Source organism: Synchiropus splendidus, chromosome 5, assembly GCF_027744825.2.
Source record: "Synchiropus splendidus isolate RoL2022-P1 chromosome 5, RoL_Sspl_1.0, whole genome shotgun sequence".
Classification (NCBI taxonomy): Eukaryota; Metazoa; Chordata; class Actinopteri; order Syngnathiformes; family Callionymidae; genus Synchiropus; species Synchiropus splendidus.
In genome coordinates this window covers 23,915,784-24,179,012 of record NC_071338.1, presented here as the reverse complement: position 1 = coordinate 24,179,012, position 263,229 = coordinate 23,915,784, and the positions used below count along the sequence as shown (strand labels likewise).

Sequence of the window (263,229 nt, the reverse complement as noted above, 5' to 3'; positions counted from 1 at the left end):
CTTTACGCCGCCGAGGCCCTGGGGACAGAAACAAAGAGCTGGAAGGGACCGGGAGACAGGCTGACCAGCCACAGAGATAGATGGACTTAACAAAGAGACTAGAGGGCAGAGGATGGGGGGCGCATTCCAATCTCAATCACTTTATTCTCAAAGTGGGATAAATTCAGGGATCTTTTTTTTTTTTTTTTCGGTGCAAGGACATTTTTGTCCGAGACACCAGCGCGAAAAATCTTTGAATGTTTCTTCCTGTTTAGAGCACCTAAATATGAAAGTCCATTAATACGAAGCCTGAATGCTGCATTTTCAGGATGTCTAGCTGGACTGGAGTTCAATTTCTTAGTGAGGTCCAAGGACGCGGCTCCGCTCCACCACAAAAAGAGAGAAAAGGTTTCAAGAGAAGAGGCTGGTACTTGTCTTCAGCGTGGGGCTGCACGACCTCAGGCCCCAAGGCTCTTAGCTTCCTGTGAGAGCAGCCCGCAACAGAGCCAGTGAATGCTTTGAAACCGCTCTGAGGGTTGTTAATTTCGCACCTTGCTGGCTTAAACCTGTCAAATATTGTGTCTCCAGTTTGTGTGAATGGAATGAAGGGGGTGCATGTGGACTGATGGCACTCATTGTCCCTCATCTAACTAGCTCACCCTGTGGAACCACATATGGAGGTAAGGTCAAGATGGAAAATCACAGTGGTCATGCTCTTGCCAGATCACCAAGAACATCACAGTGGAGGAACTCAGTTCCAGGATGGACAGCACGTCAATGGAAAGGGAGATCAGAGGGTCTGACAGGAGCGATTTAGATGAGTGTATGATGGATCACTCAGCTCCTCAAGATGCTCAGAGGGTGAGGGCCAAGGCCACGATGGATAGAGAAAGAATAAGTTCTGGAGGAGGACCAGATCCAGAGCAGCACGTGCACTAGTGGTGGGTTGAAACCTCTGACACTGAAGCATCCCAATATGTTTTCCCCTTTTTTTTTCTTCAATGTCTTTCAGACAGCAAAGAAAAACTAATTCAACCAACCAAGTGAACCTGCGATGAACAATACTGGTTCGCTAATCTCATGTGGCTCATGTTTGTCCCACTCACCTGGTGGTCGTCAGCCAAAAGCAGCGGGCAGCAGTGTGGGAGAGAGGAAGCCGACATGGTGACAGAAATCAAATAAAGAAGTCCCTGTGGATGAGTTTCATTCCCGTCTGCGTTGTTTTGGTCTGTAACAGCCCAAACAGTGAATCACAGTGAGTCATGGCTGCGCAGGATTTAGCCCAGAGCTAAGAACACACTGCATTAGCATGTTGCTGTGATCTGGCAAACTGACATGGGAAACTGCGCTTGGGCTCGTAGGTGAGACGCTGAGTGTTAAACATCACATTTGGCTCATTAGAATTGATATACGTTTAACACAAACCAACATCTCAACGCTATACCATTCTGGTTATCACCACACACTGACGCCAACATAAAAGAAGCAAAAGCATTGTCAATTTTCTTTAAAGAAAGTGGCAAATAAATACATGACAAATAGAAGGAAAATAAAGTTTTGTTACTCTAAAGCTTGAAAGTGAATGGCTCAACCTTAGCTGAGATGCTAACAGCACAACTGAAATGTGATCATGCACCTTCTTTGCAAACAATTTGCTATTCTGAATCTCTGAGGTCTCGGAGAAATGTGTATTTCTGTCTGGTTCAGGTGTAGTGAAAAACCTGTGGAGACCAGAACATACCAAGACCGAGTCCAATAAAGGGGGAGCAGGCAAAGATGGAACTGAATAACTAACTACTGCCTTGTTCCATTGATAGCGCTTCAGTTCTGGATTTATTTTGAAAGAAAAATGACCACAGTTTCTTTTGTAGCAAGATAGGAATCTATGTGTCTGTATGACTAATAGACTTATGCTTCTGTACTCTGAATTCAGTTTGGTCTCAGTGTGCTGTGGTCTGAACACAGTCTTCACGACAACACTACAGGGACTGGACTTGGTGCTGTCCAGATGTGCCCACAAACATAATGTTTTGCAGCAAGTTCAGTCCAGATCTCCTCTCTTGCTGCCGTTAACCCAGCCTACCATCAGCCCCACCTAGCTCTCCAGTGTTCATTTGCTTGCCTGTCTGAATCTTGAATCCTCATCTTGACCTCTTGAACCCGCCCTCTGGGCGCCAGACTGTCTGGCCACGCTGACCCTAGTCAGGATCTGTGGACTGTCTATCTCTCTGTATGTTAACTACTGTGGACTGTGATGCTGCATGAGGGCCGTGTGCTTGAGTTCAGTTTCATGGGTGCTTTAAAAGAGCTGGTAAAAAAAAAAAACAATATTATATGTATGTATATGATTTCAATATTATGCGGCAGGTGTGGACAAAGTGCGGCCTCGGGGCCACACATTGGCCTTTGCCTGTATTTGTGTGGCCCTTATGAAGAAAATACAAAACACATTCTTTAGGTTTCCATTTTCATTGTTTCATGCTTTTGTCATCAATTTTTAACCATAATAAAATGTTAGATTTAATGCCTGTTTTTACAGAGTTTCTTGTCCCTGACATCATAGTCGGTTTTGTGCATGCTTTTATTTTGTTGTTGTATTTCCTGTGTTCTATCTCTCTGTTTTATTGCACATATTTACTGTTAAAATAGTGTTAAATATACTCGAGCTTCTCCAAGTCTACCTGTCTCCAGTCACCGCAGGCATCTTAATACAGTAACACATTTAATTCCCCTTAGATCTTCCCATATTTATTATTTATTTATATAAATAATGAATTGCATAAAAAAATAAAATCAGTTTTTATATATTGATTTCTATGTTTCATTATATTTAATCAACAAAAATGTGTTTTATTTTTATTTATTTGTCATTATTTATTTATTAACCTGACATTTTGGATTGTTGGCCCCTAACAACACATCCAGCATATAATGTGGCCCCGTAAGAAATTGAAAAGTTCTGCCGTACACAAATAGTATTAAGTTTTTGCAGGACTATTTAAAAAGTGCAGATACAATATATAAATAAACTCTTCATTTGATGTTTTGGGGGATGTGGCCACAATCGTTCTTCTGCTTCTTTGTCAACTCTACAGTCAACTCCCCTGTCAATCATCTCCACTGCTCCTCCATACCTGCACCCTCCTCACTTCCATTGTTCTGGATGACTGACCCCCAAATACCTGAGCTGTTTTCACTGCCTGTATCTTCAGTGTCAAACACCTACAAATCGCACTGCTGAAATATTTTTTAGAACCATCGGCTCTGTGAACACACAGTATCCGCTCACAGAAAACATTGCGTTCACACCAGCCCATGCACGTCTGTTGCCAGGACATGCCGCGAAACGGCAATATGACAAGACTTTTCCAGGCTTTTTTATTTTTTTATAACATGAATCCGTGGTTGCTTAGTGGTTGAAAGACACTTCATGGTTCAGAAAGATGCCAGTTCTCAGAAGACATGTATTATTTTTTAATGCAAATGAATGCATTATACAGTGAGCCAGCTCAAATATCTTCACAATAAAAAACAAGAACGTTTACGGTGTTTAAATAACAGGTCAGTCCAAAAATATCCAAATAAAACTTGACAGTGCAAGTTCTGTCACATACTGCCTGCAAGTGCTCGGAGTTTTTAAAGCTCACCACTTTGGCTGAAGTTTCTGAGTTTCCATAGGCAAATTTTCTGTTTGCATATATACAATGTTTCCAGTAGCTGTTTCTTAACCGGCGGCTACGTCTAAACAGGGCTTCAGCTCATGTTTGGCCTACTGGAGCTTATAAGAACGACAACAAAATAAACGGCACGCAATTTAAGATTCCGGTTTGACATGCACTTCTACGTTTTGCTGCTACAAAACAAAATTCCTGCTCAGAAGTCTAGTGAGCTCCGTCTGTCTGTGTTGAATTTTGGGCTTCGGTTTGACTGGACGCTTCTTTTCCCTGGCTATGAATGAGGAAGTCCAGTTCCAGTGAGACGACGGCAATGGATGGAGATGATTTTGAGCGCCACTGTATGTTGACAGAGAGAGGTGTTATTGGCCGGCGGGGGTGAGTGCGGCGGGATGGAGGTGCTGAGGGGCGGGGGGCGGGTGGAGGGAGGGGTGTTTCACCAGTGCTGCTCATAAAGCCAACAGCTGTGTGGGTAATGTTTTGTGACACCGAGCCTCTCCGAGCCCTTCTGTTTCCCAGAGAGCTATAGGAGTCACCATATTCTGTCTTCACAAATGGCTCTGTCATTCACCCCCTAAGTCTTAATTATCGCTCCCGGTTTTTTGGCTACGTTTTACTCAGGCGTATGGATCCATCTGCACGCTGTATAATTCCACTCCGCAATTTACAAATGGCATTTATTACAATGGCCTTCGTGGCATCTCTTTAACACCGGCAGCCCTTTTTCAAAAAGACGAGTGGGGAAAACAAAAGAGCAGCGCAATCTGGCAGCAACATCCTCAGAATCTCTCTCTCGTCTTTCCTTTTCCATCTGTTCTCTCTCCACCTCCTCCCTCTCAAGACCACGTTTTCCCATTGTTATTAATTTAATTTTTACGGGATTCGTGGTATTCGCAAACTGCCCCTATCTGCCTCAAAGCAGAGGAAGAGAAAATAGCTGATGCCGATTTTCTTTTCGCCCCCCTCCTCCGCTCCTCTACTCTCCTCCTGCCTTCCATAATTTATTTTGGATTAATTCCCTTGTCTTCAGAGACAATCCTAATTCTTTATTATTTCCACTTCACAGCCTTGATGACATCCCCGTAACCACATATCATATCCAGGGGAAACTTCACACCCAGCGGAGCCTTTTGTTTTCCCTTCCTCCTTTCTTCTCCGCTCTTCTGCGAGAAGCGGAACAAAAGGAGAGCATGTATGTTCTGTAACAGTACGGATGACTGCGTCAAACATAATCCACCAAAAGGCGACCAGAGACGTCTTCTCCACGGTGACTTTGCAAAACACGACCAGACCCATCAGAGGTCCCAAGTGCCGTCTCAGGAGAAGCATCGCCTCCACTGACTGACATTCTGGATCCAGCTGTTCCCAGATGACTGCAATTAAAGCTGAGTTGGGACTAGAAACTTTATTTTTGAGCAACTCTGATTTGTTCAAACATCAGGACGGGAGAAAAAATGAAGAAATGTGTGCGCCATTTATTTTACTTATCTTCTTCTTCTTTTCCTTTTGGCCACAGCGACTCCTCCAATTTATGTACTTATATAAGTAAAATTATATATATATATATATATATATATATATATTTTTTTTTTTTTAATTTATTTATTTATTTATTTTTTTTATTTTTTTAGATGGCTCATGCCACCAAAAACGTCGCCCCGGTCTGTGTGTGTGAACGATGCTGCAGACTGGAGCGTCTCATCTTCACTCCACTGAATTAGACAGACTTTACGATGATCAACAATGAATAATAGGGAATGACAAAGTGAAACAGGGAACTAAATCGTGGATCTGATGGCGGTCCATGTCTTAGGACCGCGACTCACATCGGCTCAAAACTTAAACATGCTCCAAGTCCCCCCCCAGCTTGGAGCAAGTTCAATGCTAAGGTTTATTGGGGCGAAGTTTATTGTCTATGTTTCAAGGTTAAATGCAATATATTTTGATTTTGACATTTTCTCTGGTATAGCTCTTACTTTTTCCATCTTATTTCCTATATAAACAATCATCTCCTGCCTAGCAACTAAACCAAAATCGCAGACACTTTGGTTTTTTATTTTTTTGTTTTTTGCTGTGTGGGTGTCAAAAACCCCACACCCTCTGCAGCCCTGCCTTAATGTATCTGACCTATTGGTGTGGAGAAGGACACAGATACGAAAGTAATATCACCAAGACTTGAATTTTACTGTTCTTAATAAATAGCAATCCACAAGGCCAGGTGAATTCAAAAAGCAGTCCACTTCACAAATGAAAACAAATGAAGTCCAGATCTAAATACATTGCTGGACAGACAGAAACTAAGAATATTGTGAGGCCCAAGACGGGAGGCTAGGCTGCAGACGGGACTCACACCGGCAAAACCTAAAGGACAAAACTCAAGTGAGAAGACCTCAAATAGCTGACATCAGAAGATTGTGCAAGATCGGAAGCAAAAGTTAGCTGCTACCTGGTATTGAAATACTTTTGCAGTTAGTTACGGGTCAGGGTGTTTCATAAGTCGGAAGAGAAATTTAAAAAAAATGAAATACCAATGCAAAAATATAACTCAGCAAACAGAAAAATGACACTCTCAACAGATCAAAAGTGTTGCATGGTGAAGGTCGGGGTTAAAAAAATAGTTTACTGTCTCAATGTACGTTCTGACCAATTGCAATAAATGTATGACGTCTGCGAAGAGTAGTGGTGAATGCAATGAACTGTTGCGCTAATATATGTGAGTGGATGAATTGCCCAGGAGACGCGTTCATCCTTTAAACAACAGGTTCACACCAATTGCAAAAAAGCAGTCTGGTCAATTTGCCACCCGTCTTCGATTTGGTGGGGTTATGGGCTGAACCCATGTTTTCGGTTCACGCCGGGTTTGAAGCGGGAAGTTACCCACATGACATGAAGAAAGATCAGTGGCCTGCAATGATGCGAGAAGGGGGTTGGGGAAAGACGTGTCATGGGAAAAAAGACAAAGGATCACCATTGTGGAGAGGCTTGTTCAATCCAGAAGGACACACCCACAGCGCTGTTCCTTTAAAGAAGAATTTTGAAGATTTTTATTTGACTTAGTCGGCAATAGCTCAATTCACAAGTGATTCTGACTCTTTCCTGGATGCAGAGAGACACCAGTTTCACCCCAACACAGGACCCACCTTCTCATTTCACCTGCCCCACATTCAACACCAAAATGACACCACACTGACGTCTCAAAGAAAGAAAAATATTCATCTATCTGTCACGTCCTCTTCATGCGGCGGCCTCTCACTCCCCCATCGCTCTCACTTCCCTCTTCCATTAGACTTGCTCATTGGCAGACGGACACTCATTTCACAGCAGCGCTCTTTCATCTTCATCTCCTTCGCGCTCTTGTTTCTGTTCTTTATTTCATCGCCTCTCTTTCCACCGAGCCTTTCCTCCACCTCCATTGTCACCTCAGCCTTTCCCCCCTCGTCTTTGCCACCACTCTTCATTAATAATTTTCTATTAATCTGGACCCCTCTGTGCTGTGTCTTTGTTTTTCGGACTCTTTTGACCATCTTTACGTTTCCCCCAGATATTTTTTACTTTCTTTTTTTTTTTTCTGACAGCGCTAAAACCCACTTCTTGAGAATTCCTTTCTGGTTGTTTTTGTCATCTGCACTTTTGCCGCACTCACACATACACACACAATATCCCATCTACAATTCCCTATTAAGTGGGTCCTGAATTTCCCCTGAGCGCCGATATGGTGCTGGCCGCCTCCAGAGTCCGGCTGTGCTAGATGTGTTGTCTGCTCCCTCACCATTCAATTACCCTTCTGTAATCTGACAGGCTCCTCGTGGCCTGCATTGGGACAATCCTGAGTGTGTTTGCGTGCTATTACATCTGCCTCTTCTCATGTAATACTGCATAATAACCGCATGCAGAATAGTTTTGCTTCTTTCCAATATTGCACCTCAATTTCAGGTCACTTGACATGATGTTGCAGTGGGCTGAAAGCATTCTCTCTGCTATTATTTGGCCCCGCAATCTTCTTCCTTATCACTCGCTCGCCTCATTCTCCACTCTATCATTTCATCAAGTCCTCCTAATCACTGTCTCTGTGCTTCCTCTAGTTTTTTTTTTATTTCATCTCCATCCAGTTCCTGTGTCGCTCTCTCTCTCGCCTCACTCTCTGCCTGTCTGAGCGAGGCTCCGGTGTTGACCTGAGAAGGACTGACATTCAGAGGCCGGTCCCCTGCCTGCAGCACTGACATTTGTGCCAGACTTTGATGGCGTCTTTGAACAGAGATGTGTGGAGGGAAAGAGCCGCCTGTCGCTCCGCCTTGCAGCGGCTCTGGCTCCACCGGCGCTCAGAGAGAGAGAGAGAGGCGCCGCTGCTTCACACACGTGAAGCCCAAACATGAATAGTTATGATAATGCAGCGCACACCTGAACTCATTTACATTGGTTTATTTACCCGGGCATTAGTACTTGCCTGCGGCTCCTAATGTTCCCATATGCAAACACATAAATGAATGTATGATAAAGAAAGTGTTTGTGCAGTATGTATTGCTGGCTTCATTACTCTGGATCAGAGGCGCTTTATGCATAAATGGCTTACTGGGGTAACAAAGCTGGGGCGCCACACCCCTCGAGGCAGGGAGCTGCAACCTGCGGCCCCTCACCACTCGCCCACGGTTCCCTGTGGCTTAAGCTCTTTTTAAATATTGTATATACAGCTGAATATTTCTTTCTATGTAAGCAACTCTTTCTGGCAGATCAAGGTTGTACAGTGACTGGGAAAGTGTTTGTGTTTTTGCTCTGGTGTTTCAGAAGTTGGGGGCGATGGCCAGCACCAGTCTGAATAGTGTATGAAGAGAAGAAAGGGCCAGTGGAGGAACAACAGCGAAGAATGAATTACCAAGGAGTTTTACTTTTCAATGGCAGAACTCAGAAGGTTGTGAATGGATTTTCATGGATTGGTTCAGTGACGTGTGGTGAGGTTTGCGGTGAGGCACTGGCTTCAGTCAGATTTCTCAGGATTGAAATGTTGTTTCAGTGAACAAACTGTGGCTAATAAAACACACAAAAGTTAAAATTAATATATAAATAAATAATCTCGTAGATGAAGTCTGATAGTTAACTGTAGGTTGTAGTTAGCTGTCACTTTACTCTGGCACCAGCCAGGGTCCAGGTAAATTTGTACATTGGGTAAGTGTTTAGTGTCATGAGGCGGCAGCATCTTTATCATCCAGCCAGTCAACTCTTAAAAAAGTGAGTCCCATTACAATGACATTGCTGTATACCAAGTATTAAGGTGGTTTGTACCAAGGTCAAAGATCATGTACAAATGCGTTAATTTGTGTACGTTTGGCAGAAGAAGAATCTGTAGTTTGATGAGTGCACTGCCCCCTACCTTCGGGGAGGGGAACTGCGTGGCTCAATTCACAATGTTGGCACATGATGGCTGTTTCTCGTGCTGAGATTTCAGGCAGTTGCAAGCAAAACACAGACTAACTACATCGGCTTAACTACTGACATGTAGTCAAGGTGCTTGCCCATTTGAATTGCGTGATACAGAGAGAGACACAGCAATGCGGTCTCACTGCAGCACAGCTAGTGGAGTCATTGAGCAACCCTTGGTGAGGCTCAACTGGCTGCTGCCTCTCTGCCAGGGCTGTGCATTGGCAGGTATCTTGCGACACGATATGTTCCCAATGCATATCGTATTGATTGTTGTAATAAGAACCAAATCATTTCAGTGCAGGAACTCTGATAATGCTCTACGATATGTGCAAGAAAATTACCGTAATTTCCGGACTATAAGCCGCTACTTTTTTCTCGCGGTCTGAACCCTGCGGCTTATAAAACGATGCGGCTAATATATTGATTTTTACAGGGATATTCCAATCAATCGGCCACCGATTATGAATGGCTGAACTGGTTGTGATCTGTGAATGCCGACCACTGCCTGTCATTGCTGGTCACAAAATCCGGTCACATGTGACAGCAGCCGTTCTGATGAGGCACCGCCCGCGGTTTGTGATGCGTCTGCTCCTCCCTCCCGACTCGCCACTCGCTTGGCAACGGCGTGTCTAATGCGGAAGCTTTTTTCAGTCTGTCATGTCAAGTTTGCGTCCTGCAGCACATGCACGTTAAAGGGCGTCAACGCCACGAATTCAATACGATATTTAAAACACCAGCACTTGACGGAGCACAGAGAGTTTTCTGGTGCTCATGAAAGTGAAACTGCAGCGGTCACTCGCGACACTCGCCGGTCTGAGCGTGACGTTCAGAACGCGAAGCATATTGCCCGAGAAATAATCATTAATTTCACCGCGCCAGATGAGCAGCCTTTCTCAGGTGTCGTTTTAAGACGGAATCAACCGGGACCGAATCCGCTGCAGTCTTGTGTGTGTCAGATGCAGCGTTCGCGGTGAATCTGAAACGTTTGCAACCGTCCAGAGCGAGAACTTTCATGAAAGAGGTTGAAGACAGCTGCTTCAGTTGAGTGCTCTCCCTGTCTCTCGGAGCATCCCGAGTTTTTAGAGTCTAATGAACATGCTCTTTGCTGGCAAAAATATTGAGCTTCGTCACATCAAACCGATGACATCACGGGCGTTTTATTTACCTTTAAAGCGCTCAAATTGCGCTGTTTTCGCCCGCGTGTCCGCAGCTCTGCTGACAGAGACGATCTACTGGAGGGTGAAAACAGCGCTTTCTGAACACTTTAAATGTAAATAAGATGTGAGGAGTTCATGACTGGAGTTCAGAACATTGGCAAGATTGTTTCATGAGTCAGTCTCGACACTGGACCCCGTTTTCAAAACTAGTACTAGAGGATCGCTAGAAGTGATCCTCATGCATTTTCTGTGGCGCAGACAGCAACGGTGCACCCGCGGCTTATAGAGCGGTGCGGCTTATGTATGAACAAAATCCATTTTCCTTCTTAGATTTGGTGGGTGCGGCTAATATTCCGGTGCGCTCTGTAGTCCGGAAAATACGGTAGTTTAAAGTCATGATACCAGACCTATTAGATTTTCATAGCGATATTTCTAACTGAACTAAATCAACTTTCATGTATCTGTGGCTACAGAAATGTCATTGTTCATTCAACAGTGTTGTAGAATTGCTCTGGAAGAGTTGGAGAAGAGCTTGAAAATTGGGGGGTTTGAGTCCAGGTCAGGGAAATTGGAACGCAATTGTTGTGGATTTTTTTTTTCTTCTTTTTATTCCTCACGTTCTGCCTCCTAAGACGTCAAATACCGCTGACTGTCAAGTGGACTTTTGCTTCCAAGTTGAGCCTTCGGTGTTGCATGTTGTCACAGACCTTTGGTGCCAGAATAGATTTTTTTTATTGGCTAGTTGCCTTTATCTTTTCAATTTTCCTCACTTGAATGTTTGGCCTGTAAAGCAGGTTTGAAATTCACAGCTTAGTATGTAAATCAGTGATTCTTAACCATAGGGCCGGGCCCATGATTGGGCCGCGAGCACCTCCTCGAGGCTGCTAAAAGTGTTTTAGTTTTAGACCTTTGGGCCGTGAGGGCGGCAAGACACGCAGTTTTAACACATTAGCCATGTATGGTGGCAGTAGTGTGTCACTGAATTGACTGAACAGCTGCAAATCTGTGATAGTTAACAACTGAAGAGTTCTTGAAAAGAAAAAATGATAAAGTGATGGCGCCCGCCCAACAGAAAAAACTGAAGCAGTTGTATGTCCATACCTTCATTTAGACTTATATCGTCTTTTGAGTTTAAATAAAATATATTAATATTATTTTATGATATTTAGACATGGTTTTATTATTTTTATTTTATTCTGAATTGTATTCAGTCTTTCCAATTTTCTCAACAGCGTGCATCAAGTGTATTTTTTTCTCTTTTTTTTTTTCTCTAGTAAACGTGATGAATATGACTTGCACCTGGTTCTGCTGCTGGTTGGTTTCATGTCCATTTCACAAGGTTTCAGCTTGTTTACGTGTAAGTAGATTAAATATTGTTATTGATCACCAATGAAGTCAAGAGTAATGAATCAGTTCTAATAGACCCCTGATCCCCCTGATATAAAGCACTTCAAACAAATCCAAACTCATATTCCCACCGAGGCTGTCAAGACCTGCTGACTTGCGAGAGCCAAAGAATGGCACACACACCTGACGTACATCGCACACACAATCACATCTCTCCCGCTGTGATGCCTTCAAAGACCCTTATAGCCCCTCAACCATAAAACAGACAGAGGCAAAGTAGCAAGGTGTTAGAAGGGGACCGAGTAATCTTTCTCTCCTATCCACTCTTCCCACCCCCCACACCAATCTACCGTCTCCCCTGCTGTGATGCCTTCAAAGACGCCAGTGTCACAGCACTAACCCTGGAGTCCTCTACCGCACCTCTTCTACAGCACCGTCCAATCTTCACGACCTTGCGTCGGCGCCTCATTCTCTTTGGTGTCTGCATCTTCAAGGTCAGCATATCAGACCGTCTTTACCAAAAAAAAAAATGCAATAAATCGTCTGCCATTTTGCTGGCAATCGAGGCAGTTATTTTGAAACAGGTTCTTCCAGCACGGCAAATTCCCAAGCACTATTCCACTTTCCTTCCCTTCATGTTCAATGGATTCATCCTTTGGCATGTGTCTGAAGATACTGCGCCTTATTAAAATGATTTGACCATTTTTCTTTCTGTCACCGAGAGGTGCGTGAAATTAAAACGGCCAATTTTTGTCCCGTGCTTCTCTCCGTGGGGTTGGACAGGCTGTTGGGGGTGTGGATCTGACAGCTGTGCACGCATGTGGCGGGTACTTGTGCGTCCCTGAGAGTGTGTACGACAATGTCACATTTCACCTAATTTGTATCTCATCCTTTGGGCTCAGACTTTGTCACTTTGCAGAGCAGAAGTTCTCAAATAGCTGCTCTTGGATTGGCTGTATTTGGTCAGGTTGTGTGTTGCGCTATCGCTGGTGCGATTTCACCAGAGGTCTAGTGCCAACAGTGTCAGGGTTGGATGACAATGAGTCATTCAAACATCCATACATGACATATTTGATCCCCGGATTTGAAATATATTGTGTAGGTGATGGAGTCAAGAGAGGTTGCTGCTGAAAGATTTCGTCTTCTGCTTTTTATCAGAGTTGGATGATTCACAGTGAGTGCACGAGAGGTAGGTTAGGAAGAAACAAATGTACAGTATCCATGATCATTTTCAAGACTTGCTGGATGGAGATGTTTGTCCAGACTGGCCAGAGACAGAACATTGCTCCTTACATGAAATACTTTGGTGCCTCTGGTTCTCACATGTTAATACTACCAAGCTGCTCCTTTCACACACCGACACACACAGACACATTTGTGTTCCTATCTTAGTGAGGAGCATCACTGACATACATTAACATAACCTCTCCCCCTAAACCTAACCATCAAAAACAAATGACTAAACTTAACCTTTACTCTGAAACAAACTGAAACCCAATTATAATAACCTTGGTATTTTGTAGTTTTAACCCTCAGAATGCGGCTTGACAAAGTGAGGATTAAAAACGCACATAGGTTCTCACAGTCACACACAGTTTTGCGTCTTAATGCTTTCCCCTGCCTCTCACCCTAAACCTAACAATCCAAAACAAATGGCTGATCTTAACCAGGACTCTGAACCAGACTAATATTCAATTATAACTACACAGTTATTCGGAAATTTTAATCCCCAAATTGAGGCTTAATGTCATGGGGTCAGCACAAGTTGTGTTTTCTTTACTAAGCTCTAACTGTGAAGTTCATCTGGAGAGATCCACAGCTAGTAAAACCAGTCAGAGGAGACACGTATGTTGGAATGAACATACACAGTTAAAGCAGTATTGTTTCTATCCTCAGTTTCAGCGTCAGAATATCCTGCTTCTTGTCTCCTGTGTGCTTCTTAGATCCCTGTGAGTTTTCCGCACTCGCAGCAATGCCTGTGGAATGTGTCACTTGCTGTTTGAAGGAGCCCTCACTTCCGGCTCAGAAACAGCGCCCAAGATTTCCCAGGGTCTCCGCCTACTTCGTCGCCACTGTAGCAACGCCCCGTGCAGCGGCTGCCTGGCGTTGGAAGACCTCACTGATCCACCCCTGAACACCTGCACACTTAGGCGAAAGGAGAAGCAAGACATGGAAATCCACGTCTTTGCAGGAAGGATGGAACGATATTTCCTCAAATCAGTATCACAGTAATTTAGGCGTGTTTACCTCTAACAGCAAATTCGCAATAAATCCCCCTCTCGGTGTTGAATTTATTGGGTAGCACAGTTTGCAAAAAAATATGATCAAGTACAAGAGGCACACCACACCTCCGCAGTTCTTCAGGTAATGCATTATCCCAACGTCAAATCGGCTTATTATTTTATTCACTCTTTTTAGGTGCTAGGTGCAAGACTGTTGGAGTTAAACCGCAATGTGTCTGTGTATGCACTGTATGAACAACTTTTTGCAGTAAGTTTGGGGATAAATTGTTTCAGTTATTGCGAGCCAGCCAGACCTCTCCTCGCAGACATAGGCTGCACATGAAAACCCATTAGAATCTGGATTGAACCAACATCTTGCCCATTTCCCCGGAGTGCAGCACCTCAGGACAGCCCTCATTCATATTGTTAAATCATCATGTACAACCTCGGAGGAGGAAAGTGAGCAGTGCCGTCTAAGTTAGCATCATCTATGCGGGTCCTTTATACGACTTTGTGGTATACATTGCCTTAAGTTACTGTCTGATTTGGCTCTGAAAATAAACATTACCACATACAGTGGAACCTCGATTCTCGACCACAGTCCGTTCCAGACGGCCATTCGAGAAGCGATTTGTAAGAAATCTGAATCGTTTTTTCCCATTACAATGAATGGAAAAAGAAATAATGCGTTCCAAGCCTTAAAATAGTCTTTTGCAGGAGTGAATGTAGAGTGTCTGCTGCAGGTGGCTGTTCGTCTATGTGTGTGGCCGCTGCATGTGGGAGGGGTTGCCGAGTGAGTGAGGTCTCTGCAGAAGTGAAGAGGTGCCCGGTGCGTGTCCAGCTCTGAATGTGCGCTTCTGTGCAGTTTGGCTGTGACAAAGTCATAAACCAAGTAACGCTCTGTGCCAGACTCGCCTCATCTCTGTCCCAGCTCCAGCCCACAACAGGACATCAAACCCTGGAGTGTGAGCTCCAGCCTCGGAGGTGTGGAGAGCGAGCACCTCCCCTGTGACACTCCACGGTCCAGTGTGGAGACAGGAAAGGTTTTACACCTCAATACGAAGAAAAAACAGTCAGTAAATGTAGCTAACGAGGCTGCGTTATACACAATAGCAAAGCGTGTCGTGGGTAGCTGATCAGTCCGCGCACGTTATGTTTTCTCCGTCTTTTTTCAGGGGCGTTCGAGTTCTGATTTTTGTTCGAAATCAGAAGCAAAAAAATCTCTAAATTTTTGTTCGAACTCCGATTTGTTTGAAGTCCGGGACGTTCGAAAACCGAGGTTCCACTGTATATTGATCATCTTTTTGATTCCGTTGAGCATGAACCTAAACATATGTGATGCCTTCAAGAGAAGTAAACAAAAGCTGTTTGTCAGGATGGCTGCAGGTGTCATCCAGCAAAATAAAAGAAACAAGGTTTGTGGTTGGCTGGTGTTTTAGCTCCGCTGTGAAGGGAGAGCGCAAGAGTGACATAGATCACTGTCATGACATTACGAGCAGGATGAATGGATAAATGGGTACATTTCGCTAACAGTAAATGTTCGAGTTCGTAGTACTGTGTTCTGTGCTTGATAAAGTGAGCCACCAATTCAATGTTAACTAGCCATGCAATAACAAGTAGCCACGATCTGTGTGATAGCAAAAAATAAATAAATAAATAAATGAAAAGAAAATTGAAAATTGAAAATTAGACGACCATATCTTCAATGAACGTTCGTCATGGGACATGAAACAAATGATTTGATGTTGTTGTTGTTCTGGATCACCGTCGAGTGCGTCTGTGATGGAGGTAAAAACCACAGATCACTTGAGGTGATTCATACATAGCATTCACCGCGACAAAGTTCAGCGCTCCCTCATGCCAGCGTATGCTACATAACAATGTCGTAAGATAAAGCTGACACCATAAACGCTTCTTTACATGGTTGCACAGTCCATTAGTTTCCAGCAGAGAGGCGGAGTGCATTTAAAGTCGATGCAGTAGATTCATTTCTCTTGTACTTTTTTGTAATGTTAATGCAGATGAATTGAACACAAAGCAAATAATGGAGTTGCTTGAAAACATCAATTTAACAGTTTGTTCTCGAGGTCTGAGCCATTCAGCTCTTTCAGCGCAGGTCACTGGCTCCGATGGTGTGAAAGGAAAATATATTTCATAAATATAAATGCATACAGACTGGACAGTTCAGTCCTTTCTAAAGTTACAAGGTTGTAGCAGAAGGTTTTTTTTTACCTTTATCTTTTACCTGTCGGCCACAAAAACGCACTCGTATTGCAAATATTTTGGGCTGAAGTGCAGCCAATTTGCTTAACAATGAAGGTTTCCCAACCCAGATTTATACTTCTGTCAAAGGCGCCTTTCATGTTCATAGGAGACAGACAATGAGGTGAGGGAGTCTGGAGAAGGACAAACCTCAGTTCACAGCCATTTTGTGGTGAATTGCTTTAACACTTTATAACTCAGGTCCTTCAAAAAAAGTATTGGAAAGTTAAGCTGTTGTATCATTCACTTAGTTCAAATAAGGTCGCTGCTCCTGCCGGTCAAATACTGAGCTGAAGTGTTGGATCAGCATTTCTTTTCCACACTTAATATACAGATGGGTAATTATTTTTGACACGCATGCAAATGGTGGAATCACCGCGTTTCTCTCGCTGCCCTTGCCTCAGGGGCAAATTTAAAATACACATCATTATACCTCAATCGATTTGGGCTCTAAGTTCCATCACGTTGGTTAAACTTTATAATAGATGCCGGCGTAGTTTCTCTGGCTGGTTACTTTCATTGGTTTGACGTGGCAGTCGGGCGCAGCGAGAGAACCTTTCAGTCGTCCCCTCTGGCTGCCTCTCCCCCCTCCGAGCCGGGGACCCCGGGGGTGCCAGCAGATCGCCTCTACTGAGCTATTGATCGGGAACAAGGCCGCTGCTCACCTGCTAATTGAAAGCCGATTGGGGCCCCGGGGCTGCGCTGTAAAACAGGCCCCATGTGGCATTTAAGGCTGAAGTCTGAAGGGCCGGTGTAAATCCAGAGCCGCTGATATCGATGATGTACGTCTGCCTGAGCGTTTTTTTTTTTTTTTTTAACAAGCACTTGGTCAGTAGACGTGTGTCTTAATATCTGTGCCTGGTTCTCTTTAAGTGGACTGATCATCCGCACTTTACTCTTCATCGGTGATGATGATGATGAGGAGGTGGAGGAGGAGAGCCCCCAACTCTAGGAAAACTCTATCATTAAAAACGGACTCCAGCAAATCTCCCCACCGCCGTCCTTTCATCACGCCCTTTATTTCCCTCCTTGTCCTTCTCCTTTCTTTCAATATTGGTCACCAAGTCACTGCTGCCTCATCTTTGGTGACTGGAAAACTCCTCAAGATATAACCAATGTTGAGCGAAAATGTGGTACTGTGTTAAACCAGATAGTGGGACCAACCTTCTAAGGTTCCTGTTCCCTTTCATTGATCTCCCTGGCTGGGTTTGTCTCCAACCGTCCTTTCAATCAGAACCACAAACTCTCAATTGCTGCGAGTGCTGTTCCTTTCTTGTATCATTCTTTCAATTGCTTGAAAGTCTTCACAGTAGCAATTTGAATCTGAGTGCCACACGCAGAGCTGGTTTAATGATTATACTGATGATACAAAATAATAACTCTTTATTTACATGGTGCCTGCTCAGAAATTACATTTAAAATTGCATGAATATAAACTCAGAACCTTTATACAAAACAATGAAACTTCAGGTACAACACTTGAACGAAACACAAATCAGAAACACTAGCAATTGACACCAAATTCAGTGACATTGACAATGAGTAAAAATAAATTATATATATTATATATATATATATATATATATATATATATATATATATATATATATATATATATATATATATATATATATATATATATATATATATATATATATATATATATATATATAAAGCTGAGTTAATGGCAAATAAATCACGTTTTGTATTTGTATATATATATATATATATATATAAAGCTGAGTTAATGGCAAATAAATCACGTTTTGTATTTGTTCTAAATGTAGCTGAAAGACAGATGTTGTCAACACAAGATGTAGCCACTAATGTTTTGGCAAGTTGTTGAACCTCAATGCCTCTGAGGTTATTCTAAGAATGTTCTTCACAGTGTCCATTATATTGTGTTGTTGGAGTAAACAAATATTTGCATGAAGAAAGCATTAATAGCCACCACTCTTGTGTGGATAAAAGCTTTCTTTCAGTTACATTCAGAACAGATAATCGTGAGTTACCTCGGCTTTAGTACGATTGAGATTACAAATTTATATTTACTGACAGCTCTAGTTTTCCACGCAAATCTGATCGAAGTGCTCAGTTAGAGTCAGTAAATACACAATGAAAAAAAGAACAAAACAATACAATGCAGTCAAAGTCACACGGAAACAGCCGACCATCCAGATGCTAGTGCACATGTTGGGACCATCCATGTATGAAGCCACATCTGAGGCCAACTCATGTGCAGAGGAGACCATGACCTACCATCACGTCGCAGCCAAGGAACACACTGTCACCTAATCTTGGCTGAGGATCGTGCCCCAAACTGGCCGGACCCCTGGTTTGGAAACACCAGAGATGATACAGAAGTGGACAAGGGAAGAAATAAATCGAATGAAATGTATTAAATCAGTTTGTGAGCGTAACAGTGTTTAGAGACATGGAAAGATAAGCATGGAAAACACAGGAATGAGCCTTGAAAAGGCAGTTTTATCATCAGAATTCAGTATCACTGGCCAAGTCAAGTCAAGTTTTTAGTAAAGTTTTGACCACTGACTAGTCCTGAACTTGGACAACACTTGGAACCTTCTGCAGCAGATGATGTTGAATCTTAGGAACATGGTGAGAAAAGCTTTGCTGAAAACAACTTTTGATGTGATCAGACGCTGTTGCAATAGAATGAAATGAATCATCTGCGGATTCCTTTCTTGGCTGTTTGGGTTCGTAGGTGCTGTCATGTGATGTGAAAGTCATCTGGCACCAAACCTGCCAAATCATTTCCAGAGTGATTGGATCCGGTACCAGAGTGGTCACATGGTCCATCATCCTTCCTCTCCGTTCTCTCTTATCCCTCCGTTCATTTCCACTCCGCTGGCCCGTCTGTCTTCCTCGCAGCGCGGTGATGGAGTGCGGTGGGTGCGGGCCGCGTCCTGCAGCACGGGCGCGTGGAAACAGAGGTTAATTGGATTGTAATTAGGCTGAAGGTGATTAATTGATAGCATCTGTAAATTTGGATGTTTCCATTGTAAATGTGACAAATGAGAGCGTGGAAGGCTGCAGGAGGAAGGGCAGAGGAAGAAAGCAAGGAGCACGACAGTCACTCACAGACACATAATGTTGGAGGTGCAGAGGAAGAAGAGAGGTTTCAGTGAGTCATAGATCTTTTTAATTACACGGTAATTACAACGGTATTCTTGTCTGATAGTTAAAGGTGTCCCGGACTTATAAATTAATTTTATGACTCCTGTACCCCGCTAACTTTGGAAAACTCTCCACTTGTTTTGATTAGATTTTTTGAGCACCACAGTGTTTTTAGATGACGACTCTATAGAGGGAAGTGGACAGTGTAATAACACATCATTTACATCCTGAATCAATACAATGATGTTTTAGTTATTTATTTATTTTATTGAATTATTATTTTAATGTATTTAATTAATAAATAAAATAATTATTGAATAATAAAATAATTAATAAATGTAATTTATTTTTAATAATTTTGATTTAATTAATTATTTTATTAATTTTTTTATTGAAAAAACAAATTTCACCTCAAGATACATCTATATACATATTTCGGAAATATTTAAAATAGTGGACAAAAAGAATATTATCAAATTAAATTTAGATTATTATGTGTGGTTTCTTACTGAGAAACATTGATTAAAATGAAGAAAACAATTTTAAGGACCTTTCCGGTCAGCCTCTTGGGTGCTTGGAATAAAATTCTCATTATGTTTCATATTGTCATTATTACATCTTTTTTTCCCATATTGCATTGACTCCAATTTGTTGTAATGCTGCAATGGTCAATTCTTACCAACATGTTTTCATAGTGTAATGATTTATTGGCTTCTAAAATGCTGAATCCGTCTGTCGTGATGAAGAAAGAGCTGAGCTAAAACCTAAGACCTGCAGTCATGGACATGACTGGACTGTCCTTTAGGGGGAGAAGCTCTGTCATCCGCCGGGACTCATGGTAGAATTTCATACTTCTACCCATCACTAACCAGCGCAGGTCTCCTGCACTGGCCTGGGAGGAGGATTCTGGGGGTGAAGACTTCTCGGTGAAGATGGACAGCTTTTTAAATGTAGTGCTCAGCTGTACAATGATGACTTGTTACTGTGTAATATGTCTTTATTACACGATGTTCTGCGAAGATGTGGCTTCTGTAACCCGACAGGCTTCACAGTACTCGCACTGCCGCAGTACAAGTGTCCTACAGACGCTGTGGCTGGAGTCAAGCTGCTATATTTAATCCTATATCTTAATTAAGGTTAAAGCCAAGTCCACGGTTGACCTGACGTGGTGCAGCGGTGACTCTCCACACGAGTGTTTGCTTGACAATATTGTGTGCCTCAGCTGGTGATGAATGTTGAAGTGTGACATATGGAGCAGGTGTGAACGATGCAGCATGTAAGGTGAGCGTGTAATGACTCCGCTGTAATTGGTGTCTGGACTCATGGCGGGATGTGAACGTTCAACCTTCAACTGGGCGGCACACAAGTAAAGAGGCGGTTTTGTTTCAGATTCTCACGTGAAGCTACAGACACTGAAGGACTCGGGAGGAGGGAAATTACTGAGAGCAAAATATAATTAATAATGGAATTTAACATGTTAATATTCCAGTTTTTTAGTTTCTGTCTGTGTTTATATATGTAACCCAACGACCAATATTCACTGACAAGTGAATATGAATGATATCCTGAACTATTCAACTCTATTGCAAAGCATATTTACCCTATTTCTTAAGACTACTCTAGTCATAATAGGCGGTGTATGAAATCTGAGTGTTGTGTTGCTACACTTATTGGATCAGAACACTGTGGACGAGCTATTGGACCTAATGTCGTGGCTTTCATAGAAACAAGTTAGAAACTAGTTTGTCAGTTCTGAAGTAAAACATGAAGTGCAAACAGACTGTGGGTGAGACAAAGGGCCGGAAAGCTTAAACTTGACATGGCCCCTGAACTCTGACAGGAAGGCTGCAAGCGTGATAAAGGGCAGAGATGTGAAAATATATTTCTAAACTTGACAGATTTTGCGATGCTTGTGGGTGTATGTTTGAGAGCAAAGCAGGACGCCACCATAGCCTTTTATAAAGCCCGCGATCCAACAGATGTCAGGATCTTGTAGTTCATCTTAAGTAACTTAAAATGAGAATTATTATGATATTATTATTGTTATTCTTATAACAGAATTCTATTAATAGAACGTACGGTGATGTTATTGTCACTAAACACCGAGAGACAAACCTCCTATGTGGATCAGTGCTGCCATTTTGTTGAGCGTGTTAAACCTGGCCAACAGTCATAGCGACTCCTGCCTGCCTTTTGTACTCATGTGACTGGCGGTCGAGACATTTTGAGGGGAACTCACCACCAGTTTCATGAGTCCCTGCCAGGTCTGTACTTGTGTGTTGTGTATTTGAGTCACATGAGCCCACACACTCAAACCATATCGACCGACTGAGCTGTGGATTATCCATCCCATTGACCAGTTCTTTTCAAGTCTGATGGGCCTTTGAGTTCAAAAACATGCAACAGCCACTCTTGCCTTTAAGTCGGGGGGTTTTAACGTTTTTGAGCTCAGGGCCCACCTTCTCCAGAACAAATGGGTCCGGGCCCATTCAAGGAATATAACTGATTCATTACTGTGGTTACTGATTTCATTTGTGTTCAATAACATGTAAACAAAGCAAAACCTTATCAAATGACATGAAACCATGTGATCAGCGCAAAGATATTTGTTCTCGAAAAGTCCAACCAGCAGCAGAACCGGGTGCAAGTCATGTTGATCAAATTTATTAAAGAAAAAAAGACAAAAAAAATGCACCGGATGCAAACTGTTGAGAAAATTGAAAAAAACGGTACCTCATGAATATAATTCTGAATAAAATTAATATAATAAAACAATATCTAAATATCATCATTTTTTCGTAAATAAACTATAAAGAAGATAAGCAAAGTGTAAATGAATGTAAAATTGAAACTGCTCGAACAGGTGAACAGGGCGCCATCACTTTCTTTATCATACCATTTTGCTTTTCAAGAACTTCTCCATAGTTGTTCACTATCACAGATTTGCAGCTGTCAAGTCAATTCAGTGACACGCTACTGCCACCATATGTGGAAAGTGTATTAAAAGACTGACACTGAGCGTCTTGCGGCCCTCTTGGCTCAGAGGTGTAAAACAAAAAAACTTCTAGCTGGCCTGCAGGGGGCGCTCGCAGCCCAACCATGGGCCTTGGCCCTCTGGTTATGAGCCAGTGATTTAAGTTAGATACAAAATGTGTGAGTAATTCGATATTAATCGCGAGTTAACTCACCCCTTGTGTGATGAAGAAAGTTTTATTTTTGAACATCACAGTCTCAAGATCAAGCGAGGTGAAACTTGTCATAAAAGTCAAGGCCAGCCGCAGTTCTGCTGGTTAATTTCTCTAGCTGATGTGATAACAATGCCAATCTTTTCAAGGCACATACACCGTCGCTGGTTGGTCGGTTGCTCAACGGAACAAATTGTTCATTAACTGTGGGGCGAACGCTCCAACAAATGTCACAGGAACAAGGCTGCGGTGGTCCACACAAGGATGGAATTAAGCTAATCAAATAAGCCTCCAGTCAGGTCCTATCGCGCAGCTCCAGACTGCAGCAAATGAGCGCACGTTGAAAAATTAACATGCCGTCTTCCCCAGGGGACAGGTAGGATCCCACCCCACTATCTGCCCCCTCCACAACCAGCATCTGGCTTTTGGAAGGAACGCAGGGCTTCCATGGCGCGCTCGCTCTCTGCTGCCTCCTCGGCTCTCCTCCGAGAAATAAGGCCGAGGAAATGGTGGGAAATGACAGCAGGGGAAATATTTGCCGTTTCGTCAGCGCCATCCAAAGAATGAGGGCTTCGCGTGTTTGCACAGCTGTCTGTCTTCCAACTGCTGAGTGAGCGAGCGGGGATGTGAGTGTGCGCTCGCTTTGTTTGTCAAAGTCACTGTGTCTGCGCTGCAAGTTGTTCTTTGGGTTTGTGTGTCTGCACTGCATTCTAAAGCTGCAGCCAGCAAACATCATCGTAGTTTCTTTTCCATGATTATCCCAACTGCAAATATACAAAGGAATTTCTGTCAAACTTATTCTCCAAAAATACGCTGACTCGACAGAGCACTGGACAAGGGAGCGAGAGTTGGAGCTAAGAAGCTACTGACTGCCTGTTTGGATTGTTGGGGGTTTTCACAAAGCAGAGAGAAACCTCGCTGTTCAAAAAAACTGCTTCTGAGCCTGTGGAGATTGTGAGCTCAGTTTCTGTGTCGCCTGATTCACCGAGAATTTATGAGTTGATCCCACAAGTGTGCAGCACATTAATCTGGGAGGCGTCAGTTAACCGTACTTAGCCAATCTCTGCATCAGAGTCCCCTGGTGGCCGCTATAATCCCATGCATAAATACTGCCATGATAGACACATTATATTTCTCCTGTTGTTGCCTCTTACAGTTTGCATTCTATGGAGGGACGACGACCAGATGCAACTCACCTCAGAAACATTGGCTGGAAATTCAAGCCGAAATAAACTTGAGGGATTGATTCAAACTTTCATGGAGAGTCATAAAAAAAAAAAAAAATGGTTAAGCAAGGGCTATCATGTGCCGAAACATTTTTCTTGCAAAAAAACTTTCCAAAGTCCAGCTGCAAGTAGACATACAGGACTTCCTGTTGCCATTTTTCAAAATAAGAGGCCATTTTAACATATGACATTATATGAGTCGTTCCTTTATGCGGCAATTTGTTCTTTATTTTTGACAAAGAAAATATTAACTTTAATGGCCCAACCTTTACTCCTGAATTGCATTTCGCTGCTGAGGAAGTTAAACCTGATGAAAAGTAGGAGCACTCACTGTGAAGTTCTGAGTCTCTTGGTGCTCACCAGGCTTCGTCGTACGATGCAACACTGAGCCCCCTGCATCTTTGTCTGTTTGCTCTTTCAAAAAAATAACTCACTTAACACGTTAGTCCATTAGTTGTGTCGTATTAGCTGAAAAGTTCCTTTTTTAAATTGAAAAGGTGGACATTATATTGTAAAATAACCAAAACCTCCCTGTTGAGGGAGACTAATTGAGATCGAACAGATGGGTGTTAATTCTCACTTATCGCTGGAGCACTGGAGTCAACTTAAATCGGATCATTGTGGTGTCAAACGTTAAAATTCATTATACACCTCTAATGAATTTGATGGACTATTTAATCGAGTTCTGCCTCTAAAAAGTAGCAGAATATCTGATTTGTCTGGTGACTCTCATGGTCGGCGAGTCACTCAGAGTTATCAGAGTCAAAGCCAGGCACTCGGTCGGGTCTCCAGATGACGTCTTTTGTCGAGTTCTGGACTTAAACAGGCTCCAGAAAACATCACTCCCCGCAAGCAAATTAGTTATTTCCGTCAATGATGTACTTTCAGAACAATAAACTGATGGATTCAAATGGATGAGTTTATGGAAAACGCCTGAAGGTCCTCGGCGAATATTGACGCGAAATCATTTATGGATACGACGTTGCTTATCACCTTCTATTAAAAATGGAAATGACTTCAAATAGCAGCGAGGCTAGTGTCAGATGAAAATAATTATAGATTAGGGAATGAAATAAAGTGTTATTGGTCTGAATACGTGATATTCAGACCATTCAAAAATTGTTATGTTGTGGTTTATGAAACAGTTTCAGTCCAGTTTTAACCGCCTTCCTCTTCAAGTCTTTCCATTCCCGACTTGGAAACCAACCAAGTAGCTTGTAGAAAATCAGTCAATGTTCTGTCCCGGTTGCCCCCTGGTCGTTGACTTCTGTTAGCAGCGGAGTTTCTTTGTCAAAACTTACTGATCCATTTTTGTTGCTGTGAAAGGTCAGTGGTATTTATTTTCGGTTCTAAGGCTGAGCAGGTTTCCAGATAGTCTCTCTAATTCTTGTCTCAGACACGCCAGTGGAACTTTGCTGAAGTTAATCTTTGGTATTTCAGCACAGATCTCACAGATCTCTTGCAAAATAAAGAAACGGATAAAAAGGATGTAAAGATGGGAAGCTGTGTGGGATGTTGAACAAATGTCAAGGTTCAACTTTCATAGCGGAAATGTGTGTGTGTTCGCCTGCAGCTGCGCCACAAGACCTTCTCTCTCGGCTTTATGTCAACAGGAAGACCTTTGTTTGAAAGACAAACACAGATAAATGGCAAAGTAAAAGTGCACAATTTGTGTTGGGAGACACTTTGTTGCCTATTGTGCGATTGTTTCTTGCTTCATTACACTTAAGCCGAGCATACATCCTAATGACGCGCCGCCATTATGCAGCATATTTATGACTGGAGGCAGATCGCCTATTAAACCAGCTGAACTTTGAGTTTCATTTCGCTGATGTAACGGCTGTTGTCGCATCCACATAATGCTTCAGCAATGATGTCGTCATTAGCATCAATTCAGAGAACCTCTGCTTTAGGGAACAAAATATCAAAGTAGTTGTTGGATTAGGAAGAAAGTCTAAGGTGGCTGGACAGTAAGATGATCTGACATCTGGAGAGGCAAGCCTCATAACAAGTTCCTCGTATGAGCAGTGCAGTGAATGATGTTCTCTCAAGTCAAGCTTGATGTGGGGCACTTTCTAACAAATCCTCGGTTGCTGTCGGATGGGTTTGAGGGAATGGTGGTCCCACGGGTGTCGAGTACAACAACTGCAAACTCCTGAAGTCCATCATTGTTTGAGTCGGGAGCCAAGTTCCTATGAAGGGCCCCTCATCTCTGGAAGCGGCCAGTCAAGTCAAGTCAGCCCAGGATGGTAGCTGAAATTCCTGGAACACTTCACACTAAAGTCTGAACCAAAACACTCCTCTCAACTGGTTGAATCCCAACAACTGATAGAAAATATGCATTGTTTTCTTTTAGATTTTTTGTAATTTTCTTCTTCATGCTGGGAAACAGCAGACAAAATCACATAATACAGCAAGTGACCATTTCGCACAGGCGAGATGGACAAATCTACAGATATAACAAAGTCATCTTTGTAGGAAGCGGACTTACAGGGAGTACATGTAGATCTACCACTACATTTTCACGCATTCAAGCATTGTGTTTATTTCTAAAGACATACATTAGAATAGTTATTAGAAAGTAGAGGTTTGTTTTTTTCTTTATTTTACTCAACAAGCAAAATCAATGGTGTGTCCCATTTGACAGCCCGTCGGAACCTCTCTTCACTATAACCCCTTATATGGCTGTCCTCCCTACTGACAGAGCAAGTCACCGTGACTGAAACACTATTTTGTTCTTGGGGCCCACCTTTCCTAGAACAACTGGGCCCATTCAAGGAATAGAAATGATTCATTACTCTTGATTTAATTTGTGATCAATAACCATATTTAATCTGCTAACATGTAAACAAACCAAGACCTTGTGAAATGATATTAAACCATGGGATCATTGCAAAGGTATTTGTCATCGAACCAAGTGCAAGAAAAACAGAAAAAAATCCATCCACTTGATCCAAACTGTTGAGAAAATTGGAAAAACTGAATACAATTCTGAATAAAATACATTTAATAAAAACATGTCTAAATATCATAAAACAAAAATAAAATGTTTTATTTAAACTCTTGAAAGTATCGCCTTAAAAGATTTTAGTTAATTTTCAAAACTGCTTCAACGGGTCTCCATAGTTGTTCACTATCACAGATTTGCAGCTGTCAAGTCAATTCAATGACACACTACTGCCACCATATGTGGCTAATGTAGTAAAACATGGTGTAAAACAAAAAAAAACTTTTAGCTCAAGGAGGCGCTCGCGGCCCAAGCAAGGGCGCCGGCCCCATGGTTAACATTCACCGCATTAGAGGACGGCTGGTGTTGATGCTTTGGCTGTGATTCCAAAATGATAGTTCAAAACCCTTCATCTAGGCAGTTCGGCAGAGTGCAACCCAAGTGCGCGAGCAGTTTTACCTCCTCATTCTTGCCTCTCTGTTTATCTGTCTGTGTCAAGGTCTAGATCGACTTCCCTGTAACTCCCAAACCTGCGTGAGCTATTTATATTAATAAAAATGATGTTTCACATATTACTGTCTGCAATTTTTGGGGGGCCCAGGAGCTGAATAAACAGCCGAACTTTGTCGCGGTAATAATGACAACGGGAAAACTTGCAGATGAATGGTTTAATCTTTTATTTGTGTGTTGAAAACAAATATTGGATGGTAATTCAACCCTGACATGGATTACAAATTCCTGGTTCTTGCCGTATTAGCTATCATTTTCCTCCCGGCACTGTGCAGCAGGCGTTGTGAGTTAATACTTGATGCATGCAAAAACACTTGTAGACACCCACACATGTGCACAACAAAGCTGTCAGACCCGCCACAGCAGAAGTCGTACAACCACTCCGTCTTTGTGTGTGTGTGTGTGTGTGTGTGTGTGTGTGTGTGTGCGGCGGCGACGGCGCTCATCAATCACCCCTCATATTTCCTCTCATTTGTCGGTTTGATATTTGTTTGGTTATTGCCTTTGCCATTATCGCCGCTGTAGTTTGATACTGTCCCCGACAGCTCGTACTTCAGTTAGGAGCCATCAATTAATGCAGAGAAATGTAATTATTGCGACAAGGTGTCTAATGTGGGCCTTGGGGACGAGGAATGGACCCTGACACTGCCGCACTTCAAGCAGTCACATATTGTTGGCCTTAAAGGCTTTCTTTACAGCAGCGCACAAAAGCCCCGGACTATTACATCGCTCCGTCCTTCGAGTCTATAATTCCTGCTGTATGTGTCTCTGCTGATGTTCTGACTTAATAACGGAAAAGATGCAGCTGTAAATATGGTTTTATGGCTGCTGCTGTCTTCTGGATGTCTGCATGGACATGTAAGGAAGCCACCGGCATTATGTATATTTATGTGGTTTTGGGGACGACTAGATGTGAATCACTTCTCCTCAGTCAGTGCTGAGGGGTGCGAGAGCTTCTGTTGATGTTTGATTTGCATCATTGCGTCATGTATTAGCAGAGAGGCGTGGATGTGACAAGCACAGTCTTCTTTATCTTTTGACATTTCCCATCAGGGGTTGCCACAGCCAGTCAGCCTCTTCCACCTTAACCTGTCACCTCTTCATGTACTCATTCCCTACACCTGATTGGCTGTCACCCTCTACTTCAATCCTCACCATTCTTGGTCTCACCTCAAAGCACCTGGCCTCTCTATCGCAGACTTCTTTCTGATCTTGTCCTCTTCAGTCACGCCCAATGAGAACCTCAGTATCTTCATCTCCGACTCTTCCAACTTTGATTCCTTAGTCTTTCAATCACACATTAAACCGGTGACTTCCACTGTGGCATAAAACTTCTGTTTCACTTTAGTTGCAGGTTGTGTTGCGTTGGTTGATGAAGACTTAGGCTGTGTCCCATTTCTTCTCCGTTGGTTCACCAAACCAAGTGAAATCTCACTTGGTTTGGTGAGATCAGCGCTGATGCAAGAGGCTGCAAAAAGATGCCAAACAAGACCTCCATTTCATCAGTCTCATCTAGTTTTTGGTGCTACTGGTCACGATTTACAGCATACGTTTAGTTTAGTGGTCTGACCCAGAAAAATTTGGCCAACGTCTCGCTAGACTTGCACGTTGCAACGGGTAACTGTGACAACTCAACCAGACTTGTGAGCTGCTATTCAGATCTTTTCCAGTTTTCTTGAGGTTCACTTATTACATTCATGTATTTTTTGGGGGAAAACGATTAAAATAATGAGCATTATTTTGAAAGAGTAATGACAAATACTATCAGACAACTCTCCAGGTGCTTACTCATTTGATTTTCATTGTGGTCTCAACTAAAAAGCATACGGATGCGATTAAAACTCATAAAGCATAAATGCCATGTTGGCGCAAAGACTAGAATCTCCAGCCCCACAGCTGTCTGAAGTAGAACATCAACAGTAGATGGACCCAACATGACTGGATAGATGAAACACCTGTAGTTTGACACGACAAGGTTCAACGTGTCAGATTTCGTTGTTTCTTTTTTGACCCCACACAATGCACAGGGGCGTGACTGTGTTTGTGTCCATCATCCTGGCGAGTATACTGTTCGAGCGGAAACACTGAGATCAAAAAGTTCAACACAATGAGTTATTTTGGCTGCCCGGAAAATGTTTCGTTGTGGACGTGTGATCTCTCCGGACTGAACACTAAAGAGAGGGGCAAAGGTAATGACCACTGGATATTCATCTTTTACAAACACAGTGTCTACATAAACAAATACGGTTGAGGTGGGAGGCTCCATCCCTGAAATTTCTCCGTCATGTTCGTGAGCAGCAATTTCCTTCTTTTAAACTAACATGGTTTACACTGGCTGAGTCTAAGCTTTGTCGTCCTGCTGCTTTTAAACGAAATGTCAACCTCCAGTGGTCAAATTCGACGATGGCGTTTGTGCGAAAGTGGATAATTAAATGCGGCTGTGAGTTTTGAAAGGTGTGCTATCATTATTCTGGGCACGATCTTGGCCCTGTGTTTGGACAGAGCAGTGAACTGTGTCAAATATGATTACAAGACATTCCTGACAATTCCCACCAAGCCCACGGGCCTTGTCTCGCCCCATCTTTGACCTCTCTTTCCTCTCATGCCCCGGCTCCGACTCCTCCATGGCACCGCAGACGTCGTCTCTAACTGAATTCCCTTCTTCCCACTCATGCCTTGCCTGTCTTTTGATTCTGTTTTCCAGAGCAGCCGTCCTACCTTGTCCGTCTGGCTGCATCCTGCCAATCTGGTGTCCTTGTTATCCATATCCCACCCCTCCCTTCTCTGTCTGTCTCCAGCGTTTTTCCTCAGCCGTCTCTGTGTGGAGGTCAGCGACGGCACAGAGCCAGAGATCTCGCCTGTGTTTAATTACATTAATAAAACAGCCTGTGAGGTACGATGACCTCGCACCCTACAACCCTGGCAGCGCCTTCCCGCTTCCACCCGACTCCACCTTCCCTGTTTTCCCGCGGTTCCCTGCAGACCCAGTCCAATTGGTGCCAGATTGCATTTCATGGCTGATTGCGAGCCGTGTGCTCTGCCGTCGGCCCGATCCTCGATCTCCAGGGGTTTCGGACACGCTCACTTTGCTGGAGGTCATGTCAGAGACCCCGGAACTGCAGAGGGGTGCATGGCGATGAGCTGCAGTAAATGAGACCTCTGCAAACAGCTATAATGAGCATGTGGTTTCTCCACATCAACACATCTATAAATGCATATTCAGCGTGAAATACTCGCCTTTATTTACCACCTGCTTCTGTTCCTTCACTGCTGCTGTGTACCTGAGATGTAGTTCTTCTGAGCAAGTCATAGTTCTAAGGCTCCTTGAGGGTTCCTCAAGGTTTTGTTCTTATCTTCCTGGAAGGGTCATTGTTGGAGGTCCTTCAGACTACTGCTGCAGTAGCCCTGAATCAAAGACTGGTTTAGACACAAGGTTGTGGTCCAATAGACTTAGACTTAGGCTTAGACTTAGACTTAGACTTTCTTTATTGTCATTGCAAAAAAACATATCACTATATGATGGCAACGAAATTTCAGTCTGAGGCCTCCGGTTTCCAAAAACAAAACAAAACGTACAAAAATAAATAAATAGATAAATAAATAATAATAAAATGATAATAATAGATAAATAATAGTCCAGAAGATGTACAAATAAACAAATAAACAGCATTGCAGCTATTGTCCAACGTTCAGCAACCTGACAGCACCAGGAACAAAACTATTCCTGAATCTGGTGGTTCTATAGCTAGATATATATATTTGTTCTGACAAATGGATATTTTCCAGATTTCACTCACTTATGCTCAGAAAATAAACAACACTGTTCATTTTGTGATCTTTATTTCAATGATCAAAAAGTCCTAACCATAAGAAATACAATTGCATGTTTAAATGTAACATTTTTAATAATGTTAAAAAAGAGAATGTGGGGAAAAAGTAACATAACATATATAACATTAAGATATAAACATAGTAAAACAAATACACAAATAGAAATGACAATTAAACAAACTTTTCCGACACTGTTTAGTTTATAGTTTAGTGAATAGTCTATACTTCAATCTAAGGCAATAGCATAAGGCAATGTGGGCAGTATCAGTGAAATATCTGAGTTGACAAACACATTATGCCATCCTTTACAGTGCAGTCCGTCACACAAACTTCTGTGCCCTTCTTCGCTCTTTCTCCAAACTCCAAATTTTTTTCTCACTCTGCTCCGCTTGCCTCAGCATTTTTTCATGACATCCGCTTCACTTGTCTCATCTTTGTTGTCAATCCTCTACACCAAGCTTGCACCCCACTTTCAGTCCGTAGCTGTTCACTGAAAATGTACACAAAGCCACAACTAATTTCTGTCAGAAAACAGCCAGGACTTGATGAACATCTTGACACACAAGTTCTTCGGCTCCAGTCCACAAAAGTTATTGATAAAACCTTTGCTCTCAAGTCATGGTTCTGTCATCATTTCCCATCTAAATGAAACTAAGAGATGCCGACTTGTGACAAGAGCTCCATACAATGGTGACTCGAAGATTAAATTGGAAGAAGTTCTAGGCAGCAGAAAATTCTACCAGTCCGTCAGCTTGACAGCATGTTCCAGCACATGTATAAATAGAATTCTATAGACCATTTAATGTCTGCATTACGTCATCGGCCTATCTATGGTTTTTGGTTTACCTAGCACGGATGAAAGTTCAAGTCTTACCGCGTCGTAAAGCTGGATTCGGAGGCACAAAAAATGCCCCAGGGCCAGCAGACGATGGTCCCTATTCACATAAATTATGGCAGAAGCAGGATGGCATCTGACAAGAGGCAGTAAGTTACCATTATTGCCTGCAACCGATGATGACAATTCCCATTGTGGCCAACAGGTCTGAGCCATGTAATATGCATTGGATTCATGCAAATTTGGAAGGCTCCTGTGTGTCAGGAACGCTACTGCCGTCTGAGCGGAAGCCTTTTTGAAAAGCCACCTTCGCCACACTGACAACCACGCGTCATTATTCTAGTTTATGAATGGAATTTAGGGGCCTTGAGGTCACACAGCTGGCGTTTCCTATAAAGAACCACATAAAACCGCAAAACATGAAAATGGCTGGTCGGACTTACGAGAGTTGGCCACAACAGCAGGAGTCTAATCTGCTGCGGCGCCTCCATGATTTCCATGAATAGTCAACAACCTCGCCCATAAAAGGAGGCATCATCTTCACCAGCCGCATTACGCCTTAATGTCCACACATAACTTACATTCCCTTTACGTTGGGGACTTCTACCCCAGCGTGGAGCGTTTCTGGGGTTTTATTTCCATCTTTTTTTTCGGCAGTGCATGTGCTGATGCTGTGGAGCCACAGTGGCGCGGTGATGCCAATCTATCGCCGCCCTAATAGCAAAACCGCAGGGGCACTCTGGCACACTAATGGTGTTGATGGTTAATGCTTTCAGTCAGATTGCAAGAGCCAAAAGTAGTTAGGAGCTCTATATTTGTTGGGCTTTGCCAGTCCTCTCCTTCTGCATTCTCTTCCCGACAACAGCCTCTATCTGCCTGGCTGATCTGTGAGGTCGCATGTCGCCCAGGTTTATTCAATAAAACCCCATCGGGTGATGAAATGCGGTTGTCTCATGTCCCGTTTGCTGAGATTTTAAATCCCTCTGTCACGTTTAAAGCAATTATGTCCGCAATGGTTTGATGGCCATTTGAAAATATAATTTCTACTTGTCCTAATTCCATCTGCATGATTCAATTAGAAAAGCACTCAGAGAGCACACACCCCTGAGATTTTTACCCGGTTTTACCCATTTATTGCAACTTTTTAACTGGATTTTTTTCCCTCATATAAACTACCAGTTAGTGAAGCCAGAGTCACAGGACTAGTCTCAGCACAGATCACTGAAGCTGTCAATAGAGCGCAGGTCAGGAAAGCTTATCACCAACAACTTAACCTGACATTTCCATTGAAGTCAGTTCAACCACTTTGAGTCACTCTCCTAACAAGAAGGGAGACATTGCGGTTTGGACATTTCCGCCTCAGCACTAGTTAAGGGTTAGAGGGCTAGAGGGTTGGAGGGTTGGGGCAGCGTTTCATTGACCAGTTGGGTTGAATGAAATAATGTTACTTTGCCAACAACCTCTAACTGTTATTGGAGGTCTCTAATAACGCTGACCATCAATCCCTGAAACAAACTATCCCCAAAAGTTTACTGACAGAGATAGGACCTTGTTTTATTGAAAATAAACTGCTCAGTGTTTTTATACGGAGTAAGTAAATCCAACTAAACAATAATGCTGAATCTTGTTTTTTGCTAAACCCATTAAAATTGTACCATATGGATTTTCAGATATCTGGCGTGAATATCATCATGAAATGTTGTCCATATCGCTCAGTCATAAGTTGTGTTGGTTTCACAATAGTTTCCATCCATCCATCCATCCATCCAGCTGAAACGGTGTCCTGATGTTCAGAGGCCACCAGGTGGCACTGTCTGCTGTAAAACGTTTGGACTTGAACAACAAACCACACATCATTCCTAAACCAAGAGCGCCATTTAGAGACATCAGAAAATCAGTTCACTGTTTCATCAACCCTGCAGTACGGTTTCATGATACATCATTTACCCATCACTTCTATCTATCTATCCATCCATCCTTGGGTTTAGCCCTAAAGAATTAAATAAACATGGATTGGGGCCATAAATAGTCTTTGAAAACGGCAGCAGTTGGACGACATTGTTCCTAACAGATTCTAAAAGAATTATGGACACAAAAGTGTGCCATATTTGTGATATCAATGCAGAAATATGAAAGAAAATCACAGAGGAAAACAAACCCAAAATGAATTATGGACATATTTATGCAAATAAATGCTCAAATGCAGAAAAATACACTGTATTGATGCTAATGCAAGAATGATATACATACATTTTGTTTTATCATACACACAACATTTATTTATGTCTTCTCTTGTACATGTATATTTATTGAATCATTTACGTTGATTCCCTCTTCTCCTTTTTCATTTATTAATTTCCATATAAATGAATTTCCATGAGTATTTCTACATGTGTTTCCACATTTGGTTCTTATGTGTCCACACACGTGTGTGCATGTGTGTTTGTGTGTGTAGGTGTTGTTCGCACACTCAACCCCACACTCAAAATGTGTTGCGTTACATGATGCTACAAAACAAAGCCCCAAAAAATCTAGATACTATGTGAGCAATTTGTTTATCCTCTTCATAACAGTCTTTATGGCTATAATTTTGTACCGGAGCATTGTTTGTTATTATTGTTGTTGCATGGCTTTATAGTCCAGTCGCCATCAGTGCTGTTGTTTGTTTGGAGGGGTTTCATTAAACCGCACCACTCGCAATTAGCGGTCCTCACTAAAGTGCAGACGGAACAGTGGCACTCTCACTGACTGGTTATGACCAGCCCAAGTGCCCTTCAGACACACTCCATTATGGGCGTCATCGCTGCGACTGCAGCTAACCAGGCCACCGCTTGCTTATCTTCAGGTGAAACTTCTGACTTCCTCCCTGTGCACGTGTGTTTACCAGCGCCGCCGTGGACGCGGAGCCACAGACAGGGAAGTTAATGAGATCCAAGTCCAGAGCAGGAGGGGGGGGGGACCTGGTAATGGAGAGGGGCTGCATGGAAACAGATGGGCCAGAATTTATTAACTTGCAGGAGAGCTTCAAGGAAGCCACTGCGACCAGACATTAGGCCAGTCACCGTCTGGACCGTGGCTGCGGGTGGAAGCTGTCACGGCCCAAAAATAGAACGCAGATTTATCTCTAGGTGGTTGCAAATGATCCATCAGTGGTCCACAACTGAGGCAATCCAGCTCCCCGCGTTTAGCGTTTTCAGCCCACATTTCTGGACTTCACTGGTCATTTAAGCGATCTACGCTCAACTTTTCTGTTTTTTTGTAACTCATTAAAAGTTGGTAAACTGATGAAAAATGCTTTAGATTCACTGGACACTACTGTAGTGCCATTGAGCATGGCATGGTCTACACGCCATTGCCATGTTTATTATATAAAATAATGTTTTTTAATCAAACATCAGATTAGATTTGATTCAGTTAAATGGACTTTATTTTAAGGAGAGATATGGAGCTTGCAATCTGTACTTTTTTTGACCAAGATTTGGTCTCAGCTGCAGCTGCCACTTGTGCACCTCGAAAATATTGCATACGACAAAATGGCAAAACGAGCTGGGTGCACTTTGTTGCTTACCTAGGAACCTCAAGGGTGCAATGCGTCTTGTTCATGTCAAGCAGCCGTAGTACAGCAGTACAATGATCAGAGTATATTTGCAAAAAACAAATAAAGAAAAAAAATCTTAGTATAAGCCATGAATACGATGTTTCTTACGTGTAGCCATTAGCAGTATGATACTATCTAGAATATCTACTGCAGTAACGTTTGTTTTCATTGAGTTCTATTTGCAAGAAAAACAGCCATTTAGCCACATGCGTGTTGGAACCACTTTATTACACTGTGGTTTGGCGACGCCTCATTGTGTGTAACTGTCTGTATTGAAGTCAAAGGATGCTGAGAGCGATGGCAGATTTAACAGACAGGTTTATACATGATGCACACCTGGTACAAAACACAAACATATATCGTCAACAGAGTTGGTTCTACTGAACAGCAATGCTAAATAACTGGAACCCGGAAAGGAGCCTTTGTGACGTTCCTGGAGGTAGATCTTGTCGGTGCACCATTAGAATGCAGGTAAAAAAAAAAGCTTCAGCTTCAGTACCAGAACTGTTGCATGACAGCTGGATGTTCTAATGGTGCCAGTGAGCATGGAAGCCTGATCTTCTAAGCAAAAGATGAATGAGAAGAAGAATGAGGGATGAGAGGCAACCATCTATATTTTGTTGCTTTGCAGGATTATTTTGCCCTGAAAGCCTGACAACTAATAAGAATCCAGTCAGAAACACAATGTATTTTATGGTAGTTTATGGAAACAAGAAAAAGCAGTATTTGCTTATTTACTAATTGTGTATTGGTTGATGTTGGTTACTCTTTAAAGTCACAATGAATACTTCTCACTGGAATGAATCCAGATGAATATCAAAGCAAAGTGTCTCTCATCGTTTCATTTTATAAGTGATCTTGGTCTTTTGTGCTGTGAAACTGACTTGATGGCGCCAGAGCTGTGCATAAGTGTCATTTTAAACCTTAAGTCTCTGAGTTCAGAATGAAAAACAAATGTTTTAACGGAAGCACACGAGTGGGAGAGAGGGAGTCACAGGAGTAGAAAACAATATTATATTGAGACCCACACGTACTCAGACCTCTTAAGAGAGGTGCGACTTCATTTTCTTTATCTGCACCTATCCATGTGATGAGTGAGTCATGCACAGAGTACACACACACTCTCTCTCTCTCTCTCGCTCTTATTGACTCTGGATCACAGAGTAAACAAAAGTTACTCACCGAATACAGAGAAACGATGACACACTGCTGTGGAAGAAGCTTCCGCTTCTACTTTTCCCTCTCTTTCTTGTGCTTCACTGAATGTGTCCGGAGCACTGCATCCTTTGTAGGTGATATGAACTAGTGACTGAAATACAGCTTAAATTTAAAGTTTTAGTAGTTTTAGTTGTCATGACTCTCGTCTTTCATATTGGTTTAGTGGAAAAACACGATACACCGACTGCTCCAATGCAACCAGATCTTCATGAAGTCAAGACCCATATGGTTGCCAGTTGCCCATCTAACATGAGGGAGGTAAACATGCATGATAGCTACTGAGTGTACAGAACACGAGTAGGAAAGACAAAAAATAAAAAATACACAACTCCACTAAAAGTAGACATTAGCAGCTTACACATTTGAACTACTCAGTAAGTGTATAGAGTGTAATTTCAATGTAGAAAAACATAATTTCAAAGTGCTTAAGTGCACTTAGGGGAACTGCATGTGCTATAGCTTGTACTGTTAAATAGTGTTCGCAGTCATTTATTTGTGAATCAGAGTGGCATAATAAACCACCAGACCTCAGACTGAAGCAGCTTTGCCAGAAACAGCCAACCTGTGTGTATTTTACATATTTAAGGATGTGGCGTGTACAGCTTATTCAAATCTTATATCTTATGTTATATTAACAAAGTAAAACACTCAGCACTATTTTATATATCCATATTGGGATTTTTATTGATTTATTTTTGCCCATTATCATTGCCATACATTTAGTTTATCAATATCATTGTAATTGCTTTTTAATGTATTTGCGAAAAAAAAAGCTCCGTGGGACAGTAGGTGACCCCAGTGTTCCAGAAGACACAGCTTTGTGGATACAGATAATAATCCAGAACAACAAAACTAATTCATCCATCGTCAACATTTTCACCCACGGTGTGATTCATTTTCACCTTTTTTTTCTGCCCCATGTTATTGTTTATTTATTTCATCCAGCAAGCAAAACATTATTGACAACATGAATGAACATATACACAGTGAACAGTGAGGAAAGCTGGTGGCGCCTCCTCAAAAGATTTGAAGGGCCACGTCGTGATCCTAAAAATGCATCTACATTTCATGAAAATGTAATTGCAAGTAATTTTACAAACACAAAGACAGATTAGTGCCGACATCCAAAAGCAGTGATGGGTCGATGAAGTATCATGAAACATTCTTCATTGAGAAATGATGTGAGGTTTCATTGAACCAGTTGTTTGTGTCCAAATGTTGCAGTGCCATCTACCCATCTCTGCATAATAGTACTGTAGAACTGAAGTCGAATAGTAGTGGCTTCATACAGCACAAGCTGAAAACCATTGGAAATTTGGAACCATTCTGTTGTAGACAACCCTGACAATATGAGGGTGACATTGCTGTAAATAGAATATTCTCCATCTTGCGTTCCTCCGGTTGCATGTCTCTTGAGAATATAAAACTTGCTTACTCTGTATCTATAGCGTGTATAATAACTCTTTAACCCTGAAGACTCTGCACTCTCACCACTGTGTGCATCATTAGAGCTGACAAGCCAGTGTGTGTATGATACGGTGACCTGAATTTTGGGGGCATGACACACTTCCTGTGCAACACACTCCCAATCTGTGACTTGTGAAGGTACATTTCTCTCCATCCATCCGATATTTTTGAAATATCGTTACACGAAACATGAGTTTTTATACTCCATAGTTGTTACTGTGACGTCCTGCCAGTCGACAATAGCTATGTTTGACTTCACTGACCCTGAATTTAAACTGTAATCCATCACGAGGCTTTTAAGAAACCATGACTCACTGCACATAGACATTTAATAGCTCTTGACTTTAGACATATTTAACAGCGTCTTTGTGTACTCGGTCTTCTGAAAACCCTTCATGACTATCGTTCTTGCAAAAGCACACGAGACGAGAGCTGAGGAAGCTGCAGGAGGAAGAAAAAAAAACTGCTTTATTCCACCTACATGATGCAACGTGCGCATGTATTTTAAGGGTGGGAGTCAGCGTGACTGTGAACTTGATGTCTTCAAGCTTGCCTTGATGTTGCACAAGAGAAAATACAGAGCAGCCACAAGAAAGTAGGACTGTAGGAAACCTGGGGAATCAAAGGGGACCAGTTCTCCTCGTTCATTAAAGAGCAGTTCAACGTGATCTCCTCCGATAACTTCATTTCTATTTTCATTCCCAATTACCCTGGTGTGGAGATAAAAGGTCCAACCTGCCGCCGAGAGACGCAGGTGGGATGCAAGACTGTCAACTGATCAACATGTCACTGAAGTACACAAAGTGATGCGCTTCTTTTCCAACCATAATTTCAGAAGACAATTCGTAATGATGCTGTTATGTAGCAGGAACTCAGATTTCCTTTCTTCCTCAAGCACTTCCAATGAAATACAATATCTTATAAGCCCTCCATTTCTAAAGAGCCTCCTCAAATTCAAGTATTTCCACCCGCAACCATAATCAAACAGGCTTACAAAATCCTGCGGGGACTTGGAGGACGACAACATCATGACGGAGACAAGAAAGAGCTTTCAAGTCTTCCTCTTCTCAGGCCCGTCGGCGCCAGCGAGGTTATTTAAGGTTAAAATAACACAGAAGAGTTTCAATGATCAGAGACCCTAAAAGAGCGTGTCACTGTCAGCGCAGGCAGGAGGAAGAAAGTTCTGAGAGCCGCAGTCATAAGTGCCTTTACAATAAACATCCCATCGAGCGTTTCATTGCCGACAATAACATCAACACAATGTCATCATTGTCTGAAAACATCAAAACCAAATTGCCGCTTCAATTTGCAGGAGCGCCGCGCAGCAGATGTTTCTATACATATATAAAATTAGAGAGGCCTTGAATGTAGATGAGGAGCGCCGTCCTTGAGCTTCAAATGAACAGCTTGTTTTTTTAATGTTGGACTGCCGTAAGCCGCTGGAAGTATTATTGTGTTGTAAATCGCCAGCAATGAATTGATGATACACTTCATGACATATTAAAACTGATCTAATCGGGTAGTTGATTTAGAGATGCGGGTCACACTCGGAAGTAAGTTTTAGATTTGCACATGCAAATGTAGGTGCCAGTTTGAGAGGGGAGCCCCCACTTGTTTTTGCCAAGGGTCGTCCTGTCCCCACCACACACCAGTCCTGTCAGCCATCATAACCCCGGTTATTTTCAGTAGTATAGAAAATTCCGACACTCATGAATGCATCATCAGCATGCATCCGAGATATGTAGATCAGCGCTGTGCCCGAGAGAGAAACCGGAAAAGCAGCAAAAGCAAAGTGGTGGAATTATTTTGACCAGATCAGCTTAAACAAGTGACTTGAGCTACGGTGGCCAGAAGTGGACAAAAAGTCAGTCTCACTAAAGCGGGACACATCAGAATCAGAATCAGAATCAGAATAATTTATTGCCATGGTCAGAGGGGATCCCACCAACTAGGAAATGCTTTGGAATAAATTGCTGTAAAATAAAATAAAATAAGATAAAATAAAATAAAATAAAATAATGGAAACGGAAAAGGACAAATATTTACAGAAGTAAAAATCATGTTATGTTTCTCTTAGAAAGTAATGAACTTTTATAAAAAGTAATTTCGCTGACATAGCATGAGGAGTCAAGACCCTCGACTGTACTTTGTGAGCACATTAATCATGAATTTCATCTCTAGGTATTACACAATTTAACCCGGGGACTTGAAGCGGACTGAATACTGATGTCAATAGTGGTTTAACTCGCTGTTTTCCAGCACAACAAATCACAACAGATTCTCTCAGGCTCCAACTGTGACTCCTCGTTGGTGCAGCAGGCGTTCACACCCCACTGAGTATCCCCACCCATCATTTAAGAGCTGAACCCCAATGGGTGCCATGTTCAACTGAAAAACTCCAGCACAATAGGCAAGATAAGAAGTGACTAAAATAGCTGATGTCAACAGACATTCCTCTTATTTTACTGTAACATTGTAATTGAGTGGCCGAGCCTGTGCTGTGTGGAGTCAGTCTCGTTGCTGAGGTAACAGTAAAAAGAAGACAAGTGTTCTGCCCGTGTGGAAGAATGTTATTGTGACAAAATTGACCAATAATTGCAGCTGTCTGCGCTGTAATCCTGAAAATCAAGCGATAAAAATTGAGACTCAGCTCCCACCTGTCGGAGGTTTAAGCGTCTGGTCTTGTACCTGCTTCTCCCAAAGCATTTATAAAACTAGACCTTGGTGTTTTCCAAACTGAATGCTTGTGTGTTTGTTGTGTTACTGGGATCACACACCAGAGAGGTGATTGACAGGCACTCAGCATTTTCATGGGAGTCAACAGGAAGCAAATTCATCTTCCAAATCTGGTGTAATATTGGACAAATTGTCGCACCACATTATTACATCTATTCAGATTCTGGAACCTTAACAGGAGGAAGCCTGAGGTCAATCTCTGGATGCAGTTCACTGTGTGGTTGCCATGTCATGGACGCCTCGCTCACACGTCCCTCCTCTAACAGCAGTACACTTTCTCGAGTGCAGTTGCGACGCACAAAGAGACGGTTGTTCCGTTTAAGAAGTGTCTGTTTTTTGGCGAGCAGATCTGGAGCTCCCCCATGGCACCAGCACACATTGTTAATGTGCGTGTTTATGACACCCAAGTTGTCATCGCCGTCTATTTTTACTGGTAACGAAGGGCCCGCAGCATCCGCCGTGTGGCATTTGAAGCCGTTGACTCACGAGAAACGTTGCCTACACAACAAGTTCACAAGCTGTTCGGCGGCACATGTTGCCTCCCCAACACACCGCACGCTCAAGCGAAGGAACGTGCTCCCGCCTAAATCTATTTTTCATTAGATTCCAGCCGAGCGTCGTCGTGTCAGCTTTGGCATTAAATACTCCCACAACTCTGTCCAATCTGATAAGCCCTTCTTCCAAATATAGAGCAAACAACCCACCAATGAGTTCATCAATACTTTTCATACTTAGATGCTTTATTTGTCATATTTCTAGCTTTGGTGACTCCATCAACTAAAGGCTCCTTCACTGTCTGTTCCATCTTCGGTCCTCTACATTCTTATCCCCCGTGCTGTTCTGCTGCGATGACTTCATATCTGAATGTTCTTCTTTTTGTTGTTCCATCAAGGGTTGCCACAGCAAGCCAGCCTCCTCCCCCTCAACCGATTTGCTCATCCTTCGCCATTTAGCTTTTCCATTATGACTGTCACCATTCTCTCTTCCCAATTCTTCCCAATGGAGATGATTTGGCAATGACTGTCCATGCCTTTTTCTGGCTCTTTTTTATTTATTTATTTTTTGTTTTTTGTTTTGCTCTCTTGTTTTAGTTTTGCTGTCATTTTCTTTTTAATATATATTTTTTTTATTTTAATAACAATAATGATATATGCTTTCTCCACCTGCCATGTTTTCCAACTGTCAAGATGATGCCATATCTTTGAACTTGACAGCTCTATATTGTTGTGATATCAAAATATCTGGCATGCGATATCTAGATGTCAAATTTTGTTTGTATCTTTCAGCCCAAACTGTGAGGGAGGTCCCAAAAATTCATATATATATATATATATATATATATATATATATATATATATATATATATATATATATATATATATATATATATATATATATATATATATATATATATATATATATATATATATAGTTCCGCCATCTGCCGATGGACACCCAAAGATGTGTTTTCTCCGGTCCCTCAATGACTAAAAACATGTCATCGTCACCTCCTTGTTTCCTCATCATTAGTCCCTGAAAGTTTTATTAAAATCTTAGGATAAAATGCTTTGCTAACAATCATACAACTACCAAAATAAAATCTGAAGTGTAAGCTTGACTGAAGAAGTGGCATGGATCCAATCACTTTCATGAATGTGTATTTCCTTTAGATGCTTGCTAGTCCATTGTTTTATGTTCTCCCAATGGTTCTGCTGGTAGCTTTTGTTCAGAACTGGAAACACTGAAGTCGAAAGTGTCCACCCTCATGGGTTACACTCAACACTCTCCCTTCAGTGTCTCCAACAACACAACTCCACAGCAACATCACCTGCGCGAGGACAACTCCGTCTTGTATCTTAACATAATCGTTCTAGAAAATGGCGTTCAAACTCGGCGAGACTGAGACCCACGTTCGACTCGATATCACCTCCATCCCGCTGACTTCACTTGACGCTGGTGTTGTGATCACAGAATTCTGCTGAGGCATCATTTTTTTCTGAGCTAACTGGTGTGTAATCGCCTGGCAGTGTATCACCGAGCCGCGTGTGTGCGTCCCCGCTTTCTGTGAGCGCAAGCACTTTCTTCTGCGTGCGCGCTGAACTTTGTGAAACATTTGAAAGATAAAATAACTAGGTCAACTTATCAAAGTGGAACAATACTTGTTCTAAGTGGCTTTGAAAACAGCTTTGATTCATTTTACATCAAAAGAATACACTGCCGCGACGTTATACATCTCTGGCACATTATAGCTCATTTCGGTTCGGAGAAGCCATATTTCCGCTCTGATAAAACACACTGCGAAACGTTTTTAACGGTTTTAAAAAGTAATGGGAACGACTGCAGAGACTCCAAACTGCCGTAGGAACTTTTTTTTAAAGCCGTATCACTTGAATCTGGGTTGACAGACAAGTGACATCAGTTTTGGAACAACAGCCTCGGGGAAGGGGAGTGGGAGGAGAGAGTGTGTGTTTGTGACCTAAAACGCCACGCTCACACAACACACACTCTCACACATAAATATATATAAATAACTATACATGTTTTCTACTGCTGCACTGTAGTGAGTCAACGTTTTGATGTCACACTTTAACTTCACTTCCTTCATATGAAGGCGATATGGTGCCCTACATAAACGCTAAGGCAGTTTGGTATCATCAAATTTAGCATGGTTGCTCACCCACTAAGAGACATGCGACTTAAACATTTCTAATGTCTGACTAAAGCAAAGGTAGCCTTTACACCCTGAACAGGCTTAGAAATATCTTTAATTTTAACACTTCGTGTGCGAGGTTGGGGCTTTTTCCATTTTCTGGTGTAATATTTGTCTACTTTGAGTCTTTTTCAGGGTTTTATTGCGCATTATTACTATTTGCCTCCTTTTTTCCCCTCATCATTTCTCATGTTGATTTAATTTTTATTTTTATTTATTTATTTGGGCCATATTTCCCCTCCCTTTTTTCCACTGAGGCCATCTCCATGCTTTATATGGGACGTTATTTTTTTTTTCTAAAATCAAAATGAACAAACTGTTTACGTTTTATTTCATTTTTATTTACATTTACAGATGCTACTAATGGAGAAGCCTGTCTGGTGACCCTGTTTCTTGAGTCTCAGATGATATCTTTAACCTGTGTTTGACTCAAGATGTGATACACATGAAGTCATATCTATATTCTGAATCAATGCCAATCTTCACAGTGACAACTATTTTGCTTGACGTTCCATATCATATTTTTAAGCGTGTCTTTATTTCAAAATACTGAGACTCTGATTCTTGTATTTTATTAGGAGGAGCTGTGCATCTGTTCAGAGATTTAAATAAAGTTGGCACCAAGATGACAGATTGCAAATTAGCTCAGAGCTAAAATAAAAAAAAAAAAATCAAAGAAGAACCAACAAACCACCACATTTCAGTCACTTGTCAAGGGACTACAAAGAAAGAAAGGTGTCAGCTGAGAGTAACAGAGCAATAGCTTGTTCTTGCACCATTCATCTGCCTCGGTTTCATGACTTAAATCAGCGTGAGTCTCCATCACCTCAGTCTGACAAGGTCACTCCTTTCCTCCCTGTTTCTTGAGCACACACACTGCATTTGACCCTTGATCCCTCCACAAACACAGTGGCTCTGGTTGGGGAGGAGTTCAACCAAGAGAAGAAGACTGCTTCCTATTTCATACAAGACACTCAGTATAGTGTCCTGCAGGCTGATTCGATATTATTTCACATGAAAAATGTACCAAGATGTTTTTTTTTCTCTTCATCTAACACAGTTTTTCAATGATGTAGACTTAAAATCATGGTGAACATCGTCTGCATTTAAGACTGAGAAGTTCCTTCAGGAGAGAGAGAGGAAACTGTCAACAGTGAGATACTTTTTGCTGCTCATTTATGAGTCACTTCCAGTGGAGGGGAGCAGCTGCAGGAATTGCGCAGGAGCATTTAAGGTCTCTGTCCTGGAGCAGTGCCCTGAACTGCAGATTTGGGGATCCCTGCTGTAACTGCTGCTTCTATGACTCAGCAAAGAATAAGCTGCGAAGGACCAGATGCGTTTGAAGTCACAGTGGAATGAATAAATTTTGTAATGAGAACAAAAATGACACTGATGCAAAGGCTCTGTGTGAAATCCTTTTTAGTTGCATTAGTGTGGCAGTGATTCTGCTGACACACTTAGCGTGCTCTCACCCCCCTCCCCAATCCAATTGCAGTTAGCTCTGTGAAGCTCTGCGCTCGTCTCCAGGCTGCCAGGATCCTTAGGAGACCTCTTTTCTTCTGTGTTGTTGTTGTTCCCTTCGCAAGTTCACTTGACAAACACAGCTGGAACTATTCAGACTGCTCTTTTGTGCGACAAAAGATCAGCTGTCAGAGGTGCGGCGTGCAGTCATCCAGGTGCAGAGTTTGGCACAGACGAGAAGAAGGACGCTGTCAAACTTTCCGACACGCTCCACCGTGCTCCAACAAAAGCCTGATGCAGACAAACAGCCGTAATTGAAGGGATGATGACGTCCCTTCATTGTCTCCTGCCAGGCGGTTTGTGAGTCTTCACAGACAACTTCCCTGCAGAGACGAGAGAAATATCAAGGATTTAAAAATTTGGAAGCCGAATGCAGCGCTGGAGTTAATTCAGCTGCGTCTTGTTGGCACCAGTGGCGTCGACCGGGGAGAGTGTGCTGGTTTTAATTCCTGCTCAGGTTTTTAAGAGACATTTTCAGGAGGTCTACAAAGACGTGATTAGTCGTTGAATAAATAAAGATTCCTGTCAAAGTCAATGTAGCGCCAGATGTTCTGTGAGTTGCTCTCAGAGAACCGACGTCCCTGAAGACACACACACACACGCACGACACACACGCACAGGTTTGTTGCACCATCTTTGTGGGGACCACTCATTGCCATAATGCCTTCCCTCGCCTCTTACCCTCACAAACACACATGCACACACAGCCCTGCAGAGAGGAGGACCCACACACACACGTACGGTGAAAAAGACCAACGTTCAGATACACACATACACATGCAAGTACACTCACTTGTAGAAACAAGGAGATGAACAAAGACACAAACACACTTCAATACGATAATGCAGACAAATGAAGAGACAGATATACAAATAAAGATCATGCCACTATGAAAACTCTTGCATGTTGATCCTATAAAGTGATATGAAGACTATTGAAAGGGACTACTACAATATTTCACACAAAAGCAGTGACAGAAAACTCTCACCATATACTCAGATATTTACAATATACCTTTTACAATATTCTCAAAAATCCACACACTCACCGATACCAAAGTCCATACCTGCATGCAGATGAACAGTACAAAGAACTCAAAAAACAAATGAAACAAATGCACAACTACCTTTGCGCTAGCTTGATAGAACACAAATACACAAACATAAGCACTGCAAAACTCAGACAAAGAAACAACAAGGTGAAAACGCTCCTTTAAAAAGCCGCGCACACAACAATGAAATGGGCTTCAAAAATCCATGCAGGTGATGTGACACTGTGATACAGTTGTGTTAAAATATTTACTCTAATTTCTTCCCCAAAAGTAATTAACTGTGTTGTTACGGCGAGCTGATCTTTGCAGGCAGCATGAGAGCTCATTAGCAACATTTCAGTGTTTTACGTGATACATTATTGATACATGATACCATTCTCATAAATGTCATCATGTTGAGTATAATTACTCACATCAGCATGAGGTGGACATCGCCTCTGTCGATATTGTATTCCCAACTGCACTAATTAAACCTCCTGGTGACCACGCCGTGCTGTGATTGTAATGCAAGGTCGGCGACGTACACACTCGCTCAGATATCGAGGTAGAACTGCGAAGGCAACTTCGAGCCTGTGGTGTAGAAAAACGCAATGAAACAGCTTCGTTTGCTTCACTCATCCAGCGGCGACAGGAGTTCAGCACCACGGACAGCGACTAAAAGCGGCGTGCTTGGTGCTGAAACTGGGGTGTTGAATTTGCAAGCTTTTAGCAGAGGAAATGAGGACATGAGGAATGGGTGTGACCAGGGAGGATGACCAGGATAAGGTGCAGGGCTTGCTCCTATAGGGAAATGCCAAAAGACAAAGATGGCTAGTTTAGTAGTGAAACTGTTTTGGGCTAGGACACCATACCAGCAGGTTGGTGACGCATGGTCAGACTAAAAAACCTTACGACGGACGCAATTGTTGTTTATCATTGAATTTGACAAACTATAATATGACAGTCTCTCTGCATCTTGGTCAGACAAATGGCCACACTCTGCATTTTTTTGTCATTTGTGACCAACATTTACCATTTATCTTGTCACGCTGTGTTGGTTGAACACGACACTTGCGCTATGTGTCTTCGAGGCAACGGTGTTGACCAAGTTCCAGTGTTTCAGCGTGGATTCTGCGCTTGCTGTCACGACTGCTATCTACCCTGCGAAGAAGAAGGAGGCAAGATGGACAGCTGCAATGACTCTGCTATCCCTTGCCAACATTGGTCCTTTTTTGCTTGGTCATGGCGATCTTTCAATGACAAATCACATAGATATGGATGCTGCTGCCATATCTGCATGAATCTGGCTTTGCCATCATGTTTGTGATCTCCATGGCAACAGCTGCCGCATGAGTTCCGTAGGCTTTTTCAACCGACATCACCGGCGGAATCTCCATCTGACCCCTGACAGGATGCCATTGAAAGTCGCAAATGACAGTTGGGGAAGAATGTCACATAACAAGACTCTCACTCCGTTAACGTTGTGCGCGGCCGTTCGAAATCACATCATGTGGATGTGTTGGTCACCAGAGATCACGATCACAAGAGATTCAAGGCAAAACCGTGCTGATATCGTGTAATCTGACCAAGCCAATGCTCTCTTTGTGGCTGTCCAGTATCTTCTTTGGAGACATTTACAGACATTAAAGGGCTTGAAAACATCACATCAGCCAAGGTCAAAATGACATAGTGAGTTTCCCAAATTTGCCAAGGTCAGAGCCAGTCAGAGTATTATTTCCACGTGTGTTTTCAACTGCATCTACATTCAATTATCCAGTTTCAAGAATGTCAGGTGGAAATGTGGTTCCCACACATTTACACCTCATTAAATCTGGCCCTCCTGGAAATCCCTGCTCTGCTAGAGTCGTCTATTTCTGTAATTAGCTATGTGTTCAAGTTCTTTTGTAGCTGGGTCTCATCTTCAAACACGCAGATAGTTCCAGGCCCCAGGTTATCCCAACATGCTTGTTTTTAAAGGGCGTGAGTCCTTCAGCGGAAACCAGTCCCGTGAGTCAATATAGCAGGAAGCAATTGGTTACGTTACTGGGTTTGTTGTGACCGGTCATAATGTGCAGTGATGGATTTATGCAGGTGGGTCGACATGAGATGTCAGGAGCTACTTTGAGCTGACTTTCAATGCTATTCATGAACAACAGGCTGCATACTTCCTGGTTCTGGAGCTGCTTTTTTCTCCCAATGAAGCACTTTACATGCAGAGACCTCTGCATGGGTGGAAGGGAAATTGCCTCCAGACTTGCTTGGGACCTTTCAGATATTCCTCTATACTGCCATCCAGCATCAGGTTTGGCTATTTCTTGGCTTCTTTAAGGACAATGAGGAAATGCTGCCCCTCACCATTTGTACCGGAAACAGCATACAAGAAGTCACGAATGTGACTGTGGCTGATGTGGCACGTCATACTGCAGGAGTGTGGCTTCTAGGTTCTGGCTCTTCAAGCTCTTCCTCTGGGCTCCCTCTGATCCAGAGGCTCACAGCTACTGCTGCCATAGACCCACATAGAGGCTGGAGGCTGAACTTTTCTGACTAAATGTAAAAACAAGAAAAAAAAAAAAAAAAAAAAAGAAATCAATCAAAAAAGTGCATGCTCCTAGAACTTGCCATTTAATCCCATTTTTCTGTTTTCAAAGTGTTTCTTTTTTAGATCCAGTTTCAAAAAAAGAGTGTGACTATTTAACAGTTTAACATTCAACAAACATTATTAATCATTATAAAAAAAAACAATGCATGACAGAGTGAAGGATGTCACAGTGATCAATTTCAAATGTGACATGTTTACAGGCCCCTTTTAAAGTCTGAGTCCAACCCCTTCTACATAACTTGATTTGAAGTTGATATATAATTATTTATAAAAATGACAAAAAAAATGACAGGTGAAAAGGATGTGAAACGGATATGACAAGATTTTATTTTTTTTAAAGGATATAAAAAAGAAGTAGGTCAATCTAGTTGATATAAAAGGGTTGTGTCCCAACCAAAAAATGGGCATGGAAATTTGAGTTTTACAACCAAAATGTGATTTCTCTACCGACTGTACAAGGAGCTCAATCATCCGTGAGAGACACAAATTTGAACCGCTGCTTGTCCACATTACCTGAAGCCACTTGTGGCATGGGCATCTGTTTCGGATGCTTTTTGGTCTTCACCCTGCAGAGGAGGCTCCAGGTCTCAATACATGGGAGAGACTATGTCCCTCAGGTTGCCAGGGAAGACCCTGCTGTTCCCTCAGAAGAGTTGCAGGAAGTTTCCAGTGTCCCAGTGACCCAGTCTGGATAAGTGGTAGAACATGGATTCATAGTGCTTCAGGTCTGATCAGAGGTCATTATACAAACATAGGCTCGTACATTGTTGGGTGTGGCTGGAAATCTCGCCAATCACGAGGCATGGGAAGACACTCTTGTCAAAAGTGGACTGAGTGGGACTCAGAAAAGACTCCAAATGAGGGCTCTTTTCTTCTGACTACCTGTTTATCTTCTGTTTAGAGCCCGGAGCAGCAATCAAACGCGCTGGTGACCTTTCTGGACTCTCCATCTTGAACTCTCCACGGTTGATATTCATGAGAACACGCTGCACCTTGACTCCTGCAGAAGTCAAACAAAGTGCGGGTTTGTGCAGCTCGAGAAGGTTTGTTTTCCAAGCTCTTCCCTCAAAAAACTGTCAAAGATATTCACAACAATCCTATGTTCACTGGATCTTTTGATAATAATTAGAACATCAGGAGAGCAAATTAACACAGAGCGACGGTTCTCAATCTCCAGGAATCACATCAACGCTGTTTTTTCTGGCATCACAGGTAGTTAATCGCACTCATCTGGCATCCCAGGTGTGAAATCCTCCCCGATACTTTGTTGGAATGAGAGTCAGCTGGATGTGGGCTCCTGAGGGCCAGGATTGAGTCGCTCCACAGTACCCAACCTGTCTACAAGGCTTCACAGTGGCGCCGCTCATCCTCTGTCGCCGGGATTTACAGCCCTGCTGCTCCCCGTCTTTTGCAGTCTTTCAACAACACCGGATTGATTATTTACAGAACACATAGCAGCACATCTGGGTCCGGTTCCACTGACGTATGAGAGAAGCTTGTGAAGGCTCTCAAACAAAGTGGAAATATTCCTGGAATGCAATGAAGCCGGATCGTTCGGTTGACTGATAGGGTTTTCAGAGTGGCATGATGCGTATCAAAGTGAATCTTCCCTTGAGCTTCCAGGTTTGAGGTTTGAAGGTGACTCAAACCTTCTGTTTGCACCTCAAATGTTTCTCAAGTTAATGTGCCGAGACATCAGAACATCAGAAGATCGAGGTGTTCCCAAGTAAACAGGGAGATAATACCTCAGGTTTTTCCTGGGTCTGCCCCAGGGCCTCCTCCCACTAGCACGAGGCAAAACTTTGTTGGCGGTGGACACCAACAGCAATTTAAGTTGCAGATCCAGTGATGTTTCTAACCTGGAGGCCAACTGTCAATATCAACTACCATATAAATTGATCCTTGATTGGAGCACAGATGTCGGCTGTGATGGGTAGATGAGGTGTCATGGAACAGTGTCCTGATTATCAGAGGCCACCAGATGGCAGTGTCTGCTATAAAATGTTTAGACATGAACAACAATTCAATATAACCTCATTTCTAAAACCGTAGTGTCATCCAGTTGCCCCTGAAAAATAAGACACTGTATCATGAACCCAGCAATACTGTTTCATCTACCCTTCACTAGATGTCAGTAAATTATGTTTTAAATTGCTGGTATAGTTCACTATTCATTGATTTTCATGACACATGACCTTTCAACATTCAGAAGATCTGCAGCTGAACGTTGCGTTGCACTGGGTCGGAAGGCTCATTAAGTTGCCTGCAAATGATCAGGCCTTGCACATCAACACGGTGCTCAAACCGGTGCCATTTTGGGTTCTCAAAACCTAGCCGCCTCTGATCCACGATAAAGTGTCACTGAGGTGGAGGTAAACGCTGATATTCTGGAAGTGTTTGTTGCTTCACTGAGAGTATTTGTTTTCAACCAGCGATCCAGCAGGCAGCGACTTAATAAAGAGGAGACGTTGACTGTCCTGCTCATTTTGTAAACATGGAACACGACACGCCCAGTGATGTCACAGTTTGGGAGTGTGAACCAGATTTTTTGGATACCAGTGCTTTAGTCAAGACCGTGTGAAGACCACAGCACAGATGGACTCTGACCGAGATCAATGAGGGGGTGAAACCCAACTCAATACAGAACAAAAAGTACTCGTTTGTTCCAATAAAAACATTTCAGTTCTTGATATATTTTGAAAAAAAAAGACCATTTATTTTGCAGTAAGGAATAAAAGTGTGTGTCTGTGAGATTAATAGATGTAAGCTCCAGTGTTTGGTATTCAGTATGGTCTCTGTCTCCCTCCCCTCTTTTAGTCCTGATCCTCGACACAGTCTTGACTAGACCTCTACCAGCTGTTAACCAACTTCCATGCTCCTGCGTCGTATGAAAGGCCTCTCAATATCATTTGCTAACAAGTGACCCACTTCCTCTTCACTCTTAGTCTGACAGGTACTGACCACTACAGACTGAGCTCCCTCGAGCTACGGTGATCTTAAATGACCTCATGAAGCAGCCTAAAGATGGAAGTGTTACTGAGCAGCTGAAGAGCCAGTAGATGTCCCTGCACATGTATGTTTGAGGCTCAACTATGAACGCTTTTTATTCTCCCTACAACCCGCTCACATGACAAACGCGACTAACAGCGAAGAGCTTCCACGTAGATTCATCATGACCAAACATTGGTACTCAAATTTGAATAAATTCGAATGCATTCATTGTGATTCATCTTATTTATTTCACTTAAAATGCATCCTTTATGCTGGTACATACAGTAGACCTGGCTCGTCCTCTATGATAAGACTTCCATGGGGATGAAAGTGTTTCCAGTGCGTTCTGGTCCTCGGCTTCAGTACCTCCTGCCTGAGGCTAGCGGTGGGACCACAGGGAGATTTGACTTCAACACTTCATGACTGCCTTGTTTGCGTGAACGTATGAAACACAATTACGTCGATGCCCGACTGGCTTTTATCTGCCGAAACAAAATCACACAATCCGCTCTCACCGTCTCTCTTTCGGCTCTACACAAATGTTTGCGTTCTGACTTTGCCCTGTGGGGCCCTCAGCCACGCTGCGCTGCCACTGCCCGGGGGCCCGTGCTGGCTGATGCAAATGAGCGAGTGGGCGGGCTCTGATTTGGCACTGGAGGAGGGGTCGGGATGGCAGTGGGGTGGGATGGCAGTGGGATGGTTGGGTATAAGGAAAAATAAATAAGAGTGAATCCAAACAAGGACTGGAAGAGGAGAGAAAAGGGAGGGAAAAGCAAGAGGAGGAGGGGGGCGTGCAGTGACTAGAGAGAGAGAGAGAGAGAGAGAGAGGGAGAGAGAGAGCAGCCCATTGAGGAAAGATGGCTACAGTCACTGCAAACGGAGTGCAGCAGGAGAATGGATTCAGCACCACGAACAGCGCCGGCAGGATGAACGGACTCACCATCGGTCAGAACACCATCCCCATGAAGGACCACGACGCCATCAAGCTTTTCATCGGCCAGATCCCCCGAAACCTGGAGGAAAAGGACCTGAAACCCCTGTTTGAGGAATTCGGAAAGATATACGAACTCACTGTACTGAAAGACAGGTTCACGGGGATGCATAAAGGTGCGATCTCATCTTCTCTCGACTTTGTTTTCGCGCAGATTCAGGAGAGGTGTCAGGCAATGTTTTGAGGGGAGAGCACGTGGAGCGCGAGCGCGGGGTTGGTAGGGTCCGCGTCCACGTGAATACTACAGCCCAAACCGCCTTTGTGTGTTTACGTTGACTGTCCCGGGGTGAGTGGGCGGAACACGCGCTCTCGGAAAGAAATGACCGGTGGATCCGGATCATGTGTGGAAACTACTATGCGCTGTGATCTTGCTCCGTGGGCGTGTGTGTGCGCGCGCGCGCGTGTATGTGTGTGTCGGCAGTGTGGGGATCCACCGCTTCCCCTCATTGTCCCAAACTAGCGGGATCACTACCCACTCCGTCATTAGTCAGACACGCGCGGCAGATGTGCGATCGATAGTTGTGATCACGAGGGATGGACTCGTGTTGCGGGAAAATACCCAAATGACTCGAGCGGTTTTCTTAAAACCTCTGCTGCACCAACGACTCTCGGGGGTTCATGCCAAGTTATTACCACGCCAACTTCAATATCATGTCATCGGATTATTGCGAGTTCCACGAGGTCACAAGTTGATGGGCGTCAAATGTGCCTCTAAATAACAATACACTTCTTCATCACCGGTCAAAAGCGCAATATTCTATTTAAAACATCTTAGTTTATTGTCCGTTTTTCATCCGTGTGTTAGAAGAGGAGTAATATTTCTTCCTGATTTTTTTTTTACTTTAGTTTATATCTGTATTCATGCAGTTCCTAATTCATCACAGTTAAATTAATGTAAAATTAAGTATTGTAGTGTCATTGCTAATACAACTTCCATTTTCTACACACTTTGCTCATGATACACGTTCATTATTTTGTAAATAAGATTATATTTTAATTATTGTTTTTTACTTCCATCATTATTACTGGATTGTTTCTAACTATTTCGTTTCACATAATAATTTAATACTCTATCAATTTTATGGTCTTTATGGGGGTATCGCAGATATTCAACAAGGTAATTTATTATTATTTTTTTAGTATCCATTATCACTGTATTTTTTCATAATGATCATGTCATATTTCATATGAATTCACATGGAACAGTCGAGCTTATATTCTATTTGCTCTGTAAGCCCTCACGGCTTTCTATGTATTTCAGCATGTATAAAGTCAAGGTCCAATGTAAAATTATTTTTTTTATGGTTAAACATATATCAGTAAGAACCTCTTTAATGATGAATTTATTGGCATACATAATAATTAAATTATGAATTACTTTTATTTATATATTTATTTTATTGCAACATTTCAATCAACTTTACTGTGACCTTTATCAACATCATTTGAAAAACGTTTTCAGCTGAAAACCCTTTGAGCTCACGTCATGTTGTTATTACTGATCATAAAAGGACACGTTTGATGTCTTGTGTAGATGGGTGATTCAATTTTTACTCATCCATTAGTGTTTCAGTGTGTTTCAACAGTCATAAAGCTTTCAATCACTGTTTGATTTCCGGGTGACACGAGGGTACGGTTGAGTTTTAAAGCTCATGAATATTTCCCCGAGCAATATTTCCCACTGAACTTGTTATGCATCTCCTCGTCATCTTCACCCTCCTCCTCTTCCTCCCCCTCCTCTCTTCCTCTGAACATGGCTTTTTATTGTTGTTTTTGGCCTCACTTGTGGAGCTGACTTCACGCTGGAGTCTGAGCAGATCTCAGCGGTGTGTGATGACGTTCACTGTGCTCGAGAGATTCTCAGAAAGGAGGTGGATTTTCATTTACCTCCACCCCTCTCTGTCTCTTCAGTCCTAAAAATGTTGATCATCGACATCACTATTCAGATACTACGGTGAAGCTCAGTACTCAAACTGCAACTGCCGTTCAGATTCCACAGATGAGACCGTGTCAAACAGTGTGTGTGTGTGTGTGTGTGTGTGTGTGCGTGTGTGTGTGTGTGTGTGTGTGTGAGCGAGAGAGAGAGAGCGAGTGAGAGAGAGAGACTGGTTTATAAATTCTTGCGAGGACGAGTTCTGGCTAAAACTCCTCTTTGTGGGGACACTTGTCTTAGTTTGGCCAGTCCTAACAATAATAACTAGGTCATTATTATTAGGTTTAAGTCTGATCCTGGATAGAGTTAGTCTTTTGTTTTGGATGGTTTAGGGTGAAAGGTTCGGGAAAGGGTTATGGCAATGAGAGGTCCCCAGAAAGATAGCGGTACTAGTGTGTGTGTGTGTGTGTGTGTGTGTGTGTGTGTGTGTGTTGTACCAGGGATAGGTTTGATGCATGTCGCAGTGTGTATTCCATTGTGTATCTACAAATGCTGGGGTGTCAGTCTGTGTACTTGTATCCATCATGGCATTATTAAGTGTGTGTTCGGTTGTGTATAACTGTATGTAGTGTAGTGTGTCCTTTTGTCCATGCCACGTTTGTCATGTATGTCATTGTGAATGTGAGAGCATGTAGAGCATCAGTTTTCAGTGTTTGTGTGTCTGAGATTGTTTAATGTTGTGCGTGTTTTAATGTGTGTGATGCAGGTTGTCTTTAGTTGTTGATGTCAATGTATACGTAGGATGGTGTGTCCTTGAACGTCAGCTGGTCTTTGGGTGTGTTTGCTGTGTATCTGTGGGGATGTTGATCTTTGTTTTGATGTGTGTTTTGGTTGAGATAATACATAGAGAGTATACATGTGTGCGGCTTGTGTGGTACCATATGTATTTGATGCTGTTTTGTGTGTGTTAAGTGTGTGAGTGTGTAGCTGAAGTTCCTCTCCCCCACCGGTTCCTGCAGCCCTCCAGTTCCCCACCTGTTCCTCCTGCGTCCTGCTTGCCGTCTGATGATCGATTAAAACAATATTTCAGATGTTCATGTTGTTTACACTCGTCCTCCATCATCCCTGAATGTCAGCGCTCCGGAGGTCTGTTGCCTTCAGGAAGGATAATCCTGTTCCAAAAGCCTGGTCAAATCATCCTCATCCAAGGCCACTCCGGTGTTTGCATACTGCCCACTTCATCCCGCCTGACATTCACACTCACATTGGAAGCACAGGCGTGCACTTTTAATAAGATTCCGCAAATGCATTACAGCGATGAGTTTCCCCGACTGGTTGTTCACCTGCAGCCATGTTCATGCCTCCTCCCGTGTGTTTATTCAATACCTGAAGAGCGAGGCGCCAGGAACACCAGTCGGGAAATGGGATTAGTGTCGTTAACAAACGCCCGAGCAGGTTAAGTGCATCATCGGATGTGTCAGTCAGGGAGAGCGGGTTGGACCGACCATCCACCCTCTAACTCAGCTCTCCAAGGTGACAGTAAAACTTTGGCAACTTGGCTTTGTCAAGACCCAGTTCATCATTTATTCATCTCCGCTGCTTCATGCCAGCCGAGCTGGGGCTGTGTAGCCCGTGCTAGCTGGACAAGTGACCCGTCCTTTTTGCACCAGACGGAGGCATCCAGGAGACGTCCTGACTAGATGCCTGAGCCACCTCAAGCAGCGAGGAGTCAGATGGCAGCTCTTCTAACCCCGTCTGGGATCCGTATTCATGATCTTGTCATCTAATTCACCACCCAAAACCACTGGATGGAGAGCTTTGCCTTTTGGCTCAGCTCTTTCTTTGTCCATCTGGCACTCGTGAACAAAATCTCAAGACTCTTGAGCTTGTGGAAGAAAAATGTTTTTCTGGTTGATGATAAAGAAAAAAAAATGTTTTGTTGCTGCGAACTTTGAAAAATCTTTTTAATGCTTCTATTCAGTTAAAGGAAAAAAACAACACCAAAAGAGAGGATAAAATGTAATAGCTGGAAAACCTGTCTGGCCCATTATATTTCTGTTTTATTATTAAACAAATAATTAACAAAAAAATCAAAAAATAATAATGTTATTAATATTAAATAAATAAATTCCCAGATTTACTCATGAAATATATTAGCAAAACATTTAACAACTAATACTAATACTAAGACTGTATAACACATTTTTTCCAGTGTCAATGCAGAAAAATCTTGAAATGGATAAAATGGATTTAACTTTATTAGACTATAGATTTAAGGCTAACAAACACAAGTCCATTGAATTTAGGTCAATTTATATATATATATATATATATATATATATATATATATATATATATATATATATATATATATATATATATATATATATATATATATATATATATATATATATATATATATATATATACCTTTGTTGAATAAGCAATAAGCTTTGGTTGTTAAACTGAACCCCTACAGTGAAGCTTTTCCTTCCTGCGTAAACAGCGAATGAACAGCAAACAGAATCTTTATTCTCCTGCTGCTCTCTTATCAAAACATCTTTCAGATGTGCTCAGTAACGCCCTTTGAAAACCTCAGCTGATGATGAGTGTCGCAGGTTTGAGCGTTTAAGCTCAATCAAGTGCATTTGCAAGAAAACCCAAGCCCATAATAGTTTCTACAGCCAGGTCACATGACCACTCGGCCTCACCACCAGCCGGCACGACCTCGCTCAGATGAGAAAACATCCCCATTAGCACATAAGCAGCCTCAAAGCATGTTGTCGAGTCATGCTGCTTCAAAACTACCATCACTGCGAGGTGGCCTTTCCTCCACCTCGGAGCAGCCTGGTTATCTTTGCTGCTCTCCCAAATTGTTGAACAGGAATTCATGAGATAGCTGCAGCATTACTCCAAGAGCCCAGGAGGCAATCAATGTTGCACAAATCCACACTTTTTATCACTCAAAGTGACAAAAAAACATTGTGCGACAGGAGAGATCCAGCACATAAAATTGTTCAATGTGAGGCTTTAGATTTAGTTTGACGGCTCCTGCAAATAGTTGACGCTTACAACGGGAGTGGAAGAAAACCTGAGGGCCGTTTTGACGCAGCAATGCTCTTATTTTATACCCTCCGTTCACTCATTCATCTTATACATTTGGCAAAAGGTGGAATTACTGTGGCCCATGCATCAGTGGGCACAGAGCTATGAGCCATATTACACTGCAGTTTGTACTGCTCAGATCTATAACCACTGGCCTACAAAATATATGTAGTATGTTCAGTCAAGTTTGTTTTGTGCCCACAGCCTGATGTTTATCTGTCTTATCACTCTTGTATGAAGGGAGTTGAGGAAGACAAGGTGGGAAAAAGTGGGATGAGAGGGACATCAACGTAGAGGCAAGAGTGACAGAGGATAGACGGTAAAAAGAGAGACAAATAATGGACCAAGAATATTGGAGATGAAGAAAAGGAAGACGGACAATGAGGTTCAAGGATGAGAAGGGTTTGACCTGGGAGGAAGATCACAACAAGTGATGGCCAAACACCCCCGATGGGAAACATTGGCAACTCACGTGTGTGGGATTTGTTCCTCAAGTTTCCTCCCATAGTCCCCGAGAAAAAATGAAAGAAAAACAAACTATCATGTAGTAGTGATTCAAAATGTTTCAATTATCATTGTTAAATGAATTCTAGGAATATTGTTTAGATCGATGTAACAGATGTGAGTGAATTCCCTCTATTCGTTTCTACTGCTAAATGAACTGCTGACTGAGCAGTAAAACATCATTTTCCTGTTCTTAACTACTTCATATTCCTACTCAAATAAGTCGTGCATATTTAAGAGATACTATATTGGCTGTGATTCCATTTTAAATGCATGATATCAGATGGCAGCTTGGTGAGTTTTCTCCTCCTCCTCCTTGTTTGGACCAGTTGCACCAGGAGCTCTCTGGAGCTCGCGCGATGACTCGGCAGTATTGGCGGCGGTGGAGCTTGTCAGTGTGCGGTGCAGCCAGGTCGTGCTGTTTAACATCCATCATCCACTGAGCACTACATTATCATAATACTTAGTGTCAGTGCCGGAGCGGCCGCATTGTTCAGACATGCTGAATGATGGTGGGGGGCAAATCTTTTGCTTGAGTAGCGTTATTTATCAATGCGTCTGATGCTGAGAGGAGGGACGCGGAGCTGCAGGAGAAAGAGATACAAAGAGATGTTAAATGTCCTCATCCATTCCGCTCCGGTCCACCGGTGCACGCCGTGTATTTGGCTATTAATAGAAAAGCAAATTGACATAAAAACCCTCTTAGGCGTTTTGGAAAGTAGGTCACTAATGCATCATCATGGTTCGCAGAAATTTGAAAACAATAGCTTGACAAAAAAAGGTTTTAATAAAACATATTGTTGTTTTCGAAGGATACTCTGACTCTGAAACTGCATCTGAAGGTGAACTAGTCCCTAAATACAGTCTGATGAAATGTATTTTGGAATGCACAACTGAACTAACCACCCGATCCTCTGTTCATTCACGAGATCAGGTCCAAAATGGTGTCAGTGAAATGTTGACCACCTGTCAAAGTTGGACCAAATTGCTGGGCAACGCTGAGAAACCACCCTCATCCCTCGCCATCCCAGGATTTATTATATATTCTGGGACATCTGAGGCAGCGTTGAAAGAGGCGGTGGTCTGTTAAATATATATTGTGACTGGAAAACAGAGAATTTCTGCCATTGTTATGTCTTCTTCATGTTTCATTAGAGCTACGCATCAGGTAGTTACAGCAACACTGCCCCCCACTGTTTCCGGTGGTACTGCTCTGTTTGGCCCGTATCTATATGATTTTACGGAAACATGCACAAATATGGACCAATGAAAGCAGGTGATGGATGGAAGGATCCATCCGGTTCCATACTTACGTTGAGTGTAAACGGGCCTTAAGGCGGAGTGGTCCGAATCTTAAATTTTCTGCGCTGGCAATAGATAAAAACTTTTTAATTATTACTTTTTTTTCAACACCAAAGTGGCCAGTGTTATGCTCTCAGTATGATTTGTCTCTTCAGTGCCTCCAAAGTTATTCTAAAGAATGTTCTTGACCGCATCAGTTATGTTGGGTTGCTGGAGGAAACAAATATTGGCAAGAGGAACGCTTTATTATTATTATTATTCTAATGTTGATCGCATCTTCCTCCAAGTCTCTCAGTTACATTTGGATGAGACAAATCCAAGAATGAGTTAACACGCTTCAGTGCGATTATCGAGATTAAAAAATAAAATAAAATAAAAAAGCGTATTTATTGACAGCTCTAGAGAAAACTAAAATTAATGTCTGTGTGAAAGGACGTGGTGTATTGGTGGCGAAAAATATGTTTCTATATCTTTGTTCTTTGCAATAATTCACAACATAATTTTGTAACTTTTTCGTTGCGATAAGTCATATTCTTCCTGCTATCTTTAAAACTGGCTCCTTTTGAGTTTCACCTAAAAATGTGCTGAAGAAAGTGGACATTGATTGACAGTTGGTGTTGGTTGAGTGACAAGTTCAGCGCAAGTCTGCTGATGACTGCTTTGATCAATGGATGTGTTCCGTATGTGGATCAGCCAGTGCTCCGAGCAGGATTCGCTCAGATGGATAGACGGACCAATAGATGGAGAGATGCCTCGCGGGTGACAGCGTTGTAAATATAAAAGCGAGTTCGCATATTTGTCTCCGAGCCCATGAGAAGACGGCGTTCAGATCCCTCTTGTTGTTTCCCCTAATTTCCCACTCGCAGGCTTTTTGTGTGGGAATCCATTTGCATTTCTTCCTCTAATAAACATACTTAGTTCAGACATGGGTGCGGAGAGTAAAGCAGTGCAAATTGCTCATGATTCATGAATTCAGAGGTAATGAATTGAAATTTTATACAAACTTGTGGCAGAGTTATTTCAATTAAACCTGCCCAACGCCTCAGAACCCGCCATTTACTCTCGATGCCCGAATGCATGCGATTGTGTGCACATGCTAATGCGGGTTTTAAAACAAATTGTTGGAGAGGGGGGAAAGTTCTTTCTAGTAATTACCCAAAACGTGTCCAACAAATGCGGAAGAGCATTTCTTACTTTCTCCTGCTCTACTTTCCCATTAAAACTTGAGTTGAATCTGCTGCACTTTTGTCCTTGGCTGTAATTGTGGCGTAGTAAATGTGTCTTTGATTACCAACGTATTATTTCTATCCCACTTAACCTCCTCATCAAGGATGCCACCACTGCCTCAGCTAAACCGGCGCCGATCCTTCATTTGCAAAGCTCGCCACGTGCCCCTTTCCTTTTTACCGTTGAAGCGCACGGTGGTTGGAATAATTGGGCAATTTTAACTTGAGATGAATATAACAGGCTGCTGTCTAAGGTGCTCCTGAACAACTTGTGGGCGAGTTATCTCGCCAAATCATTTCCCTTTCATTATCGCTTGCTAGTGTTTGTCTCTCGCTCCGCCTGCAGTGAGAAGAGATTGAGTTGGGAAGCTGGATGAAGATGAAGGTCTGTGCAGATGATCTGTTCATTGAGCATGGTTTAAAATGAGGTCTTAATATTTTTGGCAATTCAACGAGCAGCCAGTTTTCCGTAGAGGATGTTACCAGTTACCCAATTTAAAGGTGAATTTGCATGATATTTGTGCTGGACTGAACCATGGTGATTTATTGAGAGTAAGGCGACGCCCACATGGTGAGGCATACTTTCACATCTTTTTCTGTGCGGTCACAACCGACTCCATGAGGACAGTGTCTAAAACAGATGCTGGAGACACACCCATTTAGATTCGAGCTTGCTTGTTTTGTTTGCCCGCAGCACGACAAGTTTGGAGAGAAGTAGAAGCAATTTTGTCCAATATAAATAACAAAACATTTCCACTCCAAAGGCACCGCATTTTGACCATTTTCAAGTCCTCCCATGATGCATGTCAACTGCTGTGTAGTTTCACTGGGGTCAAATGTGTCCCACATGATGTTCCAAAGGAGGGGTTGCTCTATGGGCCATGCACTTCATTTGGCTATGGCCTTTACACCCGACATCTTGTGGGTAGCCTGAGTGAAAAGCATGATGATAAGACGTGCTCTTTGTCTCCCAAGTGGCATGGAACTGGATACAGAGATCTCAGTAGCACCAACCCTCGACTTAACCCTGAACCCTAAATACCATCTTTGTTTTGTATGGAATTCTGCCGGCGGCATCAGAATAGACTGCAGACGTTATTGTGATGCCTTCAGGGTGAGAATGTGTTGTGTGTACTCTTTTACTCACAGAATAACTTTTAGTTTGATGATTCACTATTGGTGTGTTTCCTCCGTTATGGGTCTGTCCATCATAGGTAGTTACCAACATTACTTCTGCTCACAACTGGATTCTTACCAGACAGTTGAAAGAGATCACTTTATTGTGGATTAGCTTTGTATCCATCACGTATTTTAGTGTCTGCTTCTACTTTGTGAATGGTAGCAAAGGAATATCCAGTCGCGTTTGCCAGAGTTAGATTTGGAGTTTCAAATCTTCCTTCAAGTTTTTTGGACAGGCCCAAAGCCGGGTTGGCACCATTGCCTTGTGGCATTTGGACCTCATACGGATCTCACTAAATATATAGGTTTTGCATGTCTCTACATGTCGTCCCTGGAAATCCCAGTCATATTCTTCAATAAGGAGATTTGCACTGAGAGTCAGTGAGCCAGATATTTTCCTCTCCATGCTGAGATCGAAAAAAACCCAAAACAAAATAAGTGCTGTTATTGGCAAACAAGTCGTAACTTGCTCTTGAAGACCAGATTCCTATCAGCATGCTCCTGTTATGGTGCATATGTAATCCATACCTGTTAGTCAATTTACAAATTTTCTGCTGACAGCCCGAACCTGCTAGCAGCTGGTACATCCCTGTTATCTCCCCTCAAACTACATCACTGTGCGTGTCCGCTCATCTGTTCCACAAATGGTTTTCTCAATCACTAACTCCTCTGGGCTTATCACGTCCCCTGAGTCAGCACAGTTGAGTGCAGGTATTTGCTAAAATACTACAAAATTACCACTTCTGTGACAACGCGGAGGGATCCAGGAGGCCGGCTCTTTTCCTTACACAAACATATCTATATTTATGTATGTTTTTTCAGCATGAAAACACACTCAGCTTTGGAGAAGTTTGAAAAGAAAAAGCCACAAACGTTGTACTCCTTTTTATCTTTGAAACTCAAGACTATTGTGCACAGCAGGAGTGGGCAACTGAATTTCCTAAGGGGCCCGAACCAGACGTTCTCAATGTGAGCAGTTTTGGTTCATCGTCTTCAGACGCTGCTCCTCTCTTAAGTTGCTTTGACTTCCCATCTATTAGTTTTTAAATAACTTCAGAAAAACTTCCATCTCTGCAGATCTGTACCTTGGGCTGGTGTTCACAAGCACAGAGACGAGATACATGTAAGAAGGAGAGCTACAGAGTTGCAGAGAGCTCTAAAGTGTTATACTTTGTCATATTGAAAATAAAGGGTAGAAACAGGACTTATGAAGGTGACACCGAGTGCCTCCCTTTGGAGCTAAGGTCTTCCAATGTCCTCTGTCAGTCGAGGAATCTGTTCATTATGTTGTCGACCCCACTGTGTGAAGTGAAAATTCATGATCCAAAATAATGTTTCCCATTTATGAATAAGCCTTTATTAAGCATTTAAATGCTGTTTAAAGACTCACTGATTCCAAACACTATTTTTTTTGTAAACCTTGCTCACCACGCTGCAGTAAACAACTACTTCTAAAAAATAAGGCTGGGAGTGTAACTGGTTAATCTGGAAGGCAGCATATCATTTCTTAAATATAATTCACTCTTTCATGATTCTTTCAATTCATGACTGTGCAAATGGGCTTCCGATAAAAGCAAATGTTTGCCCTCTTGTTGTGTTTCCTATAAGTGGCGCCTCACCAGGCTATGGAACAAAAAACAGTGGTTGGGGTAAGGGTTTATCAATGGGGCGGCGCTCCTTAATATCTGTAATGTTCTGTTCTTAAAAGGGCAAGTTTCATGTCAAAGCATGTTGTGATCAGAAGTTTGACTCACACTACCAATGAAGAGGCATTATTTGTACCAAGTACCATCACAAGTAAGGAAACATTGAGAGCCACATGGGTCTTCAACCATGGGTCTTCGTTGGATTATAGCCGGCCTCCTTCTGTGAATAAAGTTGCTTGTTCCTGATCATGGATATTGTTGTGGGTCTATTATCAGTCTTTGAAACACAAAAAAGTGAAGAGACCCTCTTGTACAAGTGTGGCAGCATAGAAAACAGTCAGGTACTGAAGGTGATGGTGTTGTTCTCCAGACAGTCTTTAAATATTTAACATGTATTCCAACTCCTTTTTTGATTGCGGAACCAAAAGCCTGAAACAACTGTTCAATTGATTCATACTGCTGAGATGATCCCACAGCTGGGGACTCACTCGAGGCCTGAGCTCATGTCCCACTGTTTTGTCGTGCCAAAGAGGATGAAGAGCGTGTCCCCGGGCTCCAAACCGCTGCGAGGTTGGCCGATTCGTCAGTGTCGTGACGGTGATTTTTCCTTCAGAGAAACCGCCGGCTTGTAGAGCAACATGAAGGTTGTCAGGGGGGAAAGGGAGCTCTCCTGGCCAGGTGCCAGAGCGTGCAGCTCAGTTTCGGGGATGATGGAAACTACATGCTTCATGCGGAGTGTCAACGGTGTGTGTTTTAGACGCCGTGCGCGCTCCTCTCTTTCTTCTCTCTTGGGAATCCTTGGCAGGTGTGACATGTAGTAATGGGAAATTATGCCGCACAGTGCAAATCCTCTTTTGAACGGGGTCAGCGACTGTCAGCGCTGCCAAGCACGTATCAGGGCAGGCACTCAACCTTTAATGAAAGCTGTCACATATTTGCTCGGGCTGTGTTTATTGATGCTTTTCTTTCCCTCCTCTCGCAAACACTACTTTTTAATTCGCCGGTGGAGTGTTGGCAGCGCTCTCCTATTGTCATTTCTTCATTAAGCACAGTGGAACGTTGGCGTATTTCAATATAGCGCTGAATGTTTGGATGCAGATTAAGGTCTCGTTTTCAGAGTTGTGGTGTCACTCTTGAAATTTTTACTACGATTGTCTGAGTCCAAATGAGAGAGAACTGAAGCTATTGGAATGACTGTGCCTTTAATGTTATGAACAAACAATAGAATTGACTGAGAACAGTGATAGAATTCTCTTCTAAATTCTATTGAAAGTCAGTGATGACACATGACATTGGGTCACGAACAGAGCCATACAACTGGCTTATGTTGGTCACATGGTGTTGGATGTTGAGCACACACATGATATCTCAGTTTGTTGTTGTAACCAAACAAACTGGCGCAAGACTTGTCTGGCAACCTGTGTGTCAACTAAAATTGTTGTAGAATATTGTAGCATGTAGCATCGTTGTTTAGCTGTGTTGCAAATGAAATCAAGATTTCTTTAAATAAATCGGCTGTGGACTCCCATTTATTGAAAATCTGTGATATAATCGTAAGTAAAATTGCAAACTATGGCACCATGATGAAAAAAAAAGGCTGGTAGTGTGGTCAATTTTGTTTTTCGTGACCAATTTATCTAAAAATGTTGTTTATTTATTCATGTATTTATTATTTGTAAAATGTCTTTTGCCTGTATAGAAAATGTAACTTAGAAATGACTTTAGTCATACCTACTTCTTTTAAAATAATATCGTCAACAAGGTTCACTTTTGCTTTTCACTGCTGCTTTCTTGTTTAGTTCACAACCATAACCCCTAAACAAAAAATAAATAATACATTTTGTGACTAGTGACTGCATGTCGATGTCCTTCTACTTCTTGTGGTTTCTAATCTCTGATCTTGACAACGGTTTAATTGTTGTTCAACAACTAGCCAAATTCGATTAAAAAACAAACAAACAAACAAAACACAATGAGACAATTCCACATCTGATTGATCCACTGGCGTTTGAGGCTATTTCACTGTAGTTCAAACACCTGTGATTCGCTGTGCGTTGCGTCTGCGTGTGATGTTTGTGTGTTCATGTGTCTCCCTCTGTGTGGTTTGTTTCAGGATGTGCCTTTCTAACATATTGTGCCAGAGAGTCAGCACTGAAAGCCCAGAGCGCCCTCCATGAACAGAAGACTCTCCCGGGGGTAAGTGTCACCCACTGGGACTCACCAGAGCCCACGCCACACTGCAAGCTCCATCTACATACCTTCGAGTCGACCGTGTTGAAAAGTGTCTGGCCCGGCATAGTCGAGTCCAGTCGAGAGTGTGAGTGGCCCAACTCACCTTGCTGTGTCTTATTCCACTAATCACCCTGGCGGAGATATTTGATAAGCGATTCTTCATAGCAGCCCGCGCCGTCCTTCCCCTGTCCTCTCCCAATATGTCCGCCGCACACTCTAATTGCCTCGAGGAATCCCACTGTTATCATCACATATAATGAAACAGTAAGTACAAACAATGATTTCAGTCATGAATACCATCTGGTGTTTGTTGAAATTCCGTGTAGTTCCCACTCAACAGCTTGCCTCTGGTGAGTGTTTTAAATAGAAATAATTCCAGGCTTCAGTCACTGCAGGTAAAAACGTGGTGGTGCGCTCTTAAGCCCACCCAGGAGGAGCCTCTCGATCTGGGCTGAGCACGAGCTCGTGCTGTATCTCTGCACTCCATGTGTGTGAAGGAGGGATTGACTCTCACATCAGGGGAATTATCGAGGTGTGATTGAATTACGCACATGTGTCCTTAAGTAGGGAAAGCTGCTCCAGTAGCCCGGCTCTCCACTGCTCCCTTTCACCCCCGTTCCAGTCAGCACATACCAGGACTCCCTCCTAGGTTGGGGATTTTAATCAGAGCTGCAGGAGATCCGGCTAAATCTCTTGGGAGGTGGAAATAGGTGGAGGGAGAGTGAAGCGGGCAGGCAGGGGGTAAGAGAGGTGCTGGTGATGGAGTTCAGAGGCTTTTCCACGGAGGGGGCGCTCTCCTGCTGCCCTGGGTGGACACAAAGAGAATATAAAACAACACAGACCTCTCACTTTTGTTTAGAGCAGGAACTGGATTGCGCTTCCATTTTGGATTTGCACATAATAAATGGATTTTTCGCCGCTATAAACCAACTATTTAAATGCAAAGGCTTTTAAATAAATAAACAAAAGTCTTACGTGGAGGGAAACTCAGGCATCTTGGTCTTTTTACTGTGATAAAGATGTCCTTCCTTTTTTCAATTTTGCTCTCAACAATAATAATTGAATCATTATTTAAAATAAGTATGTCTGAATTATTGATCGATATTCTTTGCAAGAGGTCACTTATCCTTGTATCTTTCTAAAACAAGTCAGTTTTTAATCATGTTTTCTTTCGTTTATTTGTTCAAGTTGAAGATAGAAAAAGAAGTACATTAAATTTGATTTTAAATCTGAAGAATAAAATGTGTTTAAAAAGTAAGTCTGCAATTCAATTGAACAATTTAAAATCAAAATATATGAAAATAATTCAAATCAAATTTTAGCTCATGTAATATTCCGTAGTATTTTCTCCATGCGTGTGTTGGTTTCCCCCTCTGTCCCAAAACATACTTGATGAAGTGGTGATTCCAAACAGTCCGTAGCCGTGTGTGTTCTTGATAGTCTCCTGTATGTATCTTATATACATAGTGGACACAACCACCTGCAACACTTCAGCAGCGACGAAAGATCTATCCATTGATTCTCATAGCAGAATAGACATCAAAGGACTGAGACTTTGGCAATAGGAGGGAAACATTTGTCGCCTTTGCGAGGGAGGATTTTGGTTTTTTTGTTTTCTCAAGCAAACCTTGTGTTGTTTCAGGAGAAGTTTCCATCCCTCTTGTGTTAACAAGAAGCGTGCGAACCGTTGTAGCTAGTTTCTGGAACATTTGGAGCATCTGTAGCGGCGCAGCGGCAGCTCCCTCAGCGACCGGCTGCTTCCCGCTCCGTAATGAGATGACTGTCCTGATGCTCCGGGATAGGTGTCCCTGTCTTTATTACCCCTCATGAAGGAACATTCTTGTTTGTCTTCCATCTAGAAAGAGGTTAATGGCGTGCTCTGTAGGGTTTGGTAAACATTTCCCCTGTACGGCTCACAGCGAGGGGTCAGTCCAGCAATCTCGGGCTGAGCTCAGACTGCATTCACAAGGCTAATAAAGATGTTCTGTCTCTTTCTCTCCCCGTCTGTGGGGCTGTGTTGATGTGTGTGCGCGAAAGAGAGAGAGTTTCACAGACAAAAGCGGAAAAAATAGAAGGAAGAGGGAGGAGACAAAGACGGGCAAAGACAGTGAGGGGTGACACTTCGGGACAAGCCTCATTGTCATTGTCATGGCCTGATGGTTTTAGATGCTCTGTCGTAAAGTTCTGCTGTCATCTCAGCAGCCACACACACACACACACACACACCCTGACACACTCACACATGAGGCACCGTAATTCCACTTCAATTCCAATGAGACATGTTTCTATAGATTTGAAAAAGGGGATTTTAAACTCACACTTAAAGTATCATTTTGCTCAACTCTTTTGCCGCCGATGTAAACTAGAAACTCCCAGGATTGTGGGGCTTCAATTCACGTGTAATAAATAATCCCTCAACTTCAGGGGCAACGTTTTATTTGGTGAGTTGTCAAGTCATCAAGTGAACGGTGAGTCATGAATCAATGGTTTCGTGAAGTGTGCCGCCTTTCTGCAATGTTACGAAACATTTTGGGGTGACTTTTCTTCTCTCGCTGGAGACGGATTCCAATAAACACTGAGACGGATAAGAGGCGGAGATGCTGTCGGGTGAGATCTCAGCAGGAAGCGTCGGCTCTTACATCACTTCCCAGATTGGCTGTGAATCTTCCCATAATTCACATCCTCTTATTTACTAAATCTGGTGCTGTTTGAGCTGAAATTGAATTGCCACGAGGGGATTTGGAGTGTGATGGCGCGGCTGCAGCGAGCTCTGTTTACATGCTTTGATTAATTGCATGTAAAGAGCATAATGAGCTCTTGATGTCCTGTGCATCAAATCCTGCTGCTGTAGTTTGTACAGTGGATGTAATCACAGATCCAACCTTTTGCCCTCGGTTCGCTGGAAGTAGCGCGTTCGGTCAGTTTGGAGTGCTGCTGTAGGATCTCCATCTCCAAAGAAATGGGCCAGAATCGTAATGTCAGGTGACCACAGCTGTAGCTTTGGTAGCAGAACACGATACAATAGACTGAAAGCCAAATCAGAAGACACCTTTTTTTTTACAGAAAAATATATTTAAAGACCACTAAACGTATTGGTAACTAAAAAAATCGATTTATTATATATTATGTTTGGGGAAAATGCAAATGAAATGAGACAATGCAATTGATTTAACACAAGAATTTGGAGGGAAACTATGAGAATTTCTTTTTCAATAAGCACAAGGACAAAAGGTGAATAGAAGGACATTTTTATTACTGGAGTTGATAAGAAAAATAAAAAAGAAGAAATGACTTGACAAATACACGTTGAGGAAATCGACTTTTGCAACACTGAAGACTGCCTTCCACTTTCCCACCGTCAATATATTCCATGTGAAGAGTTAGGATTTCATCCTGAACATAAATGTTAATAACTGCACAGACCATTATATAGTGCACATCATCGTAGGCTTGAGCAGCGCCATCCACAACACATCCGATGCCTTGTCTTGAAAGCTTTTTGAGTTTAGCAAAGCAATATATCTATATGCTTGGAATCTTGTTGAATCTATTTGGGTTTTTCAGTCTAAATGAATACAGAGCCAATCTCATGATGCAGTTTTGAAAAATGGCTGCCCAGGACAGGTAAGCTCCCAAGGCACCGAGGCGTTCAGGACCAACTCTGGGCTGTAGTTTTCAAAGAACTGAACTTCAAGACCACAGTCATAACCGATAATTTATGTTATCACGCTGCGTAATTTTTAAGCTCCGACAAACCTCATCTGCAGATGGCTAGAAGACGACAATAACAGCTGAAGCTGCAGCTCGGAAATGTTATTTACAAGCGATATAGCTTCCCGTCATGCCGATGCCGGAGCGTCAAAATTTCAAATAAAGCCTTCGCCTTTGTTTAAGGGCCGCGACATTTTCTCCTTGCAGGCCAATTATCTCCCAGTGTTGGCTTGTAACAAGCATGCTAATTGGATGCGAGTGAAGCCTGAAAGCCAATTAAAATTTTCAAGAGAAAGAAGGCTGGGACGCGTCTTGCCTTCTCCCCTCCAGTCCCCCCCGCTCAGATCACATTATCACTCCCCTGACTCTATTTATGTGGCGTGATGAGTGCCCCGCGACCTCAGACTTGTTAAACAGGTAGCTTCTCTGTCAGAGGTTTGGAGTTTCTGCATGAACGCTGTGCAGCGGCAGTGACTGGCCTCCGATTTGAGAGCTGGGAAAATGACCATTAAAACCCCATCTCACTGTATTACATCGATCGAAGTTGTAGATGATGACGCATTCAGGTTAAGCAAAAAGGACATTGTTTTACACAGCCGACTTACAAGTTCAGTAGTTTGGATCTAACTGGGTCATGGACTGACTGCAGGAAAGAGATCCACAATGGCAGGCTTGAGTCCTTCAACTAATATTTTTAGACTTTTTTAGACATAGAATTTTCTGTCAAGCCCTAACCCAATGATTTGAGTAGTATCATAAACAGATGAGGTTGAGTCGCTAGCAAGGTTTTGCAGAGACGTTTTCTACTCCAATATCGTCTCTGAAACCACCTAAACCACGTGTTGAACTGAGGCCCATATCTGGCCCACCAAAACATTTTCTAAAATATGTGTAGTTGTTGACAGTGTGTCCATTTTGGCCCCCTGCGTCATTGAGTTTGACACCCCTGGGCTATGCACCTCTATACATTTATAGAGGGGGAAAACAAGAGCAAAACTCGATGGGAGAGAAAGCCATTTAACTTGTCAACTTAAAGTGGGAATGGTCACTGTAATTACTATGTAATAACATTAAAATACTACTTCAGTGACCCAGGCTTCAGTATTCAAACACAAGTGCCTGAATCAACTGCCCATTTTTGTTTTTCTTTTCTTTCAGTACATCTGAATAAGTCATGCCAAAACAGGTAAACATAGATTGCAGCAACTCTTTTGTTGTTATCTCTAGTTTGTACTTGTTAATGTTCATCATAGTATTTACCAAATTGCACTCTGTGGTGTGATTAAACATAAGTTACATAAGTTACATAAGCGTGTGAAGCCATGTGGCAAAAATACAGCGCATTTTAACGACTTTTTAATGTAAATGTTTCCCATTTCCGTCCAGCTACTTAATGCAGATCCAACTTCTAAAAAGATGTTAAATTCAGTAATGAAGTCTTGCTCAGTGGGACTCCAGATAAAAACTGTGCTTATCAGAGGACACATTGAGACGCTCTCCTGAGGGTCTCTCCTCCAGGAAAGACCTGCTGGAGTTTAACCTAATTGTTCACAGTGAGGTCTCCAACTCTTTAAGGCTGGAAAAAAAGTATCGGCTTGCTGATCAATTTGTCAGATTTGTCAGCCTCCCGTCCCCTCGAGCGGTTAATATGAAGCAAAGTTAAAAAAGAAATCCGTCCACCAGCGGACCGGAGAACCCGGCAAGGACTCCCTGTGCTCTCCTCCTCATCAATTACGTCCGTATCATTTTCTTTTTGCCGTCTCGAAGAAGAAATTAAAAAGGCCCATTGTTTTTCTTATTCCACCGGGATGAAAGCATTTACTGCGTCCCGACACCGTGCGTGGCCTTCCTGCCGATTAGGGAGTGAAAGGAATCACAATCGTCCAACGCGCTGGGCATTGTGTCCCATTATGTAGATGTGGGTCCTCAAAATTAATTTGGTTCCATTTGATGGGATTTTTAATCTGTGTTAAATGTTAATCCTGGCAGGCTGGTGGGTGGACGTCATGTGGAATGTTTGGCGTTTCACTGGTGGATGCAGAGAAAGCACAAAGACTTTTAACCAGCCCATAAATATGGATGTGCAGCGGCCGAGGGGGGTGGGGGGAGTGAGCAGGAGAGATGGTGTTTTCAAAGGCCACAGGGCAGGAGAGTTTGTGGGCAGTGGAAAGAACGTGCCCATTTTGTCTTCCTGAGAAACTAGAAGTGAATGCTGCCCCAACCTGAGGTTCATTCAGGACAAAAGACAACCTCATTGCCCAGGTCCACAAAAGGCTTATTTTCTTCCCAGATAAAAGGTAACAACAGAATTTAGATATATTCCAACAATAAATTCAAGAACGCAGCACTGTGTAGTAGTTCCCCGTGAAGCAGCTGCTACTTCCTTCGGCTTTTGCTTTTTTGTGAATTGATCCACAAACCAGATACAAGAAAAGGGATCTAATTTCTTCAGTATTGTTCAAATTTGGCTTTATACCAACCGTTTTTTTATTTTCCCATCCACCAAAATGGTTTTATTGTAGCCACAGAGGCCATGACTTTCCTCTCCCTATAAACTCACCCAGCTCTTCTACCGAAGTATGTGTTCCCTCTGCCATGGGTAAAGTTGGATATGCTCACTCCACACTGACTCTCAATGAGTCTTTCATCTGAGTCTTTCACGGACGGTCAGGCGTTTACATCAATAGATAGCACATCAGCTCATGTGACATTTAAAAAGCATCAACATTCACTGGTTTACAATGCCGCTGACTGGGCCACACGGAATCTAACCAGGGTTGCCACTGGTACATGACCCTGACTTTGGATATGCCTTTGTTAGGTGGAACTTCTGAAGGCTATGTAGTATCTGACTCTTCCCAGTTTCTGCATCTAATACTGTTCACCCTTTATTGTAGGCAAATCACTGATCATAAGCAGATCGATGCGTACATTAGCATCATGGATGACAAATGACAAATGGACCTCCTTCCACCAGCTAAGCCAGGGACTTCTGTGTGGCTGAGAGATCGCTCGGCATGTATTTTTTTCCCCAGAATTTAATGTCAGTTCAGAGTCAAATTACATCCAACAGTCCACACAAATGCATCCACAGATCAGGAACCAGCCAAGAGTCTGGTATCGTGTCTGGAATCCCCAGGTACCGCCAGGACTCAGGTGGCTTGTTCTAAGTTGAAGGGGGGAGAAATCCGCCACAGGATCATCTTATAATAAAGATGTGAACACCCACAATACATGCAAAACCAGAAGTAAAATACCTGTACAAATTAGAACAATACAAACACCGTTTTATTGCACCGTACAGTAGGAGACAATGGGGGAATGGGCCAGTGACACTTGGACCATGGTTGGGCTGCGAGCGCCTCCTAGAGGGCGGCTGAAAGATTCTTGTTTTACGCCTTTGGGCTGTTAGGGCTGTGAGACGATCAGTTTTAACACTTTAGCCGCGTATGATGGCAGTAGTGTGTCACTGAATTGACTTGACAGCTGCAAATCTGTGATAGTTACCAAGTATGGAGAAGTTCTTGAAAAGAAATAATGATAAAGAAAGTGAAGTCACCCCCCCCAACAATAAAAACTCTTCATGAAAGCACCTGTTGAAGCAGTTTTTTCATAAAAACATTTTATGGCGAAACTTTCATTTACACTTTACTGAAATCTTCTGTGGAGTTTTGGATTTTATTCAGAATTTTACTCACTTTTTCAAATGTTCTCAACAGTTTGCATCAAGTGTATTTTTTCTTTTGCAAATTTGATGAATATGACTTGCACCTGCTTCTGCTGCTGGTTGGACTTCTCGATGACCAATGAATATGATCACGCAGTTTCATGTAATGTCACGAGGTTTTGGTTTGTTCACATGTAAGTAGGTTAAATATGGTTGTTGATCACAAATGAAATCAAGAGTAATGAATCATTGAATTATTACTTGAATGGGCCCTGGGTCCATTAGTTCTGGGAAAGGTGGGCCCCGAGATCAGAAAGGTTCAGTACCCCTGCTGTAGACAGACAGATTCTTGAGCAAACTATGGCTGCTTTGTCCAACTTGCCCTTGTTTAAGTTGAAGCGTTCCATTTGAAAGGCCAAAGTCATTGAATGAATGTGATTTAAATTCAGTGTTTTTTCCCTGATAAACAAAAGCTCCATCTCAGTCTCAACTTGTTTCCTACCCTCTTTTCTTGACTGATGTTTTTCAGATTGTTTGGTGGAAATGGTGGAAGGCCTCACTGTGTGGCAGCGCATTCATTTACACCTTTCCCTCGTGTTGATCTGCTGCCTCTTGCGCTGACAGGTGGAGTCAGGCGCTCCGGCGCTAATTTATCCACTTCTTTAGCTGTAATGAGGCAGAACTGGTAAATGTGGGGACGGCATTGTTAACATTGCTGCTTCACTGGGAAAGAGAAGGATGGAAATGAGGTCTGTGCGCTGTCATACCTCAGAGAATGATATATATATATTTTTTGTCTTGTAACCAAGATGGATATTTGCTAGGCGTCCGTCTGAAATAGCACGTTTCCAAAAGCAATTAAAAAAACCACTCTCCACAGCTCTGAGATCAGGCTGCGTCTTGGCTCAAACAGCCTGATCGTTCGTGACAAATCATCAAAAATGATGTGTATTTGGCTAATTAACTTGCTTTCCACCCATTTTCCGAAAATCAAGGAATGAATTTCACTTTCAAAGTCGTGTGATATCCCCAAGATGTGACGGCAGAGTTTCAAACAGTGTGACGCCTCAGTGGAAACAAGTTTTGACACCTCATATTGAGCTGGTGGAGTCACAAAGAACGTGTTGTCTTTTAACAGACAGCTGCAATGGAAGATGCCAAAATTCAATTTACTTTCATTCCCATTGCATTTGGTTGCCGTCATCTCATTCCCTTTCCATGTCCTTTTTTTTCCCCCCTCAAAGCTCTTTTTGTCTTGTCACATTCTTTCTAGATCCATCCTTTGTGTCCCTTTCTTGTCTGCTCCGACCAGTCATCTCATGTCTGATGTTTCGACATGCAACAATCCCTTTCCCCTGTGACCATCCCTTTTGTTGGGAAGCATCCAGAGCTGAAGACAACATTTCCTGATCTTTATGTCTTTCAATTTCTGATCAACCTCATCCTGTATCCAGATTCAGATTTTACCTGACTGTCCCTTCTGTCTCTACTGATCCATCACCATCTTTCCTCCGCATCCCACCTCGACACCTTCTTTGCCTCCAATCCCGCCACTCTATTTTCAAGACACAATCCTTTCTTTCCATCCAGGTTGCCTTCGTTTCTGACAGCTTTTCTCAGCCGTTGACCCATTTCTTTCTACTGTCCTTTTCTCACCAATCTATTTCTTTCCATCCCGACCAAAGTCTTTCCTGGACAGGCCTTTTATTTCATCATGTTCCCATTTTTTACTTTTCTTTCGGCTCCCCTTCTATTCTGACCGACTATCTTGCTCTCATTCTTACCTGACGACTCCTTTCCCCTCGTCGTGTTCTTTCATTCCTGCCTGCTTTCTACCCTCTCCTCCTCACATCCCATCAGACCTTTGATTGATACTCCTTTTATTCCCGACAGATCCTCACCTCCTATCTCGACTCCACAGTTCCTTCAGAGATCCTTTGCTTTGCATCCAGTCACCTTTGTTTTCAGACAGATGCTTTCCCTTCATCTGGTTGTCTTTATCCTGGTTGATCAGTCTTTCTTTAATGATCCATTTGTTTCTTTCTATCACTACCTTTCTCTCCTGTTCTTTCCCTTTATCATGTCTTTGTTTCTCTATGTCGATTTTCCTGAACAAAAACATCCTGCCTTTCCAATTGTTTAGTTTTCTTTCTCTTCATAAATGTAATTTCTGACCATCTCTTTATTTTCATGACCATTCTGTTCTTCCTTCTTCTTCCTTTCTGTCATTCCACTTTCTGTCTCCAAACATTCTCCTTCTTTTCTGTCTTTTTCCGTTGTTTCCTTTCATGTTGAAACTTTTCCATGCCCAAATCATTTCCTTTGAATGATCTCCCAATTCCAGCGTGTCTCCCTCCATTCCTGCCAAGGTCCTCACCCCCTCTAATCCGTCCTTTCATCACCTTTTCCTGGTTGTTTAGACTAGTCTTGATCAGCCTTGCCACTCCCCTTGGAGCATTTGATCTCAACCTCGTCCTTTTATTTCCTCCAACACTCCGTCGCCCTTCTGTCTCTCCACTGCGACCTCTCTTTATCATCCCTGACACCTGTTCATTCTCAAACCTTTCACCGGTTGTCTTTTCTTTTCCTCACATCCTCCTGATTTCCTGAAGTGTTCTCTTCCCCTTCCTGTCGTACCATTTTCCCTCATCCTTTCCTGCCCATACTCCCTGTTCTCCTCTCTCCGAGTCGTGTGGGCTTTCTGAACTCTTGTGCACCAGCCATCTTTCTTCTTTGCAGGCCGCACCTCTTCCCTCCATCCCACCACTTTTCTTATTCTTTATGACTACCAATTATTCCTCCACCTCCACCGACTCCTCAAACCTGTCCAGTTGTCGTATATCCAGTTCTATATCTTGGCATAGCAATCCAGTTTCTCTCTGTCTCTGACCCATCCTTTTTGTTCGCTGCACATCCTCCACTGCTCTCTCTCTTCCTTCCTCTCATTACTTCTGCTTCTCTTTCCTTCCTGTCGCCCTTTCAAATCAGCGCTGCTTCCTCAGGTTGCTTTCATTACATCGCTTCCCCCGACAGGTGAGCCGGTCTTTCATTGCAATTCACATCACCGTGAGACAATCGCCCGACTAATTTACTCTGGAAAACAGGAGGTGAACCAAAGTTTGGTGTACTCGTGTGGATGCAGAAAAACTACCACTGGACTTCCTATCTTCATTTGTGGGGGATAGCTGGGGAAGAGCGGCGCAAGAAAAAGTGAAAAACTGATGAGTCATCATGAGAGGAGATGCTTCCTTGCATAATTAAGAACTGTGTATCGGCAGGACAAACTCTGCCATCAGCGTGTCCAATGGATTAACCACGGCAAGCTCCCCTTATCTACCTCATTTAGTTTAAGAAAGAAAATGACCTTGCATTTGTTTACACGCTGATTAAAGGCACGAGGGAGAGAAAGACGACCACAAGTAGAAAGACTTTAACTTTCTTTTTTTTTTTTTTTGCCTGTACATTGAGCTGCATCTGGAGCGGGTCACGCAGTGAGAGAACCACTCAGTGTGGAAGCTGACAAGCAATGAGTGGGTTGAGATGAAAAAATATCAGTGTGTGTTTGTTTGTGAAGGTGGTGTGTGATAAAAAAAAAAAAAAGTATGTTTGCTGTGTGGGTGGTTCCATTAGTTAGTCTGCCTGTTTTATTGCACTGGGAATAACTGCTGTTTCTTTTCTCCGATGAGTCAGTCTCTATAGTATCTGTGTGTTTGTGTGTCTTCATCGTTAACGTTCTAAGAATTGAAGGCATTTTGAGGTTGTCTGAGGATGTTTGAAGATCTCCTAATGAGTTTCCAAGGAATGCTCCATTTTAGAATGTAACCTGAGCCCTCGACTATTGTGGTTTGTGTTTTAACTAAGACTCTGCTGCTGCTTTGATGGGTAAATAGAGAGTCAAATCTTGTCTCCTGTCCTGAAAAACAATCAACATTTCTTAAAGGCATGATGTCCATACTGAGACGGAACGGGTTGAGACGACTGTCTGGAGTGATCTGTGGCTGGGGATAGGTACTGAATTTGGAACTAATATTGGTTCCAACCGAATTACGTCGGTTCTATCAAGTGTCATGTTTCGGCACTTGATTGCATCCTTATGACTATGTGGGAAAAGTAGGTGACTTTCCAAGCCAAACCCGAACACATCATAGCATAAAGACGTCAGTACCTGCGACCGTTTTTCAATATCACTGTTTGAGCATGTTAGAGCATTTAGCAGCGAAACATTTTAAACATTCTGCGGCGTGGGATTCATAGTTCCTGGTATGTAAAATACATGTGAGTCAGTTGGAACACAAAGTACCTAAATAATAATAGTAATTTACAAAGAGCACTGTGTCACCAGCACCAGAGAACATAGGTACGCGGGAGCTCTCCTGGATGTCTAGTGCATCTTGACATCATGTTGGAGTTACAGGACAGTGACAATGCAGTCACCTTCATCTGCTCCAGATAAAGATGTTGAGCATTTAGGATGCACTTTTAGTCATAATCAGCTCGGTTCTTCCTACTTTGCGACCACAATGTACATGCTTTTTTGCGTCAGACCCTTTGTCAACTTGCACCAAAGTGAAAGTGAGAGGGCAGATGGCTGTCACGGCGCTGTGGCTGCAGTGTTGCACTTCTCTCTACTGGGCACCCATCCCTATCTGAGTAGCAGGGAGAGGAAAGGTTTGAAAACATCAGTGCAGTAGTAAGGTCTGCCTGACCAAGTGGCTGAGTTAGAAGTGGTGGAGTTGAAGATGCTCAGGTTTAATAATGGTTTAATAATGTGAACGCTTCAAGGACTCATGATGTGGAGAGGCGATGATGATGGACAAAGAATGTTACAAATGGACAGAGTAAAACAAGGTAAGAAAGACAACTGATGTGGTTTGGGGATGGGTACTTGCAGGCGAACTTGCAGTGATAACTATGCAATAGGCTGATGAGACATGCTGAAAGACAAGGCAGGCAAAGTAGAATGCGCTGGAAACACCGGCAATTGCAAAATACATTTTCACTATTCACCTCTACATCAAGACATTGCCTTTTGGCTCAGCTCTTTTTTTCATTTTAAACCTTGACAGGCAGATGCAGTCCTGTAAGGTTTTGTTGGAAAAACAAAGACTGACTTTTACAAACGGCGATGTCACACCGCTGTAATATTTTAGTCACTGGAACTAGTTTATGTAATTCAGTATATTTCCTGTCAACTGAAACTAAATCTCACTCCTCTCTGCCGATAAATTCACTCCAACGTTTGCAGGCGGTGTGTGTGCCATGTCAGTTTGGCTGCAAGAATTTCTTGAAAATCTGAAATTCTCTCTATTTGTTTATCTCCCTTTTGGCCATAAACCCGTTGTGCAGTAAAGCTACACAGCACATAATGTCCAGAGAAACAATGCTGCTGAAACAATGTAAAATCTCACAGTGGGGAGGGGGAGCACGAAAGAGCAAGTGAGATGGAGAGAGGCTGTCGCTACTTTCCAGTGATCCATCATGAGAGTTTAATATTTAATAAATGTATTTTATTTAAAGATACTTCACATTACGCTGGAAGTGTGGTTATGGCATGGAGTTATCGTATAGTGCGTACGTCAGCCAGGCAAAAGGAATGTAAAAGTGAGTCAATTTATGTCCTATAGTGAATATAACTGTATTCTTTTTCCTTCTACTTTTTCTTCTCTGTGTTGGATATTTCTTTCTTTCTATCACCTGTCAGTTGTTCCTTCTTGAATAAGCTCTAAAGAAACACATTGCTGTGATGGTTAGGAATCATTTGAAAAAGGTTTATTTTGGAGTTTGCATGCTTTTCTGGCTTGGTTTTATATTTAGGCATTCCTGTCTCCACTTGTCTCGATCACCACCCTTCGTCAAACCCATCCTCTTCATATATCCTTCGCCCCATTCATGAACCTCAAGTTGACTTGATCCTCTTCATCTGCAACATTGTCTCTCCTCTCCCTGTGTCCAAACCATCTGGCCTCCCCCACATTGTCTCCAAACCTCTTCACATGTCCCTCTACTGCAGTATACCAACATGTGATCTAGTCCTTTCTAGTCACTCACAACCTTATTCCTGAGCTTCTAAACCATACATCATTCCAGAGACTTTCATTCTAGCTGCTACTGCTGCTACTAGCGGCTCACAGATCCTCCTTTTCCACCCTGCCTCCACTCTCTTCTTGATTTCTCTCGACTATTTTCAAGCGTATGGTTGCTTTGGTTGTGTCATGTTGAGTGCACCTAGTTTCACACGACACAGCCGACAGTGGCGAGCAAGTACGAACCAGCATCAATAGCAAGTTTTTAACCACAGTAAATCATGAATGAGGAGGTATCATTCTGAGTGGGACGAGGACGAGAGGACGGAAGAAGAGCCCTGCCCTATTTCACTTTTGTTCCACTGCTCTGCTCAGTTGCGCCACTGGAGTTTAGCCACTTTACTATTGGAATAAAAAAAGCACGTTTCTAATCATAATAAGTCAATGTACTACCTGAAACTTCATGGTGAGCCAGTTATTTTAAGGTAAAATATTTAATGTGAACTTGTTCAACATTAATATTTAAAGGTTTAATTTCCACGTGTCTGATTCACACCAACTTTTTAAGTCTGTTTCCAACTTTAATAATGACCCCTCATTAAACATTTTTACATCAGAGACAGGAAGTTGACAAGACAAAGAGAAAATTAGACTGAGGGAAAGAGCAAGAGGTGAAATAAGGGCTGGCTCCTGCAGTTTCTGTTCTGTCTGGTTCAATGCTGCCGAGGAAGTTTTTGACAGTGAGGTGTCAAAGTAGCACCTTACCTTTTGCTTATTAATGCCGCGCTCGCAAAGGTGTGTCTGCGTCTCTCTCGCACACACACACGCACACACAAATCTGGAGTTGGAGAGCAGCTCAGTAAGTTGTACAACACAGCGTTGATCACAGCCAAACACAGACACGCAATCAGTACACACACACGTACACACACTCACAGTACATTGACAGATCAATATTGCATTACTGCGGTATGTTCTCCTCTGAGAGGTTACAGTGATGGGTGAAGGGTGCGGGAAAAATCATCTCATCTGTCTGCAGAGAGGCCAGACACCCGGGGCAGGACCGAGGAGACTTCACCGCTCCGACAGGTTTCATCGCCATCGCTCTCCGACTTTATCTGAGCTCTTAACACGGACTTCTGATCATTTATGCAGCATGTTTATGGTTTGCAAAGTGTGTGTGAATGTCTGGCTGCTGCTGGCGCATGACAAATGGACCGGTGGATATTAACTCACATCAGTGACTCAGTATTAAAATGTGTAGTCTTACTCCGTATTTTCTGCTCTTCTTATCGTCGACGACATGAATATTTTGGTCTCAAATGGTAGTTTTCAGATGGACTTGGGGGAATTGCTGTTGTTTTTTCGAGATTTTCTGCTTTTAAAGTCGCGCAGCTGCACAAAACATTATCCTCCATCACTTGCTTGAAACAATCTTTCTCATCTAACAGGCCCATTCAGCATGAAACCATACTATTTTGTTAAGTTGCTTCGGAGTTTGCTCAAGGGCAGCTGAGCGCTCCACTCGATCTATTTCATGAATACCTTCAATAAACAAGGCATTTCCCCTGACAAAACTGTAGCAGCCCAAAAAGTCGACTTTTATTATTTGCTCTTGTGAATATAGAACTCGAACCAACAAAAATGCTCTCAACCAGAGAGAGGAGTATTCATGACGTTATAAATGTGTTTCACATGTTTCCAGAATTCCATTTGTGTGTTGACCAGAAAGAGTCCTTGGTGCTCCTGCTTTCATTTAAACTGTACCATTAATACGGGTGAGGAGGCGCGGGGGAGACAGCCCCTCCACACCTCATAAAGTGTGAGTGCTACGCCAGCCGAAGTGCCACGCACCGATGCCTTTACAGCAAGCTGACTTTTTTCTTTTACACACCTTGTCCTCTCTCCCACTTTTCCCCTCACAAATCTCTTTATATGATATTACTCACTCCCTGCTTTCCTACTTTTCTGATTTGTCCCTGCTAAGTATTGACCGGCATTTCAACTACTCCCTTCGGATTCCTCCTCCACTCCTTTTTTTTCTGTCAAAATTCTCCACCAAGGAGTTGGAGCGTAACATTGAAAGGGTATAATCAATGGAAAAGCACCACTTAGGGAGCCCATTTGACGCATGCTGCAGGGCAGAGTTGATTCAAGGGTGTAGATTAAGTCAAGCCTCATTTCGTATCCTTCCCAATTAGTCATCCGGCATGTGCCCTCTATAACCCCCCCCAAAAAAAAAAAAAAAAGTGGAGCCGCTGTCCTGTCTTGCATCACGCTGTATAGATGAATTAATGTTTCACCCTCTCAATCCCCAAGCTTTTGCTAGCGCAGGACGTTTCCCACTCATCCCTCTCTTTCACCTGCTCCTCACCTTGAATGGGATCAGCTGTCTCTCATCTAACCCCTACGACTCCCTTTCAGCCTCACCTCTTTCTTACTGGCAACTACAGCGCTCCAACTTTTGCACCCGTCCAGCCGTCCTCACTCTGCTATAAATCTCTACCCAAATCCTCCTTAAACCCGCATCAGCAGCCGTCCTTAAAACTCCATTATCTACAATTACTTCAGCATTAGGGAGCCGGAGCACACCTGCCCCCGCGTAAAAGTGCCCTTGCCTAAAAATATTAGACCTGCCCAAAAGGGATTTGTGCTATTTTTTATTTTTCTCCTCTCAGTGTACCTGCAGCGCAGCTGCCCTCGCGATGGAACTCGTGAACCAAAACTGCCAGCACTTTGGAATGATCCTCTGATTAGTGGGCGGTGGTTTGAGAAGTAGGCTGCGGGTACATAATTTGATAGGCGGGCATCCAAGAGATCACAAAGGGGAGGTCACTGGTTCTGGCTGGTTGGAGTGCAATGCTGATTGGCAAGACCCTACATTCACCAGATGTTGCACTTACAAGGCATTTCATCAACACCAGCCAGGCGCCGTTCCAATCCTCAACACACACTCCCCGTGCTTAGCCAGGGACATGGTGATGCTGAGTAATGCCCATCTCGACAACCTTAACTTCATCTTCGTTCGCCCTCTAACTTTTTATTTCCTCAGAATGTGGTGCTACAAATAGAAGATTGTGAGTTCGCCGGACAATACTTTTTAGACAGGCCACGCAAGTGCTCCTTAGCGAGCAAGAATATCCCAATGCAAAACAGTAGTAGACCTCTAACAAGTAGAAACACAATGAAAGAGCCAAGCTAAACTTAAGAAACTGAGAAGAAACGGGTGGCTGAGTCATCTCCTTCAGGAGACCTCAACCCCAGAATAATCTGTGTTTGAAACACAACATTGTTTTTTAAAAAAGAGTAGTTTAGAGTCAAGCATTTATGCTATATTGTCCATAAGTCAATAAGTGCATATGCGTGGTTATGCACAGTACAGGTTCTGCCTGTGACGCATTAGTAAAGGGTTCTGGGTGGTGCCATATAAAAATTTCAATGACATAATATTACGATTATAATGGTACGTATTTATAATATTACATTATTTTTAGTTATTGTTCCTAGTGGTTTTTTTCAAAACTGAAAATATAGTTAAATAAATAACTGGCTCAGTAAATAAATAAAGATATATATAACACATAAATAAAAATCGGGTGATAAAATAAGTCATAATTAATGAAAGAAGTCAAGTGAGAGTCAGTCAGTCATGAGTATGAGTCATAAGAAGTGACTGGGCAGCTGTGGTGATGGAGAAATACCAAAGTCATCCTGCTGTTAGCTCTGCATCTGAAGGTCCCAACACAGATACATGTCTTCGGATCAGAATTCAGTTTCAATGCAGAAACTAAACCAGAGCAAAAAGAGGCTGTTGAGCTGAACTGAATGAACTTGGCGCCGTCTCACATCTGAGAATTCAGGTGTTTTGTCTTTCATCCGTCTGAGGCTCAGCTTTGCTTCTAATCATTTGAATGTACGGCCTGTCTGGGTGACTGTGCGAGGCTGCGTATTTAAAACTCTCCTTTAGGCGTTTTTGTTTTGACTGGCCGTAAAATGGAAAAACCAGCTAGAAAAAAACACTTCATTAGTATAGGTAGACTGAATTAGCATTTGAAACCACTTTTTTTTTTCCTCCTCAGACAAAGTCACTTTTCCGTTGAGGATAACTGGGGTCAAAAGCAATAAACACTTGAAAATGATGTAGGAGCAGTATCATTTCATATACTGGAACGACTCAGTAAAGCGCCGGCGCCTTTTTTTCCTGGAACTTCAGATGATAATAAAAATGTTATTTCCATAATGCCATGTCGCTTTGTTTGTTTAAATGAAAGGGGAAGCAAAGACTTCTCCCCCTCACGACCCTTCTAAACGTTCACTAAGCTGAGATTTGAAAAGGCCTCCTTGTGCCTGCAGTGGTTAATTCTTTTGAAATATTGCCGTGACTTTAGTTCTATTCCCTTGAGGAACATTTTAATCAAAATGAAATTTTGCCCTTGCAAATGCTGATCGTGTAATTAGTTGGTGGAGCGAAGAAAGGAAGCAGCGTTTGGTGGTCAACTGTGATAATCTGGATGTGGCCAGGACTGTTGTTGTTGTGTTTTGGGGTTTTCACACACTTGGGAGGGAGTAAGTGAATTAGCTCAGCCACTGTGACTATCGGCTTTACGTTGAACCAGCGAGTCTGTGTCCGTCCCAAAGCTCGGTTTAATTGGAAAGGTTCCAACAGAAAGTGACTGCTTGTCGTGTTTCCGACAGCTGGGTACAAGGAGAAACGTGTTTACTGTTGGAATAAAGAGGGAGTTGTGAATGGAAACTTTGGTGGATGAAAGCGCTTTTCAGGGTAAGAAAAGTCACCTGAAATGTCTGTTGGCAAGAACCTCACTATAGTATCACAATATATCATACCGTAATATTGTTGTAGCTTGCAAAATTCTACATGGTGAACGACAAACAAATGAACTAACTAAGGAGACAAACCTATAATGTTCTCCTGGCTCCCTTCACCTGTGCTCTATGCGGTGACATATAATGAAGTAGCTCTACAGCGCCATCTACTGCTGTGGATGTGTGGAAGTCGTGTTTTTCTTCAAGGTCGGCAAGAATATTAATTTTTATTCCTTTTAAAAAGAATAATATCACATATTCATTTTATACTGGAGGCCAAAAATATATTGCTGGATCCATATTTTTTTCACACCTCTACTCTCACGTACATGACCAGCGTCTTCAACTCCACCTGATATGACCGACTCAAGTGACTTCTGAATAGCAGGTGGTATATTCACTGTGCACTTCTGATCATGCACACAACACAAGCACGATGATATCTTTTCACAAGTGTGAAAAGATCGTTGACGTTCGACAGTCTGAGGGACACAAACCAACCAATGTACTGTGGCATACCCTGCCGTCCAAAGGTGAGAGGGATGAGTGACAACTTGTTTTACTAACAACTACAATCAGTTGTTCATTTTGAGTTGACCTTGTATGTGTTAGAACCGTCAACCCCTCATGACATAGCTCTCCATTTTACCACACTGTGGATGGGCACGGGGTTCAACTGGGATGTGACTTATTTTGCCTAACACATGGCCACTCTGGTGGGCACCTCAAATACACCCCCAAAAATAAAGGTCGCACGCAGTTGGACTTGCTTTAGCTTTGTTCACTGCATGCATTCACTGTAGCTCCGTTCAGATTAGCTTCTGCAATTACCATTATTTCCGGACTATAAGCCACTACTTTCATCTCAGGCTCTGAACCCTGTGGTTTATACAAGGCCGTGGCTAACATTCGGATTTTTTACAGGACAAATAGTGCCATGCAGCCAAAAATATTGAGCCTCGACACATCAAACTGATGAACCATTTTATTTACCTCGATGCGTTTGAAATGTGCTGCTCATGCTCGCGTTCCCGCTGCTCCGCCTTAAATTTAGTGGGTGCAGCTAATTTTCTGACGCCTTCTATAGTCCGGAAATGTATTTTCAATTTGTATGTTTTACCAAGGTTTTGTGTTGATCATGGGGGAGTCCATCGTTGGAGAGACTTCGCCATGGTCTGAGCTCCACAGTTTATCTCCAATGGCTCTTGGCATTGTCACCTGGAATATGCCCGTGCCATCATGGAAGAAAAAGAAAATGCATGGATGGAATAACCTGGTTGGTCAGAAGTATTCAGGTAGTCAAGAGACCTCATTCTTTCAGAACATAGTATTGCTGGATCCTGAGCCAACATGGTATTTCTACTGCAGCTTTTTTTTTTGTTTAATCCGTGGGCAACTTTTTGGGGTGGGAGCAGTGCCAGCAAACGCTTCAGGTGTCACCAGCAGTACCACGTTTTACAGGTCAGGATCGACATACGTGATCATCCAATACTCGACAGTACTGTGACATCGCACACAAGACAAAAGGGGGATAAAAATGAAAACTCCAGTGTCAGCCCAGTCTGCTGCTCATCTTATCTAAAAGGGATGATGAAGGCTGGTGGGGTGCATCCTCGGCAGGATTGATATCGACAGAGCAAAACCGTGCGGTGGTGGTAGTAGTGTGGTCAGGTGGTCTCGGCGCCTGATCTGCTGTGATTGACAGTGATGGTAGATAAGGTGAGCGCGGAGTCGGGGGTACGAGCAGAGCTGCAGGCCAAGATAAGGGCCAAGATTAGCGCCCTACCACATCTCACACTCGGAGAGACACAGAGTCCAGCAGAGAGTGAAAGATTGAGATGTTGATGCTGAAAGGTATTGGCTGCACTGAATACAATGAGCAACCAGGAGTAAAGAGCGACTTTATTGCATGTCTGCGGCTGAATGAAAGTCTGTGTGTATTGCTGTTGTGCATCGGAGCATGTCCCATGTAACGCACACGCTCACACACACCCTGTTGAGTCGATGCAGCCCAGTCGGAAGGGGGGGCTCGGAGGCACGGGGCGACTAATCAGCTCATAATCCAAGCGGCTGCCGTTTCCAAGGCAACGCTGGTGTGCATTCATGCGAAGCAAACAGATACACTGTGTTATTGCTGTTTCTTTCTTGCACTTTCTTTCACTTTCCTCTTTTGTTCTCTGTTTCACCTCGCTCACTCTCTTTCTCCATAGTTCCCTGTCGGCACACTCCAACTGTCACTTCCAATTCTCTCCTTCCTTTTCCCTTTCTTAATGTCGCTCTTTCTCCATTGTCGTTTTCCTTTCCCCTCTCCAGTAAACAGAGGCACCTATCTCTCTCTCTCATTTTCTCCTCTTTCACGTCCCAATTTTCTTCCTCCCGGTTACCTAACCCATCAAATAAGACCCATATATATATATATATATATATATATATATATATATATATATATATATATATATATATATATATATATATATATATATATATATATATATATATATATATATATATATATATATATATATGTAATCGCTCCCAAAACATAATGCCAACCATTTTTCCATCTCACTCTATCTTGCGACATGTCGTTGCTTCTCCTGCTGGATAGTTTGCCTCAACACCGAAATTTTTCGCCCCGTCCACTTGTCACCCTCCCAAACTTCTGAGCACCGAACCCAAAAAGGCGCCAACCGCATTTCGGCTCTTGACAGATTGGAATAATACAGTTCTAAACCAATTTGATTAATTTGATTCAGGATTCCACTTTTGTCAGTTGCAATAAAATTTGCATTTCTGTTGCCCTGAAATAGGATTAGGATTGTAGCTCAAAGATGAAATAGCATGTTCTATTATTCATAAACAACCAATGCAATCCAATAAACCCATTTGAACAGAGGAATTTTTAAGGCTACATTTTTTTTAAGAAAACATTTCCACATATTTCTATGTCTTTATTCTATTAAATGTTTCCTATTTTTGTTTTTATTTTGTCTGCAGTGTCATTTAAATAAATGTTGGAACCGCAAACTGCAAAACTCAAAACTCAATTCTGCTCCGCTGTCGTCCAAGTCATTTGATGCACCATACAAGAGCTTTCATTCTATAGGCAACACATTTTCACTTGTAAGGCGTCAAATAGTGACTTTCTTCATGTGACTTTGGCATCCTATGTTGACGCAGAAGTATTAGGCTTCCAAGTGAAGCGCTCCTATCTTGATGCTGTGGATAGCGTGACACGTAAATAAGGATGGGACAGAGGATGGGGTTAGCTAGCGATGGGTCTGTGTGGTTTCATGACGCAGTATTGAAGGGTTGATGAGGTTCCATTAGATTAGAATAGAATAGATAGCCTTTATTAAAAAGCGTCCTGATTTTCAGTGGCCACCAGATGACACTGTCTGATGTAAAATGTTTCGACTTAAACAACTAATTCAATAAAACGTCACGTAATTTCTAAACTAAGTGCGCCATCAAGTGGCCTCTGAAAATGAGGACACTGTTTCATCAACCCAGCAATACTGTTTCATGACACCTCATCTACCCATGACTAGGGTTTGCCATAGGAGGGCGCTCCTTTTCTCGAACTAACATGTTGCATGGTATATAAAGGTGCTCAAACAGACATGCATTTCAATCAGGATGACGTCTGCAAGGGTGGGAACCACATAAGGTGCTACATATACAACGTGACAGAATGAACAGCGCTTCAGATTGTCTCCTCCTCTTGTGTCCCAAAATCCTCACTTGGAATGTTACATTGAAACACAACATAGGACACAAAAGTCACTTGAAGGTAGTCGGTATTTGACAACTGAGAACGATAGTATTGTTGTTAGTATCGTTGGCACCAAATACAATTCTTATTAAGACCAAAAACTAAATCCCCTCCAATATATGTCAGTACAATTTCCAAGGTTTGCCCTTCAACAAGTGACTACATTAAAAAAATCTCAGGATGATGCAAATGGAATGCACGTCAATGAAAGATTGGAAAGCAGAAGTACTTTTTGAGGTGGAGTAGATGGAAAAGATGGGGCCCAATGTTCTCGTCGTCAGGCGGCAAACAGCTTGGCGTACGAGGTGAGGGCATATCTTTTCCGTTGCAGACAGCTTCTCATGGAACACTATGACTCGACACGCATAGTTCACATCATTTTCGAGCAGCCAGCGGAAGGTCTGGCCCTCGTATGGTCCGAACTGAAGCTCGCTCTGAGCAAGGTCCTCACCCTGCAGACAAGGACCTTGTACTAGGAGTAGAGGTGGCAGAGATGGTGGAGTACATGGAAAGGAAGTAATATTTGAATGTCTTGACACCAATTACTTCCTCTTCCAGTTTGACTCTGTATAAAATTTCAGAATAAGCAAAGTTTTTTGGGGAATTTGTTTTCATTTTCTTCAGAAACTGCTGCCTGTTGCTGGCCTCCTCCTGAAGTTTGATTAAAGAACTTTGCAATTTGCCCGGGAGTCGTGCATGTGGGCTCATCCCGTCAGAAGCGTTGCACTGTGGGTTATTGATCTGCTTTCCACTGACTCATCAGGACAGAATGTACATTGAGTTTGAACCCAGCCAACCCTTTCCTGCCTCCGTGTTTCTGAAGCGGAGAATGGCTTAATAATCCCAATGTGTGAACTTATGAAGTCACTTATCATACATCACAGTTTATCAGAACATTCACCCGACTCAAGTACAAAGATGTAACTCCAGTCATCAATCTTCAGAAAAACAGAAAAGCCCTACAAGACGATATATATTTCCCATCAAGAGCGTCTCCTAGTGTTTAGAGTTATTGCGCCGCATCCCTATTCATTACTCTTAATATTGCTCAAGTGATATGATTTAGAATGGAGAGTAATGAAAACAGAAATTCTAATATTGAGCTAAATCACTGCTGTGTTTGTTGGAAACAAAAAACGTCAACTCAGCTTCTGTCCCTTTCTCTTCCCCCTTTTTTTAATTTCCTCTCGCTCTATCTGCGGCCTCTTTTTTTTTTTTTTATTCTCCCTCTGCCTCTGTATTTTCCGGTAAACACTCTTTGTCTTCCCCCCTGCCCCTCCCCTCGTGCCAGGGGGTCCGGGGTTGGTGTGTTTGTGCAGTGATGTTGGAGGCCTTGATGATGGCTCTCTAGGAGATGATTATGTGGTCAGGGCCCTGCAGCCTCCTCTCCTGCCCTGCACGGCTGGAGCTCTCCTTCACATTTGTGCTTATCCTTACGTGCATGTATGCATGGAAACTCACCGGCAATGTACCCACTTGTGTATGAGAACCTCTTTGTATGCATGGAAACCCCCCTTTCCTTAGTGCTTGCTGGCTAATCCATATGCATGTAAATGCATCCGTAATATTTAAGCAAATTAAAAAACGAATTTCCATCTGTTTTACAAATGCATGCATATTTATGCTTTAAATATGTTCAGTTGGGAGATCGATGGCGATGTATCTATCTAACTGTCTCTCTATCTATCTATCTATCTATCTGTCTGTCTGTCTGTTTGTCTCTCTCTCTCTCTCTATCTATCGATCTATCTATTTATCTGTCCGTCCGTCCGTCCGTCTATCTATCTATCTATCTATCTATCTAGCTATCTGTCTATCTCTCTGTCTGTCTGTCTTCCTCTCACTCACTCTCTCTATGTGTCTGTCTGTCTGTCTGTCTGCCTGCCTCTCTCTCTCTCTCTCTATCTATCTATCTATCTAACTGTCTATCTATCTATCTATCTATCTATCTATCTATCTATCTATCTATCTATCTATCTATCTATCTATCTATCTATCTATCTATCTCTCTCTCTGTCTGTCTTTCTCTCACTCACTCTCTCTATCTGTCTGTCTGTCTGTCAGCCTGTCTCTCTCTCTCTATCTGTCTATCTATCTATCTATCTATCTGTCTATCTATCTAACTATCTATCTATCTATCTATCTATCTATCTATCTATCTATCTATCTATCTATCTATCTATCTATCTATCTATCTATCTAACTGTCTATCTATCTGTCTGTCCGTCTGTCTATCTATCTGTCTATCCATCTATCTATCTAACTGTCTATCTATCTATCTGTCTGTCCGTCTATCTATCTATCTGTCTATCCATCTAAATGCTTTTTTTTTGCATGATGTTCACTGTATTGACTCAACACTGAAGGTGCATTTGATGACATAGGGGCTGTAAAAAATTGACTGAGGCAGACTTAAATTTTATTTATTTATTTTCGCCATGATCTAATCGTGTAAATGCAAGCTCTTCACTTCACACAGTAAATTTTGTCACCATTGTCATGTTTGTCTTTTTAAATTCCAAAAGTGTGCATTGCGTTATGAGCTTGATGCTACAGCAGCGAGCTAAACACTGTAGTCTGTGTCTATGGTACTATGCCCAGCTGTAGAGGCTCGGATGGGTGTAAATTTTCTCATCTGATTTGTATGAATCATGACACATACTTTTACAGCTGTTTTGTTGAATCCACTGGAAATACTCTTCCTCATCTGCTAAGCAGCAGCAATGATGATGATGATGATCTCTGTTGTTTGCAGCAAGGACGTGAACAGCACTGCTGCTGTTAGCGCTGTATTTTCTCCCACGGCATCACTGCGTCTGCCATTTTTTTATTTTATTTTATATTTTTTTTAGCCTCCACCACTTTGCTTGTGGACCCAACAGACTCTGTATCACGTTGCACTATAGGAGTTCTGATCTTTATCAGTGCCAGAATATTCCAACTATACAACTAAACTACAAGTGCTCTCATCTCCTCAACCGTCGGGACGTTTTTCAATCTTTATTTACTCCTTGACTTTGACCGAAACACGCCCACAAATGTTGCTCAGATTGAAGTTACAGGTGCTGGTGTAAAGTAGTGACAACACCAGACTTCCTCTTTGCAGCTGGGATTGTTTAAATGCAGTGATGCTGCTTCTTGCAGTTTCTCCAGCACCAAAACGGTTAAGTGTGTTGAAACAGCAAGTATAAAGAATTTAATCGGATGCGCTAACTCTTGAAATTGACTTGAAATCTTTGGCTGCACCAATGGGCCCGCGTGTTCTGAGTGATATAGAGGCTCCAGCTCTTTTGACTGGTCAGGAAGTTCCCATGACTGACAACAGGAAGTGGTTGAAATTGAAATCATTAAGGAGAACGACCCTTTGTACACCTTTCAGAATGGATCAGATTGGAGCCGGATGTTCCATCTCCAAATCCGAGGCCATACGTGATCTGAAACCCCACGGTGTGTAAATGAATTCACAGAAGCGGCAGAGTTGCGATCAACAATCTGCTCTGTGTGTGTGGAAGCATCTCACCTCAGCTGCCTCGGCGTTCCTCCGCTGAAGTGATGTAAATAACACGTAACTATGAATAAACACCGCAACGCAGTAGTGTCTGGCTTCTCCTGCCCCCTTGACTCGCCTCTTCCTGAATCCCTCCTCTTGCCCTCGCTCTGTTCTTCTCCACGTCTTGTTCAAACCGCCGAGCCGAGTGCACAAAGCAAGCACAGATGCCCATTGCCTGTGGCATTTTCACCACTGAAATAAATTCACCACCAACGCCGTCCGACTGCTCTTCTGCTCACGGAGGAAGTGTGGTCAGCTACTCCAGTCGACCCGCTCTTGCCTTATTGCCCTAGAAGCATGGGCTGGGCTGCACCGCCACACCGCAGAGACAATCGATTGCTTTCATGGAATAAAATGGTGGACATGAAAGGAGTTTGATAAATGGCAGGCTATTTGGCTCTAATTGCAACCCTTTAAAATGTCTTGGTGATGATTTGAGCAAGCTTCCACTGAAGTTACGCAGATCAAAGTGAGGAGAAGGAGATTCAAACGCACGAGCTGGCTGCGTTTTAACTGCGTGTCTCCGACTCGTGACCCCATATGGCCTCCAGCTTGGAGGAATATGCCAATAATCTGCACCTTACAGCCAAATAAATCAAAGGCTTCGCGGAGAGCTGTCTTATCACGAGGTTACTGAATCATGTTGCAGTTAATCATCGCCCCCTGAACTTAGCCTCATTATGGCTCGCCGTGTCTGAATAAATAAGAGGAGTCAAAGGAAACCTAAGTGCGCCGCGTAGCATGCAAGACTTAGACTTAGACTTAGACTTAGACTTCGCTTTTGGGATTACTTACATTGGGGTGATTTACATTTCCAGCAGCAATAGAGGCAAGAAAGTGCATGCAGTCAGGAAGAAGACCATGCAAGACCATAATTCAGCGGTAAAAATATGAGCATATAGGACGATTGTATTCCATATTTTCTTCCTCATATAAACAATATTCCACCAATGGAATAGTGTTGAAATGTTCAAGGATGACAGCGACTTGAGGTGAGCACCAGTCAAACAGTCACATATCAGAAAACATTTTTAAAGACAGTGGAGAACGTATGACTGAGCAGTTTACGTCTGCTGGGGGTGATGGAGATAAATGGCGTGGGCTCATGAAGACTCATTTGGAGGGGAGCAAGGTGGGGGGGGTGCTAAACCTTTTTTTTTTTTTTTCCGACGCATCCACTGGGCCGACTCTGAGACGATGTTTAATCAGGCCGATGAACCTGCGAGACTGAGGTCACTCCAACACACTCATTAGACCTGATGGGAGCAGTGTAGCACGACAGATGAGTGCAATCTTTACTCCGTTCATCCATCTCTCAAAACACACACACACACGCCACCCCCACCCCGCCGCCCCAACGCTCCATCTATTCTCTCGCGTGTGTCGTGCATGTGAACCTCAGCGAGGAATAGAACGCGAGCGTAATTACTTTAAAAAAAATTAATGAATCCGAGTTGAAACCAATTAGAAGCGGATTGATCATGATGGAAATGATCGGATCACATTTATTGATGGTTGCGCGTGGAGGCGATTGATGCTTGGCAGCTGGGTGTAATGGCATTAGTGGGTTGAAGCACCTCATATTCATCATCAACTCCAACTGAATCCTTGAAGCTGTGCATTACTGAGCTTATTTGTGCGTCTTCGTGCGCAACAATTCCATATGCTTTGTGATACACAAGAATACTGTGCAAATCCTAGCTGAGGATGTTAGCTTTCTCCAAACATTAGGCCTGTGAAAATGTTGGTCTACACCTGCTTTCGCATATGAAATTTAAGATTTTGTTTTCTTCAACTAACGGCATTGTTTTGAATTATTGTTATTATTACAGCTATATATTATAATAGTATAATTATGATGCAATAATGTCGGGTAGATGAGGTTTCATGACAAAGTACTGTAGGGTTAGTAAGGTTTCATGAAACAGTGTCCTGATTTTCAGAGGCCACCAGATGGCACTGTCTGCTGGAAAAATGTTTGGACTTGAACAACTAATTCAATTAATCCTCTAAGCGCCATCTAGTGCCTTTTGAAAGTTAGGACAGTGTTTCATCAACCCTAGACTGTTTCACTATACCTCATCTACCCATCACTACTGTATGTGAGTGACTCCATGACCTCACGAGTCTCAACAGGTACTGAGGGTAGAAAGAGATTTTTTTATTTATTTATTTATTTTTGCGTACTTCAAAGTGAATGTGCCATTGCTCTAAGTTGATCTGGGTTTGAGAAGCTACGTGAATGGACTGGCACTTTTTTCAGAGTCAGCGTCACAATGTAACAGTTGCTTTTAGTGGAAATACTTTTTTCTTTCCTCCAGCCAGTTATAGTTACATATGCAGCAGCTCCATAGCCTGGGCTGAAGCCTTGCCAAACTTGCAAAAGAGACTCCTGTAAAGGACTTGAAGTTCTGATATGAAATACAACTGCTAATTTTATAAAATTCACCCGAGAATACTCAAACACTCCATTAAATCCTGCGCACCGACTTGACCTTGTCCTCTGTGGCTTTGGCTGAAATATCGGCTGAGCAATACTTGGTCCAGAGCCAGCGAGGATCTCCAGGAAAGATGAGCTTCACTATTGATAAAGTGGACAAAAGGAAATGCCCCAGTAATGGATGGCAGAAAGCTTGTAGGAACAAATAAATACAAGGAGCCAAAAGTACTGTATGATTAATAGCTGCGAGGCAGGAAAAAAAAAGGGTTCATTCGCCGGAGCTGTTCACTAAACACATTCATAAAGAGCCAACACAATGTTTAATCAATATGGCCTGCCACCTGGAAAAGACCATCACTCCTTCCCAAGCAGGTTCGAGCACAGTTGATAGAGGTGAGGTGGAGACGGATGCTGCTTCCCATTTACAGTCAGGAGTTCTGGTTTATTACCATGCAAATGACAGACCATGGTGCGTGCCATCGCAGATACATTACATGCCAACCTATCACAGGGGGAACATGAGAAAATAGATGTGGCATCAGCAGATTAAAAAGGAAATCAGGAAGTGTGTTTGCATTCGGACGTGTGATGATGCTTCCCAAAAGCGTTGGTAAGATATGTATGGTTTTAAAATGTTCTCTGTAGACGCTCAATAGCTGGGAGCTTGTCTTAATAATTCATGATAAAACATGTCTCTGGTGCAGGGCATCTGAAAGGTTTCCCCCTTGTTTCATCTATTTTTTGTTTTTTTGTTTCTTCCAAACCAAATCTGTGGTTTGACTTTTATTGCTTCTGCAGTCACCAGTCGGCCAGCTGCTTCTGTCACGTCGCTTATTTCATTAAGTGTGGAATCTGGCAAACACAACAGTCGTCAATATCGCGGGATAATATTCACGAGAGGAGAAGTCGCAGCGCAGTTCAATAAAAACAGGCGAGACCACCCGCAGGAAACATGATCTCCATGGCCGATGAGCGAAGGGAAAGTTTCAAATGAGAAGGGAAGAGCGCAGCAGCCTTTATGTATTTCTTACGGAGGGATGTCCTATAAATCCTTTTCCTGACAGCCGCGTAAATATTTATGCACAAGTCAGACTAACAGCAGAGGACGTTGTGATCTGGGAACTCGGAGTGTGGCCCCTCGCGGCTCGGCACGTTAGCTCAATATTCATCTTCTTCCCCTCGCTCTGTTTCTCCCAGTATCATCGCGGCTGCAGACCCCACATGTATATTCATTACTGACCTCTGACTGTCATTTAGAAGTCGCTCGGCCTGAAGGCGAGCATGATGCCTCCGTGAAGCCTGTCACGGCCGCACAATCGCGGCGTCATGAGAAGCTTTTGTGCGCTCTAAAAATGAGAGGTAATGAATGCAGGATCCGGTTGAAGCTGTCTGAAATGGTCATTTGTACCCTTTCTTTGGCTCACAGTGGGTCTGCCAGCTCTCTGTCAGGCGGCTGGCGAGTGTCGGGAGGTGTCAACATGACTCGGGAGGCTGAGGGGGACTTGCAAGGGGAAACTCTGTGCTGGCAAGCTGGTGGTCGTGTTGGAGGCTGACAGACTGTGTGGCTTCAAATCCAACGCACATTGAACATGCTGCAACTGCAGAGGGGAACAGATTTCTGCAACTTTATATCAGGGAGGCCCACGCAAACTGACTTTTCAGAAGAATCTGAAATGGCATATTAAAAGCTTAGGAATGCAATAACACCAGATTGTTATACAAGCAGCGATCGAAGTTGGAAAGATATTCCTTCCCCAGTAAAGTTGCAGATGAAACCTTTGAAACCTAAATATGTCAGGAGTTTATTTAAAAAAATAGAAAATAAAGAAGTGATAATTAATTTATCATGATACATCTCATTTTGGTATCAGACACACACACACACACACACACACAAAAATGATTTATGAACGTGATGAATTACATTTAAAGGTCAGGATGGAAGTGTTGGTGATGTCTGTTCTGGCTTCAGTGCCTTAGATACACAGGTTTTTTTATTTTATTTATTTAGTTATTTTTGCCTCCGTTCTGATGTTTTTTAAACACGATTTTCATGACTGATCTCACTACTGTCCTTATTGGCAGATGTTTTGGCCTATGACCTCAAGTGAATCATTCCGTGAGCATGGAAGGTAAATAATAGAACATTTCAATGTGATCAAACTGAAGACTGTCTTTCACGTTGATCACCAGGTGTCAGATATCCTCCGCCTCACATGTGGCATCTTTGGTTTGGGAGTCGGTGTCAGACCCTACAGGAGATTGCACAGTAGTCTCTTTCATCGATGAGGAAATAATGGAAAGATGGGTGCTGGATTAGAGCTGTGAATTGGCAGGTATTTTGCAATGCAATACATATCCCAGTACAGTAGTGGCCATACGATATATTGTGATGCAATAACCGTCTTATTATTATGTTATTATCATCACAAATGCAGCAGCATATCCAAGTATCTATGTATCTATGTATATGTAATATCGACAAACTTAAAATATCCAGACAATGCCACACAATCCAGTACTGAGGTATTTCTGCAAAAATATAGACACAAAATCACGTAATCAAGTACTGCGACGTAAGAATATTTTCTTCACTCATATGACAACAAATGTCTGCCTCTCTAAGGAAAGAGTAAAACTACATGTAAAGACAACAAAATAAAGATAGATTTTACATGTATAAAGAAAATAAAAAAAAAAATATTGAAATTAAGTGATGGCTGAAGCAGTGATGGCAGCGCCATAAAATACAACAATAGGGTTACACTTTTTTTTTACCCTACATACCTGAAATATATATCCCCTTGTTCATGACATCACAAGCTCTAATTCAATACAGTCGGAAAAAAAACGTGTTGTTGCAGTAACAGTGGAGCACGGTCCTGGACTGAGTCGAATGGACTGATACGAAAAGCAGATCAGTAGGGTCATTGAGTTATCCATGGTGAAAGAAGAACAACAAAAAGTAAGTCCTGCTGCCACCTTCGGCTCCTTTTATATCATGTAATACGAAGGTAACCCCCAGCCATCCGTATTTTTACAGTCTACAGACCTCATGATGTCCTGGATGACCTCCGAATTCTGTGTATTTCTTCTGGCTGCTGCATCCTACACCCACATTTTCATGGAGATTAGTTTATCACACCAGTGATGTTTCACTCCAAACAGATCTAGTGGTATTTATGCAATAATCATTAAAGTCTTCTTCGAGTTGCGAAAAGTTTTCGCTGCCAAAAGTCACTGTGAAGCATCCTGTCAGTGTGTTTACGTCTGTGTGTAGGTGTGTTAGAAGAGAAGACTGTTGCAGCTGCCGGGAGACAGCAGGTCTAACAAGGATGTATGGCTGCTTCACCATCCATCTGCAGACGTTTGTTATAACGTCATTCTCTCCTTTTGCTCTGCGACACAACTCATATGAGGCACATATGCTCCGCTGCTTCTCGCTCTTTCTGTCCCTTTAACTCCCAGAGTCATCAGCAAGGACTTTAATGCGCCACTGTACTGAGGCTCTTGTGATAATACAGAGTGAACTTTTCATGTTTTTTTTGGTCAAGACTCTTGGCACGGCTGTCACGCTTTACTCACGAGAGATAAACAGTAAAATTAGCAGCTACTTTTTAAGTACTCCTTGTCAAGGTTTTTGCAGTTTAAAGGGAGCTTGCACACTTGTCGCCTGCACTTCCTCAGACTCACACAGACATATTTGGCAGCTATTCAAATCCTCTTGGTATTTTCTGCGAGTTAAATAAAGTCCTCTCAGTTCTTGCTGTACTTCGGCTGTTTCTATGCGTTTTGACATTCTGCTGCGGCACCTCGGAGGAGGATGTTTGGATTGCTGCTTATATTTGTTGAATTATTCTTCAGTAACCTAATTGATGCAATAATTTATTTCGTCGAGACACATTAAAAATATATCCTAGCTTAAGGGGTCCTGTTTAATTTTGCAGCGCAGAAATGTAGTAAACACAAATACATGAAACTTTAAATCAATATCCACAGTTTTAATTAATATTTCTAAATCAATTTCCCATTGCTGACTACAGGCCATATTTCATCTTGTTATTGCCCGCAGACTTGACCACTGACTTGTCTCGCTGGTATTTTCAGAGGTAGGTGGACTCTGGTCATGTGATTTTCAAGAGCTCTATCAACACTGATCAGTGTGGTAGGTGTCGTGCGCCGTGCCAGGAGCCAGTAGAGTGTTTTGGACCTCAAATATGCTCATTTTATTCAATCATGTTTGTGCCTGAGGGAAAGTAAACATCTTTAGCATAAGGTTCACATTCCTTCGACCACTCGTGGTGAATACTTACCACCGCAGGGCTCACAGCCTGAATGGGGATCGGTAGCCGATGCAGCGGAATATCTCTCTAGTGTGACACTCTTCGTCCAACTAGTTTTCAGACTGCGCTCCATAAGCTACGAGGCTGCTCCATTTGGACTTGTCAAAGAACCATTTCAACCTCCATATTCATTTAAAGCATGCTTTGCATAGTCCGTGGGGTGGAAGGACCGGAATTGTTAGCATACTGGAAGTCCATTTTGCCATGTGGTTCACCAGTCTTGTGAGGTAGAAAGTTGTCTTGTGAGTGGAATAAAAGCTAGTTGAAGAGTTTCTGGGAATACCTTTGAGGAGAAATGTCTCAAATGCCTAGCATGACCTCATTATAGAACGGTGGGAAGATCTAACAACTGAAATACTGGGGTTCTTGGGGTGCATTCATAGACAGACACTGGGGTCATCTTGGTGACCTGAACTGCCATGATTCTGTGCTCCACAATTTATTCAATACCGCCTGTGTTCCTTTGAATCTCTTATACAATCTCAGGAAGTAGACATCAGGTCAACTTGTACAGTTCAATAGAGCTCCAATTCAGGTAAAATGCAATGAGTTCCTACTGAATTTGGACTATAATGGATCTATATAATGGATTTCATAATCATGGATGTAACTATTTGAACTATGTGACCATCTTTTGTGCTGAAACATAAACCTTACGGAGCATGAAGAATTCCATTTTGAAAAGAATATACTCCGTATATACCAGATAGAACATTTAGCATTTTCACTTTGGGTGAATATGGAATGCAAATTTAAACTCAATTGGGAGGCAGATAGTGTTTAAAGTCTTTACAGGTCATTTAAAATGCAGACCTATCTTTGTGTTCATGCCTGAAACAGTGCACAACAGAAGCATCAATTCAGACTAAGCCAAGTTACGACAGCCAGGAGGACATGTGGTAACATTCATGTCTGTGATCTCTTGTGTATCCATTCTCTGTTCATATTAATGGACGTTTCCATGAGTACGTTTGAAACGCTTTTTAACAATTTTCAACAACGATCGAAAAAAAAATCCTAACAAAACATCAAATTCACAAACTATTGTGTTAGTTAAGAACCTCAGCAGTCTGAGTCTCGCCTTACCTGGTACTCCTACCTTGCCACTGAGGCAACTTTGGACCCATCACCTGCGTTCTTGAATCCAAATATCTCTGCTGCTATCCGCTGGGATACACCGCATTTCAAGGCATGGAAGGCAGAAACAAGAACAAAGAAATTGATTGTGTTGTTCTGGTGTTTGTTTGTGGCTATTTCACATGTATTAAAAACAACAAAAATTAACACATATTGATGCAGAGTACAGGGCATGGCAGGTGTCATACCTGGGCGTCCCTATTGAGGCCCCTGGAGTGTAGGGGCCTCCCCCCCCCCTCCGTCCTAAAAAAGGAAAAGAAATGTCTAGACGGGGTGATAGGTTCACTTGACTTCTATGGCCCACAGCTGTGCCTCGGGAGTGAATTCTGGGTCATGCATTCCAGCCAAAAAATACAAGCCCAAACAGCTTTCAGCAGCAGCATCAGTCAGCGTAAGCACCTTGAGGCTCTGTGGCTCACAATCACAAACTCTTCTTGTTCGGGCAACTTTCGATCATGACCAACATTAAGCCTATTTGCCATTAGAGCTACTTATCCGTCTCTTAGGGGCACTTTGGGGAAACCTTTGCTCCCAGCAAGTGTCAGTTAGCCTCCTCCCTCATGGCCACGTCGCCGGTAGGCACCGGCGCGTGTCAGTTGAGGATTATATTTCGGCTGATTTCATGATACATTTTCTTGTTGGTTCGGCTGTGTTTCGGCTCGTGATGTGCCAGAATGTAACACACCGTAACCTGAAAGGCTTAGAGTTCAATAAAAGAATGCTGTTTAATTTATGACGCTGGAATATCAGCAATCTTTTAATTTAATTTCAAAGACATAGAGCAAAACAAATCCAAAGGTTCAGCAGAGGAGTAGGTTTTTAATTAAAGCAGAGGGAGCAGAGTGCAAAACAAGTCTGCGGCGGATGAACGCTGGGAATCAAGCGGCGGCAACATTCAGCCCCTGCTCTCTCAATCAATAAACAATAAGACGGGGCGATTCAAATCTGCTGTTCAAACACAACTCAGACTGGCTGCTATTTGGGGAGATGAACGCCGCTGCTCTGTAAGTTTTCCTCATCTCATTACTCACCATTATGCAAGTTAGCACATTATATCAGCCGTAACAATGCGACGCGATTAAAAGCAAATGATGGCGCCATCGTCTGTTTGCAGGACGGAGACATTAGGCCAACGTCTTTAGCTCAATTCATGTAAAGCTTCATGAAGAGAAATGTCAGAAACTCACACTGGCAGTAATGGAGACACACACACAAAACCGAATGGAAACTGGCTTTGATGAGAAAAGTTGACTTCTTCATCATTTCATATTAGTTTTGTTGCTGTGTGAGTGATTTCTAAATTAACCATACGCATTATTTAAAGTTGATGGGCACTAATGAAGTCAATAAGTATACAGATGAGACCGGCTTATTACTGCAGCTTTTGGTAGAATCTGTTAAAGTAGCTGGCAAAAACACTGACTTTCACTTGTTCTTAAGGTTCCAGGTGGTCACTTCCTGCCCATTGTTGTGGCAGTTTCTATTAATATGATGAATAAATACACAATTTCATTCACGCTCATGAGTTCATACAGTTATTACACACACACAAAGAGAGACAAACACTAGTTTAGTAGATCCTTAGGAGATCGATGAGGTGGAAATATGTTGTGGCCATGTCCTCTGACATTCATGAAAATGTATCAGTGAAATTAAGAGTCATGAAGAGGAGCACAACACTGAAACACTATTTGGACTGGAGTTTCGACCGGAGGGAGGGAGGGGCTTGTGAAGGGGTGTGGTCAAGTTGCATCAGGTTTCTAGACTCGACGTTGTGTTTTTGCGCCTTGTTCACGGTGACTGTTTGTGTTTGTGGGACGAAGTGTGCTTGTGATGAGAGCGCAGTTTGTTCTGCGAGTGAGACTCACAGAGACCCACACAATCTCCTCACTTTGGAAGATCATCTACATGTTCTACTCGTTCATCTAATTTCATCATATCACACCCGCTATCTCCAGATTATTTCCAACACTTGACTGGTAGAAAAACACTGCCCCAGCTGAGGGTGCCACCAAGTCACACTTGAAACATTTGAAGAAAGTGGCCGTGCTGCTGTACCAGTACTGACTGGCTGCACAATATTATACAGGCAGCTCAAGTAAACCACTATTTAGACTGGACGGTTCTCCCTGTTTCTTCTCTCTGTTGATGCAATAATTGTCCTAAGGGAACAGCGATGTTTGAACTCTGCTAAGATCTCAGTGTTGTGACGTCACCATATCCAATTAGTCTTGAGAGCTGAAGTGCAAAGGGCGCGCTCTTCTTCTCCTATTGTTGTTGTTAACAGCTCCCCATCCAGCCAGTCTTCCCACTGTATGTATCAAAAGCATATCATGTTTACCAGGATGCTAAATCCTTCTCCTACACCTCTATAGCAAGCATCACCCCCCTGAGACCTCTCCATCCCCCCAGTGGGACACGGAGCACTGCTGGACGGAGCATTTCCTGTCTGTTTTCCCAGCTCTCAACCTCCTGCCTGTGCTACTTCCAGCTACACAAACTCTTGCCCTTCCTGGTTAAACCCATCGATCCCTGCTAGCAATGCAGCTCCACCCAAGACAAAGCTCCTCTCCTCCCGCTGTCTGAGTCAGAGACCTGAGCTCATTCCTGTCTGGTGTGTCAGCAGCGGGGATCTAAAGATTTATACTGTCATGAGCACATGCGCCATCACTACAGACCCGACACGTTTTTGTGGGTGAATCATTTCCTCGACTTTCCATCACAACCTCGTCTGGACGCCCTAAAAGTCGGATTGCAATTAAAAGGCAGGGAAATGACTTTGTTAAAATGGCACTTACGGAGCAAGGGAGCTCCTCTGGCCAGACCAATTTCTGTTAAAGTGGCCACTGACGACTCGCAATTCTCCCAAACAATTATCTGAGCACTCATCTATGCACAGCAGGACCACTCCCCAGCCTAGACCAATCACAAGTGCCTGAGGTAAGCCATTGTTGGCGCATTAGTTCAGCTCAATATCAGTCCAGAGGCGCTGGAAGAAACATTCAAATTTCCAAAACAAGCTGCTGGAATAAGCCTGGATATTTCGTTTTTATCAACAAGCCCTTTTTTTTACATTTGGGGGCATGAATTATTCGTGTAAAATAGTAACAAAAGTAAGACTTCCGTGTTAGACCTTCTTTTTCATTCACCGGTGCGATGGCTTATATGTGATGGGAAGTATTACCATCTTTATTTAACTCATCATCCCCTTTTTTCCTGTCAATGAAAAACACATCTCAGTTGAAAATGGATTCTTCTGACACTCTCATCCACACTCACTCAGCCTTGTCTGTCAGAGGCTTTTCTTCGACAACATTACTGCCATTAAATAAGCTGTGCTGAGATTCACTAACTGATCATGCTGTTTTCCTCATTTTTGTCAGCCATTTAGTTTCAAACTGAGGGCAGGGTCGACCCTCCACGAGAACTGGCCATCTGTGGCTTTCATAAGTGATGGGTAGATGAGGTACCACAAAACTGTATTGCAAGGTTGATGAAACAGTGCCCTAATTTTCAGAGGCCACTAGATGGCACTCTTGGCATAGAAATGACGTGACGTTTTATTGAATTAGTTGTTTGACTCGAAACATTTTACAGCAGACAGTGCCTTCTGGTGGCCTCTGAAAATCAGGACACTGTTTCATGAAACCTCATCTTCCCATCACTGGCGTTCATTATATTTACTGGCGTGTGTTTTTGCAGCTAGCATGGCTGTGTGACTGCATGGCAGTTGATTTGGTGTGTGTGGAATGTTATGTTGTCGTCGGACCACCAACGCCAAAACCAGTCTGTGACTTTTGGGGGAGAGAGACCAAGTCAAGACCATGACTGAGACCAAACTGATTGGTCGACTGTTGGTTTCCCATGATTTCACGTCGTGCTTTTGAAATGAATTTGAAAAATGCACAGCAGCTGTGGTCTGATCGGGTGTTGACAAAAATTCCAGTCAAGATGGACCAAGACCACCATGTTGAGATAGAGACTGGTCCCACAACACCAGCAAAATTCATGTTTGTCTAGAAGAAAGGCATAGAAGAAGGGCCCTTTGTGTTTCTCATTGGTCAAACTTATGTTGAACTACCATTATACCAGTATTTTCAGTAGTGGCCACTGTCTTCCAGGTTCTTTCCTTTTTATAGATGGCTTACACAACAATCCGTGCATGTTGTTCAGGAACCAAACCTGTTCAGCATGAAAAGCAGTTTGGTCATAAATTCGACATCACTGTTGGTTTAGCTCTGTTTTACTGTTTTAGGGCGCTTTCACACTGCGGGTTCTGTCTCGAGACGAAGTTCTTTCGGCTCAGAAGTCCGAGATGTGAACACAAGTGAGTTGTGTTTTGGCCGCAAACTTGATCCCGGTGGGAGACCTGCACTTTGTCTTGGGAAACTCTCAGCAGGTGGTGAGCTTCTCACCTCAGGCCACTCGGCTCCAGATGACGGAAACTACATGTACAGTGCGACAGTAAAGGGTCTGATCGCTGTCTGGGCGGACAATATCGTTCAAAAACAACTTCTCACACTCCCTGAACACTGAGGCGTGCAGCTGGGAGCTGCAAGAAAATTGCGCTTGGGAATGGAAGCGCAGGGCAGCGGTCTGGGACTCGCGATGTGTGCGGATGTTAGATAACTCACATGTTTTCTCTTTTATCATGCTGATAAACATCTGATTTTATTGACTTGCTGAAATGAATGCCGCGCTCTACAGTAACTGTTTTCACTGCTGTGGTCATCACAAGTTCACCAGTGCGAAATCAAACCTGACGGTCCAGATGGCGCGCTGCATCGCATCCCACTGCTGACAGTGTGTGAATGGGTGAACTGGTGACTGAAAGAGGTAACATGAAAAGCATGGATAGCATTAGATAAGAAGGAGCCATGTATTTGTATGACGTGTGGTTGTATCGTATGACAGCAGTACGAGCATCGGTCTCAGAGGGGCGAGGTGCACACTGCTAATCAGGAGAGGTCTTTTTCTGGTCGGCTGTTCCACTCAGGTTATGGGTTTGTAGTTTGGCAATCTGCTTCCGATCCAGCTCTCCAATATCAGTGGGAGTGTGTAGCACCCGCGTGTGGTACTCCTCCATGCAAATCCGGAGACAGTGATGAGTTATTTCCACATTAAATCTAGGGCATCCTTTCTGCCGGAGCCTCGGAATTAAAACTTCATCCGCCGGTGGAGAGGTTTCTGTGAGTGGCAATAATTGAGGGAATATTGCCTGCCTCCAAGAGCGAACTATGCGTTTACGTGAGGGCCCAGAAAGTCATTTCATTTTTCTGCCCATTACTTTTTTCCTTGTTCGTCTTCTTTTTCGCCTTCTTCTCTTTTCTCCCCCCCTGGATCAGTGTGATGTTGAGCCGCTGCTGTGAGAATGGGGGAAAGAGATGGAATAGAGGAGAGGGCGACCAATGAACAGAGTAAAAGCAGCAAGAGATGAGTGGGACTGATGTGACCAAGGGAATTACCTGAAAGAAAGATGGGAAAACCAGAGGAAAAAAGAGGGGACGGGTGGGGAGGCGGGTGGATGGGGTGCGCCGCTTCCAACTTCAAAAGAATGTGGAAGACGTGTAAGTGTGCGGGTCACCGTTCTCATCTCATCTCAACCATGGGTGCAGCATCTTTCTCTCTTCACTTCCATCCCATCTACTCTCACCGCCTCTTCATTCCATCCTCTCTCTTCCCACCTTCCTCTGTTTACGCTGACAGTAATTTGACGGGCTGGAGCTTGACAGATTTGAAGGCGGCAGGCTAAGCGATTGTCAGGCCTGCCGTTGTTGGGCTGCTGCTGACTCGCAGAAGAGCTGGCAGGATGGAGCGACCAGTTAGTGGCCTGATGGGAAGTTTCCCCACCGTGATAGATGACCCCCAAAAAATCCCATCAAAAACAGGGCCTGACACTCGCGAGCACGGTCCAGCTTCACCTCTTGAGATGCAGAAAAACAACTGGCAGACAAGTCAGTGTTTCATTTTAATTCAAAAGAAGGAATTCCAGGAATTTTGGAAATTGTAATTAAACATCGATAAATAAACCAAGAAAATTGAAAAAAAAAGGAAAATGATAACATAGTAATTATGAAAATAATACCTAGGTATTATTGCAGCATGTCCATGTTGATATCGCACCAGAATAAAACATCAAAAACGCAGCACTTCTGTATTGAGCGCGCAGCACATCTCGGGCAGAACCTGCCTGATAATATCTATCATCTGAAACATCAGGCAAGCCCACCGTGAAAATATGGAATGAAAGGGGGAATTGTTTCTGCAGCCTGGCATGCGTGTAACAGTTAGTCACCCGCATTATGACCGGTCCAGCGGCTTAAAAATCAATTAAAATAAAAAATAGCAAGACATTTGTCAAGAAAACACTCATATGCAGGTGAACAGAGAGATAAAGAAGTGAGTTGTTTGTTGATGCTAAACAGCCTCAGTCTGGGCTGCTGCGCTGTGCCAGATGGACCCGGGGCGGTTGAGTCCCCTGAAGGGTCCAGGCGTGTAAGTCTCTTGAAAGTTAGCCAGATACACAAATACACATTTGCAGACGGCAAAACAACGTTCCAAGCTTTGTCCCTCTCTCACACACGGAGACACACACTTATAGCATTTACTATGGCGGTTGCCAAGTTGGCTTAAATGTAAGAGAGGACAAACAAATGACTGTTGACCGAGGCATGTACTCCCTGTGGTGGCCCAAACAAAACCATTGTTCCAGAGAATTAAGGCTGGTGAGCTGTTTGTGCCAGGTTTTTATACCTTAGCTGTTATTTTTACTCTTGTTTTTATCAAAATTTGTTCGCAATTTGTTTTCATTTTTGTTTATTGACATCAGCAAATGCTCTCAATAGCAGGAGAACCACGAGTTGATGTAACAGTGAGTATATTTTGCAGCTTTTGCAGCTGGAAAAGGAATAGCGAAATATTATTTTGAGCCTGTGTTACTATCCCAGTTCACCTCATGACTCACAGAGACTTTTGTAGTAACAAATCATACATTATTTTTCATGAGCGTGAGTTTTCTGTGATGCCGATTGCCTGAGCAACAATGATAACAACATGATTATTACCATTTCGTGTCTGAATAAATCACCAAATGCAGGAATGACACATCAATACACAACAAACATCACTGAAAATGAGTATGTGTCATTTTAACTTAATGGCCGAGAGTTATGTAATCTAAATGAGTCCGTATCGCTCAAACTGCTTAAGAGGTTAGGCCTTACTCCTGAGTCCCAGACACATGTTGTCAGATAAAGCAGATATGGGTTGTGGGATCAGTCACTGTCGAACACCTGAAAAAACTGATCCAACTCTGAAAAGGGTCTCCCAGAAATCTGATTCTGAAATAAGTGTGGACAACTAGCCACTTGTGAACCAGGTACAGTTTGCACTGAAAACTTGTTTTTCAGATGAACACATCCTCACTCCCATGGCGTAATATATTAACATTTGGAAAGTTGGCTTTTGCGTCCTATACTGACGCCAAAGGCAGCCTTCAGTGTTGCATGCTGACACATGAGACCTGACACCGTGGGCAGCATGTGACCTTAGAAAAAAAGATGGATGTTGGTGTTAGGTGCTCTTTTCGTTCTGCATGTGACAACGTGTCAATTGCTATTTAAAGCACCTTGTATGGCCACCGTCAGTAAGGAGGAGAGCCACACAATGGGTTGTAAATATATCAAACAATGTCAATACAGTATGCCATGGGAGTGAGGATGGGTCAGTTGCCAAGATGTAGCTCTCCCGATGATCAATACTTGTCTATAGCCTGAAGGAGTAGCTGGAATAAAATAAATGTCAAACACTATCTATTCACAAAGTCATGATCATGATTGTTCAATATCACGGTCCCACTTTTGTGCAGAAGGTGATTCAAGAGTCCCATCTCCACTTCTTAAGAAAGTACTGACCTGAACTTCCACGATTCTTTGGTGCTTCAGAGCCTTTTATAAGCACTAGTGTTCAGCATATGGCCATAGTGCTACTGTAACAAAGTCAAGGACCAAGCTCACGATCAGAGTTCGTATGATAGAAATTGTAAACCAATACATTAAAATATATTTGGAATTAGTTGGTCACTTTGGTCCTAAAGACACTTTAAAACAAACAAAGGAGATTGAAGGGAATCTCGCTTTTCTTTCGGGCTCCGATGGTAGCTGCCACTGTTCATCCTTCTCTCACAACTTCAGCATCAGCCTCGGAGATAAACTTTGCAAAGGGGATTTAATTAGGATTGGAAGTGTATGGGTCATGAAACGCTCATAATACAACTAAAAGCTTTTACTTCAAATGGAAAAAAAGGGGGGAAAAAGCCAAACCCATAGTTACAAGGTTATTATCCGCCATCAGCAATAACCTACTGGTGTACCTGTGGACACATCAGAGGGGTTTATGGGATCTTTATTCTTGATTGCACCCTTGTGGGCTGACAGCGGCATAAATCTCGACGGTGCTTTAAGCAGCAGCATATGCAGCTATGAAATGCTCAGGGAGGTAGTTGGTGTGAGAGGGAGAGGAAAATGCCTCCCTGTTGCAGGCACGCATACAAACTTCTCTGGAGGATCTATTGAACGTTGTGCTCGGTAGAAACTGTCAATAAAATAATTGCTGACTGTTAAAAGTTAGTTTTCTTGCAACACCCAAATCCACGGGATAAAACAACTCGAGCTGCTCTAGGAAACTTTGCTGTCTTTTTAGTCTGGTTGGAGAGTTTTGTTCCATCAGCAACTTTTTTTTCTTAAATGTTTACGAATAAATGCTGGTTAAACAGATTGTCTTTTTGTAAAGAGGCGACTAGTTGTCCGTAAACATCCTCACAGACAGTGCCCTGACCCCGGTTTCTTGGACTTTTCTTGATCTGAAAGTGTTCTCTTGAATAACTCTGTTGTGATGTAGCAATACGTTTAAACCAGGATGAAATCTTTGAAGGCTGATGAAAGTCGAGTTGGTCTTTGCAAAGATATTACGTCATCGTAGATACCTCTATACACAGTTGCTTCGGTTTTGTTGGACAAAGCAGGAAATCGGGGCTGAAATGAGCTTTCGAAACATTCTGTAAAGCTTCTCCTCACTCTGCTGCCTTTCATCTTCCAATCATAGCGTTTATCAACAACTCTCTCACCATTGTCCTCATAATTCACAGAGAATTATTTAGGACTTTTTAGTGTGAAGTGCAAGCGGCCTTGTAGTGTTGCAGGCTCTGCATCACCTTGTGAATACCCACATGGTAGAAACTTCATTTTCCAAATGTATAAATAAGTGAGTCAGTTTCGAACGTGTCCTTTCAGAAAGCTTCTTGTCGAACTATGAAAATGAACGTTATAAGACCTTTCCAATCGTGGGTCCTTGAAAAGGCCATTTATGTTCAGTCGGAGCAGAAGTTTGAGTTTAGTGGGGTTCAATATCCTTTACAGAGTAAACAATGTGTAATTACTAACATTAGCTTATCTTCCTTGTAATTCAAGGTTTTGTGGAAGGTGAATGTGGCAAGAAAAAAAAATACAAAAAACATTTTTGTCTCCGAGATGGAAGCAGTTTAAGAACCTGCGTTATGGTAAGCTGCAACTCTTCACATGGAAACGTTGAACAGAATGATTTCCCCTCAGGAGCCATAACAATGCAAACAAATCCAGGGGAACCTGAATTCTCACCAAACATGGAAGCGGAACTGTGGAGTAGAACGGAACTTCCATGATCCGTGCAGGGCTCCAATCCACGCCGGAAGTAGAGCGCATCGAGTTGTTGAAAGAGAGAAAAGGAATATTTAGCTGCGTGTGATAGACTGTATATCTTTGTTTATGCCATCAGTAAGCAGGTTAAAATGTTCGATATTTTCGGCCTGATTTTTCCACTGGGTCAGGCATACTGTTTAGCAATGTTATTACGTTTTGTCTTTCTCTGTAAAATGCGAATGAAGACGTGTGACACACAGTGCGTTTCTTTGAACACTATCCAGATCCTCGTCACTTTTCCCAGACTGATTCCCTGTCTGAACAATCTTTGCTGGTCTAACTTGAAGTGTTACCACGTGTTTGAAGTGCAATGGCATGGCACTCCGCTGAAGGGAAATTGACTGACTACCACTGATTTAAGGTCAAGAATCTCTTCACCACTTCTGCATTCTTTACAAATTTCTGGGTGTCATTGGTCGTAATGCAGATCCAACTATGTAGCCACGTAAAGTACCGCCTGTTGTACAGGATTTGCTAGTGGTCAGATTAAGAAAGTCTCTGAGAGTAACTCCATCAGAGACAGTAATGTCCTTATTTGAGATGTCTACTTTGCATAAAAGCATGTACTACTTTGTTTTTAAGCTCGTACCCTAAAAAACTATTGCTGCTGCCACTGAGGTAACAACATCCTAAATGAGTGAAATAGAGACATGATCACTCAGAAAATTGTTGCGCCCCAAATAAATTATTTAAGCGCACCTTCCACTCCCAACGCGCTCATCCATCCAGTGGTTCTCACTTGTCCGCGGTGTTTCTTTAACAAGGACTTTTTGCGTAATAGACCCTTAATGAGGAGCGGGCCTCCCCGCCTGGCCCAGCATCTGTGCTCTGCCTTGCTGGGTAGATTACGGCCTCCTCCGGCCAAAGTGCCCATCACTGCTCCCTCGCAGCCTGTTACTCCATCGCTAATCCAACCTGCCGAGCAGCTTCTCTTTCTCAACTCTCCGACCATATGTTCACCCAAAGTGAGCAGGGAGGGGAAGGAGGGAGGACTCGGTCCTAATGCTTTCTGAGATTTCCTAAAGTGATCATCTTGCCTTTTGTGAGATTCACAGGGGCGGCAGGTAAATCCTGACAGCAGATGGAGATGTCAACTTGTGCAGCTCTCTTGCGAGAGGTCTGGTGAGCCGCTGTCGCTCATCCCACTCCAGAACACGATCCAGGGATATGTAAATCACCAATCCCGCATGCTGGGACACCAGACTGGGCTACTGGGAGTATTTGTGGTTGGAAGGCTCCATTGGGAGCTTGAATGGAAAGCTTGCTCCTGTGGAGGGCAGCGGGAGAGGCTGGCTGCTCCAGACCCACCAGCGAGCTATGACCTTTCTTCAGCCGCTGTCAGATTGGGAGTGCTGTTGAGGAGTGGAACACTTAAGGGGCAGGGGGTAGCCGAGTGAATATGAGGACAAAAGTAGACATGAGCTGAAACCACAAAAGCGACTTGCAGGACTATTTTGCAGTTAATATGAATTTTGCCTTTTAACCTTTCTGACTAAAGTCTCTTTAGGGAAGTCTGTGTCAAGATGATTTAACGGTAGCCCATTTAAAAACTAGTAAACAGAGCGCAGACCTCTTCTTAGCCACTCATTTATGGCCATGTAGTGCATCCACCTGTACTTACGACCGCGGCCAGCACATAGCAGCCCGGCAACGTGTACGACAGTATTCCAGCATCTCACTCTCACACAGCCATCTACCACTACAGTAGTACCTATAACCCTCGCGTCGGCTGTTTTGAATGGCATTCAACTCACGTCCAATCCGACTTACCACTGGTTGGATGGTCATAAGTCAGATGTTACTTGTATTATTGTCTTACATTGACTTTATAATTTGGTTTGTATCTTCAGCATCTGAAATATTGTTGATAGCAATAAGCACAGTAAGACAGGAGGTGGCAGTAGTACTCTGATAGTGAAGAAAGGCTCTGAATGTCTCCCGGCACCTCATGCTGACCTCCATGCACAAAAAGTTTTTCCCTCCATTGAAACGCCTATGCAACGCAGCTGCATTCAGGGTCCATATAGGAGGCAAAAATCCACATTCCCGACGTCGAAGTATATTACGTCATGGGAGTGAGTGATGGGTTGAATGCCACTGGCAGCGTGTCACAGACAGAAGTTCAGTTTAGGGTTCATTCTTTTTTCAGACTACTCAGAGGCACCATGAGTAAAGTGCATAGGTCTGTTAGGTGCTACACATGCCAAGTGACATTTTAGTGAGAGTAGTGGTGACAGCTCACAATCCTCACCTAACCCAAAACCTACGACTTGTCAATAACGAAATTTGAAAGTCCACCTGAAAACAAGGAGTCCGAACTGTCAGCTTCACTATGAATCTGTCCTAAGCTTCTAATGTGGAACAACAGTTCCTAGAAACATAATCCGCCAACAAAGCTATAAAGGCAAAAACCAACATCGGCCTTCATGTCAGCTGGAAACTAAAATACATTTTTCTAAGAATGTAGAGATCTGACTGAATAAAATGTCAGTTTGAATGTTCAAGCATCATTAGGCCACAGGACTCGCCGCCTCACAGACGGCCACTGCTCTGCTTGTTTTATTAGATTCTTTGCCTTACTGGGGGGTTTCTGTGTCCGAGTGCCTCGCACAGCCCATTAGCTCTTCCTTGTGTGTCTTTTTGTTTGTCTCTAAATAAACAGGACCCTCTGGCAGGAAGGTCAGAAAATGCAGTCGGTGTCAGCCTCCATTACCCTGAACTTTGCAACACAGTTAGCGGAGTCGAATCCGTCTCCAGGAGAATTTCTCCCACTGCTTTGTCATGACTTCTCTCGGTTGTCTCCGCCGCCCCGCTTTCATAACCGTCTCTATTCATCTGTTCATCAAGTTATGTGGTTTTGAAGAAAAGAAAAAACTTGGATGATTATGGTACTAGTGTTGGAGGAGAGCATTCAAAAGCACATGCGGCGGGGGGAGGGAGCTCTGTGAGCGTTTTAGAGATTGAAAGGTCAGGATGGTAAATTGCCTCTCTCTACATGAGTCTCACTAGTCCTTTGACTATAATATGTAGGAATAATCCATTCTGCTGCCCTTTGTGCTTCGGAGTGAGCCACAGACTGTGTAATATGTGAGAGGCTGATTTTTGGAACGCTCCAAGAATGTTTTCCCCTCCCTCCTAAGTGGTCTTTGAAAAGCGAGCTTTGAAAGCTGAAGCGTAAAGCTTTGAAAGGCGCTTTATAGAAGCGATGGCGAAAGTGTACATCAGTCTTTTTTTGGAAAAAGTTTGAGCCGACATTTGTGGCAGCGGTTTTTCAAGTCGATATTCTTGTTATTACCTCGAGTTTTTCTCCGTCTGATATCAGCGCTGGACTTAATTTTCGTGTAATTGAATTGAGACGCTTCCTATTGCGAGGCAGGATTGGGTTAAGCTGAAAGTCCTCTTGGACTGCTCTTACCTCTGTGCAGATTTGGTTACAGCTGTTACCACGGCAGCAGCCTGCCAGGACCTGTCTCCGTGGATACCGCCCCTAATTACTGTGTTTATTGGAAATTAAAGATATACCAGCTAATGAAACGCGGCAAACATTACCGCTGATGCAATGTCATTAATTCTAGCCAGTCTCCCATCTCTCATGTGAGGCGGAGAGAGGAGCCGGATATTAGCATAAATATGAATTTTAGCAGCACTTGAATTGAGAAAAAAAAGTAATGAAAAAGGTGTTTTCATTTCCCGCTTTATTTGCCGGATCGGGATAAATAAAGAGATGGTGCAGGATTTGAGTGAAGAAAATACAGGAGTCTGTTGAAGCCCCTTTGTGTACATGGATGTCTGGCTGTAAAGAGAGGAGACATAAAGAGGTCCTGCAGAATAGTCCACACAATGCGGACCTCTGGCACACTCCCCTGTGGCTCGCTAACACCAGCACTCCCTTCCTAACCTCTTTCTCACAGCTCTTTCCCCGAGGCAAGAGAGGACACATATAGGCGAGATTGTCTACATCATAAACAGCCACCTTCTCGGGAGATATCACACAGGTTGGCGTCAAGCTGTTGATAGATACTGTCTGGGTGGATATTGCATCGAGACAAGTCTATTTTTATGCCCCAGGATTCACAACATATTCACTCCAGCCATTTGTGGGTACTTTGCATTTTTTGTTATCGACTTTCAGCGATCTGTACTGTCAGCAATGTTTTATTTTCATAGCCGCCGTGGCTTATCTAGTATCCATATAGCAGCAAATGTAGTGTGAAAGTGTGCTCAACCAGACTAATGGGACCTTAAACTCTGAACATCTTTCAAGCTTTTTAAGAGACGCCAACAAAAAAGGAAGGACGCAGACCAAACTTTAAGTTGCTGTCAGAGTGCAAGTCACTTTCGGGGGGAGATGCGACACCAACATTTTCCTTTCTACAAGGCAAATCTTTGTAATCCCATGTTATTACTCTGCATGGATGGATATGGAAACCGAGGCGCTATAGTTCTGTCATCTGTTTCCTCCAATGAAACCTTAAAAAAGCATATGCAGAAGGGTGTCTGGCGTGTTTACTCAGATGAGATTGGTAAATTACTGCAGTTCATATTTGGGCTGAGACTTATTTGTGTATGCACCGGAAGATAATGTCCTGCTCGGTGAGTCATTTCAAAACTGCAGTTTGGAAGGGGCTACCTTCGGACAGGTACTTCAGACAATACTGCGTTTTCATAACATTGTAATTGGTCAATTTGTCAACAAAATGGGTTCATATTCGGCACAGACAGTTGAAGCAGATTTTAGTAAAACAGTTTATTACCCAAATTAAACTACTTATCCATATGTGTACTGGCAGTAAGTTAGCCAGTACTTAATCACGATAAAGTATTTATTATGAAGTATTGATTAGTGTCTGAAGACCGACTAGATTTCCCCCCCGAATAGTGACAGAAAGTTCAATCCAAACAATACCATAAATACCAAGTATTAATCGTAGAGGGAATTTGTTTATGGTTCATATGTGTTCCTCCAATCTAAAGTTTCTGCGTCTCTTGGTGACTGTGAATGCAGAAAAGTGTCCCTTCCTGACGCCATAGGCAGCTACGCACAAGGGTTTAGTCAACGGGTGAGTTTTTAAAATACATTGCCACGTCTTTTCTGAGTCAACCTCGGACGCAAACGTCAACGTCAATATGTTGTGCCTTGGGAGTGAGAACGTGTTCTCAGTTAAGTTCCAAAATGGTGCTCAAAACTCATATGTCCCCTTTGAAATGAATTGAATTCCATTAATCCAAAATATACTTAGGCGAAAACAAATATTCATGAAAAGCACAATGCAATGGAACTTTTGTTATTTTGTTACTTTGTTATTTGTTGTTAGTATTGTACTTAGTTCCTCCCACATTTCTTTCATTAACACAGTCGTCCTAAATTCGCATCGCAACGAAACAAAGCCTCATGAAACACACACAAACATGGAAAACAAAATTCCTCATCTTATCTTTCATGATTTTTCTTTTTTTTTTGGAAGGAGCAAGTTCTTAGTTTGAGCCCGAAACAACATCAAAAAACATGAGAAAAGAAATAAAAGTAGGTCTTTTGCTTCTGTATGATTGTTTTCCATCATGGCGTGTCACTGGAGAGTGGACACACGAACTCAGGGGGCTTCCTACATTCGGAGAAACTTCTGAAGATCTGTTTAATCAAGTGGGCCCTGAAGAGAATTCTTTTCTTCCCTTTTATTTTATTTTTATTCTCCATTGAAAAAAAAATGTGTAGATTGCACAGTATGAAAAACCTGAGCAGATCACAGTGCTTCTGTTCTGCGACGGCGTCTCCTCGCCAGGAGTTCAAGGATATGCACCAGAGACAGTTTCATGTCGAGCTCTTTGTTTTCTATTTGATGCTTCACAGCTAATTACGCTCCCTGTAGAAAGCCCTCGTCTCCCTGCGTCTTTAAACAGTAAACATAACTATCCTGTTTGCGCAGCACTGTAAGTTAACCTCCCTGCAGTGACTTGTGCTCCTGCCTCCTCTATCAGTTTTGTCCTACACACATTTCCTTGTGCGCAAATGTCCTCTGCACACCTTGGAGCCTGGCTGTAATTTGATGAACGCAGAAGCCGTCCCAGCAGCGGCCCCTGCTCCGGAGCACAGCGCCTGCCCTTTGGACTGTCTGCAGCTGCAGCCGTGAAACCAAACACATTCATCAACAGCGCCGCCGCTATTAAACCGCACCAATTTCATCATCCCATTGCCGGGCGCCGCCAACTGAAGGAATAAAAATAATCATGGTGAAATCCAATTCTATAAAGGAATAATTGGATTTACAAACATCTGAGGAGCGATGTGATCTGAGATTATTTATTTAATGAAGTCTTGTGATATTGGCCATATGTAGATAGTTAAGCAGGGGAAGCTGTTTTAATAAATCCCACAGCACATTCGCAGAAATGCAGCGAAAAGAATGTGTTATTAGTGGCTGGTGATAGTGTAAATGGTTGTTGTTGTTATAAAAAAATGGCAATTAAAAGAGACGTGCGCTTTAACAAAATATATTTCGCTTTCTTTCGGGAGGCCAACGTTGAACAACAAGAAAGCGAGGTCCTCTGTCGGAACAGAAAATGCTCCCCTCTGTGACTGGCGCCTGCTGATGACATCACATTCTGTTTTGCTCCGGGACTCCGGTGAATTTGAAATTATCCAATGGAACTTCAATACGTTTCAAAAGTATTTCAAGCAAATATTTGTCTGAATAAAAAGCTGAAGTTTGTGAACACTAAGTGACACAGGAGCAATGCACACACGCGTTTGTAGCACTTTGTGGGGACCGCTCATTGCCATAGTGCGTTCCCCAGCCTCTCACCCTAAACCTAACCATCACCAAAACAAATGGCTGACCGTAACCAGAACTCTTAACCAAACTTGAACCTAAATACAATGACCCAGTTATTGAGAAGTCTTCATTCTCAAGAGGCTTAGATTCGTGGGGTCCAGTCGCAGTGGTCTCCACAAAGTTTACAGTCACCACAAGGAAGTGTTTTTGTCAAAAAATAGTCCCCACAACTTATTGGTCTCGAGCATATTTGGCAAGGCGTGCACATTCTGTGCACGTATGTGCTCATTCCAGGCATTTCAATTCAGTCTCAAAAGTGTATACGACTGCGTGATGAGAACATTTTTTTGGAATTCCTGAAACGCCTCCAGCGACACGCGTACATACAGTGGAGTTAGCCAACTTTATCTGTGCTGCAGATGCTTAAATGCTCTAATATTTCCAATCCAATTTATCACGATGACGATGGGTTAGTCTATGTTAACGTGTTCAATTTGGACAGCCATCATTTGTCACTTGAACCAGTCTGCTACAGAAGTTGGAGGGTCTTCTAATGGACGGTTCAGAACATGAGCTCTGTTCCATTGACCTAAAATGCAGTCGAAAGCTCCGCTCATCTGAAAGTGCCTCCAGAAAACCAATGAAAGACGATCGCCATGACGGCTCACAACTGCGAATACCATGTAGACAAGCGCTCATTCCCTCTCTTCAAATGTGCCCTCTCCTCCACTTTAATTGCTATATTTCATCTGGGAGGAGTTGAGATTGAACAGCCCCATCCCAACCAAACCTGTCCCCGGTGACTGTGGGCTCTTCACGCGGCTTGATTAAAGCGATTCTGCCCTGGGACACGACGCATCTATATGAGGGCTCATTCGAATCCGGCTCTATAAGGACCGTGCTCTCTATGAGACCTTCAATAGGGAACACCCCAGCCCCCTGCCGTTTTCCTCATGACTCGCCGCTCGCTGCCTTCAGAGATTCTCCCAGTTTTTAAGTAAAATTTTAATTTGATACAGTATGCACACCCCCTTGACTTCAGACGCAGACACCCGCGGATCCTGTCATTGAAATTATCTGCAGCATGAAGAGCTGTAAAGTTCTAAAACAGCATCTGACCTCTGTTGGTAGATCATATTCCGCTTGTATCTTCTGCCTGACAACTTTCATCTGTGCTTGCAGGAGGCTTGATGGACAAACACATTCACAACAACCGTCTATGTTAACCTCTCAGATTTGCTGTCACGTTGTATGTCAGCAGTGTGGCCTGGTTTCCATCAACAAATCCAGGACTGTCAGTCAGAACTGCACTGGATTCTGGGTGCGGGTGATGTAGTACGTACATCAGTCTGTAAGTCGCTGTATCGTCTTACAAACAATGATGAAGCGCACACATTATTGTTCATTGAGTGCTCTTTGACAAACTCTGTTGGGTTCGTTGCATCAGAGACTGTGTTGCTTTGTTCAGGAGTTAAATTCCAGGTGTGTTCGCATCTTTATGTCAGCTTTGTGATATTACCGAAAATCAAACACAGTTGTTTTTCACAGTGTTTTTTAATGTTGCATAGATAATACATTTTCAGACATGTCTCCAGCAAAAGTACTGTAATTGTAAGTGGCTACTTTTTTCTCACAGTCTGAATTTCAAACTGATTTTTACAGGCTAGAGAGCGTCATGCTGCCAAAATATTGAGAATCGTCATATCAAACTATTGAAATCACAGGGGTTTTATTGACCTTAAGGAGCTCAAAAGGTGCTGTTTTCAACCATGCGTCCGCAGCTCTGCCAACAGAGCTGATCACCTGGAGGACTGAAGACAAGAAGAGGCAGCTGAGACCAGCTGTGGTGTCCGAACTTCACATGGTTCAATGGTTCAAGTTCAGAACACTGGATTGAGTTTGTTTCATAAGTCAGTCTCGATGCTGGACCCTGCTTTCAAAACTAGTTTAGATGTGATCCTCAGCGCAGACAGCGCCACTGCACTCTACCCATACTCAGTTATTGATTATGGGTAATATTCAGGTGCACTCTATTGTCCGGAATTTATGGTACATGTTTAGATTACTGAATATTTTTGAGAAAAAAATATTCCAGTAACCTTTATGTTTGTCACACGCTACTATCCAGTCACAGAATATTCGGTGCATGCTTAATTGGATTAGTTGTCAATATATTTGTTGAAAATCTTTCACCAGTTAAGACTCATCTAGGGCATATGACATATACTTTAGAGACTGCAATGGACTCAGATTGGTCAAATAATCATGTTCAAAGGAATGTCGAGGGTGCAGTTGGCATGTGTCAAACTCAAGGCCATGGGGGCCAAATGTGGCCCTCAAAATAATTTTATGTGGCACATAAGAGCTCTAAGTACCAAGAGTTGTCTTAAAATGAAATTCAATATTTAAAGAGCACCAAAAACTGACTCACCACCAATGTCATTATCGTGTCATTAATTGCCAGCCTTATTTTCTGTTACAGACAGGTCAACCAAAGGGGCATTTGACCGTCCTGTGAGCTGGATAGCTCCTAAAATCTTGAGCCATTTTGACACACCTGCTCTCGACCATTTGACTCCATATTATCGTGGCAATCATAGAAGATTTCAGCCTTCTTTTATTTGACTATTTGCACATAATGCTGCAGGTATCAAGCCGTGAAGGTGAGACCCCTATATATCTGAGCAACCATCACCTACTGTGTGAAATGGTTTTTTTTTTTCTTCTTCTCAAATAGAGAGCAATGAAGAGTGTCAGATCTAAAGACTGGTCCAGTGCTGACATCCCATAGCTGATACCAGAACAGGTTCCTGAGACAGACAGAGCGATGAGTCTCGCTTGTTAACAGTCCCTTGCTACGACGCAGTCCCCATCACCGGCTTTTGGATGGTGATTTTTCACCCTCCAGGTGTTTACCTGCAGGGTACGCATCCCTCCTGAGAAACACATCAGTGTCACACACACGAGCTGAGGGCAGGCCCATCGCTCAGCGGTGAGTGAGTGAGACAGCGAGGGTGGGGCAGGCGGTGGCAAACAAACACAGAATCCAGGGCAGCGCTGCTTTTGTGTACAGCCTCCTGACGTGTGAACCCTTCCCTGAGAATGTATCCTGTGCAGGATCCCAACAGAGACTGCACCGAGAGGGCCATCAGATCAGTTCCCTTTGAAAGCAAAGCGCCGCCCCCCTTCCGTTTCCTTCATCCTCGCTCCCATCTAAACACAAAGATAGGATGGAAATTTAATGAGTATTCCACAGCTGCTGCGTGGAGCCGAGACGGGAATGTTTTGTTCACTTATATTGCCCTCTGAGTGTAAGCTGTGGGTTGAAAGTTGCAAATGGAAGGCGAATAATAGATGAGTATCTGCTTGCATCTGATGAAAGGTCTAAGTGATACAAATGTGTCCCATTTCAGTGATCCATCCAGCCCGGTGTCATCGCAATGATTTGTGGGAAAGGTCGTGCGAGAAATGACTTTGGCTGAGGAGGCGAATCCCCTCGTTTGTGTTTGTTGTGCTTGGTGTGGCGGCCTGCGGAGCGATGGGCTGGTGCGATGGGCGTCTGGGGCAGGTGGTGTTTTTGGAGGATAGGGCTGATGTATCATTTGCCAAGGTCGTTCTCAATTAGGCTATTTGTTGAGCATAGCTGCATGAGGTTGGTTTAATCAACCGAGGAATGGAGACAACAACGACAAAAGAGGAAATAAATTGGGCATGGCCGAGCCACGGTCCCCGCCACCGAGCAGCATGCCGCAGAAATGCTCCATTTAGCCAGCCGTCTCTTCCCAGAAAACCCACTGTCCCCGACAACCAATCACACTTTTCATTTCTCCCATGACTTTCCAGCACAATCCAAACAACCTTTTGAATCTCAACAGGCTACACGCCAAAGGTCAATGCCGCCAGATGGGCACCATTAGTAAGCAAAAAAAAAAAAAAAGTTTTTAAGGGGAACAGTTGATATTAGCAGTAATGTGTGGCGTGCATCAAACAAAGTGGCACTGCCATGACAACCAGACATTTGTTGAGGGTGTGTTGGCCAGTTGGAGGCACCTGTGTTAGTAGGTAGCGCCCAGGAGAAGAGGAGTCAGACTGTGTTAATAGCGGAGCAATGAGCAGCCATTCAGGTTAATGGCCTTTCAGCTAGTTGGCCCTATCTAATGTGTGATTTGGAGGGTCAGCCGATAGCTCAGCGGCAAACAGCAGTTACATTCGACTTCGCCGCATGCTGCCAATGCTGGCTTTCATTTTCTACCACACCCTTAGGCTCTCGGACTGCTTATGAGAGTAAATATTTGAGTAAATAAATGAAGTTTGATTCGCCCCTGCCACGGCTGCCGCTGCCTGCTTTGAATGGACTTCTGGAGTTGTGTAGAAACGTTTAGTCACGTGATGATCGCTGGAGTTTTGCTTGCGTTTTAGCTCTAAATAATGTTGATAGCTGAATTTAAAGGAGCAGAGGTCAAGATCAGTGACTGCGGAGCACTTTACTTTATATTGTCTTGTTTCTGACTCCTATTTTATCATTTATTGGGACTGGATGTTATGTTAAACTCTGGCTGGGATGATCCTCGCAGATTTGTCAGGAGAGGAAATGAGATTGTTTTAAGGAGGAAGAAGATTTATCGATCCTGCCACTGTGCTTTCCGCACTTACCTGCATCTTCCCTCAGCCTCGCTTCCTCACTAGCCTTGTGAGAGAACTCTTAAGCGGTGACATTTCCATTTCCCTGGAGACGGTCCATGCCAGGCGGTTACCATAGAAACACCCCTCCTCTATAAGGCATTAGCAGAACCCCCTGCCCCATACCAAGGATGGGGTAAAGGAAGGGGCTCCGAAGAGAATGAGCACCTGCTGACTCTCTGCTAATTGGCTGTTTCTCTTTCACACATTTTTGGACTCTTACTTTTTACCCCTTCCTCAAGCCTGTCTTCGCGGCTGCCCCCAGTGCACCGTTGATCCCCTCCTTTATATGCACTCTTCATCTTGGAGAGAACAACCACAACACTATCTGGCATTTATCTTCATCTGACCCTGTCACTTCCTTGTCCCTCTGCCTCTTAATTTCATTTTCCAGGGCACCTCATCTCCACGTCTTCCTGGAGCCCGAGTGCTCTGGCTGTGACCCCCGAACGTACTGCGCTTATTATCAGTTACTTGTCACGTTTCTGATTTAACAAGCTAAGCTGCCACTCGTAGGTGGCCCAGGATAAGTACATGGCTTTGTGACGTCCTTTGTCCTTCCGCTCGTTTTACATTCAGAGATATGGATACTTGTCATTCCCAGTGTTCCTTTGCAAGTCTCACCTTCATGCAGAGTGCAACGTATGTGGTCAGGCAATTTATAGGGGCTTAAGCATCACATACACCTCGCTATGAATATCTACCCAGAATATGTGACAACACCAATTTGCTTTTATCACTGAAACCTTCAGTGAGAGAAATAAATCATGCGTTTGTGTCCTTTGTGACTTACTTCAACGTGTGGTCAAGAATATCACTTTAAAAAGTTTTGCTAAAAAAATAGATAAAAATAAGGCAACGTTTTCCACATATGACTTGACTTGACATAAATTCTGGTGCGTTTCTCATTAACATGGGTTGAATGGGTTCCCTTAATTTAATTCATGTTATATGTTAAATCTACAAGTAGTTTAATTTAAAATTTGCCCTTATATTCGGCTCTGTCTACGACACCAATGAAGGACATCAATGTCCAGCTTCAGAGCAACACATTTCGGTGCTGGGTTAAGGCTCAAATCCATCGGGAGGTGACGTATAGCCACTGTCTTTCAGATCATTTTGTTTAATTTTGCTTCCACAGGTTGTGGATGTGAAGGAAAACAATCTCTTACTTTCCCCATTAGATATCAAAGGTTGCTTCTAAAAGTCCTCCGCCTTTTCATGTTTTGATATCATTCTTAGTCACACCTATTCTGTCCATCTCCTCATCCACCTCATACATGAGCCTCATTGGTTTTTTACTCTTCTTTGAGTCCACCTTTCTTGCTGTGTCTCTCCTCTGCAAACCATCTATCCTCCCTAACTATATCTCCAAACATGAGCAGTCCACCTGACTTCTTAATTTCTGATCTTGTCCTTTCTAGTCACTCCCAACTTCATCAAAAGACTTTGAGAGCAGATGGATTATTTTAAATATTTATTCTCTTCTTTAACCTTAGCAAGTGACCAGCATCTTGGAAATCTTCAGGGATACAAGTCAAAAAGTTCTATTAATAGCTTTCGAGTCCTGTTTTATGGTCAAAATTGATCTGATCACATGTTTACATGCGTTCTTTACGTTGGTGTTGCTGTCCAGCGATATATACATTGCAGTCCCAGCCCAGAGTCAAAGGTTTATGACAATGACAAACTCCAAAACAAACATGGTGACTGTGGAAACAAGTTTAGATTATGTAGCTCTCTCACAAAAGAGGGAAATGGAGGCATTGTTGTCTGAGGTGGTGGTCGATAAGTCCGTTAAATATATCGCGACTGGAGGACGAAGAATCTTTTTCATATTTCATTAGAGCTACGTATCAGGCAGTAACAGCAACACTGCGCCCCATGGTTTCCGTTGGTACTGCTCTGTTCGGTCTGTATCAGTAAGCTTTTTGGAAACTTGCAGATATACAGAGGAAATGAATGCAGAGCACGGAGAGAAGGCTTTGTCCATATCTGGATCCGTACGTAACGTTGAGCATAAATGGGCCAGGTGTAACTAGGGATGAGAGATGTTCAAGTCAGGCTGAGGTGGAGGAGGTTGTCCTGTCCACCTATAACCTTCCCTTGTCATCTGATCATTTGTGCCTCATTCTATGGTTTTGTCAGTTTGATATTCTCTGACAAACTTTCAGTTAGTTGTGTCTAAGTGGTCCACCCTTGTTTTTTCGCACTTGGTCGTCACGCTGACGGCTGACAGGTCGCCAGAAAAGCCTGTCACTGAGTCATCTGGTGACATTTCAGCAATATGAAAATGACTTTCCGTGCGGAAAGCCTGTCCTCCACTGCTATTCAATTAAGTCCAGGAACAAACCTTGTGTGTGTTTCCCTCCTGATAAAGGCCTTTCTATTGACTTGAGGAGGGACGTGAGTGACAATTATGAAATCTGTTTGCAGCTGTGCACCGACCGTTGAGGAGTCGATTTGTCCATTAGCCAAGAGAAAGATAGGCAAATGGAAGGCAGTATCGGTGACATGGGAATGAGTAAGATAACGGAATAATAGAGAAATGTAAAGGCTAAACGTCAGACAGTATTCCAACAAAATGTCACTGGAAGACATTTGCTGTCACATCATTCAGGGGAATACATATATATTAGGTTGTCATCATCACATTCAGATTCGTCCTCCATAATGTGAGCTGACAAATAGATGAATGTGAGCAAAAAAAAAAAAAAAAGAAAACTCTTAGGAGCCTTTTTTTTTAAGTTTGTTTCAGCTCTTGCCCAGTCATCCTCGCCCATTTTGCTTCAGCACCTGGAGCTCACGATTACAGTATTGATCCATTGACTCGCTGGGCTTCATCTGTCCAACCCAGCCACCTTAGAGCACTTCAATTATCAGAGCCATCACAGCCGCGCTGCTGCGAGTGGCAGCTTGTCCAACACTGTAATCTGTCAGGGAATGAGATCCTGACCGCCACGTCATACACCAGACGCTCCCTTATAAGTCACCTTGATCATTAGGGGCCGTCAGACGCTGACAGGGTTGTGAAAGGCCCAACTAGTTTTACAGAACATTGCTGCTCAGCTTTGACGCTCATTCTAGCAAATCCTAACTTGGGATTATGTTCCAGCTGGATGAGCCGTTCGTGGAAAGCTATAAATACTATACATGGCTGTGCCTTGAGGTGACGATACGACGGCAGTCACTCTGATTTTTATTGAAGGAGCATGATGTTTTCACCTTTTATGGCTGTGACTTCTGCAAGACCTTTAAGATAGCATCCACCTGAAGCACCTACTGTTTAGTTTGTCGTCTCCAGATAATGCTGTTGACGACTGAAAACAAGCATTTTGGATGTGGTTCAACTGACTTTCAGAGTGCTTTTGCGTGCAAGATAGAAGCAAGAATACACAAAGCATAGTCTCCAAGTCTCCACTCTGCAGGATCTCCTGAGGCGGGGTCTCCCAGAGTCCACCTGCACTGATATACTTAGATTTAAATCTTGCCTTTTGGTGCCCAGCAAGGACTCACCCCCAAGGATGCGAAGGTCCTGGCTGATGGTTCAGCGTTTCGATGAAGGATTCAAGAACCAGCACAAGAAAGGCTTTGAAAGTAATGGAAAAAAAAATATCTTGACGTCAATTGTGCAGTGGACGAGGAGCCAGAGCAGTGAAGCTAAAACTGAGGATGCTTTTCAAAAGAGGCAAATCACAGTGAGATAACAATAGGGGAATCTCAAGAACGCCAGAGGCTGGTCACACACTACCGAAGTAAAAGAAACCAGTGAAAAACAAGTCACACCAGCTACAGGAAGTGGTGGTTGAAAATACACATTTATAAACAAGAACCTCAAAACCAATAGAATTTTGAAACAATTATGGGATCAATTTGTCAATTTCTTCTAACTAGATGTAACACTCAATTGTGACAAAATCTTCTTTTTTTCTATTTTTGAATGTATGTTTTGAAGTAGTCAGTAGGTGTGAAAATGTCGCCTAACTCAAGACCAAATTGAGATCAAGACCACAGCACACAGAGACCAAGTCCAAGACTTTGAGGGTACAAGACGGAGTTGAGATCGAGACCGACGATGGGGTTGAGATCAAGACAGACTCCAAACTATCCCCCTATTCAGTTTAGTCTCGAATCTTGCACCAGTTTCAGGCCCTCACATTCCTGGTCTTGGATTAGTCTCACTGTGCTCTGGTATTGTGGTGGTTAGTTAGAAGGTATTTTAACATGGAAAATGAATGGGATTTACTTGGTCTTATAACACTCACCGAGGAGAATGACTTCCTCATGAGTTAATTTAAGTTCACTGAGTCACAAATGCATTTCATTCAATGAGGGTTTCTGTCTCCCTGAGCCCTGTGGTGGGAACCACCGTCACCACTTTTGCAAAACTGAACACAAACATCAAAAGTTGCTGGGTTGATGAATTGAACTTGAATCTGCATCAGTATAGCGTCTCATTTACTTTACATTTATGTCAGACATGAGACTTGAAGAACTTTTCAGCAGAATTTTATGTTGACTAAAGTAGCCAGGGGGCGGGGGGACGGGTTGCTGGATATCGATCAAACATGCAGTCTGAGCTCTGCGAATCCTCGCGACCATCGCACCACCCACGCTCCACATACCTCTTTGAGGAAATGTTCCAGGAGGACAGGGAGACATGAAAAGAGATAAATGGTATATATTTGTGTGCCTGTGAAGTTGAAAGAATCTGCGTGTCTCTGTGCAATAGTTGAATTCATACCCCCCCAATCAGTAGGAGTCTTGCTGACAACCCTGGCAGCGCAGGTCTGTGACTCAGCTGCACTAATGGACAGAACGGGGATGGAGGAAGAGCCAAATGGACTGTATTCAGTACAGAAATGAGCTGCTAACTTGTATGGAAAACCGAAACACCAGGGGTAAATCTGCTGAAGTTCAGTTTTAAATTGTGTTTTGTTGCAAAAAATAAAACATTGGGGGGAAATCGTAGCTTCTCAGCTGAGTGCTATTTCCCTGAATTGTTCCCCATCTGCAGGGTCGAAGGTTTCCCTGGAAAGAAGTTCCTCCAGCATTTTCAATGCATTATTTATTTATTTTTTCTCACATCGCTTTGAATTCCTATCAAGCTGTAGCCAAGCGTCGTAGATTGCTAACTGGAAAATACAGTGTTTTCCCAAGTGAATTGCTCGCTGAAACTTTGGCCCATTCCTTTGTTTCATCTGCATAATTTCACAGAGCGGTAATTACCATAACAAAGATTTGGCGTCCTCCAGTGACATTGCTCTCATAACAAATTCAAACTCAATAGCTCTCAAATAACATTTAATATAAATTAGAATTGGCTGAGACGTTGACAGCTTCGTGATACAACGGCAGGAAGGAGCTGAAATATTCTTGATCAGAATTGTTTTATTTGTTAAAGGTAAGTCTACAAAAGATAAAGCCACTTCGGTGTTTTGAATTCAAGGAATGAACCTAAGGTCAGGGTGAGGAAATTCATTAACCACTTTGGTGTATGCCATGTCACTTTGCTTGTAGCCTTGAACAACTGATGCCAGAGATTATTGGGGATGTGTTTTTTGACAAGATAATCTAGTCATTAAACTCTCTAAAATCTGAGAGCTTTATGTTGCATCATTCAGTTAGACCACCTTTATAAGGTTGTGCATGGACAGACCTGTTGGGGGAGCAGGTGTGACAACCAGAAAAAAAAACATTTTAAAAATATATCATGTTTTTGATATTGTTGATTGATGGCAGCTTAACATAAACGTGAAAATATGACATTATTAAGCAGAACTGAATTAAGGGAGTAAATCTTTCATGTGTCTACGGTGACAAGATGAGCTCTGGAGAGTGGTGTCAGCTTCGGTTGAAGGTGATGTTTTTGGACGCACAGCAAAATGCATGTGGAATAGTGTGAGGGGCCTCAGCGGTGGCTTGGGAGCGCTGAGGTGTCGGTCAGGGAACACAGATGAATCGCATGCTTGACCACCACTTGGAGTCCATCTGTGCGAGATTTATAAAACAATGATGGCTGTGCTAACGTTTAAAATGAAAGCAACATTTTCAAGGCGTTTAATCGGTTCAATGAAACATGAAATATATTACATCCATACAGCCATTAGCCGGTATTGCACCAACTTGTAGTGTTCAGTCTATCGATTCTGAGTGCTCATGAGTTGATACTTGGTTTCTAAAGACAAACTGCCTGTTGGTCAAAGTAAAGTTTAACACCACATTTATGTACAGTACTAGTGACATGCCAATGAAGTACTCCCTACTACTTTAAAGAATTCATGTAACAAATCTATGTCTGCTTCTTTGGAATTCCAAACAGTATCTTTAATGTCTCAGAAGTGCTATCCTCCAGGGTTAAAGGGTTGGTGCTCAAGTAAAAAAAAAAAGTAATTGTTGTAAGTCCTGAAATGACAAAGCTTCACAGATCCAGTGCATGTGTCTTTGCGGTGGCACAGTGGTCAGACCATCTCACATGCAACCTAAGTTGCATTTTAGTGTGAGCCAGTTTGAAATGTCAAACTGAATAACAAGGTGGTTTTGTGTTTTTTTTTCCTAATAAAAGACATCAATACTGAATAAAGGGGATCGATCAAACACTGTTCCCTTGTCTCTGGCTGTGGCTGGGAAAAGCAGCAGTTGGACGGCTGTAATGCGCGGCATGAGGAGTGGGAGGGGCCACGGCCTGGATTTGCTGGTCTGGAAATGATTGTCAAATAAAAGCAGTCAGATATCAAAATACATTTGGATGGAACTGGCGAGGAACTTACTTTTTGTACTTAGGGATTCAAGAATGAAGAACAAAAAAAAAGAGAAGTCATGGTCGGGTGAGGGCGGGGGGTGGTGAGGGTCAATCTGTGCATGTCCCTGATCGAAACCATGTTACATGTTATTTACTTTATTTTACATTAGACAATATATAATGAAGGACAGCAACAACTGAAATCAAACTCCCAAGTCCCAATATCAACTACGCATAACTCTCAACCAAAAAATAACCTGGAAAAGCAGCACCTATTGAGGGAACACTGCATCCCACATCTGGATTTACCTACAGAAGCAAACTACTCGCTGATGCCTGGTAGCATATTTCCTTAAGTCTGTTGTAATGCCACGCACGCAAGAGCCCTACTCATGTGATCCATCGAACTGTCTCCAATTTCCAATCCTCTCATTTGAAATAACCAGGGATTAGCATGCGCACATCCTCGCTGAGCTTTTATCCACGACTAACACTTAACCATGACGGCAGCCGCACAAAACAAAAAGCGCTGAACTCCAGTAACACGCGCGCACGTTCCACAACACGGCCACTCTCACTGCGCCTCGGTGTCAACACAACCCAACTCAATTACTCCAGTCTGCAGCACACCACTAATCCGCCGCGCAGCCCACCACACCACCGCCCCGAACCCCCGCCGCCATTATTCCTGTACATCAACACATTTGTATGTACTTTCACGGCTATGTTTGGTTTATTTTTAGAAGCCCACGCCTAATTAGGAGGAGCTGGTGTAGAACACAAGCGTAAACGGCAACATTAGCGCTGGCGCTAATGAGAGAAGATATTGTGGGTAAAGCTCGGTAATTTCATCCTGTATGCTATTATTATTCCTTCATTATTGTCTCATTGGATGAGTGACCCCTCCACAGTCTCTGCTTCTCACTCGCTTTCACTCGGCCCTTTTTCTTTTTTTCCATTGAGCTGAATACTTTATGGGAAAATGGGCGTGTGACGGGCGCAAACAACACAAGTGACAAGCAGCTTTTCTCCAGCCTGACTTACTTCTGAGGACATTACTTTTCAGCTCCTCTCATTGTCGGCATTACATTCTTAGTCCTTTCAGGCAAGTTGACAATCTAACAGCCGCAACTGTTTTTAATATTTCGTATCGTATCGTATCGTATCGTATCGTATCGTATCGTATCGTATCGTATCGTATCGTATCGTATCGTATCGTATCGTATCGCATCGTATCGTATCGATTTCTCTAAAATTATTTTAACAAATTCTAAACTCTGTTGTAATGAATAATTCATTTGCCATCTACTGAATAAAGTACATTTTCCTAGAATTTACCAAAGAATGTACCAATTATGAATCCATTATTATTTTCTTTTCATATTTCACAAACACTATTGATGTTTCATTGCTTCATTTTATATCATATATTTTTTGTAAATTTATGTGTAAATACACATTTACATTTTACCTTGCTGTTCATTAATTTGTATTTCTTTTCTTTTTTTTCAAAATATTTAGGCTTTTTTTCCCCTCTCTCAATGCATCAACTGCCCTTTTGACTGTGTTAAAAGGTTAATGGTTTCCATTGTTAATTTGCATCTCTCAAAAATAATTTTGACAAATTACGCTTTAATAATAAATGACATATTTTTCATTCATTCCACTGGGAAATGCTCCACCACTCCCCCGCAACCCTGAACAGGACTATGTATTATTGATGTATCTTTGTTTTTTTTTTCCTCTTCATTTTATACTTCATGAAATCCTTTTGGACTCCTGTATGCAAGTAGATTAAAAATTCCTTATGTGATTTTTTCAAGTTATTCTGCAATTTATTTTTCAACTTTTTTTTTTTGTTTAATAAATGACGTACTAAAAATAATCACATTTCTTTTATTTTCTTTGGTCCTTTATTTCATTGAAAATGACCCACACTTTTCTTCCGATAGACCTTGCCTTCCACAAAACTAACATCCTGACATTTCTGCACCAATATTTCCCTCTGTGTCTGCGGCTTGTTAGTTCAGCTGGTTCCAGCAGTCTCCTTTGCGAGTGATGGCTACTCCTCTGCTCCCTGCCATCAGTCATTACCCACAATCCCCGACCACTTCTTCACCTCATTGGGGAAGTGAGCAGAATCAAAAGTAATCAGTGTACGTCGTGGGATGGCCCATAAACCCAACTCTGGTGTCACACCGATGATTTCCCCAATCACTGGCTGATTTACGTCTGCGTGATTTTATGTTTGCTGTAATAACACTCATCAGTTATCATCATTCATCGGGGCAAGATGACTTTTTGGTGTGTGGCGAGGAGAACCGGAGAGTTTTATTTGGAACTGTGAAGGTGGAGCCCAGGGCTCGATTCCTGCAGTGTCATGTGTCTGGTGAGGTTTGCAGAACATGTCATTCACGACACAAAATGGTGTCCAAATAGTCCAAACTGTGCTCAAATCTCGCTTTATTAAGTGTTAAATGTAAACAAACAAATGTACAAACGTTGAGACGTCAGTGTGTCCTTTAGCTCAAAGACAGAAGCTGTGATACCTCAAGTTCCATTGGGCTCAATATTTGAAACTTTAACACTCCCCACCACTTATTTGTGGTAGGATGGTTTAAAGATCGGAACAGTTTTCTTTCAGTGTTTATTATCACACACCGTAGTACGGAGGTCCTAGAACATCAAAGATGCTTAAACAAAGATATATATTTGGTATTAAGCCAAGACAACACATTCTCTTGACTATCATCAAGTGGACTTTTGCATCCAATGTTGGGACAGAGGTCAACCTTCCACAGTGAATGCCGATTCATTGGCCTCTTAATAGAATTCCGTTTCCCCCCACGTAACATTCAAGTGGGTGCGAAGAAGGAGCAGTGGTGGACGGTCGACATGTGAGCTCTCATTACTCCCACTTGCTGGCTTGGTCCCTCTTGGGGACTTTTGGGGATTTTTAAAACTTTTTCTTGGCCCCTCTTTCCATTAAAGCAAAGCACAGTTTTGTTTTAATGTATCTGGGCATAAGTTGTTTCCATCTGAGGAGAGCAACCATGCTATATTTGTTTGTCGTGGTCGTGGTTGCAGTAGTCTCAGAGCTTTTCCTTGACCTGCAAGCATCTTCATCTTTGAACTAAAGGCAAATAACCGCTGCTGGAGTTGGGTGATTCAGCAGCATGATACACTTCCACTGTGGACCTGAAGGTGCCCCAAGGCATGAAGATTTAAATGTATGGGGATGAGTGAGATTCAATTACAAACGCGGCGACTGCATCATGGAACACGGATAACTTTCGATTCTCTTTCGATTGAGTGATTTGAGAAGAGCAAGAATGGCGATCCAGAGTTTGGTGAGTTGCCGTTGGCTACTGGTCCAGTTGTTTGGGTAGCTGTTCGGCTTCCATGTCGCCACGCTCCCCGCCGGCTCTGTCAGGTTGGAGCCCCTCTGTGCTCCTCTGCTTAATCAGGCTGCTCAGTATGCAGAACAGCCTCCCTGATGGCCCCGGCACTCAGCCCTCCGCCGCTGACCTCCCCTAAAGCTACAGAGCCGAGCCGGGCTGAGCTGTGCCCAGTCAGCCGCTGCCAGATGTCAGATGGGATGGATGGCAGAGATAGTTATATGCAGGGGAATGCGCAGTCCTGGATCAGGTAGTGCTGGCAAAGACTCCTCTTTACAGTGTGCCTACTGGGGAACAGATGGGTGTTGCTTGTTTGCCACACCAGACAACAAAGAAAGTGTCAGAATGGTGAAAACTCTGCTGGAAAACAAGCGCTTCTTACGTATTTCCTCACATCGCTGAGGAAACAAGCCACACAGATTCTCCCACGGCTATTTTTAAGACCACAGCATCGGACTCCTTCAAAGACGTGCGACTGTACATGAGGCGCAGTTCTTGCGCATTTAATTAAGATTTGGGATGTAAAAATAGGCTGCTCCGTGCTATAATTAATACGTCTCCGGAACGAGCTGTTCATTATCACGGCTGTGTATGTGGTCGGAGTTTTGTTGGGAGGAAATCTGAGACCAGTCTTTCTCTTAGTTTTAAACAGCTGAGACTGGAGTGCTGGAAATGTTGTCCCTGCAGTCGTTGGCTTGTGGGAGGAAACTTCAGCAGAATGTCTTTCAGCTTTGTTGACATCAGTTGAGAAGCCTGTTGTGTCCTTGTTAGCTTTGGAAGCAGCTGTTTGGCCAAAGATATTCTGTTTGGCAAACAATGCTTTTATTACACCCAGCAATGAGCTCACGCCGCTCCTGTGCTTCTGCTCCAAGGATTTATCGGGGGAATAATTTTTTTCTTGATCAATGGATTTCACCCAAAATTGAAATATTCATTATTAGCACATTTATCAAGTGGATAGCTTAAACTCTAATGTATATTATTATTATTATTTAAAATAACCAATAATAGTAATAAAACTGTAACATTTAAAACAATAACTTTTGTTAAGAATTTAATGAAATATTTTGCGACAAACAAAACCCCACACTGGTATTGTAACATCTTTTTTTTCCAACATGATACAATATATATTACTTAAAATCTACCATTCATTGTACCACTAAGCATTACTTATCCTCATGGTGCCGTATTACTATGTATTACAAAAATATATAATATATCATCCATATTACATGGATGATATATTTTTAGTATCCACCATTTGTGTTTGTTCCCTTTCTTACTCTGAAATTACAGTTACTACTAACTATTTTATTTTTATATTCTTACAGATATTCTTTGGTTCAGTAGTGCAGGATACTTCGCTACATTTCATAATTTGATTAGAAGTTTTGAATTACCTTTAAAGTCACACAAAATTCATAAGTATGTCTATAAAAAATGAGAATAAATGTTCAAAAAAGCTGTGTTCAAGTCAGTCAAATGCGGAAGACTTTGCTTAATTCCCTGTATTTCCGAGTTTGACTGCACCAACCGCGTGTGTGACCTCCAGACGGAACAAATAGATGTGAGCATCAGAATCAGAAGTTGGCGCCCCAAAATTATTTTGAAAACCTTGTTGTTTCCCACTGTGAGGAGAGCAGGTGTTCGAGGGGACGCCGCAAGAGGTCCTCTGGTTTTTGTCATTTCTTTTTTGGGAGCAGGGGAGAGTTCATAAATATCTACTTTTACCGACTTATTTATTGAAATGAATTTTCAACAACACTGTTTATCTCTGAAATTGGTCTTTGACGCCGTGTTGTTGTGATGTGTTAACTTGTGAAGTGTTACTCCAGCCTCTTCTGCCGCCTGCCGACTATACGCCCCTGACTGAAGACAAGGTGAGGCTGTTGGTTTTTTAAGACTTCTGATGACACCAAGGACCACAGTCTGTGCACAGGCCCTCGCCGCCTCACTCTCCTCTTAATGACTTTAAGGCTGATGTAATCCAGAGCAACACAACACCAGCGAAACTGCGTACGGACTCTCGCACACCTGCTATGTCAGACAGTTTCACCAGAAAGTCAGAATCTCCCTTGGAAAATGAAATCCTCTGCTCCCAGGGAATTCTGTGGTAGAATTCCTCGTCTGCCTCTCGACGTGTCACACTTTAAAAGGAGTCTCGGTATTGATCTCCGGGAAGAGAGTGTGTCAGACTTGCCGCGTGCTGCCCCACGGCTCCCGGCTCAGCCGGAGCCCGAGGAGGATGTTATCCCTCGAGGCTGATTAGAGGAGCGACTCCCAGGTCACCGTTTAAGCTCCTCTCCGTGGCAAAATGTCATACTTGTGAAACTTTCACACCCCTCACGCGATGTAAGTTTCCACTGACTCTCGTACTGTCTGCTATTTGAGTTCGACAGTGTGTATTTGGGCGCGCGTCGGTGTGCATGCAGTCTTTCACCCGTCAGTTCTCATTGTCACTGCAGTTCTCTGATTGATCACATGGTCTGATTCTGTCAAACAAGCGTATCAACCCACTCACTGCCACCAGAGAGAAAAATCATTTTTCTTCCACATTTCCATGACTGTCACGTTGGGCTGTGTGCAGCGCTTCCACTCTGCTTTTACTGCAGCCACTGCTTCCTTGTTCCATTGATTTCAGTGTAATTCCGCAGCAGTAATGAAGCTTTTATTTAGAGAGCCCTTTCCCTCGGCTTCATTATCTTGTATTTGAACTATGTTTACATTTGGTTCTTTGATAAAGTTCGATTTTCTCGCGTACATTTGGGGTCGATTCTTGATGAAAAAAGTGTTGCCAGTGCTCGACCCAAGAAATAGACTCTGGAAATAGCGCACAGAGATACAGAATACTTTAATTTATTTACTTATTTTTAATGAAACCTTAAGCCACTTATTTTTAAAACTGCATTGACTACTTCAAGAAATGCCATGAAGTTTGATTTGTTTTACCTTCAGGTCTGATCATATGACCTGTTGCAGTGCGATATGGGACCATGATGGGGTGAAGGTTGTTACAGCAACATATACAATGGTGGGAAAAAGTTTTTAAAAAGCCCTCAAATTTGAAAGAATCACAAATATGAAATGTGAAAAATCTTGGAATAATCTTTGCTTTTCGAAAGGTGTGGTTTCAATATACAGGCACGGACAAACACAAATAATGCAATATTTATTTTTGTTTATTGTTTTCAAGAAAAAGCAACACATCATCAAATGTCTTTTCAGTCGTCCTGCCCTTAGCACACATTAGAATGTAGGGTATGGGAAAACCTCAAAAGAAAAACTTGTATAGAAGCTATTTTTAGTTGTCTCGGCCCTCACCTGTGGAGCATGGTTCAGACCACGAGAAAAAAGTAGCGGCTTATAGTCTTGAAATTATGGTAGTTTGAAGATATCCATATCCATGTCTTTGCATTGTCCTCACGATGACTTCATTTGTTGTCTGCTTTCGCGATTGGCTGTAACGCATGACATTGCTAATTCATGGTTGTCCTTCTCTTCCAAAGAGCTGGAGTTCAGATGCTCAGAACTCGGTGATCATCTTTGACAAATGGCACTGAACTACCCGAATTAAACTTCAAAAGTTCTCTCTAACCTAATAAGTCCTAATGCAGTATTGTTTCGAGACCTTGTGGTTTTGATGGCGCAACTTGAGCATTCCAGCTGGGACATTGTGTCTGTCGGGAAGCAGACTGACCTTTAGCTTATTAAGTTATGCATGATGAGATTATAGAACAACCTGAACAGGCCTGCCTATTACCACCCTGTTCTCCATTAGTGACCTCTGTCAGGGTCTCAATGTATACAGTACGTGCCTCGGCAGACTCAGGATGGCAAGGTTATACGCACACAGACCATACTTGTGCTTTAATATATAGGAAAGCTGATGCACACACACACACACACACTGCACCTGTGTGTGTATTGTTAGTGTGCATACAGGTCGGTATTTATTGTGCAGCGGAGCGGGCCCGCGGAGCGGAGCCAGGCGCTCCCTCCTTCTTTCGCCTTGTCGCGTTTGTCTGTTCCTATCTGCCTCATGGCCTCCCCCCTGCCTCCCTCAAGCTCTGCCTGGGGAGTGATTAAATCAGTGTACGCCTGTCCACAAGCCAGAGAGATTGCCAAACACATACACACTCCACAAACACTCACGGCGTTGGCGGAAACAGCCTTGCAGTGACACAGCACGGACCCCAAATACATACAGGCATGTATATTTACCTACATTCCCCGTGACAAGTATTTGACCACAATGTTTGATGGCTCCCTGAATGGCTGCTTGGATGAATATCAGGAACATTTAGTGCGTCTACTCGTGGCGCCGATTTTATCTGGTGGCTCCTCTGTATGCTCGGCTGAAAGTGTCTCCATTATCTACTGCGTATTTGCATGTGCGCCTCTGAAAACGCCGGCTCCTCTTGTCTTGTCTGGGTGTCTATCGCTGGGTGGGAGCGCGTGTAATTGTCTCCGTGCGAGAATGTGCACGTGGCAAGGCGTCCTTATGATAAGTGACTCCTGGGCTGATTAAAGCAAACTCTCTGGCTCCATAATGAACGCAGGAGATCCATCAGCCGTTGCCTTTGAGGAACGCCAGGCAGCGTCAGCAGCTAAAGTGCCTGTGATCTCTCGGATTTCAACCGGCGTTGATTAACTTGGCAGCATATTAAGCGGAAAGGTATTGAGCTGGCTGGAGTCGTAAAATCACATCATAGAGCGTTTGTCTTGGAGGTGCTGGCGCAGAGGGAAATCATATTCGGGCATCGCTAGATGGGGAGGCGGTTGCCGGTCTCATGTGATGCGCTCCTTTGCTCTGACTGATACGTAGACTTTCATGTGTGAGTACTTGGAATGTGCCCAGTCCTGCCTGCAATGGTGCACGACAACATTTTTGAGCAGTTGAAGACAAGGCAGACGCAACCATAGTGTCGCGTGACCACACAAAAATGTTGACATGCTGGGAGATGACATTCTCAACAAGGCTCCCACCAGCCATGACTCCACACAACGCTGTTTTGCTGATCCCTAAGTGGGAATCCTGAATGTAGCTTTTAGTTGCTAATGGATTAACCAAGCGCTCACATAAGTACATAAGCTAGGGCCATGACAGGAAGGTCGCTGGTTCACTCTCAGCATACGTGGTTGTCTCTGAGCAAGTCACTCAGTGGCCGTTTGCCTGATGGTTTTGCTAGCACATACGTAGGCTCTACGTGTGTGTGGATGTGCAACTTTAGCGTTTGGTGCTGAGTAAGCGTGCGATACAAAGGCTATTTTGTATTTGTCAGGTTTCACAGAAGGAATAGGCATACTGTATTAAATATGAGTGTCTTTATTAAACTCATGTTCTGCGAGGTGTACAATGAGGAACAGATGGATATCCAAACACAACCTATAAGTGGTATGTCGTCTTTAGTTTACCCAATAGTTCAGCAAGTTTAAGCTGTTTTATAATACAGTCGAGAACATATTGCATATCATGAGATTTGGATTACTCGCCGTAGACTCTAGTACAACTGTTGGTCAATAAAAGGAGCATTTACTATCTCTGCAATGTGTGGCTGGTTCTTCACTCTGTAGTGTCTCCAGTAGTGTTGGAGTGGACATCACTGAACCCGAGACCAGAGCATGCAGAGACCAAGTCTAAGACCAGGACATTGAGGGCCCAAGATCGAGTCAAGACCCTGACTAATGAAGAGCGCACTCAACTTATTTGATAACCTCTTGTGAAATAAACAAATATTTATTTATTTTGAAGTCATGCTTCATATTAAACACATCCATAAAGCCGGTGTGATAAAATCCATTTAAAAATCCAACAAAAGTAGTGAAAGGCCAGCATGGTGATGAGTCACAGCTATTATTGGCTTCTGGCAGAGGTGACCCATCCAGTGACAGAACTCTCCCTTTGCTCGACCCGATATCACATTATTGCTCCCATTCTTCTCCGTCTAAATGCAACCCAGTGTCACGCAGATGGAGAAAGGTCCTCCAATCTGCTTCAGATCGAGCGAGAAAACAAAACGAGGGATGACTCAGCCTTTGTACATATTTCATCTTCAAATTTGTCATCTGCTGAAAGTTGTTTTGTTTCCACGATCAGAGAGAAGGCGGCCATTCAAAAGCAGTTTGACGTGTTTTCATGGATTGTCGCTTTTTCTGCCGTGTGATGTGTAATTTGCTTCTTCATGTTTACAACATCAGAGATCAGCTTTCATTTGTGCTTGGCAAATGGGCATGTCAGCAGCAGAAGACATCAAACTGAGTCCTCATTGCTCTGTCAAGCACTTTTCCACTGTGCTTGACTCCATCTGACCTCTGGAGGAGCCTTGAACATCTTTTTTTTTTTTTTTATCTGCTCGCACTCATTCATGATCTGGCTGCGTCTGACTTTGTTTTGTGTGATTCCACTGACACCCTCACCCTGGATTAAAATCTTAATTAACTTGAGTGTCATTTTCTGTAGTTGTGGAAGTCAGGGAGGAGACGCAGGAGAAGAGATCGCCCTGCTGTTCTGTTTTGGTCTGCCACACCCTCCTTCAGTGTCGGCACGCAGAGGACGCCTGAGCAGCAGCTAACGCTCTTCGGTTGGCGAAGAACAGACTGTGCTCAGAGTCAGCATCTGGTTGAACGGGCGAGACACCACTGGCCCCATGAAGGAAACGCTGTCTTCATGCTCTTTTCAATGTGACTAGTTGTCTTTGAGACAGTACATTTGAGGGCGCTCCCCTCCCCCAACTTATAGTGATCTTTTGAATATCAAAATACTTGGTAGTGATGGGTAGATGAGGTATCATGAAACAGTTTGATGGAACAGTGTCCTAATTTTCAGAGGCCACTACAAGGTGCTGGATCGATGTCATTGAATTCGTTGTTCAAGTCCAAACATTTTACAGCAGACAGTGCCATCTGGTGGCCTCTGAAAACCAGGAAACCGTTTCATGAAACCTCATCAACCCTTCAATACTGAGTCATAAAACCTCATCTACCCGTCACTGGCAATTGGACTTTTTGCGGCACGGCATTTACGCATCATTCTAAGGATGAGAACAAAAAAAACTTGACACTGATTTTCAATAAATGAACTGAGCAGGTACAGCCAAAGATAGGGAGAGAGGCAGGAGAAAGAGTTTTTCTACTCAGTATAAAAACAACAATCCCCTTGCCACAAGACTGCTTCTGTTTTCAAAGGAGTCCTTGAGTTATTTTACTTTAACACCCACTGTCCAGCACACAAACATTGTGTTTCAGTTGTGTTGCCACGAAACACACGGCCAGTGAGGGTTTAATACAAATACTTTAGGCAAGAAGTGAAAGGTGCGAGTTTGCAGTTTTGCTTTCTGCTGAGCTATTTCTCGCTGCTTTAAACAAAGACTAAGATGATTTAACAGCGCATGCGAAACTCATCAATTATTAACTCACTTTGCATCCAACTAATGAACCGATCCTGCTTTGAATGAGTTAATGACATAGTACTATCACTGTCATTATTGAAGGTTTATTTCATATGGATTATTCGCTTATGTATGCATTCATTTAATGCACAATGGACTACACACAAGAGGTTCATTAAAAACTCTCCACTGACTGTAAACAATACCGAGGTTTTAATGTTAACTAAATGAAGACAATTAATAAAACAATTGTGTGTAGCTACTGCACTTTAGCACAAACTAAATGCTGTGAATGTGTAAATAAGAATGTGTTTGCGGTCTTGTTCTCAGCTTCTGTCATAACTGAGTGCACAGTTTATTGAAGACTTGAAGTTCATAGTTATCTAGAGCCACACAACATGACACCTCTCAGTCAGGGAGTTGGGAAATTATTCAATAAGCATGTTAATAACCACTGACTGTAACCCTGCTTTGTGCCTCCTCCTGAAAATGTAAAACACTGTGTGTGTCTCACATGAGAAAGTGTGTAGCTAATATTTGTCGACTTCCAGAGTGACACATGATAAGTAGAAATGATAATTGTTCAGAGGTTTGGGCGTGCGGAATATTAAAATGTGTCATTATGATAAGCAAAGCAGCATTTGAAACGTCCCAAAACACTTAAGATGAGTATCTACAATTTGATGCCGCATTACTAAATTGCTTGGCATATATTCCCCCGTTTGTAGCTCGGGCAGAAGTTTAGAAAACGAGATTTCCTTCCAGCACCTGAGCTTTTTGTCATTTCCAGAATTCTGTTCTGGCGACAACTGAAGTAGTAAACTGAAGATTTCTCGCTGCTTTGTTAGAAAGACGGAGAGAATGTGCAGTCATTTCTGCAGGCGGCGGTTGGTTGATGTGGTCCGATTGTGCGGGTCACCTCTGTGACAGAAAAGACACGCATGATCAAAGGCTGGCTATTTGCCATCGGGACGCCTCGGTCTTTGCATCCAGCTGTGTCGGTCTGCTTATCTGACCTTGGCCTCACATCATGCAAGGTTTGTGTGGCACATAATGGTTAATCTGGCCCCGGCGAGCGCTCCTCTTGTGTCCCCTTCATCCCTCGTTTCATCTTGGCATTCTGTTTCTCTGAGCTATAGGAGCCTTTGGCATTTCCAGCAGGTCTCAGTGAGAAGGGATGCTCACAGCAGAAGTTTGGTGGCGGGTGGCTTTTGGATCAGTAGAGTTGAGCTGATCAGTTTATTATCCTCATGAATAAACTATAAACATGAAGAATAGCTTTCTTCCCCCTGCACTTTATGCATTGCATTTGTGCTTTTGCACTGTGTAGACAAAAGTGACCCTCAAAATTGATTTTATTGTGTTTCTATTAGGTAGTGTGAAGTCCAGAATGCCGCCTTGCATATATGGAAAACCCAGTAACCAAGCTCCTCCAAGCCGCCAGTAACATCGTCGAGTCCAACTTCTCTCATTAACCAACCCATTTTAGACAGTTGTGTTTGCCACAAACCGTGCGGGGACCAGCTTTGAGTCAACAAAGCCTCATTGATGCCTCTGTGGTCAAACCTAACCCCTTATATTGCCCCAAATATCAGTGCCAACACTTGACAGTTTACGAACATGTTGACCCCTGAGCAACTGACTAGTGCAGAACAGGCACATCAGATGTCTGGGACTTTGCCTGCATTAGAGATGTACCCTCATTTCAGACAATGATGCATAGCATTTCCAAAGGAATCAAGTCTTCATACAACAAGAGTGTTTGGGGTTGGGAGAGGCCATAGACTTTCATGCTGCGTTCTGTGTTGTACATAGCAATGTATGGTTTGTGCGCCTCACTCACGGTGCCTGAAGGTTCACAACCTGAGTGAAGCTCATGATCCCATCAGGCGCTACACTATGTTTACCAAGTCATATGGAATTGTAATTCAAAAGCAAAACCTAAGGTACTGCGACCGAATCGCTTTTGAACTGGTGACTCACTGACTACAGCATAAGGATATGCCACGCGCAAAAAAAGATGCTTCAATTGAAAGCTTGTTACGTCACCTGAAGTGCGCTGACCAAGGCTTCACTCTAGGAAACAAAGGTCGATATTTGATGCTTTCAAAGTGTGAATGCGGAGACGGTACTTATCTTGCAGTAATCACAGTTTTAGCAGAGGTGTACCGTACAAATATACACATCCCAAAGGTTATATGTCTGTCTTTCTATTGGGGAGAGCTATACATACTACCATGTTAGCCCCTTTTTGGAAGCTCACAGGTTGAAATTGAGATGACTGGTGAGGTTCTGTCTTATTCCCATGTTCGATGTTAGTATAACTAGATAGGTCTGAGTCTGTATATTAACCCATGAGTTGCCCCACTGCTTTGAGTCCTTCAGCAGTGGCCCAAATGGAAAATCAATTCCTATGCACTTAGCCTGAAGGGGGTGCTGCGCTGGGCGCTCCCCTTTTCTGTGATGTGCAAGCCATCTGCCCGGAACGGCTGGACTCACCATAGACGTTTGCAACATCCAAGCAGCGATGACAACTATCACACCAGATGCCTTTATCCACTGCTTTGTTTCTTTGTCAGTGTGAAATACCATTTGAATTCCAAATGGAGCATAAACAACCCATAATCTGAGTACAGCGAGTTGTGTGGAGTTTTTTTTTTGTTTTTTTCTTCTTTCTTGACAGAGCTTTTATGTGCCGAGGCTATTCTATCAGCTTCATATGAATGCCGACACCCTCTCCCTCCCTTCCCGCCTCGCTTTCTCCCTCTCCCTTTAAGCCCACAGCAAGTGATGTGATGGGCCTCCCACTGCAAATGGCAAATGTCTCTTTGCATGTAAAGCACTCGTAGCTTTTATTGAGGATTATTGCGCTGGCAGTATCTTTCAGCTAAACATCAGCATTACCATTCAAATGCTCAGATTAATCCTGGAGCTTGGTTAAAAAGGTGAACAGTCATAACAGTAAACTCTCATGCTCCCCCGCGCCCCCACATTCTTTTTTATACCGCCGAGAGCTGTGTTTTCATGTAAATATTTGCTGTGTGAGGATGTCTTTGCATCTCAGATCCGTGTAAACGGATGCGTAAGGTCAACTTGGCTCATTTAAAAAACAAAGCATCAGTTGGAGGTAGGATCTGCAGGAAAGATTTATCGCCCGCCCTGCACTGTCACTCCTTGTTACCAGCCCGCATTGACCCCGTCCTGCCGACTCTGCAGAGACCCTAATCTCCACGGAAAACTTCTGTGGGAATACACATTAGTCAACACGGGGCAGCTCCATGCCCTGACTCGTGCCCCAGCATGGGCCGACATGACACCGCTGGGAGGTTTGGGTGTAAGGGACAAAGGAAAAAGCCACCTGCTCTGGTTGACCGCCCTGCAATGTCCGGCCCACTGTGTAGTTCACATGCATCCTGTTTATGTTTGACTATTTTCAAACGTGTTGAAGATGGAACAGAACGGAGAGGTGGTCTGAGCGCATGTGGGAGTATGGGAACGCTTTGCCATATGGCTGAATCCCTGCTCAGTTTGAGGAAGAAGCAAAGGGAGCCAGGGAAAGTGGTGAAAAATGTCATTTTTATTCCAAGTCATTTAATCTTGCATGGCGGTGAGAATCTTATTTCCCTTAAAATGAGAAAAGAAATATATCGTTGTGGTGACATGATGAGATGGATTTCATCGTGACCAGCCATGCAATACATGCATCTCAGCGATGAGTATTGCTGATACTTCCAGTTTTAATATGTGTTTTCTAAGCCTATTGAATATTCTAGCAGAGAACTCTGTTTTTACTGCAGAGGTGGTGGACAATCCCAAGTTGTATCATCGGTTTCCATCCGTATGTTTTGCACTAATCCAAGGTTGGGTCATGGAGGCAGCTGCTTAACTACAAAGGTCCAGATTTGCCGGAAAAAACAACTGGATCAACTCAATGCAATGGAGTGGCCACTTGACATGACATATTACATAACTGGTCTACAGTAGTGATGGGTAGATGATGTATCACGACACAGTATTGCAAGGTTAAAGAAACAGTGTCCTCATTTTTAGAGGCAACTCGATGGCACTCTTGGTTTAGAAATGATGTGATCTTACAGTGAATTAGTTGTTCAAACCCATTTTACAGCATCTGGTGGCTTCTGAAAATCTGGACGCTGTGTCATGAAACCTTATCCACTCATCACTGCTATACAGCCTATTTTGCAGTTGTGAGTTAAGAATGATAAAGGTTCACACTGCAACAGCAATAGATTTTTTTTTCCAAGTCTAGAGTGAATGCAAAGTCTAAATAAGCGGGCTTCGAATCAGAAAATAGAAAGTGTACAATCTATGATGATACATTCAGTGGTTGGTTGATGCTCGGTGGAGTGGACGGATGGGTATAAGGTCTAACTGTTTTTTGGATGTAAACAGGTCCTAATCCTGCTTTGTCCTAAAGCACCCTAGTCTTGAAACATGTTCTCGCAAAAACTGGAAGCCAATGAAAAGAGAGCTGGGGTGGGAGAATGTGAGCAGGTTTAAGATCAGACAAGCTGCCACATACCACACGGGGTGACCAAACTTCTTGCCTTATCTCTAAATCAAAGTCCTGCTCCTGTGAAAGGACCCTTACTCTCACCCTAATCCAGTAGACAATGGATGAATTGACCAGTGGATTATTAGCTCAACTCCTCCTTCACCATGACAAAGACAGTACACCAATCCGTCTGTCGATCACAAGTCATACAGGGGTTGGACAAACTAATGGAAACACATTAAAGCTAAAAAAAAAAAGCTTTACGGTGTCCAACCTCTGTAAATCCTTCAGACTTAACTCCGGCACTTTGGATAGAGCTGAATTCTTAGGCTCTTTTTCCTCTTTTGTGTTGAGAACCATGGTTCATGTGACAGTCGGACCATGTCAGCCAGGTAGAGGGGGTTACCATAAGCAAAGAAAAGTTAAAGAATGACCTGGAACATCTTAAATATTCAGCAAAGAGTGACCAAGATAAAGGCCAGGATGCAGTTTGGGATGAAAAATCTCTTCTTATCTGATATTGCGACAGTAAGAACCCCCATATGATGCGACGGTTCTTCCGGGGGTTGTTTCATTTTCCTCAGTGAAGAGATTTGAGTGGATATTGGCCCCGATAATGGTAACAGACATTGTTTTTTCAGCAGCGCAAAGGGTGGCGTGAAAAACGATGGACTGCCATGGCAATTATAAACTTCATTCTGCTCAGTGGTACTTGTGGTTCGCTGCATCAACGAATTGAGCACAGCAATCTCTGTAATGATATTCGACAGCTCAGATAAGAATGTTTTTATGGAAGAAATAATGTCTTTCCTCGCTAATTACTTGGCTCCAAACGCTGAACTAGACACCAAAGCAGCTTTTCCGCCGCTCAGCGCCGTGTGATGTGATGTCTTTATGGTCAAAGTTGGTTTCTCTGAGTGACACATTTCATCATTCGGATCATCCCCTAATAACTGCCGGGCCGGTTATGACAAAAAAAGAACGAATCCGAAACAGTGATTTAAAGCAGAGCGGGAAGGAAAAAAAATAAAATAAAAATCAACACTGCCTCATCATTTGAACATTTGAGTCTCCCCCGCGGAGATGATGAGGTTATTAAAGGACTGTGTTTGTGTTGCTGGGAAATTTGCAAAGACAGCAAACTGACTCAATCACTTGATGAGGCACCCAACTAAATAATTGACATGCCATCATCACATAGCTTCAGTCTGAATAGCAATCAGGTTTAAAATATTTATTTCATAAGTTTAGTTACAGAGGGGAAGCTAGCAGATACTTGGGTGCTCAGATGTTGTTTTTGCTGCTCATCATTGGTTGGTTGCTTCACTTGGTCATACATATATGTATGACTTACTGGGTAAATGAGGTATCATGAAACAGTGTTGCAGGGTTGAATAAAAATTTCGGAGGCCACTAGATTGATGTGAGGTTTCGTTGCATAAGTTCATTTTACAGGTGACAGTGCCATCTGGTGGCCTCTGAAAATCAGGACACTGTTTCATGAAGCCTCATCAGCCATCACTGCTTATTGGTAATCCACTAAAGACTCCTTTTAGAAAGACCACCAGCACCAGATTACGTAAGAACATAGAGCATGTTGGCTTTCATGATAACAAGTCATCACCACAAAAGTCCATCACATGTTTTTGCTATTTCCAATTGTGTTCGATGACCATTGTCCCCTGGCACTAAAGGTATGGCAACCATAAATGGAAAAGTAACAGTAAACAAAAATGATAGCTGCATACTTGCAACAAAATTATTAAGGTATTAGTGAAGCATCTGCACCTTGAATTTAAGCGCAGGATTCTAAGGTGAAGCCTAAATGTCCTCCATTTTAATTTATTACTCACAGTTTTCTATATATTTCACTTTGGACAAAGAGTGGCTGCAGTGTGGGACCTGGGGATGGGACACGCCCATTCTAAAATGAAGCAGCTGGTGCGGGCCACAAATCCTGAGGGTCGTAAATGGCAAGTTTGAGAGTCCTACTTCAAGCCAAATACGCCCACATGAAAGATGTAATGACAGTCTTTTGACACTGTACACACTGTAGTACTCTTCCATTCATGTCCATGACTTTACTACAGTCTCTTTCCAACATAAAAACCTCAAGACAACAAACTTAACCAAATAAACCGCCGCTATACTGAGTTTTCGGATTGCGAGTGACAAGTGTGGCTCGATGTAATTTAATGAATAAAGTCAGAAATGTTCAGTAAAATCCAGACGTGAATACATATTTTTATGTTTAACAGTTCAGTTTTCCTGTTGCAACTACATTACATTGACAATGTATAATTCACCTGCTTAGAACTAGGTTGGTGTAAACCTTGCATTACAGATCCAACAGCAAAGATTCATTGAATCTTGCTCAGTTATGGATTTGATTTGATGGATGGGTGTGGGGGCCGACCAACAATGTTATGTACAATGATCTGATTTTTAGCCTTGTGAAGCAGATTAGGCAAATGTGAATGAGCCAGAAGGTAACGGCGGAATGCTGCTAATATTAATAATTGATATTAAGAGAATTATGGAAGCTGATGTTGGGTAACAGAGAGATCAAATCTGTTTTCAATTGAATCAGAGGGACCTGAATCCCTGAGAGCTCCACGTTGAGTGACTCAGCTGTTGCTTAACTTTGTGACGTCGCTGTCAAAAGTGGGATTTAAACTGCCAAAACAGACAACCTGAGACTTGGACTGCACTTGACAGCCGAACACTGACGTCGGCCTATCATGTCAGCGACGCCGTTCTAGTTATCAATTCCACTTAAATCTATCAACAAGAGAGTGAACTCACATTATCTCTCAAATAAATCTGAGAATTATATCTCACTTGCTGCCATCAGGAGCTGAATATACTCTGACAGTGAAACGATCAGAGTGAAGGACAGACACATGAGGGATATTTTTTTTTTTTTAGATCAGTAGCAGAAGCGACAAGGACATTCAGTTGGGAGTAAGGTACAAAAAAGAAAGAGTGACTGAGACATTCCAAGAGAGAGCCCGGTGATTCTGCTCATGCTCCGGGATCGCCACACCCACTGAGCTCTGGAGTGAAGGAAGGATTTCATCTGTTTTTATCTCATGCCTTCTTCTTCTTTTAGGTTACACAGACGGCATCTCTCTTTTTTCCCCCTTTTTCTTGCTTCAGTGAGGCAAAGATCTTAATCGCCTCTGACCGTAATCTAGCAGAGTGGAACGCTTTTCTTCAATAGACAAAAAAGGAACTTATAGATGTTGCGAGGGTATAACATCACAGGATTATCCTTCCACCAAACGGGAAAGATATGTAGTCGCCCCATGTGTTTGTGTTGAGTCCAGCAGGCAACTCTTTGCATGTTGACAAAGAACACACTTACAGCAAGATGCTTATATCCATCGTATAAAGAGCAAGTTAAAAGTCTTTTTTATGCCTTTTACATCAGCATGAATCGCTTTGAAGGATGTTGCCATGAAACTCAAATGGTATGACTGAGCAACAAAAATGTTTATAATCATATTATATTAATAATAAGGTTATATTTTAAGTATGTAACAGAGAGAGTTGATGCACAAATGATGGCCTTTTTTAGCTCATGAAAACAATCACCTATGCTGCCGACCGTTTGTTGGAAGAAGTTTATATTCATGTATTTTATATATATTTTATCATTCCATATCAAACATGCAACAGCAACTCTTCCATCTCAGCTTGATCTGAAGGATCAAAAGGAGAACAGTGGTTATAATATTTCCCCTTTTAATGCATTTTATTTTCAAAAATACATTGTCAGATTTCTGTGCTTGCTAGTGACGTCCATTTTGAGTTTCATAGTCCAGTATGTAAACTTCCGTGATGATTGTTTGATACAGTGAGAACACAAATGCGGATCACTTTCAAAATACGAGGGAATCACTGGTGTTTTTGACCATTTCACACCATTTTTGTCCCTTTTTTGACGACTTCAGGACTTCCATTTCTGAACGTGTAACTCTCAGTCAATCATACTCCTCATTCTCACGCTCTTCTTCCTTTATCTGGCATTTGGTAGGTTTCCTCTTTGCCACCTTGGAATTGAAGTCTCAGCTTCGCAGGGAGGAGAAAGTGCACCTCTGCCTTCAATTCTGGGGACTGCTTTCCCCCTGCTTCTTCCTGTCCTTATTGACCTTCTGTAGGAAATCGTGGTTGCCAGTATTCCTTTCCTGATCATTAACGCTGACATTTCTAGTCTGCCATGCTGCCTTGAGAGCCGTGAATTTCCTCCCTGCTGAAATTTCACCAGGATCAGTCGAGGCCTGGCAGTGCTGTAGAGAGTCCAATTCCTCCTCGTAGTTCTCTGTGAAGAGCCTGAGACTATCAGCTTCCATGTCTTCTAGCGCAGAATATATCATCATGTTCTTCGCTCCTGTGTTGGGTTCCAAGCTGGAGATTCTCTCCTCGTACTCGGCTGATCAGTTCCTTATGGACACATTGCAGAGGACTTCATTACTTTTTTCTCCCATTCCAATGAATTTGCTTTATCTTTCAGTGATAAGAGCTACACAGGTCAAAAGAAGGTTCTTGACTACTGAACTCACTGACCCACATCTAGTATCAAACTACTACTACTCTATTTAGTAGAGTCCTGATGGATGTCAACCAGAACTTTCACTTGGAAGGTAGTGATGGATGATGCAGTGCAGATGCCTTCATACATCAACTCACTGAATCCATGAAAAGCCACACCTACTATGTGCAATGGCGACTGGTTACATGACTGTAGTTACCTTCCTCCTTGTGCTTTTCGTCTGGTATTCAACCTACAAAGCAAACATCTTTACTTACAGTGCAAATCACTTAGATGGAAATGAAATGAGGTTTCATGAAACAGTGCTGGGATTTACAGAGTCCACCAGATGGCACTGTCCGCTGCAAAATGTTTGAGCTTGAACAACTAATTCAATGAAACCGCACATCATTTCTAAACCAAGAGCACCATCTAGTGGCCTCTGAAAATAATACTGATACTGTTTCATGATACCTCACCCAAAGGTTGCGCAATGCTTAACTAGACTGATCAGGAGGCCATATAAGTGGGATGTTTCTTTCTTATTAGTTGTCAGTGCTCACAGAGATTGTACTTAATCCCAGTGCTCAATGGTGGTCCATGGACGTTTGTACTTGCCGTGGATGAATCCTCCCTCACACCTGATGAGATTTGCTCCGCCGATCTGAGACAGGGTCTAATGGTTTTGGGAAGTATGTTGGTGCCATAAATAAAGTACTTTACGTCGTAATGGGAATCAATCTCATGCAAAAATGCAGGATGTGTTATGGTTGCAGACAGAAGCTCAGCGGGTCTTTATCGTTCCTGCCTTCCTCCCTTTGTAATTAACGTCTGACAGAATGTTCCATGATGACCTCTGCTGAAGAACCAATCATCAAGAAGGACATCAGAGAAATTACAGCCTTTCAGCCCAGAGTGTTAGGAAACAATGCGTTTCAATTTGAATGAAAGCAGCAAAGTTTCTCTCTTCCTGCTGCAGGCTCATCGCCGAGCTCTGCCGCTTGTGTATGCAGATGTCCATCACCGGCTCAGACAGTCAGTGTCAGGTGTAAATGCTGTGAGGCTGCTGCATTTGTGGCACTATTGGGAGGTTTTGTTGCCATCTACTTATGCAAGGTTGATAGACAGCACTGCTGCATATGCACTCTATTTTTCTCTGGTGCCCAGACACAGGTTTCAGGAAGCTCGAAGACAGTCTTAAAAATAGTTTACTTTTCCTCATCTGAATTTTGCTCAAACCTCCCCTGAATCAGACTAAAAACTCTCCAATTCAGCCTTTTATTACGTTTATAATTCATTCAAGGGATGTTTGTTCCCTCTGCGATTTTCCTGCCTAATTTTTCCACCAATTGTTCCTTTTCTCCATTGCGCAGTGTATTAGCACTGTTTTTTTTTTCTCAGATGAGTTCTAGAGCGGAGACCTTCAGATGGAGAAATGTTTATTTGTTGTCGCCATATCTGTTGTACATTTTAAGGCTAATGAGTTTCATTGTACGAGTTTGTTCCCTGTTTCTCCGCTGTTAATTAAACAACATGATGAGAAACTCACAGCACAACCTTCTTCCTCTCCGCACTACGGACTAGCTTTTGTTCTCCCTGCTCTACATTGGCACACGGTTCTCTGGGTGGGTAGACACACTGGAAACATTCCAGATGGTCATGAATTGGGCATCTTGGTGCGAGAAATCTCATACAGGACATATGCCACTCCATTATTCATCGACCTCCTCCGACAGTGGAACCAAGTCAAATTCAAGTCAACCTGACTCTGGGGTGAGCTCTGTGCACCCTACTAACTAAGCCAAATTATACAGGTCTGTGCCGCTTGTCCACCTCAGATTTCCTACAAGTTTTAAAACTGTAGCTGCTGTCGGTGCAGAGAAGTCTCTGCTTTATGAATATCCTGTCAGAGAACCCTTCCTGCCACGAGTTTGGCACACACAACAATGTTCCTCTAATCCCATCAAGTCAATGATTTCCTATTTTAGATCCAATGCCTGATGTTTATTTTAAATCATATTTTATATTTGGCCACTTCTGGTATAACCCTGGCTTAACCGGTCTTACGCAAATTTAGGAGACGAATATGTAACTGGATAAACATAATATGGCAGCATGCTTCGCTGATCTATGACTAACTGGATCGCCATTTAGGTTTAAAGAACTCCAGTGTGTGAAACAGACTGGAACACATTGGACCTCAGAAGAATAGATTTCCATTTCATTCATCGACTTCTTCACTTATCCTTCTTTTTCTAAGGAATTAATATAGATCAGTGTTAATAGGCGCCAAATATGTGAGTGGCAGCGTGCAGGGAGCGCGCTCACTGGAGAGGAGAGCAGGCTTTTCTCCTTCACCAGGAACAACATCTGTTGCTCCCCCTGCTCCGACGCTGTTTACAGATAGCTGCCATTATTTACGGCTGATGAGATTCCATCCAATTTGCCGATCCGCGCTGTTCACAGAGACACAGGCGACGCACGCGCTTAACAAGGAAGTATCACAGCAATTTTAGCTGCATGCATTTGCAACATCGGCTGAAACAAAAATGAAATGATTTGTTGCGGGGTGACAAACAGATAAGTATGAATGATATTTGTTTGCAGCAGATCTCCATGTTTAGATTGGGAGGCAGATAAAGACCTCTGGAACAAACAAAACATCATCGAACACGGCAGGGAAGTTCATTTTTACCATTCGGCTGCATGAGTAAAATTTGGGAACACCATTATCTAAAATGTGTTTGAGTAAACAAAAGTAATACTTTTTTTTCTTTTTCAACTGCAGCCAAATAAGCTCTTTTATCTAGTTTTATTGACAAGAAAGAATGTGGCCTTGTTGTATACAATTACCAACACATGCATCTCATGCAGAGAGAGATGAAAATTGTAAGGTGATTTGGACTGGTTTGAGGCACTGCATGTAGTATAATGAAATATCTAAAAGACTGGCAGGAAATGTGTGGAAGCGAGTCTCTTTCTGAAATGTTGAATCCGGAATTACGGATGAAACTTTATGACACTAGAGTGTGTTACTTTGCAACACAATGTAATAAGTCTTTCACTAGATATTTAAATAAGATGCAGTACAGACCGACCCATTTACATTAACGTCTGACAGAAACATTGAATACGTACAGCATGAAAGCCGGCTGTGGCTAGTGCCGTATTTTAAGTTTCAAAATTTCACTGGTGATTTATTTATATTAAAATGTTTAATTTCACATATTTATAAATGGCCACACTGACAACATGAACAAAGCGTAAACATTACTATACATGTGCCCCAATAGTCTTGAGTCTGTGCCACCGCTGACTGACTTGCTCAGTCATAATGCAGTGTCTATTTTGTTTGTTTTGTCTTCATAGGTAATAAATTGATACCACAATGAAGTGACAGCCATGAATGAAAGCTAGTCTTTGTTTGTCAGTCGACTCGCTTCTATGTTATGTAACAAGGAATACAAATAACTTGCATCAGGACCTTCTTACCACTTCATTCAGTGGATTTTGTAAGAAAAATTTCCCAAAATAATGTCAGTTATAGTCCAGTTCCACCACAGCTACAGCTACGGAAGTGGGTGGAACTGCTATCTCTATCTATCTATCTATCTATCTATCCATCCATCCATCCATCCATCTATCATCTATCCATCTATCTATCTATCTATCTACATCCTTCTTCCAGTGTTCAGCAACTCCTCCATTTCAACCTGTCTCGATCACACCTGCCCTTCCACTGAGAAAGGCTTTGCTTTTGTGAACAGCTACGGTTTCAATTAAGCAACTGTTCGTGTAGCTCCGGCTTGCTCTCAGCTTCTTCTTAAACGCCCGAGAGTACAGTCAACAAAATGAGCAAAAGGAGTTTGACAAAATGTACCCGGCATTCATCAATAGCCTGAATGAAAGCTAACGCCTTCTTGTGTCCGCCGAGGCTTGTATCCTCTTATTGATTTCTGGCCAGGCGTTTGCTCACCCAGGCCAAGGTCCAAACGCAATTTAAGTGTAGGGTGGGGACACGTTTCGAGCACAGAACCTGACATGGTGTGGTCAATAGCCGCAGGCAGTGAATAAGCTCTCAAGTGGTGTGCAGCAACAGCTCGACGCGTTTCCTCTTCCAGCTCACCTCACGCCTCCTTGTCAAATTAAACGATAGAGGCTGGAGGGCTTTCTGCGGGGCCTAGCGTGAGTTTTCGCCCTTCCATCTCCGAGGAGGACAAGCCGAGACAAACGCGGAGGGCAAAGACGCTTCTCATTACGAAGAGAGCCTTTAATAATTTAATTTGTCTCACTTAGTGGGGTTTTGTTCCATGAGGAATTCTGTATTCAGTATCACAGTCCAAATACTGAGGTAAAGGTATGACTGAATCCACAGTAGTCTTCGGTCAATATTTGTGCTTGAGTTTATGTCAAGATTTTCTTGAAAAGATCCTTTGGCCTCTCTTCTGTGCCGTTCTACTCCACAAAGGAGCGTGCGAGAGATTGCAGATTTGTCCAGCCTTTCAACTGGAAGACAGACCTGCGTTTGACAGGCTGTTATTATCCACATTTCTGTTGTATGATGTTTTGCAAAAAGCAATCCATAGTCTGCTCAAACACCAGCAGCGACTCCCAAAGAAAGTTATCAGTAGCCATGGCCTCTCTGGATTCTTGATGCGCTTCCTTTATTTGTGTCTCATCTCATTCAAGGTTTCATTGAGATCGCTGTACTTTTCGGTTCTTTCATGTGTTTCGACTTCATTTGTCAGTTCGTTTTTCAAGTTTTCAAGTTTATCTTGGAATGACGTCTTCTCACAAAGAGCACGCTTACTTTTTAATGTGTGTATATGTCAGTGGGAAAGATGGAGGAAACGTGGTCGGTGTTGCTGAAGGTCTCAAGTTGTTACCGTCCCACTGACAGGAGACCCACTTATGACTGTGAGCACAGTGCAAATTGACAGAATTTACTGTACAAAAACAAACAACTGTCCAGGAAAACTAAATAATTGACTCCCGTCCAAATGAAAAAGCAGGCACAACCAAGGTATTCTCACTTATAATGGGTTAAAATGTGACAATTTTCAAGTGAACTTTTGCGTCTCAGTATTGCATGTTGACGCCCTGCCGTCCGTGGTATATCCCGACACCATGTGCAGCGTGGCATGAAAAAAAAAATGGGTTAAGCCATAAGGTGGCGCTCCTTTCGCTTTAAATAATCAGGTGTCACTAACTATAATCAGGTGCCACAGTGACTTTCACTCCAGGTGCCTTGTTTAATCCACAAAAGGTACTATATAGTCAAAGTAACATTGAAGTAGTGATGGAGCTCATGGTGGTCAACCTTTACATCCCAACCTGTATCTGTCTTTTTGCATCGTCACTTGAGAGGAGAAACATTTCACTCTAGTGAAACACCAACATGCTACATGGATTGATGACTTCAGTGTCCTCTTGAAAACACTCACTTCTTGTCAAATGCGTTGCAAGCAGAACACGGGGATGCAACGATAACTCCAAAAGAGATGCAAGCACCTGACATTAAGACAGAAATACAACACGTACCAGGGGTGGGAGGTGTTTTGGCGCTTGCTTTAATGATCCCAGCGCTAGAAAAATCATAGGATTGAGGGCAGATGCCGGGGATCCCAAGCTACGGCATACATGCCGAGTGAAGCCATGGTTGGCAGTGACAAAACCTAAAGTAATACGACAAAAGCAAATCAAAACCAGAGTGAGACAGAACTGAAGCTTGACTTCAGCTGAAGGCTCTGGAGTAAACCTCCCTTTCAAAAATCGTGTGTTTGAGTCGTTGGCTGTGTAAAAATGACATGTACTGAACTGGTGACTTGTCTGCCACTCGTCTTATGCAGGAGTACCAATAGCTCTATTCTACCAGTTGTTCTACCGTTTTTTCTACCAGCAGTACAGTTTTCATTCTCCTAATATATTAACGGAAACGCTAGAAAGGCAAAAGAAAGTTTTAGGCTTGTAGGAGGTGGATTTTTCTGTGTCTCAATAAAATATATATTACGACATTTTGTGGATGGACGACTTGGATATCACGGCACATGTATGACGATAAAGTGAGACTTCTTTTGCCGCGGCAAAGACATTGATCAATAAAGCAAACAGTATTGCTGTTCTGGATGAGAAACAACAAAGAAACACAACAGTTTATCAGTTGTTGACTGTCAGCTGAGTGTGTTGTTTTGTGTCAGAAAGACACTCTTTGATGACATCATCTCATGGCGCACTCTCCACTTAATAATCGCAAATGGAAATTTACACAAATTTCACCAAAAAGGATGGGATGGAAACCTGAGTTATGTTCTTCGTTTAGCTCCCAGGGATAATACTTTCCTTGAGTAAGCACTTCCGTCCATGAATGCAGGCGCAGAGCCGCCAAATCCTCCTTTAGATAGAAAATATAGCCGTGTTTAAACCGTGTTTACAAGTGACGTGTCTGAAAGGCAATAAAACAGGAAGCACTATTAGCATTGATGCCTCTTTTGTTTGAGCCTGTCGGCACTTACACGGGCCGTCAGGAGCGTCGGCATCCCGCCCCTCAGCCGGGAGAATAATTGTGCCGGGAATCTGACGGACCATCAGGAGTCACAGCGACTTGTTTCCTCTCCTCGCCTCTTTTCATCGCCGCTCACCAAGTGACACAGACAGAGGCACCTTGTGTTCTTCATGCATGGAGATAAACTGCATATTGCATTCCGTTTCAAGTGTTACAAATCTTTTGCAATAATATCATAAAATATGTATTATTCATGACCTCTCCTGTGATGGAGGGAGTTGGATGAAATATGCATACGGTGTAGGTGATATTTCAAAAACGGCGTGTGACGAGTGATGAGCTGAACATCACGTTGTATCTGTGGTGTCATCAACTGCGACAGAGAGAGGATTATTGGAGTGACGCCAGCGCGAGCAGACGCAAGGCCAGTTCATGGCGAGCGAAATGACGGTGCTATTTGGAAGGAAGGGAATATCGGTGTAAATAAGCATACATTTTCAATCTACTGCATGATGAGATTTCATTTGTGGGCCCCAGGTGTGACAAACAAAAGGTTTGGATGTGTTTGTTCCAGATCCATCTAAATGGTTTTGCTTTATTTCCCGGAGAGATAGCGAGCACAGGGAGCGTGGAATTGGGGTGCGGGGGGTGCCAGCTGAATAATATTGTTGGCGACACTCTGCCGAGAGTATAATTGCCGACTTTAAAAATATCCATTCTATTTACCCTGGCATGTGAGGAGAGCGTCGACGGGAGTGAGTGTTGATACATGGACGCCGTGCCTTTGTGTGGGTGCGTCATGAGGCACTTGTTTAGTTTGGCCATTTTTATTTATTTATTTCAGGGGTTGGATGCAAATGATTAATATGCTTTAAGTATTGGGTAGGCTTGCTGTTTTAAGTGCCTTCCTCTGGGTTTGGAGAGGAGCTGTTGGTTTATTTTTATCTCAAGTGAATGGATTAGTCGTGTGTTTCAGGGATGCTGAAATCATAAAACAAATTTTGCGCTGAATTATTTAAAAACTTTCAAACAAAGCTTGTGCTTAGTTGTGTTAGTTGTGTGATCACAGACTATTGCTGGTGAAACTATGCTGCTTTATTACTGAATGTGAGTGCAAGCATCAGTGGCTTTTATTCATGGTGGGACTTGTAAAACTGCATTTTACAAAGGAAATGATGTGTAAGGTGTGTGTTTGTCACCTCTGTTATTAAAGGTAGGGTAGGTGATCTTGAACCCAACACTAGTGTTGGGCTGATGAAAGTTAGCGGTGATGCTACGTAGATCTATGATGGGTAGATGAGGTTTCGTGAAACAGTGCCTTGATTTTTAGAGGCCACAGGTGGCACTTTCTGCTGTAAAATGTTTGGACTTGAGCAAATAATTCAATGAAACCTTACGTCATTTCTGAACCAAGAGCGCCATTTAGTGGTCTCTGAAGAGTCGGACTCTGTTTCATCAGCCCTGCAATACAGTTTCATGATGCCACATCTACCTACCACAACACTGATGTAAGGGTCCTGAGGCTTCATGAAATAATTTCATCATTTTCAGAGCCCACTAGATGTCACTCTCAGCTCCAAAATCTTTGGATGTGAACAAACTTCAATCATTTTTAAACAAGAGCACCACCTACTGAGCTATGAAAATGGGGACGCTGTTTCATGAAGTCTCACCACCCTTATTCTGGAGCTGTGTAGCATCATTTTGCTAACTTTTCGTCATTGATCGGTTGCAGTTAGGGCTGAAAGAGATTCTCAGCAATACCATAATATATATATAGTTAATATATACACATTCTTTTTCCCTTGATGCAATATTTTATAACACTTGTTTATGTCTAGCTTTCCTTAATGTTTCTGTTTAACCAAGTCACGATGGCAGTACACTGAGTATACAGATGGACCGTATGCATGAATTCATAAGCGCACAGTGGAGTGTGTTGGTGCAATATATGTGAACGTGCGTGAAAGTCAAGCACGGCTGCACATTCGAAAGCATGAGCACTACCAAATGGTAGAAGAGAAAAAAAAAAGGCCTCCGTTGTTTCGTTCCTCCAACCTCATCACGAGTGAGTGTGTTTATGAGAGAGCGTAAAACGCACTATATTTTTAGAGAACATATTCTATTTTATTTTGGTGATTTCCAAGTGTTTTTCTATTGGCCCGGGGGTCCGTGTGAATGAGTAATAGACAGAGTAATGGCTTCATCCTCGCCTGGATAAATTTGTTTTTCTTCCTCCTGCCTGGCGAAAACTGACACAAAAAATGATAAATAGCCGCTAACCAATTACTATGGCATCACCGTATTCAGGAATTTATGTTTACATTATCAAGATGCACCACTGCTCCGCATGACAACACTCTGCCACAGAAACAAATGGCATTTACATTTCCTCCGGGTGGTAGCTAGGTGCGGGCTCCTATTCATTTAGCAAGTTTCTCTCCTGAAGTAATGGGAGGCCCTGACCTAGAGCCTCTCTGTCAGCCCATTAGTGAGCGTTGAGAGCATTGCGTTGGCGCTTCTGCTGCTCTGCCACTCACAAACACCCCCCAGAATCAACACAAACAATCCCCTGAACGCCGCTGCTCCTGCTTTCTCGCTCACTCCAACAGCCCGGCGAGATGAAGTTGGGGCATTGATTTTATAATGATGCCTTGCCTGCTTCCAGCCATGGACGAATTGGAGCGGGATGAGCGGACCCGCTGGTGTGTGGAGAGTTCTTTTGGACAGGAGCCCTGCTGGTCACAGGGACCGGTCCGATGCAGAGGCGAGGACACGGGCGTGCGCATGCCGCGGATCCGGTGCATGTAGAACATGGAGAGGCAGACGCGTCCAACTTCACCGGAGCCAGACGCCCCTCTTCAGCACACACAGACCTGCAACTGCCAATCAAAGCCGCCTCAGGCGCTGCCACTGCCTTGTGTGCATAAATTAGCATCTATTTGCATGAGAATCCACTCGTTTAGCAGACCCACTTGGCTCTAACCCCAATTGGTATTTTCTTGCTCCCCTCCCTGGATGACGCACTTTTCCTCTCCTTATCCTTTCACAAGTATCAATAAGAGATGAGGGGAAAGAGTATTTTGACTTCAGACTGAAGCCCCTTGACACACAAAACATGTGTGCATGCATTATGGAAGACGTGCCGCTTGTTTGTTGTGGGTGTGCAAATGAGCAAAATGATCCAACAAATGATCCAAATTGCAAACAAACACGCTGAAGTCGGCATGAATTCCTCGCAGACGTCCCGACGCAGCTTCCTTAAAGTCGGCGGCAACCATCCTAAATCCATTAGCGCGTGATTGATCTGCCAGTACGCTCGGGAGCGTTGGCCACATACCGTCATGCTCGAATAACAGCAGCTGCCACTGTGTACGGACTCGCTCATTAAATGTCACTCGGAACCGAGCCGCAAATTCGCTGCTCTTGAGTTCAGCGGTGGCAGATCAATGCAGTTTGCTAATTGCAAAGTTTGAAACCTACTCTGAAGGTGATGTATATAATGTGGTGACCGTCGTCAAGTGGACTTTTGTGTCCAACGCTGACATGGAATTCAGCCTTCATATTGACTCATAGGTGTTTCACTGGAGTTCCCCCTCCCACATGACGTCTACTTCAGTTCAGATGTTATTTGGCAACATAGAATCTCAGTGGCACTGTGAGTGAAGCTCCTGATTCTAAGGTGTTATAAACACCAAAAGATGTTGGATGTCAAGTGTGAAACCTTAAGGAGTGCAACAATGCAGGTGCTGCTCTTAATGTGTGAGGGTGGTTTTAAACTTGTCAACAGCCGTGACAAAAGACTAGAACAGACAATTCAACCTTTCAGTCAACATCAAGTGTTTCTCACTAGACATGTACATGAAGACCAACACGCCTGAGTGTGTCCCCATAACAAGAGATGCTCATTTTGAACCTCCATTTATCTATTAAGCAGTTTTTCATGTACAATGCAAGACTTTAATGTTTGACCAGGTTGAGCTTCCTCCATCGCTACATAGCTTTGATACATGCTCCTCGTGAGGATGAATAACTAGTGATGGACTGGTGGAGCAGTGTCTCTATTTTGATGGTTCTATAAAATCTAAATTATTTTATTGAAACCTCAGATTAGTTACTAATGAAGAGCGCCACCTACTGAGCTCTGAGAATGAGGGCACTGTTTCATGAAGCTTCACATTAATTATTATAAACCTATCGCACGGTTTACAATGACTGTCATGTGTCATTCATATTTATATGTTTTGCGAGCGTGCATCAGCTTAATGTGCGTTCCGATAGGCTGGGGACCCCCTGAAATGAATCTTAAAAAATTGTTTTTTAAGATCATTTTTTGGCAACGAACAGGAGCATGTGGTTTCCCAGTTGAAAGTCGAAACAATGTGTTGGAGTAAAGACTCAGTGGCATAATTACCAGCATATACGCTCGTAGTTTTGGTTTCTAACGCCTAAATGTGTCACGTATAAGTTACTCCGGGATCAGCTGCTGTATCCCCACTTACTCCCAAGTCCTCTGAAGTCGCTGAAAGGCAAGGATTCTCGTCTTATCCACCCCCACACGCTCATATACGAGGAGCATCAAAGTTGCCGGTGTGACGGCGCTTCAAATAAAACACAGATTGGTAGCAAAGCTAAAATAATGGTTCAAAAATATAGCTTGCCCTTGCACCGGAAACTCCATCTCTGTTTCCATAAAAGTTGTTCACCTCAGCCGGTGTCACATAACTTTCACACTCCACTGCATTAGTCAGTCATAGTTTTATAACCTTGTTTATCGCAGAATGCACCAGAGCATGCCAAGCCTCCTAAATTACAGCTGGGCGGACAGGAAAATTCAGTTACCGGTCAGCAGTGGTTACCAAGGAGGTGAGCCAGACAGACGGAGAAAATGAGACGACATGAATTTTTTACAATGAACAGTCAATCAGGACGCCATGGAGCCGGACTGGCAGGGATTAATAAGTGAGGAACAGACGAGGCTAGCCATTGCCCTCAGCACATGTTTTTGGAGGCGGTAATTGGCCGGGATTGTGTCTTCTGAGTCGAGCGAAGGACGAACACATGCGCCTAATTAAGCTTCTTCTGACTTTGTTCTACTTTTCGCCGCCATTCTGCTCATTTTAAGCCAAAGTCCCCGACTCCCGTCTGATGAATTATTGACAGCGCTCTTTGGTCCACCTTTCGATCGCTGGGTTTCTGCGCTCCAAACTCCACAGGTGATTAAATATGATAGATGTCTTAAACGATGAATGAGCTATTTAAAAAGATGCACTGACAACTGCTCCCAGGGTGGTCACCAGAAAGCCTTGATTTAAGCTAATGGGCATTAAGTCTGGTCGGGGCGCAGTTGACTGGCAGTCGGAATGAACCACATGGGTGGTCTGGAGTTGTTGGAAAGTCTGGTGATTTGCAGCGCGATGAATACAAACTGTAACGTTGTCATTCAGAACATAAGCTATTAACCTGAGCATATGCTGGAGCCTCTGGACTGGTGCTTCACATGAGTCAGTCACAGTGGACCATATTAGCAGGGGGGTGCTGACGTAGTTCCAGGAGACAAGTAGGCGGCTCACTTCCTTCCGGACTGAAGTCTCAGTTAGAAACGTGGTGTTGTGCCCAATGACTGATCCTCCGTTGCTGCATGAAGAAGCGATTCCATCATTCCCACTTGTCCACTGCTGTCAGGTTGTCCAATATTAAACTCTGACTGGACTCACTGCAGGCCACACGGCAGCACTCTCACCTCTCGGCGTTCCGGTTTCCTCCCAGAGACACGCTCACTAGGTTAATTGGACACTCTAAAATTGCCCCTAGGTGTGCGATTGGTGTGTGTGCCCCGCGATGGACTGGTGACCTGTCCAGGGTGTTTTCCTGCCTCTCGCCCAATGACTATGACGACGCATGTATGGACTCACTGTTCATTGTGAATCTTTTCGGTCACTGCACTTTCTTTTTTCTTTCTATTTTTATAGTTCTATTCATCTATTTTTTTGGTTATAATATTTGTTATTTTGGTTTCTTATGGCTTTATTAATTTAATTTGTTAGTTTATTGTGCAATATGTGGCTGCTTTATGTTATTGTTACTTTATGTTGCCTAAACTCTGGACTATAGAGAGAACCGTAATACATTTAAATTTCAGAAGGAAAATAGATGTTATTCATACGTAAAACGAACCGGTGTACAAGCGGCGGGTGCAGTGGTGCTGTCTGCTCTGTAGAAAGGTCAGTGGTGCATCCGGTTTAAAAATGCATGAGGATCACTTCCAAACTAGTTTTGAAAACAAGGTCCAGCATCAGGACTGACTCATGAAACAAACTCTGCTATGTTCCCAACTTGAATCATACCACCAGTTTAATTTATCTCATCACATTTTGCATGCACATGTACATTAAAGCGCTTAAAATGTGTTGTTTTCGCCCCTTGGGTCTGAAGTTAAGCCGCAGAATTGGAGACAGACGGGTGAAAACAGCGCATTTGAAGCGCTTTGATGTAAATGTAACTTCTGTGATTTCATCGGTTTGATTTGACACAGCGCAATATTTTGGCGCTATGAAGCTTGTTTGCCCATAAAAATCCATATATTAGTCGTGCAAGCAAGCGGTTTCAGACTGGATATATACAATTAAATACAATATATACAATTTAGAATTGGTCTTCAATGTCTTAAATGTTTGCTGCTGTGACAAGCTGTAATGTTATCGTATCATACCCGAAAGCTGAAGGAAGTGAGCGTGGGCATGTTGTCCACTTTTGAGTCCTCTAGTATTAATGACATTGAACATTGACTTTTTCATTCTAAATAGTAAAAACAAAGTAGCCAATAGACAATTCTCAGTTTTTCCTTTAGGGCAAATGTTGTAACAAAAATGAAATTACAAGTCACATGATATAGAACTCTACAACAAAGCTGTTAGTGGTATGACTTAACTGTTGAGTATATGATGTGATGATTCCATAGCATTAGTACTAGCCCGCTTAAATAGTTGTAAGTAGAGTGTGTAAGTACGTTTTTAGAAACATTTTTTACTGTGCATGTGCTCCTGTGATTCTGTGCAACAGACCTATGTAACAAGACAAAGACGAGAGTGCGGGCAGGGTGGCATGGTTGGAGATGAAGGGAAGAAAGCAGAGTTAGAAGAGTCAGAGATGAAGAAACAGAGGATGTCACTGGCAGTGACTACGAACATGATCAGAAATGGGTGTGTGAGAGGTGATGTGGAGAAGTTTGGAGACAAACTGAGGGAGGCCAGATGGCTTGGACACATGGACAGGAGCGACAGGGTTGGACCAAGATTGCAGGAGATGGACGGACCAGCGTAAAAGAAAGGAGTGAGCCGATCAATGGGGTTCGATGGAACTGTCACGACTGAACAAGCGAGGAACCCAGAAGCGGAAATTGAGCCACGAGAGTCTGGTGTAGCTCAAAACATACAAAATTATTTACCGTCCTGAAGTCAATGTTCAAAAAAACACATCCTTGGAGGCGAAGTTCAGTCACTCAAGTGTCCACCTAAAACACTGGCCATAACACTCACAGGGTCCTGCATGGGATTCAGCTGCTTAAAGTAACACACACACACTCGAGGGGGAAAAAATAGATCCAGGACAAGCAGAGGAGAACAAAGCATGTAATCCAGGAGGCAAAAAGGCCAAAACAAAAGACAAGAGATTACATCAAGTTTTGGATTCACACAAGTCAATAGGAAGTACACTTATAAAATAGTTGTTTTGAGTGTCATAATATAAGATGGTAGGCGTTCAGTCTTAAATGTAGAACAAATGACAGAGTGGGAAAATATATATATATATTTTTTTGGTGCTTCACGGACTCCACAATAAGTTGTTGCGCCAGAAACTACTTGATTCATAAAGTTTTCTTTCTTTCTTAACCTGGGGTCTTGGTCTAGATCTTGAATAGGAACCTTAAACCTGAGGGCATGAGTCACGCACATCTCTCTTAACATCCCGAGTTGCACTCCCAAAGACTGAGCATCAACTTGACTCTCCCTACAGTACCAGGTTTGGCACCGTCATGTTGCCTGAAGATGAAACAGCTCTGTGATCAGGCTCACCAACAACAGCCTGATGATAAAAATGCCTCTGATTCTCTCCGCTGCAAAGACAGTCTTAAAAAAAAAAATGGTATTCATAACGACACATTCAATGAAAATTCATGCCCATAAATGTAAGAGCATGAAGCGCGCAGATGCCTTGAGACAAACGCCAGTGAATCTCCCGATGCCTTTAGCGCAGCGGGCCGTTTGTGAAAATGATCACATCAATCGAACTGATAGATAAAAGACTGTGAGCAATTGATAAAGTGCCACAATTATTTGGAAGACGAATGGCTGAATTTGCTTTTGAAATTGGACTGGATCTCGGCGCAGTGGAACAGAACTCATCATCATCAATGAGCCTGCCGTTAGATTGCTTTCTGTCACAACCCGGCATCACCCTGGACAATTGGATCCATCTGCCAAATGGGATCAAAGAGACCGACTCACGCAACAGCACAGGTGATGTATAGTGACCAAGCGTGCGACATATTAGGTGGCAAATGAACAATACATCATTCTGAACATTGTGGTGGGGTATGAAATATGACATGGCGTGCGAGTATGCTCAACAGCAATGACACATTAAACACAAGCAGGGCATGGAGGGAAACAATGGAACCCAGTGATGCGAGAACGAGTGGCAAGCCTGATGCGTAAAGACAACATACAGTTCGAAAAGCAGGGTGTGCGACGAAGACGAATCATAACCTCCAGCTGCATCTTTCAGGGTGATGCTTTGTTTTATTGTTATTATTTTATTTTCAAAGTTACAACTCATAAAACTTATAGCGTCCCATAATTCATGAAAGCCCATAAATCCTTTGGCTTTCTCTGTTCAATGCTCCGTAATGATGCATTGGGTTAACGCACTCTGAATATTTGAGCCACATAAAAATGGTAATAGATTAAACCCGAGTGTGTTGTGCTGCTGCTGCGGCTGTTGTGAGCACGTGTGTGAGCCGTAACAGTATCACAAACAAAGGCTTCAGTAGTAAATACTTCAGCATGACGAATGAGTACAGCATGAAGTCGGAGGTGTGTCGGTTTGGTGATGCTAATGCTGTGTACAAATGCTGCACTGTTGAAGTAAAACTAAACAGGTGACTCTCCTATTAATAAAATACAACATTAACTTTGACAATGATCATATTGTTGACATTGAAAAAAGATGCATCTGTTGAACTTGCGTCATGCATTGTCATGTGTGTAATTAACATCTGTTCACTGTTTATTATTATTATTATTATTATTATTATTATTATTATTTCATTTGTTTTGGTTTTGTTCTATTTACTTAAACCATTTCATTAAACCACTACTAACCAAAGCCATTCTGTTGTTTTACTTTCCAACTGAGATGATATTTACGTGCATATGTTTTTTCTTTACTCTAAATAATTAAAAAATATATAGTTCTCATCCATTACGACATTAAAATAAGAATTAAAAAATAAAAATAAATAAATAAGCAGCCGTTTGTGATTAAGTTGATGTGTTTCACTCCACAAAGTTTATTAGCGTGCACCCAGGTTTCCGTAGTGTAGTGGTTATCACGTTCGCCTAACACGCGAAAGGTCCCCGGTTCGAGACCGGGCGGAAACAGCTGTTTTTTTTCATACTCCAAAGCTAAGACTACTTAAAAGTGGAGCCTGACTCACCCATCTTTTTCAATGGAGAGATAAAAGTTTTCTGGTCCACCTTGAAATATGCCATAGATCTCATGTATAATCTGTGGGATTTTTATATATACATTCCGATGTCATGAGAGCGCTGCTTTCCCAACAGCGGCAAAAGTTACTTTAGGTTTTGTGTGATCTGTAGTCGGGAACATGTTGCACACTCTAACTTTATAGTCGAGTGAGAGCCAGCAGGCGGGACAAGATAATGTTTGCTCTCCTCTGCCTTTGATAGCTTAGTGCCATTGGCATCTGCCTTAGCCTTAGTAGTTGATTTGTAGTCCATATAATTACTTATTTTCATTACACAACAAAATAGTCAAAACTATTTTTTTTTTAATTTATTTTTTTTTTTTAATTGAGGTGCCGCATATGTGCGATCCAGGTCAGAAGGTAAAGTGGACCAGAAAAACCCCATACACTTCCATTCATTTTTTTCCGATCCTTGGAAGGGGCGGAGACTAAGGCTCCCTGTAGCTCGCAAAGTATCCCACCAGGAGTCCCAGAGCCAGCGGAGCTGGTTTCTCGATAACCAGGATCAACACTCCCTCAAATGACTGCACTCTTTAACATATCTTTATTCTGAGGTGACTTCAAGATGTTGACTCTGCAGCGATTCACTCAACAGCTGCTGTGCATGTGCCAAAGTTGAAGGCGAAATAATGTCTTCCGTCTACACATCTGACCACACACAACCGCTCATCACCCAAACTGAGTTATGTCCCATCCTTGCTCTCTTTAATATCCGCTGCATCTACTATATCTGATTTACATGCGCGACTCACGCATAGACATCTGCTTCCACCTGTAAATCTGTCACCAAGTGTGACACCGTAGTTCCATCTACATTCGCTGTATTCGCCAAACAAAAAAAAAAGCCTCACAACACAACACTGTGTCTGTGCTGAGACACACTTATATAATCATCCCCTCTCAGCGTTATTTATATACTGTGTCTCAATTATATTGTTTCCAGGCCCATAATTACAAGGACTTTTTATGCACTTGTGCTCTGTGTCTGAGGGATTGACGGGCAAAACATAACTAAAACCTAATTAAACCTTTCAGAAGACAGACGCGCTGTCATAAAGATGTCGACGCCACCTTCCTCTGCCTATATTTGCAATAAAACAAACGTATTTTTTGTTTGTCGGGGAGAAATGTTGTGTACACTGTATCCTGATTTACTTGCTTCCGAGCCTCTTTGTTTCTATTCTCATTGTCAAGCACAGAAATATTGTCCACTCATTTATTCGCACGCTCAGCTCCACACACATTGTTCCGGGGCGGCCAGTGTCTGCGGAGGCTCTGCGGGCGCCAGTGCTGTCAGAGAGCGGACCACTTGTGTGTCCCCCCCGGTCTCCGCACCACCTGCTGTGACAGCTAATTAGTCCTGACCACGGGTGCGACTGGCCTGTCCGGGTGTCGGAGTGGATGTCGTGGCAGGGCACGGGCGAGGAATGACGTGAGGGGCGGGTCCCGACCAGCTGATAAGGTGCCCTGCCATGTTGCCCAAGTACACGGCGGCGGCTTGTCCTCATCCTTGTCGCTCTCCCCTTCAGTCATTAATTACGCTCACGCGCTTCTATTAGTCCTCTATTTAAGCTAATCAACAGGCAGGACCCTCCGCTGACATCATTAGCTCTCAAAACAAGCAGCAGCATTCAGGGAGGGGCCCTTCACCGCAGTCTCTGGGCTGTAACCCCTTGGCTGCCGGGCTCAGCAAGTCAGATCGGATACAGATTCTATTCCAGCAACTCTGCCTCTGTCTAACCCATAGTAACACAAACATATCCTCTAATCCGAATATTTTCAAATGCAAAGGCACTTCTCATCATTGTCCACACAAAGACACATTTTCCTACACAAATATTTTACCCTTATCAAAAGAGCCGTACTTCCTAAAAGTTCAGCGGTCTCAACTGCGTCTGCCTGTCCCTGTCTCCATTTCTGCCCCCAAACAAGTTTGCAATATTGTCCAGTATAATTCTTGTTTGAGCAAAAAGGGATTTGCTCCTAATACCAAACTTGTGTTTGTAATTCTGTTGAAGCCGGTCATCTCAACCGGAGATATACAAGAGCCTGTTGTTTCTGCTGTTCACCAATTGTTTGCTAGTTATTTTAAAGAAGATTAGCCAGGATTTTGTGTTAGCATTTCCGAAAAACTCATTCAATTGAGCACTACTCTGCTGACTGCCATTGTTGTTGTTGTGAAGCAACGACTTGCTGGTTGAAAGACTAGAGGGGCGTGGCCACGACGTCATCTTTATCAAAAAGTCGCAATTTGGCTGCACAGATGAAACCCATAACCTGTTTTTTGTAATCCTTCCACTCAAACACCAAAGGCCTGTCTGACATAGAATGTGCATGCGTGGGACTGTCAACGTCTTCCTGCGGCTATAGAGCCTTCCATATGATACAGCTGTCCATTGGGGACAGAACAAAATACTGGATCAAATTGGAGTCTTTTCCAGGACATAAACAAACTTATGCTCCCATGGAAGCTTGTCTTGAGGATTTTGTTGGTCCAACCAGGTAGATAGCACAGAAGTGAGCACCGATCCTCTCTCAACACAAGCTTTTTGTCCAGGTTTTCATTAGATTTCAGTTGTTTTCAGTCATGCTCGCTCACAAATACTACCGTCACAACTCGGCTCCGATTTTGCCAGCTCACTCCCGTCCGTGCCGTGTCACATGATGCTTTTCATTTCTTCTCCTTACTCCTTCCGTACACTACATTGCCTTATTAGCAAGTAGTACTGAAGACAGATTGTCTTTCAGAATATCCAACTACAATTCCAAAACTAGCTAAAGGGCATCACCTGTAAACTAACCAGTTCTCCTCCTGAGAGCCACTGAATGCCAACGATTTTAGTGAATACAATAAAGCATCTTTCTTTTCTGTCACAATACCGGGTGGTTTGTGAGTGTTTGTCCTGCGTCATGTAAATTCACAACTGTCACCGTCGGATGACAGCAGCTAGCGCTAAAGCTGTGGTCGCTGCGGGCAGACGGGGAAGCGTAAAAAGCATTGCAGGAAGTTAACGACGAAAAGAGGGGCAATGTATTTTTGGGCGAGTTGGGGGATCAAAGGCGCTGAGGAATTGGATGTGACAGGACAGGATGAGCCCCTTGGATGTGTGGGTGTGTGTTGAACGTGTGTGTGTGTGTACATGATTTGAGGAGGGGGAAGGAAACAGGTTTCGGGACAGTGACATTGAGCTCAGCCGGTTTTGGAGGGAATGAGAGAGAAACTGTTAAAGCAGCGACTGCTTCTTGGATTCCAGGAATGCTTGCACACATATAGCTGAATGTTAAATGGATATCTCTTTGTTGTACAAATGAAACACGTCATTACGACAGGAATGATCCACAGATCCAGCTGCACTGATGTAATAAAGGTTTTGCATGCAATGATTGCATGAGGTGGCAGAACATGAGGTGTCATTATAGACATCAAAATAGGTGTTCATCCTTTCATTCCGCTGGAGGTGACGGCAGCGAATCTGGCAGAAGCCCATCGCAAACTCACCTGTCAAATCCGTCAGCAAAAAACAGAAAACAGATGTGCTTGTTTTTTGCTTGTAGTTTTACTGAAGGCCTCGTGAAGCTTCATGAAACAGTGTCCTCACCTTCAGTGCACAGTAGGTGGCTCTCTTGGTTGTTTAAATGGTATGACGTTTCATTCAAAAAACAGTTGCTCAAAAGCAAAGATTTTAGACAGCGCCATCTAGAGGGCTCTGAAAATAGAGACACTTCATGTCGCTGCAGCATCCCACCATTAGTGGCAGCACCAATTTTAAAAACAGCTGTGGAACTGTATTTCACAATAATGTATGACTCTTTCTATGCCAACAAAAAGCATCCTGCTGGAATCACAGATATAAACTTGACGGAGGTGACTATATTCTCAGGGAAAAAGCAGAAATACGAATGCAATTTATTGATAGATTTAAGACTAGATGTCAGGACTTTTTGTAAAAAAAAAAAAAAAAACATAATAAATTACTTGCTTTGTCTGGGAACGTTAGGAACTTCAATATTTAATAACATACAGGGGTTGGACAAACTAATGGCTTTTTTAGCTTTAAGGTGTTTCCATTATTTTGTCCAACCCCTGTATGCGTATTGAGTATACAGGTTAAAAGTGTCATGACATTTGGCTTGTGAATCTCAGATGAAAGGAAATGACTTGATCATCCATAGTTCTCATTATAATCACAAAATGGCAGTTCTATTTTCAGTAAAAGGAAAAGGTTGCGAAAAAGATGATGGCAGTTTTTACGACGGCGAGTAAAGGTTGAACAAAGGTGTGAATGATGTTGTCTTTTAACTCTCAGGTGTGACACTTCACTGCTCCGACTGCTCTTTGTTTTCATGTGCGTCAGCCTACAGAGATCAGTGTTAGCAGGTGAATCCAGTTCCGCTCTCTCCCGCTCACGGTTGACTCCTCTCATCAGCGTTGTGCTGTGTTCAAGCGCGCAGGCACGAGAGGAGCGGAACGGGATCCACACTCATAAATCTGACAGATGCATGGTGTGTCATTACCTTCCACTTATTATTCTCCCACTTCTCTTTATACTGTGAACCACTTCAGCTGTGATTCCCGCCTGACTCAGAAACATTTGTACTGTGGCCTTGCAGCAGAGTGATGGATGCTGCTGGGGAGGTTCCGCTTATTGTTGCGGGAGCCGCCACAGACTTTTGTTTGTGTGCAGCAGTCCTTGTATATCTGCATTCAACCTTCTGCGTTTGTGGTTTACTCTGGTGGCATCATTCATTTTGATTGATGTTATTTATCTTATTTTTAAGCTGCATACATGGAACAGTAAATAAACCGCCCATGTGTGAACATGACTTTTACCCTTCGAGACCCTCCGTGAGGAACATGCCGCGAGAGCCATCTGATAGATTTGAGTCGTACAAACCTCAACACTAATTAGAATCAACAAAACAGAACTGCTTAATTAAGTGAATAAACATTGTCTCTTCGTGTTACTGTTTTACTATTTGACAGTAAGAGTCTGAGTTTGTTTTCTCCTGCAACTTCTTGTTGCTGTATTCAACACTGCTGACTCAGCAGTCGAATGTACTGTACTTAAACTGGCAGCATATCAAAATATCAAAGTCTGAATATCAAGGATCCTCGACGGCGGACCACGAGCCTCAAACTGCCCACCTGGACGACATATTTCTCAATCCTAACGTGTCATATATTGACGATAGTTTAGTGGACTTTAGCGTCTGATGCAGATGTCTGCCTTCCATTGTTGCATGTTGACACATTTTAAATGTTTCCCCTCCCAAGGCATTTGTTGGCGATCAAAATGATTCATTGTGATCTTTCCAGAGATATTGAGATGGTCTATATACTGTATATACATATGATCTCATCTGTTAGTGACAGGTACATTAGGTATTATGACACAGTATCGAAGTGTTGATGAGGTTTCATGAAGCAGCGTTCCAATTTTCTGAGGCCCCCAGGTGACACTGTCTGCTGTAAAGTGTTTGGACTCACAATACAATGACACCTCACATCATATGTAAAAGCACAATCTAGTGGCCTCTGAAAATTGGACACTGTTTCGTCAACCCTGCAAACCTTTTTCATGATATCTCATCTACAAATGACCAGGTACTATATATGCCTAGTGACATCAGATTGCAGTCTGGAACCATAAGGAACTCCAACCCTTGTTTTAACTTTTACCTCCATCATGTTTTTTTCACATGTTGGACAGTCTGGTTGCCCTTCCCAAGGCAGGATTTTGTCCTCAGCATGACTTTGTCCGCCAGCAGTTAAACTTGTAGAAGAGATTGATGGTCATTGATCCATCACAGAAACTACAAAATGAGAGTTTTAAAATTGCAGTTTTGCTTTGTGTTGCAATGCATTCTGGGATAGAGTGATCCCCAGGCCATGATGGTTGCTTTATTTACTTATATTGACAAAACATATTGCTGAATTTGAACAACCAGTTAATTTCTTCACAGCAGACGTAGCTGTGCACACACAATAGGAAGATTCGGATCAGAACAATTTGCGTCTGACTCCTGTTGTACAGGATTCACTTTTTAGTCTCACCACTCCATCGTTTCCCATTGAACCACCTCAAGTTCATGGCAGACTGGACGTTCATGGGTTAAAGTACAAATCGATCCTCACTTATCTCCACTTTCCTCCGCAGATTAGATCAAATTTAGGCTGCGGAATTTAACCATTTCAATTATGGGTATGGTAGACTCCAAATATGTTTCACAGGCTGATCCACATAGACTGGGTTAAGCGCCCCTGCAGCCAGCGGAATGAACGATAAAGTGGTGGGGGGAGGAAGACAGCAGTCCACTCACCAGAGCAGACCTCATAAAACTCCCTGTCACTTTGACTAATTTGTTAGTCTTGTCTCACCGTGTCGGATTGTCACCCCTCCTTTCCCTTGACGCACCTCTACCCTGACTCCCACTGTCCTTCTTTCCATTTCCTCCCCAGAGTGAGGAGAAGGGTGGGAGATAAGGAGGAAAAAAGGGGCAATAAATGTAATATAGTGCAGCGGCTATTGGTCGCAGTGATCTGCACAGCAATCCATCTGCAGTCAGAGAAGGAGCACAGGGCTTTATGGAGCAGAGGAGAGCATGATGGCTCGATTTCTCATCCACTGTCGCTCCGATGCCAGCGTCCCATTGGAAGAGGCCTGCTGGGCACTGGCAACAGGGGTGAATTAAAAGTTTAAATGACTTTTTTGGTCTGGAATGGTGGTGAGACAGGCTTACAGACTACTCTGGGTATAGTTTGATCAAGATATAAAAAATAAGGTATTTAATGTAGAGACAGACTTGAGATGAGATGAGAGAAGCTTTGGAGTGAGAAGAGGATAATAGAAGCGTTGTCAAGAGAAGGTCGGGGAATCCACGAACATGAAGGTTTCAACCGTTTGACATATGAGTAGGTAGAAGTCGGAAATGCAGAAAGTAAGACAGGACAACAGCCGTCAACACCGATTTATGTTCTAGATCCCAAACATTCCTGTGCTCTGGGATGACCTGCTTCACCCTGTGTCACCTTCCTTGACTTGCTCAACACTTGAAAGTTCAGAACTCAGCCGATATTGAACAAAAAAGCACTTGTGATGCGACATTACACTGGGGAATGGTGTGTTAACTGGATGTGGGAAACGTGTTGGGCTGTTAGCTGTTCCCTCCCTTCCAAAAAAATGATCCCAGGGTGCCTTGTCTTTAAATAGGATTGCGGGAAAAGAGCTAAAAATAGGCCACATTTCACCACCAGCCACCCTCTGCTGAGCTGTCAGCGCCCCTTCTCCCTCTCCCTCGGAGTGAGGCAGACACAGTCCTCCTTCATGTGTTTTCAAGGGAGACAGTCAGTGTGTGATCGCTTCAGTTCGAACCCATCTGCTGCAGCACGCACGGTAGGCCAAAACGCTCCTGACACGCTGGCCTCACAGGCAGGATGCTGCGAACTCCCGCACCAATTTGAGAGAGAGTCACCCCCGCTGTGCTGGCCCTGTTATTCTGCGCTCAGAAATGAGGGCTGCGGTGTCCTGATGTGTGAGTGATGGGTGATGGAACAGTCGTTTGGGCAGGTGCCGCGCGGGGTGTTTGGAAGCTTCCGTCAATAAAAAAAAAAAAAAAAAAAGCATCTGAACTCACCGATTGCAGAGGCGCTGTACATCAACCCTTGAGTCACGAAATTGACTATTCCCTTGACTCCTGTCGAGTCCTCATTTGGTTGGACAAGTGATACCTGGTTGGTGCAGGGAGTCGGCCATCTTTTAAAAATAATAATTTGTGCATTTCAGGGATTCAGGCAAGCAGGTCCTACATATAACAATAATAATGATTACAACAGAACAGTTTATAAAGCCAGATATTTTCTCCCCTGGAGTTAGGGCCAGGCATTTCCTTGATATGATAGAGGGACCATATAATCCATGAGGGCTAATGTCCTTTGTTTAACTCACGCGGGCAGGTATTACTGTGGGCAGTGGTTTTATCCCCAATCTAGACTAGTAAAAAATAGTAAAAAATAAAGCAATAAAATCCAAGTCTCATGATAGTGAAGTACGCCTTCTGTACATCACAAATTTGCAAAGACTATTAACATCGGCACAAAAATAATAATAATAAAATACAGAAATAAATTTAAAAGACTAATACACACTTATTTATTTTGCTTGTAGCTGTTATGAGAGACATAAAAAAAATATAGGAGAACTGTGGAGAACTAGGTATCTAAAAACAATTGTCATTAAATAAAACACAGATATTCAAAAATGGGACTTAACAACTCAGTTACTCTCCAACTGTCCTTCACTTGAGCCTTGTGAACCGTAAGTGTCCGAAGTGTCTTAGAATTCTGCAAATAGCTCGAACTCATTCCGGCTTTGTGCAACAGGTAGACTCTTGTTGAAGCATGGGTTTGTAAGTAGGCTGGAAGGTTTCACTCATTCGTCCCCTTCAAAGGTTGACTACTGTTCCCCGATCTGAATTCTTGTTGATGTGAGCATTGTGTTTGGAATGCTTGTGAGAGAGCTCAGTGATCCGGGTCATCACGCAACAAAGGTTTGGAAATGGCAACCGGTATCACTAAAAGAAAATGTTCACCTTCACTCCAGAAGGCTCATAACAGTCTAGCTGAATGCGCAAAGATGGTAAGGAAGAAGGTATCGGCCCCCAGTCAAGTGTGATAGATGGCAATAGGTCAGTTCCTAGCTGTGTTGGGATTTCGTATCTACTTCCCGTATCTATTCGTCATTGTGACTCAGTGAGCGTTTCCACATTTCCAGTGTTTCAGTTGTCGTTCTCTTTCCCCTCTTAGTCATCGGAACCTTTTTGTGTCCTTCCCTCGTGAGACTTTGATTGACACGGCTGTTTTAAACGTGATGAGTAATGCGTTCGTCTTGGTAATTACTGAAACAACGCATCACAGATTTACTGCAACTGAGTGGATTTCACTGAAGAGCAAAATAAAAAGCAGGTGTATTCCGATACGCCTCCATTGTGCACCGTTGGAACGTGACAGAATTGCAGAGCTGTTGGTGCTAAAGGATTCATTAAATCAGGATTTAACAAGGCATAACACTTTAATGGCCTTGTTAAAAGATTGTTTTCCAAGTTATTGTCTGCATCCATCGCAGTTGTGGTTCCACCGGTCACGTCACTTAAACGAAACATATAGAGGGAAGAATTAAATGCATAAGTAGATGTCAGTGGGACAATTTGGACGAGAGCAGAAGCAAATTCAACTGAAGCTCTACGTTGCCTGGTTTATGGTTTTCATCTCACTGAATTGCTCCTATAATATTCTATTATGAACTCGAGCTTTGCCAAAGTGGGTCATTTCCAGCCACTCCCCCTCCAAATCAAATAAATGGTTAACTGTGAGTGGCTTGTTTGAAGAGCGCCACTGAGTGTTGATGCAGCCTCCTCAGGACGCTTTTTTCGCAAGTGACATTTGCATCATTTCTGGCAAGCTACTGTCTTGCTGCATATCAAACAAACTGGTGTGCCAAACTTGTTGGCAGTTAGTGGAGCAGGTGACCGCGTTTCACAGCTTCTTCGTGATGTGGAGTCGAGTTTTGCCAAATTAGAGTCGGGCAGAGGAGTCAGAGATGAAGATACTGGGGTTGTAGCTCAAGTTTGGAGCCAAGGATACAGGGCTTGGGTGGTTTGGGCATGTGGAGATGAGAGGCAGAGTTGGACCAAGAGCTTGGAGATGAAGAAGAGCAACCCAACCGACAAGGACATGAAGAGGATAGTCAGGTGGGAAATGCTAAATGAAGAGGAAGAAGTCGACTGCTGCTAATATCCATGAAGCATCCATCTGTTTCGCATGCTTAAAGTATCGTGCAGCATCTGCCATGACAACTTATTGGACACAGAAGGCTTTTGGGCTGTAAATAAGTTTGTTAACGTTCAGTAAACTCAAGAACCCCTAACCATAACCAGGCTTGTAGCTAGCTTCTTCCCGTGAACACTCTCAGACATCCCATGAATAACAGCACTCCTATATCGCAACTGGACAACCACGCGAGAATTGGCAAATTTCAATTTAATTTGTCTAAAGTAGATACGTCATTTTATAAAAATTGTGCGTCAAATTACCCATGTTTTTCAAGTCGCCTCTCTAGTTAAAAGACCATAATCCCGAACCAAACCACACCACAAATAAATCCATTCTCTGAAACACTGAATATAATAATAATAAGAATCCTCATTAAAATCTGTCACAGCATCATCTCTGAAGCGCTATCAATGCATTCTAATGTCTTATGATTTACTCATAATGCCTTATTGATGACATCTCGATGTTAAGAGTACCCAAATTCTGTTGCTGAAAGTTTGAAAGTACAAGCACTTCATGTGTTACTTGTGTTTTTCTAGGAAGTTAGTCTATAGATTTGGTATTGTTTTATGCTCAGGTTATGATCAACAACTCTGCAAAAATATTTTGCCTGCACACGAGGAAGTTCAACTTTAACTATATAGGTTGATTGAGTTTTTGACAAAAAATTAAAAATAAATAAATAACTTTGTGACATATAAATCCATAACTTCCACAAGATACTTTTAGAAAAATTACAGTAACTTCTGTTTTTATGTATGCACTTTTTGTCAATCACGCACTTTGTTTTTAAGTTAAAATATGGTGACGGAAGAGCAGTTCAGGGCTCTTGTCTTAGGTCCTCTCTCCTCCATTACTTCAGAATACTTTTATTCGTCACAACAGCATGAACGGTATAGATTTGCCCCCGGTGAGGAGAGAAAAGAAGAAATGAATGTGTGGACCTACAGGAAGTAGAGCATGAAGGCAGAGAAAAGTGCAAGAAAGAAAGAGACAAAGTAAAAGAGAGATGAACCCTCGGAGTGCAGCGGCGCACAAGCACGGAGCCGCGAGTTCCCGGGCAAGACAGCATGAGCTGCCTATTTGTCAGCATTGATCAACCCATTAAGGGGCTGTGGTGGGAAGCATATTGGTTTTGGAGGCCAAAGGGGCAGAGAGAGACAAAGATAAAGCAAGACAGGAGGGTGTTGAACTTCTTTCAGCCCCAGCAGCCGCACGTCTGCCGGGATGAAAAAGCCAGCTTCTCTCGCCACAATGTCTGTGCAGTTCATTTTGCTGGACCCGATGGGAAAGCGCTGGATGTCATTTGTCTTCCAGCAGCTCCGATGCTAATCGGGGACTAGCCGGCTAGCTGGGCAGGATAGACGCACTGTCACTTGTCCTTTTTGTCTGTGTGCGAGAGGCAGTGTGTGCGCGGAGGGCAGCTAGTGAGGTGGCGACGGGTTTCCGCCCGAGGGAAAAGTAGGCTGCTTCTTCGCCCAGCCTCTGATGAATTCATATAATTAACTCTGCCTTGATCTGTTGGCTAATCCTGCACTCAGTAATAAGGGATTAAAATGTCACCTAAGCCACCTGCTGCTATTGAGCCCCGAGACTTTTTGTGCCTCTGTGCGTGCGTGTGTGTGTCGGCGAGGACAGGCGGTGAAAGTAAGGCTGGATAAAATGAAAGTGAACTTGTGAGAAGTGGAACTTGCTGTAGCCGTCCCTCAGCAAGTGCGGTTCAGGCAACGGTACCGTGTGACTCACGACGGCGGAGAGCTAAAACTGCCATATGCACAGAGACGCTACCCACCACCTATTCCTCTGCCAATAAGTTGAACTTTATAATTTGGCAGGGAGCAGACTCGCACGCAGCGCTGAAAACACAGTTGTCAGAGTATGAGCAACATGAAAGTGGGACAAAGTAGGAATTGACATTATTTTCCCTCCTCTTGCCATGACCTCGTTGTACACAGCGCTGGTTGGACGGGAGCCCGCAGACCGGCGACCAGCTTGCCTCGCCCGCCTCCCGGCCGCCTTGTTCGGTTGCCAGGCAACCTCGGAACGTACTTTTGGGATGTCTAATGACTTTTGTTGCGACGGCGGCTCAGGGGCTACTAATGAAGCTTCCTGACCAATCGTTGCCGTTTAAGATCTGGAAGCTGACGGATCACAGGACAGGGAATTGGGGACTTGTGGCTATCGTTAACCAGCTTTTGTGTGAGAAATTCAACCCAGACCGGCTGTCAAGGAACGCGCTTTAAATACAGACTCGCAGCAGCTGATGTGGCCAGCGCTGCCACTACTTCTGACCTAAATTCTCCTCAGGGCACACGGTTCAAGGTGGCACTCAGAAATACTATATAAATGCTTTTTAATGAAGAGTAAAAAATAGCCTGAGTGAGATCCTGATGATGTCACGAGAGGAACATCGTGTCCGCTAATGACCCATGTGGCGAGCCTGTTCTCCTTCCCAAAAGATGTAGATCTTCTTATACGATGAGTGAGGCAACTAGCGCCATCTTCAGTACTCCATCACTGCACTGCTGCTACAGTTGCCTGCTATACATGTCCTGAATGTCCTGAATTGCCTGCTATACATGTCCTCCAATCCTGAAGCCTGAAAATTCGTCACCAATAAACCGACACAGTTTTCAAATGAAAGCAAAAGGCTGAAGATAAAATTGTTTCAAAACAGCAGAAAGAAGCTACAGACCCTGAAAAGAGTGAGTCCCTTTGTTTATCTTTGAGGCTCAGATCCAAGTGTGTGTATATAAACTGAGGGTGTTTAGTTACAAGCTCAAATCAATAAACTATTTTTTTTCTCATAAATGTCGCATTCATTCTCCTGGAGCTGATGATGTCCATTTTTGATCTTCCTTGCTTGTTTCCCATGCGTGTCCCTCTGATGACGTCATGAACTGGCACTAGCGTTTGACCCTGTTTCAACAACCAAGCATCGCACTCATCACGATGTAGTTTACTGTGGTAAATGGAAACAAAACTGTCTTGAAAAGAATCTTTGACTGGACTTCCGTCTTGTTTGGTAGCTGTGTTGACTCTCTATGTCGATGTATAGTCTCCCAGGCCAGTCGTCTTCAATGCCCTCGTACCCTTACTGTAGTAGAAAGCAGTCTAAGACACAAGAGGTTGTCTGCCTGCCACACTTTAAACCATTTTGGTGAACTCTGCTGCTATTTTCTTGGAGCAAAAAAAGAAAGATAACCTGTCAACTGTCGTGATGACTTTGATAAGCTCTGATAACTCTGTCAATTTCCCTGCAGCATCGATATCTGCTGTGGAAGCATCTATGTTTGTATTGTTAAAATAAATATTGATCGTTCTGCCCATCCCAACCTGGAAGAACAAACTGAAACCTTGGTAAACTGGTACAGAAAATGGAGGAAAGTTGCTCCTCCATCTTCTGGACCAGTTTACCAAAGTTTCAGTTCGATGCAAGTGTAAAACTGAAGAATATACTTGTTTTCGTTCATTCCTTCTGCCACAAAAACATTCTTGTTTTCAGGCATTACACTCACATCTGGCTCACAAGTATTTAATGGGGATCCTGTACTTTGTGTTAGCAAGCTTTGGCCGCTTTAATATGTATTGTTCTAATGCTAATTTATTCGGACACCAAGCAAATCTGTGCAGCGAATCATGGGCCAGTACAGCAGCATGTACACGGCCACAGATTTTGTCATGATAACAAAGTCATTGAGACTATCTTCTTCATCTTCTCAGCATCCTAATGAGCCAACCTTTATTCGCTGTAACATCAGCCACTGTATCTCCATCATCTCCGGTGAAGATGTCACCTCTGCTTTGCTTTAAATCTCCTATAATTGCAGCAGCGCACCTAAGAGCGTGCTGACAGCGCCGGGTGACATTTTAGCGAGCAAATAGGTAACTGTCAATCTCAATGATGCGCCTGCTCATCAGACTCTGACTGTAATAGAAATTGAAAAATCTATTTCGAGTGGACGTGAGATGATGAATCCGAGGGGCTGTCGTTGTGTTTCGTTTTCTTCTCTCGCACTGTAAATCATTTTTTTTTTCTCTCCTTTTAGCTCAGAATGTGGTCCGTGATTACACCTGTGTCTTTATCTGCGTGGGCGCAGACGCCTTGCTTCGCCTGTCTTTGTAATGCGTCCATCATCCCTCTAATCTTTGTTCCACTGTCACAGCATATTGCTCGGCAAGTACATCGCGTCCCAGGGGTGTCACCCTGTATATGCTTGTCTATACATGTTCGCCGTCTCAGGCCTATATTTGGCGGCGCTCTGGACTCGTGTCAAATGCTGTCAAGTGCTACACTGCCAGAGGGTCCAACACACACCGCGTCCGCTTCGCTGACTGATCGGAACGGGCGGCGCCTTGTGTCATTGACTGGCACTCACATGTTGGACCTGTCTGTATGGGCTAGTTGGAAAGACAGTTTCATTGCGGAGCCATATCAGAAATACGTGTGTGTCCTTGGGAGAGCAAGGTCTCTCTGACTCTGTGATACATTTCTTAGCATTCTTTATTGAAAGGCGACACAGCGACAACAATGTACTCGTGCTGTAGCTTTGTTTGAAAAAGAAGTCCGTACGCCCACTTGCTATACTTCTTATTTGGCATTTCCAACATGGAAAAAATACGCTAAAGCAAAAGGGAAACACGTCCAGATAAGACACTGCAGTAAAAATAACTACACACTTCTCCGCCATGTTAAAAGCACTTCTCCGCCTGTTCTCCTCTGTGACATTCGAGAGGTTGGCTGGGTCGAGATGTTCTCTCCTGCTAAAGCAGGGACACATTTTGGTTGTAAAATGGCTTCTAAATGGGGAACAATAAGAGGCGAGCTCGCTGAGGTCAGGCTGGTGACTGTGAGTCTGGACTCAGCGTGAGGGACTGGCTGCAGTGGACTCTTCGGCATGGATCACTGATGTAATAGTATTAATCTCCGAGTGCTATCTGACACCCGGTTGGTCACTGAAAAGCACTTATTCTGGCTGGGAAGCCGCCTTGAGACATCGTCTCCTGTCTGCCGGTCCAAATAGTGAAAAGCGACGAACGGACACACAACAGAGTGTTCAGTATTTACCTTTTTTTTTTTGCCTCATATGGCAGTGCACTCACTTATCACTCACTCTTCCATGCTTATACACCAGGGCTACATTACATACTGTGACTGCCATCACGCTCAAAGAAAAAAAATTCTCAATGTATCTCATACGTTTCAAAATCTATTATCATTTACTTTTATGACTCCACAACTAGTTCTATAGCCTACTATGACAATAAACACCGTGATGACGACTAGAACTTGAGTCGGGAAAAGAAAACAATAATTCAATGTAGAGAAAATCACGACTGTTACTACTGCGATTGAGTTAACATTTCTCATATTTTTAGTTATTGAAAAAAAAATGCTCTGAGAAATGCTAGCAGGTTCACATGCCCTTGTTTCCCTCAGAATTTATCTGGAATACAGCTCTCGCCTAAACTACTTTCTTGTTCAGAACAACTGTGATATTACTTTCTTATTGCCCCAAATACTCATAGTTCACATAGTTTCCATTTCATCCCGCTTCTTCTTTAGTATCATTACCTTGCAGTTTATATTCCGATAGGGCTAATCATAAAAACAACAATGTGGTTGTTCTCTATTCATTTTATTGACCGACTTATTTTTCATTGTGTTGTTCCTGTGAAGACTCCACTGATGTTTCACTTATCGCATTCCGTCAGTCTAACCAGGGATTTCCCCTCTCTTTGTCTCTCTCATCTTGTGTCTCCAGATGAACCGGCCCATCCAGGTGAAGCCCGCAGACAGCGAAGGACGGGGAGGTAATTAACCTTCTCCTGGTCTCTGTGGCACACCCTCCTTAAAAACAACAACAGCGCACCAACACTCCGCAGCAGCACACAGGGAATCCTTAATATTCCGCTCTCACTCGAGGCACACAGGGAGTTTGTAGAGTAGCCCATAATATAGGTCACTTGCTTCTATTGACTTCCCATCTGTGCCAGCAGAGGGGCTGTCTCAGGTTCACAGTCACTGGGAGCGGTTCAAAGACGAGAGAGGGATGGGAATGGAAGAGAGGATGGAAAGTTCTTTGTTTCCCTGTGAATGAAAAGAGGAAGAGGAAGGCGTGCTGCCAGGAAAAGAAAAAAAAAATCATTGTCCTGGTTTGTGCAGAAACTAACCAAAAAAATCAGCTTTGGTTGACTTTTAGCAGCGCAAATATTTATCTTTTGCCTTGACATTTTACCCACAAGGGATTTCGCTCTCTTTTTTTTCCTAAAACTAAAAAAGGTATAATTTGTCAACCACAATGTTTTCTTAACTTCTAGTGCACCATTTTGTCACAGAAAATAGAAGGAATCTCTTACGGTTTAGCAGCAGCTGGAGAGATCGCTACTCCACTTGGACGACGTCCATGAAACTTCAGACCAGATGGAGGGATTATCGTCTCTCCACACTTGTTCTCCCTCAATTGAGCAGGTAGATATGATGAGATTATGTTTGCGAATTGATATCGCTTTTTAGACTTGATCTAATATACAAAAGATGACATGAACATAAAATGATTAAATGATTAATTTTATGACAAGTTCAAAAAGAAAAAAACCTTTATATTCAGAAAAAGAATGCTGCTTATTTGGCATGAAATACTTATTCCTCATATATATATATATATATATATATATATATATGAACTGCGACTTATGACCTGCTCGACTCACGCCCAAGGCCAGCAGATGCTTTTTTTTTTTTTTTTATTCAGTGTCTAACACCGCAGCACGTAGCAGCCCAGCATCGCGTACGACAGTCACTGCAGCACAGTATCCCAGGATCTCACTCTCACACAGCCATCTACTACTACAGTAGCACCTATAACCCTTGCGTCGGCTATTTTGAATGGCATTCGACTTACGTCCAATCTGACTTACAACCGGTTGGTCGGAACCGATCCCGGTCGTAAGTCGGATGTTTGTTTATTTGTATCAGTTTGACAATAGCACAATAAACCAGGTCTTTTAATGTCTTGAAAATATTTGTACCAGAATTTCAATTGTGGAAGAATTTCAAGTACATTCAAAGCAGTGGAAACCCTGGCCATTGAGTGGCGAAAAACATGGCTGAACAAAAGCAACTTTTGTTCAGGTATTCCTCCATGTTTGTTGTTGTTGTTATCATCTTAGCTGACTTAAGATAAGTCAGCTAAGATGATATATATTTGTGTATATATATATATATATATATATATATATATATATACACACTCATTGTATAGAGTATATATATATATATATATATATATATATATATATAGTGAGAAATAATAATTGTATAGTGAGAAACAATTTGGTGGTAATAATAAACAAATAACTAGATAATAATGACTGTAACTGAAAGGAGGAGGTTATGCCAGGACTATAGGTAGCTAGCAGCAAGAGAAGCCATTAGCTGTCGGGTCCTGTCGCTGTGTCTGGTGACACAGTGATTGACTACATCATTCCAGAGCCATTTGTGAGTAACATCCATGAGGTTAACACAGATTACGGTAGTTAAAGATTTACCTCTGGAATTGGCTCTAATTGACAGGCACGGCGCGGTCGCGCGCACGTCTGTGGGCGGTGATTTAAACCGGCTTGATTGCTGATTTACGCCTGAATACGGCTCATTTCATCCGCTGCTCCGTGGCCTCTTGTGTTTCTGTCAGGGCAGACCCTTAAATTAACATACATCTTAAAGCAGCCGATGTCAGGACAACAAGGCCGGGGTGAGAGCCGGTCCTCACTCTCGCCAAGACAAATTGGACTTAAGAGTCGAGGATGGATGAGTCCCAGTATCAATTACCAACCCAGAAAGAGACGGGAAATGAACCAGCGGTGTGGGTGAAATACACAAGGCTCTTTGACTGGCACCGCCGCTGTCGGATGAACTTTTAATACGGGACGCCGAGCAGATTGAAACTGATATATTGGGCGGTAATGGCAACAGGAATCAAGCAGACAGGTCAGAGACGTAAACCAGAGTCGGAGCTAACAATGAAAGCAGATTTACTAGCTCTGTGGTTAAAGGGAGCGCGAGCTGCCTGGCGGAGACTGAGTAGCAGAAAGACGGTAACAAAGGATTCAGGCAGGTACAGCAATCCCACTGGGAGCCAGCCGGGTCATTTGCACCCTAGAATGGAGTCGCATTCATCACCAGCGAGACAACTGCAATTATCTGTCATGGGAAGTTGTGCAGGAGTCTCGATTTTGTGTCTGTCCGGGCATTAGAAGCCATTACTCCATTATAAGGCTCGTGGCCTTTCTTCTGCATGGGCCGTCCCTCAGAGGCGAGCTGTCACCGGGGATATGGGAGTGTCAGAGGGGGGGAAAAGTAAAACTGGAGCGGTGGAAAAACGGCCACTGGCAAAGAAGAAATCTAGCCGCTCCACTGCCACAGAGGATCACACGGCCGCTTCCTCGGCTGTCTGATATTATGACTCACGTCCTATTATATTTTCTTCATGGATTATTGAGGAAGCGTGTGGAAAAGGAGCTTCACAGCTTTTAAATCTATTTTTGTTCTCCGAGTATGACGAGTTATTTCTCTCGCAGGCCACATTTAACTGATGTGCTGCACTCACAGTTTCATCTGCTGGATTTGATCAAACCTGCAAAGACTCAGACGTCAGTCATGACTGAAGGCATCAACCCAGGGTTAGCTGGACCAAGGAGTGGATGGACAGTTCATCATGAGCCACCGCATGACTGCGACAACCCATCCTCACTCGCATGGCGTAATTTATTGACATTGAGAAAGTGGACAAATGCCTCCTATACAAACACCAGAGGCAGCGCGAGGTAATGGTGTAGTCGGAAAGTCAATAGCAATTGTAACGCTGCTACATGCAGAACGAAAGGTTGGGGTTTAACTAACCCCAACCTCTGCCTTTGTTTTACGTGACGCGTTGCCCACGACGTCCGGATATGCTGCGGAAAGTGGAAAACCTACTTCAAATAAAAACTACTGCATCGACATGTAATGCTGTTGGCTGCATTCGGAGACGCAAAAGTCTACTTTTCCACCACCCAAATATTACTCCATGGGAGTGAAGCTGTACTGACTGAGAACAATCGCAACTTTCTATGAACTCAGATCACAGTCTTGTGTTTTTCGTTTATAATGCTTTAGACAATACCATGACAGTAATTGCTCCTGTCGTGTCATAACTGGCATTATACGTATATATGTATATTATACGACAACGGTTGACTTTTACCTTGCTTTTATTTGATCTGTTTTGGTTATAAATACTTGACTTCAAGCCTTCTCTCTAGTGGTGTTAAAATGGAAGGCCAATGTTTTTGGGGCGGGTCTAAAATCCATGGTTGGTCAACGTAGCCCATTGGAAAGGCATACATACTGTACAAGTCTATTAAAAGCAAAATAAATATTTGGAATATGGCGTCTCTCAGTCGATCAACAAGTTTTTCTTCAGGCTTTTGTGAGCAATAAAATCATCTTTTCTGGCTACAAAAAGTGGGGAACAAAAGACAATAGTGCAACTTTTACTTGACTGCCATGCGTTTCTGGACATTTCACTTCACTTGTCGATAAATTACTGCCACCTACTGGAGTCAGATGAAGTGTCGAACAAAACTGGCTGAAAAGAAGGATGTCGCAAAGTTTTTCTTTCTTCTTTCAACTCCCTTTATCTGACTAGAACTTCAGTGCAATGGGAATTCAGGCAAAGACCCATGAAGAAATGTGAGCGACAGAAGAGCGAGAAAGAGAAGAGACAACAGGACGGGAAAGTTAACGGAGGGTGATGGAGGCAGCTGAGTGAATCTCAGCAGTAAATCATCTCAGAGCCGCCCCGTCCCTATCGCCTCCTCGCCTCAACAGGAATCTTTTCCCGCTGACCTTGTCTGCCTCAGTGTCTGTGAAGAAAAGATGGGCCCAGATTATCTCTGATTGTGGACGGCCATTATCTAAACACAATCTTGGCGCCAGGTCCCACTCTACCTAGTCACTCAGTGCTGTAAGAGTGGAGATGAGAAAAGAGATGATGGGTCAGCCAGCAACACCTTCTCCTTTTATTAACTCCGATAAGGTGTCCTCGACTGCCGCAAAACTTCGATCTTCTTTTCAGCCAAGTGTCACTCAAACTGTGGACAGCCTCATCATTATTACGCTATATTGAGCCAGAAGTTTCCCCAATCTGGTTCCTAGAACTCACCCTTGCTGTTGTCTGTCCAGCTCGAAGGGACACTTTATCGGCGATGGGGGGGGGTGTTTGTCCTTGCTAACCTGCTGCTCTTCAGAACCCGGGCCAGAGATTGACAGGACCTTGACGATGTTGTTGCTGCGCTGTCATGTCCAAACCCAGTGGGTAAAAGCGATAGCTGCTGGCGGGTCGAGTCTCATGGGACACTTGAGAGTGACTTTCTGGACGCAGGGCCAGTCCACAGAGAGGAAGGATTCACTTTACATGCAAATGAGGGATGGGTCCCACTGTGCTGGCGGTTATGATCGTACTTTGGTCGGTAATATCAGCAAAAGACCCCAAAATGGCTCATGTTTTGCTAAGAATCGAGTGGCGACACAAAGAGACAAGCTGGAGGAGTTTTTGTGACTTTCAGGGTCGAGCCACTGGACAGTCACTGATTTCAAATAGCAATTTATGTCATGTATCCTAGTAGTTTTCAGTATAGTTGTATCGTCAAACTGCTGTGATGTATACTCAGTCTAATCTCACAACTGCTCTCAATTTGTAAGACATAGGAAGCTTAAAAAAATTCAAAATCCAATTTCAGTTGATGAGTATTACCAATTGGTGATTACAAATACATTCTCACTCCTAAGGCGCCACCTATTGGCAGTTGTCAAGTGGGCTTTTGCATCATGTTGATGCAGACGCCAGCCGTCTGTGTTGTATGTTGACGCATTAGGTGTCTGAATTTAAATGTTTCCCAACCAGCTGGATTTCTAGACTTGGAAATTGAATGGTTATGTATCTTATTTGCTATACATAGCATCTTATTTCACCACAAGCTTGACTCACAGTGCTGAAAACTTGGGCCCTTCGATGGCACACAAGGTCGTACATAAACCAGGTTAGTTCAAATTGTACTCGAACTTGAGATGCACTGACCCCAAGAGCAGATTCCTACTCCAACCTTTTTTTTTAAACATGTTTGACACTCTGATAAAGCGCTGCTAGCGTCTATTGGTGCGGGAAAAAACAAAAGAAGAACAACGAAACGAAAGATCTGGGGACATTTTTGCTTTTTTTAGGTGGCTGAATTTACCATTGTGTGTCTGTTTGACATCAAAATGTTACATGTATTTCTCTGTTGACAGAGACGCCATTTTTCTTTAAACCACACTCCTTCAGCATCTGTTTTTGAGACTGTTTTAAATCACTAGTTTAGTGGTGGGAGGCCATGACACTGCATGAAAAAAATGGCTTCGGGGTCAGTTTATGCCAACAATTGCCGGCATAAACTGCATTCTGTTTAATCCTGTAAACATACCAGATCAGTTGGCTCATGAGTTGTAAGTCATGAGATTGAAAAGTATCTAGTTTTGTATTAATTCTGTTACAAGTATTAAGTATCTACGAAACCCAACTTGTTGAGATAGAGTCTCCCCTAGTTTCTTGACTCGTAGAGTGCGCTCAAAGTGCCGTGGTGGGAGGCATCTGCAGCTCTCTAGTGATGAAAGGTGGTGACCCCAATTCATGGTTGGGAATTGAGCTGACCAGACAAGTGGTGACGCTTTGGAACATAACAGAACTGAAATGTCAGCACCAGAAGAAACACAGTGGTGTAAGGTTCCAGCTACGAAGGGGCCCAAAGAATATTTGACCGGAGTCAGGATTTGCTGGTGTGAGTTGATGAGTCGTGACACTTTGTCAAACATTCGGAAAATATTTGAGCACTGGAAAAGAATGAAAAAGTTGTGAACGTTTGATGTACTTTTTCATAATAATTGATGAGGTGTTTAATAAGTTTCAGGATTGTATATTCACTCCTCTGTGACTGGCCTCACTGTGGAGCTAGAAGTACCTTCAAATCTCTTTGACATTTACAGTAAAGCATTCTTCCACAGAACCTCAAAGCAATCCTGTCATTGAAGCACAATCACCCCATGAAGAAGACGCCATGAGTCTCATTTAATGTGTCGCTCTCTGCAGCATTTGCTATTTGCGAGCTGCTACTTCCAGTTAACAATCTGTCATGCTACATTTAAAGAGATTTAATGTAAACTTAAGGTGCTGTTCTCTCCGTGAAGCCACAGTCAAATTCAAGAGTAAAAGCTTTTCAAGTGTAAACCCAGTGTTAAACCCATATGCTGGGCTGTCACATTCATTTTATCTATAATATTAGCTACCCTTTTAAGTGATTTATTCACACTCAAACTCAGGAGCTCTGCAGGTGGCAGTAGCATTCTTGCACCAAGCAAGTAAACCCGTTCAAACATTCATGAAATGTAGCAATCTGTTACCAGTATGATAGCTTTTGTATATGAAGGATCTAAAATAGAATCTTTTTTTTCCATGGGGTTTGAATAATTTTGAGGCTGAGTGTAGGTATTGAAACTGCAACCTTCTTTTGAGAGGCTCAAGCTCTAAATACAAAGCATCAAGCAATCGGTTGTGGGCTTTACATAGTGTTGTCATCAAGACTGTGTTGAGACCAGAGAATCCAGAGAGCAAGACCAGTGAGGGGGGCGAGTCCAAGACCAAGTCCGAGACCGAGACCAAACTGAATACAGAACAAATCACTTGTTCCAATAACATTTCATTTCTGGATTTATTTAGAAAAAAAACGACTACCATTTCTTTTGCAGGAAAAAATAAATGTGTGTGTCTATATGAATAAGAGATTTGTGCTACTTTCTGACCCTGAACGCTGCATGATCTGCTCCTGTGACCCGGTGACGCTGTCTGTTTGAGAGAGACGAAGGTGAATACATCAAACAACCGTTTTTACTCTTCATGAAGACTACATTAAGTGGTGTAAAAACATACTACCGTATATTGTAGTTTTCTACCGAGCTTATCATTTAGATTTGCAAGGTGACTCACGTTGGTGTATGGGATTCCGTTTGTGACTGAACTTTGTTTTTTAAATATTGTTGCTGTTTTTGGGACTCACTCTTTTTCTGCAGCAGTGACCGCTGTGTCAGAAGCTGATAACACAGACTTAAGCCTAACACAGACCCAAACAGATTCACGTCCTCATGTCTGGAGAGGGCCGTCATCTCACACTATGTTTCAACTCAAGCACGTAACTGTTATACTTTGGTGAGTGTTTCCCTTTAAAAAAGTTTGCCTGGTGTTTGCTCCATTCCAAAAGCTTAATATTTTAAAAGGCTGCCATGAAAGCAAACTGCCTTCCCTTTGATTCCAAAACGAGTCCTTTTTTGTCGATTGGGACACAAAGTTGATGATGAGAAAGAAACCCCAACTCCATATTAAAAAGCTGTGCCTAACGCCCACGAGTGAGAGAGTGTCTGTCGGTGGGCCTCGCAGCTAGCGGCACACCAGAATCCGGCTTTTCTAATGAGTCCATAAGAAGCAGAACTTCTCTGTTGTGCTGCCTGGAACATTACTCTGCAAGTGAAATGCACCCAGCGGCCTAGCAGGCATCTTTTATCGTTGGATGCAGCTGTCCGTGCTTTCGGAGCACTTACTACAAGGAAGCTTCACTGACTGTTGCCAGCAGGCTCTAAGTGATAGAATCACGTTTGAAAAAACATATTTACCACAACTCAGGAGCAAGGCCGCCATTCTTTAAAGAGAATATTCTCATTATTGGCAAAACAAAAGTGCAAACTTTAGAAAGTACACTTCACAGAAAATGATTTGTTGCCCGCAGAAAGAGCATCTTTGAAGGATGACAATAAAGCTGAGAAACAATTGTGAGATGAAAGAAGGAAGAGAAAGGCGCAATCTATATGCGTCTTCCGCCGACTCCGACTCAAGTAGCACTTTATTCCAGCGAGAGACATGCCAATCAGGGAACCATATGAGGTCTGTGCAAAATCCATTAATTTTTAATATACTGGCGGGCTGAAATGAAACCGGCTTCTTGAGACAAGCCATTGTCAGACATCAGTGGTGTTTTGATAACTCTTTTGATCTTGCACTCGTATATATATGTCAACTTCAGTTAGGACATGAAAAGGCAGATTTCTTTCACTAGTAGGCATGAAATTTGGTGCGAGTGTGTGGAGATATTGATCTCCAATCTGCTTCACATTCTCTTCAACAGAAGATATCATATGCATGGTTCCAGGTCCAGTGACCGATTTAGAAACAGACCTCTGAAGACTCCACGGCTACCGTTGCAATGACTAAACTGGACAGGAAGTAGGTCAGACTCATTGAATCGCGTCCTGCAGCAAGTCCCACTCATACGTGACTTGATCATACTGGACTTGGGGCAAATCCTTAAGGGTGCAATGTGACCTTGAATCGGACTTGTTAGCTCATGTTTTTGACGACAGGCATCTGTCAACAGGGTTAGTTCAGGTCATTACGCTGGATGCTATGATTCAGTTAAATGGCTGTTCCCACATTTCTCACTCTCGCATGATAACAGCATGCGATGACATACCGTAAATGTACAGTGGGAGTGGACTAAACCACCATATGAGGTGATCATAGCCGGCTGCAGGGGCCTATTTGAATGGGTCTTGATAACATCTGCATCAGGTGTTCTGAGTGATGGACTGAGTTCACGGGAGGCGAAGAGGAGAGTGTAGCCAGGGTGGGAGTTGCTCTGTGTCAGGGGGTAGCAGCTAGAGAGAAACAGAAGCTCTGTAGAGCATTAGTGAGACCTACACATGAGGAAGAGATGGAGTGACTGGACGGCCATGATCAGAAACAAGTATATCAGAGTGACAGTTCATGTGCAGAAGTTTGGAGACAAAGGATGCCAAACTATTTGGACGTGCGTGAAGGACGGACACTGAGATAGTGAACAAAGAAGTTCAAGGAAGCCAGTATGTCTTTAAATTATGAGATACATTCGCCTCTTTCTTTTGTGCTCACAGAAAATATCTTAATCAGATATCCATGAAGAGTTTCCGCTGGAATATTCTTGTCATGGCTGAGTTGAAGTTCCCGGGCCACTTCAGTGTAGAGGGTGGGTTTAAAAAGTTCCACTCATTCAGAGAAGCAAAGTGTCGCCGAGCTCAAATGTTCTTCACCGCTCTACTGAGGGATACAATCGGATCCTCTCCAACAAAGAGTACTTAAAGGTCAAACTGGGAGCTCAGTGAATTTTATCATTCTTTTACATCCATAGGAAGGTCCTCACCCCTCTAAATGCAAATGTATCACTGAACTTGCGATTCCTCTCTTTTCCTGCCTCTTTATTTTTAATGGATTACTCTTTAGAGTCGTGGAGTCATCTCCTCCAGCGGTGGGAGAGTGCTACTAGATAGGCATTCATATTCATAAAACGCCAATTTAAGCTTACAAGTGGTCATTGGAGATGGGAAGGGACTCGCCAAATCCAATAGGAGCTGCTTTGGAGACAGGTGCAAAGTGGACAAATTAATAGCGATCCATACTCCGGCCAGGGCACGAAGTGGGCCAACTGAGACCGTCGCAGGTCGGGCAATGAAAAGATAGCGGCTCCAAATTCATTTTCTCGCTGTGGCTCTCCCAAAGGAAGACGCTGAAGTACACTCACACTTCCTTTAATGCCTTCACTAGGGTGTAATTTATTTTTGCGTTTGCCAGCACATTTGGAAAGTTCATTACCTCGCTCATGGCTTGTTAATTAGCCTTGTAAAGCCGCCATTAGATCTCTTCAGGCCAGGACCGAGATGAGACTTTTGTCCCGAAACATTAACACACTGCGGGAGGCCTGTAAAACCACACTCTTCCCATTTAACAAAGACACCTCGGCGACGTCGTAAAAGATAGCAGGACAGTTGAGTCAAAGTGCTCTTGATGGCTTTTCCTTCGGATTTCACCTTTGTCGTAACAAGCGGGGGTCAGCGTCATTTTTCTGCAAACACCTGCTCAGCCCTGACTTAATGTGGCTCCCCCACTGACGCCCAGCATTAGCTGGATGTCTGTCCACCTGTCAGTCTGCACTAAGGGCTTATCTCCGTCGATCTCCTCGGGGGTCTCGCATCCTGTCCTGAAGCTCCAAGAGAGAGAGACAGTAACGAGCAGTTGCATCAGTCTCAGCTGGAGGCTCTGGAAAATCCTGCTGCGTGAGACACAACAACAGGAACACGACCAGACAGGAGCAACTCAAGACACCTGGCCACTGACTTTATTGGTTTAAGAATCACTGAATCACCCATTGATCAACTCAATCCTTGTCTTTGCAGGGTTAAGAAGGTTTTTATTGCTCGCTTTTATTCTTGTATTTGATCTCCAGGACGTCCACAAGTCAAAGAGAAAAAGATTCCGTTTTTCCATCTGGATGTGCCTTCAATTTGAGCATATAATTGACCTCCACACCTATTTGTACTTCACGGTGGCTTGACCCGACTTCTGGCTACAACATGGTCTCCTGGCTGTGATCGCCCTTTTCTGCTTCTGTGTCCACTTGAACACCTTTAATGATAGGATCCATGAGCGAGTGAGTTGTTTCACACCGGCACGGCTCAGTGCTGGTTCTGGTTCCCAAACGCAATTTTGAACTGGAGAGAAAAGAACTGGTTTGGTTCATGGCTGGACCCAACAAACGCTGCGATGTGCTCGCGAACCCTGACATCAGCTGTGGTGGCGTCGTATTCTTTGTTTATAAAATGAGCTATATGCCGAGGAAGTACTGAAAACTATACTAAATTGTGAGACAGTTAGATCAATGTGAATACAGTGACGTCTGCAAAATATATCGCCTTTACACGTGCAAGATCTGTCCAATGGAATCGTCTCCTATGACTCCTCTTCATGTTAGACATCACATGCTCGATTATTAGATGAGAACTAATAGATCGACTTGACATTTTGCCGGTGAGTTGTTTACTTCCGTTCGAGTGACACTTTTAGCCCCCTACCACTTTAGTTCTGCTGATACCAGTACGAACGTGTGCAGGCTCGATAGAAAACAAAGAGAGAGCGGCACCGGTTTGAGAACCAGAACGGACAGACCATATCAGACGATAATGTCCATCAATGGGTCGAAAGTGTGGATCGTTGCTCTGAGACTTCTTCTGACTATAGGCTTAAGGAAGTGGTGGTAAAATGGAAACGGTAGGATCTGAAGAAAAGATGAGCGCTGGTGGTAGCATTGGTACAGTATGGATCTCAGGGAGCTGCATTGATCGTCAATAGCAATAGAATAACCTCTTGTCTACTCCGAGAAAGCATCCATTCTACAGATTTGTTTGTCATCAGTGTTGTTTTACATCATCTCCCCCAATATTCCTCATAAAACAATGTTCAACCATGCTACTAAACCGCAGAAGAGAAGCCTCTTATTGGAAGGTTCTGAGTGAACTAAGCCAGGCCAGTAACCGGACCACAGATCTAACTTTTGGTGTGCAGCATTGGGTGTTCTCTCGAAGGGCAAAGTCCAAATTCCGACCACCAGAGATGCTCCTGTGCGTGTTCAAAAGTGTCTTTGCTGAACTTCACTCAGCTCTCCCCGCTGCATAAAAAGATGCTCCGCTGCTTTATTTTTGGAACAGCTGCATCTAATGGGGCCTGGCAGGCACAGGAGGCGTCACATCTGCGCAGGGCCAGGTGACGCTCTCACCCTGCGCTCCTCCCCACTCCTCACCTGCTCCCAGCCAGTCAAACGACTCACAAGAAGATCAACAGTGTCATTTCCAATACAATCGTCTTCCTCTTCCTGCCACTTTCCATCAGCCCTGGCGCTGGGCTCTTGCTCAAAGCCATTTCATTCCACAACACAGCTGACTAAAGGAATGCATAATGTGAAATATGGAAAGAAGACGAATGCTCTGTCGGGCTGAAGCTCTGAGAAGATTAATTTTAAAAGTTCAGCTGTTCAACTTGCTTCACGATGAGCACATTTCAGTTATTTCATAGTTGTTATCAAAATTAGACTAAAAGTTGATGCATGATTTTTTTAACCCCTTCTCCATCTCCTTAACACACAGGTTAAATTTGTTAAATAGTTCATTAACTCTGGTTGCATCATATCCTGGCATCATCTTCCTTTATAATATTTTCATGAGCAACTCATATGGAGAAGGTTGGATACAAACTATGGAGCCTTGAATGGTTTAGACATGTGGAGAGAGAGTTGGACCAAGAACGATGGCGATGGTAGTGTTGGGTGGTTGGTGAAAATAGGTCTTGGAGGAGGAGGCTGACAGGAAATGTGCAAACCATAAGGGTCTGTACCCTAAGGCCGTAAAACTTTCTAACACCAGAAGGCGATGGAATAACCAACCCAGACATTGACCAGACACTGGCATGCCTTGTTCCGGAGCCAGGAAAGGGCACTGCTTCCTATGACTAACCACTAAGGGCGTGAGCAAGTAAATTGTGAGTCAAAGACGGTTGCAACTGTAATCACCCATGACAACCTGGATGAAATGCAAGTGTTTCTTGTGCTCTTATACTAAGGATATTGAAGAGTGTGTTCAAGCCATGCGTCAGTGCTCACAGAATACGAGACGTTTCCTTTTCAGAACCTGCAGTGCTGTGTGTGTGTGTGTGGCTTGTGGACAGAGGGACATACATTATTTTGTGAATACATGACGAAACCTTTCAGTCCTAGACAATGAGACATGTTAACTGCAGTGCCTGGACTTCATTTGGAATGCTTTTGGGCACGGCATCTACTTTTTACTCAACAAACGCACCTTAAATAGTAAAGGCTTTACTAGAGTGCCTTAACTTACTCGCAGGTGTCCAGTCTAAGTTTGCTGATTCTGAAGACACTCCATCATGAACAAAGCGGTTATATATTTTTCAATGCATTTTTTTTAATAACATATGGTTTTTAATATGAATTTGACCCCAACTTTGGAGAACAAAAATGTAAAATCATTCCAAACATTGGGAGGTTTTTATTGTGAAGTAAAATGGAACGAAACAAAAAAAAATGTTGACAGTTCAGTTCACCAAACCACTGTGACCTAGGATTCATGCAAACATAAAAAAAATATATCAAATAAATAAGTATTGTTTAATTCCCATCACCAGTCAGTCATCTAAGAAATATAACCTTGACCTGTTTAAGTCAGTTATGTAAAATGAGAAAAACTTGCAATCACCTTTAGACAGACCAAATAATATAATTCATCTTTCTAAATCCCCTTCACTTTACATTCCAGTTGAGGGGAAAAAAAATCTTTAGTTATTATGGGGTGGAAAGGTTTATCATAACTGACTTTACCAAATAAGGTCAGTTATTTTATTGTTGTATTTCTTTAAATATCTTTTGAACGTGCTCAGGTAAACAATCCAGGCTTAGACAACAGAAAGAAACACAATGAAACCGTTGTTATGTGGAGAGAAAGCAACCTCAAACACTAAACTCTAATAAACAGGATTGCAGACACATGTTTACGCACACATATAAATGTCTTGAGCTGATAGTACAATGTGCGACTGTGTTCTGGCTCCATGTTCTCTTTCGACTGCGACAGAAACATAATAGTGAATATATTTCTTTAACCAGGATTCCATAACAGGGTGAACATCATCCGTATCAAAGAGCAGACTTAAATAGCTTACTTGCTGCAGGAATATATATCTCCATCATAGGAGAATTGGAATGTGGCACAAACACAACAGCAGCAGCAGCAGCGGTATGAGCTGAAGAAGCCTGATAAAAGGAGGGTTTGACTCGCACACGTTCCTTTCAGCCCTGCAGAACCATCGGTTGTAGCATTTGTCTCTTTTCTCTTCCCTCCCCTCCCCCCATTCCAGAAGACAGGAAGCTGTTTGTGGGGATGCTGGGGAAGCAGCAGAGCGAGGACGACGTCCGGCGGCTGTTCGAGACCTTCGGCCAGATCGAGGAGTGCACCGTCCTGCGAGGGCCTGATGGGGCCAGTAAGGGTCAGAGGCCACTCACCTCCTTCTCCCTCTCCCACACTGTTTGTGTTTAGCGGCTCAATGTTGCTCCCTGAGCGACCGATTCTAAATAGATAAACATGATGTTTTTAATATTCCATGCTTCTATTTCAAAACAAAATCAGACTAAATAAATAAGCATCGCAGTTTGGTTCTGAATTTGAGCATAGTTGTTCACCCTACTCAGGAATTGTTTCCAAAAGATCACTAACTAATGCATTTTACTTCACGCATTTGTGTACTCTTCACATCTGCGGACGACGTGTCCCAACCTGCAAATATAGTTGGCACTTAGGTACGTCTCATTCTGCACGCCACATGGAACTGCTTCTACATCTGACTGCAACAGACTTCTTTGAATTAAAGTCTTGCTTGGGAACAACTCCAGACTCATCAGAGGGAGGCAGAAAGAGATTTCTCTCCACTGTCACTGCGGACATGTGAGGCAGTTAAAAACAAGATGGTTTCTTCCTTCTCTTCTCAGATACCAGTACTTGGTTGGAAATCTCTTGGAGCGCAGACTTGTTTGACGTCCTGTTGAAAGAGTTAGCAAGAAAAGAGCTTTCCTTTAAAGCAGGAAAACAAGTTACTCTAAATACTCGTGAGATTTTGAAGCAGCAGTTTTAAATAACAGTAAAATGAGACTGATCTTTTCATTCAAATGTCACATAAACTATGAATGTGAAATCGCGTCATGAGTGGAGTCAGTCTGTTAAACCAGCACCATTTCTTCTTTGCGTTTAAAAACGTTTTTAGAGACGTACACACTATGTATGGCCCTGCAAACAAGTTTTACCACCCCATAACGAACAAGATACACTCCATTTGAGACACAAAACTACAAAAAATGAACAATAATAATTATATTAATAATAATAATAATAGTCCTAATTTTGATATTAGAAAATCTATGTTAGCTGTAACTTGAGATTAGAGATTTGGATTCTACTTTGGGTAGAGGTTAACTTCGCTCGTCCCCGTAATTGTACAATAACTTGAAAATCTTTATCTTAACCGACCTTACCAACTACTGAAAAGAGGAAATACATCAAAAAGTGCAGGAACTGCATGAGACCTCGGCTCCTGGACGGGTTTCAGTGATGTCATCAGCTGTCTGTGACATTATGACAATAGCCAAAACATCTACGCGTCACAGGGTGGCAAGTAAAAACAGTGGAACAGATATAAATCAGTATTTATTATTTTATTTTTTCATACAATAAAGTATCAAAATCATTTAAATAATAAAAAAAATTGCGATGATTTTTTTTGAATTTTTAATTAATGTTTGGTGCTTTTTCCATGTGGACAAATTTTAGGTCACATGATCACAACTTTGGAAGAAACAAACCAGACACTTTGAATGCTGTTTATCGTGAGTCGTACAGTGCTGGAGCAGAGCGGAACACGTTAAGCGACAGTATTACTCAGTTTTATGGTATCCAGGACATAGATGAGATTGATTGTATCATTTCCCCCAAGAAAAACCACAACATCACATGCCATGGTGAGAATTTGTGTTTCCTGCCTTCAGTCCACCGAGAGAGTCATGGCAACATAATGTAAAGAGGTTGCCTGGATATGACTGGCCCACATTTAAGAGTTGCTAATGTGCTATTAAGTTGCACCGTCAAGTGCCAAACGTGTGACAGTGTCAGTCCGAGAGGCTCCCGACATCGTTTGATGGCTCTCCGTTTCGCTGCCATATTTCAAGCAATAATGTCACTCCAGAACCGCCGGGGTTGTTGCTGTCTCTGGTGCTGATTTATTCTGGTACACAGCAGAGAAGCCTTTGCTATCAGAAGTCTATATTTGTGTCTCTCGCTGTTAATCCAGAGTCCGCGGCTTTATTTGGCCCAATAGGTCTTTGTGTTCCTTTGTTCCCGGGTTGCCGACCCTCCCACCCCCCTGCCTCTCTGTCTCTTTCACTCTTCCTGTCTGCTCAGATACTTGGGCCTGATTGACAGCACATAAAATGAAATCAGGCCGGCGCTGCTGTGCCAGACAAGAACTAGTTTTCTCCCTCATTCTAGCTTCCGCCCTCCTGCGCCTGCGAGGTGTATATCAAGGTTTTGTCTCGACCTGTCCATTCCTTTATGAGTCCTTGCTTAAGAGTGTAAAGTTAAGTGGCCTCTTCCCATCCATTCAAACTTGCGACAAAGGTCTCGCATCAATGTCAGGTTGTATCACTTCCAAATCCAAAAGTTCCTCGCAATCATTACAGGATGTTACGGCAAATTATTTTGCCAGCCGCCTCACTAGGGATGAGGTTCCTCTAATTTGAATGAGACAGACCTTGAAATTGACAGTGCTATCTGTTCCATGATGAAGGCTCGGTCCCCCCGTTGATGTAAATTTATGCTCCTCAGAAGCTTTTTTGGCACCTCCTCCTCACCCAATAAAAAGGCCGAGAAGTTTAACATCCATCTTGCTACGACGCGGCACCTCAAAGTACTTTCAAAGTGCGACACTTGCCGCCAGAGTGGAATGGGGCCTCGAATTGTCAGGAATAATAGAGAGATGGCTTTTAGGTCTATAATTAAGTTGCGTTATAAATGTCAACCATCCACCGGGATGGAAATCGCGCGTACATATTATTACCCAGGGAATTCAAAAGGCAGAGCGGATCCTCTCGCTTTGAAAGCAATACAATCTCGCTTTTCCTCCCCCCTCCGACTCAATCTGAGCGATCAAATTCAAAAACCTGAACGTGCGCTGTAATTTATGAGGCGCCGGCGCTTTCATTTATTTTGAGATTCCGGTGTTCCTTTTATTTCACGGTCAATGAAAAAGGTCATTTCATCTTGTGTACATATTTGCTTTTTTTTTTTAGTTTTGAGTCACAGAACATGAAATTTTGTCCTGGGTTTAATTTCGCTGGTCAATATCCGGCTGCGAGTTTGGTGGGAACAACTTCCTGATCTATGAACGACAGCCCTCGAGCCATATTCACCACAATCACCAGCAGTGGCAGTGCTTATGGCTACAGTATAAACACAGCTGAATGACATTGTCTGACTAGAATTAATAGTTGTTTTTTAAACTTTCAATAGGTAAAACAGCCCCTGATCTGATTCTCCGAACCTATCCTCATGATGTTTTGCCACATGGCTTTAATCCTGTTAAATGTGACTCACCAAATGACTGCTGGAGGGCAAGTTAGCATCACTGACACGTTTCTCTAACTGCAAAATTATTTCACCAACTGGGCAAAGCCACACGGGTCAGTGGGTTTTGGCACAATTTCAAATACTACCACAGTGCGGTTCCCATCCAGATCAAATGCTTCTGGAACAACAAACCGCCCCGTATTATCTCGACTCCAAAGGTTAAAGGCATTTGTTCTCCACAAAGACACAGTTACAGTCAAGTGGCACACTGATGCATTTCAGTCGGACAGATGAGGACCTTTGCTGCCTCTTTCCCTGAGGGGTATTCAAGTGAAGCGAAGGGTACTGGAGTGCTCTGACACAATCAAAGGCTTCTTTGGACTTTTCTCTTTGGCTCTGGAGATCTGCTCTGCTTTGAGGACCTTTCACCGGCCAAAAAAAAAAAAAAAAAAAAAAAACATGGCCTTTACAACCTGCCCCATTACCACACAAAACTCTCCAATATTCTATTGAGTGGAAAGTGAAGCTTCAGATACAAGAGGGAAAAGTCTGGTAGCTGTTCATGCTATGACGAAACAGGACAGAAGCGCAGCTTAAAAGAAAAGCTTTAAATCGAAATGATGCCACAGTAAACACAAGCTTGCTACTGTTATTAACAGCTGTGACGATTTATAAATGTTTCTCCCTCGGATTTATCCACTGGCTTCCAACATCACTAACAGGAGTAAGTAGAAACTAAACGGGTGAATTGGAACTAACACATAACATAATCATAATAGCTGTCAGTCATTTTAGACATCGAGCAACATTTTCTAGACGGCACCTGAGCAGAGTATACTGCCTTTCAAATATGTAAATATCTCGATCCGACACTTCAGATGCTGCTTACGTTGATGGCACCGCAGTTGTGGATCAATCGGCCGCGTTAAAACATCAATAACTTATGCTCGTATCAGACTGCTAAAGCTTTACCATGCTACCTGAGGGCACAACAGTGCTCGCCACTATTTGGAGATGGAAAGCAAAAACTTTTGCTTCATTATGCGTCTGAAATAATTGTTCCATGAATTTGCTGAAGACAAAACACTGCCAACACTTTCACTTCTTCTATCTTTTGGTGATCCAGGCAAAAGAAGAAAGGAACGATAACCAATAAATTGGTTCAGGCTATTGTGGAGGAGGATGTGGCGCCTCCACATTAGGAGACAGAAAGTTATTCAAGACTATTGATTCGACTTCTGTATTGATACAACCCCAACATGGCGTCTCCTACCACCGATTAAAGTATAAATAGTATGAATTTGCAATGTGATTTTTTTGAAAATGTTCCTCCTAACGTGGAGCTTGACCTAATTCTATCACCTGATCATGGCAAATAGGGAGGTGTCACAAGAGTGTTGGAGACAGCAGTTCAATATTCATAAAGGGCATTCGGCCCAGCGCTTAAAAACTTGGGTTGTTTTCTTAACACATTCACTGGGAAACTGTGGAGTTTGAGCAGATCGGGTTGATGGTTGAGGTTTGACCCAGCAGACTGGGTCATTTGAGTGGGCTTTAGAGAATCACGCCGTCCGCCATTGTATCCCTCACAACTTCAAACCTCATAAGCCGTGGTGGGTAGTGGTTAGTGTGACTGCCTTATGACCAGGACACTGCAGGTTTGAATCCAGCTTGAGGCAACTCAGCTCTCTATGTCAGAAAATGAAATGGCAACGTTGAGCCTTAAATTCTCAACACAATGTGCTGGGTGTAAATAGCACGGCATGAGTAAGCAAACATGCAGAGCATGAACAGAAGGAAGGACAGGAAGGCAAAACCAATGCCATTGACTTGAATGGTCTTATTTGAAAGCTTTTTTTTAAGGCAAAATGGTTTCAGTAGGGCTGGGGAATATGCCATATAATACCATTGCTGACACAGACATGACGTTGAGGCAATATCTGGATGAAGATAAACAAACATTTCATTTTTTTTTAATGAGATATCCCCAGAATATATCAGGATATGAATTTCCAACCTTAGTTTTTCATGGACATTAGTGACTTTGGAACAAATTTGATCATTCATCTATTATTTTATTTTATTTTATTATTGTTTTATAATCTTTAGGCGTTGCTAGTGATGCTAGCCCTTCACAACCAGCATCTCCGGGGTCACTTGTCTTCACAGTGAGCAGAGAAAGATAGTTTTCCATAAGAATCAAAGTGGACATTTAGCTCAATGACATCAAAATGACTCTCCCAGTGCAGTTATATTTAGAAACTATACAATCCTGACCTCGCCGTCGCCTCGTCTGGGAATGGCCCGGAGCTTATTTTCGTCTCTCCCTGGGAAACAGAGGCGACTTGTTAGATGTGGACATGAACTGGTCATCGGCAGAAAGAGAGAACATCACCTCGGTGTCAGGGTTTGCAATTTAAATTAATCACCACAACTCCATCGGGGCGAATGAATAAATGTATATGAACACGAGTGTAACAGGGAGCGGGTGCGACGGGATCTCGGAGGAAGTCTGGCTCCGGTTACGGAGCAGCGGTGCGACTCGGCGCGAGAAGAGCCGCAGAATTAATTCATGAGTTTGTTAATTAGGTATCTCTTGACTTAACACATGAGCTACCTGAAGGCAGGAATAAGAATAGGACATAACTAATAACGTGTGCAGTCGACGCCGACCATAAAGCGCGGAGAAATAGCTCTTGTTTAATTTAATGGCTTCAGGAAAATGACCGTCTTTCAGCTCCACTGTATTTTAGTTCACTGCATTTCTCTTTGGGCTCTATTAGTTTAGTGCCTGTCCGAACAGACAAACTTAATCATGTGTTCAGAATATTCAGAGCTCCCCATCTTTTGTATTATCCTCTCCAATCTCTGGCTAATATCGTTTGAAATGTAAATGAGGGAACGCGGCGGCCTGTTGTCTTCTGGGCGACTTTTTTATTTTTGCTTTTTAATATTAACTGCGCAACAGATTTAGGACGGCTTTACGAGCAAAGCCTGAGATTTTATGTGAGCAAAGATGCGGTTTGATGGGCAGATTATGCGTTGCCTTTGTCATCATAATCTCTTTTATGAGTGGCTGCACACAAATCGCCATGTGTAAATATTAAACAGATTATTAATCACAAACAATCCGGATTTTTAAAAGCCTTGGCGTCACGTTCCGAAGTGGAAGGGGTGGAATTAGAGAGCGTGCGAGGGACGGGATGTTCTGAGAATTTGCTGCTCTCAAAATAATCACACAAATGCTGGAATTTCTACTTTTAATCTGAAGATAAACACTGACGTCCTTCTTTGCTCTTCTTCTTTGTTCCCAGGTTGTGCATTTGTCAAATTCTCAAGTCACGCAGAAGCACAAGCGGCAATCAACAGCTTGCACGGTGGACAGACGATGCCGGTAAGTTACAGCTTTGACAGTCACTGCTGAGAAATGTTTTAGTTACGATGAACCAGGATTGCTGTTAGTCGGTAGCAACGGTATCAAAATGAGATATTAGCTTCCTAGCTTGGCTTGTAGGGAAGTAGTGATGGGTAGTTGAGGTTTCAGGAAACAGTGTCCTGATTTTCAGAGGCCACCAGATGGTGCTGTCTGCTTGAGAAGGCTTGGCCTTCAACAACTAATTCATTGAAACCATTTCTAAAAGGTCCATCTAGTGGCCTCTCTAAGTTAGGACACTGTTTCATCAACCCTGCAATACTAATCTCTCTGAAGTTCTCTAGACACTACTGTCTAACAATATTGCGAGCAACAACGAAACCTCGCACTATTTATTAATGAAGAACACCACCTACTGAGCCCTGGAAATAATGTTTCATGAAGCTTCATTGTTGCTGCGGCGCCACCTAAGAGTCATACTGCTGTATTTTTAGGTTTTTAATCTGACTTCTGTGTTTCTCCTTTCAAGTTTTGTTCATGCACACTTTGTTCACGATCCTCATGATGAGAAACAGTTCACCAATGACATTTCAAGGTGAAGATAAAATAAATCTACTTGAGTCAAAAGCACATACATGCATAGAAGCAAAACTTCTGGATGCAACATCATTTCATTTGAAGAAATAAAAAAGTTCACAAATGGAAGGAATCGTTAGAAAAAGTCTTTTCACCAAGGTCAAGTGGATGTGCTGTTAAGCAGGACTTGGATTGGATTCCTTTCACCTACAGTAATATAATACGCCGTAACCGCAAGATGTACTTGCAAAGGAAAGGAAATGTTACTGTACTCACAGGTTATGACTTCTCCTGCCATTGTGTGAAGTTGCTTTATGCGCTATGCTACTTTCTTGTATTGCAAAACAAAACAAAATAGAATGCCGTCAATGAGAAACGGCCACTGCTAGGGAAAAGGCAGAAACTGGACCAGGTATATAGAACCTCAAATTTGGCTTTGGGCAAATACTGGTAACAGAGCTCCCAACCACAACATTTGTAATGTTCGAAATAAGTTACATCGACACACATTTGCTGCTTGTCTGTCGGCACTGGATCAGTATCACCAGGGGTCATTTTCTCGGACCATTGCACCAAAGGTATTGCTGGTAATCTGTACTGACATTGTGCTCTAAATTTGAAGTGGTGCATTTGGACAAGACAGGACGGGTCATTTTTACTTTACCCCACATCCCAAGGTAAAAGTAATCCAAATCAGAGATTCATTCAGAAAGTTATTACCAGTCTGACTCCCTTTTCATGGTGGGGATTGTTTTCTGGGTTCAGATTATTTGAGTCAGAAAGATTTTCCACACGATCATTGGTGTGTCTGGTCCATATGAGGAACCTACTTGAATGTATGAGACTGAACTTCTATATGGGAAGAAGGAGCGTGCCTTTGTGTGACTTTTGCCAAGTCCTAGCACAAGTACACAAAAGACTGTCGCCGTCAGCATCCGCCACATCTCCACGAACAGCTGCATACTTCCATATATATTAAGCTCCACAACTATCCGTGATACATTTTCAGCAGCGTTTACATTCACACATTTGTAGAGACGTGTGACATCACAAACGTGTCCTCAGGAGACTCTTCGATTTAGATTTTTTTTTTATTTTAGTGCAACAAAAAGAAGACACTGAAGACAGTATATATATCTCTATCTATCTATCTATCTATCTATCTATCTATCTATCTATATACTTATATATATATATATCAACAAAGTCAATCGTTGTTCTTATATATATATATATATATATATATATATATATATATATATATATATATATATATATATAGCCAGGATTTGGCAGGCTTTTTTTGTTGAGGCTATATAAGAAAGTTAAGGTCAGACACAACTGAAATGACTCCACTGAAACTCTTGCCCAATGTCGGGTATATCCTTCATTTATGTTAAACCACCGGAAACACTTAAGTTAAAGAATAGACCAACTAAAAACCATATTTGTCCAAGCTGTGGGCAGCTGGAGTTGCAGCAGAGCTGGACACACACAAGCACACGGGGGAACACACACACACTCTCTTGGCAGACATTCATACCACCACACTTCAGTGGTGCTCTGCAATAAATATTTACAGATGCTTCCTGGCAGGGAGATGGTATCTCTGAGCCCAGATGTAATTTATACGATTTTTATGCCACCTCATTTGGCATTTAAGTGAAGGAAGGAGTTGTGCAGTGGAGTCTGTATGAGGTTGTGGGGTATTCAGGAGAGCTGCTCCAAAGTATTGATGTTTAAAAAAATATATATTAAAATTTCGGAGAGTGAGACGCAGTCAAAACACAGTCACTAAAGCTGATACTGTACCTTGCCATAGGGGGCGCTGCTGCTTTCCTGGTCAGTAGAAATTTTGACCTGATATAACTCAGCTTGAATTTATTTGTATCTCACTTTGATAACTCAGGTCTCACTGTGAAGGTTCACAGCCAAACATTAAAATTAGCTGAAGAAAAAGACCTAATGTCATGTCCAGGTTGGTGGAGGTATCCTTCCTCAAGTGTACAGGAATGAGGAATGAATCGAGCTAGAGATTGCCTCAAGTATTATTGCAGTAGTCGTGATTTTACTGCTCAAACTATATTCGTATTTCCATTTTGGCAGCAAATATTGGGGCTATAAAAGGCGTCAAAACTGTCCCATAGAGCTAGGGTGAGGTGTCCGGTCAGCTGGGAAAGACTTGAAAGGACAAAAACGTAGAAGCCCAGAAACACCTCAGAGTTCTTGCACAAAAGCTGGAGGATATTTCTGGGCCTTTTTCTTGCTGTCCCCACGACTGGACCTTGGTCAAATGGTGAAATGCTTTTTAGCATTTGGGTCTCACTTGAGGTGGACTTCTCACCAAGTCAAAAGGTCTTACAGGAATGTACTCAGTCTGACATATTTTCTGTTGAGTGTTGCTGGTTCAACAGAAACAGCCCTTGCTAAACAGTAAAGTAGATCAACTGGTGGTCAATGATCAAGGAACAGTTTACATTCACAATGTTGTCTATGACAATAAAATACATATTCAGGGTTTCCAATTTTGAAACAATTCCAGTGGAAAAAACAAAACAAAAACAAAAACAGAGAAATAAAACAAAGTGATTGAGAAACAGAGGGGGAATGTGTTGTCAGTTACAGAATTGTTGACAGTGAAAACACTCGTTTTTAAACATGAGAAGTAAATCAGCCTCCAATCCAGTGCGTCCTCACGCAGTCCGTCTCTTGATATGCGCAGGCAGAATGCGCGACTTGAGTTCCGTAAGCAACGGACTTCAGTTATCATGATGTTTCTTACAGGATTTTTCTGCAAATAACACAGTGAAAGCTGTCTTGTCCATGTCCACCTCCATGATGTGTTACCCATTTGTTTTGTTTCAATACGTTAGATCACATGACAGCTCATCTTTTTAGGAGATGATTTTCCCGATGCTGTGGCGGCACTAGTTAATATGGTGGAAACCCTGATATTGCATTGCCATGATATATGATACTTCCTCATGATTACAGCCCTGGATGCCGATTCAATCCCCAAACTTTTAATGATTTTACTTTCCAACACCAGCTTCTGTGGAACGAAAACTTCCTGTGGTCAGGGCTGTGTCATCGTGTTCCCAATGCCAGTCCAACCATTGAGCCACCGCAGGTCTGCTGTCGGTGAACTGTCCAATGCGACATATGGAGTCCCAAAACAGACCCGGGGCAGAATCTGCCATCCAAAAGTTCATTAGTAAACTCCACTCTCCTCCATCCCTGCACCTGTTATCCGCCCTTATCTCTGTAAATCCAACTTCCAAAAATATGAATCGGCAAGGTGGCCATTAGTACACAACTATGGATTTGATACCGATGGGGGATTCAGCTAATTTGGATAATATGACTGCCACATGTCGTGGACAACCGACTAACAGGAGGCAGGATTGGGAGAGCGGGCAGAGCCAGCTGCAAGCTCTGGATGAGCCTTGAACAAAGAGATGTCTGCCTCTCTCTCGCCCTCTTAATGTTCTCTAGGCATCTGTGCTACCTGGCACACGTATACCTGTCATAAATAATATTCACCCCAAAATACACTGGCCCAAATTAAAAGGCCTTAATGAAGCTAGAGGGCAGGGCCGCGCCACCAAACAGACCAGGTCAAAGTTTTAATTGATGCTCATCACAGATTGCAGGTGTTTCCAAAATTAACTCGAGGTGATGGAGAACAGGGCAGACGCTTTTAGTGGTTCAGCCGTTGAGTCGCGGCGGCGGCACAGGTGGCACGACTTCAAATGGCAGATCCAGGAGCAGGCAGACAGGCAGAACCCAGCAAATTGCAGACTTTGTCATGTACGGTGTCACGGTGTCGCTGACATCCCCTGTGGATCTCACGGGTGCTGACAGCGACACGAGTGTGCATGTGCGTGAAAGTATAGCACTGGATTAATGAGAGATAAGATCAAGCCAGCAAGAGCAATGTCATTGTGGCATCAGACATGAAATTAATGCGGAGACGGCTGGGAGTCCTGTCATGTCATCCTCGGATAGTCTGTGTCGCCTTGTGTTTTCGGAATCTTGTTGCGAGGCAGCATTCTGGGAAGCAGCAGCGGGTTGGTTTGGATGAGCGTCACAACAAATTGGTCTGGTAATGAGAGCGCCCCCTTCAAACCCATTAAAGAAAGTTTACCGTTATAGATACATACCATTTCTATTATGTCTTTTTCTCGACTGCCAAAATGCGAGTCCAAAACGTAGTCGTGCCACAGAGAAGGATTTCTCAGGTGCAGTATTTCTCAGTGCATGTTGACACATTAAGCTCGCAGTTGAAGCACACGGGCCACATCGCCACGGCTTATCCTGACACCGTGGGCAAGGCGGAGTCAGAGTTGGAGGTTGGTGCTACCATTAGCTATGGGATGCCACTTACTTTGTGTGTTGCTTGGTATATAAAGCACCTCAAACAACGCGTCCTGACAGTGTTTTAAGTCAGTATGGTGACATCTAACTAACATCACATGAAAAAGCTAGCAACGTTAGTGTCATGTCTGAGGTCAGACCCAGGTGCAAATGGACGACGACAGAAGGCACGGAGATTAAATTAATGATTTAATGGACAAAGACAGGGTTTTACACGGACGAACAGGTACGAGGAACAAATGGCGCCGGAACCAGAACACGGACTGGGAACTACACGAAAGGGCTGGGGGAAAACCTGGAACAAAAAAATATTATCAAGCCTAATAAAACGGGAAGAACACAAAGGCACTCGGATGATACTCGCGAGGCCCAATTAACATAAAGCGCTCACTGGTGGAAAACACACACACACACTCGAGGAAATAACTATATCGATGAGAAAACAAATTTGAGACTTACAAAATACTCACGCTGAAATTTACCGGAGAAGGAAAATGAAAGCAGCGACGAAGCAGGAGAAAACGAGAACGAAGGAAGCGGCTGAAAAGAAATGAAGCACGCAATAACTTTAGAATATTCGAGGGAGCTTTAGTGAGAGAGGAGAGTCTGAGGAGAGTTTACCATTGGAACGCAAAGAAATCATCTGGCGACACAAGCTGGCGTCAAGGAGTTGATATCCGTGGAACGTCTGATGACAAAATGCACGACAACTGCGTCGCTCGGTAAGCTGGAGAGAGAACAGGAAACGGAAACAGAGGAACAAACGGGAATCACAAGAATAAAAGCATGGAAAAACGATAACAATACAGACATGGAGAAACATGGACATGACAGTTAGTAGCTATTTGATGCCATTTTTGGCGCTGTTTGAATGATAATGGGTTGTGTGATGACAACACCAAGTGATGATGTGCTGATGAAGCTTCATGAAGCATCGTCTATTGGTAGACATAACTACAAAGAGTGTCATCTAGTCAGCTCAGAAAATGAGTGCACTGTTTCATAGTGCTTATCAACATATCACTACACAAGGCTGAGTACCATCCTCTTCACCCCTACCGCAGTACACTGCCTGTATTTACCCAATGGACCACTAGGCGATGACTAACCGACATCATGGAAGAGGTTTACCATTTATTTATTTAAGCTTGAAGATTGTCGCACAGATCAGCCATCTAGATATTAAAAAGTGGAACACTTAGCTCCAACATGGACAGAATATTCCAAACTTTGTTCAAAGCATGACTTACAAGTGAGGACAGGAAGCAGTCTGAGATTAACAGGTAGATTAGCAAGCAGCTTCCGAGAGAAGAAATGACTCTAATTGGTCTTGTTGAGTTCAGGTCGAGTGAAGTCAGAGAAATCTGGGGAGGAGTAGGAGTATAGGTTACCTTGGGGACATGGTACAAACAAACCTTCAGCATTTCTAATGCATGTAATGCAAGGCTTCGGAATATCCACATACCTCGTGGCAATGGTTCAACGGGTTCTTTCCCTAAGAGATTTAATCTGTTATGACCACTTTATGGATTGTGATGCTCGTCTACCATCCGTTTAGGATCTGCTGACCGTGGAGAGTGTCCTCATTGTCATTCTCAAGTACAATTCTCGAAAGATTCCAGCTCTATGGGGGTCAATGGAAGCAGCCATTAGCAAATTGGATAACAATAGTCATAAAGGGGTCGACATGGTTGGCCACAATTCCTCGCTGGGCATCAACCAATAGGCTTGCTGGTCCCTCTCAGCGAATTGTGCCCCTCTGGAAACCCCAAAATGGTGGGCCAGGTGCATCGACATCTGTATGGCATCTCTGTGGAAATTGGGTTGGTGGACAAGGTGAGGGTTAGGTGGAGCAGTGTTGCTTCAACAAAGACAGTTGTCAGTAGTGCTCCTTTCTGCCAATTGGTCATGGTCCTCTGTTGGTTTTCTCTACGTTTAGTTCTATTCGGATGGGAACACTGACCAAAGCCATAACCAGGCAGCAGGTTCTGCCTTCATCCTAGCCCCAGACTACTTCAGAGTTTTTTTCTTTGAGCGGATAAATGTGAAAAAGAGAAGTTCAGTCCTTCGACCCACCCAGCAACAGATGAGCTGTAAGTCCAGATAAGCTTTGGCTTTTCAGGCTTGCGATGGACACGTGTTTGTGGTTGTTAATTTGAGGTTTTTCTCAACACTGAGCTGTAAGCTCTTGCGCTGAAAAAAAAGATGTTTACCTGTTGCAGTGACTTAACTCCAGTGTTTCTGGTAATGCCGAGATAAAGGCACAAATCCATTCCACTAGTGTAGTTGAGGTCTAATCCCTCAATTACCATTGTGTTGCTTTCAATCTACACATATTGTGCAGGTAAACAAAATCCAATATTGGAGAGTTTCGCCAGTCAAGTGTGTTCTTTAAGAAATTAGATTAGTTTTTGAACCTGTGACAAATTCCTTAGTTGTACCTGTCAAATGTGAAGGCTCCCTGTTGGCCCTTATCAAATTCAGCGAATTCATTTTCTCTCTGGGGAGAGACGTCTGGCTGCTGGAGGTTATTATTCTGTTTGTTTGTCAGCTTGCGATTTTCTTTGCTTTGCATCCATTTCCTGTCCAAAGCTGCCACCTGTACCTTCACATCCCGGGCTGGTATTACTCTGTGATCCAGGAAGGGGAATATATTTCTGATTAAGTCTCGGACCAAGTCTGGAGACATGAAATAAGAGAATGCAGAGAGTGTTTCCTCTTCAGTGTTGATAAAAGATTGCTATTCCGGTACAGCAGACTGACTCATATGTTAATAGTATCTGCAGTGGTGTCAACAAAGATTTCAAAAATCCATACGCCCTTTTTCTGAAATGAGTCAGACCTTTATTTTTATCTGCGTGGATAAAAAGTTGCTTCAACTTTAGCCACTGCACAGAATGGGGAGGCAATAGGTTTAAAAGTAGAAGTTGAAGGTAGTTGGAACTGGGCAGGACTTCGGCTCACACCTTTCGATCTAGTTTGAGTCGGTTCATTCACAGGAGTCGATCAAGGGTGAATTACAATTCCTCCCTTAATCCTCAGTCCTTAACCTTCAAGCTTAGGGGTCTCAAACCGGTTCGCACAGGGAAAAAAAAACATGTTATTCTTTAACCGCAATTTCATAGAGACACATTTTCTCATAATGTTTCTCAAAAACAGCTTTTATGAAAAGTCAAATTTAGTGGATGTGTTTGTGATGAGAAGTTGTACTTGCACTTCTCCATTACTGATGATGTCTTCATGTTCATGTTCTCTCGGAGACACTTGCAGCCATATGGATACCAGACCATGTGAAGATAGAGAAACTACACTACGTTGTGTTTATTGAAACGTGAAAGTCTCTATTGACACGACTAAAAAGTCTAGCTGAAATTAAAGTCTTTGGTAAGACAACGGAAGTCACGATTACAAAGTGGATAGGAACAGGCGTAGAAGGGGGATAAAGAAAGTTAAAAATAAATGAGTTGTAGAGGAGCCAGCAGCAGACTGGGTCCTCCTCCTCCTCCCCGTGTCATCGTCTCAAGAAGAGCTCCCCTCTGGGAATAGACAGCCCAGGCCAGACTTGCCTTGAGTCACGGTGCAGCGAGTACAGGCAGCCTCAGGCTTTGGCGGGCCCCGTAGTCACAATTCATTCTTCATGAGCTATTAAATGAATGCAGGAATACACAGATACACAAAGCTGTAAATGAATGTGATCTAAATGCCAGACGCCTTCGCTGTGGGCAAGCTGGAGTAACAACGCTGCGGGATGATGTTTGCTCAGTGCCAGCCTCATTAAATTCCTCAACCCAGTCTCTGCAACTGGCCCACGAAGTTGAAGGAGCTGAAAAAGGTCACGAAGTGGAATAAAATGAAGTTAGAAAGAGTGTGTGTGGGGATGGGGGGTGGGGGGTTGGGGGGACTTCAGTTATTGCTGCCACGTATTGATTCAGCTAATTGAAATGGCATCGAGGGAGAGGCAGCAGATGGGTCTCTTCTGGCCTGAGGTGGGCTGCTGGCTGGCTCCGATAGGATCCCATCTGAGGCACACTATCCCCGGGGCCCATGCTGATGCCTCCTCTCATTCCCCAGCTTCTTCTCTCCGTTATCTGCTGCCACCACGCTCTCTTGGTGGTTGTAATGGCCCGCACATTAGTGGAGTTACTCGGTTGCATATGTGGGAAATATTGGTGCCCAAAGATGCTCCAAAATTTTGTGAGTTCAAAGACCATGAGGATAAAATGACAACAATGGCTCCGCGCCCAGTTCTCATCAGCACTGAGTCGTCTTTCGGAAGTCGAATCCCAGCTGTCTTCTGCTTATCCGACTTCTTGAGGGGCACAAGTCTGAGCTCCGCTGGGGGAATACTGAACGAACAGGACATGGTGTGGTCCATTACACCTCATCGGGGATGCGCCTGAAACAAAACACAAACATGTTTGCACCAAAAAGCAAATGTTCTTAAATGAATGGATCCTGTGGGCGGCCAGACGAAGTCACCAGGTGGAAGCATAAAACATTAAGAGATGGAGTTTATACTGTTTTGTCCGATCGTCGCTCACCAATCCGTCCATCTTGGCCACTGCCTGCCTCATCCACAAAAGTGAAAATCAAAGTGGGAATTTGTCCTGGCCCTGCTGGAATGAAGCGTTCTCAGAATGACAAATGTGACTTGTGGTTTTCAAGTCTTTTTCTCCCCTTTTGTCTTTGCTTTTATGATCCCACTAATCACACCCAGACTGGCCCCTGGCCGCCCGTGTCCTTCTGTCCTGGTCTCTCCCAGCATGCCTTGCCTTTAATTAAATCTGATCCCGTCTTCTTGACAGCGGACTATTTCTGACCGGCATCGTCTGTCTCACCGTCAACATGTGACATGAGCAACTGTCTGTGGACTCTGCCTCTCAAATGATTTAATTGGATGCAAACGCAGGAGCACAGACATCAATATGGAAGTACATCAGCTATAAGGCTGAGCCATTAGTCAATACTCTGCCCTCCACACGCCCAAGGCTTTTGTCAGACCTAATTACCAAGCTCTGGATGTGGCGGAGCTTCACCACTGGGAGCACTGGGAGTCCTGCGGGATCTGGTCCAGATCAGAGTTCACGCTCGGAATATAGAGCGCTGCAAAGTTCACAGATATCACTCACAATTGTCTCCAACTTAATGACTGCACGTAACGTAAGGTCCATAATGAGGAGGCCACATTAGAGCACGCGTTGTAAACCCCCCCGTTTCTTTGAGCGACTGTGAATGCTGCGTACACGTTTGAAGTGAGGAACACACCGAGCCCTTCCTACGCTCCAACAGCTCCTCAAATAAGTTCTTTCCTCGGTGATTACAGCTGGCCCTTAAGATTCTGATCGCCGAGTCCTCCCAAAAAAACACAAGCACTGAGCGGTTGAAATCGCGAAAATCTGGCTGAACATGAGCAAAATCTGTTCGTGCTTGTTTGATCTGAGATTTTGTTGAAATGAGCACACTGGAATTGGATTTGAAAAACCACAGTAAAACAAGACAAGACTCATTTTAATTAGACGAAAAACATTCATTTTCACTAGAAAGTTTGCTGAGCTGAACACTGACAGATGTCATCAAACGCCCAGTTAAAAAGAGACTGGAGGTTTGATCTGTCAGTACATATATACATATATATATATATATGGAAACATTTGTCCCCAAAGATGCTCCTGGATCACGCTAAGGTGGAGGAAAGTAACTTGCTATAGCAACCCCAGATCGGAAAATGGCATATTTGTATTTTTCTTCACAAAAAACTAGGGTTGCAACTAACAATTATTTTTGTTGTCGACCAATTTATTCATTGTTTTACTAATCGCGATTATTTTTGTTTGACCTATTTTGAATTTCTGTTTCTGTCATCTCACTGTGATACTCCGACACCATACATTATAAAACAAGTATATTAAAATAATGGCACATAATACAGGAACACGTATTCACCCTGTGAAGCATGAAGCATAAAACAGTTGATAGAGAGCTTCAGTTCTTTAAAACGGAGGTTTTTATTGGTCCTTGAGAAGAATTTACAATCAGCAATATTCAAATATGGATCTCATCTAAAATATCTGATCAACATCCACATCAAAAGGTCTTATTTGAATAATAATCTGAAATGATGTGTTCAGTGCAGCTCCCTAGTTCAGTTCTGGTTATTATTAGGAGGAAGAGGAGAGCAACAGTGGACACTTCACCACATCTACAACTTACAACAAGTTAGCTCCGTGTTACCACCAACAGCAACACGACGCATCGACTCACAGATTTTGACGTCGACGAAATTGTGTTGTCGATGTTATTTATGACAGGAACCAATCATTGCAACCCTAGAAAATACACATTTCATCTATATATATATATATATTTGTTTTTACAAATATACTGTTCTCTTATTGCGTTTCAATTTGCTATTAAAGTGAGAATATTTACGCATATGACCTAATATGTAATATCGAAAAATATATGTTAATTGGAGTAAATGTAAATTGATATTTGTTGTACAACAAAGAAATGTTAATGTTCATTTACAAAAGTCAATAAGACTCCACAACAAAGTTATTTTATCAATGGCTCCAGGGTTGAGGCTTTACTGAGTTAACAATGTTCTTCACTCTCATTGGTCCAGTTCAAAAAGAAACATGTAAATGACACACCTGGACCTCCACATATGCGCGTGTATGGAAATGAAGTCACAGCCACTAACCTTGTTCATGTTCGTGTCCCTCCAGGGCGCCTCATCCAGCCTGGTGGTCAAGTTTGCCGACACTGATAAGGAGAGGACCCTGCGCAGGATGCACCAGATGGCGGGTCAGCTCGGGATCTTCAGTCCCATGACCATCCAGTTTGGGGCCTATGGCGCCTACTCTCATGCTGTAAGTCTCAGCCCGGCGGGGGAGGAGACGGTGAGCTTTAAAAGAGAAAACTGTTGTCATGTGAAGGTTTGATCTTTTTCTGTACGCATGTGGTCTGCAGTGTCGCGGCGACTCTGGATTTGGATCCGTTTTGGACGGTTTTTCATGCACCCTGTTCATCGGGAATTTCAAGTCAGCAAGGAACTAAAAATGACTGCACTTCCTGGAAGTCAGTTCAAACATTGCCATTCCTTTAAACGCATTCCTGCACTCTTCTTGCTGAAAGACATCGGCAAATACTTCAAACTATATTGTAGCGCTGTTTATTTAGACACGTTCGCTGGCTTCAACACTCAAAGGTGCGGAGTGTACATGGAAAACCGGACTGAGTGTGTGGGATTGTGTCTGAATATTTTGACGTGCTCCTGACCTACAGCTGTCAGGATGTTGAGCATGTTCGACGAGCGTGACCTTTGTCTCGTCTCTTAGGGCAGATTTTTATCAGGAGCGATAGAACCTGGCAGAGCTATCAGCATGATGTACATTGTCACTTTCATTATTGATTATTAAGCAGCAGCGTTCCTCGTGAACTGCTCGCCTCCACATCACTGAAGTGAGAGTTCACTTTCTCCCCTCCACTATAAATGTGAACCTGCCACTGCGACTTTGCCTCTTCAACATTTGCACGTCATTACCTAGAGCGTCTCACCCTCCTCGCCCACCCCACCCCTTCCCACCTCCCTCTGTCAAGCCCACCCCGCCACCATTTCATATTCACACATGAAAGTCACAGCCCGAGTTTGGAGCCTGTGAGATTTTACACTCACACACGCGCACTAACAACTCGCCCTGACAGGTGAGAATCGCCCACTCACGCTCTCTTTGCCATCCCCCCGCTTCCCCCCTCTCACTTCTAAACATAGAGCATATATACATCTCAGCGTATCTGCATGCCTTTCAACTTGTGCCAGTATAATGAGTCGGAGCCCACAACAGAAGATGCTGCAGGGCAACATGTTTGACTGTGTTGGAGAACAAGGCAGCAGCCGAGTAAACAAAGATGTGACAGTATGGCTGCTTTCTTAACCTTTTTTTTTTCACTCTTCTGTTCTCCTCTCCGCCCCTTTCTTGCCGCCCTTAATCCTACAGCAGATGATGCAACAGCAAGCAGCACTGATGGCAGCAACACAAGGGTCCTACCTGAACCCCATGGCCGCCATAGCCGCCGCACAGATGCAGCAAATGGCAGCTTTCAATGTCAACGGTCTGGTGGCTACTCCCATGACACCATCCTCAGGTGGGTTCCGGTGTCGGCATGTAGAGTAGACCCTCGAGTCGACACGTCCAAAATGTCACAGGAACTATTGCAACTCTTTTAGTGTTATTGTATTTGTTGAACTGAAACATTTTCCCGCGAGACAAATGTTATAGGTAAATGTTTATAACTAAACACAGTGCTTGCGTGCAGTTCTCATTGTGTATCTTCTATTTCTTTTCTCATTTTTATTCTTTGGCATTAAAACGGTGATGCTTGACTTTTATGTGATTTTAGAGAGATTTTGTTTTGTTTTTTGTTTTGACTTTTACAAAATAGAAAAATAGAATAATTAGAACAATTGAAATTATATTTTGCTCTCATGTACATAAATCAGCTTTTTGATAAAATAAATATAAAAAAAATGATAAATAGAAGATTCAAGGAAAATAAAGTAAAAATCGTATTCTTTGAAGCTTTTGGCGAAACAAATCCACAAAATAAAACAATGTAAATATTATTATTAAGTTATTGCATCAAAGAATACTATTTTTTATTTGTAAATTAAAATAAATGAATTGTTAAAAACACGGCTGTGATTCAGAAATAAAATAATTTCAAATCCGAATGTTTTGAATTCTTTAGATTTTCAAGTTAATGAACAAAACTGAATTAACTTCATGCCAACCGAAAAGACTTGTGCTCTTTGTTTCGACATTGCAAAGTCTTTAATTTGAGAGATTTCCCTTCATCCAGGTCCTTAAAACGGTCACACACAGTTCTTGACTTTGTATCCCTGGAAGGTTTCCATCATTAACAAGAGTTATAGTGGCAGCAGTAAAGTAGACTCACTGGAAGCCTCACCACTTCGCCCTTGCTACATATTTTAGTTGCGGCTCTCACTGGTGTCGGACGCAGGTCTGCGATGCATTAAAGGATGTATTGAGTGAGGCATGATGAGGGGAGATGTACAACATTCTCTGACACTCATTGGCAGCCGTGTTCTCCTGTCTCTCTCTCATTATCTCCCTCACTTTCCTGTCGCTCTCTCTCCCTCCATGTCTCAGTGACAGTGTGCGTTTTCTGGGAACGCTGCCAATCCGATGACTTTGGAATGCCGAGTCCTTGGCTTATACAATATAGGAGCAAAGATTTGTGCGAGATAATCCCGGACCTCGGTCTGAACTATCGTTTTGGCCCTTGTCATGAGAAGCTTTGATGGCTCGACACTAAGTAGGCAGGCCGCCCGAAGGCAGGGTCGCGGCAAATGTATTAAATAAAGTGGCTCGCCCGTGCACCTGCCATTTGTAATCCACAAGGCCTACATTTACCAGCTAATGCATATCAAACATAATCCTACATGACTTCAATGCCCTTCACCTGGATTACAGATATAATAAAATTCCATCAGCGCCAAAGGGCACGGACAAGGTGGCCGACTGGGAATGTCACGGGGTTGTTGTTAAAAGTCACAAACGAACTGTGCTGCTTCGTGAGTCCGTCTTTGTTAATTGTACTTTCAAGGTTATTTACCAGGAGGATCAAGGGGTGCACAAGTTTAATAATGAGAATATATGAGTGTGACCGCGGCGGACGTTAATATTTGCACTGAGCCACTTGCTTATCTAAAGACTGCGACCCCTAAATCCTCACACATTCGGCGCGTAAGCGGAGATAAATCGGAGATGGAGTTACGAGACGGCATTTGACTCAGCGTGTCATGTTTTAGCTTAATATCTGAGCAATAACATTCTGGAGATGAGTAAGTGATTTGATGTTACAGGGCTGCTACATCACTGCACGTCACTCTTGCGTAAGAGTGCAAACAATCAGTTTCGAAAGGACTCAGATTGTGAGGACAAATCATATCTTGCGTTCACGTTTCCAAAGTGCGAAACAGAGGGTCCCCGAGGGCAGAGATTGCAGAATGTTTATGGAAACTCTCGGGGTGACTGAGCTCACTCCCACTCAACTCAGCCAGTGCCTGTGGCCCCAGCTGCCCGACAGGAAGTGGGTCTGACTTGTGCAATTCTCAAAACTGCTTCACGTATCTAGTACAGTTGTAGTCAGGACCAAGTCGAGAAAAGAGCATACAGAGATCAAGTCTGAGACAAGTGGAGACCAAGACCAATGACAGGCATGACCAAGACCATTCTGAACCCAAGTCTATTAGTCTTATAGAAAAACACATTTATTTGTTACTGCAAAAGAAATGGTCATTTCATCAAAATAAGTCAATAACCGAAATGCCTTCATTGGACCACTAGTTTACTCTGTACTCAGTTTGGTCTAAGTCTTGGCCCCAAACATTTTACAGCAGACAGCACCATCTGGTGGCCTCTAAAAATCAGGACACTGTGTCATGAAACCTCATCAAGCCTTCAATTCTGTGTCATGAAACCTCATCTAATCATCACTACATCCCTACTGCGTAAGTCACAGCCGCAGTACAAGTTGTCTGATGAAAATGCCTGTCAGCAAAATCAACTGCCAGCAATAAAATAGTTACGAGCATAAATACAACTTCTCAATCATCTCAGCTGCGAGCTTTCGAAGGAAGGGTTTGACTTCTTTGTGCTTTCTGAATCAAGCAACCACCCGTAAAAAGCTGAATCCATCCGTGAGACAATGGCTGACGAATATTGATGACATAAATGTGATTTAGGTTGAAACATATTCCCTCTCCTCCCTGAAGGCACCAGCACACCTCCAGGCATCTCTGCCACTGCCGTGCCCAGCATAGCCACTCCCATCGGGGTGAACGGGTTCAGTGCCCTCCCGCCTCAAACCAACGGGCAGCCCACCTCTGAGCCCATCTACACCAACGGCATCCATCCTTACCCAGGTGAGCCAAACTGGACATCCTCGGGTTTCTAGAATTACGATAATGGCACCTGGATCTGCTCTGACCATTGTGATCGTAGTCAGCTGCACCAGGCCCTGGCTAGCTGGGAATTAACTCCAAAATGTGATTGTGTCTATGGAAAATCATCCGGAGTATGTGAGGGTTGGGTTCCAGACAAGAGTAGGATTACTTCCAGCGACCAGTATTTCTTGATTTCTATTAAGGCAGGAGGCCCAGAGAAGAAAAAGGAGTTGAGGTTTTTGGGTTCAGTCATGCAGAGTATGGTGATATATAGTAAAGGAGGAGGCCCGAATAGCCCCATCCACTAAATTGAAGAAGGAAAATAGAGCTTGTTCAAACATGAGCTGCCTGGTATATAAGGTGCGGGTGCAGTGGTGCTGTCTGCGCCGTAGAAAGGTCAGTGGTGCATCTGGCTTAAAAATGCATGAGGATCACTTCTAAACTAGTGTTGAAAACAAAGTTCATGAAACAAACTCAGCAATGTTGTGAACTTGAATCATGAACTCCTCACATCATTTATTTACAGCACTCAAAATGCACTGTTTTCGCCTGCGTGTCTGACGTACCGACACCATTGTAGGTCTCAGCTTCTGCTTCTCGTTTCCGGTGAAAACAGAGCATTTTGAGCGCTTTAAGGTCAATAAAACACATGTGATTTCATTGGTTTGATGGGACGAGACTCAATGACGCTCCTTATCCTGTAAAAATCCATACATCAGTTGTGTCGTATAAGATGCAGGGTTCAGATCGCAAGGTAAAAGTTACTATGGTATGTCACAGAGGCAGCTCAAGTTTGGAGAGTAAGTTGGAGAGAACCTGTTGGATGAAGTAAAGGGTAAAGGTGTAAGAGGTGGACAACCACATCATTATCAGGAGCTCATGAAGAGGATGGAGATGACAAGGGAGGACGCACGCGATAGGTAAAGTTGGAGTAAACTGTGTAACAGTGGCAACCCCTGATGTTGATTGTTGAAAGGCCGAGGAGGTTCACAAGGGAACAAGCGGAAAGGATGAATTATTATGAGCATCATACAACATTATGTTCAGTTATTCATATATTTTTTACATATTTTTAGCAAGTTTATATGTAGATTCTTGTATTTATATGTAGATTCCTCTCTCTCGATTACTTTTTTTTTTTTTTTGCAAAAAAGTTCTGAATTTCAGTAGTGCACCATGTTCAAACAAAGTATGTTGTCAATGAACTTGAGTAACCTGAACAGACATGAGAGAACATGTTTAGTTTCCTATCCTCTGATAAACAAAACAAATCCCACAGTTGCGTGCGTTTGGCTCATTCCGACAGGTTTTAAGATTTTGTCGGATGAGAGGGAATTGTGTCGATCATTTCTGGACGTGCACAGCATGGTATTGACCGACATTCTGCTCAACAACTGTTGAGTCATACTAAACAGATGAATCCAATTCAGCTCAATGGCGAGAGTCGGCGGACGATAGCTACTGTTCAGTTTGGTGACATTCTCTCCGGACCGAAGCTGGCGAGTCAGCCAACAAAAGTCTTGAACAGATTTCAGAGCAGCCAGTGCCAGTATCGTGATGAATCCATCATTTCACCCTTCAGTCCACTTTGGTTAATTTGATGAGCCTCTCTGACCTTCCCAATTCAGTGGGATTCCTGAAGTAGCGGCTCTCAGCCCAGTCCTGCATTATGCAGAGCCAGCTGCAATTGTAATGAACTACAAAGTGGTTTGTTTGGCACCTTGTAAATATTTAATGCAAACATCTGGGACCAAAAGGCAATTTTGAAGAAGCTAGAGATATGGCTTCCAGAATTTCTACCCCCGCCCCCCTGCCCCCACTCTGCGTGATCTCACCCAGCGTGTGTCAAACGGCTCCACATTATCCGTGTGTCACTGACCGACTTGTGTCGTCGCTTCATGTCTCTGCAGCACAGAGTCCAACGGTGGCCGACCCGCTCCAGCAGGCTTACGCCGGCGTCCAGCACTACGCAGGTGATCTGTCTCTCCTCTTTCCTTCACTCTCTCACTCTCTCCATCTGTCCCTTCTCACTTCCCGCTCTGTTTGTCACACCAGTGGAGTAGAGGGACCTCAAACACACAAAAAGGGGACTATTTTAAGCTAAAATCTCACTGAAAAAACGTTCATGAAATGAAGCTATTTTGACTTGTGCAGAGTCTATGTGCGAGAAAGAATGATTAAACATGTTCATTGCTGTCTGTTGTCCGTTGTCCTCACATAACTCTGAAAGTACTCACGTTAGCCAACAGTTACTGTAATTTCCGGACTATAAGCCACTACTAAACCAATAAAATCACAGGCGTTTCATTTGCTTTAAAGCGCTCAAATATTTTGACCCGCGTGTCTGGAGGACCGGAGACAAGAAGCAGCAGCTGAGACCGACTGTGGTGTTGGAACTTCAGGCGCACGGGCGAAATTGGCGCAATTTGAGGGCTTTAATGTAAATAAAAGATGTGAAGAGGTCATGATTCAAATTCAGAATATTGCTGAGTATGTTTCATGAGTCAGTCTTGATGCTGGGCACCGTTTTCAACCTTTCTATGGTGCAGACATCACCATACCACCCCCAGCTAATAGATCGTGGCGGCTGATGCATCAAGATCAATTTTCCTTCTTAAATTTAGTGGGTGCAGTTAATATTCCAATGCACTCTATAGTCTGGGATTTACAGTAATTATTATACATATTATTATTTATTTTTATTTATTTATTGTCAAGCCAAAGAAACCAGAAAACCTTGAGTCAGGTAGAAAAGAAACAACCACAGCTGAACTTACTTATCTTGTCTTCAGTCAGCTGAGAATAAATAAATACCAAGTCAATCTAAGATTTTTGCTAAAGTAGCTTTTATACACTGGATGCAGCTGAAAGCGCTGTTTCAAATATGAAAGATGTATAAAGATTTCATGAAGAGAAAAACAAACAGAAAACAGAGTATAGAGCAGAGAATTAAAACCCACAAAAATCCAAGAAATTGATATAATAATGAATAAACAAGTATAAAAATGATTAAAACCTTAAAATATCTATATTTTATCTTATATTATATCTATATATAAGATTTATAGTAATAGAAAAATCTAACATATCAGAACAAATATATCAGTTCAACATTTAAAGTTAAATATATAGAAAACAAATATAGAAAACAAAAGTGTTGGTAGAAAGTGGTAGAAAATCAAATGCAAAAAATGAAGAGATGAAGAGGTGAATATAGATCAGCAAAGTAGAGAGTGAAGTTACAATTTTAAAATACATTAAAAATAAATGTCCAGAAATGGAAACCAGGGATTAATAGCTGCTGTAAACATTATTAGCCGGGTGGTCATAATGCCGTGTTTGATGGGTGTAGATCAGAGGTGAGCAGTTAAATTTCCTAAAGGTCAACATTAGAAACTGTGACTGCTGTGAGGTGCGGTCATCAAAAGAAAGACAGCGATGACTGCAAAAAAAGACGGAAAAATATCCAAAATATATACTTCAGTAACAAGGACAAGGTAACCTAAAAAGATAAAATAAAAGTCAGGTATTAAGAAGTGTAAATATACGATGGAAACTATTGAAACATTTCATTTCATATGCAGTTAATTTGAATAGAACTCAACATAACTATGGACCAGACACTCAAGATAAAAATGTATTTATAGATATATTTTCAGCAGTCCTTCAATGTATGTAAAACACACAAAAAAGGCCAATGAAAACAAGATTTTTTTAGTTTTGAAACAAGAACATGCTGTATTTTCTGCTGAAATGGTGCTGGTGACTAAAAGAGAAAGAACAAAAAATGCAGAAAAATGACAACATGTCAGTTATCGTTTTAGTCTGACGTCAACATAAGGCCCACGGGCCACACTTTGCTCAGGTCTGGCGTCGATGCTGCTGGATCAGAGTTAAAAACCTGGTGTCGATGCTCCAACTCGCCCGTCTCTTTGCTCCGCTCCACTCTGATTTAGGAATTACTTTCTGAATGTTAAAAGACATAACCAGCTCTCATCTCTCCCTTTGCAACAGCAGCCTACCCTGCCGCCTATGCGCCAATCAGCCAAGCGTACCCCCAGCAGCCAACCATCATTCCCCAGCAACAGAGGGAAGGTAAGAGCCCACCCACCCAAGATAAAAGGTGATAATTGCCATGTTCCATTCTGATGTAGCTGTGCTGCTTTGAATTAGCCAGGGAGGGAGGGGGGAGGGAGGGCAGCGCGCCGGCTGCACAGAATGTGAGGGGAAAGTGTTTAAAGAGAAGAACATTAGCAGTGAGACGGAAAGTTACTCTGTCATTATTCAAAAAACGGCACTCATTCAAACTCACAGTATTGGACGGCGTAATCAGTCCATTACAATGTGTTTAAGTGGTTATAAATATTCATCAGATTAATTAGCCGCGTGCATAATCATTTATTACCATTCCTCGTGTCGTTTTCACCCCTGTGCCGTAATAAAGGTGCACTCTGACGCAGGATCACTCTGGCCGACAGAAGGCCTCACTCTCAATTACGCTCCTATACGACTGTATGCAGCTGCGGAGAGGCATGAATATTCAGCAGCTATAGCTTTCAGACCACGGGGGTTCGTTTTTGCTACATTATTTTATTTATTTCCTTCCACCCGGGAGTTCGTTGCCAGGTCACTGCTTACAAAACTCCAGATTTGTCCTCAGAGTAACTCCACAAACAAGCTAGTGAATGAGTTAAGAGCGGCCTCAAAGTTTGCGGTGTTAGAATCGTTTTAATACTCCTACTTTAAAACGGAGTTGAGAGAGTCTTTCCAAACTTAAATGGATTGGAGAGGACAACACCTGACTGAGATTTAAGCTCCCTAGAGGCCCATTTACGCTCCATTTTACGTACAAAATTGCACCCGTCCATTTCAAATGTTACTCTCACTGCCCTCATATTTCCATGGGTTCTTTACGTTGGTGTTGCTGTTGAAAATATATCCACTGGAAGGGGGCGCATTTCAGAGTCAAAAGTTTGTGACAACGACAAACATGGCAACTGTGGACGAAGTACTGATAATGCAGCTACTGCGCAAAAGTGTTGTAAGAGGCGGTGGTCGGAGAAGTTAAATGTATCGCAACTGGAGGACAGAGAATTTCCTCCATTGTTATGTCTTCTTCCTGTCTCATTGGAGCTATGTGTCGGGTTGTAACATCAACATTACCCTCACAGTTTCTGGTGGTACTGCTCCATTTGGTCCATATCCATCATTTTTGTGAATACATGCATAAATATGGACGAAATTAACAAAGAGCACGGAGAGAAAGCGCCGTCCAGATCCAGTTCCGTACGTCGTGTTGAGCATAAATGTGACTTGATTCAGAGTCATGGGTGCTACCCAGTGAGCTAACCTGCCACCCAAAGCCTTTAACCACAAAGAACTGATCCAAAGAAAAGAAAAAAAGTAAACCAGACAGACTCAAACTAGTCATGAAATTATAATACTTATACATCACTTTCAAGGTGAGACAGGGCCAAAACAGGGCGCAGGACTAGATCCCCGTCTTCTCCAAGTCTCTCAGTCAGAATCTTGGTTCTGTCTTTACGTCTTTATGAGCAGAGAACCATTTTTCTTAACTTTCAGTGGAGCATACCTGTGGATGTGATTGTTAGACACACACAAAGACACACATCACGGTGCTATTTCGGTCCAGCCAGTGGCCAGTCTCAGCATTGACCCCACTCCCTCTGGGCTCTGGCAATTCTCCCAGTCAGTCGCAGTCGGCTGACACAGTCTGCAGCGCTGCCTCTTAACAAGAGACGCCTTGACCTGGATGCACACACACACACACACACACATACACGGCCTCCACCTCCCTTAGAAATCTATCAATTTCACTGTGATCGTCATCACTTTCCCTTCCTGTGTGCGTGTTTATGAGTCAGAAAAGGAAATCCTCCCAAATCCTGTGCAATTTTGGTTCGACCAAGGAGACAGCGTTTCTGTATTTCATACTAACTCGAAACAGTCGGATTCCCAGCAGGGCGTCGAGAAACGGAAATATGGTGCGGTTTGCTTTGTTAATAAAGCTGAGGGCAAACTAGCTTTTCCTCTGCATAAGTGACACACAACATGAAGCATATCCCTTCGCTCGCAAACTCACTTCTAAGAGAGCTACAAGTGATGTCATGCAGACTGTCCTGTTACATTATTCTGAAGCCTTACTCAACAAGAAAGCCAAAGACATTTCGGGTGGTGAAAAACCCTCGCACTACTAAACTCCAATTTTCATTATTATTATTATTATTATCATACAAAGGGCGTAAGTGTCGTCCATGAGGAGCTTCCTGGGTGTCAACAAAAAGTTTTCAGGCTGGTGTTTGATATGATTCATTCAGGAGCCCTTCTTTTTTTTCCCGACCACATCGCCGAGTGCAAGGATCTGTGCAAGTCCTGCAAGAAGTGGTCCAGCGATAACCACAAGCGCACGGCTGGTTGTGTTACTGAGGAGACATCGCCATCCTCGCACACCAGTTGTCCGTGTTTCTTCCCTTCAAACAAGCTTCTTCTTTTCAAGTCATAAATTTATCATGAGACGCCCAAAGAGACGGAGCTGAAAACCAAACCTTTAAATGTGCAAGGGATAGAAAAAAATATATCTGTCAGCTTGTGTGCGTGCGTGTGTGTGTGTGTGTGTCCTCTATCTGAGCTCAGGCAGAGCAGCACTACAGCCGGCCAACACTGCAGACGTCTTATCAGCCTTCTCACAAGGCCCAGACTCGCCGCGTCATGCTATCACCCCGAGCAGTGAGACAGGAGAGAACGCTGGTCTGGCTGCTCACAAACTGTGCTCCAGTCTATCACGTCTCTCTCTCACCGCCTCACTCCAGTCTTCAGATTGGGACGCCACACTGTGTGGCAGAAAGGTTGATGAGAGCAGAGGAATGGAGAGATTGGACGAGAGCCCGACTGTCACACAGTAATTGGGGCAAAAACTTGGCTTAGGTCTTGATGTGTGTGCTTCCTCTGCTCGCCCTGTCTCCATCAAGTTCTACGGTTAACACAAATATAAAAGAGACTTCATGACAAAGGAGGTCATTATTCCAGATCGTCTCAATATTGAAACATACTCTTTGCACCTTTGCGTAAACTCTTGATTCCACGCAAACCTCCAGCGCATCTGCCCCTTTGTAAACTTTATTTGCACCACATTTTCAGCAGTCAGCTCTTTTTTTTTTTTATGTATTATCATGCTAATCTGTCATAGACCCCACACATGAAAATACCACACACATCAAGCTTCACGTATGATCACTTGATAAAAGAACAAGAAAGATCACAACTGGGCTGCAAAATATAGATGTTTATCGTAGACACCAGTGACTCATCGCAACGAGATGATTCGCTGAGACCAATGACTGTGACACACTGCTAGAAGTCTACTTCTGAGATGGTATTTAAAATCTCACTGCTGAAACACGGTGTACATCTTCCATGCATGCGCTCAACAGCATGTGAAAGATCATTTAAACCTGAATAGCGTCGGCTAAACTGAAGTCAGTGACAGATCAGACATGTCCAACATGGCTAGCAGGGCAGCGGAAAATGCAACCACCAGGTGAAAAAATAAACTGTGGCTCAGTGTGAAAATAATCCAAATATAATAAGAGAACAAGAACTGTGAATGAACGCTCAGTAGAACTTTACTGAAAGAGAGGCGGCCTGGTTAGCATCTCTGCAGCTCCTTTTCTCTGACTGTTCGGTTTTATTGCTCCAACACTGAGTTCATTTTATGAGACGCGATTGTATTCATTGACATGATGTGGGATTCACCCCCCCCCACTTCACCCACTCCCATTCAAACCTCCTGTTGTATTTCCTCTCCCCCAGGACCAGAAGGCTGCAATTTGTTTATTTATCACCTGCCACAGGAGTTCGGAGATGCCGAGCTCATGCAAATGTTCCTGCCCTTCGGCAACGTCATCTCTGCCAAAGTGTTTGTGGACCGAGCGACCAATCAGAGCAAATGTTTTGGTGAGTCACGACCAACACCTACGTCGAGTGTCGTTTCCAACTTCCTTTTCACTTGGTAAACAACAGGTTTCTCGTGTCATCACTCCTTCCAGAGAGTATCTAGTGTTCTAGTGCTATTTCAAGTTTTAAAGATTACAATAATATGTGTATATACTTCAAGAAGCATCATAATAGAAATGAAACCATTTAAATGAACATCTGTTTCAACATTCTTCTGGCAGTACATTCAAGTCTTTTATGTTAGCGTACTTAAAATGTACGTAAATCTTTCTCTGATCTGTCCTCCGATGTTATGAACTACAGTATATGAAGCTGAAGTTTATTCTATTGATAACTTGACTTTTGGAGACTTTGGAGAATTATTTACACACCCCAACTGTGGTTTCAATGTATAAAAAACAGAACCTTGAAGTCAAAATAAATTGTAAGACATAAGTCACTAATACACGGAGATCATCAGACAGTGGTCAACTAGAGGAAAATAAATCTCACCTTTGAAGGTGAAATTCAATACATTCACATTATCTACTGTGGCTGTTGTTTGGGGCAGGAGAAAAGATCAAGCATCCTGAATTTGACCTAAATTTTGTAACTTTTAATGATGCAAAAATGGGCAGAAATAGGAAAAAGTGGCTCAGTATCGGAAGATCTTTTCAAGTAGTTTATATCCTGTTAATGTAACTATGGATAAAACATTGAAGTGGAATATATAAAGGTATGAGGTATCCTTCATCGCATCCTTCCATTTATTTTGATTTATTTTGTAGTTTAGCTCTGACCTCATGAGGGCTGCCTTAATGCAGGCAGATGACCTGTGCCACACTTTGCTCAGGTAGATTATATGATTATTTGGAATTTGTGAGTCTCATTCAATTGATCTTTCATCACACCCTAGTTGTCCAGCCCCAAGTGAACCTCTGTGTGAGAACAAACAATCAAAACAATTTCATCCGCCTCAGTGGCATTTTGACATTTTGCATTTAGGTGACAAAAGCGACATGAAGTCAGAGTTCATAAGTTCTGGCACCTCCTAGTCACCAAGTACCGCTCCCGACCGCTCACTCGAGCGCGACGTTAGCGAGATCACACCTGAGAGAAAAGTGAAGGAAGTTGTGTTGAGCTGTTAAGTTTGGTGGAAATCCCAGAAACAGATGCTCACATGAACGTAAAGGTGTGTTGAGAGCAGTTGGAAGAAGAGATACGGAGGTAAACAACACTTAATTTCAGCGTGCTGGCTTCATCACCCTCATGAATTTATTAAACAAACATATCACATTAATAGATTCCGACACTGTCTCTTTGTGCATGATCAGACCGTTTTATTTGACATACAAGATACCCAACCAACAGTTGAGCAGATACCTTTTTTGAGGGCAAAAGTCCAAACAGTGTTGGGGAAATGCCGGATTCCTAGTCAACATTCTCTCACGTCTTGTCGTCATGAGTGACACATAAAAACACCTCATAGTCATCACCAGTCAACACTGTAGTTCTCATTTTAGTCACCTTGTCCTCGTTGTTGCCGTCATTGTATGATTCTTCATGTCCCACACGTGTTCTTCAACGTGACTCGGAGTGGACACAGATTTTTCCTGAAACAATAACAGGAAAACATGCACACGTGGACAAGGACTTAAATACTCCACCTAAGTGGGATTTGATAAAAAAAAATAGAGATAGAGAGATTTACTGGTTACATGTAATTCGATGCCTACATGCATTCCGAAGGCTTCTTAGTTTTTATATTTGAGTGCTTTTCCCAAAAATGCAGCGTCTCCTGACTGGCTTCTCAGCACTCTCAGGTGGCAGGAATGTAGACTCACCCTATAAAGGACACCTCTCAGCATCGGTCTCCAGTCAGCCTTCGCTTTTGTCAACCAGTGTTGCTTCTGTGAATTCTGACTCCTTCAAGTAAAATTTCCCTTGACTTCAAGTTCACCCATCAAAGTTTTTGAGGAATAACAAGCAGAAATACCGAACAGATTCATGCAACTACCACCATCCCAAGTAGAAAATATCAAAAAAATGCTCTTGCTACTTTTTCCCATCTCAGGGCTGCGTATGCGCGGTACTTCTCTTCTACCAATTGGATACAGCAGCTCAACACCAGCGACAAATAACCAATACAGTGCTTTTTTTCTCTAAATGTCTGCCTGTTATCGGCTGTCACCGTCCCAGATTCACCCCACGCCCTCCAACTTTTGTCTTTCGCGAGTCTTCTCAGAGGTTTTCAAACTTGTAAACACTTGGGGAGACATGAGTCTTATGGCGCTGCTCGCTCGCAATTAGTGTTTGCTTTAGCTTTTATTCCCAGTGTCTGCCCTAATCAAGTTGCAATTAGGATTTTAAAGGTGTCGTTTCATGCCACTGAGCAGGAATGCGAGGAGGGAGACGGCGCTTCATCAAACAAGAGCATCTCTGCGGTTCGGTAATGGAAGGAGGGGAGGGGGGCGGCGGCGGCGGAGGTGGATGAACTCATCAGCTAAAAATCACAGCCGATGAATCTGTCGTCTTCATGGCTCCTGACCCCAACGTCTTTACGCAATTGCTGCTTTGCACTGCCTTGATCGCACAAACCTATCAATCTGGCCCCTTCCCCTGCCTTGTCCAGTCGCATCCGTGCACCCTTCCCCCACCCGGTCCTCTCGCCTCCCACACAGCAAACCAGTTCATCAGGGCGGAGGCGGCGCAGGTGGGATCTGTGGGCTTAAAGAGATAATAATAGACTGGTGTGGGCCTCGCTGTTGATTCAGTTGGACAGCAGCACCCAGGAGACACCGAGAGAGAGAGAGAGAGAGAGAGTAGCAGCATCCACTTTCTCTGACGTTCACCCTTTCCTTGGATTTCCACCCATCAGTCCATCTCAGGAGCGTTTCCCTTTCAGTGTGCAAACTGACATGCATACCACCACTTCATCCGGCAGTCAGTCGTGAGGGCAAGCCACCGGGACTGGCTGGAAGTTCCGATCCAAGATTGCAGCCCAAAGACTTATCGTACTTTCTTTAATCCGGTAGTTAAAACGGGTAAACAACCAGAGAGCCGTGCTGAGAACTCTGTTTTGGTCGGTCGTGATGAATTAAGGGGTGAGCCAAAAGGCAACGCTCTCGAGTTACTGGTCGATTTACATTGCGACGATCAACTGGGTAGTGAGTGAAAGAACAAGACCCCCCTTTAGGAATAGGGTGAAGAGCTCAGTCATCTGGGAGACACTCAAAGCTGAACCGCTTTGAGTCCTCATTGGGTAAAGCCAGTTGATGTGGCTAGTGTATCTTTCCAGGGTCCCTGCCTCCATGGAGAGGTATTACTTTGGATAACTGAGAGCAGGTCTCAGGGCAGACTCAGGCCACTGCCTAACATTGGTATTGAGCCAGAAGTGGTTTCTGGGAGAGTAAAGTCTCGGCCTCTTACTCTGGCTGTTGTCCATGAGGCTTGGTGGTGGACAATAGAAATGGCATTATGACCACCTGCCAAGTAATATCCAGATTATGTTTCACCATCAAAACTTTTGATCATGTTAAAGATGATGTTTATTTAACTCAGCATGAATCAGAATCAGAAATCTTTATTAATCCCAAGGGAAATTATGTTCGTAACATGCTCTGTACCCAACATATCACAATAAAATAGAAATAATATTATAAAATGCAAAAAGCAATACAAAAGAGCTGAGAAACAATGTGCAAGAAAAAGCATATTCAAGGACAGAGTGAACAGAAAATATGTGCCAAAGAATCCTTCACTGTAGTTTTTTTCAGGGATGAATAGACGGAGCACTGTTACAGGCTGCTATGCACCGCGGCGCATGCGCACTGATGCAGTGGAAAAAAAAATCATGAAATGTAACGCTGAGACTGGGTTGATACACAATCCCAGTAAGAGACTGTATACCTGGCGGTGGTGAGACCAGTCAGGCATCAGGCTGCCCTCAGTCAGGAAGTGCAGTCGCGGCTTTCAATGCGGTGAACCGGACTGGGGTTAACAAGGCTCCTGGACTCATCTGCAGCTACACAGCTCCAACAATTTCAGTTTTTGAATGTTCCCACCCAGATCATTTGCCAGAGATGCCGAGCAAAGTCATGGAACTACCTTCCCATTGACTTGGATCATTTAGTACATACATTGAGTTCATTCATGAAGCATTATACTCTCCGCCATGTTGGTGTCCGCCGGAGTAGAGTATCTAAACATGAATACTCTTTGTTACAGCCCAGCAACCTTCTGAATCACCACATGAAATGACTCGTCGACAGGAAGTGGCTGGCACTCACAGTCTATTAGCTAAGAAGTGACATATGATGTAAGTTTCTGTAGCCAGCGATCTGAGCCAATCCTCCAGCAGGACAAGCTAGGAATGACTTAGTAACTGGAAGTTCAAGTTCAGTCCTAAATACCAGTGATGGAATGTGAGGCATCATAGAACAGTATTGTCAATTTTCTGAGGCCACTAGATGGCGCTCTTGGTTTAGAAATGATGTGAGGTTTCACTGAATCTGTTGCTCAAGTAGAAACATTTCACAGGTGACAGTGCCATCTGGTGGTCTATGAAAACTAGGACACTGTTTCATGAAACCTTATCTACCCTTCAATACTAAATACTGTTGACTGAGAATCCAAATACCCACAGTAGAAACTGATGTTGCTGGTAGGTTAGGACATTTTAGTCAACAGGTCGGGCGACTAGAATTGTATGAATGGTCATTAATATCAGGCTTCAGGTTGCAAAATTAATAATGCTCTGTGTTTGAATGCCAGTGAGGAAACAAGTGCGGGCCATATGTATCAACGCTTCTACGCAATGACACGTAATATTATTACTGGAATCTCAACTCATCTACCTGAGAAAGGTTGTCTCCTTTTTTCCAATGTCATGAATAAGAACAAGTTGAGCCAAGTCATCTGTTAGAACAGAAACTTTCAAAGCTGAAAACGTTATGCTCAACAGCACTCTGGTAATGGGAAGGCTCACTTTTGTCTGCTCTAAATCTGAAATGAAGTGTGAGTCAGATAGCGTGGGTTTATGAGATCTGATATCTGAACAGCATAATATAATTAAATCCGGCTTGTATGTGCGTTTGACGCACATGAGGAAGTGGTGCACCGGGAGATTTGCACTTTTATTTAGTTTGAGGAGATGAAATCGGATTATCAGGAAAATGGCTCGGCTGTCAGCTGTAAAGAATTCAGGAGCAGGTTATTGGATTTATTATGCAGACTTGTTAAGAATGTTATATGGATCGGCTAAATCCCCAACATAATGTGTCTCACACACTCACACACATGAACCTTGTTGACACTCTTAAGTGGCACTTCACCGCCTGTTTGTGTGTCTGATTCATAAATGGCTTTTGTGTTGTTGCTGTTGTTGACATGATAAAAGTGTAATTCAATAATTAGATAGGCAGAAGTGCTCTGAGGCTAAATGGCTGCATGAGAGGGAGAATATCAAAGTCCGAATCTGAACAATGTTCACATTTGTTTGGAACAATTAAGAACAAAAAAGCTGGTGTCAGCTTTACCTTGTCAGTTTTTAAAATATCTCTTTGTTAGTGATGATATTTTAAATTATTATTATTATTTCAATGGCTTTTTTTTAATTTGTTTTTGTTTTCCAGGGATTGTGATTTGAAAGGCTATTCAACTTGTTTGTGATTATTTTTTATTTAATTTAATTTTTCATTATTATTGTTGTTTTTTTCTCCCAAGGAAGTAAATACATATTTTTTAAATAATTTTATTTTGATTATTTTTCTCAGTTGCTTCTTTTCCTATTTTAAAATATCATTTTATTTTGTATATATTCTATTCATTCTATTCTATTTATGCATCCATTTTGTTTACGTTCAACTCTCAGGCTCAGGAGTGTTTTTACTTTTCTAATTGAATATATAATCCATCTGAAGTGTGTGAGTCAAAAACACGGCGAACATCTCTCATAATTCTTCGATATTAATAGCAAGCTCAAGTGAAAGGTTCACCGTTAATTACATAGATTCATTTGTCTTCTCTTAATTAGATTTTTTTTGAAACCTAATTAAATAAGAGACTTAAAGTTTTGAGTTTAATGAACACAGAAAGTCATCTAAATGACCTGCACAGTTGCTGGTGCTGAAGATATTCCCTCAGTTAAATCATTATTAAATACAATAAAGTGTATTTATTGAGTTTTCTACAAAAATCAAACTTGCTCTTTGGAAGTTAAAATGCATACAAACAAAGCATCTTGAAACTCTACATCAAGAGCAGGTTACATTGTTGTAGTGCTTGGTCGTATCGAAAAGCAGTGTTTCTAAAATACTAAAACATAGATAGTGCCTTGTCTCTCAGCCTCCTCAACCTTTGTCTGTCGTGATCCTCGCAGGTCATCTGTCCTCTTCATGTTCTCATCCATCCATGAACCTCATTGGTTGTCTTCACCCCAAACTGTCTTGGTCTGTCCTCGCCACATCTCCAAACCATTCGTCCTCCCTAACTTTCTCACTAAACTTCTCCACATGTCACTCTGACATACTCATATCTTCATCTGTGACTCTTTTCACTACGCCGCAAGCATTGCTGCCGTGTTTGGAATTATGGGAAACTTTCAGCCATGGCCAAGCTTCAGCATCTCCTACATTTTAAAACAGGTATAAACATCTGAAATATCCAACAAAAACATTCCTACGTTATAATACAGCCTAAGTGAAAACACCTAATAGTAAATGCAGCGTTTATGTGTTGTTTTCAACAGTGTTTGGTTCCTCTGTCTGTTTGCTAGCAAAATGTTATGGACAGATTTTGAGGGCATTTCAGATCAGAAATGAGAGAAGTACCAATCCTCACTCCCATGGCGTAATATATTGACGTTGGGAAAGCGGACTTTTGCTCCCTATGCTGCCTGTTGACGCATTAGGTTTCCGATTGAAGCACATGGTCTGCCTGCCACGGAGACCTGGATCTTGGGGTTAGGTAATCCATGGGATGGTGCTCTGGTTTACATAACAACCTGTGAATTGCAAGCCGCTATGACTTTCAGTCAGTAAGGATGTGTCACCGAGCAACACTGAAGGCTGCCTCCGGCGTCAGTATAGGACGCAAAAGTCCACTTTCCCAACGTCAGTATATTCCGCCATGGGAGTGAGGATAGGTTGGTTTAATCCAGATCACTCTCTCGATCCAAGAATTTGTAGGATTCATATTTATTCTAATTATTTTTCTTTCATCATTAATAATATCCGGAATCCCAATAGTTCAGCAGAGGTCTGCGCTCTCAGAGTACTTCTAGTTTTACATATTTATTTATCAGTTTATATAAAAGTCAAGGGAGTATATACAGCATTTATTGTTCATTTCACATTGCTTGTAAATTCACCCTTCCATTCCTTTGAGTTATTGACTCAACTTCTTTCTTTTTTTTTTCTGGAGCGGAGCCTTCTACCACCTCACATCAATCCTTCTCTCACCTCTGTTGTAGTGTGCATGAGCCGCTATCTGCACGAACCTGACGACAACAGCTGCCAAGTCCTTTAAAACCTGCCTTTCACCCTTGCAGCTCCTCTGACATCACAGATGTCTCCACCAACCCACCTTACCTGCACTCTCTTCTTCACCACCCTTCATCTCTCACCCAGATTCCTTGGGTTTAATGTTCAAATGAACCACCTGAAAAAGGTTCCCTGCCAACAGAGCAAACAGTTCTTATATAACCAAATATTTCTGCTCTACAAATCAGTTCCAGTTACTACAGCCGTCCTCATATGATCTTCATTATATCACAGCTACGATTTTATTTTACTTTCCCAGGGGGACACAACGCCTCCACACGCCAACGGGCTGATATGAAGTCAGTGTTTCAAGATTATCCAGCAAGCACCATGATTTAGGGAATTATGACTCACACATAATGTATTGGGCTGCGATATCACGTAATAAAAGCCAGTAAGCACCTCTGAAAAATTAAATATGCCTTTGGGATGGTCGGAAGTGTCGTAAAAGGTCACCGTTGAAGCACTTTTAATCATGGAGTTAAAAAATAGGAGGTGTTTTGAGTCATGAATCTGGGTATGAATCAAGAGAATATTCTTTTAAAACGTGTCTTCCACGGTGAGAGCAGAAAAAAAAAAGTCGTGGTTTGCAAAACATTAACTGCTAATTGAATCTGTGACACGACGTTGTAAATCCCCCAGATTAAGTATCTCAATATTGACTTTTAAAGTGATCAAACCTTTTTAAGTGGCATTAAGTGGATTTAAATGTAATGATAGATAGCAGATGGTCTCCAGAGACTAGAACGACATGGCACTCAGAACATTGTTCCAAGAGACCGTAGGTGTTCAAACTCCAAATGGAACCATCTCACCATTTATTGTGAAGCATGTATTCATAACTTCGCCCCGGCAGTCAGCTTCTCGCGTCACTATGTCCCCTGATAATGAGACCATTTTGGCTTGGCAGAATTCTCGACTCAATCTGTTCCCTGGCTTGTCTCCACCTAATTTTATTTTGCAACTTTGTGCATGTTTGTATTAAAAATGCATAACATTGCAGTGCAGACGGACATTACGATGATATAGATGACTGCAGCCGGAGCTGTAACTCAACTGCTAGTAGAGTTTGGGGTATTGAGTCGCACAGCAACACAGTTTGGAATCAAATTTATGGAATTATATTCTGCTGTTGCATATTCAGAGAACTTCCTGCTGTAGTCAGTGATTTAACAATGAAGGATCCTAGCGATTAAGGTTCTGTTTACTTGGTGGAAAATAGGCGTTAAAGATGACAAGGACATGGAGATCCCTACAAAAGCCTGTTGTTGATGACGTCATAAAATTGACTCAGAGCGCCGCAATCTTTCGAGCAGCAGCAGCAGCAGAGAGGACCATGGAAGATTATTCTACTAAATGAACTTTGGTCACGTGGTCAAGTGGATGACTTCAACAAAGCTTTGTCATTCCAGAGCGCTTCACTTCCTTTGGGTTGGGCCAAGAAGGATAAACAAACTATACCTCGCATCCTACCTCCTTGACCTAGCTTGCTGTTGAGTAGTCACGATGGATAGATAAGAGGGCTGTTGCTTAAGATGATCTCCACCAGGGGTCACCGACTTGGTGCCTGCATGCATCAGGTAGAACGCTGGATAAAGGGAATAGCCCCTAATATTATATAAATTGTATGAGAACCACCTTATTGTGTTTAGTTTTGCCATCTAACAGATGAAAAATGTCTTAGACAAATATCAGTTATCATCTGCAGTTGTATATAGGTTACTGCAGAAGTGCACACCAAACTGCTGGAAGTCCTAGTTACACAGTGGCCATGTAGTAGCCAGCAGTTGCAAAAAGGTAGGCAACATGGGTGATCACCAGCCATCACCAAACATCATTGGTCATGGAATACTTCCACAAGGCCCTCAGTCTGTTGGCCTGGAAAATAAATAACAAAATGAGACAACCAGGAGGCATCTTTACAAGACGCTTAACCACACAAACAGAGATGCAGCATCACTTTTCCAGACCAATCCTGAGCGTCCTTTTCCACACTCTCCTTTTTCTAGTTTCTTAAAGTGACCTTCCCACCTCTTTCTGGGTCTTGTCTTCTCCACAAGAGAAGTTTTCCATCAGAGGTATTGCTCTTACAAGACACATAAGCCGTTCTTGTGTCTTATCCATAGTTCATTCAGTGCATTGTGCCATGTCGGTCAAAACTTATTTTGCTATATTTCTGCACGGTCTCACTGCCTGTATCGGTTTTTAGCGAAGAGGGTGTCTGGCCATCTACAAAACATGAAAAAAATGGACGCCAGATGCCGCTATATACCAGCGTAATCTTGCGGCCAAGCTACGGTTGAGAATCGGGCGTCCATTTTTTTCATGTTTTGCAAACGCCCGGACTCCTTCCTCGCTAAAAGCCTGCGACCCTGTATGTCATATGCTGTTGTTTGGGCAGAACTGCTCCAAGTCACATTGTGACGTGCAACACGTGATCCACAACCCTGCCTGGAAACCCATGAAAATACCTATAGTGCCATCCCACTGCTTACAGTACCTAATCCCAAGCTCTGTCTTTTTTCAACACAGTCGGTTGTGTGAGTCGTCACAATGTGACTTAGAGCTGTTCTGCCCAAACATCAACATATGACTTCCAGGAGTGACAACGTGTAGGAGCTCAAAAAACAGCCTGCTACATATAACCATAGTAATATAGTGGATAAATGTAGGTTAAGTGAGAGCCTTTTGGCTCAGCTCTTTGAGCTACTCGAGGAAACTAGATCATTGGACTCACTCTTTGTTTTCTACTCGACAATCTGAGAAGTATTTTAGATCTCACACACTTTGTTTACTTTGTCTTCCGAGTTCTGATCACTGTTTTGGAACCAAGATGTAAATGTGAAGACGCAGAGAGATTTGTTGGTTTGCAGTTGTGTGTTTGCTGGAATGCAGCGGATCACTGCAGACTGGCAGGCCCTTCCAAGACCCGGTTTGTTTAAAGGGTTTGTAAAAGCCGCAGCCTTATCTCCCCCGCACTGACAATAGCATGCCCTCTCCCCCCAAATTAAATTGGACCCGTAGCGGTGTGATCAAATCAGTCGGCAGGCGGAAAATTCAGGCCGTCAATCAAAGGGGTGTGTGATAAGAGCCGGCATGGAGTCCTGGTGTGGAAAACCTGCGGGCTCATTCCGCCTCGATACACAGGCGATAACTCAGAGCAGCAGGCGACTCCGTCCTCCGAGCGCCTCGCCACGACCTCGCCGCCCTTTACTCTCCACCCGGATACACGCCTTGTCACACACGTACATGAAGTCGCACACTAGCCACACGACAAAGAGACAATTTCACTCTAATCTTCTTACACTTTTAAGTTCTTTTTCAAACTGAACTCTAATAACCCACCGCAGTTTGATTCCCGAAATTAGCGTTATTAGCTTTTGTGTGTTTTATGTAATCTTTTTAATTCAAAGATCTCCAATTAATCTGGTGAATGAAGAAAACAAAAGGCCTATTGTTGTGTCATTGTTGAGAGTTTCAAAGGCTTTTCTTTTACACTCTGTTCTCTCATCTTGTCTCCTCCTCGCTCTTCCCTCCCTGTGTTTTCTTTTACCACAATTTCCCAATTTTTTTTTTTTTTTTTGTCCCCGTCTCTCTTCTGTCGTAGGCTTTGTGAGTTTTGATAACCCGTCCAGTGCTCAAGCGGCTATCCAGGCTATGAATGGCTTTCAGATAGGAATGAAGAGGCTGAAAGTGCAGCTAAAGCGGCCAAAGGATGCCAACCGACCTTACTGACTCGTCTGCAGTCCACAGCCAGGTATCATCACACCCATGACCTCACAGAAACACTTATCTAAAGAACCTGCTTTCCCACACACACAACCTTTTCATTATCAGTGTCGGCAACAGTCAAAGTAAACTCATAATTTCACGTTTTCAGCATCCAAAAATATGATTATCTCCACTGCTAGAAAGTGTGAAACTAAACTGTCTCAGTCTTGCTCACTATAATGTTGCTTGAATATCTATCCAACATTGAGATTCAATAATGTCCTATGATTGACATTCCTTCTGCAAATCTGCTGGCCTGCATAAGGACAGTGTGGTGCCCCTGGAACAGTGTGGTAGCGGCAGTCTGATCTAATGTTTAACCACTGACACATCTAACTGGTAACGACAATTGAGACAGGATTTAAATTCAACTTTTGATTTCAGGTCTGTTCTGTTTCTCTGACCATCTGGTGACACAAAAAGCACCAACAGAGTTGACCTGAGAGCAGCGTCGGAAAGTTTGCCAGTCTGTTTGCTAGAAAGATTTTTAGCTTTAGCAATTTTAGCTAAAAAAAAAAGCAGTTAATTTTTCAGGCACCATGTGTCCTTTTATCTACATGAACATGGCACGGCAAAGATGACCTGTCGCCTGCATCTGTCACCAATACCCAACCATACTGGAACACAAAATAAGTTGAGTTAACATCATTTGGCACTTTTCCGGTTTTTTACTAGCATTGAAGTATAGTATTGGAATAATGGAATCAACAGTATTCAACAGTATATATATATATATATATATATATATATATATATATATATATATATATATATATATGTCAAACTCTTGGTGCTGATATGATGCCGTACGGCATGAGCCCACTTCAGTATGTGGATTATCCAGCTCTGATCTGACCTGGCAAAGTGAAGAGGCTGACACTTTTCCCTGCCTGAAATATCCTCTCTGCACTTCAGGGGAACCCCGTAGGCCTCCCCAGGGCCCCGTCCTCTTTGGACATGCCCACAACACTTCACCACAAGGCCATTCAGGAGGCATTCTGGATGCCACCCTCTATCAGCTTAACTGGCCTCTTCCAGACACAATAGGGAAAATTCATTTTGCTACTAGATGAAGGACAAAATGTCATTCAACCACCTGACATTCCATACACAACAATCTTGGCACCGCTCGTGAACCAGACCTCCAACTATGCATGTCAAGTCTACCTCTGAACTTATTCGCAGCATCAGTTCATGACAGAAACGTGACCTAATGTCAGCACATCACCCTTTTGATGCCAAATATGCTGCTTTTGTTGGGTTTTTGCTGTTTTAACACGTCCAAAATGGACCAACGAAAGGAAAGAGGTGAGCAGGGGAGAAAGGTCAGAGGAGGTAAAACGGCTTTGTTCTGTAACTAAATGTGTCAAGACACATTGTCCGTCACAGTTTGTGGTGTAAAGGGCAGCGTTTATGTACAAAGCTGTCAAAACACATGAAGGTAGAGAAATGAAAGTGCAAGTTTGTAAGTTTGGCTTGTCAGGCTGAATTCAAAATCTGATCTAGAGCCTATACTTTCACACACATTTTCTACTTTTTTTTTTTTTTTTTTACAAAACAGTGTCAACAATCCACATAGATATGGCACTGTGTAGGAAACATGATCCCTCTAGGAAACCAGATTAATGTCCAGGACCCTGATCAGCGTTTCAACCGACAAGTGTAATTTCATTTCACATTATTTCAACTATTCATTCAAGTGGTTCTACTGAACTTTAAAACATGTTAATGTTTCAACAGAAATAGTAAAAAGGAAACTGAATGTTTTAAACTTGAAAATGAATGGGGGAAAAGAAAATAAAGAATGCAACCCAACACATCACAAACTAGAACATTTAGCTTGCACATTGAGCTGCTTGTGTAGAACGTCGATTTGTCACCCCACAAGAACATGCAAACTCTATTTCAACTCAATTAAATTCACTTACCCTCTTGTTTCTACTGATTAAATATAGTTTTAATCTATTTACAGTCGCCGTGTTGAGGGTTATCGGGCCAACGTTGGAGCAACCATAATGAGTGGCTGCAGGTTTAATAACTTAAACGGCGTCTAACAAAAGGATCTTTGCCAAAAAGAGACTGTTAATGACAGCAGTTTATGCTGCCATAATGCTCTCCTCAAAACTATAAAGTGCATGATTAACTCGGTAATACATGTGATCAAGATAGTGGAGCCATGGAAATTATTATTCTGTGATCACGACTCAACTCTGTCCCCTCGAGTCCTGACGTGACTTGCAACTTGATGAAGTTCAGTCACAGCGTCGCACTGAGCCTGCCTCTCTGATATAGTTTTTTTAACAGTTTGTCAGGTTGCTGCGCTCCCGAGAGTTGTTCTTTCACGGGTGTGAAATCTCATTATGAGCCGCAGGAGGCTCCCGAGCCGATTGATGACATCATCAATACCCAGCTGTGCCTAATTACCTGACTACCGGGGACGGCGTCGAATCGATGCAAGTGGTTAAGCTACAAATTCAGCCGACGCCGGTCCGGCGTTTAGCTACATTCACGGGCTATTTCGGTGCTCGCGGGGAAATTTGGGAGCACAATACAGATGGATTTATAGTAAAACTGATTTGAAACGGCAAACAATAGAATTATGAAAACTGCTCACACAGGAGAATTAATTTGTCCACATTTTTAGGGACGTTCAGATCTGCTAAATGCTATCCTTAAACACCCCCACACAAGAATAACTCGGTGGCGCTGGGAGAAGGCGAGGGAGTGGAAGAATTCACTCATTACTGAGCGAGAGAAAGAAGGAAGTTGGAGTCACCGAACAAGAGCTTTGCAACAGGAAGTTTTATGGGACCGGATGTGGGTTCTCTCAGGAAGAGAGGAGGAGAGAAGCTTTTCCGACTGGCAGACGCTTGGAGAAGAGCATCACTTAAACAGACTGAGCTATGTTTCTGATCTGGGCAAGAAGTCTCCTGAGTGTATGCTGGTGTTAGTTTTGCTGTGAGGTGTTAGGAGCCCTGAGAGCAGACTCAAGCGTAACTGAGGAGCCTGTGGTTTGTGGAAGTAGGATCAAGTATGAGGGAAAGACAATAGAAGGAATTTAGTCAGTGCAAATTCAATTGTATAAGGGCGGAAACTGACAGACATTTGGATGGGCGGAGTCGAAGAGGTAAAGGTGGCGAATGTTTGTGTTTGTGTGACTGGAGTTCAGTTCAGCGGCTCTTGAATACATCCAATCCAAACAGTGACTGCTGATATGTTCCACAGGGTTGGGATGTAGAGTGTATGAAATTGGGTCAGCCATGTTTGTTTACCCCTATAGTGTTCAGGTGACGGTGCGCTGCACTTCAATCGTGGGAAAATAGACTTTTATGAATAGATTCAGATCAGATTCATTCACATCCGAATCGCGACCCTTGGTGGCAATATTTGACCTTCATCTCAACAAGGTATAGGGGTGGTCAAAAGGAGACTAAAGGGATGGTGGAATTTGCAACGCATCACGGAGCTCGCTGGGATTGGTTGAAATTGCGTTAATACTGGTATTTGTGATCACAGCATCGCAAGTTCATGGGGGGACTATTTAATACAATGAAAAGCAGAGAGATCGGGACAATGACAAATGAATGTGAACCTGGAAGAGTTGCTGTTTTAGCTGGTGATTGTCTGTACTCTTGCGTAAATAATATTTAGCATTTGTATTTGAGGTTGGAAAGCATTTTGAGTTGCAAATGAAGAAAAATTGTTTTCGGCAAGCTTTCTTTTTTTCATATTTTCTGGAGGAAACTGTTGCCCGGTAAAAATGTAGCTACAGTCAAATGGTTTCCTTGACTGATGAATAGAACAGTGTTAAATCTTCGAGGTTTCGAGATGTTCGTCTTGTGTGATTTACTTCAGAAATATTATTCATTAAGCTAATGATGCTTGAGCAAGTTACATAAATCATTTGCTATGCTTGGCTGGGAGATTTGTCACTAGTTTGTTTCTAGTATCTAAAGGTTCCATAACCAGTAATAGTGTTCCTAAAACGCTGCTTGATATCCATTCTGTCTATACAATAACACTGAATCCATATTTTACTGTGTGCAGTTGCAATAAAGACGGACAATATGTGTTAAACTTGCAGCAAAATGATGGAAAAAACAAAGAAGGCTAATGGCTCAATCTACCATGGAATTGTAGCACGTCCGTCTTGATTCAAAGAATCATCGCCCATCTGTTCCAAAGTGCAGTTGCCAGCGCTAAATAATAAAGATGCAATATTCTCTGCCTCCAATTGGCCAGACAGCTTTTCATTAGAATAACATAAGTCTGGGTTCCGCTCCGGCATCAATCAGGGCACGACGGCACCATTTGTTTGTTTTAGATTTGACTCTTTAAAAGCTACAGCATGGCACTCGGGGAGGTAAAAGACATTAGGGATGATAGATTCTTTCTGCTGCAATCGCTGAGTAGCATTTGAATGGTGCCTTGTCCCCATAATTGGAGAGGAGCTTTCAAAGATGACACCCTAAGAAGAACCCGATGATTTTGATTTGGCACAAATGGATTCGGGACAAACGAGAAATATTTTCCAACGGTGTTCAATGACAGTGAGAATGTCTCCGAGTATAGTTATTTCCCACAATAACATTCAGTCACTACAACACAAGCTGAGAATGCGTGTGAGTATTTGTTTTGTTCTCCTTGTTTTGCTTCAATCCATCTTCAGTTATTTCACATTTTTATTGCAAAAGAAATAAAAATCGTCGAACCAATCCTACCAACTGGGCGAGCAAATACGGCAGCGCCAGTTTATAGATCCATCACCGCATTTTGAAAAATATTTCAACTTCCACTTTCCTTTATTCGCCGCGTCTTTGCACAAAACTTCATTACGGTGTTCTAAGGCAACACAATTAAACACGTTCAGTCAAACCTTGTGTCAAATACAATCGTCTTTTCCCTGTAAAAACGTCTGATAACTTCACAGGCCATTTTTTTTTGTCTCTCTTCAAAACATGAGATTGGACTTTGAAGTTAAATTCGCCTGGCGATCACAGAATTCCTTGTCTTCTTTTCTCAGGAGCCCTGCTACTCTGAAATTGCGTGCTGTGTCTTAAAGATAAACCTAATGTGGAAAAAAAAAAAAAAAAAGTTGAAGCACCCTCCGCATGGCCACCCAGGCGCCAAACAATGCACTGCAAATCCAATTACTGAAGCAAGAACAGGTTTTGGGAAATTCCTTGCCTTCAGGGTTATCTTTGGACAGAAAAACATATACATAAAAACATCAATTCCATTATTGTCGGAACCTGCGGATGTTTGCGTGAAAAGTTTTGCTTTCACCACGGAAAACAAGAAAACAAATTGTTGACTTGCAACGCGCTGAATAAATCTGTCTGAGATTAACTATGAGAGACATACAGCGGCATGGCAAACTCTCACACCAGCAGACAGGTTTCTACCAAACAAGCTGCACCAGGCTGATCTGTTACCAGTTGGTTAAACTGTGTGTGTAGCCATGGCCTACAGCCAAACCAATAACCCTGATGGAGAGTCACCGAAAAGTCTTCTTCCTGCTGAGCCCCTAGAGCCGGGGTCTTCAATCCAGTCCTCGAAGAGTTGGGTGGTGCAGTCAGGAGTCTGCAGACTGGTGCTGCTAGTGACCTGATAGGTTGACCAATGTGTTCATGACTGGTTGGACTGAAACCCCGACCGTAGAAGTTGAATCTAGTGATGGGTAAATGAGGTTTAAAGACACGGTATTGGAGGATAGATGAGGTTTCATGAAACAGTGTCCCGATTTTCATAGGCACTGTCTGTAAAATGGTTGGACTTGAGCAACTAATTCAATGAAACCTCACAGCATTGAATGGAGTGGCCTCTTAAAACTGTTTCATCAACCCTGTAGTAATGTTACATGATACCCCATCTTCTCATCTACCCTCCTAGCTACAGGGAACAAATGCATCATTTACTTTCACCCGAAAAACTTGGATTGCAAATAGTTTGGATAATAATCATTATGATGCAGTGTTTCCCAAATCACAAATGGTTCAGAAGTACTTTGGCACCACAACCCCAACTCTAACTCCAACTCATGGCTAATCTTGGTCTAACACTTCAGAGTGTATAATGATGAGTAAGTGGCTTCAAGCAGGTCTCTGACAACTGCCACTATGACTCCCAGAAAGGCATCAGTTTGCTGGACTGCTGTCAATACTGCAGGGTTTCCACTACATGTAAACAAACGTGACGCACCGCCACAGCGTACATGAGAGCCGCCACGCCTTCAGAAAAATATCTCTTTTTAAATCTGAACTCTCACATGATCAAACGTATTTAAACTAAGTGCAAACATCGAAACAATTGATTACGCATCATGGAGGTGGACTTCAACGTGATGGTATTTTTCACGAAAAATACCGAAAGAAACATCATAATGACACGTCCGTTGCTTGCAGAAGTCAAGTTGTTCATTCTTCCCAGACATATGAAGAGACGGACCACTGCGTATTGGAGTGAGATTTACTTCTCATGAACATTTTTATTGTCACCAATTCAGTAAATGTCAAAACTTTCCCCTCTGATTCATTATTTATTGGCTGCCTTCCGTTTCCGATAAAAAAAAAAAATGTTGTGGGTGTGCTGCTCTGCCAGTGTTTCAAAAAATCCTGGCAGAAACCCTGCACTGACTTGTAAAACAAAGCGTGTGAAATTAAATTCTGAACACACCTGATAAAATGTATGTTTGAGTGGATAACAACAAGGTCGGAAACTGGGATTTTCACCTGTTAACGGAGCAGAAAGCCAGCACCCCCCTCCCTTAGTATTTTGTTCACTTGTATTTACATCCATGTGAAACAGAGGCAGCGTGACGTGACGTGAGCTCGCTGGTTCTTCATGATTCATTAATTCTTTATTTAAAAGGGAGCCAAACTCAGCCGTTCAAAAGAACCCCCACGCACATCTTATTATAGGTCTAAAGAGGAAAAACAGCCTGAAATAGTCCTGATGTGTCTATATGTTTTAAGAATGTCATCCATGAGAATGATCACTTGACAGGCATCTTTTAGGATCTTGAAATAGAAATCCTCTTTTTCCTTCTCTTGCACCCGGCAACCTGCCTCGGCCAATCACAGAGTGAGGTGCTCTTTCTGCTAAATCCACTCCTCCACATCTGCAATGGGGCCACACCTGTAAGTTGAACCCCATGGTGTCATTTCGGATGACATCATGAGGCGGGACTGTGACTGCGTTGCATGACGTGGCATTGATATCGTATTTTGCCAGTCTTGTGCAGTGACGTCGCTGGTGGTTGGTCATAACTGGAAGTGGCGACGAACCCTCTGTGCTGTCGTACTGTGCCCTTGTGTTGTTACTTCCTGTGGGCTCCGTGTGTTTTCTATCTCTCTACCCCTGCTTTTCTCTGTTCTTCAGCAGACTTTGAGGAAGTCTTTGCAAGAAGGACTTTTTATTTGGCGGTTCAACAGCACTCCAGAAATAGCAGAGATGACCCTGTGTTTATGTAGCCAATTAAATCTCCAGCGTTCACACCGGGAGCTCTGGCAAATGTTGACACTCTTCTCCTCTGCGGATTTCATCCGCGCGGCGAGAGTTCCGGCAAGACTCTTTTGTTTGCCTAACATGAGAATCACTTCTCATTTACTTATTTATGAGGTTGCAAACCAATTACACTCTGACAGCCGAGCCTCGGGCAGAGCTGTGGACCCACATGGCCGAAATATGACCACCCTGCAGCTGCTTCGTACGCTTATAAACACGGTGGATTTTCAGTATTTTCGCCTGTCCGCTTTATTACATGCTAGCAGGAATACGCCGGCGGATGAATTGGGTTTTTCATGCTTGTATTTGAGATAACCGCGGACGTGTGGGAGAAAGAAAAGGCAGAAAAGCACATTAGCGGTTTGAAAATAGGCTCCTTTCTTTACAAAAACCAAACCTCGATAAGACTTGCTCGGTTTCATGGAAGTCATTTTGGCACGTGCTTTTAAAACCCCAGCAGGTGACAAGAGGGGAGCGCGGCCAGGCGAGCTGGAGGGACACACTCTTTGTACCCTAGACTTTTTATTGCCAAGAGTCTTTTACAGGGCTGCCGAAAAGGGTGGCCATGTTCAGCGCGAAATGGGAAACAATAATATTTTTACTGAGCATTAAACTCGCTGTTGGCACAGTAAGCAGATTTCCTGGACTGAGATATTTCTCACTGAAGAAATATCCAATTACTACACATATATTCAGGTTTTAATTCATTTTTATTACAGAACACACAATGCCTTAAATAAACAACTTATTCATATGTTTATATATCGGCATATCGGCCAGTTATTAATCATTATAAAGCACTGTTTACAGTCGGGGAAGGCCTGACTTTTATTTACCCAGAAATGGAGACCAAAAGTTCACTCTAAATAACACCATGCTTACTGTTATTAAAAGTCATTAGTTTGGTGATGGGTGACATCAGTTACCACTTTTTTCCACAACCAAAATATGAGTTTTAAATGAAAGAAATATTTAATAGATTCTTATTTAACATTCAATATCTTTGTTTTAAGTTAAGTTATAATGCCAATAAACATGGGGCACAATCTCACTGACTATCTTTACAAGTCTAAACTTATTCAATTTCTCAGTAAACTAAAATGGAGTCCCGTTTTTCTCAATACAAGGATACACTTTGTCATGTCTGTGTTTACTGTTCTTTATAGAAGGTGTAGAATCCGAGACGACGCATGAGAAAAGTGGATCTTTTATGAAAAGATAACAGGCTCATTTACACGATTGAAAAGGTAGAACAAAGAGCGTCTGGGCCGAGATCCCGCCGCCAAGTCAGGCCTTATTATGTTCAATCTCAGCCGGTGATTTCGCTGTGATTTCGGAGCCTTTCTTCACCTGCATCACAGCTCGCCGCGCATTAGAGAGAACAACGCTGTAAACTAGACCTTTCATATCCAGAGGACGTGCAGACATCACGCATTGATGCAACTCAAAGGCCACGAGAATAACCGTCTCTCCTTTCATCGGATTGTTATTAAAGGTGATTTGTTTTTAAAATGAAAAATACAATTCACCTTGAACTATTTCCCATCAAAGCTATCTCACTTGGTATTTGGTCTGTTTTATCTTCCATCTTCAATCGTGTCTTCACCTGTGGGCGTTTGGTGCACGCCTAGTTGATGGGCTCCAGGAACGTTGCCATTAATCCATATGAATTGCAACATGAAAGATGTATATTGGCATTGTAGTGGTGCAACAGTGGCACCAGGTTTATAAGGGATTTAGGCTACGAGAATCTATTTTCATTTTAGGTTGAGAAGTGTCAGTGTGCTATAGGTTACAGCAATGGGGCAGATAGTTACTTACTTTTTTAACTAATGAAACATCCTTCATGTTTAGTTTGAGTTAAAGTGTGGAAGGGTTTGAGGTGCCACACGTGTCCCTCTGTGTCCCATCCATGTGGCTCTTACGGCCTGTATATGCATAACGTTACGTACAGATCTGGATCTGAACAGAGCCTTCTGCCCGTGCTCTCATTATTTCATCTATATTTCACGTTTCCACAAACTTTATGAATACGGACCAAACAGTGACCCGATACATTGCTCTAATGCGACACGAGGAAGACGCAACTATGGCTGAAATTCTCCACTTATACACCACATCCAACAATGATGCCTCCGTTTTTGTCTTTAGTGTAAGAGGTACATTATCAATACTACCACAATGGCCATGTTTGTTTTGGAGTTTGTCCATGTCATGAACATTGAAGTCTGGGCTGCTCCACCCATAGGATATATTGGTGAGCAGCAATACCAATATAAAGGAAGCTTGTGATCAGTGATGGCAACATTGTTTAAAAAGGACGGGTACATTTTCATACAGTATAGGGAGCATAAATGGGCCTTTATGTGAATGCTCTACATTGCAGTTTTTCAGGGGTTTTGGAATGTGAGGTATACAATATATTGATATTAAAATATATTGTTGTGCTCTCTGTCACAGTAACTAATAATACATACATCGGCCTCCTTTCGCATTTTCTATTGTTCCATGACAAAAGAAAATAATAATGATAAAACCTCGTCCAGACTGACACGTGTGTGTCAGCGATCAAGGTTTTTCATGGGACTCAGGAGAACTACGATTGTCCACTTGAATTAACTATGTTCACATTTGTAAGGTAACTTGACTAAAAACTAGACACAATACACCTAAATTTCATTGCTAGTAGAGTGACAGCTAGATGGCAGCGCTCTGGCTTCTCCATCTGACAAAATGTCGATGAATATGGATGGCAATTTCATAAAAAAGATAGGAAAGCAAATCACCAAGGGGGAGAGTTAGTGTGTGAGCGAGGAAGAAGGACAACTACTGCAGAAAACTCTTAATTTTGCCTCAAAGAAGAGCAACAAGAAGTAAAGGCAGACGGACGTTGCACTCATTATTCTTGTTAATAAATAGACAGTTCAATAAATATTATTTCTCTTCTGTATTCTGGCTTTACTTTGAATTGTGGCTGCTGGTGAGACTGACTCTTAAAGGCTGCCAATACAGAGAGATGATTCTCATTTTTCAATACCTGCACGAGTGTCGTTGATAACACTTTCAGTCATTCAAACTCATTTAATGGATTTTTTTTTTCCGACCTGCAGCAAGAGACTCTCTCAAACCGAGACGTTTAAAATCCAAGCTGGCTTAAGACAATGACATTCAGCCATGTTTTTTTTTTTTTTTTTTTTTTGTCAAGCTAGTAGATTTAGTCGGATCAAATTAGCTGTTCCTTGGATTAGCGCTGTCACGGTGTCCATGTCTGTTCCATTCGGTCAAAACACAAATCCGCCCCCTCCCACCTCGAGCCCATTTATTTCTGGTTTTGATTGACACGCCCCTGTTTTTTCCCTCCTCATCTCCGACCGTTTCTCATGCTGTTGGCTGTGCCTGTCAGTCTGTGTGATAACCAGGAGGCAGCAACCCTGAGCATGTGTGCCGCACACTCACTAAACCCACTCTCCTTCTCTCCCCGTCTCTGTCTCTCTTGCTGTCTCTCTGCCACAGGATGAAGGACCACAACACCTTATTTCCACAAGTGCAGTAAAAGTACAAGGACTTCTTGCTCTGCTACATATCATGAAGGAAGGTGGTCCCTTGATCCTGCCGGAAGACCTGCTACAAAGACCGGGTGACTGAGAGACGGATCCCAGAGTAGTTTTCCCCTTTTCCTTTTTTTTTTTTTTTTTTTTTTTTAATTTCCTCGCAAATGCCTCTTATTTTCCCTGTTTTGCTTCGGCATCGACAGAAGAAGATTTTTTGCAGAGACCAACTTTTTTGCTGCTGTTTTTTAGACATGACGGGGGAAAAAAAAACCTTTATAGACTCATTATGCTCAGAGCATGCATACGGATACACATGGAACATACTCTAAACACGCAAAAAGGAAAAGAACAAAAAAAAAAAAATACTTTGTACATGTATAAATAAGTGCAAATGCCAACTCAAGTACTGGAGCAAACACGCATACACAAACACACACACCAGCCTGCTGCCATTTTGGTTTTTGTGCCTACACAGGTGTTGTGCTCTGTGACAGGGCGAGATCTGGATATAGAAGAAGATGAGGAGGAGAATCCAGGATAATTTACATGCATCATTCCTTAGAAAATAGGGACCAAAGGACTAAACGCTTTTTAAAAGAATATAAATATATAAATATATATATATATTTAAAAACTCATAACTTGTAGCTGCAAGTATTACAAATTACTCGTAGGTGGAAAAAAAGCATTAAATCAATATCCAGTGGCCTATAAGTACGAGATCATGGAAATAATGTATTCTAAAAAAAAGACTCGGTAGTGTAGGGGCTGACCTTTTTTGCCCTGGATGCTGGTTTAGCACCAGGATGTAGAATAGTGCAGTAGGTTTTCGGGAGGGGGGTAAAAAAAATCAATGTAGATTTTTGCTGTTGTTGAGAAAAATACTTGAAGAAGGAGACAAAGGTGAAGGAGAATCTGCTGGCGTCCACGACAAGCATCGTTCACTCAACTGCCACTGGATATCGCACTCGTCATGACGGATTAGTCTTCACGCTCTCTGACAGCCCTAAAGAAAATTGCGCCCGATGATAAAAGGGAGAAAAGATTGTCAAGACAAAACAGGACTTCAAATGTCTGAGCTGGGGGACCATCCACTGAAATGGCCAGGTGAAACCAGGTGTCTTGTTTTGGTCTTCATTTGAGTGAAGTCGGAAGCAGGAGGCGACAGAAGCAGTCAGCAGTAGAAGTCCTACAATGCTTGAGCGGAATCTTGTTCATGAAAAGTGTCCTCGAACACAACTACTCATGTTTTTTTTTTTGTCTTTACAGTAGGAACTTGGTTCACTTTTGACAGCGCGCCAAAATATTGGGGTACCACTGGAGTAGTAAATCTGAATGAAACACGTTGAAAGTACACATCCAGTTTACTTCTGGACGTGTGTGGCGCAATTCCAGTTCAAGCTCATCTCTGCACCGTCTGACTAAGTTTGACTCACCTTATCCCAGTCGAGTTTAAAGTATCACGACTGTAATATGGTAATTGCATTCAGAAGAGAGTGTTTTATTCCTGGACATTCGCCATTCTATCTAAAAATTTGTGCCCCAGATCTGTGCTTTGAGACGTTTGCTCTCACGACGCATCACCCCACTGGCCAAGCAGAGGCCTACAACTCTGGCCAGTGACGCCTTGCCTCATTTCATCCCAGTTATGGAACTGCTACTCAAGTCCTACTCAGCCCCACCATGGAACTTTCAAACAGAAAACCTTAAGAGTGAGCTATCCTCAGATAGATTCGCCTAGATTTGGGTGACAGCATTGTAGACCCAACAATAGTGGTCGAGGAACAGACCCGGGTCATCTGTCAAATAGTGGAATAATGGTCCTTTCACCTCCATTTATTGATGAACCTGTTATGAAAAGCCAGACGAATAATCCCAAAACAAAAGCTTGCTTTTTCCCTCCGGTGAATGCGACATGCTTTTAAAGCATTTAGAGCACTACAGTGGGCAAAAGAGACTAGCGCAGAAGCTAATGCGAGGGTGCCACCAAGCATCACTTTCAATGCTAAAAGCCTCCGAGTGACAAAAGCTGCCTCCACCTATTCAATCAAAATGTAAAAGTACTTTTAGCTGTTGTTCAAAATTGGTTTGCTTCATTTCCGTCGCGTAAACAAGCTAAAAAGCGTGTAATTTAGACCCGACCGTCTGCTAAGTATCACCACGTCTGGAGCTAGGCGGGACAGTATGAAGTATTCTGGCACTGCAACGTGTTGATTTAGAGTCCAACAGCCTTCATTTTGACTGTTTTAGCACCGCGGATGGAGACTCTTGTGAAAAAGCAGATCAATATGTTGGGAATGAGTCTTGAGGGAGGAGCGATTCTGCTTCACTGTCGAGCACCGGCTCACATCCGTACACAGAGGCGCTCACAGTCCTGACAGCTGGCAGTAGGAAATCGGAGCATTGATAAAGTGTGTGCGGAAAGAACTCAGCAGCTGAACAGAACATTAGGATCCTTCTGACTAATGTTTCTGGGTCGGTGCCCAAAATTTTAAGTTGTAATCAAGCTGGCAGAGAGAGGGAGTATATTGATGCTACTCCTTCATGTGGATCATCAATTCGCCAGCTCCATCAGATCTATGAATTCATCAAAGCATGTTAACAGTGGGGGGAAAAAAAAAGGCCCTCGATTCATGAGTCCGCCATGCTGAAGCCCCCAGAGGTTGACTGAACAGTTCAGCGGCTCTCTCTGTGTAACAAGGTTCTCGAAACCGGCTAATACCCTTCAATTATCTCCAGCACCATATTAGACATGCTATTTCACCTTTGGCTCTAAATCGCACGCTGATCACCAGCCTCTATACATTAGCAGCAACCAAGTGAAAAATCGGCTGGATAATCACTTGGACCCAATGACGGGAGGGTCGCTCTCTTCGCATGCTCGCAGATGACAGAAGGGAAGATTAGCACGAATTATGTTAGCGCCAACTCCCTGGCACGGCTGCTGACAGCTGACCTGGCACTGGTACCGCCGCCAAATTCGCTCGTGAAAATCACGAAGAAGCATGTAGGACGAAGCCGCCATTATGATCTGCATGTTTATAATGGCAGGGATGGAAAACGCCAGGAAGAAAAGCCAAAAGCTCGAGCGCGACGAGAACAAAAGAAGCAGCTGTGTTTTCGCGCTCCTACTTTTAGCACATAATTGGGTTTTAGATATCTCCCACGGAGGCAGCGTTTTTTTTTTTCTCCAAAATAACTCTGTATACACTTCCCCCATCTATCTGGGACACTTACTTTTGTTCTGCTTTTAAATCCAAGAAAATGTGTGGGGTAAAAGCTCACCCTCAATAGGCAAGGCTCAATGCCTGTGAGGTGTTAATCTGAGAGCTGATGTTATGCAAGGCTATGATAGGCAACCCGATGTCGACCAACCCTTGAAGAACATATCATCACTCCCATGGCAACATAGTAGTAGTAGAAGTAGTAGTAGTGGTAACGTTACTAAGGATGAGAGTCAGTTAAGGGGTTAGAAATGGGAAATGACATCCAAAATTAGTTCTCTCTGCACACACGATCCCCTGCCTCTCAAACCCTACCTCCCACTGAATGGGGGAAACGTGCTTTTAGTCCATTGAAATACATGTACCTCAACATGCTACACTGAAGGCTACATTTGTTGTCAGTATAGGACACAAAAGTTGTCTTTCCCAACATCAATACATTGTTGGAGTGAGGATGTGTTGCTTCATAAATGAACCCACCTTCACCTTCACCTTCTTCTGCCGCATATCCGGAGTCAGGTCGTGGAGGCAGATTTCGCCGAAAGGAAGCCCAAACTTCCCGATCCGCACAAACCTCCTCCAGCTCTTCCCAGGGAATCCCGAGGCGTTCCCATCCCAGACAAGAGACATAATCTCTCCAGCGAGTCCTGGGTCTTCCCCGCGGTCTCCTCCTGGTAGGACATGCCCAGAACACCTCCCCAGGGAGGCATCCAAGGGGCATCTGGGTCAGATGCCCGAGCCACCTCAACTGGTTCCTTTCGATGTGGATGAGCAGCGGCTCCACCCCGAGCTCCTCCCGGATGACCACACTCCTCACCCCATCTCTAAGGGTGCACCCAGCCACCCTGCGGAGGAAACTCATCTCAGCCACTTGTATCCACCCAATCGATTTCAATTCAAACCCACTAGTTCTATTCATCTATGTGGATTCTGACATTGAAGTCATTTAGGGCTATAAAGCCAACAAATCCGATGGTTCTTCGGAGAGTTCTACTTTACTCATCTGGTCTAATGTATGCCTGCAAACAATGAGGCATTTTAGGAAATAGCAAAGCGAAGGCTCGAAGGTGCTCACTCCTTAACCTCGAAAGCTTCCACAACATCCTATAGCAGCCAGTTTAAAATGTGGCGGTTAAGGGCATGATGAGTTTGTGTTGTCATAAAACAAGTATTGAGGAATTCTTCATTAACAAGGTGCAACCGGAAGAGCACCTCACACTACCCAAAACTACTCTAGCTGACATTCCCTTCCTCTCCAACTGAGCACAAGAAATTAATAAACCCCCTTTTCTCCCAGTTGCCAGTGCATCAGAGCTCATGTGGCCTCAAGAGAATCTTCCATGCACAAAGGACCCCAACCCCGGCCGAGTCTCCAACCCCTTGGGTGCAGAAAACTCGCCCGAAAATAGCAGTGATTGTCAAGGAAAGGAAGTGAAATGTAATTGACTGAAAGTGGAAAGATAATTAAAGGGACCTGTTGGACAGGAGGGATGAAATTAATGCTTCTGACTTAATGGCTGCTTTGGGAGGCGAGACGATCCGTCGTTCCACTTTAGTGTGGGGAAGCTGTGGAAATAGGATTTGGTTGGGGAAAAGGGCAGAGATGGAAGTGGGAGGTGCTGAAGCTGAAACTCCTCTAAAAACTCTCAGGGCATCAGGCGATATGATGTCATGTTTAGTGGAGCGGTTTTGGGTCGCTAGAATCCTGCTTCCATTCAATTCGATCGGAATCAAAACAAGACACCGTCGCCCGGTCCGAAAATGCACAGTGGTAGCTTCAAGTCTGGCTTGGATTGAGAGTAATAAAGACTTTTTTTTTCAATTTCTTATTGTAAATATCCTGTTTAAAAAAAAGAAGGTTGTACAGATGAGCGTGTCGAGAAGCCCAACTCTGTGGAACAATGATGTCATATAAAAATGTGTCCACAGCAGTGTCGGGATTTAGGGAAGCCCTCTTAAGCCCCGCTTCTGGTCAAACCGTGTGTCCAACAACTCTTAAGCATCGGACCAAGATGGTACAAAAGTGAAGATTTGTTGCACACGTGCGCGTTTTCCTGGCAGGACCGACCACCCGAGTCATCGGATCAGTCCGAGGGACGCCGACGAACAAACGTGGCGGCTGCGCTCATCCATCAGCATGCTCGACAGAGTGGAGAAACAGAGTCAGCGGCCGTCATGAATATCTGGGGCCTCGGACGGAAAATGTAACATGAAAATGTACATAAACTGTTTTCAAAACGGGACATTTCATACACAGCCAGAACCACTCGGTCAGTGTGGACTGCAGGACGCCGGCCGAACAAGAGAGCGATGACAGTAGATCCCAGCTGAACTCTCCACGACGCCAGCTCGACCCGACCTGCCACCGCTCTGACCACACCGCTGCATTACCCCTGTACATACAATATAGCTTATTTTTCAATTTTGTTCTTTATAGGGCATACGATAGATCATGCTCAGACATTTAAAAAAAGAAAAGAAAAGAAAAGCTAATATATTGTTTCACTTCAACTTAGAAGAGCAAGCTACACAATAATTTATCAAAAGATGGTTTTATTTCTTGTACAGTGAAGTACTCAAAAAAAAGTTGGATTTTATACTCATGTTGGGAAAATTCTTTATTTATTCTCCTCGACTGAAGCTGGGACTGACCCATTGTCATGAGGTTTGCTCCGACGTTCTTTGATCATCTCTGTTGTTGTTTCTTTATCATGTTTTGAGGCTGCACAATCCCTGAGTGAAAACCCCACATGGATGGGTGAGTTCAAAGAGATGTTGCTCACAGCGGGCTCTTAAATCCATACAATTAATCAAACTCATTTAACAAGGTTGATGGTCGTGGGGAAATTTGCACAGTTCCAATGAAAGTGGTGCATGATCAAAAAGAATCTCAGCTGAGGCCTTGTGAGGAGACTTTTGCAGAACAAGGCTGTTTTTGTTAAAACCCACATTCTTTGTCTTTTTGAAAAGTTGTTGAACATGTATCAGGGTTTTATATCCTCTGTTTCTACTTCCTTGAGCCCTAGATATACTCCGCCGCAGCTAGACAGAAGGTGTTTTGAACGACGAACACGGATGTTTGTTCAACAATGCGTCTCAAACACAACATGTCCACTCATTTAAAATAGTTCAGACAGTGCTAGGTAGAGGTGTCCTGCCAGCCTGAACTAAATTTGGAAATTCGCATCCACACTCCAAGCAAGGAGGGCATCCTCCCCATGACAATGAGAAATGACCAAAGTCAAAGATGACTATGAGAAGTTTTACAGCTTTGGCAACCACATTTTATTTGAAAACCTGATGGCATTAACATGAGGCTCGAGCAGTGGCTCTGATCTACGCCGATACTTTCACCTTATGCTCAACGTTACATACCGATCCGCATACAGACGAAGCCTTCTGTCCGTGCTCTGCGTTCATTTCGTCCAAAACTCTGCATGTTTCCACAAAGCTTACGGATACAGACCAAAAACAGAGCAGTACCACAGGAAACCGTTGTTGTTACTACACGATACAAAGCTCCAATGTAACATGAAGAAGACAGCAACGGCAGAAAATCTTCATCCTCCAGTCATGACGCATGTAACAGCCTCACCGACCACCGCCTCCTTTAACGCTTTCACTGTTTCCTCTTTTGTGCAAGAGGTACGTTATCAGTACTCCTTCCAGAGGGGCCATGTTTGTCTTGGAGTTTGTTGTTAAACTTTTGACTCTGGGCTGCTCCCTCTGGTGGCTATATTGGTGAACAGCAATAGTAACGCCAAGAACCCATGGAAGCATGTGATCAGTGACGGTAACATCGTTTGAAACGGACAAAAAAAGGGAGATCCCACATGTTAAAACAGTCAGAAAAGTGACAGGCCTTGCATCACACCTGCTGTCATTACGTCCAGTATTTCTAGGGCTGAAGACTTTCCATTAAAATGGTGCGTTCAAGGGAAAGTTGCTGAGAATGTTTTCCTTTATATCAGGTTGTTAATGTGAGGATGGAATTCTGCCTTAAACCAAACTTGCTCCCGCAAACTGGGAGCACGGTTTGGACGCACTGGAGGGGACGCGAAAAAAGAAACTTTGTGAAAGACATTTTGCCTCAATTCCATTCCGCCTCCACCTCCATCGGTTACAAGGACCAAATCGCAAACAAACTCAGCCAACTGAGCGGTTTGCTTCAATCAAGCAATCAAAGCCTTCAGAGAATTCTCATTGGAAATTTCCTTCCACGAATCGTTGCATTCCCAGCTTCGCGATCTAATTTCATCACCTCCATTTGTTCTCATGCATTATTAATTGAAATATATTTATTCTCAGTGAGTGGAATTTCATCATTAGTCTTGAACAAACAGATTCACTGTTTCTTTTTGTTCGAAACAGAGATGTAATTTGAATTGGCTCGGGTCCCTTTACCCTGATTCGGGGTGATATCGCCCATAGTGCTCCTGAACTCTGTAGTTCTCTAGTTCATTATATCCTGCTTAGACTAAAATAAAGCACAGTCCTGTAGAAAAGCAGACCTGTGTCGCTTCTTCTTTACTTACTGAACACGTACTGAACATTCATGAGTAGAAACCCACCGGCGATGTGCTCTGGTGCTGTTGGAGTGGTATGAAACGCCAGTGTTGATGTTATGTTTACTTAACTAATACGACAGCAGTCAACAACATAACAACAGAATACATATCCGGCCTTCAACTGGTGAGTAAAGAAGGTCTTTCTTCATCATTCAAACCTGTGAAATCCTACAATTCGAGGTCCCTGAACACATCATCACTAACCTGGTTTTCTGACTTTACTGTCGGCTAAGACAAGACCTCTGCGGTTCGACTCCTGACAGGTTTAAAGCGAGTGGTTAAAAAAACTAAGGAGAAAAAAAATTGAAATCAACAAAAGAAAACACAGAAGAAATTAAACGTTTAATGAGAACAAATGAAACACCAATATGTTTGACAGCCGACAATGGAGTTTTACAGAATAAACTGTAAATGAAAACAGGTTATTAAAAACCATAGTGAACTGGACAACAGACAGGAAATCAAACAAATGTGCCGAAATTAAAGGTATATTGTCTCCTTAACAGAAAGTAAATGATTTTTGACCAACAACATAGATGAATATTCCTTCAAAATGTAAAAGTGTATCCACCAATGATATCGCTAAAGTTGAGACTTCAGCCGAGATAAATAAACGCAATCAAAGCCAGTCAACATAGAAGGTAATTGCACCTGAAAGTGACCCCATTTGACCCTTTTCTGCCTCTCGGGGGTGAGGTCCCCCAAAGTGAGTGTGAATTTCTAGTTCATTGAAATTAGTTCTACACAGTGAAATACAGCTGAAATACTGCTTGAAGTGTACCACTGAATCGGACCAGATCTTCACCCTGTCCTCACCAAACTTTAGTCGACTTCAAGCTCTTCCATTTTGTCTGTGATGAAGAAGGATGTTGATGGAAACAACACATAATGACTGAACTGTACACTGTGTTGCATCACATGAGCCGATGTGCTTGCAGTTCCCTGAGATGAACTTGTGCCCTTCACACCAAGGCGAGGCTTAAACATGGCCAACCGTGTTGCAAGCTGAACAGACTAGACATTATTTGGATCCGTTTGGTGTATTGGACACAGAAAGTAGTTTCCCAACACTTGTTTCACTGAGATAATTCTTTACAGACTGTCTATGGAGAGCCAAAGCACGGGTGAGACCTTTCTGAACAAGTCTGATGGTGAACCTGCCAATGACAACCGGAGGCAGCAGGTCGCCACTGGCCACATTATAGCCTCCATATATCTTCACTAAGGAGAACTGCAGAGTGGTGGGTTTACAAAACCAATAAACTCATTTCCTCCACAGACGCTAAGTTCCATATTACAGCCTGATCAAATTTGTTGACCTTTGAATGCAGTCTTGATGGCACCGTCTCCTTCTCAGGTTCTCCATTCATCTGTGAGCCCTTCCTATATTTCCAATGATGTCTGTTTATAGATAATAATTTTGTATTTTTTTTAAGGACTGCAATCCTGACTTATTTAAACGTGTTTGTGATAATTGTTGCTGACCAATATTGTGTCAAGAGAAGAGGCGGTGAAGAACTGCATCCAGGAGATTTAGCTTCATGGTGAATATGACTCAAATTCTGATCAACATCTCAAAAGCCCTCCAGTTTGGAGGACAGGACAGAAGGTAAGTGAGGACAGATGAAAGGTTGTTATCCCTCAGTGTGTCTGATCAACTGACAAAATAGACTTTTCAGTATACTAGAAGCGTGCGATGAGACATATAAAATACTGTGGTTACTGAACCATTTAACTCCTGTAAGTTCTTCTCTTTACTTGTTAAGGCAAAATATTTCTTTCCCACACATCCACCAAGGTTCATTTTCAATTTCCAAAGCTGATTTCCTGGCCTTTGCCGTGCCCTCCGCCCACAGTCAGTTGCTGGTAAGTTTAGCTGAAATAAAGACGATTATTCAACGAACCCTTGTAGCGAATGAATATATAACTGTCCCATAAATAATCGGGACACGATGTCCAGTACTACAGTCAGAATTCATTACGGCTCCATTAGTACTGTTGTAAGGATTCTCCAACTATACCACAGAGAGGACATTTATGTAATGCTGAGCTTCACGGTCCTTAAACACAACCCGAGTCTGGCGGAAAACGAAAGGCTCCTTTGTCCTTTTCGTCTTTTACGCACAGGTCGATTAAATAACTTAAAGGTTTCGGCTCAGCTTTGACTTTGCATGCGTGACCCAGTCTGTTGGCTGTCCGCTTGTCATTTGGTGTGTGGCAAAAATGCATTTAGAACACGTCATGGTATTAATTGAGCTAACAGCGCTAACCACATCCGAATACCAAATTAGATGAAACGGTTAGCTGGAAATCGTTTAAAAAGGGCGAATAATGCATAATAAATGGAGGGGAGATTGGAAGAGGGAGGGGAATAAATTGCGGATTGATTAAAGCGAAATGGATATTCAGTTCCCGTCTCATTGAGGTGTTACAGTGGGAACACAATCAGGTGTCTGCGGCCCTGTTGTGTGATCGAGAAGCAGAAGATCAAACAAATTATTCTGGGTTTTTTTGTCGGAAAAGGAGAGTCACGTCACACACTCAGTGGCCAAAAGACAGTAAAACCAGGTCCAACCAACCTCAAATCACCTGGTTTCAGAAATGGACTCTCTCGATTAGTTGCTCAGCAGATGGTCGCGTTTCCTTATGAATACAGGGTTATTACAAATGATACTCCTCTTCTTCCTGATGACTTTGTTACTCCAGGGAATGTGAACAATATTGTGGTGCACTCTTACGTGTGCACCGATCATCATTTATTGGCCGATACCATTTTTTTCTTTTTTTTCCATGCCTAAAGCACACACAAAAGTCGTGTTTGTTTTTTTTTTCTTTTTAATAAATATACTAGCCTATTTAATAACAATACTGTCTAAACATTACAACTTTTATAGCAAACTAAATAACAAATAAACAATAGAAAAGGCAAAGTGTTTCATATGAAATGGATCACTTTTATTTCCTTTTCAATGAACAATGAACAGATCAAAAGCACAATGTAAACTTCACTTGTTCAATTCCGGAATGTCGCCTTTTAGCCTGACAGATCATTCTTCTTTTCATCGACGACATGTCTGGGGAATGAGTATCTGGGGTCCAGGTGTGCTATTACCTGCAGAAAGCTCTGGTCTTCAACAACAGAACACAGCTACTCATCCCAAACTATTTTATTAGTATTAGCATCTGCATTTTTCTCCGGTTAGCTTTCTTTCATTAGCTACTTGGTAGCGCTTGAATTTGGTGCAGTGATTTGAGAGCAAGAGTCTTGTTTTTCCGCAGAGGCTAACTCCATGGCTGCACATGTTGCGAACTACAATTCTGGTCACATTTTCCTTGATGGAGGTGAAGTATTGCCAAATGACTGCTATTGTGGCTGCAGGTGTCTCTGCAGCTTCACAACAAGCATTGTGATTTTCTGGAGAAATGCCTGCTTCGTTTCGTTATTTTTTATCAAATATTTAAGAGTAATAAAAAAGGGGGAAAAAACGCAGTATATTTGTCATTTGTTTGGCCGGCCGATCGATCGGTGCAGCTCTACTTACGATGAAGTCCAAATATATTCATTGACAACAGGTTTGAAGTTCATGGTGATGAATGCCTCACCATCACTCGACTCACTGACATTTCGGCAATACTCTCAGGAAATGCCCACATAAGACACAAGTGTTTTTCAAACTAGGACTTTTAGGTTTGAAACAAGTGAGAAAAAACGATTTTCTCTTTCCCAGGCTGAGAGTCGGAATTGCGGATCAACCCCCGGACTGCGAAGGGAGCGGTGTTTGCTACCAGCTGACCTTTGTGCACATCTCAAACAAGTATACAGACAACAAAATGAAATAACTTTCCTCCTTTCCAATCCATACTTCATGATTATCCCTCACTCCGAAAACATAAGAGAAAAAGAAACGAATAGAACTGTCAAGAGTCTTGTTGTTCCATTTTCTTTGCCGTTGCCCCCTTCTGCTGGAGGCAAACAAACAAACCCCTGTTAGCACATTTCATCAGCTTTAGGGGTTACAGAGCAGATTGAGTATCGACATCGCTGGCTGTTGAGGCTTACGGCTCAAAGGCAACAGTGGAGGAAAATCTCAGGGGTAGGAGATGCAATTGAAGGGACCAAAATAATTCAGCGGGGCTCACTCGAGGAACAATCCAGTTTGTCATGTGGAATCATGGAGTGTCTGGCCTGCGAGGAGCGAAGATCCCCGGGGACGCCGTGCAGGAGTCAAGAACGTGAATAGCCGAGAGTTAGAGCCCCGACTGCCCACTCTTTGGCGTTTTTTTATCACCTGTAAATTTAGCAGCCGTAAATCTGGTTCCAGACCATTGCTGCTACACTGAAGCATCACCGCGGCCCATAAACAAGAAATTATGTTTGGCGTCTTGGGGACGGTTTGGTCATTGATGCTCCCTCGGGTCGAATGCTCCATTCTGGGGACATTTGCTGTCAGGTTGTTGATGTTCTCACTTCCGTCATGAACCATGGACAGGAAATGGTTTTGATCCGTCGCACCACAAGTCAATAGCATCCACGTCTAGACAGCTCGAGTAAACTCAGAGAGACAGGAAGTGATGTCATTTAGCTCATATTCAAGCCCACTGGGGTTGGGACACCGGAGAAAAATTACATGCATTGTATCATTTATGAAAGACCTAGCTACAAAGTAAATATTAAGTGTCACACCAGGTTTTTACCAGATGTTTTTGTCTCTACAGTCTGGTTTCCTCTGTCATCATTCTGCACTGCATGTATCATCTGTATCGTCAGCTGGTTGGCTGAACATACTTTTCAGGAGGTTGTGGCCTGAGTTGAGTTTTGGATCACAGAGATAAATGGATGGTTATCGTGCTACTGTGCACCCCAGTAAGTGAGGACTGGGGATTGCATGTCAGACACGCAGCTTTGCTCCACAGGGGCGCAGCAGGGCATGGTCCTGGGTCATGTCCTATTTTGCCTTTCCTCTCCATAGCCTGACCGCTCTGTTGAGCAACTGCCCAGAGTCCATTTTGTCTCAGTGACCCAGTGAGGGTGAATGTTTGATTTCCATTTTATGCTGTCCTGTAGTTAACACTCTCAATGTGTGATTAGAGTGAAACTACTGTTTATAACAGAGTGTGAACAGCTTGCGAGACAGGTGCACAACATAATCACTGTTTTTAGACAATTATCTAGAAGACACAATTGAAATCGAAATAAAATTGTGAATCATTGCACGGCGGTGGCAAGACGGTTGCAGGTAGGCGGAGTCTCATTCTCATGATGTAATGTATCGAGTTTGGGAAGTGGACTTTTGCGTCCTATACTGACACCAGAGGCGGCCTTCTGTGCTGCATGTTGACACATTCGAAGCACGTTCCGCCTTCCCTGGCACGTCCTGACATCTAGGGCAGCAAGAATGATGGAGGTTAGGGTTACATTCCTGTCAGGGGAACCGCACCAACCCGTCTGGAAGGCTACACGAGAAGGAAACTGTATTTTGATCTAAACGCTTATGTGTCAACATGCACCGCTGAAGGCTGCCTTTGGCGTCAGTATAGGACGCAAAAGTCCACTATCCAAACGGCAATACATGAGCGTGAGGATGGGATGCGTGGGCTCCCACATCACCTGAAATATGACTTTGAAGTCTTTTGCCAAAAGCAAAAAAAAACAGTGAAAACATAACCTGCTTGGAGGAGGTCATAAAGGGAATGTAGTGTCAGGCTCGTAAATGCATTCGAAAACACTTTCTAGTGAAACTGTGCCACAAAAACATTGAGACAATGTTTGTTGACATAGTGCAGCTCTCAGCAAAGTTGTTTCAATGTTGCATGTTGACGTCCTCAACTTTACCTTTTTGCTCACCATCTAGACTTTCTTTTCCTTAAACTTAAGCAGCAACTTAAAGGACACAACAATAAAAGGAATTATGCCAGGACAACATAAAACAGGCAGAAATCAATGTTTGCTGCATCCCAGTCGAAACGATTTTCATTTCAGCTCAGTGAAAACATGTATTATTGACAACAAAAGCTTCGTCCTATTATCTGTTGAAGATAATAGGCCGCTGCTAACAATACATACTTCATGGTTACCGCATGAAGAATGGCTTACAAGCACGTCCTATTGGTTTCTGACAGTAAATAATGCGCCATGTCTTCGCTTCTGCCGCTGAAATATATAATTGACCAATATGCTCTTCACACAATTACATTCAGGGGCTTTTAAATATGTGTCATATGCCTCATTATGCAAGAGAATGGCTCGTCTGTAGGTAATCATGAATAATGGCCTCTCAACTTCTTAACTGTGTCCTACACAAATATTTACCGCGCTGACATATCACTTGTCACTTACAGTGCATTTAGCATCTGACGTTTATCATCCATTAATCTAGCCACGTGTCCATTAGGGACAGTCGAGCACTCCAGTGTCTCACAGACTCTTCTTTTAAATACGAGCGACGGCAGAGAAAATGAGCCCCGCTGTCATACCGGGCCTCTTTGTGTCGCCCGTAACTTAAACACCTATAGAAGGCCACGACAATGGAGCGGCGTTTTCCATCACATGCAGATTCCACGGCAACAAAGGGTGGAAACTAAATGAAAGTGTGTGGAAGAGGCCGGTAAGCAAAGCAGCACAATCCTTTTGATCCTATTATGTATTACAAAAGCTTGATCAATATCCAATCAACGGGAATACAGCACGCCGTGTCCCGCCGAGCTCTTTGTTGCCACGGCGACCGGACAGGTGTGGACAGCTTAGGCTGCAGCGGTATCGATGGAAATTAAGAAGCATTGATGAGCCTTGAGGATGTGGGGATTGAAAAGGGAGATAATGAAATGAAAAGACGCGCTGGAAGACGTCGGCGAGGGAACGGTGGGCGTGGGATAGATTTAGGTTTGACGTATGGAGATGACGCTGGAGATCAGGGGCACAGAAATAGGCTGCAAAAGTCACAGAACTTTCATGTTAAATTCGAGAAGGTGAGGCCGAACCAGGTGGTTATGGGTACGTGAGGTTTCATGAAACAGGGTCCGGATTGTCAGATGCCGACAGATGCCACTGTCTGCTGGAGAATAAATTAAATGAAACCTCACCAAGAGCGCCATCTAGTGGCCTCTGAAAATTACAGCAGAACACTGTTTCATTAAACCTGCAATACCGTTTCATGATACCTCTTCTACCCATCACTAGAAACAAGAGCAAACAGTGGATGTTTGGCCTTGTGTGCTGGAAGTTGGGCATCGTGAGGCTTTTAAAAAGTTTGCTTACAAGTATGCATTCTGGTTTGGAATGATTCTCAATGTTTTCAACACATTCACACTCCCTCTTCTACATCTTTCGGCTTCTCCCTTCAGGGGTGGCCACAGCGGATCATCTCACTCTGTCCTCTGCTTCCTCTCCTCTCAAACCTACAATCCTCCTGTCCTCCTTCACCACCTCCATAAATCTCCTCTTTGGCCTTCCTCTCCACCTTCTGCCTGGCAGTTCCAACCTCAACATCTTCCTACCAATGTACTGGCTATCTCTCCAAACCATCTCCATCTAGCCTCTCTGACTTTGTCTCCTAAACACCTGACATGTGCTGTCCCTCTGATCTACTGCTTCCTGATCCCATCCATCCTGCTCACTCCCACATTCACACTCCAAAGGCATCGAATTTCAAGGGGACCTTTGTGTTTAAACTTCACTTGGAAGGTAGACGCCGGTGTCGACATTGGACAAAAAAATTCTACATGATCGTTTTGTGGCTCCTTTGTTGTGAGAATATGTTGATAATTTGAAGGATGCAAGATAATATTAGACAAACATAATATTATTATGTATCTTGTTTGGACAGCAGTGTCTTACAGAGAACTGAACTGGCAGACAGTAACTAAAAATTGTGTCCTCAAACTCCTTTTTTCATAGTGCAGGCATTAATGCAGCCGTGTGGACACAAACACTGTGTTCTGAATATAAGCGACCACAAATGTAAGTGCATTATGCATATTTGCAAAGTAATTTCATTCAGACGACTGTCGGAGCCTCAATTTAACACAGTGGGCAGATTCCTATTAAAATTTCCGCCTTTTTCGATGAGTAATTTTTCAACAGCTCATAATGGTTCATATGAATTTATGCCGCTTTTCCAACGGCATATGATCCATACATACACAATGAAATGCAGCGGGAGCATTTACAGGCTTTTTCTTCTACCTTTCATTTAGAGGTAATTCACTGGGCAGTAAAACGGCAGCGGCGGAAAACAAAGGGGGCGCGAGTACGGCAGTTAGAAAAGGCACCGAAACATCTGAGTAATGGCCGACCTGGACCTACGGAGAGTGATGTCATCGCTGCTCTGTAAGAAAGCCAGTTCAAGAGGGAGGGAAAGACTTAGGCAATGGAACCTTCGTGACCCGAAACATCAGAAGTCACATCAAAGGACACTTGAAACAGCATTTAACTCTTACAACAGTAGATGATATCTTTATTTATATTTACAACTCTACAAACTGTCATGTTGGTTAAGGCAGTCGGTCACGATCAAACCATCGAAATAGTGTGTGCAGTAGCTGTACCAGACGATTTTTTTATTTTGTCTCTGCATCCAAAAATGAAGATAGTAACCAACCACATTTTTAAAGAGACATAATAAATGGCAATTTAATTGCTTTCATGATGTCAATAACATCATATTAAGCTGAAATTGTTCCACTCCTTCATCATTCTTTATGACCTTTAGCTACAACAGACCGAGTTGTCTGATGGTCTCCAGGCTCGGAGTGTTTTATTTATGCAATAAAGCATTTATGAAAGACCTGATTTGCATAAAATGAATAAGGTTAAATGACCCTCAGACAGCACCCCCCCAGCATCTTCACCTCATACACATATATCCAACAGTACTGGACAGAAAATACGACATCCTTTTAAAGATTGCTTCCACTCCTGAACCGATGAATGTAGCTTCCATCTATTCATGTAGAAACCGCGTGTTTGTTCCTTTTTCCAAATTCATTTCTTTATATCAGTGGAAGGAATGATTCCAGGACGCGCCGGGGGTCCGGCGGGTTCCGTTAATTCCGGACCACCGTCTGGCCGCTCCTGCAGTGAGCTGTCTGTCAACACCTGATTAACACTTGGAATAATAGGTCATTAAAGTTCCCCTTCAATCAATGCGACCAATAGAGTAATCAAGGGCGAGATCGAATGAACCCAGAGCAGCGCGCGGCCGCTGGGAGAGCCGGGCCCTTAATCAGAGTCGGACAGGCTGCTGCCATCTCCTGAATACACAACAACACTATTGTGTTGAGGGAAGCCATTAGAAAAAAAGAAAAAAAAAGGCGATAAATAAGGAGCTGAATCTCTTAAAGATCTTTATTATTCTCATAAAAGGCACCGTCGAGGGCACGTGTACACTCACGAGCACAGAACCTTCTCTGAGACCAGCTCACCATGTATTACGGCTGGCATTTGCTTCAACGTCTCCCGGTGTTGTGGAGGTCGGCGGCGTTTAACCCCAAGACTCTCGGCTGTGAAATGCCATCTATTCTCATAAATCACACTGAAGTGTCATTATCGTCTGATTACTGTCCTAATCGCACAAATACACAATTAGTGCAGCTTATCAGCAGGACAAATTATCCCAGAGTGAGGAGTTGCTCATTTCTTTCCCGCGATTAAAACCTCGAGTCTTGCTTTTATTTTGCTCTGACGAAGTCAACTGCTTTCAGTTGACTACGTAACACATCATGA

The 263,229-nt window shown here is 42.9% G+C and overlaps 1 protein-coding gene and 1 non-coding gene across 7 annotated transcripts; both read left to right on the top strand.

The window, feature by feature from the left end:
• The first annotated feature begins 52,393 nt into the window (after positions 1-52,393).
• On the top strand, positions 52,394-253,435 carry celf6 (CUGBP Elav-like family member 6). Of its 6 annotated transcripts, XR_008414601.1 has the most exons (14): positions 52,395-52,703; positions 65,536-65,618; positions 178,755-178,803; positions 192,843-192,971; positions 199,411-199,490; positions 211,151-211,324; positions 212,423-212,570; positions 215,224-215,373; positions 217,305-217,367; positions 219,409-219,489; positions 223,225-223,368; positions 234,496-234,645; positions 241,742-241,798; positions 245,679-253,435. XR_008414601.1 is itself a non-coding variant. In XM_053866722.1 (13 exons), exons 1-12 carry the CDS (start codon positions 52,454-52,456, stop codon positions 234,621-234,623), a joined length of 1,449 nt encoding a protein of 482 aa, XP_053722697.1. In that variant the 5' UTR covers positions 52,396-52,453; the 3' UTR covers positions 234,624-234,645; positions 245,679-253,435. The 6 variants fall into 6 exon arrangements, 5 of the variants coding, with proteins under 5 accessions (XP_053722698.1, XP_053722697.1, XP_053722696.1 ...); XM_053866722.1 differs by lacking the exon at positions 241,742-241,798 and having other exon boundaries at positions 52,396-52,703; positions 211,151-211,294; XM_053866721.1 differs by lacking the exon at positions 241,742-241,798 and having other exon boundaries at positions 52,396-52,703; positions 212,426-212,570.
• On the top strand, positions 162,981-163,053 carry trnav-aac (transfer RNA valine (anticodon AAC)). Its single transcript has one exon. It is a non-coding gene; the product is annotated as a tRNA-Val (tRNA).
• Positions 253,436-263,229: the final 9,794 nt, after the last annotated feature.

What these genes read in the sequence shown, in the direction of transcription:
- celf6 (XM_053866719.1), top strand. Translation starts at nt 52,454, where the DNA reads ATGGCTACAGTCACTGCAAACGGAGTGCAGCAGGAGAATGGATTCAGC. An exon ending in GCCTGATGGGGCCAGTAAGG is followed by an intron (nt 192,972 to 199,410) that starts GTCAGAGGCCAC and finishes CTTTGTTCCCAG; the next exon opens with GTTGTGCATTTGTCAAATTC. An exon ending in CGGCGTCCAGCACTACGCAG is followed by an intron (nt 217,368 to 219,408) that starts GTGATCTGTCTC and finishes CCTTTGCAACAG; the next exon opens with CAGCCTACCCTGCCGCCTAT.